This window comes from Mobula birostris, chromosome 17 (genome assembly GCF_030028105.1).
Source record: "Mobula birostris isolate sMobBir1 chromosome 17, sMobBir1.hap1, whole genome shotgun sequence".
NCBI lineage: Eukaryota > Metazoa > Chordata > Chondrichthyes > Myliobatiformes > Myliobatidae > Mobula > Mobula birostris.
This window is the reverse complement of record NC_092386.1, coordinates 70,763,896-71,052,253: the sequence shown is the minus strand read 5'-3', so window position 1 is coordinate 71,052,253 and position 288,358 is coordinate 70,763,896.

Below are 288,358 nucleotides of genomic sequence, written 5' to 3'. Positions count from 1 at the left end.
CTCAAACTACTCAGAATCATATGGAGAGTTATGTTAAAATGTTTCAACAGGTTAGCACTCAGTACTTTTGAGTGAAATTGAAACGTATACTTCTTTTAATGTCCAAGCTCTGTTTGCACTGAGAAATCAACTTTGTTATGTTGAAGAGCTCAGTGATAAAACAGATCTCAAACAACTCAGAATCAGCTGTGGAGTTAAGTTCACATGTTTCCATCAGGTTTGCAGTCAGTTCTTTTGAATAAAATTGAAATATATACTTCTTTCAATGTCAATGCACTGTATGCTTGAGAAAACAACTTTTTCATCTTGAAGAGCTCAGTGATAAAACAGGTCTCAAACAACTCAGATTCATATGGGAAGTTAAGGTGAGATGTTACCGTCAGGTTTGCAGTCAGTACGTTTGAGTAAAATTGAAATACATACTTCTTTAAATGTCAATGCACTGTATGCTTGAGAAAACAACTTTTTCATCTTGAAGAGCTAAGTGATAAAACAGGTCTCAAACTACTCAGAATCATATGGGGAGTTATGTTAAAATGTTTCAACAGGTTAGCACTCAGTAATTTTGAGTAAAATTGAATTGTGCACTTCTTCTAATGTCAAATCACTGTATGCACTGAGAAATCAACCTCTTTATGTTGAAGAACTCAGTGATAAACCAGATATCAAATAACTCAGAATCAGCTGTAGAGTTAAGTTCACATGTTTCCATCAGGTTTGCAGTCAGTACCTTTGAGTAAAATTGAAATGGATACTTGTTTCAATGCTGAAGCACTGTATGCACTGAGAAATCAACTTTTTTTTATCTTGAATAGCTAAGTGATGTAATAGATCTCAGACAACTCAGAATCATGAGGGGAGTTATGTTAAGATGTTTCCATAAGGTTTGCATTCAGTACTTTTGAGAAAAATTAAAATTCATACATCTTTTCATGATAGTGCACTGTAAGCACTGAGAAATGAACTTTGTTATCTTGAAGAACTAAATGATGCAACAGGTCACAAACTACTCAGAATCATATGGGGAGTTATGTTAAGGCGTTTCCATCAGGTTTGCATTCAGTACTTTTGAGTAAAACTGAAATGTACACTTCTATTAGTGCCAAATCACTTTTTGCACTGATTAATCAACTTTTTTATCTTGAAGAGCTAAGTGATGTAACAGGTAGGAAGCAACTCAGAATCAAAAGGGGAGTTCTGTTGAGATGGTTCCATCTGGTTTGCAGTCTGTACTTTTGAGTAAAATTGAAATATCTACTTCTTTTAATGTCAATACCCTGTATGCCCTGAGAAATCAACTATTTTATCTTGAAGAGTTCAGTGATAAAACAGGTCTCAAACAACTGAGAATCATATCGGGAGTTAACGTGAGATGTTTCTGTCAGGTTTGCAGTCAATACTTTTGAGTCAAATTGAAATACATACTTTTAATGTCAATGCACTGCATGCCTTCAGAAAATAACTTTTTTATCTTGAAGAGCTCAGTGATAAAACAGGTCTCAAACAACTTAGAATAATATGGGGAGTTAAGGTGAGATGTTTCCGTCAGGTTTGCAGTCAGTACGTTTGAGTAAAATTGAAATGTATACTTCTTTTAATGTCAATGCAGTGTAGGCACTGCGACATCAACTTTTTTATCTGGAAGATCTAAGTCATATAACAGGTCTCAAACACCTCAGGATCAAGTGTTGAGTTAAGTTAAGATGTTACCATCTGGTTTGCAGTCAGTAATTTTGAGTAAAATTGAAATGTATACTTCTTTTAATGTCAATGCAGTGTAGGCACTGCGACATCAACTTTTTTATCTGGAAGAGCTAAGTCATATAACAGGTCTCAAACACCTCAGGATCAAGTGTTGAGTTAAGTTAAGATGTTACCATCTGGTTTGCAGTCAGTAATTTTGAGTAAAATTGAAATGTATACTTCTTTTAATGTTAATGCAGTGTATGCACAGAGACATCAACTTTTTAATCTTGTAGAAGACAGTGATAAAAGAGGTCAAAAACAACTCTGAATCATCTGTGGAGTTATGTTCAGATGTTTCCATCAGGTTTGCAGTCAGCAGTTTTGAGTAAAATTGAAATGTATACTTCTTTTAATGTTAATACACTGCATGCACTGAGAAATCAAATTTTATCTTGAAGAGCTGAGTGATAAAACAGATCTCAAACAACTCAGAATCATCTGTGGAGTTAAGGTGAGATGATTCCATGACGTTTGCAGTCAGTACTTTTCAGTAAAATTGAAATGTATACTTCTTTTAATCTGAATGGACTGTATGCACAGAGAAATCAACTTTTTTCTCTTGAAGAGCTCAGTGATAAAAAAAGTCAAAAACAACTCAGAATCACGAGGGGAGTTAAGTTCAGATGCTTCCATCAGATTTGCGGTGAGTACTTTTGAGTAAAATTGAAATATCTACTTCTTTTAATGTCAATACCCTGTATGCCCTGAGAAATCAACTATTTTATCAAGAAGAGTTCAGTGATAAAACAGGTCTCAAACAACTGAGAATCATATCGGGAGTTAACGTGAGATGTTTCTGTCAGGTTTGCAGTCAGTACTTTTGAGTCAAATTGAAATACATACTTTTAATGTCAATGCACTGCATGCCTTCAGATAATAACTTTTTTATCTTGAAGAGCTCAGTGATAAAACAGGTCTCAAACAACTTAGAATAATATGGGGAGTTAAGGTGAGATGTTTCCGTCAGGTTTGCAGTCAGTACGTTTGAGTAAAATTGAAATGTATACTTCTTTTAATGTCAATGCAGTGTAGGCACTGCGACATCAACTTTTTTATCTGGAAGATCTAAGTCATATAACAGGTCTCAAACACCTCAGGATCAAGTGTTGAGTTAAGTTAAGATGTTACCATCTGGTTTGCAGTCAGTAATTTTGAGTAAAATTGAAATGTATACTTCTTTTAATCTGATTGGACTGTATGCACAGAGAGATCAACTTTTTTCTCTTGAAGAGCTGAGTGATAAAACAAGTCAAAATCAACTCAGAATCATGAGGGGAGTTAAGTTCAGATGCTTCCATCAGGTTTGCAGTCAGTACATTTGAGTAAAATTGAAATGTATACTTCTTTTAATGTCAATGCAGTGTAGGCACTGCGACATCAACTTTTTTATCTGTTAGAACTAAGTCATATAACAGGTCTCAGTCAACTTAGGATCAAGTGTTGAGTTAAGCTAAGATGTTACCATCTGGTTTGCAGTCAGTAATTTTGAGTAAAATTGAAATGTATACTTCTTTTAATGTTAATGCAGTGTATGCACAGAGACATCAACTTTTTAATCTTGCAGAAGACAGTGACAAAAGAGGTCAAAAACAACTCTGAATCATCTGTGGAGTTATGTTCAGATGTTTCCATCAGGTTTGCAGTCAGTACTTTTGAGTCAAATTGAAATACATACTTCTTTTAATGTCAATGTACTGTATGCCTTGAGAAAACAACTTTTTTATCTTGAAGAGGTCAATGATAAAACAGGTCTCCAATAACTCAGAATCATATGGGGAGATAAGGTGACACGATTCCATGACATTTGCAGACAGTACTTTTCAGTAAAATTGAAATGTATACTTCTTTTAATCTGAATAAACTGTATGCAGAGAGAGATCAACTTTTTTCTCTTGCAGAGCTCAGCGATAAAACAAGTCAAAAACAACTCAGCATCATGAGGGGAGTTAAATTCAGATGCTTCCATGAGGTTTGCGGTCAGTACATTTGCGTAAAATTGAAATATATACTTCTTTTAATGTCAATACACTGTATGCACTGAGAAATCAACTTCCTTATCTTCAAGAGCTCAGTGATAAAACAGGTCTCAAACAACTCAGAATCATATGGGGAGTTAATGTGAGAAGTTCCGTCAGGTTTGCAGGCAGTACGTTTGAGTAAAATTGAAATGTATACTTCTTTTAATGTCAATGCAGTGTAGGCACTGCAACATCAACTTTTTTATCTTGAAAAAGTTAGTGATAAAAGAGGTCAAGAAAAACTCAGAATCAGATGGGGAGTGAATTTCAGACGCAACTAGCGGGTTTGCAGCAAGTACCTGTGAGTAAAACTGAATTGTATACTTCTTTTAATGTCAAGGCACTGCATGCACTGAGAAATCAAGTTTTCATCTTGAAGAGCTAAGTGATGTAACAAGTCTGCAACAACTCAGGATCATAAGGGGAGTTCTGTTAAGGTGATTCCATCACGTTTGCAGTCAGTGCTTTTGAGTAAAAATGAAATGTATACTTTTTCTAAAGTCAAATCACTTTGCATTCAGTACTTCAGAGTGAAATTGAAATATATACTTTTACTGCCGAGGCTTTGCATGCTGTGAGAAAACAACTATTTTGTCTTGAATAGCTGAGTGATATAACAGCTGTCAAACATCTCAGGATAATGTGCAGAGTTATATTAAGATGTCTCCATAAGGTTTGCTGTCAGTACCTTTGAGTATAATTGAAATGTATACTTTCAACGCGAAAGCAGAGTACGCACTGAGAAATCAACTTTTTTATATTGAATACCTGAGTGATATAACCGGTGTCAAACATCTCAGGATCATGTGGGGAGTTATGTTAATATGATTCTATAAGCTTTGCATTCAGGAATTTAGAGTAAAATTGAAATATATACTTTTAGTGCCAAAGCACTTCATGCGTTCAGAAATCAACTTTTTGTCTTGAATAGCTGAGTGATATAACAACTGTCAAACATCTCAGGATCATGTGGAGAGTTATATTAAGATGTCTCCTTAAGGTTTGCAGTCAGTACCTTTGAGAAAAATTGAAATGTATTCTTCTTTCAATGCCAAAGTGCAGCATGAACTGAGAAATCAACTTTTTTGTCTTGAATAGCTGAGTGATATAACAGCTGTCAAACATCTCAGGATCGTGTTGAGATTTACATTAACATGTCTCCATAAGATTTGCAGTCAGTACCTTTGTGTAAAAGTGAAATGTATACTTCCTTCAATACCAAACCACTGTATGCACTGAGAAATCAACTTTTTAATCTTGAATACCTGAGTGATGTAAAAGGTGTCAAACATCTCAGGATCATGTGGGGAGTTATGTTAACATGTTTCCATCAGGTTTGATTTCAGTACTTTGGAGTGACATTGAAATATATACTTTTAGTGCCAAAGCATTGCATGCTGTGGAAATCAACTTTTTTGTCTTGAATACCTGAGTGATATAAAGGTGACAAACATCTCAGGATCATGTGGAGAGTTATATTAAGATGTCTCCATAAGGTTTGCTGTCAGTACCTTTGAGTAAAATTGAAATGTATGCTTCTTTCAATGCCAAAGCACAGTATGCACTGACAAATCAACTTTTTTATCTTGAATACCTGAATGATGTAACAGGTGTCAAACATCTCAGGATCATGTGGAGAGTGATGTTAACATGTTTCCATAAGGTTTGCATTCAGTACTTCAGAGTAAAATTGAAATATGTACTTTTACTGCCGGAGCATTGCATGCACTGAGAAATCAACTTCTTTGTCTTGAATACCTGAGTGATATAACAGCCGTAGAAATCTCAGGATGATGTGGAGAGTTATATTAAGATGTCTCCATAAGGTTTGCTGTCAGTACCTTTGAGTATAATTGAAATGTATACTTCTTTCAACGCCAAAGCAGAGTACGCACTGAGAAATCAACTTTTTTATCTTGAATACCTGAGTGATATAACCGGTGTCAAACATCTCAGGATCGTGTGGGGAGTTATGTTAAGATGATTCCATAAGGTTTGCATTCAGGAATTTAGAGTAAAATTGAAATATATACTTTTAGTTCCAAAGCACTTCATGCGTTGAGAAATCAACTTTTTTTTCTTGAATACCTGAGTGATATAACAACTGTCAAGCATCTCAGGATCATGTGGAGAGTTATATTAAGATGTCTCCATAAGGTTTGCTGTCAGTACCTTTGAGTAAAATTGAAATGTATGCTTCTTTCAATGGCAAAGCGCAGTATGCACTGAGAAATCAACTTTTTTATCTTGAATACCTGAATGATGTAACAGGTGTCAAACATCTCAGGATCATGTGGAGAGTGATGTTAACATGTTTCCATAAGGTTTGCATTCAGTACTTCAGAGTAAAATTGAAATATGTACTTTTACTGCCGGAGCATTGCATGCACTGAGAAATCAACTTCTTTGTCTTGAATACCTGAGTGATATAACAGCTGTAGAAATCTCAGGATGATGTGGAGAGTTATATTAAGATGTCTCCATAAGGTTTGCTGTCAGTACCTTTGAGTATAATTGAAATGTATACTTCTTTCAACGCCAAAGCAGAGTACGCACTGAGAAATCAACTTTTTTATCTTGAATACCTGAGTGATATAACCGGTGTCAAACATCTCAGGATCGTGTGGGGAGTTATGTTAAGATGATTCCATAAGGTTTGCATTCAGGAATTTAGAGTAAAATTGAAATATATACTTTTAGTTCCAAAGCACTTCATGCGTTGAGAAATCAACTTTTTTTTCTTGAATACCTGAGTGATATAACAACTGTCAAGCATCTCAGGATCATGTGGAGAGTTATATTAAGATGTCTCCATAAGGTTTGCAGTCAGTACCTTTGAGTAAAATTGAAATGTATACTTCTTTCAATGCCAAAGAACAGCATGCACTGAGAAATCAACTTTTTTATCTTGAATACCTGAGTGATATAACAGGTGTCAAACATCTGAGGATCATGTGGGTAGTTATGTTAAGATGTTTCCATAAGGTTTGATTTCAGTACTTTAGAGTGACATTGAAATATATACTTTTAGTGCCAAAGCATTGCATGCTGTGGAAATCAACTTTTTTGTCTTGAATACCTGAGTGATATAAAGGTGACAAACATCTCAGGATCATGTGGAGAGTTATATTAAGATGTCTCCATAAGGTTTGCTGTCAGTAACTTTGAGTATAATTGAAATGTATACTTCTTTCAACGCCAAAGCAGAGTACGCACTGAGAAATCAACTTTTTTATCTTGAATACCTGAATGATATAACCGGTGTCAAACATCTCAGGATCATGTGGGGAGTTATGTTTAGATGTTTCCATAAGGTATGCATTCAGGAATTTAGAGTAAAAATGAAAAATATACTTTTAGTTCCAAAGCACTTCATGCGTTGAGAAATGAACTTTTTTGTCTTGAATAGCTGAGTGATATAACAACTGTCAAACATCTCAGGATCATGTGGAGAGTTATATTAAGATGTCTCCTTAAGGTTTGCAGTCAGTACCTTTGAGTAAAATTGAAATGTATTCTTCTTTCAAAGCCAAAGTACAGCATGCACTGAGAAATCAACTTCTTTGTCTAGAATAGCTGAGTGATATAACAGCTGTCAAACATCTCAGGATCGTGTCGAGATTTACATTAAGATGTCTCAATAAGGTTTGCAGTCAGTACCTTTGTGTAAAAGTGAAATGTATAATTCTTTCAATGCCAAACTGCAGCATGCACTGAGATATCATCTTTTTTATCTTGAACACCTGAGTGATATAACAGGTGTCAAACATCTCAGGATCATGTGGGGAGTTATGTTAAGATGTTTCCATAATGTTTGATTTCAGTACTTTAGAGTGACATTGAAATATATTCTTTTAGTGCCAAAGCATTGCATGCTGTGAGAAATCAACTTTTTTGTCTTGAATACCTGAGTGATATAACAACTTTCAAGCATCTCAGGATCATGTGGAGAGTTATATTAAGATGTCTCCATAAGGTTTGCAGTCAGTACCTTAGAGTTAAATTGAAATGTATACATCTTTCAATGCCAAAGCAGAGTACGCACTGAGAAGTCAACTTTTTTAACTTGAATATCTGAGTGATGTAACAGGTGTCAAGCATCTCAGGATCATGTGGGGAGTTATGTTAAGATGATTCCATAAGGTTTGCATTCAGGAATTTAGAGTAAAATTGAAATATATACTTTTAGTTCCAAAGCACTTCATGCGTTGAGAAATCAACTTTTTTGTCTTGAATAGCTGAGTGATATAACAACTGTCAAACATCTCAGGATCATGTGGAGAGTTATATTAAGATGTCTCCTTAAGGTTTGCAGTCAGTACCTTTGAGTAAAATTGAAATGTATTCTGCTTTCAATGCCAAAGTACAGCATGCACTGAGAAATCAACTTTTTTGTCTTGAATAGCTGAGTGATATAACAGCTGTCAAACATCTCAGGATCGTGTCGAGATTTACATTAAGATGTTTCCATAAGGTTTGCAGTCTTTACCTTTGTGTAAAAGTGAAATGTATACTTCTTTCAATGCCAAACTGCAGTATGCACTTAGATATCATCTTTTTTATCTTGAATGCCTGAGTGATATAACAGGTGTCAAACATCTCAGGATCATCTGGGGAGTAATGTTAAGATGTTTCCATAAGGTTTGATTTCAGTAATTTAGAGTGACATTGAAATATATACTTTTAGTGCCAAAGCATTGCATGCTGTGGAAATCAACTTTTTTGTCTTGAATACCTGAGTGATATAAAGGTGTCAAACATCTCAGGATCATGTGGAGAGTTATATTAAGATATCTTCATAAGGTTTGCAGTCAGTACCTTTGAGTATAATTGAAATTTATACTTCTTTCAACGCCAAAGCAGAGTACGCACTGAGAAATCAACTTTTTTATCTTGAATACCTGAGTGATATAACCGGTGTCAAACATCTCAGGATCATGTGGGGAGTTGTGTTTAGATGTTTCCAGAAGGTATGCATTCAGGAATTTAGAGTAAAAATGAAAAATATACTTTTAGTTCCAAAGCACTTCATGCGTTGAGAAATGAACTTTTTTGTCTGGAATACCTGAGTGATATAACAACTGTCAAGCATCTCAGGATCATGTGGAGAGTAATATTAAGATGTCTCCATAAGTTTGCAGTCAGTACCTTAGAGTTAAATTGAAATGTATACATCTTTCAATGCCAAAGCAGAGTACGCACTGAGAAGTCAACTATTTTATCTTGAATATCTGAGTGATGTAACAGGTGTCAAGCATCTCAGGATCATGTGGGGAGTTATGTTAAGATGATTCCATAAGGTTTGCATTCAGGAATTTAGAGTAAAATTGAAATATATACTTTTATTTCCAAAGCACTTCATGCGTTGAGAAATCAGCTTTTTTTTCTTGAATACCTGAGTGATATAACAACGGTCAAACATCTCAGGATCATGTGGAGAGTTATATTAAGATGTCTCCATAAGGTTTGCAGTCAGTACCTTTGAGTAAAATTGAAGTGTATACTTCTTTCAACGCCAAAGAACAGCATGCACTGAGAAATCAACTTTTTTATCTTGAATACCTGAGTGATATAACAGGTGTCAAACATCTGAGGATCATGTGGGCAGTTATGTTAAGATGTTTCCATAAGGTTTGATTTCAGTAGTTTAGAGTGACATTGAAATATATACTTTTAGTGCCAAAGCATTGCATGCTGTGGAAATCAACTTTTTTGTCTTGAATACCTGAGTGATATAAAGGTGACAAACATCTCAGGATCATGTGGAGAGTGATGTTAACATGTTTCCAAAAGGTTTGCATTCATTACTTCAGAGTAAAATTGAAATATATACTTTTACTGCCGGAGCATTGCATGCTGTGAGAAATCAACTATTTAGTCTTGAATAGCTGAATGATATAACAGCTGTGAAACATCTCTGGATGAAGTGGAGAGTTATCTTACGATGTCTCCATAAGGTTTGCTGTCAGTACCTTTGAGTATAATTGAAATGAATACTTCTTTCAACGCCAAATCAGAGTACGCACTGAGAAATCAACTTTTTTATTTTGAATACCTGAGTGATATAACCGGTGTCAAACATCTCAGGATCATGTGGGGAGTTATGTTAAGATGATTCCATAAGGTTTGCATTCAGGAATTTAGAGTAAAATTGAAATATATACTTTTAGTTCCAAAGCACTTCATGCGTTGAGAAATCAACTTTTTTTTCTTGAATACCTGAGTGATATAACAACTGTGAAACATCTCAGGATCACGTGGAGAGTTATATTAAGACGTCTCCATAAGGTTTGCAGTCAGTACCTTTGAGTAAAATTGAAATGTATACTTCTTTCAATGCCAAAGAACAGCATGCACTGAGAAATCAACTTTTTTATCTTGAATACCTGAGTGATATAACAGGTGTCAAACATCTGAGGATCATGTGGAGAGTTATATTAAGATGTCTCCATAAGGTTTGCAGTCAGTACCTTTGAATAAAATTGAAATGTATACTTCTTTCAATGCCAAAGAACAGCATGCACTGAGAAATCAACTTTTTTATCTTGAATACCTTAGTGATATAACAGGTGTGAAACATCTCAGGATCATGTGGGGAGTGATGTTAACATGTTTCCAAAAGGTTTGCATTCAATGCTTCAGAGTAAAATTGAAATATATTCTTTTAGTGCCAAAGCATTGCATGCTGTGAGAAATCAACTTTTTTGTCTTGAATACCCGGAGTGATATAACAAATGTCAAACATCTCAGGAGCATCTGGAGAGTTATATTAAGATGTCTCCATAAGGTTTGCAGTCAGTACCTTAGAGTTAAATTGAAATGTATACGTCTTTCAATGCCAAAGCGCAGTATGCACAGAGAAATCAACTTTTATGTCTTGAATAACTGAGTGATATAACAGCTGTCAAACATCTCAGGATCGTGTCGAGATTTACATTAAGATGTCTCCATAAGGTTTGCAGTCAATACCTTTGTGTAAAAGTGAAATGTATACTTCTTTCAATGCCAAACGACTGTATGCACTGATAAATCAACTTTTTAATCTTGAATACCTGAGTGATGTAACAGGTGTCAAACATCTCTTGATCATGTGGGGAGTTATGTTAACATGTTTCCATAAGGTTTGATTTCAGTACTTTGGAGTGACATTGAAATATATCATTTTAGTGCCAAAGCATTGCATGCTGTGGAAATCAACTTTTTTGTCTTGAATACCTGAGTGATATAAAGGTGACAAACATCTCAGGATCATGTGGCGAGTTATATTAAGATGTCTCCATACGGTTTGCTGTCAGTACCTTTGAGTAAAATTGAAATGTATGCTTCTTTCAATGCCAAAGCACAGTATGCACTGAGAAATCAACTTTTTTATCTTGAATACCTGAATGATGTAACAGGTGTCAAACATCTCAGGATCATGTGGAGAGTGATGTTAACATGTTTCCATAAGGGATGCATTCAGTACTTCTGAGTAAAATTGAAATATATACTTTTACTGCCGAGGCTTTGCATGCTGTGAGAAATCAACTATTTAGTCTTGAATAGCTGAGTGATATAACTGCTGTCAAACATCTCAGGATGATGTGGAGAGTTATATTAAGATGACTCCATAAGGTTTGCTGTCAGTACCTTTGAGTATAATTGAAATGTATACTTCTTTCAACGCCAAAGCAGATTACGCCCTGAGAAATCAACTTTTTTATCTTGAATACCTGAGTGATATGACCGGTGTCAAACATCTCAGGATCATGTGGGGAGTTATGTTAAGATGATTCCATAAGGTTTGCATTCAGGAATTTAGAGTAAAATTGAAATATATACTTTTAGTTCCAAAGTACTTCATGCGTTGAGAAATCATCTTTTTTGTCTTGAATACCTGAGTGATATAAAGGTGACAAACATCTCAGGATCATGTGGAGAGTTATATTAAGATGTCTCCATAAGGTTTGCAGTCAGTACCTTTGAGTAAAATTGAAATGTATACTTCTTTCAATGCCAAAGAACAGCATGCACTGAGAAATCAACTTTTTTATCTTGAATACCTGAGTGATATAACAGGTGTGAAACATCTCAGGATCATGTGGGGAGTGATGTTAACATGTTTCCAAAAGATTTGCATTCAATACTTCAGAGTAAAATTGAAATATATTCTTTTAGTGCCAAAGCATTGCATGCTGTGAGAAATAAACTTTTTTGTCTTGAATACCTGAGTGATATAACAAATGTCAAGCATATCAGGAGCATCTGGAGAGTTATATTAAGATGTCTCCATAAGGTTTGCAGTCAGTACCTTAGAGTTAAATTGAAATGTATACGTCTTTCAATGCCAAAGCGCAGTATGCACAGAGAAATCAACTTTTATGTCTTGAATAGCTGAGTGATATAACAGCTGTCAAACATCTCAGGATCGTGTCGAGATTTACATTAAGATGTCCCCATAAGGTTTGCAGTCAATACCTTTGTGTAAAAGTGAAATGTATACTTCTTTCAATGCCAAACGACTGTATGCACTGAGAAATCAACTTTTTAATCTTGAATACCTGAGTGATGTAACAGGTGTCAAACATCTCTTGATCATGTGGGGAGTTATGTTAACATGTTTCCATAAGGTTTGATTTCAGTACTTTGGAGTGACATTGAAATATATCACTTTAGTGCCAAAGCATTGCATGCTGTGGAAATCAACTTTTTTGTCTTGAATACCTGAGTGATATAAAGGTGACAAACATCTCAGGATCATGTGGAGAGTTATATTAAGATGTCTCCATACGGTTTGCTGTCAGTACCTTTGAGTAAAATTGAAATGTATGCTTCTTTCAATGCCAAAGCACAGTATGCACTGAGAAATCAACTTTTTTATCTTGAATACCTGAATGATGTAACAGGTGTCAAACATCTCAGGATCATGTGGAGAGTGATGTTAACATGTTTCCATAAGGTTGGCATTCAGTACCTCAGAGTAAAATTGAAATATATACTTTTACTGCCAAAGCATTGAATGCACTGAGAAATCTACTTTTTTGTCTTGAATACCTGAGTGATATAAAGGTGAGAAACAACTCAGGATCATGTGGAGAGTTATATTAAGATGTCTCCATAAGCATTGCTGTCAGTGCCTTTGAGTATAATTGAAATGTATACTTCTTTCAATGCCAAACCACTGTATGCACTGAGAAATCAACTTTTTTATCTTGAATACCTGAGTGATGTAACAGGTGTCAAACATCTCAGTATCATGTGGGGAGTGATGTTAACGTGTTTCCATAAGGTTTGAATTCAGTACTTCAGAGTAAAATTGAATTATATACTTTTAGTTCCAAAGCACTTCAAGCTCTGAGAAATCAACTTTTTTGTCTTGAATAGCTGAGTGATATAACAACTGTCAAACATCGCAGGATCATGTGGGGAGTTATGTTAAGATGTATCCATAAGGTTTGCATTCAGTACTTTAGAGTAAAATTGAAATCTATACTTTTAGTATCAAAGCATTGCATGCACTGAGAAATCAACTTTTTTGTCTTGAATAGCTGAGTGATATGACAGCTGTCAAACATCTCAGGATCATGTGGAGAGTTATATTAAGCTGTCTCCATAAGGTTTGCAGTCAGTGCCTTTGAGTAAAATTGAAATGTATACTTCTTTCAATGCCAAAGTACAGCAGGCAAAGAGAAATCAACTTTTTTATCTTGAATACCTGAGTGATATAACCGGTGTCAAACATCTCAGGATCATGTGGGGAGTTATGTTAAGATGTTTCCATAAGGTTTGATTTCAGTACTTTGGAGTGACATTGAAATATATACTTTTAGTGCCAAAGCATTGCATGCAGTGGAAATCAACTTTTTTGTCTTGAATACCTGAGTCATATAAAGGTGACAAACATCTCAGGATCATGTGGAGAGGTATGTTAAAATGTCTCCATAAGGTTTGCTGTCAGTACCTTTGAATAAAATTGAAATGTATGCTTCTTTCAATGCCAAAGCACAGTATGCACTGAGAAATCAACTTTTTTATCTTGAATACCTGAATGATGTAACAGGTGTCAAACATCTCAGGATCATGTGGAGAGTGATGTTAACATGTTTCCATAAGGGATGCATTCAGTACTTCTGAGTAAAATTGAAATATATACTTTTACTGCCGAGGCTTTGCATGCTGTGAGAAATCAACTATTTAGTCTTGAATAGCTGAGTGATATAACTGCTGTCAAACATCTCAGGATGATGTGGAGAGTTATATTAAGATGACTCCATAAGGTTTGCTGTCAGTACCTTTGAGTATAATTGAAATGTATACTTCTTTCAACGCCAAAGCAGATTACGCCCTGAGAAATCAACTTTTTTATCTTGAATACCTGAGTGATATGACCGGTGTCAAACATCTCAGGATCATGTGGGGAGTTATGTTAAAATGTCTCCATAAGGTTTGCTGTCAGTACCTTTGAGTAAAATTGAAATGTATGCTTCTTTCAATGCCAAAGCACAGTATGCACTGAGCAATCATTTTTTTATCTTGAATACCTGAGTAACGTAATAGGTGTCAAACATCTCAGGAACATTTGGGGAGTGATGTTAACATGTTTCCAAAAGGTTTGCATTCAGTACTTCAGAGTAAAATTGAAATATATTCTTTTAGTGCGGAAGCATTGCATGCTGTGAGAAATCAAATTTTTTGTCTTGAATAACTGAGTGATATAACAACTGTCAAACATCTCAGGATCATCTGGAGAGTTATACTAAGATGTCACATAATTTTTGCTGTCAGTAATTTGTGTAAAAGTGAAATGTATACTTCTTTCAATGCCAAACCACTGTATGCACTGAGAAATCAACTTTTTTATCTTGAATACCTGAGTGATATAAAGGTGACAAACATCTCATGATCATGTGGAGAGTTATATTAAAATGTCTCCATAAGGTTGGCTGTCACTACCTTTGAGTAAAATTGAAATGTATACTTCTTTCAACGCCAAAGCAGAGTACGCACTGAGAAATCAACTTTTTTATCTTGAATACCTGAGTGATATCACCGGTGTCAAACATCTCAGGATCATGTGGGGAGTTATGTTTAGATTTTTCCATAAGGTTTGCATTCAGGAATTTAGAGTAAAATTGAAATATATACTTTTAGTTCTAAAGCACTTCATGTGTTCAGAAATGATTTTTTTGTCTTGAATACCTGATTGATATAACAACTATCAAACAGCTCAGGATCATGTGGAGAGTTATATTAAGATTTCTCCATAAGGTTTGCAGTCAGTACCTTTGAGTAAAATTGAAATGTATACTTCCTTCAATGCCAAAGAACAGCATGCACTGAGAAATCAACTTTTTTATCTTGAATACCTGAGTGATATAACAGGTGTCAAACACCTCAGGATCATGTGGGGAGTTATGTTAAGATGTTTCCGTAAGGTTTGATTTCAGTTCTTTGCAGTCACATTGAAATATATGCATTTAGTGCCAAAGCATTGCATGCTGTGGAAATCAACTTTTTTGTCTTGAATACCTGAGTGATAGAAAGGTGACAAACATCTCAGGATCATGTGGAGAGTTATATTAAGATGTCTCCATAAGGTTTGCAGTCAGTACCTTTGAGTAAAAGTGAAGTGTATACTTCTTTCAATGCCAAAGCAGAGTATGCACTGAGAAATCAACTTTTTTATTTTGAATACCTGAGTGATGTAATAGGTGTCAAACATCTCAGGATCATGTGGGGAGTTATGTTAAACTGTTTCCATAAGGTTTGCTTTCAGTACTTCTGAGTAAAATTTAAATATATACGTTTAATTCCATAGCACTTTATGCTCTGAGAAATCAACTTTTTTGTCTTGAATAGCTGAGTGATATAACAACTGTCAAACATCTCAGTGTCATGTGGAGATTTATATTAAGATGTCTGAATAAGGTTTGCAGTCAGTACCTTAGAGTTAAATTGAAATGTATACATCTTTCAATGCCAAAGCGCAGTATGCACTGAGAAATCAACTTTTTTATCTTGAATATCTGAGTAATGTAACAGGTGTCAAACATCTCAGGATCATGTGGGGAGTGATGTTAACATGTTTCCATAAGGTTTGCATTCAGTACTTCTGAGTAAAATTGACATATATACTTTTAGTGCCAAAGCATTCCATGCACTGAGAAATCAACTTTTTTGTCTTGAATAGCTGAGTGATATAACAGCTGTCAAACATCTCAGGATCGTGTCGAGATTTATATTAAGATGTCTCCATAACGTTTGCTGTCAGTACATTTGAGTAAAATTGAAATGTATGCTTCTTTCAATGCCAAAGCCCAGTATGCACTGAGAAATCAACTTTTTTATCTTGAATACCTGAGTGATATAACTGGTGTCAATCATCTCAGGATCATGTGGGGAGTTATGATTAGATGTTTGCATAAGCTTTGCATTGAGGAATTTAGTCTAAAATTGGAATATATACTTTCAGTTCCAAAGCACTTCATGCGTTGAGAAATCAACTTTTTTGTCTTCAATACCTGAGTGATATAACAACTGTCAAACATCTCAGGGTCATGTGGAGAGTTATATTAAGATGTCTCCATAAGGTTTGCAGTCAGTACCTTGGAGTAAAATTGAAATGTATACTTCTTTCAAAGCCAAAGAACAGCATGCACTGAGAAATCAACTTTTTTTATCATGAATACCTGAGTGATATAACAGGTGTCAAACATCTCAGGATCATGTGGAGAGTTATGTTAATATGTTTCCATAAGGTTTGATTTCAGTACATTGGAGTGACATTGAAATATATACTTTTAGTGCCAAAGCATTGCATGCAGTGGAAATCAGCTTTTTTGTCTTGAATACCTGAGTGATATAAAGGTGACAAACATCTCAGGATCATGTGGAGAGTTATATTAAGATGTCTCCATAAGGTTTGCAGTCAGTACCTTTGAGTAAAAGTGAAGTGTATACTTCTTTCAATGCCAAAGCAGAGTATGCACTCAGAAATCAACTTTTTTATTTTGAATACCTGAGTGATGTAATAGGTGTCAAACATCTCAGGATCATGTGGGGAGTTATGTTAAACTGTTTCCATAAGGTTTGCTTTCAGTACTTCTGAGTAAAATTGAAATATATACGTTTAATTCCATAGCACTTTATGCTCTGAGAAATCAACTTTTTTGTCTTGAATAGCTGAGTGATATAACAACTGTCAAACATCTCAGGGTCATGTGGAGATTTATATTAAGATGTCTGAATAAGGTTTGCAGTCAGTACCTTAGAGTTAAATTGAAATGTATACATCTTTCAATGCCAAAGCGCAGTATGCACTGAGAAATCAAATTTTTTATCTTGAATATCTGAGTAATGTAACAGGTGTCAAACATCTCAGGATCATGTGGGGAGTGATGTTAACATGTTTCCATAAGGTTTGCATTCAGTACTTCTGAGTAAAATTGACATATATACTTTTAGTGCCAAAGCATTCCATGCACTGAGAAATCAACTTTTTTGTCTTGAATAGCTGAGTGATTAAACAGCTGTCAAACATCTCAGGATCGTGTCGAGATTTATATTAAGATGTCTCCATAACGTTTGCTGTCAGTACATTTGAGTAAAATTGAAATGTATGCTTCTTTCAATGCCAAAGCCCAGTATGCACTGAGAAATCAACTTTTTTATCTTGAATACCTGAGTGATATAACCGGTGTCAATCATCTCAGGATCATGTGGGGAGTTATGATTAGATGTTTCCATAAGCTTTGCATTGAGGAATTTAGTCTAAAATTGCAATATATACTTTCAGTTCCAAAGCACTTCATGCGTTGAGAAATCAACTTTTTTGTCTTCAATACCTGAGTGATATAACAGGTGTCAAACATCTCAGGATCATGTGGAGAGTTATGTTAATATGTTTCCATAAGGTTTGATTTCAGTACATTGGAGTGACATTGAAATATATACTTTTAGTGCCAAAGCATTGCATGCAGTGGAAATCAGCTTTTTTGTCTTGAATACCTGAGTGATATAAAGGTGACAAACATCTCAGGATCATGTGGAGAGTTATATTAAAATGTCTCCATAAGGTTTGTTGTCAGTACCTTTGAGAAAAATTGAAATGTATGCTTCTTTCAATGCCAAAGCACAGTATGCACTGAGAAATCAACTTTTTTATCTTGAATACCTGAATGATGTAACAGGTGTCAAACATCTCAGGACCATGTGGAGAGTGATGTTAACGTGTTTCCAGAAGGTTTGCATTCAGTACTTCAGAGTAAAATTGAATTATACACTTTTACTGCCGAGGCTTTGCATGCTGTGAGAAAATACTATTTTGTCTTGAATATCTGAGTGATGTAACAGGTGTCAAACATCTCAGGATCATGTGGGGAGTGATGTTAACATGTTTCCATAAGGTTTGCATTCAGTACTTCTGAGTAAAATTGAAATATATACTTTTAGTGCCAGAGCATTCCATGCACTGAGAAATCAACTTTTTTGTCTTGAATAGCTGAGTGATATAACAGCTGTCAGACATCTCAGGATCATGTGGAGAGTTATGTTAAGACGTCTCCTTAAGGTTTGCAGGCAGTGCCTTTGAGTGAAATTGAAATTTGTGCTTCTTTCAATGCCAAAGTACAGCATGCACTGAGAAATCAACTTTTTTATCTTGAATAGCTGAGTGATATAACAACTGTCAAACATCTCAGGATCATGTGGAGAGTTATATTAAGATGTCTCCATAAGTTTTGCAGTCAGTACCTTGGAGTAAAATTGAAATGTATACTTCTTTCTATACCAAAGAACAGCATGCACTGAGAAATCAACTTTTTTATCTTGAATACCTGAGTGATATAACAGGTGTGAAACATCTCAGGATCATGTGGGGGGTTATGTTAAGATGATTCCATAAGGTTTGCATTCAGGAATTTAGAGTAAAATTGAAATATATACTTTTAGTTCCAAAGCACTTCATGCGTTGAGAAATCAACTTTTTTGTCTTGAATACCTGAGTGATATAAAGGTGACAAACATCTCAGGATCATGTGGAGAGTTATATTAAGATGTCTCCATAAGGTTTGCAGTCGGTACCTTTGAGTAAAATTGAAATGTATACTTCTTTCAATGCCAAAGAACAGCATGCACTGAGTAATCAACTTTTTTATCTTGAATACCTGAGTGATATAACAGGTGTCAAACATCTCAGGATCATGTGGAGAGTAATGTTAAGATGTTTCCATAAGGTTTGATGTCAGTACTTTGGAGTGACATTGAAATATATACTTTTAGTGCCAAAGCATTGCATGCAGTGGAAATCAGCTTTTTTGTCTTGAACTTTTTGATCTTGAATACCTGAGTGATATAAAGGTGACAAACATCTCAGGATCATGTGGAGAGTTATATTAAGATGTCTCCATAAGATTTGCTGTCAGTACCTTTGAGTAAAATTGAAATGTATGCTTCTTTCAATGCCAAAGTACAGTATGCACTGAGAAATCAACTTTTTTATCTTGAATACCTGAATGATGTAACAGGTGTCAAACATCTCAGGATCATGTGGAGAGTGATGTTAACTTGTTTCCATAAGGGATGCATTCAGTACTTCTGAGTAAAATTGAAATATATACTTTTACTGCCGAGGCTTTGCATGCTGTGAGAAATCAACTATTTAGTCTTGAATAGCTGAGTGATATAACAGCTGTCAAACATCTCAGGATGATGTGGAGAGTTATATTAAGATGTCTCCATAAGGTTTGCTGTCAGTACCTTTGAGTATAATTGAAATGTATACTTCTTTCAACGCCAAAGCAGAGTACGCACTGAGAAATCAACTTTTTTATCTTGAATACCTGAGTGATATGACCGGTGTCAAACATCTCAGGATCATGTGGGGGGTTATGTTAAGATGATTCCATAAGGTTTGCATTCAGGAATTTAGAGTAAAATTGAAATATATACTTTTAGTTCCAAAGCACTTCATGCGTTGAGAAATCAACTTTTTTGTCTTGAATACCTGAGTGATATAAAGGTGACAAACATCTCAGGATCATGTGGAGAGTTATATTAAGATGTCTCCATAAGGTTTGCAGTCAGTACCTTTGAGTAAAATTGAAATGTATACTTCTTTCAATGCCAAAGAACAGCATGCACTGAGAAATTAACTTTTTTATCTTGAATACCTGAGTGATATAACAGGTGTGAAACATCTCAGGATCATGTGGGGAGTGATGTTAACATGTTTCCAAAAGGTTTGCATTCAATACTTCAGAGTAAAGTTGAAATATATTCTTTTAGTGCCAAAGCATTGCATGCTGTGGGAAATCAACTTTTTTGTCTTGAATACCTGAGTGATATAACAAATGTCAAACATCTCAGGAGCATCTGGAGAGTTATATTAAGATGTCTCCATAAGGTTTGCAGTCAGTACCTTAGAGTTAAATTGAAATGTATACGTCTTTCAACGCCAAAGCGCAGTATGCACAGAGAAATCAACTTTTATGTCTTGAACAGCTGAGTGATATAACAGCTGTCAAACATCTCAGGATCGTGTCGAGATTTACATTAAGATGTCTCCATAAGGTTTGCAGTCACTACCTTTGAGTAAAAGTGAAATGTATACTTCTTTCAATGCCAAACGACTGTATGCACTGAGAAATCAACTTTTTAATCTTGAATACCTGAGTGATGTAACAGGTGTCAAACATCTCTTGATCATGTGGGGAGTTATGTTAACATGTTTCCATAAGGTTTGATTTCAGTACTTTGGAGTGACATTGAAATATATCATTTTAGTGCCAAAGCATTGCATGCTGTGGAAATCAACTTTTTTGTCTTGAACACCTGAGTGATATAAAGGTGACAAACATCTCAGGATCATGTGGAGAGTTATATTAAGATGTCTCCATACGGTTTGCTGTCAGTACCTTTCAGTAAAATTGAAATGTATGCTTCTTTCAATGCCAAAGCACAGTATGCACTGAGAAATCAACTTTTTTATCTTGAATACCTGAATGATGTAACAGCTGTCAAACATCTCAGGATCATGTGGAGAGTGATGTTAACATGTTTCCATAAGGTTTGCATTCATTACTTCAGAGTAAAATTGAAATATATACTTTTACTGCCGGAGCATTGCATGCTGTGAGAAATCAACTATTTAGTCTTGAATAGCTGAGTGATATAACAGCTGTGAAACATCTCAGGATGAAGTGGAGAGTTATCTTACGATGTCTCCATAAGGTTTGCTATCAGTACCTTTGAGTATAATTGAAATGTATACTTCTTTCAACGCCAAATCAGAGTACGCACTGAGAAATCAACTTTTTTATTTTGAATACCTGAGTGATATAACCGGTGTCAAACATCTCAGGATCATGTGGGGAGTTATGTTAAGATGATTCCATAAGGTTTGCATTCAGGAATTTAGAGTAAAATTGAAATATATACTTTTAGTTCCAAAGCACTTCATGCGTTGAGAAATCAACTTTTTTTTTCTTGAATACCTGAGTGATATAACAACTGTGAAACATCTCAGGATCATGTGGAGAGTTCTATTAAGACGTCTCCATAAGGTTTGCAGTCAGTACCTTTGAGTAAAATTGAAATGTATACTTCTTTCAATGCCTAAGAACAGCATGCACTGAGAAATCAACTTTTTTATCTTGAATACCTGAGTGATATAACAGGTGTCAAACATCTGAGGATCATGTGGGCAGTTATGTCAAGATGTTTCCATAAGGTTTGATTTCAGTACTTTAGAGTGACATTGAAATATATACTATTATTGCCAAAGCATTGCATGCTGTGGAAATCAACTTATTTGTCTTGAATACCTGAGTGATATAACAGCTGTCAAACATCTCAGGATGATGTGGAGAGTTATATTAAGATGTCTCCATAAGGTTTGCTGTCAGTACCTTTGAGTATAATTGAAATGTATACTTCTTTCAATGCCAAAGTACAGCAGGCAATGAGAAATCAACTTTTTTATCTTGAATACCTGAGTGATATAACCGGTGTCAAACATCTCAGGATCATGTGGGGAGTTATGTTAAGATGTTTCCATAAGGTTTGATTTCAGTACTTTGGAGTGACATTGAAATATATACTTTTAGTGCCAAAGCATTGCATGCAGTGGAAATCAACTTTTTTGTCTTGAATACCTGAGTCATATAAAGGTGACAAACATCTCAGGATCATGTGGAGAGTTATGTTAAAATGTCTCCATAAGGTTTGCTGTCAGTACCTTTGAGTAAAATTGAAATGTATGCTTCTTTCAATGCCAAAGCACAGTATGCACTGAGAAATCATTTTTTTATCTTGAATACCTGAGTAACGTAATAGGTGTCAAACATCTCAGGAACATTTGGGGAGTGATGTTAACATGTTTCCAAAAGGTTTGCATTCAGTACTTCAGAGTAAAATTGAAATATATTCTTTTAGTGCGGAAGCATTGCATGCTGTGAGAAATCAAATTTTTTGTCTTGAATAACTGAGTGATATAACAACTGTCAAACATCTCAGGATCATCTGGAGAGTTATACTAAGATGTCACATAAGCTTTGCTGTCAGTAATTTGTGTAAAGGTGAAATGTATACTTCTTTCAATGCCAAACCACTGTATGCACTGAGAAATCAAGTTTTTTATCTTGAATACCTGAGTGATATAAAGGTGACAAACATCTCATGATCATGTGGAGAGTTATATTAAAATGTCTCCATAAGGTTGGCTGTCACTACCTTTGAGTAAAATTGAAATGTATACTTCTTTCAACGCCAAAGCAGAGTACGCACTGAGAAATCAACTTTTTTATCTTGAATACCTGAGTGATATAACCGGTGTCAAACATCTCAGGATCGTGTGGGGAGTTATGTTTAGATGTTTCCATAAGGTTTGCATTCAGGAATTTAGAGTAAAATTGAAATATATACTTTTAGTTCTAAAGCACTTCATGTGTTCAGAAATGAATTTTTTTGTCTTGAATAGCTGATTGATATAACAACTATCAAACAGCTCAGGATCATGTGGAGAGTTATATTAAGATTTCTCCATAAGGTTTGCAGTCAGTACCTTTGAGTAAAATTGAAATGTATACTTCCTTCAATGCCAAAGAACAGCATGCACTGAGAAATCAACTTTTTTATCTTGAATACCTGAGTGATATAACAGGTGTCAAACACCTCAGGATCATGTGGGGAGTTATGTTAAGATGTTTCCGTAAGGTTTGATTTCAGTTCTTTGGAGTCACATTGAAATATATGCATTTAGTGCCAAAGCATTGCATGCTGTGGAAATCAACTTTTTTGTCTTGAATACCTGAGTGATAGAAAGGTGACAAACATCTAAGGATCATATGGAGAGTTATATTATGATGTCTCCATAAGGTTTGCTGTCAGTACCTTTGAGTAAAATGGAAATGTATGCTTCTTTCAATGTCAAAGCACAGTATGCACTGAGAAATCAACTTTTTTATCTTGAATACCTGAACGATGTAACAGGTGTCAAACATCTCAGGATCATGTGGAGAGTGAGGTTAACATGTTTCCATAAGGTTTGCATTCAGTACTTCAGAGTAAAATTGAAATATATACTTTTAATGCCGGAGCATTGCATGCTGTGTGAAATCAGCTATTTTGTCTTGAATAGCTGAGTGACATAACAGCTGTCAAACATCTCAGGATGATGTGGAGAGTTATATTAAGATGTCTGCATAAGGATTGCTGTCAGTACCTTTGAGTATAATTGAAATGTATACTTCTTTCAACGCCAAAGCAGAGTACGCACTGAGAAATCAACTTATTTATCTTGAATACCTGAGTGATATAACCGGTATCAAACATCTCAGGATCATGTGGGGAGTTATGTTAACATGTTTCCATAAGGTTTGAATTCAGTACTTCAGAGTAAAATTGAATTATATGCTTTTAGTTCCAAAGCACTTCATGCTCTGAGAAATCAATTTTTTGTCTTGAATAGCTGAGTGATATAACAACTGTCAAACATCTCAGGGTCATGTGGAGAGTTATATTGGGATGTCTCCATAAGGTTTGCAGTCAGTACCTTTGAGTAAAATTGAAATGCATACTTCTTTCAACGAGAAAGCAGAGTATGCACTGCGAAATCAACCTTTTTTATCTTGAATACCTGAGTGATATAACAGGTGTCAAACATCTCAGGATCATGTGGCGAATTATGTTAAGATGTTTCCATAAGGTTTGCATTCAGTACCTTGAAGTAAAATTGAAATGTATACTTCTTTCAACGCGAAGGCAGAGTACGCACTGCGAAATCAACCTTTTTTATCTTGAATATGTGAGTGATATAACAGGTGTCAAACATCTCAGGATTATGCGGGGAGTTATGTTAATATGATTCCATAAGCTTTGTATTCAGGAATTTAGAGTAAAATTGAAATATATACTTTTAGTGCCAAAGCATTGCATGCACTGAGAAATCAACTTTTTTGTCTTGAATAGCTGAGTGATATAACAGCTGTCAGACATCTCAGGATCATGTGGAGAGTTATAGTAAGATGTTTCCATAAGGATTGCTGTCAGTACCTTTGTGTAAATTTGAAATGTACACTTCTTTCAATGCCAAACCACTGTATGCACTGAGAAATCAACTTTTTAATCTTGAATACCTGAGTGATGTAACAGGTGTCAAACATCTCAGGATCATGAGGGGAGTTAGGTTAAGATGTTTCCATAAGGTTTGCATTCAGTACTTTAGAGTAAAATTGAAATATATACGTCTAGTGTCAAAGCATTGCATGCACTAGGAAATCAACTGTTTTGTCTTGAGTAGCTGAGTGATAGAACACCTGTCAAACATCTCAGGATCATATGGAGAGTTGTATTAAGATATCTGCATAAGGTTTGCAGTCAGTACCTTTGAGTAAAATTGAAATGTATACTTCTTTCAATGCCAAACCACTGTATGCACTGAGAAATCAACTTTTTTATCTTGAATACCTGAGTGATATAAAAGTGTCAAACATCTCAGGATCATGTGGAGAGTTATATTAAAATGTATGCATAAGGTTTGCTGTCAGTAAATTTGAGTAAAATTGAAATGCATGCTTCTTTCAATGCCAAAGCACAGTATGCACTGAGAAATCAACTTTTTTATCTTGAATACCTGAATGATGTAACAGGTGTCAAACATCTCACAATCATGTGGAGAGTGATGTTAACATGTTTTCATGAGGTTGGTATTCAGTACTTCAGAGTAAAATTGAAATATATACTTTCACTGCCAAAGAATTGCCTGCACTGAGAAATCAACTTTTTTGTTTTGAATAGCTGAGTGATATAACAGTTGTCAAACATCTCAGGATCATGTGGCGGGTAATATTAAGATGTCTCCATAAGGTTTGTTGTCAGTACCTCTGAGTAAAATTGAAATGTATGCTTCTTTCAATGCCAAAGCACAGTATGCACTGAGAAATCATTTTTTTATCTTGAATACCTGAATGATGTAACAGGTGTCAAACATCTCAGGATCATGTGGAGAGTGATGTTAACATCTTTCCAAAAGGTTTGCATTCAGTACTTCAGAGTAAAATTGAAATATATACTTTTACTTCCGGAGCATTGCATGCTGTGAGAAATCAACTATTTAGTCTTGAATAGCGGAGTGATATAACAGCTGTCAAACATCTCAGGATGATGTGGAGAGTTATATTAAGATGTCTCCATAAGCTTTGCTGTCAGTATTTGAGTAAAATTGAAATGTATACTTCTTTCAACGCCAAAGCAGAGTACGCACTGAGAAAACAACTTTTTTATCTTGAATACCTGAGTGATGTAATAGGTGTCAAACATCTCAGGATCATGTGGGGAGTGATGTTAACATGTTTCCAAAAGGTTTGCATTCAATACTTCAGAGTAAAATTGAAATATATTCTTTTAGTGGCAAAGCATTGCGTGCTGTGAGAAATCAACTTTTTTTTCTTGAATACCTGAGTGATATAAAGGTGTCAAACATCTCAGGATCATATGGAGGGTAATATTAAGATGTCTGCATAAGGTTTGCAGTCAGTACCTTTGAGTAAAATTGAAATGTATACTTCCTCAATGTCAAAGCACAGCATGCACTGAGAAATCAACTTTCTTATCTTGAATACCTGAACGATGTAACAGGTGTCAAACATCTCAGGATCATGTGGAGAGTGATGTTAACATGTTTCCATAAGGTTGGTATTCAGTACTTCAGAGTAAAATTGAAATATATACATTCACTGCCAAAGTATTGCATACACTGAGAAATCAACTTTTTTGTCTTGAATAGCTGAGTGATATAACAGCTGCAAACATCTCAGGAATTTGTAGAGAGTTATATTAAGATGTCTCCTTAAGGCTTGCAGTCAGTACCTTTGTGTAAAAGTGAAATGTATACTTCTTTCAATGCCAAACCACTGTATGCACTGAGAAATCAACTTTTTTTATCTTGAATACCATAGAGATGTAACAGGTGTCAAACATCTCAGGAATATTTGGGGAGTGATGTTATCATGTTTCCATAAGGTTTGCATTCAGTACTTTGGAGTAACATTGAAATATATACTTTTAGTGCCAAAGCATTGCATGCTCTCAGAAATCAACTATTTTCTCTTGAATGCCTGAGTGATATAAAGGTGTCAAACATCTCAGGATCATGTGGAGGGTAATATTAAGATGTCTGCATAAAGTTTGCCACAGTACCTTTGAGTAAAATTGAAATGTATACTTCTTCAATGCCAAAGCACAGTATGCACTGAGAAATCCACTTTTATAGCTTGAATACCTGAGTGATGTAACAGGTGTCAAACATCTCAGGATCATGTGGGGAGTGATGTTAACATGTTTCCATAAGGTTTGCATTCAGTACTTCAGAGTAAAATTGAAATATATACTTTTAGTGCCAAAGTATTGCAAGCACTGAGAAATCAACTTTCTTGTCTTGAATAACTGAGTGATATAACAACTGTCAGACATCTCAGGATCATGTGGAGAGTTATATCAAGATGGCTCCTTAAGGTTTGCAGTCAGTACCTTTGAGTAAAATTGAAATGTATGCTTCCTTTAATGCCAAAACGCTGTATGCTCTGAGAAATCAACTTTTTAATCTTGAATACCTGAATGATGTAACAAGTGTCAAACATCTCAGGATCATGTGGGGAGTTATGTTAACATGTTTCCATAAGGTTTGCTTTCAGTACTTCAGAGTGAAATTGAAATATATACTTTTAGTTCCATAGCAATTCATGCTCTGAAAAATCAACTTTTTTGTCTTGAATAGCTGAGTGATATAACAGGTGTCAAACATCTCAGGACCATGTGCGGAGTGATGTTAAGATGTTTCCATAAGGTTTGTTTTCAGTTCTTTGGAGAGACATTGAAATATATACTTTTAGTTCCAAAGCACTTCATGCGTTGAGATATCAACTTTTTTGTCTTGAATAGCTGAGTGATATAACAGGTGTCAAACATCTCAGGATCATGTGGAGAGTTATATTAAGATGTTTCCATAAGGTTTGATTTCAGTTCTTCGGAGTGACATTGAAATATATGCTTTTAGTGCCAAAGCATTGCATGCTGTGGAAATCAACTTTTTTGTCTTGAATACCTGAGTGATATAAAGGTGACAAACATCTCAGTATCACGTGGAGAGTTATATTAAGACGTATCCATAAGGTTTGCTCTCAGTACCTTTGAGTAAAATTGAAATGTATGCTTCTTTCAATGTCAAAGCACAGTATGCACTGAGAAATCAACTTTTTTATCTTGAATACCAGAACGATGTAACAGGTGTCAAACATCTCAGGATCATGTGGAGAGTGATGTTAACATGTTTCCATAAGGTTTGCATTCAGTACTTCAGAGTAAAATTGAAATATATACTTTCACTGCCAAAGCATTGCATGCACTGAGAAATCAACTTTTGTGTTTTGAATAGCTGAGTGATATAACAGCTGTCAAACATCTCAGGATCATGTGGAGGGTAATATTAAGCTGTCTGCATAAGGTTTGCTGTCAGTACCTTTGAGTATAATTGAAATGTATACTTCTTTCAACGCCAAAGCAGAGTACGCACTGAGAAATCAACTTTTTCATCTTCAATACCTGAGTGATATAACCGGTGTCAAACATCTCAGGATCATGTGGGGAGTTACGTTTATATGTTTCCATAAGGTTTGCATTCAGGAATTTAGAGTAAAATTGAAATATATACTTTTAGTTCCAAAGCACTTCATGCGTTCAGAAATCAACTTTTGTGTCTTGAATAGCTGAGTGATATAGCAACTGTCAAACATCTCAGGATCATGTGGAGAGTTATATTAAGATGTCTCCATAAGGTTTGCAGTCAGTACCTTTGAGTAAAATTGAAATGTATACTTCTTTCAATGCCAAAGTACAGCATGCAATGAGAAATCAACTTTTTTATCTTGAATACCTGAGTGATAAACAGGTGTCAAACATCTCAGGATCATGTGGGGAGATATGTTAAGATGTTTCCATAAGTTTGAATTCAGTACTTTGGAGTGACATTGAAATATATGCTTTTAGTGCCAAAGCATTGCATGCTGTGGAAATCAACTTTTTTGTCTTGAATACCTGAGTGATATAAAGGTGACAAACATCTCAGTATCATGTGGAGAGTTATATTAAGATGTATCCATAAGGTTTGCAGTCAGTACCTTAGAGTTAAATTGACATGTATACATCTTTCAATGCCAAAGCGCAATATGCACTGAGAAATCACTTTTTTATCTTGAATACCTGAGTGATATGAAGGTGTCAAACATCTCAGGATCATCTGGGGAGTTATGTTTAGATGTTTCCATTAGGTTTGCATTCAGGAATTTAGAGTAAAATTGAAATATATACTTTTAGTTCCAAAGAACTTCATGCGTTGAGATACCAACTTTTTTGTCTTGAATTGCTGAGTGATATAACAGGTGTCAAACATCTCAGGATCATGTGGAGAGTTATATTAAGATGACTCCATCAGGTTTGCAGTCAGTACCTTTGAGTAAAATTGAAGTGTATACTTCTTTCAATGCCAAAGCACAGTGTGCACTGAGAAATCAACTTTTTTATCTTGAATACCTGAGTGATGTAATAGGTGTCAAACATCTCAGGATCATGTGGGGAGTGATGTTAACATGTTTCCAAAAGGTTTGCATTCAATACTTCAGAGTAAAATTGAAATATATTCTTTTAGTGCCAAAGCATTTCGTGCTGTGAGAAATCAACTTTTTTTTCTTGAATACCTGAGTGATATAAAGGTGTCAAACATCTCAGGATCATATGGAGGGTAATATTAAGATGTCTGCATAAGGTTTGCAGTCAGTACCTTTGAGTAAAATTGAAATGTATACTTCTTCAATGTCAAAGCACAGCATGCACTGAGAAATCAACTTTCTTATCTTGAATACCTGAACGATGTAACAGGTGTCAAACATCTCAGGATCATGTGGACAGTGATGTTAACATGTTTCCATAAGGTTGGTATTCAGTACTTCAGAGTAAAATTGAAATATATACATTCACTGCCAAAGTATTGCATACACTGAGAAATCAACTTTTTTCTCTTGAATACCTGAGTGATATAAAGGTGTCAAACATCTCAGGATCATGTGGAGGGTAATATTAAGATGTCTGCATAAAGTTTGCATTCAGTACCTTTGAGTAAAATTGAAATGTATACTTCTTCAATGCCAAAGCACAGTATGCACTGAGAAATCCACTTTTATAGCTTGAATACCTGAGTGATGTAACAGGTGTCAAACATCTCAGGATCATGTGGGGAGTGATGTTAACATGTTTCCATAAGGTTTGCATTCAGTACTTCAGAGTAAAATTGAAATATATACTTTTAGTGCCAAAGTATTGCATGCACTGAGAAATCAACTTTTTGGTCTTGAATAGCTGAGTGATATAACAACTGTCAGACATCTCAGGATCATGTGGAGAGTTATATTAAGATGTCTCCTTAAGGTTTGCAGTCAGTACCTATGAGTAAAATTGAAATGTATGCTTCCTTTAATGCCAAAACGCTGTATGCTCTGAGAAATCAACTTCTTAATCTTGAATACCTAAATGATGTAACAAGTGTCAAACATCTCAGGATCATGTGGGGAGTTATGTTAACATGTTTCCATAAGGTTTGCTTTCAGTACTTCAGAGTAAAATTGAAATATATACTTTTAGTTCCATAGCAATTCATGCTCTGAAAAATCAACTTTTTTGTCTTGAATAGCTGAGTGATATAACATCTCTGGACCATGTGCGGAGTTATGTTAAGATGTTTCCATAAGGTTTGTTTTCAGTTCTTTGGAGAGACATTGAAATATATACTTTTAGTGCCAAAGCATTGCATGCTGTGGAAATCAACTTTTTTGTCTTGCATACCTGAGTGATACAAAGGTGACAAACATCTCAGGATCATGTGGAGAATTATATTAAGATGTCTCCTTAAGGTTTGCAGTCAGTGCCTTTGAGTAAAATTGGAATGTATACTTCTTTCAATGTCAAAGTACAGCATGCACTGAGAAATCAACTTTTTTGTATTGAATACCTGAGTGATATAACCGGTGTCAAACATCTCAGGATCATGTGGGGAGTTATGTTTAGATGTTTCCATAAGGTTTGCATTCAGGAATTTAGAGTAAAATTGAAATATATACTTTTAGTTCCAAAGCACTTCATGCGTTGAGATATCAACTTTTTTGTCTTGAATAGCTGAGTGATATAACAGGTGTCAAAAATCTCAGGATCATGTGGAGAGTTATATTAAGATGTCTCCATAAGGTTTGCAGTGAGTACCTATGAGTAAAATTGAAGTGGATACTTCTTTCAATGCCAAAGCACAGTATGCACAGAGATATCAACTTCTTTATCTTGAACACCTGAGTGATGTAATAGGTGTCAAACATCTCAGGATCATGTGGGGAGTGATGTTAACATGTTTCCAAAAGGTTTGCATTCAATATTTCAGAGTAAAATTGAAATATATTCTTTTAGTGCCAAAGCATTGCATGCTGTGAGAAATCAACTTTTTTGTCTTGAATACCTGAGTGATATAACAACTGTCAAACATCTCAGGATCATGTGGAGAGTTATATTAAGATGAGTCCATGAGGTTTGCAGTCAGTACCTTTGAGTAAAATTGAAGTGTATACTTCTTTCAATGCCAAAGTACAGCATGCACTGAGAAATCAACTTTTTTGTTTTGAATACCTGAGTGATATAACAACTGTCAAACATCTCAGGATCATGTGGAGAGTTATATTAAGATGAGTCCATAAGGTTTGCAGTCAGTACCTTTGAGTAAAATTGAAGTGTATACTTCTTTCAATGCCAAAGTACAGCATGCACTGAGAAATCAACTTTTTTGTTTTGAATACCTGAGTGATATAACAGGTGTCAAACATCTCAGGACCATGTGCGGAGTGATGTTAAGATGTTTCCATAAGGTTTGTTTTCAGTTCTTTGGAGAGACATTGAAATATATACTTTTAGTTCCAAAGCACTTCATGCGTTGAGATATCAACTTTTTTGTCTTGAATAGCTGAGTGATATAACAGGTGTCAAACATCTCAGGATCATGTGGAGAGTTATATTAAGATGTTTCCATAAGGTTTGATTTCAGTTCTTCGGAGTGACATTGAAATATATGCTTTTAGTGCCAAAGCATTGCATGCTGTGGAAATCAACTTTTTTGTCTTGAATACCTGAGTGATATAAAGGTGACAAACATCTCAGTATCACGTGGAGAGTTATATTAAGACGTATCCATAAGGTTTGCTCTCAGTACCTTTGAGTAAAATTGAAATGTATGCTTCTTTCAATGTCAAAGCACAGTATGCACTGAGAAATCAACTTTTTTATCTTGAATACCAGAACGATGTAACAGGTGTCAAACATCTCAGGATCATGTGGAGAGTGATGTTAACATGTTTCCATAAGGTTTGCATTCAGTACTTCAGAGTAAAATTGAAATATATACTTTCACTGCCAAAGCATTGCATGCACTGAGAAATCAACTTTTGTGTTTTGAATAGCTGAGTGATATAACAGCTGTCAAACATCTCAGGATCATGTGGAGGGTAATATTAAGCTGTCTGCATAAGGTTTGCTGTCAGTACCTTTGAGTATAATTGAAATGTATACTTCTTTCAACGCCAAAGCAGAGTACGCACTGAGAAATCAACTTTTTCATCTTCAATACCTGAGTGATATAACCGGTGTCAAACATCTCAGGATCATGTGGGGAGTTACGTTTATATGTTTCCATAAGGTTTGCATTCAGGAATTTAGAGTAAAATTGAAATATATACTTTTAGTTCCAAAGCACTTCATGCGTTCAGAAATCAACTTTTGTGTCTTGAATAGCTGAGTGATATAGCAACTGTCAAACATCTCAGGATCATGTGGAGAGTTATATTAAGATGTCTCCATAAGGTTTGCAGTCAGTACCTTTGAGTAAAATTGAAATGTATACTTCTTTCAATGCCAAAGTACAGCATGCAATGAGAAATCAACATTTTTATCTTGAATACCTGAGTGATATAACAGGTGTCAAACATCTCAGGATCATGTGGGGAGATATGTTAAGATGTTTCCATAAGTTTGAATTCAGTACTTTGGAGTGACATTGAAATATATGCTTTTAGTGCCAAAGCATTGCATGCTGTGGAAATCAACTTTTTTGTCTTGAATACCTGAGTGATATAAAGGTGACAAACATCTCAGTATCATGTGGAGAGTTATATTAAGATGTATCCATAAGGTTTGCAGTCAGTACCTTAGAGTTAAATTGAAATGTATACATCTTTCAATGCCAAAGCGCAATATGCACTGAGAAATCACTTTTTTATCTTGAATACCTGAGTGATATGAAGGTGTCAAACATCTCAGGATCATCTGGGGAGTTATGTTTAGATGTTTCCATTAGGTTTGCATTCAGGAATTTAGAGTAAAATTGAAATATATACTTTTAGTTCCAAAGAACTTCATGCGTTGAGATACCAACTTTTTTGTCTTGAATTGCTGAGTGATATAACAGGTGTCAAACATCTCAGGATCATGTGGAGAGTTATATTAAGATGACTCCATCAGGTTTGCAGTCAGTACCTTTGAGTAAAATTGAAGTGTATACTTCTTTCAATGCCAAAGCACAGTGTGCACTGAGAAATCAACTTTTTTATCTTGAATACCTGAGTGATGTAATAGGTGTCAAACATCTCAGGATCATGTGGGGAGTGATGTTAACATGTTTCCAAAAGGTTTGCATTCAATACTTCAGAGTAAAATTGAAATATATTCTTTTAGTGCCAAAGCATTTCGTGCTGTGAGAAATCAACTTTTTTTTCTTGAATACCTGAGTGATATAAAGGTGTCAAACATCTCAGGATCATATGGAGGGTAATATTAAGATGTCTGCATAAGGTTTGCAGTCAGTACCTTTGAGTAAAATTGAAATGTATACTTCTTCAATGTCAAAGCACAGCATGCACTGAGAAATCAACTTTCTTATCTTGAATACCTGAACGATGTAACAGGTGTCAAACATCTCAGGATCATGTGGACAGTGATGTTAACATGTTTCCATAAGGTTGGTATTCAGTACTTCAGAGTAAAATTGAAATATATACATTCACTGCCAAAGTATTGCATACACTGAGAAATCAACTTTTTGGTCTTGAATAGCTGAGTGATATAACAACTGTCAGACATCTCAGGATCATGTGGAGAGTTATATTAAGATGTCTCCTTAAGGTTTGCAGTCAGTACCTATGAGTAAAATTGAAATGTATGCTTCCTTTAATGCCAAAACGCTGTATGCTCTGAGAAATCAACTTCTTAATCTTGAATACCTAAATGATGTAACAAGTGTCAAACATCTCAGGATCATGTGGGGAGTTACGTTAACATGTTTCCATAAGGTTTGCTTTCAGTACTTCAGAGTAAAATTGAAATATATACTTTTAGTTCCATAGCAATTCATGCTCTGAAAAATCAACTTTTTTGTCTTGAATAGCTGAGTGATATAACAGGTGTCAAACATCTCTGGACCATGTGCGGAGTTATGTTAAGATGTTTCCATAAGGTTTGTTTTCAGTTCTTTGGAGAGACATTGAAATATATACTTTTAGTGCCAAAGCATTGCATGCTGTGGAAATCAACTTTTTTGTCTTGCATACCTGAGTGATACAAAGGTGACAAACATCTCAGGATCATGTGGAGAATTATATTAAGATGTCTCCTTAAGGTTTGCAGTCAGTGCCTTTGAGTAAAATTGGAATGTATACTTCTTTCAATGTCAAAGTACAGCATGCACTGAGAAATCAACTTTTTTGTATTGAATACCTGAGTGATATAACCGGTGTCAAACATCTCAGGATCATGTGGGGAGTTATGTTTAGATGTTTCCATAAGGTTTGCATTCAGGAATTTAGAGTAAAATTGAAATATATACTTTTAGTTCCAAAGCACTTCATGCGTTGAGATATCAACTTTTTTGTCTTGAATAGCTGAGTGATATAACAGGTGTCAAAAATCTCAGGATCATGTGGAGAGTTATATTAAGATGTCTCCATAAGGTTTGCAGTGAGTACCTATGAGTAAAATTGAAGTGGATACTTCTTTCAATGCCAAAGCACAGTATGCACAGAGATATCAACTTCTTTATCTTGAACACCTGAGTGATGTAATAGGTGTCAAACATCTCAGGATCATGTGGGGAGTGATGTTAACATGTTTCCAAAAGGTTTGCATTCAATATTTCAGAGTAAAATTGAAATATATTCTTTAGTGCCAAAGCATTGCGTGCTGTGAGAAATCAACATTTTTGTCTTGAATTCCTGAGTGATATAACATCTGTGAAACATTTCAGGATGATGTGGAGAGTTATATTAAGATGTCTCCACAAGGTTTGCTGTCAGTACCTTTGAGTAAAATTGAAATGTATTCTTCTTTCAATGTCAAAGCACAGTATGCACTGAAAAATCAACTTTTTTACCTTGAGTACCTGAGTGATGTAACAGGTGTCAAACATCTCAGGATCATGTGGAGAGTGATGTTAACATGTTTCCAAAATGTTTGCATTCAGTACTTCAGAGTAAAATTGAAATATATTCTTTTAGTGCCAAAGCATTGCATGCTGTGAGAAATCAACTTTTTTGTCTTGAATAGCTGAGTGATATAACAACTGTCAAACATCTCAGGATCATGTGGAGAGTTATATTAAGATGAGTCCATAAGGTTTGCAGTCAGTACCTTTGAGTAAAATTGAAGTGTATACTTCTTTCAATGCCAAAGTACAGCATGCACTGAGAAATCAACTTTTTTGTTTTGAATACCTGAGTGATATAACAACTGTCAAACATCTCAGGATCATGTGGAGAGTTATATTAAGATGAGTCCATAAGGTTTGCAGTCAGTACCTTTGCGTAAAATTGAAATGTATGCTTCTTTCAATGCAAAAGCACTGTATGCACTGAGAAATCAACTTTTTTATCTTGAATACCTGAGTGATATAACCGGTGTCAAACATCTCAGGATCATGTGGGGAGTTATGTTTAGATGTTTCCATGAGGTTGGCATTCAGTACTTCAGAGTAAAATTGAAATATATACTTTTACTGCCAAAGCATTGCATGCACTGAGAAATCAACTTTTTTGTCTTGAATACCTGAGTGATATAACAGCTGTCAGACATCTCGGGATCATGTGGAGAGTTATATTAAGATGTCTTCTTAAGGTTTGCAGTCAGTACCTTTGTGTCAAATTGGAATGGATACTTCTTTCAATGCCAAAGCACTGTATGCACTGAGAAATCAACTTTTTTATCTTGAATACCTGAGTGATTTAACCGGTGTCAAACATCTCAGGATCATCTGGGGAGTTATGTTTAGATGTTTCCATAAGGTTTGCATTCAGGAATATAGAGTAAAATTAAAATGTATACTTTTAGTTCCAAAGCACTTCATGCATTGAGATATCAACTTTTTTGTCTTGAATAGCTGAGTGATATAACAACTGCCAAACATCTCAGGATCATGTGGAGAGTTATATTAAGATGTCTCCATAAGGTTTGCAGTCAGTACCTTTCAGTAAAATTGAAGTGTATACTTCTTTCAATGCCAAAGCACAGTATGCACTGAGAAATCAACTTTTTTATCTTGAGTACCTGAGTGATGTAACAGGTGTCAAACATCTCAGGATCATGTGGAGAATGACGTTAACATGTTTCCATAAGGTTGGCATTCAGTACTTCAGAGTAAAATCGAAATATATACTTTTACTACCAAAGCATTGCATGCACTGAGAAATCAACTTTTTTGTCTGGAATAGCTGAGTGATATAACAGCTGTCAGACATCTCGGAATCATGTGGAGAGTTATATTAAGATGTCACCTTAAGATTTGCAGTCAGTACCTCTGTGTCAAATTAGAATGTATACTTCTTTCAATGCCAAAGCACAATATGCTCTGAGAAATCCACTTTTTTATCTTGAATACCTGAGTGATATAACCAGTGTCAAACATCTCAGGATCATGTGGGGAGTTATGTTTAGATGTTTCCATAAGATTTGCATTGAGGAATTTAGAGTAAAATTGAAATGTATACTTTTAGTTCCAAAGCGCTTCATGCTTTGAGATATCAACTTTTTTGTCTTGAATAGCTGAGTGATATAACAACTGCCAAACATCTCAGGATCATGTGGAGAGTTATATTAAGATGTCTCCATAAGGTTTGCAGTCAGTACCTTTGAGTAAAATTGAAGTGTATACTTCTTTCAATGCCAAAGTACAGCATGCACTGAGAAATCAACTTTTTTGTCTTGAATAGCTGAGTGATATAACAGCTGTCAAACTTCTCAGGATCATGTCGAGATTTATATTAAGATGTCTCCATAAGGTTTGCAGTCAGTACCTTCGAGTAAATTTGAAATGTATGCTTCTTTCAATGCCAAAGCACTGTATGCACTGACAAATCAACTTTTTTATCTTGAATACCTGAGTGATATAACCGGTGTCAAACATCTCAGGATCATGTGGGGAGTTATGTTTAGATGTTTTCATAAGGTTTGCATTCAGGAATTTAGAGTAAAATTGAAATGTATACTTTTAGTTCCAAAGCACTTCATGCATTGAGCTATCAACTTTTTTGTCTTGAATAGCTGAGTGATATAACAACTGTCAAACATCTCAGGATCATGCGGAGAGTTATATTAAGATGACTCCATAAGGTCTGCAGTCAGTACCTTTGAGTAAAATTGAAATGTATGTTTCATTCAATGCCAAAGCACACTATGCACTGAGAAATCAACTTTTTTTATCTTGAATACATGAGTGATATAACCGGTGTCAAACATCTCAGGATCATGTTGGGAGTTATGTTTAGATGTTTCCATAAGGTTTGCATTGAGGAATTTAGAGTAAAATTGAAATATATACATTTAGTTCCAAAGCACTTCATGCATTGAGATATCAACTTTTTTGTCTTGAATAGCTGAGTGATATAACAACTGCCAAACATCTCAGGATCATGTGGAGAGTTATATTAAGATGTCTCCATAAGGTTTGCAGTCAGTACCTTTCAGTAAAATTGAAGTGTATACTTCTTTCAATGCCAAAGCACAGTATGCACTGAGAAATCAACTTTTTTATCTTGAGTACCTGAGTGATGTAACAGGTGTCAAACATCTCAGGATCATGTGGAGAATGACGTTAACATGTTTCCATAAGGTTGGCATTCAGTACTTCAGAGTAAAATCGAAATATATACTTTTACTACCAAAGCATTGCATGCACTGAGAAATCAACTTTTTTGTCTGGAATAGCTGAGTGATATAACAGCTGTCAGACATCTCGGAATCATGTGGAGAGTTATATTAAGATGTCACCTTAAGATTTGCAGTCAGTACCTCTGTGTCAAATTAGAATGTATACTTCTTTCAATGCCAAAGCACAGTATGCTCTGAGAAATCCACTTTTTTATCTTGAATACCTGAGTGATATAACCAGTGTCAAACATCTCAGGATCATGTGGGGAGTTATGTTTAGATGTTTCCATAAGATTTGCATTGAGGAATTTAGAGTAAAATTGAAATGTATACTTTTAGTTCCAAAGCGCTTCATGCTTTGAGATATCAACTTTTTTGTCTTGAATAGCTGAGTGATATAACAACTGCCAAACATCTCAGGATCATGTGGAAAGTTATATTAAGATGTCTCCATAAGGTTTGCAGTCAGTACCTTTGAGTAAAATTGAAGTGTATACTTCTTTCAATGCCAAAGTACAGCATGCACTGAGAAATCAGCTTTTTTGTCTTGAATAGCTGAGTGATATAACAGCTGTCAAACTTCTCAGGATCATGTCGAGATTTATATTAAGATCTCTCCATAAGGTTTGCAGTCAGTACCTTCGAGTAAATTTGAAATGTATGCTTCTTTCAATGCCAAAGCACTGTATGCACTGACAAATCAACTTTTTTATCTTGAATACCTGAGTGATATAACCGGTGTCAAACATCTCAGGATCATGTGGGGAGTTATGTTTAGATGTTTCCATAAGGTTTGCATTCAGGAATTTAGAGTAAAATTGAAATGTATACTTTTAGTTCCAAAGCACTTCATGCATTGAGATATCAACTTTTTTGTCTTGAATAGCTGAGTGATATAACAACTGTCAAACATCTCAGGATCATGCGGAGAGTTATATTAAGATGACTCCATAAGGTCTGCAGTCAGTACCTTTGAGTAAAATTGAAATGTATGTTTCATTCAATGCCAAAGCACAGTATGCACTGAGATATCAACTTTTTTGTCTTGAATACCTGAGTGATATAACAACTGTCAAACATCTCAGGATCATGTGGAGAGTTATATTAAGATGAGTCCATAAGGTTTGCAGTCAGTACCTTTGAGTAAAATTGAAGTGTATACTTCTTTCAATGCCAAAGCACAGTATGCACTGAGAAATCAACTTTTTTATCTTGAGTACCTGAGTGATGTAACAGGTGTCAAACATCTCAGGATCATGTGGAGAGTGATGTTAACATGTTTCCATAAGGTTGGCATTCAGTACTTCAGAGTAAAATTGAAATATATACTTTTACTGCCAAAGCACTACATGCACTTAGAAATCAACTTTTTGTCTTGAATACTTGAGTGATATAACAGCTGTCAGACATCTCGGAATCATGTGGAGAGTTATATTAAGATGTCTTCTTAAGGTTTGCAGTCAGTACCTTTGTGTCAAATTGGAAAGTATACTTCTTTCAATGCCAAAGCACAGTATGCACTGAGAAATCAACTTTTTTATCCTGAATACCTGAGTGATGTAACAGGTGTCAAACATCTCAGGATCATGTGGGGAGTATGTTATGATGTTTCGATGAGGTTTGCATTCAGTACTTTAGAGTAAAATTGAAATATATACTTTTAGTGCCAAAGCATTGCATGCACTGAGAAATCAACTTTTTTGTATTGAATACCTGAGTGATATAACCGGTGTCAAACATCTCAGGATCATGTGGGGAGTTATGTTTAGATGTTTCCATAAGGTTTGCATTCAGGAATTTAGAGTAAAATTGAAATATATACTTTTAGTTCCAAAGCACTTCATGCGTTGAGATATCAACTTTTTTGTCTTGAATAGCTGAGTGATATAACAGGTGTCAAAAATCTCAGGATCATGTGGAGAGTTATATTAAGATGTCTCCATAAGGTTTGCAGTGAGTACCTATGAGTAAAATTGAAGTGGATACTTCTTTCAATGCCAAAGCACAGTATGCACAGAGATATCAACTTCTTTATCTTGAACACCTGAGTGATGTAATAGGTGTCAAACATCTCAGGATCATGTGGGGAGTGATGTTAACATGTTTCCAAAAGGTTTGCATTCAATATTTCAGAGTAAAATTGAAATATATTCTTTAGTGCCAAAGCATTGCGTGCTGTGAGAAATCAACATTTTTGTCTTGAATTCCTGAGTGATATAACATCTGTGAAACATTTCAGGATGATGTGGAGAGTTATATTAAGATGTCTCCACAAGGTTTGCTGTCAGTACCTTTGAGTAAAATTGAAATGTATTCTTCTTTCAATGTCAAAGCACAGTATGCACTGAAAAATCAACTTTTTTACCTTGAGTACCTGAGTGATGTAACAGGTGTCAAACATCTCAGGATCATGTGGAGAGTGATGTTAACATGTTTCCAAAATGTTTGCATTCAGTACTTCAGAGTAAAATTGAAATATATTCTTTTAGTGCCAAAGCATTGCATGCTGTGAGAAATCAACTTTTTTGTCTTGAATACCTGAGTGATATAACAACTGTCAAACATCTCAGGATCATGTGGAGAGTTATATTAAGATGAGTCCATAAGGTTTGCAGTCAGTACCTTTGAGTAAAATTGAAGTGTATACTTCTTTCAATGCCAAAGTGCAGCATGCACTGAGAAATCAACTTTTTTGTTTTGAATACCTGAGTGATATAACAACTGTCAAACATCTCAGGATCATGTGGAGAGTTATATTAAGATGAGTCCATAAGGTTTGCAGTCAGTACCTTTGAGTAAAATTGAAGTGTATACTTCTTTCAATGCCAAAGTACAGCATGCACTGAGAAATCAACTTTTTTGTTTTGAATACCTGAGTGATATAACAGGTGTCAAACATCTCAGGACCATGTGCGGAGTGATGTTAAGATGTTTCCATAAGGTTTGTTTTCAGTTCTTTGGAGAGACATTGAAATATATACTTTTAGTTCCAAAGCACTTCATGCGTTGAGATATCAACTTTTTTGTCTTGAATAGCTGAGTGATATAACAGGTGTCAAACATCTCAGGATCATGTGGAGAGTTATATTAAGATGTTTCCATAAGGTTTGATTTCAGTTCTTCGGAGTGACATTGAAATATATGCTTTTAGTGCCAAAGCATTGCATGCTGTGGAAATCAACTTTTTTGTCTTGAATACCTGAGTGATATAAAGGTGACAAACATCTCAGTATCACGTGGAGAGTTATATTAAGACGTATCCATAAGGTTTGCTCTCAGTACCTTTGAGTAAAATTGAAATGTATGCTTCTTTCAATGTCAAAGCACAGTATGCACTGAGAAATCAACTTTTTTATCTTGAATACCAGAACGATGTAACAGGTGTCAAACATCTCAGGATCATGTGGAGAGTGATGTTAACATGTTTCCATAAGGTTTGCATTCAGTACTTCAGAGTAAAATTGAAATATATACTTTCACTGCCAAAGCATTGCATGCACTGAGAAATCAACTTTTGTGTTTTGAATAGCTGAGTGATATAACAGCTGTCAAACATCTCAGGATCATGTGGAGGGTAATATTAAGCTGTCTGCATAAGGTTTGCTGTCAGTACCTTTGAGTATAATTGAAATGTATACTTCTTTCAACGCCAAAGCAGAGTACGCACTGAGAAATCAACTTTTTCATCTTCAATACCTGAGTGATATAACCGGTGTCAAACATCTCAGGATCATGTGGGGAGTTACGTTTATATGTTTCCATAAGGTTTGCATTCAGGAATTTAGAGTAAAATTGAAATATATACTTTTAGTTCCAAAGCACTTCATGCGTTCAGAAATCAACTTTTGTGTCTTGAATAGCTGAGTGATATAGCAACTGTCAAACATCTCAGGATCATGTGGAGAGTTATATTAAGATGTCTCCATAAGGTTTGCAGTCAGTACCTTTGAGTAAAATTGAAATGTATACTTCTTTCAATGCCAAAGTACAGCATGCAATGAGAAATCAACATTTTTATCTTGAATACCTGAGTGATATAACAGGTGTCAAACATCTCAGGATCATGTGGGGAGATATGTTAAGATGTTTCCATAAGTTTGAATTCAGTACTTTGGAGTGACATTGAAATATATGCTTTTAGTGCCAAAGCATTGCATGCTGTGGAAATCAACTTTTTTGTCTTGAATACCTGAGTGATATAAAGGTGACAAACATCTCAGTATCATGTGGAGAGTTATATTAAGATGTATCCATAAGGTTTGCAGTCAGTACCTTAGAGTTAAATTGAAATGTATACATCTTTCAATGCCAAAGCGCAATATGCACTGAGAAATCACTTTTTTATCTTGAATACCTGAGTGATATGAAGGTGTCAAACATCTCAGGATCATCTGGGGAGTTATGTTTAGATGTTTCCATTAGGTTTGCATTCAGGAATTTAGAGTAAAATTGAAATATATACTTTTAGTTCCAAAGAACTTCATGCGTTGAGATACCAACTTTTTTGTCTTGAATTGCTGAGTGATATAACAGGTGTCAAACATCTCAGGATCATGTGGAGAGTTATATTAAGATGACTCCATCAGGTTTGCAGTCAGTACCTTTGAGTAAAATTGAAGTGTATACTTCTTTCAATGCCAAAGCACAGTGTGCACTGAGAAATCAACTTTTTTATCTTGAATACCTGAGTGATGTAATAGGTGTCAAACATCTCAGGATCATGTGGGGAGTGATGTTAACATGTTTCCAAAAGGTTTGCATTCAATACTTCAGAGTAAAATTGAAATATATTCTTTTAGTGCCAAAGCATTTCGTGCTGTGAGAAATCAACTTTTTTTTCTTGAATACCTGAGTGATATAAAGGTGTCAAACATCTCAGGATCATATGGAGGGTAATATTAAGATGTCTGCATAAGGTTTGCAGTCAGTACCTTTGAGTAAAATTGAAATGTATACTTCTTCAATGTCAAAGCACAGCATGCACTGAGAAATCAACTTTCTTATCTTGAATACCTGAACGATGTAACAGGTGTCAAACATCTCAGGATCATGTGGACAGTGATGTTAACATGTTTCCATAAGGTTGGTATTCAGTACTTCAGAGTAAAATTGAAATATATACATTCACTGCCAAAGTATTGCATACACTGAGAAATCAACTTTTTGGTCTTGAATAGCTGAGTGATATAACAACTGTCAGACATCTCAGGATCATGTGGAGAGTTATATTAAGATGTCTCCTTAAGGTTTGCAGTCAGTACCTATGAGTAAAATTGAAATGTATGCTTCCTTTAATGCCAAAACGCTGTATGCTCTGAGAAATCAACTTCTTAATCTTGAATACCTAAATGATGTAACAAGTGTCAAACATCTCAGGATCATGTGGGGAGTTACGTTAACATGTTTCCATAAGGTTTGCTTTCAGTACTTCAGAGTAAAATTGAAATATATACTTTTAGTTCCATAGCAATTCATGCTCTGAAAAATCAACTTTTTTGTCTTGAATAGCTGAGTGATATAACAGGTGTCAAACATCTCTGGACCATGTGCGGAGTTATGTTAAGATGTTTCCATAAGGTTTGTTTTCAGTTCTTTGGAGAGACATTGAAATATATACTTTTAGTGCCAAAGCATTGCATGCTGTGGAAATCAACTTTTTTGTCTTGCATACCTGAGTGATACAAAGGTGACAAACATCTCAGGATCATGTGGAGAATTATATTAAGATGTCTCCTTAAGGTTTGCAGTCAGTGCCTTTGAGTAAAATTGGAATGTATACTTCTTTCAATGTCAAAGTACAGCATGCACTGAGAAATCAACTTTTTTGTATTGAATACCTGAGTGATATAACCGGTGTCAAACATCTCAGGATCATGTGGGGAGTTATGTTTAGATGTTTCCATAAGGTTTGCATTCAGGAATTTAGAGTAAAATTGAAATATATACTTTTAGTTCCAAAGCACTTCATGCGTTGAGATATCAACTTTTTTGTCTTGAATAGCTGAGTGATATAACAGGTGTCAAAAATCTCAGGATCATGTGGAGAGTTATATTAAGATGTCTCCATAAGGTTTGCAGTGAGTACCTATGAGTAAAATTGAAGTGGATACTTCTTTCAATGCCAAAGCACAGTATGCACAGAGATATCAACTTCTTTATCTTGAACACCTGAGTGATGTAATAGGTGTCAAACATCTCAGGATCATGTGGGGAGTGATGTTAACATGTTTCCAAAAGGTTTGCATTCAATATTTCAGAGTAAAATTGAAATATATTCTTTAGTGCCAAAGCATTGCGTGCTGTGAGAAATCAACATTTTTGTCTTGAATTCCTGAGTGATATAACATCTGTGAAACATTTCAGGATGATGTGGAGAGTTATATTAAGATGTCTCCACAAGGTTTGCTGTCAGTACCTTTGAGTAAAATTGAAATGTATTCTTCTTTCAATGTCAAAGCACAGTATGCACTGAAAAATCAACTTTTTTACCTTGAGTACCTGAGTGATGTAACAGGTGTCAAACATCTCAGGATCATGTGGAGAGTGATGTTAACATGTTTCCAAAATGTTTGCATTCAGTACTTCAGAGTAAAATTGAAATATATTCTTTTAGTGCCAAAGCATTGCATGCTGTGAGAAATCAACTTTTTTGTCTTGAATAGCTGAGTGATATAACAACTGTCAAACATCTCAGGATCATGTGGAGAGTTATATTAAGATGAGTCCATAAGGTTTGCAGTCAGTACCTTTGAGTAAAATTGAAGTGTATACTTCTTTCAATGCCAAAGTACAGCATGCACTGAGAAATCAACTTTTTTGTTTTGAATACCTGAGTGATATAACAACTGTCAAACATCTCAGGATCATGTGGAGAGTTATATTAAGATGAGTCCATAAGGTTTGCAGTCAGTACCTTTGCGTAAAATTGAAATGTATGCTTCTTTCAATGCAAAAGCACTGTATGCACTGAGAAATCAACTTTTTTATCTTGAATACCTGAGTGATATAACCGGTGTCAAACATCTCAGGATCATGTGGGGAGTTATGTTTAGATGTTTCCATGAGGTTGGCATTCAGTACTTCAGAGTAAAATTGAAATATATACTTTTACTGCCAAAGCATTGCATGCACTGAGAAATCAACTTTTTTGTCTTGAATACCTGAGTGATATAGCAGCTGTCAGACATCTCGGGATCATGTGGAGAGTTATATTAAGATGTCTTCTTAAGGTTTGCAGTCAGTACCTTTGTGTCAAATTGGAATGGATACTTCTTTCAATGCCAAAGCACTGTATGCACTGAGAAATCAACTTTTTTATCTTGAATACCTGAGTGATTTAACCGGTGTCAAACATCTCAGGATCATCTGGGGAGTTATGTTTAGATGTTTCCATAAGGTTTGCATTCAGGAATATAGAGTAAAATTAAAATGTATACTTTTAGTTCCAAAGCACTTCATGCATTGAGATATCAACTTTTTTGTCTTGAATAGCTGAGTGATATAACAACTGCCAAACATCTCAGGATCATGTGGAGAGTTATATTAAGATGTCTCCATAAGGTTTGCAGTCAGTACCTTTCAGTAAAATTGAAGTGTATACTTCTTTCAATGCCAAAGCACAGTATGCACTGAGAAATCAACTTTTTTATCTTGAGTACCTGAGTGATGTAACAGGTGTCAAACATCTCAGGATCATGTGGAGAATGACGTTAACATGTTTCCATAAGGTTGGCATTCAGTACTTCAGAGTAAAATCGAAATATATACTTTTACTACCAAAGCATTGCATGCACTGAGAAATCAACTTTTTTGTCTGGAATAGCTGAGTGATATAACAGCTGTCAGACATCTCGGAATCATGTGGAGAGTTATATTAAGATGTCACCTTAAGATTTGCAGTCAGTACCTCTGTGTCAAATTAGAATGTATACTTCTTTCAATGCCAAAGCACAATATGCTCTGAGAAATCCACTTTTTTATCTTGAATACCTGAGTGATATAACCAGTGTCAAACATCTCAGGATCATGTGGGGAGTTATGTTTAGATGTTTCCATAAGATTTGCATTGAGGAATTTAGAGTGAAATTGAAATGTATACTTTTAGTTCCAAAGCGCTTCATGCTTTGAGATATCAACTTTTTTGTCTTGAATAGCTGAGTGATATACCAACTGCCAAACATCTCAGGATCATGTGGAGAGTTATATTAAGATGTCTCCATAAGGTTTGCAGTCAGTACCTTTGAGTAAAATTGAAGTGTATACTTCTTTCAATGCCAAAGTACAGCATGCACTGAGAAATCAACTTTTTTGTCTTGAATAGCTGAGTGATATAACAGCTGTCAAACTTCTCAGGATCATGTCGAGATTTATATTAAGATGTCTCCATAAGGTTTGCAGTCAGTACCTTCGAGTAAATTTGAAATGTATGCTTCTTTCAATGCCAAAGCACTGTATGCACTGACAAATCAACTTTTTTATCTTGAATACCTGAGTGATATAACCGGTGTCAAACATCTCAGGATCATGTGGGGAGTTATGTTTAGATGTTTTCATAAGGTTTGCATTCAGGAATTTAGAGTAAAATTGAAATGTATACTTTTAGTTCCAAAGCACTTCATGCATTGAGCTATCAACTTTTTTGTCTTGAATAGCTGAGTGATATAACAACTGTCAAACATCTCAGGATCATGCGGAGAGTTATATTAAGATGACTCCATAAGGTCTGCAGTCAGTACCTTTGAGTAAAATTGAAATGTATGTTTCATTCAATGCCAAAGCACACTATGCACTGAGAAATCAACTTTTTTTATCTTGAATACATGAGTGATATAACCGGTGTCAAACATCTCAGGATCATGTTGGGAGTTATGTTTAGATGTTTCCATAAGGTTTGCATTGAGGAATTTAGAGTAAAATTGAAATATATACATTTAGTTCCAAAGCACTTCATGCATTGAGATATCAACTTTTTTGTCTTGAATAGCTGAGTGATATAACAACTGCCAAACATCTCAGGATCATGTGGAGAGTTATATTAAGATGTCTCCATAAGGTTTGCAGTCAGTACCTTTCAGTAAAATTGAAGTGTATACTTCTTTCAATGCCAAAGCACAGTATGCACTGAGAAATCAACTTTTTTATCTTGAGTACCTGAGTGATGTAACAGGTGTCAAACATCTCAGGATCATGTGGAGAATGACGTTAACATGTTTCCATAAGGTTGGCATTCAGTACTTCAGAGTAAAATCGAAATATATACTTTTACTACCAAAGCATTGCATGCACTGAGAAATCAACTTTTTTGTCTGGAATAGCTGAGTGATATAACAGCTGTCAGACATCTCGGAATCATGTGGAGAGTTATATTAAGATGTCACCTTAAGATTTGCAGTCAGTACCTCTGTGTCAAATTAGAATGTATACTTCTTTCAATGCCAAAGCACAGTATGCTCTGAGAAATCCACTTTTTTATCTTGAATACCTGAGTGATATAACCAGTGTCAAAACATCTCAGGATCATGTGGGGAGTTATGTTTAGATGTTTCCATAAGATTTGCATTGAGGAATTTAGAGTAAAATTGAAATGTATACTTTTAGTTCCAAAGCGCTTCATGCTTTGAGATATCAACTTTTTTGTCTTGAATAGCTGAGTGATATAACAACTGCCAAACATCTCAGGATCATGTGGAAAGTTATATTAAGATGTCTCCATAAGGTTTGCAGTCAGTACCTTTGAGTAAAATTGAAGTGTATACTTCTTTCAATGCCAAAGTACAGCATGCACTGAGAAATCAGCTTTTTTGTCTTGAATAGCTGAGTGATATAACAGCTGTCAAACTTCTCAGGATCATGTCGAGATTTATATTAAGATCTCTCCATAAGGTTTGCAGTCAGTACCTTCGAGTAAATTTGAAATGTATGCTTCTTTCAATGCCAAAGCACTGTATGCACTGACAAATCAACTTTTTTATCTTGAATACCTGAGTGATATAACCGGTGTCAAACATCTCAGGATCATGTGGGGAGTTATGTTTAGATGTTTCCATAAGGTTTGCATTCAGGAATTTAGAGTAAAATTGAAATGTATACTTTTAGTTCCAAAGCACTTCATGCATTGAGATATCAACTTTTTTGTCTTGAATAGCTGAGTGATATAACAACTGTCAAACATCTCAGGATCATGCGGAGAGTTATATTAAGATGACTCCATAAGGTCTGCAGTCAGTACCTTTGAGTAAAATTGAAATGTATGTTTCATTCAATGCCAAAGCACAGTATGCACTGAGATATCAACTTTTTTGTCTTGAATACCTGAGTGATATAACAACTGTCAAACATCTCAGGATCATGTGGAGAGTTATATTAAGATGAGTCCATAAGGTTTGCAGTCAGTACCTTTGAGTAAAATTGAAGTGTATACTTCTTTCAATGCCAAAGCACAGTATGCACTGAGAAATCAACTTTTTTATCTTGAGTACCTGAGTGATGTAACAGGTGTCAAACATCTCAGGATCATGTGGAGAGTGATGTTAACATGTTTCCATAAGGTTGGCATTCAGTACTTCAGAGTAAAATTGAAATATATACTTTTACTGCCAAAGCACTACATGCACTTAGAAATCAACTTTTTGTCTTGAATACTTGAGTGATATAACAGCTGTCAGACATCTCGGAATCATGTGGAGAGTTATATTAAGATGTCTTCTTAAGGTTTGCAGTCAGTACCTTTGTGTCAAATTGGAAAGTATACTTCTTTCAATGCCAAAGCACAGTATGCACTGAGAAATCAACTTTTTTATCCTGAATACCTGAGTGATGTAACAGGTGTCAAACATCTCAGGATCATGTGGGGAGTATGTTATGATGTTTCGATGAGGTTTGCATTCAGTACTTTAGAGTAAAATTGAAATATATACTTTTAGTGCCAAAGCATTGCATGCACTGAGAAATCAACTCTCTTGTCTTGAATAGCTGAGTGATATAACAGCTGTCAGACATCTCGGAATCATGTGGAGAGTTATATTAAGATGTCACCTTAAGATTTGCAGTCAGTACCTCTGTGTCAAATTGGAATGTGTACTTCTTTCAATGCCAAAGCACAGTAAGCTCTGAGAAATCCACTTTTTTATCTTCAATACCTGAGTGATATAACAGCTGTCAGACATCTCAGGATCATGTGGGGAGTTATGTTTAGATATTTCCATAAGGCTTGCATTGCGGAATTTAGAGTAAAATTGAAATATATACTTTAAGTTCCAAAGCACTTCATGCGTTGAGAAATCAACAATTTTCTCTTGAATAGCTGAGTGATATAACAACTGTCAAACATCTCAGGATAATGTGGAGAGTTATAATAAGATGACTCCATAAGGTTTGCAGTCAGGACCTTTCAGTAAAATTGAAATGTATGCTTCATTCAATGCCAAAGCACAGTATGCACTGAGAAATCAACATTTTTTATCTTGAATACCTGAGTGATATAACCGGTGTCAAACATCTCAGGATCATGTGGGGAGTTATGTTTAGATGTTTCCATAAGGTTTGCATTGAGGAATTTAAAATAAAATTGAAATATATACTTTTAGTTCCAAAGCACTTTATGCATTGAGATCTCAACTTTTTTGTCTTGAATAGCTGAGTGATATAACAACTACCAAACATCTCAGGATCATGTGGAGAGTTATATTAAGATGTCTCCATAAGGTTTGCAGTCAGTACCTTTGAGTAAAATTGAACTGTATACTTCTTTCAATGCCAAAGGACAGGATGCACTGAGAAATCAACTTTTTTGTCTGGAATAGCTGAGTGATATAAAAGCTGTCAGACATCTCGGAATCATGTGGAGAGTTATATTAAGATGTCACCTTAAGATTTGCAGTCAGTACCTATGTGTCAAATTGGAATGTATACTTCTTTCAATCCCAAAGCACAGTATGCTCTGAGAAATCCACTTTTTTATCTTGAATACCTGAGTGATATAACCAGTGTCAAACATCTCAGGATCATGTGGGGAGTTATGTTTAGATGTTTCCATAAGATTTGCATTGAGGAATTTAGAGTAAAATTGAAATATATACATTTAGTTCCAAAGCACTTCATGCTTTGAGATATCAACTTTTTTGTCTTGAATACCTGAGTGATATAACAACTGCCAAACATCTCAGGATCATGTGGAGAGTTATATTAAGATGTCTCCATAAGGTTTGCAGTCAGTACCTTTGAGTAAAATTGAAGTGTATACTTCTTTCAATGCCAAAGCACAGTATGCACTAAAAAATCAACTTTTTTACCTTGAGTACCTGAGTGATGTAACAGGTGTCAAACATCTCAGGATCATGTGGGGAGTATGTTATGATGTTTCGATGAGGTTTGCATTCAGTACTTTAGAGTAAAATTGAAATATATACTTTTAGTGCCAAAGCTTTGCATGCACTGAGAAATCAACTCTCTTGTCTTGAATAGCTGAGTGATATAACAGCCGTCAGACATCTCAGGATAATGTGGAGAGTTATATTAAGATGTCTCCATAAGGTTTGCAGACATTACCTTTGAGTAAAATTGAAGTGTATACTTCTTTCAATGCCAAAGCAGAGTATGCACTGAGAAATCAACTTTTTTATCTTGAGTACCTGAGTGATGTAACAGGTGTCAAACACCTCAGGATCATGTGGAGAGTGATGTTAACATGTTTTCATAAGGTTGGCATTCAGTACTTCAGAGTAAAGTTGAAATATATACTTTTAGTGCCAAAGCATGACATGCTGTGGAAATCAACTTTTTTGTCTTGAATACTTGAGTGATATAAAGGTGACAAACATCTCAGGATCATGTGGAGAGTTATATTAAGATGTCTCCATAAGGTTTGCAGTCAGTACCTTTGAGTAAAATTGAAATGTATGCTTCGTTCCATGCCAAAGCACTGTATGCACTGAGAAATCAACTTTTTTATCTTGAATACCTGAGAGATGTAACAGGTGTCAAACATCTCAGGATCATGTGGAGAGTGATGTTAACATGTTTCAATAAGGTTGGCATTCAGTACTTCAGAGTAAAATTGAAATATATACTTTTACTGCCAAAGCAGTGCATGCACTGAGAAATCAACTTTTTTGTCTTGAATACCTTAGTGATGTAACAGCTGTCAGACATCTCGGAATCATGTTGAGAGTTATATTAAGATGTCTCCATAAGGTTTGCAGTCAGTACCTTTGAGTAAAATTGAAGTGTATACTTCTTTCAATGCCAAAGCACAGTATGCACTGAGAAATCAACTTTTTTATCTTGAATACCTGAGAGATGTAACAGGTGTCAAACATCTCAGGAACATTTGGGGAGTGATGTTTACATGTTTACGAAAGGTTTGCATTCAGTAATTCAGAGTAAAATTGAAATAAATTCTTTTACTGCCAAAGCATTGCCTGCTGAGAGAAATCAACTTTTTTGTCTTAAATACCTGAGTGATATAACAAATGTCAAACATCTCTGGATCATGTGGGGAGTTATGTTTAGATATTTCCATAAGGTTTGCATTGCGGAATTTACAGTAAGATTGAAATATATACTTTAAGTTCCAAAGCACTTCATGCGTTGAGAAATCAACTATTTTGTCTTGAAAAGCTGAGTGAAAAAACAACTGTCAAACATCTCAGGATCATGTGGAGAGTTATATTAAGATGACTCCACAAGGTTTACAGTCAGGACCTTTGAGTAAAATTGAAATGTATGCTTCATTCAATGCCAAAGCACAGTATGCACTGAGAAATCAACTTTTTTATCTTGAATACCTGAGTGATATAACCGGTGTCAAACATCTCAGGATCATGTGGGGAGTTATTTTTAGATGTTTCCATAAGGTTTGCATGGAGGAATTTAAAATAAAAAAAAAATATATACTTTTAGTTCCAAAGCACTTCATGCACTGAGATATCAACTTTTTTCTCTTGAATAGCTGAGTGATATAACAACTGCCAAACATCTCAGGATCATGTGGAGAGTTATATTAAGATGTCTCCATAAGGTTTGCAGTCAGTACCTTTGAGTAAAATTGAAGTGTATACTTCTTTCAATGCCAAAGGACAGTATGCACTGAGAAATCAACTTTTTTATCTTGAATACCTGAGTGATATAACCGGTGTCAAACATCTCAGCATCATGTGCGGAGTTATGCTTAGATGTTTCCAGAAGGTTTGCATTCAGGAATTTAGAGTAAAATTGAAATATATTCTTTTACTTCCAAAGTATTGCATGCACTGAGAAATCAACTTTTTTATCTTGAGTACCTGAGTGATGTAACAACTCCCAAACATCTCAAGATCACGTGGAGAGTTATATTAAGATGTCTCCATAACGTTTGCAGTCAGTACCTTTGAGTAAAATTGAAGTGTATACTTCTTTCAATGCCAAAGCACAGTACGCACTGAGAAATCAACTTATTTATCTTGAGTACCTGAGTGATGTAAAAGGTGTCAAACATCTCAGGATCATGTGGAGAGTGATGTTAACATGTTTCCAAAATGTTTGCAATCAGTACTTCAGAGTAAAATTGAAATATATTCTTTTAGTGCCAAAGAATTGCATGCTGTGAGAAGTCAACTTTTTTGTCTTGAATACCTGAGTGATATAACAGCTGTCAAACTTCTCAGGATCATGTCGACATTTATATTAAGATGTCTCCATAAGGTTTGCAGTCAGTACCTTTGAGTAAAATTGAAATGTATGCTTCTTTCAATGCAAAAGCACTGTATGCACTGAGAAATCAACTTTTTTATCTTGAATACCTGAGTGATATAACCGGTGTCAAACATCTCAGGATCATGTGGGGAGTTATGTTTAGATATTTCCATAAGGTTTGCATTGAGGAATTTAGAGTAAAATTGTAATGTATACTTTTAGTTCCAAAGCACATCATGCATTGAGATATCAACTTTTTTGTCTTGAATAGCTGAGTGATATAACCGGTGTCAAACATCTCAGGATCATCTGGGGAGTTATGTTTAGATGTCTCCATAAGGTTTGTAGTCAGTACCTTTCAGTAAAATTGAAGTGTATACTTCTTTCAATGCCAAAGCACAGTATGCACTGAGAAATCAACTTTTTTATCTTGAGTACATGAGTGATGTAACAGGTGTCAAACATCTCAGGATCATGTGGAGAATGACGTTAACATGTTTCCATAAGGTTGGCGTTCAGTACTTCAGAGTAAAATCGAAATATATACTTTTACTGCCAAAGCATTGCATGCACTGAGAAATCAACTTTTTTGTCTGGAATAGCTGAGTGATATAACAGCTGTCAGACATCTCGGAATCATGTGGAGAGTTATATTAAGATGTCACCTTAAGATTTGCAGTCAGTACCTCTGTGTCAAATTGGAATGTATACTTCTTTCAAAGCCAAAGCACAGTATGCTCTGAGAAATCCACTTTTTTATCTTGAATACCTGAGTGATATAACCAGTGTCAAACATCTAAGGATCATGTGGGGAGTTATGTTTAGATGTTTCCATAAGATTTGCATTGAGGAATTTAGAGTAAAATTGAAATATATACTTTTAGTTCCAAAGCGCTTCATGCATTGAGATATCAACTTTTTTGTCTTGAATAGCTGAGTGATATAACAACTGCCAAACATCTCAGGATCATGTGGAGAGTTATATTAAGATGTCTCCATAAGGTTTGCAGTCAGTACCTTTGAGTAAAATTGAAGTGTATACTTCTTTCAATGCCAAAGTACAGCATGCACTGAGAAATCAACTTTTTTGTCTTGAATAGCTGAGTGATATAACAGCTGTCAAACTTCTCAGGATCATGTCGAGATTTATATTAAGATGTCTCCATAAGGTTTGCAGTCAGTACCTTTCTGTAAAATTGAAGTGTATACTTCTTTCAATGCCAAAGCACAGTATGCACTGAAAAATCAAGTTTTTTACCTTGAGTACCTGAGTGATGTAACAGGTGTCAAACATGTCAGGATCATGTGGAGAGTGATGGTAACATGTTTCCAAAAAGTTTGCATTCAGTACTTCAGAGTAAAATTGAAATATATTCTTTTAGTGCAAAGCATTCCATGCTGAGAGAAATCAACATTTTTGTCTTGAATACCTGAGTGATATAACAAATGTCAAAAATCTCAGGATCATGTGGGGAGTTATGTTTAGATGTTTCCATAAGGTTTGCATTCAGGAATTTAGAGTAAAATTGAAATGTATACTTTTAGTTCCAAAGCGCTTCATGCATTGAGATATCAACTTTTTTGTCTTGAATAGCTGATTGATATAACAACTGCCAAACATCTCAGGATCATGTGGAGAGTTATATTAAGATTTCTCCAGAAGGTTTCCAGTCAGTACCTTTGAGTAAAATTGAAGTGCATACTTCTTTCAATGCCAAAGCACAGAATGCACTGAGAAATCAACTTTTTTATCTTGAGTACCTGAGTGATGTAACAGGTGTCAAACATCTCAGGATCATGTGGAGAGTGATGTTAACATGTTTCCATAAGGTTGGCATTCAGTACTTCAGAGTAAAGTTGAAATATATACTTTTAGTGCCAAAGCATTGCATGCACTGAGAAATCAACTTTTTTTTCTTGAATACCTAAGTGATATAACAGCTGTCAGACATCTCGGAATCATGTGGAGAGTTATATTAAGATGTCTTCTTAAGGTTTGCAGTTAGTACCTTTGTGTCAAATTGGAATGTATACTTCTTTCAATGCCAAAGCACAGTATGCACTGAGAAATCAACTTTTTTATCCTGAATACCTGAGTGATGTAACAGGTGTCAAACATCTCAGGATCATGTGGGGAGTTATGTTAAGATGTTTCCATGAGGATTGCATTCAGTACTTTACAGTAAAATTGGAAATATATACTTTAGTGCCAAAGCATTGCATGCACTGAGAAATCAACTCTTTTGTCTTGAGTAGCTGAGTGATATAACAGCTGTCAGACATCTCAGGATAATGTGGAGAGTTATATTACGATGTCTCCTTAAGTCTTGCAGTCAGTACCTTTGTGTAAAAGTGAAATGTATACTTCTTTCAATGCCAAACAACTGTATGCACTGAGAAATCAACTGTTTTATCTTCAATACCTGAGAGATGTAACACGCGTCAAACATCTCAGGAACATTTGGGGAGTGATGTTAACATGTTTCCAAAAAGTTTGCATTCAGTACTTCAGAGTAAAATTGAAATATATTCTTTTAGTTCCAAAGCATTGCATGCTGAGAGAAATCAACTATTTGTCTTGAATACCTGAGTGATATAACAAATGTCAAACATCTCAGGATCATGTGGGGAGTTATGTTTAGATATTTCCATAAGGTTTGCATTGAGGAATTTAGAGTAAAATTGAAATATATACTTTAAGTTCCAAAGCACTTCATGCATTGAGAAATCAACTTTTTTGTCTTGAATAGCTGAGTGATATAACAACTGTCAAACATCTCAGGATCATGTGGAGAGTTATATTAAGATGACTCCATAAGGTTTGCAGTCAGTACCTTTGAGTAAAATTGAAATGTATGCTTCATTCAATGCCAAAGCAGAGTATGCACTGAGAAATCAATATTTTTTATCTTGAATACCTGAGTGATATAACCGGTGTCAAACATCTCAGGATCATGTGGGGAGTTATGTTTAGATGTTTCCATAAGATTTGCATTGAGGAATTTAGAGTAAAATTGAAATATATACTTTTAGTTCCAAAGCGCTTCATGCATTGAGATATCAACTTGTTTGTCTTGAATAGCTGAGTGATATAACAACTGCCAAACATCTCAGGATCATGTGGAGAGTTATATTAAGATGTCTCCATAAGGTTTGCAGTCAGTACCTTTGAGTAAAATTGAAGTGTATACTTCTTTCAATGACAAAGCACAGTATGCACTGAGAAATCAACTTTTTTATCTTGAATACCTGAGTGATGTAACAGGTGTCAAACATCTCAGGATCATGTGGAGAGTGATGTTTAGATGTTTCCATAAGGTTTGCATTGAGGAATTTAGAGTAAAATTGAAATATATACTTTAAGTTCCAAAGCACTTCATGCATTGAGAAATCAACTTTTTTGTCTTGAATAGCTGAGTGATATAACAACTGTCAAACATCTCAGGATCATGTGGAGAGTTATATTAAGATGACTCCATAAGGTTTGCAGTCAGTACCTTTGAGTAAAATTGAAATGTATGCTTCATTCAATGCCAAAGCACAGTATGCACTGAGAAATCAATTTTTTTATCTTGAATACATGAGTGATATAACCGGTGTCAAACATCTCAGGATCATGTGGGGAGTTATGTTTAGATGTTTCCATAAGATTTGCATTCAGGAATTTAGAGTAAAATTGAAATATATACTTTTAGTTCCAAAGCGCTTCATGCATTGAGATATCAACTTGTTTGTCTTGAATAGCTGAGTGATATAACAACTGCCAAATATCTCAGGATCATGTGGAGAGTTATATTAAGATGTCTCCATAAGGTTTGCAGTCAGTACCTTTGAGTAAAATTGAAGTGTATACTTCTTTCAATGACAAAGCACAGTATGCACTGAGAAATCAACTTTTTTATCTTGAATACCTGAGTGATGTAACAGGTGTCAAACATCTCAGGATCATGTGGAGAGTGATGTTTAGATGTTTCCATAAGGTTTGCATTGAGGAATTTAGAGTAAAATTGAAATATATACTTTTAGTTCCAAAGCACTTCATGCGTTGAGAAATCAACTATTTTGTCTTGAATAGCTGAGTGATATAGCAACTGTCAAACATCTCAGGATCATGTGGAGAGTTAAGTTAACATGTTTCCATAAGGTTGGCATTCAGTACTTCAGAGTAAAGTTGAAATATATACTTTTAGTGCCAAAGCATTACATGCTGTGGAAATCAACTTTTTTGTCTTCAATACTTGAGTGATATAAAGGTGACAAACATCTCAGGATCATGTGGAGAGTTATATTAAGATGCCTCCATAAGGTTTGCAGTCAGTACCTTTGAGTAAAATTGAAATGTATGCTTCTTTCAATGCCAAAGCACTGTATGCACTGAGAAATCAACTTTTTTATCTTGAATACCTGAGAGATGTAACAGGTGTCAAACATCTCAGGATCATGTGGAGAGTGATGTTAACATGTTTCAATAAGGTTGGCATTCAGTACTTCAGAGTAAAATTGAAATATATACTTTTACTGCCAAAGCAGTGCATGCACTGAGAAATCAACTTTTTTGTCTTGAATACCTTAGTGATATAACAGCTGTCAGACATCTCGGAATCATGTGGAGAGTTATATTAAGATGTCTCCATAAGGTTTGCAGTCAGTACCTTTGAGTAAAATTGAAGTGTATACTTCTTTCAATGCCAAAGCACAGTATACACTGAGAAATCAACTTTTTTATCTTGAGTACCTGATAATGTAACAGGTGTCAAACATCTCAGGATCATGTGGAGAGTGATGTTAACATGCTTCCATAAGGTTGGCATTCAGTACTTCGGAGTAAAATTGAAATATATACTTTTACTGCCAAAGCATTGAATGCACTGAGATATCAACTCTTTTGTCTTGAATAGCTGAGTGATATAACAGCTGTCAGACATCTCAGGATAATGTGGACAGTTATATTAAGATGTCTCCTTAAGTCTTGCAGTCAGTACCTTTGTGTAAAAGTGAAATGTATACTTCTTTCAATGCCAAACAACTGTATGCACTGAGAAATCAACTTTTTTATCTTGAATACCTGAGAGATGTAACAGGTGTCAAACATCTCAGGGTCATTTGGGGAGTGATGTTAACATGTTTCCGAAAGGTTTGCATTCAGTAATTCAGAGTAAAATTGAAATATATTCTTTTACTGCCAAAGCATTGCCTGCTGAGAGAAATCAACTTTTTTGTCTTAAATACCTGAGTGATATAACAAATGTCAAACATCTCAGGATCATGTGGGGAGTTATGTTTAGATATTTCCATAAGGTTTGCATACAGGAATTTAGAGTAAAATTGAAATATATACTTTAAGTTCCAAAGCACTTCATGCGTTGAGAAATCAACTTTTTTGTCTTGAATAACTGAGTGATATAACAACTGTCAAACATCTCAGGATCATGTGGAGAGTTATATTAAGATGACTCCATAAGGTTTGCAGTCAGTACCTTTGAGTAAAATTGAAATGTATGCTTCATTCAATGCCAAAGCGCAGTATGCACTGAGAAATCAACTTTTTTGTCTTGAATACCTGAGTGATATAACCGGTGTCAAACATCTCAGGATCATGTCGGGAGTTATGTTTAGATGTTTCCATAAGGTTTGCATTCAGTACTTCAGAGTAAAATTGAAATATATACTTTTAGTTCCAAAGCACTTCATGCATTGAGATATCAACTTTTTTGTCTTGAATAACTGAGTGATATAACAACTCCCAAACATCTCAAGATCATGTGGAGAGTTATATTAAGATGTCTCCATAAGGTTTGCAGTCAGTACCTTTGAGTAAAATTGAAGTGTATACTTCTTTCAATGCCAAAGAACAGTACGCACTGAGAAATCAACTTTTTTATCTTGAGTACCTGAGTGATGTAACAGGTGTCAAACATCTCAGGAACATTTGGGGAGTGATGTTAACATGTTTCCAAAAGGTTTGCATTCAGTACTTCAGAGTAAAATTGAAATATATTCTTTTAGTGCCAAAGCATTGCATGCTGAGAGAAATCAACTTCTTCGTCTTGAATACCTGAGTGATATAACAAATGTCAAACATCTCAGGATCATGTGGGGAGTTATGTTTAGATATTTCCATAAGGTTTGCATAGAGGAATTTAGAGTAAAATTGAAATATATACTTTAAGTTCCAAAGCACTTCATGCGTTGAGAAATCAACTTTTTTGTCTTGAACAACTGAGTGATATAACAACTGTCAAACATCTCAGGATCATGTGGAGAGTTATATTAAGATGACTCCATAAGGTTTGCAGTCAGTACCTTTGAGTAAAATTGAAATGTATGCTTCATTCAATGCCAAAGCACAGTATGCACTGAGAAATCAACTTTTTTGTCTTGAATACCTGAGTGATATAACCGGTGTCAAACATCTCAGGATCATGTCGGGAGTTATGTTTAGATGTTTCCATAAGGTTTGCATTCAGTACTTCAGAGTAAAATTGAAATATATTCTTTTAGTTCCAAAGCACTTCATGCTTTGAGATATCAACTTTTTTCTCTTGAATACCTGAGTGATATAACAACTGCCAAACATCTCAGGATCATGTGGAGAGTTATCTTAAGATGTCTCCATAAGGTTTGCAGTCAGTACCTTTCAGTAAAATTGAAGTGTATACTTCTTTCAATGCCAAAGCACAGTATGCACTGAAAAATCAACTTTTTTACCTTGAGTACCTGAGTGATGTAACAGGTGTCAAACATCTCAGGATCATGTGGAGAGTGATGTTAACATGTTTCCAAAATGTTTGCATTCAGTACTTCAGAGTAAAATTGAAATATATTCTTTTTGTGCCAAAGCATTGCATGTTGTGAGATATCAACTTTTTTGTCTTGAATACCTGAGTGATATAACAACTGTCAAACATCTCAGGATCATGTGGAGAGTTATATTAAGATGAGTCCATAAGGTTTGCTGTCAGTACCTTTGAGTAAAATTGAAATGTATGCTTCATTCAATGCCAAAGCACAGTATGCATTGAGAAATCAACTTTTTTGTCTTGAATACCTGAGTGATATAACTGGTGTCAAACATCTCAGGATCATGTGGGGAGTTATGTTGAGATGTTTCCATCAGGTTTGCATTCAGTACTTCAGAGTAAAATTGAAATATATTCTTTTAGTGCCAAAGCATTGCATGCTGTGAGAAATCAACTTTTTTGTCTTGCATACCTGAGTGATATAACAGTTGTCAGACATCTCGGAATCATGTGGAGAGTTATATTAAGATGTCTTCTTAAGGTTTGCAGTCAGTACCTTTGTGTCAAATTGGAATGGATACTTCTTTCAATGCCAAAGCACTGTATGCACTGAGAAATCAACTTTTTTATCTTGAATACCTGAGTGATTTAACCGGTGTCAAACATCTCAGGATCATCTGGGGAGTTATGTTTAGATGTTTCCATAAGGTTTGCATTCAGGAATATAGAGTAAAATTAAAATGTATACTTTTAGTTCCAAAGCACTTCATGCATTGAGATATCAACTTTTTTGTCTTGAATAGCTGAGTGATATAACAACTGCCAAACATCTCAGGATCATGTGGAGAGTTATATTAAGATGTCTCCATAAGGTTTGCAGTCAGTACCTTTCAGTAAAATTGAAGTGTATACTTCTTTCAATGCCAAAGCACAGTATGCACTGAGAAATCAACTTTTTTATCTTGAATACCTGAGTGATATAACCGGTGTCAAACATCTCAGGATCATGTGGGGAGTTATGTTTAGATCTTTCCATAAGGTTTGCATTCAGGAATTTAGAATAAAATTGAAATGTATACTTTTAGTTCCAAAGCATATCATGCATTGAGATATCAACTTTTTAGTCTTGAATAGCTGAGTGATATAACAACTGCCAAATATCTCAGGATCATGTGGAGAGTTATATTAAGATGTCTCCATAAGGTTGCAGTCAGTACCTTTCAGTAAAATTGAAGTGTATACTTCTTTCAATTCCAAAGCACAGTATGCACTGAGAAATCAACTTTTTTATCTTGAGTACCTGAGTGATGTAACAGGTGTCAAACATCTCAGGAACATTTGGGGAGTGATGTTAACATGTTTCCAAAAGGTTTGCATTCAGTACTTCAGAGTAAAATTGAAATATATTCTTTTAGTGCCAAAGCATTGCATGCTGAGACAAATCAACTTCTTCGTCTTGAATACCTGAGTGATATAACAAATGTCAAACATCTCAGGATCATGTGGGGAGTTATGTTTAGATATTTCCATAAGGTTTGCATAGAGGAATTTAGAGTAAAATTGAAATATATACTTTAAGTTCCAAAGCACTTCATGCGTTGAGAAATCAACTTTTTTGTCTTGAATAACTGAGTGATATAACAACTGTCAAACATCTCAGGATCATGTGGAGAGTTATATTAAGATGACTCCATAAGGTTTGCAGTCAGTACCTTTGAGTAAAATTGAAATGTATGCTTCATTCAATGCCAAAGCACAGTATGCACTGAGAAATCAACTTTTTTGTCTTGAATACCTGAGTGATATAACCGGTGTCAAACATCTCAGGATCATGTGGGGAGTTATGTTTAGATGTTTCCATAAGGTTTGCATTCAGTACTTCAGAGTAAAATTGAAATATATTCTTTTAGTGCCAAAGCATTGCATGCTGTGAGAAATCAACTTTTTTGTCTTGAATAGCTGAGTGATATAACAACTGTCAAACATCTCAGGATCATGTGGAGAGTTATATTAAGATGAGTCCATAAGGTTTGCAGTCAGTACCTTTGAGTAAAATTGAAGTGTATACTTCTTTCAATGCCAAAGTACAGCATGCACTGAGAAATCAACTTTTTTGTTTTGAATACCTGAGTGATATAACAGCTGTCATACTTCTCAGGATCATGTCGACATTTATATTAACATGTCTCAATAAGGTTTGCAGTCAGTACCTTTGAGTAAAATTGAAATGTATGCTTCATTCAATGCCAAAGCACAGTATGCACTGAGAAATCAACTTTTTTATCTTGAATACCTGAGTGATATAACCGGTGTCAAACATCTCAGGATCATGTGGGGAGTTATGTTTAGATGTTTCCATAAGGTTGGCATTCAGTACTTCAGAGTAAAATTGAAATATATACTTTTGCTGCCAAAGCATTGCATGCACTGAGAAATCAACTTTTTTGTCTTGCATACCTAAGTGATATAACAGCTGTCAGACATCTCGGAATCATGTGGAGAGTTATATTAAGATGTCTTCTTAAGGTTTGCAGTCAGTACCTTTGTGTCAAATTGGAATGGATACTTCTTTCAATGCCAAAGCACTGTATGCACTGAGAAATCAACTTTTTTATCTTGAATACCTGAGTGATTTAACCGGTGTCAAACATCTCAGGATCATCTGGGGAGTTATGTTTAGATGTTTCCATAAGGTTTGCATTCAGGAATATAGAGTAAAATTAAAATGTATACTTTTAGTTCCAAAGCACTTCATGCATTGAGATATCAACTTTTTTGTCTTGAATAGCTGAGTGATATAACAAGTGCCAAACATCTCAGGATCATGTGGAGAGTTATATTAAGATGTCTCCATAAGGTTTGCAGTCAGTACCTTTCAGTAAAATTGAAGTGTATACTTCTTTCAATGCCAAAGCACAGTATGCACTGAGAAATCAACTTTTTTATCTTGAGTACCTGAGTGATGTAACAGGTGTCAAACATCTCAGGATCATGTGGAGAATGACGTTAACATGTTTCCATAAGGTTGGCATTCAGTACTTCAGAGTAAAATCGAAATATATACTTTTACTGCCAAAGCATTGCATGCACTGAGAAATCAACTTTTTTGTCTGGAATAGCTGAGTGATATAACAGCTGTCAGACATCTCGGAATCATGTGGAGAGTTATATTAAGATATCACCTTAAGATTTGCAGTCAGTACCTCTGTGTCAAATTGGAATGTATACTTCTTTCAATGCCAAAGCACAGTATGCTCTGAGAAATCCACTTTTTTATCTGGAATACCTGAGTGATATAACCAGTGTCAAACATCTCAGGATCATGTGGGGAGTTATGTTTAGATGTTTCCATAAGATTTGCATTGAGGAATATAGAGTAAAATTGAAATATATACTTTTAGTTCCAAAGCGCTTCATGCTTTGAGATATCAACTTTTTTGTCTTGAATTGCTGAGTGATATAACAACTGCCAAACATCTCAGGATCATGTGGAGAGTTATATTAAGATGTCTCCATAAGGTTTGCAGTCAGTACCTTTGAGTAAAATTGAAGTGTATACTTCTTTCAATGCCAAAGTACAGCATGCACTGTGAAATCAACTTTTTTGTCTTGAATAACTGAGTGATATAACAGCTGTCAAACTTTTCAGGATCATGTCGAGATTTATATTAAGATGCTCCATAAGGTTTGCAGTCAGTACCTTCGAGTAAAATTGAAATGTATGCTTCTTTCAATGCCAAAGCACTGTATGCACTGACAAATCAACTTTTTTATCTTGAATACCTGAGTGATATAACCGGTGTTAAACATCTCAGGATCATGTGGGGAGTTATGTTTAGATGTTTCCATAAGGTTTGCATTCAGGAATTTAGAGTAAAATTGAAATGTATACTTTTAGTTCCAAAGCACTTCATGCATTGAGATATCAACTTTTTTGTCTTGAATAGCTGAGTGATATAACAACTGTCAAACATCTCAGGATCATGCGGAGAGTTATATTAAGATGACTCCATAAGGTCTGCAGTCAGTACTTTTGAGTAAAATTGAAATGTATGTTTCATTCAATGCCAAAGCAAAGTATGCACTGAGAAATCAACTTTTTTTATCTTGAATACATGAGTGATATAACCAGTGTCAAACATCTCAGGATCATGTTGGGAGTTATGTTTAGATGTTTCCATAAGGTTTGCATTGAGGAATTTAGAGTAAAATTGAAATATATTCTTTTAGTTCCAAAGCACTTCATGCTTTGAGATATCAACTTTTTTCTCTTGAATACCTGAGTGATATAACAACTGCCAAACATCTCAGGATCATGTGGAGAGTTATCTTAAGATGTCTCCATAAGGTTTGCAGTCAGTACCTTTCAGTAAAATTGAAGTGTATACTTCTTTCAATGCCAAAGCACAGTATGCACTGAAAAATCAACTTTTTTACCTTGAGTACCTGAGTGATGTAACAGGTGTCAAACATCTCAGGATCATGTGGAGAGTGATGTTAACATGTTTCCAAAATGTTTGCATTCAGTACTTCAGAGTAAAATTGAAATATATTCTTTTTGTGCCAAAGCATTGCATGCTGTGAGATATCAACTTTTTTGTCTTGAATACCTGAGTGATATAACAACTGTCAAACATCTCAGGATCATGTGGAGAGTTATATTAAGATGAGTCCATAAGGTTTGCTGTCAGTACCTTTGAGTAAAATTGAAATGTATGCTTCATTCAATGCCAAAGCACAGTATGCATTGAGAAATCAACTTTTTTGTCTTGAATACCTGAGTGATATAACTGGTGTCAAACATCTCAGGATCATGTGGGGAGTTATGTTGAGATGTTTCCATAAGGTTTGCATTCAGTACTTCAGAGTAAAATTGAAATATATTCTTTTAGTGCCAAAGCATTGCATGCTGTGAGAAATCAACTTTTTTGTCTTGCATACCTGAGTGATATAACAGTTGTCAGACATCTCGGAATCATGTGGAGAGTTATATTAAGATGTCTTCTTAAGGTTTGCAGTCAGTACCTTTGTGTCAAATTGGAATGGATACTTCTTTCAATGCCAAAGCACTGTATGCACTGAGAAATCAACTTTTTTATCTTGAATACCTGAGTGATTTAACCGGTGTCAAACATCTCAGGATCATCTGGGGAGTTATGTTTAGATGTTTCCATAAGGTTTGCATTCAGGAATATAGAGTAAAATTAAAATGTATACTTTTAGTTCCAAAGCACTTCATGCATTGAGATATCAACTTTTTTGTCTTGAATAGCTGAGTGATATAACAACTGCCAAACATCTCAGGATCATGTGGAGAGTTATATTAAGATGTCTCCATAAGGTTTGCAGTCAGTACCTTTCAGTAAAATTTAAGTGTATACTTCTTTCAATGCCAAAGCACAGTATGCACTGAGAAATCAACTTTTTTATCTTGAATACCTGAGTGATATAACCGGTGTCAAACATCTCAGGATCATGTGGGGAGTTATGTTTAGATCTTTCCATAAGTTTTGCATTCAGGAATTTAGAATAAAATTGAAATGTATACTTTTAGTTCCAAAGCACATCATGCATTGAGATATCAACTTTTTAGTCTTGAATAGCTGAGTGATATAACAACTGCCAAATATCTCAGGATCATGTGGAGAGTTATATTAAGATGTCTCCATAAGGTTTGCAGTCAGTACCTTTCAGTAAAATTGAAGTGTATACTTCTTTCAATTCCAAAGCACAGTATGCACTGAGAAATCAACTTTTTTATCTTGAGTACCTGAGTGATGTAACAGGTGTCAAACATCTCAGGAACATTTGGGGAGTGATGTTAACATGTTTCCAAAAGGTTTGCATTCAGTACTTCAGAGTAAAATTGAAATATATTCTTTTAGTGCCAAAGCATTGCATGCTGAGAGAAATCAACTTCTTCGTCTTGAATACCTGAGTGATATAACAAATGTCAAACATCTCAGGATCATGTGGGGAGTTATGTTTAGATATTTCCATAAGGTTTGCATAGAGGAATTTAGAGTAAAATTGAAATATATACTTTAAGTTCCAAAGCACTTCATGCGTTGAGAAATCAACTTTTTTGTCTTGAATAACTGAGTGATATAACAACTGTCAAACATCTCAGGATCATGTGGAGAGTTATATTAAGATGACTCCATAAGGTTTGCAGTCAGTACCTTTGAGTAAAATTGAAATGTATGCTTCATTCAATGCCAAAGCACAGTATGCACTGAGAAATCAACTTTTTTGTCTTGAATACCTGAGTGATATAACCGGTGTCAAACATCTCAGGATCATGTCGGGAGTTATGTTTAGATGTTTCCATAAGGTTTGCATTCAGTACTTCAGAATAAAATTGAAATATATTCTTTTAGTTCCAAAGCATTGCATGCTGTGAGAAATCAACTTTTTTGTCTTGAATAGCTGAGTGATATAACACCTGTCAAACATCTCAGGATCATGTGGAGAGTTATATTATGATGAGTCCATAAGGTTTGCAGTCAGTACCTTTGAGTAAAATTGAAATGTATGTTTCATTCAATGCCAAAGCACAGTATGCACTGAGAAATCAACTTTTTTTATCTTGAATACATGAGTGATATAACCGGTGTCAAACATCTCAGGATCATGTGGGGAGTAATGTTTAGATGTTTCCATAAGGTTTGCATTGAGGAATTTAGAGTAAAATTGAAATATATACATTTAGTTCCAAAGCACTTCATGCTTTGAGATATCAACTTTTTTGTCTTGAATACCTGACGGATATAACAACTGCCAAACATCTCAGGATCATGTGGAGAGTTATATTAAGATGAGTCCATAAGGTTTGCAGTCAGTACCTTTGAGTAAAATTGAAATGTATGCTTCATTCAATGCCAAAGCACAGTATGCACTGAGAAATCAACTTTTTTGTCTTGAATACCTGAGTGATATAACCGGTGTCAAACATCTCAGGATCATGTCGGGAGTTATGTTTAGATGTTTCCATAAGGTTTGCATTCAGTACTTCAGAGTAAAATTGAAATATATTCTTTTAGTGCCAAAGCATTGCATGCTGTGAGAAATCAACTTTTTTGTCTTGAATAGCTGAGTGATATAACAACTGTCAAACATCTCAGGATCATGTGGAGAGTTATATTAAGATGAGTCCATAAGGTTTGCAGTCAGTACCTTTGAGTAAAATTGAAATGTATGTTTCATTCAATGCCAAAGCACAGTATGCACTGAGAAATCAACTTTTTTTATCTTGAATACATGAGTGATATAACCGGTGTCAAACATCTCAGGATCATGTGGGGAGTTATGTTTAGATGTTTCCATAAGGTTTGCATTGAGGAATTTAGAGTAAAATTGAAATATATACATTTAGTTCCAAAGCACTTCATGCTTTGAGATATCAACTTTTTTGTCTTGAATACCTGACGGATATAACAACTGCCAAACATCTCAGGATCATGTGGAGAGTTATATTAAGATGAGTCCATAAGGTTTGCAGTCAGTACCTTTGAGTAAAATTGAAATGTATGCTTCATTCAATGCCAAAGCACAGTATGCACTGAGAAATCAACTTTTTTGTCTTGAATACCTGAGTGATATAACCGGTGTCAAACATCTCAGGATCATGTGGGGAGTTATGTTTAGATGTTTCCATAAGGTTTGCATTCAGTACTTCAGAGTAAAATTGAAATATATTCTTTTAGTGCCAAAGCATTGCATGCTGTGAGAAATCAACTTTTTTGTCTTGAATAGCTGAGTGATATAACAACTGTCAAACATCTCAGGATCATGTGGAGAGTTATATTAAGATGAGTCCATAAGGTTTGCAGTCAGTACCTTTGAGTAAAATTGAAGTGTATACTTCTTTCAATGCCAAAGTACAGCATGCACTGAGAAATCAACTTTTTTGTTTTGAATACCTGAGTGATATAACAGCTGTCATACTTCTCAGGATCATGTCGACATTTATATTAACATGTCTCAATAAGGTTTGCAGTCAGTACCTTTGAGTAAAATTGAAATGTATGCTTCATTCAATGCCAAAGCACAGTATGCACTGAGAAATCAACTTTTTTATCTTGAATACCTGAGTGATATAACCGGTGTCAAACATCTCAGGATCATGTGGGGAGTTATGTTTAGATGTTTCCATAAGGTTGGCATTCAGTACTTCAGAGTAAAATTGAAATATATACTTTTGCTGCCAAAGCATTGCATGCACTGAGAAATCAACTTTTTTGTCTTGCATACCTAAGTGATATAACAGCTGTCAGACATCTCGGAATCATGTGGAGAGTTATATTAAGATGTCTTCTTAAGGTTTGCAGTCAGTACCTTGGTGTCAAATTGGAATGGATACTTCTTTCAATGCCAAAGCACTGTATGCACTGAGAAATCAACTTTTTTATCTTGAATACCTGAGTGATTTAACCGGTGTCAAACATCTCAGGATCATCTGGGGAGTTATGTTTAGATGTTTCCATAAGGTTTGCATTCAGGAATATAGAGTAAAATTAAAATGTATACTTTTAGTTCCAAAGCACTTCATGCATTGAGATATCAACTTTTTTGTCTTGAATAGCTGAGTGATATAACAAGTGCCAAACATCTCAGGATCATGTGGAGAGTTATATTAAGATGTCTCCATAAGGTTTGCAGTCAGTACCTTTCAGTAAAATTGAAGTGTATACTTCTTTCAATGCCAAAGCACAGTATGCACTGAGAAATCAACTTTTTTATCTTGAGTACCTGAGTGATGTAACAGGTGTCAAACATCTCAGGATCATGTGGAGAATGACGTTAACATGTTTCCATAAGGTTGGCATTCAGTACTTCAGAGTAAAATCGAAATATATACTTTTACTGCCAAAGCATTGCATGCACTGAGAAATCAACTTTTTTGTCTGGAATAGCTGAGTGATATAACAGCTGTCAGACATCTCGGAATCATGTGGAGAGTTATATTAAGATATCACCTTAAGATTTGCAGTCAGTACCTCTGTGTCAAATTGGAATGTATACTTCTTTCAATGCCAAAGCACAGTATGCTCTGAGAAATCCACTTTTTTATCTTGAATACCTGAGTGATATAACCAGTGTCAAACATCTCAGGATCATGTGGGGAGTTATGTTTAGATGTTTCCATAAGATTTGCATTGAGGAATATAGAGTAAAATTGAAATATATACTTTTAGTTCCAAAGCGCTTCATGCTTTGAGATATCAACTTTTTTGTCTTGAATTGCTGAGTGATATAACAACTGCCAAACATCTCAGGATCATGTGGAGAGTTATATTAAGATGTCTCCATAAGGTTTGCAGTCAGTACCTTTGAGTAAAATTGAAGTGTATACTTCTTTCAATGCCAAAGTACAGCATGCACTGTGAAATCAACTTTTTTGTCTTGAATAACTGAGTGATATAACAGCTGTCAAACTTTTCAGGATCATGTCGAGATTTATATTAAGATGTCTCCATAAGGTTTGCAGTCAGTACTTTTGAGTAAAATTGAAATGTATGTTTCATTCAATGCCAAATCACAGTATGCACTGAGAAATCAACTTTTTTTATCTTGAATACATGAGTGATATAACCGGTGTCAAACATCTCAGGATCATGTTGGGAGTTATGTTTAGATGTTTCCATAAGGTTTGCATTCAGGAATATAGAGTAAAATTAAAATGTATACTTTTAGTTCCAAAGCACTTCATGCATTGAGATATCAACTTTTTTGTCTTGAATAGCTGAGTGATATAACAAGTGCCAAACATCTCAGGATCATGTGGAGAGTTATATTAAGATGTCTCCATAAGGTTTGCAGTCAGTACCTTTCAGTAAAATTGAAGTGTATACTTCTTTCAATGCCAAAGCACAGTATGCACTGAGAAATCAACTTTTTTATCTTGAGTACCTGAGTGATGTAACAGGTGTCAAACATCTCAGGATCATGTGGAGAATGACGTTAACATGTTTCCATAAGGTTGGCATTCAGTACTTCAGAGTAAAATCGAAATATATTCTTTTTGTGCCAAAGCATTGCATGCTGTGAGATATCAACTTTTTTGTCTTGAATACCTGAGTGATATAACAACTGTCAAACATCTCAGGATCATGTGGAGAGTTATATTAAGATGAGTCCATAAGGTTTGCTGTCAGTACCTTTGAGTAAAATTGAAATGTATGCTTCATTCAATGCCAAAGCACAGTATGCATTGAGAAATCAACTTTTTTGTCTTGAATACCTGAGTGATATAACTGGTGTCAAACATCTCAGGATCATGTGGGGAGTTATGTTGAGATGTTTCCATAAGGTTTGCATTCAGTACTTCAGAGTAAAATTGAAATATATTCTTTTAGTGCCAAAGCATTGCATGCTGTGAGAAATCAACTTTTTTGTCTTGCATACCTGAGTGATATAACAGTTGTCAGACATCTCGGAATCATGTGGAGAGTTATATTAAGATGTCTTCTTAAGGTTTGCAGTCAGTACCTTTGTGTCAAATTGGAATGGATACTTCTTTCAATGCCAAAGCACTGTATGCACTGAGAAATCAACTTTTTTATCTTGAATACCTGAGTGATTTAACCGGTGTCAAACATCTCAGGATCATCTGGGGAGTTATGTTTAGATGTTTCCATAAGGTTTGCATTCAGGAATATAGAGTAAAATTAAAATGTATACTTTTAGTTCCAAAGCACTTCATGCATTGAGATATCAACTTTTTTGTCTTGAATAGCTGAGTGATATAACAACTGCCAAACATCTCAGGATCATGTGGAGAGTTATATTAAGATGTCTCCATAAGGTTTGCAGTCAGTACCTTTCAGTAAAATTGAAGTGTATACTTCTTTCAATGCCAAAGCACAGTATGCACTGAGAAATCAACTTTTTTATCTTGAATACCTGAGTGATATAACCGGTGTCAAACATCTCAGGATCATGTGGGGAGTTATGTTTAGATCTTTCCATAAGGTTTGCATTCAGGAATTTAGAATAAAATTGAAATGTATACTTTTAGTTCCAAAGCACATCATGCATTGAGATATCAACTTTTTAGTCTTGAATAGCTGAGTGATATAACAACTGCCAAATATCTCAGGATCATGTGGAGAGTTATATTAAGATGTCTCCATAAGGTTTGCAGTCAGTACCTTTCAGTAAAATTGAAGTGTATACTTCTTTCAATTCCAAAGCACAGTATGCACTGAGAAATCAACTTTTTTATCTTGAGTACCTGAGTGATGTAACAGGTGTCAAACATCTCAGGAACATTTGGGGAGTGATGTTAACATGTTTCCAAAAGGTTTGCATTCAGTACTTCAGAGTAAAATTGAAATATATTCTTTTAGTGCCAAAGCATTGCATGCTGAGAGAAATCAACTTCTTCGTCTTGAATACCTGAGTGATATAACAAATGTCAAACATCTCAGGATCATGTGGGGAGTTATGTTTAGATATTTCCATAAGGTTTGCATAGAGGAATTTAGAGTAAAATTGAAATATATACTTTAAGTTCCAAAGCACTTCATGCGTTGAGAAATCAACTTTTTTGTCTTGAATAACTGAGTGATATAACAACTGTCAAACATCTCAGGATCATGTGGAGAGTTATATTAAGATGACTCCATAAGGTTTGCAGTCAGTACCTTTGAGTAAAATTGAAATGTATGCTTCATTCAATGCCAAAGCACAGTATGCACTGAGAAATCAACTTTTTTGTCTTGAATACCTGAGTGATATAACCGGTGTCAAACATCTCAGGATCATGTCGGGAGTTATGTTTAGATGTTTCCATAAGGTTTGCATTCAGTACTTCAGAATAAAATTGAAATATATTCTTTTAGTTCCAAAGCATTGCATGCTGTGAGAAATCAACTTTTTTGTCTTGAATAGCTGAGTGATATAACACCTGTCAAACATCTCAGGATCATGTGGAGAGTTATATTATGATGAGTCCATAAGGTTTGCAGTCACTACCTTTGAGTAAAATTGAAATGTATGTTTCATTCAATGCCAAAGCACAGTATGCACTGAGAAATCAACTTTTTTTATCTTGAATACATGAGTGATATAACCGGTGTCAAACATCTCAGGATCATGTGGGGAGTTATGTTTAGATGTTTCCATAAGGTTTGCATTGAGGAATTTAGAGCAAAATTGAAATATATACATTTAGTTCCAAAGCACTTCATGCTTTGAGATATCAACTTTTTTGTCTTGAATACCTGAGGGATATAACAACTGCCAAACATCTCAGGATCATGTGGAGAGTTATATTAAGATGAGTCCATAAGGTTTGCAGTCAGTACCTTTGAGTAAAATTGAAATGTATGCTTCATTCAATGCCAAAGCACAGTATGCACTGAGAAATCAACTTTTTTGTCTTGAATACCTGAGTGATATAACCGGTGTCAAACATCTCAGGATCATGTGGGGAGTTATGTTTAGATGTTTCCATAAGGTTTGCATTCAGTACTTCAGAGTAAAATTGAAATATATTCTTTTAGTGCCAAAGCATTGCATGCTGTGAGAAATCAACTTTTTTGTCTTGAATAGCTGAGTGATATAACAACTGTCAAACATCTCAGGATCATGTGGAGAGTTATATTAAGATGAGTCCATAAGGTTTGCAGTCAGTACCTTTGAGTAAAATTGAAGTGTATACTTCTTTCAATGCCAAAGTACAGCATGCACTGAGAAATCAACTTTTTTGTTTTGAATACCTGAGTGATATAACAGCTGTCATACTTCTCAGGATCATGTCGACATTTATATTAAGATGTCTCAATAAGGTTTGCAGTCAGTACCTTTGAGTAAAATTGAAATGTATGCTTCTTTCAATGCCAAAGCACTGTATGCACTGACAAATCAACTTTTTTATCTTGAATACCTGAGTGATATAACCGGTGTTAAACATCTCAGGATCATGTGGGGAGTTATGTTTAGATGTTTCCATAAGGTTTGCATTCAGGAATTTAGAGTAAAATTGAAATGTATACTTTTAGTTCCAAAGCACTTCATGCATTGAGATATCAAATTTTTTGTCTTGAATAGCTGAGTGATATAACAACTGTCAAACATCTCAGGATCATGCGGAGAGTTATATTAAGATGACTCCATAAGGTCTGCAGTCAGTACTTTTGAGTAAAATTGAAATGTATGTTTCATTCAATGCCAAAGCACAGTATGCACTGAGAAATCAACTTTTTTTATCTTGAATACATGAGTGATATAACCGGTGTCAAACATCTCAGGATCATGTTGGGAGTTATGTTTAGATGTTTCCATAAGGTTTGCATTCAGGAATATAGAGTAAAATTAAAATGTATACTTTTAGTTCCAAAGCACTTCATGCATTGAGATATCAACTTTTTTGTCTTGAATAGCTGAGTGATATAACAAGTGCCAAACATCTCAGGATCATGTGGAGAGTTATATTAAGATGTCTCCATAAGGTTTGCAGTCAGTACCTTTCAGTAAAATTGAAGTGTATACTTCTTTCAATGCCAAAGCACAGTATGCACTGAGAAATCAACTTTTTTATCTTGAGTACCTGAGTGATGTAACAGGTGTCAAACATCTCAGGATCATGTGGAGAATGACGTTAACATGTTTCCATAAGGTTGGCATTCAGTACTTCAGAGTAAAATCGAAATATATACTTTTACTGCCAAAGCATTGCATGCACTGAGAAATCAACTTTTTTGTCTGGAATAGCTGAGTGATATAACAGCTGTCAGACATCTCGGAATCATGTGGAGAGTTATATTAAGATATCACCTTAAGATTTGCAGTCAGTACCTCTGTGTCAAATTGGAATGTATACTTCTTTCAATGCCAAAGCACAGTATGCTCTGAGAAATCCACTTTTTTATCTTGAATACCTGAGTGATATAACCAGTGTCAAACATCTCAGGATCATGTGGGGAGTTATGTTTAGATGTTTCCATAAGATTTGCATTGAGGAATATAGAGTAAAATTGAAATATATACTTTTAGTTCCAAAGCGCTTCATGCTTTGAGATATCAACTTTTTTGTCTTGAATTGCTGAGTGATATAACAACTGCCAAACATCTCAGGATCATGTGGAGAGTTATATTAAGATGTCTCCATAAGGTTTGCAGTCAGTACCTTTGAGTAAAATTGAAGTGTATACTTCTTTCAATGCCAAAGTACAGCATGCACTGTGAAATAAACTTTTTTGTCTTGAATAACTGAGTGATATAACAGCTGTCAAACTTTTCAGGATCATGTCGAGATTTATATTAAGATGTCTCCATAAGGTTTGCAGTCAGTACCTTCGAGTAAAATTGAAATGTATGCTTCTTTCAATGCCAAAGCACTGTATGCACTGACAAATCAACTTTTTTATCTTGAATACCTGAGTGATATAACCGGTGTTAAACATCTCAGGATCATGTGGGGAGTTATGTTTAGATGTTTCCATAAGGTTTGCATTCAGGAATTTAGAGTAAAATTGAAATGTATACTTTTAGTTCCAAAGCACTTCATGCATTGAGATATCAACTTTTTTGTCTTGAATAGCTGAGTGATATAACAACTGTCAAACATCTCAGGATCATGCGGAGAGTTATATTAAGATGACTCCATAAGGTCTGCAGTCAGTACTTTTGAGTAAAATTGAAATGTATGTTTCATTCAATGCCAAAGCAAAGTATGCACTGAGAAATCAACTTTTTTTATCTTGAATACATGAGTGATATAACCGGTGTCAAACATCTCAGGATCATGTTGGGAGTTATGTTTAGATGTTTCCATAAGGTTTGCATTGAGGAATTTAGAGTAAAATTGAAATATATACATTTAGTTCCAAAGCACTTCAAGCTTTGGGATATCAACTATTTTGTCTTGAATACCTGAGTGATATAACAACTGCCTAACATCTCAGGATCATGTGGAGAGTTATATTAAGATGTCTCCATAAGGTTTGCAGTCAGTACCTTTCAGTAAAATTGAAGTGTATACTTCTTTCAATGCCAAAGCACAGTATGCACTGAAAAATCAACTTTTTTACCTTGAGTACCTGAGTGATGTAACAGGTGTCAAACATCTCAGGATCATGTGGAGAGTGATGTTAACATGTTTCCAAAATGTTTGCATTCAGTACTTCAGAGTAAAATTGAAATATATTCTTTCAGTGCCAAAGCATTGCATGCTGTGAGATATCAACTTTTTTGTCTTGAATACCTGAGTGATATAACAACTGTCAAACATCTCAGGATCATGTGGAGAGTTATATTAAGATGAGTCCATAAGGTTTGCAGTCAGTACCTTTGAGTAAAATTGAAGTGTATACTTCTTTCAATGCCAAAGCACAGTATGCACTGAGAAATCAACTTTTTTATCTTGAGTACCTGAGTGATGTAACAGGTGTCAAACATCTCAGGATCATGTGGAGAGTGATGTTAACATGTTTCCATATGGTTGGCATTCAGTACTTCAGAGTAAAATTGAAATATATACTTTTACTGCCAAAGCACTACATGCACTTAGAAATCAACTTTTTTGTCTTGAATACTTGAGTGATATAACAGCTGTCAGACATCTCGGAATCATGTGGAGAGTTATATTAAGATGTCTTCTTAAGGTTTGCAGTCAGTACCTTTGTGTCAAATTGGAAAGTATACTTCTTTCAATGCCAAATCACAGTATGCACTGAGAAATCAACTTTTTTATCCTGAATACTTAGTGATGTAACAGGTGTCAAACATCTCAGGATCATGTGGGGAGTATGTTATGATGTTTCGATGAGGTTTGCATTCAGTACTTTAGAGTAAAATTGAAATATATACTTTTAGTGCCAAAGCATTGCATGCACTGAGAAATCAACTCTCTTGTCTTGAATAGCTGAGTGATATAACAGCTGTCAGACATCTCGGAATCATGTGGAGAGTTATATTAAGATGTCACCTTAAGATTTGCAGTCAGTACCTCTGTGTCAAATTGGAATGTGTACTTCTTTCAATACCAAAGCACAGTATGCTCTGAGAAATCCACTTTTTTATCTTGAATACCTGAGCGATATAACCAGTGTCAAACATCTCAGGATCATGTTGGGAGTTATGTTTAGATGTTTCCATAAGGTTTGCATTGAGGAATTTAGAGTAAAATTGAAATATATACATTTAGTTCCAAAGCACTTCATGCTTTGAGATATCAACTTTTTTGTCTTGAATACCTGAGTGATATAACAACTGCCAAACATCTCAGGATCATGTGGAGAGTTATATTAAGATGTCTCCATAAGGTTTGCAGTCAGTACCTTTGAGTAAAATTGAAGTGTATACTTCTTTCAATGCCAAAGCACAGTATGCACTAAAAAATCAACTTTTTTACCTTGAGTACCTGAGTGATGTAACAGGTGTCAAACATCTCATGATCATGTGGAGAGTGATGTTAACATGTTTCAATAAGGTTGGCATTCAGTACTTCAGAGTAAAATTGAAATATATACTTTTACTGCCAAAGCAGTGCATGCACTGAGAAATCAACTTTTTTGTCTTGAATACCTTAGTGATGTAACAGCTGTCAGACATCTCGGAATCATGTGGAGAGTTATATTAAGATGTCTCCATAAGGTTTGCAGTCAGTACCTTTGAGTAAAATTGAAGTGTATACTTCTTTCAATGCCAAAGCACAGTATGCACTGAGAAATCAACTTTTTTATCTTGAGTACCTGAGTAATGTAACAGGTGTCAAACATCTCAGGATCATGTGGAGAGTGATGTTAACATGTTTCCATAAGGTTGGCATTCAGTACTTCAGAGTAAAATTGAAATATATACTTTTACTGCCAAAGCATTGAATGCACTGAGAAATCAACTCTTTTGTCTTGAATAGCTGAGTGATATAACAGCTGTCAGACATCTCAGGATAATGTGGAGAGTTATATTAAGATGTCTCCTTAAGTCTTGCAGTCAGTACCTTTGTGTAAAAGTGAAATGTGTACTTCTTTCAATGCCAAACAACTGTATGCACTGAGATATCAACTTTTTTATCTTGAATACCTGAGAGATGTAACAGGTGTCAAACATCTCAGGAACATTTGGGGAGTGATGTTTACATGTTTACGAAAGGTTTGCATTCAGTAATTCAGAGTAAAATTGAAATATATTCTTTTACTGCCAAAGCATTGCCTGCTGAGAGAAATCAACTTTTTTGTCTTAAATACCTGAGTGATATAACAAATGTCAAACATCTCTGGATCATGTGGGGAGTTATGTTTAGATATTTCCATAAGGTTTGCATTGCGGAATTTACAGTAAGATTGAAATATATACTTTAAGTTCCAAACCACTTCATGCGTTGAGAAATCAACTATTTTGTCTTGAAAAGCTGAGTGAAAAAACAACTGTCAAACATCTCAGGATCATGTGGAGAGTTATATTAAGATGACTCCACAAGGTTTACAGTCAGGACCTTTGAGTAAAATTGAAATGTATGCTTCATTCAATGCCAAAGCACAGTATGCACTGAGAAATCAACTTTTTTATCTTGAATACCTGAGTGATATAACCGGTGTCAAACATCTCAGGATCATGTGGGGAGTTATTTTTAGATGTTTCCATAAGGTTTGCATGGAGGAATTTAAAATAAAAAAAAAATATATACTTTTAGTTCCAAAGCACTTCATGCACTGAGATATCAACTTTTTTCTCCTGAATAGCTGAGTGATATAACAACTGCCAAACATCTCAGTATCATGTGGAGAGTTATATTAAGATGTCTCCATAAGGTTTGCAGTCAGTACCTTTGAGTAAAATTGAAGTGTATACTTCTTTCAATGCCAAAGGACAGTATGCACTGAGAAATCAACTTTTTTATCTTGAATACCTGAGTGATATAACCGGTGTCAAACATCTCAGGATCATGTGCGCAGTTATGTTTAGATGTTTCCAGAAGGTTTGAATTCAGGAATTTAGAGTAAAATTGAAATATATTCTTTTACTTCCAAAGTATTGCATGCACTGAGAAATCAACTTTTTTATCTTGAGTACCTGAGTGATGTAACAACTCCCAAACATCTCAAGATCATGTGGAGAGTTATATTAAGATGTCTCCATAAGGTTTGCAGTCAGTACCTTTGAGTAAAATTGAAGTGTATACTTCTTTCAATGCCAAAGCACAGTACGCACTGAGAAATCAACTTTTTTATCTTGAGTACCTGAGTGATGTAAAAGGTGTCAAACATCTCAGGATCATGTGGAGAGTGATGTTAACATGTTTCCAAAATGTTTGCAATCAGTACTTCAGAGTAAAATTGAAATATATTCTTTTAGTGCCAAAGAATTGCATGCTGTGAGAAGTCAACTTTTTTGTCTTGAATAGCTGAGTGATATAACAGCTGTCAAACTTCTCAGGATCATGTCGAGATTTATATTAACATGTCTCCATAAGGTTCGCGGTCAGTACCTTTGAGTAAAATTGAAATGTATGCTTCTTTCAATGCCGAAGCACTGTATGCACTGAGGAATCAACTTTTTTATCTTGAATACCTGAGTGATATAACCGGTGTCAAACATCTCAGGATCATGTGGGGAGTTATGTTTAGATCTTTCCATAAGGTTTGCATTCAGGAATTTAGAGTAAAATTGAAATGTATACTTTTAGTTCCAAAGCACATCATGCATTGAGATATCAACTTTTTTGTCTTGAATAGCTGAGTGATATAACAACTGCCAAACATCTCAGGATCATGTGGAGAGTTATATTAAGATGTCTCCATAAGGTTTGCAGTCAGTACCTTTGAGTAAAATTGAAGTGTATACTTCTTTCAATTCCAAAGCACTGTATGCACTGAGAAATCAACTTTTTTATCTTGATACCTGAGTGATGTAACAGGTGTCAAACATCTCAGGAACATTTGGGGAGTGCTGTTAACATGTTTCCAAAAGGTTTGCATTCAGTACTTCAGAGTAAAATTGAAATATATTCTTTTAGTGCCAAAGCATTGCATGCTGAGAGAAATCAACTTTTTTGTCTTGAATACCTGAGTGATATAACAACGGTCAAACATCTCAGGATCATGTGGAGAGTTATATTAAGATGAGTCCATAAGGTTTGCAGTCAGTACCTTTGAGTAAAATTGAAGTGTATACTTCTTTCAATGCCAAAGTACAGCATGCACTGAGAAATCAACTTTTTTGTTTTGAATACCTGAGTCATATAACAGCTGTCAAACTTCTCAGGATCATGTCGACATTTATATTAAGATGTCTCCATAAGGTTTGCAGTCAGTACCTTTGAGTAAAATTGAAATGTATGCTTCTTTCAATGCAAAAGCACTGTATGCACTGAGAAATCAACTTTTTTATCTTGAATACTTGAGTGATATAACCGGTGTCAAACATCTCAGGATCATGTGGGGAGTTATGTTTAGATATTTCCATAAGGTTGGCATTCAGTACTTCAGAGTAAAATTGAAATATATACTTTTACTGCCAAAGCATTGCATGCACTGAGAAATCAACTTTTTTGTCTTGAATACCTGAGTGATATAACAGCTGTCAGACATCTCGGAATCATGTGGAGAGTTATATTAAGATGTCTTCTTCAGGTTTGCAGTCAGTACCTTTGTGTCAAATTGGAATGGATACTTCTTTCAATGCCAAAGCACTGTATGCACTGAGAAATCAACTTTTTTATCTTGAATACCTGAGTGATTTAACCGGTGTCAAACATCTCAGGATCATCTGGGGAGTTATGTTTAGATGTTTCCATAAGGTTTGCATTCGGGAATATAGAGTAAAATTAAAATGTATACTTTTACTTCCAAAGCACTTCATGCATTGAGATATCAACTTTTTTGTCTTGAATAGCTGAGTGATATAACAACTGCCAAACATCTCAGGATCATGTGGAGAGTTATATTAAGATGTCTCCATAAGGTTTGCAGTCAGTACCTTTCAGTAAAATTGAAGTGTATACTTCTTTCAATGCCAAAGCACAGTATGCACTGAGAAATCAACTTTTTTATCTTGAGTACCTGAGTGATGTAACAGGTGTCAAACATCTCAGGATCATGTGGAGAACGACGTTAACATGTTTCCATAAGGTTGGCGTTCAGTACTTCAGAGTAAAATCGAAATATATACTTTTACTGCCAAAGCATTGCATGCACTGAGAAATCAACTTTTTTGTCTGGAATAGCTGAGTGATATAACAGCTGTCAGACATCTCGGAATCATGTGGAGAGTTATATTAAGATGTCACCTTAAGATTTGCAGTCAGTACCTCTGTGTCAAATTGGAATGTATACTTCTTTCAATGCCAAAGCACAGTATGCTCTGAGAAATCCACTTTTTTATCTTGAATACCTGAGTGATATAACCAGTGTCAAACATCTAAGGATCATGTGGGGAGTTATGTTTAGATGTTTCCATAAGATTTGCATTGAGGAATTTAGAGTAAAATTGAAATATATACTTTTAGTTCCAAAGCGCTTCATGCATTGAGATATCAACTTTTTTGTCTTGAATAGCTGACTGATATAACAACTGCCAAACATCTCAGGATCATGTGGAGAGTTATATTAAGATGTCTCCATAAGGTTTGCAGTCAGTACGTTTGAGTAAAATTGAAGTGTATACATCTTTCAATGCCAAAGTACAGCATGCACTGAGGAATCAACTTTTTTGTCTTGAATAGCTGAGTGATATAACAGCTGTCAAACTTCCCAGGATCATGTCGAGATTTATATTAAGATGTCTCCATAAGGTTTGCAGTCAGTACCTTTCTGTAAAATTGAAGTGTATACTTCTTTCAATGCCAAAGCACAGTATGCACTGAAAAATCAAGTTTTTTACCTTGAGTACCTGAGTGATGTAACAGGTGTCAAACATGTCAGGATCATGTGGAGAGTGATGGTAACATGTTTCCAAAAAGTTTGCATTCAGTACTTCAGAGTAAAATTGAAATATATTCTTTTAGTGCAAAGCATTGCATGCTGAGAGAAATCAACATTTTTGTCTTGAATACCTGAGTGATATAACAAATGTCAAACATCTCAGGATCATGTGGGGAGTTATGTTTAGATGTTTCCATAAGGTTTGCATTCAGGAATTTAGAGTAAAATTGAAATGTATACTTTTAGTTCCAAAGCGCTTCATGCATTGAGATATCAACTTTTTTGTCTTGAATAGCTGATTGATATAACAACTGCCAAACATCTCAGGATCATGTGGAGAGTTATATTAAGATTTCTCCAGAAGGTTTCCAGTCAGTACCTTTGAGTAAAATTAAAGTGTATACTTCTTTCAATGCCAAAGCACAGTATGCACTGAGAAATCAACTTTTTTATCTTGAGTACCTGAGTGATGTAACAGGTGTCAAACATCTCAGGATCATGTGGAGAGTGATGTTAACATGTTTCCATAAGGTTGGCATTCAATACTTCAGAGTAAAGTTGAAATATATACTTTCAGTGCCAAAGCATTGCATGCACTGAGAAATCAACTTTTTTGTCTTGAATACCTAAGTGATATAACAGCTGTCAGACATCTCGGAATCATGTGGAGAGTTATATTAAGATGTCTTCTTAAGGTTTGCAGTTAGTACCTTTGTGTCAAATTGGAATGTATACTTCTTTCAATGCCAAAGCACAGTATGCACTGAGAAATCAACTTTTTTATCCTGAATACCTGAGTGATGTAACAGGTGTCAAACATCTCAGGATCATGTGGGGAGTTATGTTAAGATGTTTCCATGAGGTTTGCATTCAGTACTTTAGAGTAAAATTGGAAATATATACTTTAGTGCCAAAGCATTGCATGCACTGAGAAATCAACTCTTTTGTCTTGAGTAGCTGAGTGATATAACAGCTGTCAGACATCTCAGGATAATGTGGAGAGTTATATTACGATGTCTCCTTAAGTCTTGCAGTCAGTACCTTTGTGTAAAAGTGAAATGTATACTTCTTTCAATGCCAAAGCACAGTATGCACTGAGAAATCAACTTTTTTATCCTGAATACCTGAGTGATGTAACAGGTGTCAAACATCTCAGGATCATGTGGGGAGTTATGGTTAGATATTTCCATAAGGTTTGCATTGCGGAATTTAGAGTAAAATTGAAATATATACTTTAAGTTCCAAAGCACTTCATGCGTTGAGAAATCAACTATTTTCTCTTGAATAGCTGAGTGATATAACAACTGTCAAACATCTCAGGATCATGTGGAGAGTTATAATAAGATGACTCCATAAGGTTTGCAGTCAGGACCTTTCAGTAAAATTGAAATGTATGCTTCATTCAATGCCAAAGCACAGTATGCACTGAGAAATCAACTTTTTTATCTTGAATACCTGAGTGATATAACCGGTGTCAAACATCTCAGGATCATGTGGGGAGTTATGTTTAGATGTTTCCATAAGGTTTGCATTGAGGAATTTAAAGTAAAATTGAAATATATACTTTTAGTTCCAAAGCACTTCATGCATTGAGATCTCAACTTTTTTGTCTTGAATAGCTGAGTGATACAACAACTGCCAAACATCTCAGGATCATGTGGAGAGTTATATTAAGATGTCTCCATAAGGTTTGCAGTCAGTACCTTTGAGTAAAATTGAAGTGTATACTTCTTTCAATGCCAAAGGACAGTATGCACTGAGAAATCAACTTTTTTGTCTGGAATAGCTGAGTGATATAACAGCTGTCAGACATCTCGGAATCAGTGGAGAGTTATATTAAGATGTCACCTTAAGATTTGCAGTCAGTACCTCTGTGTCAAATTGGAATGTATACTTCATTCAATGCCAAAGCACAGTATGCACTGAAAAATCAACTTTTTTACCTTGAGTACCTGAGTGATGTAACAGGTGTCAAACATCTCAGGATCATGTGGGGAGTATGTTATGATGTTTCGATGAGGTTTGCATTCAGTACTTTAGAGTAAAATTGAAATATATACCTTTAGTGCCAAAGCATTGCATGCACTGAGAAATCAACTCTCTTGTCTTGAATAGCTGAGTGATATAACAGCTGTCAGACATCTCAGGATAATGTGGAGAGTTATATTAAGATGTCTCCATAAGGTTTGCAGACAGTGCCTTTGAGTAAGATTGAAGTGTATACTTCTTTCAATGCCAAAGCACAGTATGCACTGAGAAATCAACTTTTTTATCTTGAGTACCTGAGTGATGTAACAGGTGTCAAACATCTCAGGATCATGTGGAGAGTGATGTTAACATGTTTCCATAAGGTTGGCATTCAGTACTTCAGAGTAAAGTTGAAATATATACTTTTACCGCCAAAGCATTGCATGCAATGAGAAATCAACTTTTTTGTCTTGAATACCTGAGTGATATAACAGCTGTCAGACATCTCGGAATCATGTGGAGAGTTATATTAAGATGTCTCCTTAACATTTGCAGTCAGTATCTCTGTGTCAAATTGGAATGTAGACTTCTTTCAATGCCAAAGCACAGGATGCACTGAGAAATCAACTTTTTTATCTTGATACCTGAGTGATGTAACAGGTGTCAAACAATTCAGGATCATGTGGAGAGTTAAATTAAGATGTTTCCATAAGGTTTGATTTCAGTACTTTGGAGTGACATTGAAATATATACTTTTAGTGCCAAAGCATTACATGCTGTGGAAATCAACTTTTTTGTCTTGAATGCTTGAGTGATATAAAGCTGACAAACATCTCAGGATCATGTGGGGAGTTATGTTTAGATGTTTCCATAAGGTTTGCATTGAGGAGTTTAGAGTAAAATTGAAATATATACTTTTAGTTCCAAAGCACTTCATGCATTGAGATATCAACTTTTTTGTCTTGAATTCCTGAGTGATATAACAACTGCCAAACATCTCAGGATAATGTGGAGAGTTATATTAAGATGTCTCCTTAAGTCTTGCAGTCAGTAACTTTGTGTAAAAGTGAAATGTATACTTCTTTCAATGCCAAACAACTGTATGCACAGAGAAATCAACTTTTTTATCTTGAATACCTGAGAGATGTAACAGGTGTCAAACATCTCAGGAACATTTGGAGAGTGATGTTAACATGTTTCCGAAAGGTTTGCATTCAGTAATTCAGAGTAAAGTTGAAATATATTCTTTTACTGCCAAAGCATTGCCTGCTGAGAGAAATCAACTTTTTTGTCTTGAATACCTGAGTGATATAACAGCTGTCAGACATCTCAGGATCATGTGGGGAGTTATGTTTAGATATTTCCATAAGGTTTGCATCGCGGAATTTACAGTAAAATTGAAATATATACTTTAAGTTCCAAAGCACTTCATGCGTTGAGAAATCAACTATTTTCTCTTGAATAGCTGAGTGATATAACAACTGTCAAACATCTCAGGATCATGTGGAGAGTTATAATAAGATGACTCCATAAGGTTTGCAGTCAGGACCTTTCAGTAAAATTGAAATGTATGCTTCACTCAATGCCAAAGCACAGTATGCACTGAGAAATCAACTTTTTTATCTTGAATACCTGAGTGATATAACCGGTGTCAAACATCTCAGGATCATGTGCGGAGTTATGTTTAGATGTTTCCATAAGGTTTGCATTCAGGAATTTAGAGTGAAATTGAAATATATACTTTTAGTTCCAAAGCACTTCATGCATTGAGATATCAACTTTTTTATCTTGAATAGCTGAGTGATATAACAACTGCCAAACATCTCAGGATCATGTGGAGAGTTATATTAAGATGTCTCCATAAGGATTGCAGTCAGTACCTTTGAGTAAAATTGAAATGTATGCTTCTTTCAATGCCAAAGCACTGTATGCACTGAGAAATCAACTTTTTTATCTTGAATACCTGAGTGATATAACTGGTGTCAAACATCTCAGGATCATGTGGGGAGTTATGTTTAGATGTTTCCATAAGGTTTCCATTGAGGAATTTAGAGTAAAATTGAAATGTATAGTTTTAGTTCCAAAGCACTTCATGCATTGAGATATCAACTTTTTTGTCTTGAATAGCTGAGTGATATAACAACTGCCAAACATCTCAGGATCATGTGGAGAGTTATATTAAGATGTCTCCATAAGGTTTGCAGTCAGTACCTCTGAGTAAAATTGAAATGTATACTTCTTTCAATGCCAAAGCACAGTAGGCACTGAGAAATCAACTTTTTTATCTTGATACCTGAGTGATGTAACAGGTGTCAAACATCTCAGGATCATGTGGAGAGTGATGTTAACATGTTTCCAAAATGTTTGCATTCAGTACTTCAGAGTAAAATTGAAATATATTCTTTCAGTGCCAAAGCATTGCATGCTGTGAGATATCAACTTTTTTGTCTTGAATTCCTGAGTGATATAACAACTGTCAAACATCTCAGGATCATGTGGAGAGTTATATTAAGATGAGTCCATAAGGTTTGCAGTCAGTACCTTTGAGTAAAATTGAAGTGTATACTTCTTTCAATGCCAAAGCACAGTATGCACTGAGAAATCAACTTTTTTATCTTGAGTACCTGAGTGATGTAACAGGTGTCAAACATCTCAGGATCATGTGGAGAGTGATGTTAACATGTTTCCATAAGGTTGGCATTCAGTACTTCAGAGTAAAATTGAAATATATACTTTTACTGCCAAAGCACTACATGCACTTAGAAATCAACTTTTTTGTCTTGAATACTTGAGTGATATAACAGCTGTCAGACATCTCGGAATCATGTGGAGAGTTATATTAAGATGTCTTCTTAAGGTTTGCAGTCAGTACCTTTGTGTCAAATTGGAAAGTATACTTCTTTCAATGCCAAATCACAGTATGCACTGAGAAATCAACTTTTTTATCCTGAATACCTGAGTGATGTAACAGGTGTCAAACATCTCAGGATCATGTGGGGAGTATGTTATGATGTTTCGATGAGGTTTGCATTCAGTACTTTAGAGTAAAATTGAAATATATACTTTTAGTGCCAAAGCATTGCATGCACTGAGAAATCAACTCTCTTGTCTTGAATAGCTGAGTGATATAACAGCTGTCAGACATCTCAGAATCATGTGGAGAGTTATATTAAGATGTCACCTTAAGATTTGCAGTCAGTACCTCTGTGTCAAATTGGAATGTGTACTTCTTTCAATACCAAAGCACAGTATGCTCTGAGAAATCCACTTTTTTATCTTGAATACCTGAGTGATATAACCAGTGTCAAACATCTCAGGATCATGTTGGGAGTTATGTTTAGATGTTTCCATAAGGTTTGCATTGAGGAATTTAGAGTAAAATTGAAATATATACATTTAGTTCCAAAGCACTTCATGCTTTGAGATATCAACTTTTTTGTCTTGAATACCTGAGTGATATAACAACTGCCAAACATCTCAGGATCATGTGGAGAGTTATATTAAGATGTCTCCATAAGGTTTGCAGTCAGTACCTTTGAGTAAAATTGAAGTGTATACTTCTTTCAATGCCAAAGCACAGTATGCACTAAAAAATCAACTTTTTTACCTTGAGTACCTGAGTGATGTAACAGGTGTCAAACATCTCATGATCATGTGGAGAGTGATGTTAACATGTTTCCATAAGGTTGGCATTCAGTACTTCAGAGTAAAGTTGAAATATATACTTTTAGTGCCAAAGCATTACATGCTGTGGAAATCAACTTTTTTGTCTTGAATAGCTGAGTGATATAACAGCTGTCAGACATCTCAGGATAATGTGGAGAGTTATATTAAGATGTCTCCTTAAGTCTTGCAGTCAGTACCTTTGTGTAAAAGTGAAATGTGTACTTCTTTCAATGCCAAACAACTGTATGCACTGAGATATCAACTTTTTTATCTTGAATACCTGAGAGATGTAACAGGTGTCAAACATCTCAGGAACATTTGGGGAGTGATGTTTACATGTTTACGAAAGGTTTGCATTCAGTAATTCAGAGTAAAATTGAAATATATTCTTTTACTGCCAAAGCATTGCCTGCTGAGAGAAATCAACTTTTTTGTCTTAAATACCTGAGTGATATAACAAATGTCAAACATCTCTGGATCATGTGGGGAGTTATGTTTAGATATTTCCATAAGGTTTGCATTGCGGAATTTACAGTAAGATTGAAATATATACTTTAAGTTCCAAACCACTTCATGCGTTGAGAAATCAACTATTTTGTCTTGAAAAGCTGAGTGAAAAAACAACTGTCAAACATCTCAGGATCATGTGGAGAGTTATATTAAGATGACTCCACAAGGTTTACAGTCAGGACCTTTGAGTAAAATTGAAATGTATGCTTCATTCAATGCCAAAGCACAGTGTGCACTGAGAAATCAACTTTTTTATCTTGAATACCTGAGTGATATAACCGGTGTCAAACATCTCAGGATCATGTGGGGAGTTATTTTTAGATGTTTCCATAAGGTTTGCATGGAGGAATTTAAAATAAAAAAAAAATATATACTTTTAGTTCCAAAGCACTTCATGCACTGAGATATCAACTTTTTTCTCTTGAATAGCTGAGTGATATAACAACTGCCAAACATCTCAGTATCATGTGGAGAGTTATATTAAGATGTCTCCATAAGGTTTGCAGTCAGTACCTTTGAGTAAAATTGAAGTGTATACTTCTTTCAATGCCAAAGGACAGTATGCACTGAGAAATCAACTTTTTTATCTTGAATACCTGAGTGATATAACCGGTGTCAAACATCTCAGGATCATGTGCGCAGTTATGTTTAGATGTTTCCAGAAGGTTTGCATTCAGGAATTTAGAGTAAAATTGAAATATATTCTCTTACTTCCAAAGTATTGCATGCACTGAGAAATCAACTTTTTTATCTTGAGTACCTGAGTGATGTAACAACTCCCAAACATCTCAAGATCATGTGGAGAGTTATATTAAGATGTCTCCATAAGGTTTGCAGTCAGTACCTTTGAGTAAAATTGAAGTGTATACTTCTTTCAATGTCAAAGCACAGTACGTACTGAGAAATCAACTTTTTTATCTTGAGTACCTGAGTGATGTAAAAGGTGTCAAACATCTCAGGATCATGTGGAGAGTGATGTTAACATGTTTCCAAAATGTTTGCAATCAGTACTTCAGAGTAAAATTGAAATATATTCTTTTAGTGCCAAAGAATTGCATGCTGTGAGAAGTCAACTTTTTTGTCTTGAATAGCTGAGTGATATAACAGCTGTCAAACTTCTCAGGATCATGTCGAGATTTATATTAACATGTCTCCATAAGGTTCGCGGTCAGTACCTTTGAGTAAAATTGAAATGTATGCTTCTTTCAATGCCGAAGCACTGTATGCACTGAGGAATCAACTTTTTTATCTTGAATACCTGAGTGATATAACCGGTGTCAAACATCTCAGGATCATGTGGGGAGTTATGTTTAGATCTTTCCATAAGGTTTGCATTCAGGAATTTAGAGTAAAATTGAAATGTATACTTTTAGTTCCAAAGCACATCATGCATTGAGATATCAACTTTTTTGTCTTGAATAGCTGAGTGATATAACAACTGCCAAACATCTCAGGATCATGTGGAGAGTTATATTAAGATGTCTCCATAAGGTTTGCAGTCAGTACCTTTGAGTAAAATTGAAGTGTATACTTCTTTCAATTCCAAAGCACAGTATGCACTGAGAAATCAACTTTTTTATCTTGAGTACCTGAGTGATGTAACAGGTGTCAAACATCTCAGGAACATTTGGGGAGTGCTGTTAACATGTTTCCAAAAGGTTTGCATTCAGTACTTCAGAGTAAAATTGAAATATATTCTTTTAGTGCCAAAGCATTGCATGCTGAGAGAAATCAACTTCTTCGTCTTGAATACCTGAGTGATATAACAAATGTCAAACATCTCAGGATCATGTGGGGAGTTATGTTTAGATATTTCCATAAGGTTTGCATAGAGGAATTTAGAGTAAAATTGAAATATATACTTTAAGTTCCAAAGCACTTCATGCGTACAGAAATCAACTTTTTTGTCTTGAATAACTGAGTGATATAACAACTGTCAAACATCTCAGGATCATGTGGAGAGTTATATTAAGATGACTCCATAAGGTTTGCAGTCAGTACCTTTGAGTAAAATTGAAATGTATGCTTCATTCAATGCCAAAGGACAGTATGCACTGAGAAATCAACTTTTTTGTCTTGAATACCTGAGTGATATAACCGGTGTCAAACATCTCAGGATCATGTGGGGAGTTATGTTTAGATGTTTCCATAAAGTTTGTATTCAGTACTTCAGAGTAAAATTGAAATATATTCTTTTAGTGCCAAAGCATTGCATGCTGTGAGAAATCAACTTTTTTGTCTTGAATACCTGAGTGATATAACAACGGTCAAACATCTCAGGATCATGTGGAGAGTTATATTAAGATGAGTCCATAAGGTTTGCAGTCAGTACCTTTGAGTAAAATTGAAGTGTATACTTCTTTCAATGCCAAAGTACAGCATGCACTGAGAAATCAACTTTTTTCTTTTGAATACCTGAGTGATATAACAGCTGTCAAACTTCTCAGGATCATGTCGACATTTATATTAAGATGTCTCCATAAGGTTTGCAGTCAGTACCTTTGAGTAAAATTGAAATGTATGCTTCTTTCAATGCAAAAGCACTGTATGCACTGAGAAATCAACTTTTTTATCTTGAATACCTGAGTGATATAACCGGTGTCAAACATCTCAGGATCATGTGGGGAGTTATGTTTAGATATTTCCATAAGGTTGGCATTCAGTACTTCAGAGTAAAATTGAAATATATACTTTTACTGCCAAAGCATTGCATGCACTGAGAAATCAACTTTTTTGTCTTGAATACCTGAGTGATATAACAGCTGTCAGACATCTCGGAATCATGTGGAGAGTTATATTAAGATGTCTTCTTCAGGTTTGCAGTCAGTACCTTTGTGTCAAATTGGAATGGATACTTCTTTCAATGCCAAAGCACTGTATGCACTGAGAAATCAACTTTTTTATCTTGAATACCTGAGTGATTTAACCGGTGTCAAACATCTCAGGATCATCTGGGGAGTTATGTTTAGATGTTTCCATAAGGTTTGCATTCGGGAATATAGAGTAAAATTAAAATGTATACTTTTACTTCCAAAGCACTTCATGCATTGAGATATCAACTTTTTTGTCTTGAATAGCTGAGTGATATAACAACTGCCAAACATCTCAGGATCATGTGGAGAGTTATATTAAGATGTCTCCATAAGGTTTGCAGTCAGTACCTTTCAGTAAAATTGAAGTGTATACTTCTTTCAATGCCAAAGCACAGTATGCACTGAGAAATCAACTTTTTTATCTTGAGTACCTGAGTGATGTAACAGGTGTCAAACATCTCAGGATCTTGTGGAGAACGACGTTAACATGTTTCCATAAGGTTGGCGTTCAGTACTTCAGAGTAAAATCGAAATATATACTTTTACTGCCAAAGCATTGCATGCACTGAGAAATCAACTTTTTTGTCTGGAATAGCTGAGTGATATAACAGCTGTCAGACATCTCGGAATCATGTGGAGAGTTATATTAAGATGTCACCTTAAGATTTGCAGTCAGTACCTCTGTGTCAAATTGGAATGTATACTTCTTTCAATGCCAAAGCACAGTATGCTCTGAGAAATCCACTTCTTTATCTTGAATACCTGAGTGATGTAACAGGTGTCAAACATCTAAGGATCATGTGGGGAGTTATGTTTAGATGTTTCCATAAGGTTTGCATTGCGGAATTTAGAGTAAAATTGAAATATATACTTTAAGTTCCAAAGCACTTCATGCGTTGAGAAATCAACTATTTTCTCTTGAATAGCTGAGTGATATAACAACTGTCAAACATCTCAGGATCATGTGGAGAGTTATAATAAGATGACTACATAAGGTTTGCAGTCAGGACCTTTCAGTAAAATTGAAATGTATGCTTCATTCAATGCCAAAGCACTGTATGCACTGAGAAATCAACTTTTTTATCTTGAATACCTGAGTGATATAACCGGTGTCAAACATCTCAGGATCATGTGGGGAGTTATGTTTAGATGTTTCCATAAGGTTTGCATTGAGGAATTTAAAGTAAAATTGAAATATATACTTTTAGTTCCAAAGCACTTCATGCATTGAGATCTCAACTTTTTTGTCTTGAATAGCTGAGTCATACAACAACTGCCAAACATCTCAGGATCATGTGGAGAGTTATATTAAGATGTCTCCATAAGGTTTGCAGTCAGTACCTTTGAGTAAAATTGAAGTGTATACTTCTTTCAATGCCAAAGGACAGTATGCACTGAGAAATCAACTTTTTTGTCTGGAATAGCTGAGTGATATAACAGCTGTCAGACATCTCGGAATCATGTGGAGAGTTATATTAAGATGTCACCTTAAGATTTGCAGTCAGTACCTCTGTGTCAAATTGCAATGTATACTTCATTCAATGCCAAAGCACAGTATGCACTGAAAAATCAACTTTTTTACCTTGAGTACCTGAGTGATGTAACAGGTGTCAAACATCTCAGGATCATGTGGGGAGTATGTTATGATGTTTCGATGAGGTTTGCATTCAGTACTTTAGAGTAAAATTGAAATATATACCTTTAGTGCCAAAGCATTGCATGCACTGAGAAATCAACTCTCTTGTCTTGAATAGCTGAGTGATATAACAGCTGTCAGACATCTCAGGATAATGTGGAGAGTTATATTAAGATGTCACCTTAAGATTTGCAGTCAGTATCTCTGTGTCAAATTGGAATGTATACTTCTTTCAATGCCAAAGCACAGGATGCACTGAGAAATCAACTTTTTTATCTTGATACCTGAGTGATGTAACAGGTGTCAAACAATTCAGGATCATGTGGAGAGTGATGTTTAGATGTATCCATAAGGTTTGCATTGAGGATTTTAGAGTAAAATTGAAATATATACTTTTAGTTCCAAAGCGCTTCATGCGTTGAGAAATCAACTTTTTTGTCTTGAATAGCTGAGTGATATAGCAACTGTCAAACATCTCAGGATCATGTGGAGAGTTAAGTTAAGATGTTTCCATAAGGTTTGATTTCAGTACTTTGGAGTGACATTGAAATATATACTTTTAGTGCCAAAGCATTACATGCTGTGGAAATCAACTTTTTTGTCTTGAATGCTTGAGTGATATAAAGCTGACAAACATCTCAGGATCATGTGGGGAGTTATGTTTAGATGTTTCCATAAGGTTTGCATTGAGGAGTTTAGAGTAAAATTGAAATATATACTTTTAGTTCCAAAGCACTTCATGCATTGAGATATCAACTTTTTTGTCTTGAATTCCTGAGTGATATAACAACTGCCAAACATCTCAGGATAATGTGGAGAGTTATATTAAGATGTCTCCTTAAGTCTTGCAGTCAGTAACTTTGTGTAAAAGTGAAATGTATACTTCTTTCAATGCCAAACAACTGTATGCACAGAGAAATCAACTTTTTTATCTTGAATACCTGAGAGATGTAACAGGTGTCAAACATCTCAGGAACATTTGGAGAGTGATGTTAACATGTTTCCGAAAGGTTTGCATTCAGTAATTCAGAGTAAAGTTGAAATATATTCTTTTACTGCCAAAGCATTGCCTGCTGAGAGAAATCAACTTTTTTGTCTTGAATACCTGAGTGATATAACAGCTGTCAGACATTTCAGGATCATGTGGGGAGTTATCTTTAGATATTTCCATAAGGTTTGCATTGCGGAATTTACAGTAAAATTGAAATATATACTTTAAGTTCCAAAGCACTTCATGCGTTGAGAAATCAACTATTTTCTCTTGAATAGCTGAGTGATATAACAACTGTCAAACATCTCAGGATCATGTGGAGAGTTATAATAAGATGACTCCATAAGGTTTGCAGTCAGGACCTTTCAGTAAAATTGAAATGTATGCTTCACTCAATGCCAAAGCACAGTATGCACTGAGAAATCAACTTTTTTATCTTGAATACCTGAGTGATATAACCGGTGTCAAACATCTCAGGATCATGCGCGGAGTTATGTTTAGATGTTTCCATAAGGTTTGCATTCAGGAATTTAGAGTGAAATTGAAATATATACTTTTAGTTCCAAAGCACTTCATGCATTGAGATATCAACTTTTTTATCTTGAATAGCTGAGTGATATAACAACTGCCAAACATCTCAGGATCATGTGGAGAGTTATATTAAGATGTCTCCATAAGGATTGCAGTCAGTACCTTTGAGTAAAATTGAAATGTATGCTTCTTTCAATGCCAAAGCACTGTATGCACTGAGAAATCAACTTTTTTATCTTGAATACCTGAGTGATATAACTGGTGTCAAACATCTCAGGATCATGTGGGGAGTTATGTTTAGATGTTTCCATAAGGTTTCCATTGAGGAATTTAGAGTAAAATTGAAATGTATAGTTTTAGTTCCAAAGCACTTCATGCATTGAGATATCAACTTTTTTGTCTTGAATAGCTGAGTGATATAACAACTGCCAAACATCTCAGGATCATGTGGAGAGTTATATTAAGATGTCTCCATAAGGTTTGCAGTCAGTACCTCTGAGTAAAATTGAAATGTATACTTCTTTCAATGCCAAAGCACAGTAGGCACTGAGAAATCAACTTTTTTATCTTGATACCTGAGTGATGTAACAGGTGTCAAACATCTTAGGATCATGTGGAGAGTGATGTTAACATGTTTCCAAAATGATTGCATTCAGTACTTAAGAGTAAAATTGAAATATATTCTTTTACTGCCAAAGCATGGCATGCTGAGAGAAATCAACTTTTTTGTCTTGAACTGCTGAGTGATATAACAGCTGTCAAACTTCTCAGGATCATGTCGGGATTCATATTAAGATGTCTCCATAAGGTTTGCAGTCAGTACCTTTGAGTAAAATTGAAATGTATGCTTCTTTCAATGCCAAAACACTGCATGCACTGAGGAATCAACTTTTTTATCTTGAATACCTGAGTGATATAACCGGTGTCAAACATCTCAGGATCATGTGGGGAGTTATGTTTAGATGTTTCCATAAGGTTTGCATTCAGGAATTTAGAGTAAAATTCAAATGTATACTTTTATTTCCAAAGCACTTCATGCATTGAGATCTCAACTTTTTTGTCTTGAATAGCTGAGTGATATAACAACTGCCAAACATCTCAGGATCATGTGGAGAGTTATATTAAGATGTCTCCTTAAGTCTTGCAGTCAGTAGCTTTGTGTAAAAGTGAAATCTATACTTCTTTCAATGCCAAAGCACAGTATGCACTGAGAAATCAACTTTTTTATCTTGAGTACCTGAGTGATGTAACAGGTGTCAAACATCTCAGGATCATGTGGAGAGTGATGTTAACATGTTTCCATAAAGTTGGCATTCAGTACTTCAGAGTAAAGTTGAAATATATACTTTTCCTGCCAAAGCATTGCATGCACTGAGAAATCAACTTTTTTGTCTTGAATACCTGAGTGATATAACAGCTGTCAGACATCTCGGAATCATGTGGAGAGTTATATTAAGATATCTTCTTAAGGTTTGCAGTCAGTACCTTTGTGTCAAATGGGAATGTATACTTCTTTCAATGCCAAAGCACAGTATGTACTGAGAAATCCACTTTTTTATCTTGAATACCTGAGAGATGTAACAGGTGTCAAACATCTCAGGAACATTTGGGGAGTGATGTTAACATGTTTCCGAAAGGTTTGCATTCAGTAATTCAGAGTAAAATTGAAATATATTCTTTTAGTGCCAAAGCATTGCCTGCTGAGAGAAATCAACTTTTTTGTCTTGAAAACCTGAGTGATATAACAAATGTCAAACATCTCAGGATCATGACAGAGTTATATTAAGATGACTCCATAATGTTTGCAGTCAGGTCCCTTGAGTAAAATTGAAATGTATGCTTCTTTCAATACCAAAGCACTGTGTGCACTGAGAAATCAACTTTTTTATCTTGAATACCTGAGTGATATAACCGGTGTCAAACATCTCAGGATCATGTGCGCAGTTATGTTTAGATGTTTCCATAAGGTTTGCATTCAGGAATTTAGAGTAAAATTGAAATGTATACTTTTAGTTCCAAAGCACTTCATGCATTGAGATATCAACTTTTTTGTCTTGAATAGCTGAGTGATATAACAACTGCCAAACATCTGAGGATCATGTGGAGAGTTATATTAAGATGTCTCCATAAGGTTTGCAGTCAGTACCTTTGAGTACAATTGAAGTGTATACTTCTTTCAATGCCAAAGCACAGTATGCACTGAGAAATCAACTTTTTTATCCTGAATACCTGAGTGATGTAACAGGTGTCAAACATCTCAGGATCATGTGGGGAGTTATGTTAAGATGTTTCCATGAGGTTTGCATTCAGTACTTTAGAGTAAAATTGGAAATATATACTTTAGTGACAAAGCATTGCATGCACTGAGAAATCAACTCTTTTGTCCTGAATAGCTGAGTGATATAACAGCTGTCAGACATCTCAGGATAATGTGGAGAGTTATATTACGATGTCTCCTTAAGTCTTGCAGTCAGTACCTTTGTGTAAAAGTGAAATGTATACTTCTTTCAATGCCAAACAACTGGATGCACTGAGAAATCAACTGTTTTATCTTGAATACCTGAGAGATGTAACAGGTGTCAAATATCTCAGGAACATTTGGGGAGTGATGTTAACATGTTTCCAAAAAGTTTGCATTCAGTACTTCAGAGTAAAATTGAAATATATTCTTTTAGTACCAAAGCATTGCATGCTGAGAGAATTCAACTTTTTTGTCTTGAATACCTGAGTGATATAACAAATGTCAAACATCTCAGGATCATGTGGGGAGTTATGTTTAGATATTTCCATAAGGTTTGCATTGCGGAATTTACAATAAAATTGAAATATATACTTTAAGTTCCAAAGCACTTCATGCATTGAGAAATCAACTATTTTCTCTTGAATAGCTGAGTGATATAACAACTGTCAAACATCTCAGGATCATGTGGAGAGTTATAATAAGATGACTCCATAAGGTTTGCAGTCAGGACCTTTCAGTAAAATTGAAATGTATGATTCATTCAATGCCAAAGCACAGTATGCACTGAGAAATCAACTTTTTTATCTTGAATACCTGAGTGATATAACCGGTGTCAAACATCTCAGGATCATGTGGGGAGTTATGTTTAGATGTTTCCATAAGGTTTGCATTGAGGAATTTAAAGTAAAATTGAAATATATACTTTCAGTTCCAAAGGACTTCATGCATTGAGATCTCAACTTTTTTGTCTTGAATAGCTGAGTGATATAACAACTGCCAAACATCTCAGGATCATGTGGAGACTTATATTAAGATGTCTCCATAAGGTTTGCAGTCAGTACCTCTGAGTAAAATTGAAGTGTATACTTCTTTCAATGCCAAAGCACAGTAGGCACTGAGAAATCAACTTTTTTATCTTGAGTACCTGAGTGATGTAACAGGTGTCAAACATCTTAGGATCATGTGGAGAGTGATGTTAACATGTTTCCAAAATGATTGCATTCAGTACTTAAGAGTAAAATTGAAATATATTCTTTTAGTGCCAAAGCATGGCATGCTGTGAGAAGTCAACTTTTTTGTCTTGAATAGCTGAGTGATATAACAGCTGTCAAACTTCTCAGGATCATGTCGGGATTCATATTAAGATGTCTCCATAAGGTTTGCAGTCAGTACCTTTGAGTAAAATTGAAATGTATGCTTCTTTCAATGCCAAAGCACTGCATGCACTAAGGAATCAACTTTTTTATCTTGAATACCTGAGTGATATAACCGGTGTCAAACATCTCAGGATCATGTGGGGAGTTGTGTTTAGATGTTTCCATAAGGTTTGCATTCAGGAATTTAGAGTAAAATTCAAATGTATACTTTTATTTCCAAACCACTTTATGCATTGAGCTATCAACTTTTTTGTCTTGAATACCTGAGTGATATAACAGCTGTCAGACATCTCAGGATAATGTGGAGAGTTATATTAAGATGTCTCCTTAAGTCTTGCAGTCAGTACCTTTGTGTAAAAGTGAAATCTATACTGCTTTCAATGCCAAACAACTGTATGCACTGAGAAATCAACTTTTTTATCTTGAATACCTGAGAGATGTACCAGGTGTCAAATATCTCAGGAACATTTGGGGAGTGATTTTTACATGTTTCCAAAAAGTTTGCATTCAGTACTTCAGAGTAAACTTGAAATATATTCTTTTAGTGCCAAAGCATTGCATGCTGAGAGAAATCAACTTTTTTGTCTTGAATACCTGAGTGATATAACAACTGCCAAACATCTCAGGATCATGTGGAGAGTTATATTAAGATGTCTCCATAAGGTTTGCAGTCAGTACCTTGTAGTAAAATTGAAATGTATGCTTCTTTCAATGCCAAAGCTCTGTATGCACTGAGAAATCAACTTTTTTATTTTGAATACCTGAGTGATATAACCGGTGTCAAACATCTCAGGATCATGTGGAGAGTGATGTTTAGATGTTTCCATAAGGTTTGCATTGAGGAATTTAGAGTGAAATTGAAATATATACTTTTAGTTCCAAAGCACTTCATGCGCTGACAAATCAACTTTTTTGTCTTGAATCGCTGAGTGATATAGCTACTGTCAAACATCTCAGGATCATGTGGAGAGTTAAGTTAAGATGTTTCCATAAGGTTTGATTTCAGTACTTTGGAGTGACATTGAAATATATACTTTTAGTGCCAAAGCCTTACATGCTGTGGAAATCAACTTTTTTGTCTTGAATACTTGAGTGATATAAAGGTGACAAACATCTCAGGATCATGTGGAGAGTTATATTAAGATGTCTCCATAAGGTTTGTTGTCAGTACCTTTGAGTAAATTTAAAATGCATGCTTCTTTCAATGACAAAGCACAGAATGCACTGAGAAATCAACTTTTTTATCTTGAGTACCTGAGTGATGTAACAGGTGTCAAACATCTCAGGATCATGTGGAGAGTGATGTTAATATGTATCCATAAGGTTGGCATTCAGTACTTCAGAGTTAAGTTGAAATATATACTTTTACCGCCAAAGCATTGCATGCACTGAGAAATCAACTTTTTTGTCTTGAATACCTGAGTGATATAACAGCTGTCAGACATCTCGGAATCATGTGGAGAGTTATATTAAGATGTCTCCTTAAGATTTGCAGTCAGTATCTCTGTGTCAAATTGGAATGTTACTTCTTTCAATGCCAAAGCACAGTATGCACTGAGAAATCAACTTTTTTATCCTGAATACCTGAGTGATGTAACAGGTGTCAAACATCTCAGGATCATGTGGGGAGTATGTTATGATGTTTCCATGAGGTTTGCATTCAGTACTTTAGAGTAAAATTGAAATATATACTTTTACTGCCAAAGCATTGCATGCACTGAGAAATCAACTCTTTTGTCTTGAATAGCTGAGTGATACAACAGCTGTCAGACATCTCAGGATGATGTGGAGAGTTATATTAAGATGTCTCCTTAAGTCTTGCAGTCAGTACCTTTGTGTCAAATTGGAATGTATACTTCTTTCAATGCCAAAGCACAGTATGCACTGAGAAATCAACTTTTTTATCTTGAATACCTGAGAGATGTAAAAGGTGTCAAACATCTCAGGAACATTTGGGGAGTGATGTTAACATGTTTCCGAAAGGTTTGCATTCAGTAATTCAGAGTAAAATTGAAATATATTCTTTTAGTGCGAAAGCATTGCATGCTGAGAGAAATCAACTTTTTTGTCTTGAATACCTGAGTGATATATTCAAATGTCAAACATCTCAGGATCATGTGGTGAGTTATGTTTGGATGTTTCCTTAAGGTTTGCATTGAGGAATTTAGAGTAAAATTGAAATATATACTTTTAGTTCCAAAGCACTTCATGCATTGAGATATCAACTTTTTTGTCTTCAATAGCTGAGTGATATAAGAACTGGCAAACATCTCAGGATCATTTGGAGAGTTATATTAAGATGTCTCCATAAGGTTTGCAGTCAGTACCTTTGAGTAAAATTGAATTGTATACTTCCTTCAATGCCAAAGCACAGTATGCACTGCGAAATCAACTTTTTTATCTTGAGTACCTGAGTGATGTAACAGGTGTCAAACATCTCAGGATCATGTGGAGAGTGATGTTAACATGTTTCCATAAGGTTGGCATTCAGCACTTCAGAGTAAAATTGAAATATATACTTTTACTGCCAAAGCATTCCATTCACTGAGAAATCAACTTTTTTGTTTTGAATACCTGAGTGATATAACAGCTGTCAGACATCTCGGAATCATGTGGAGAGCTATATTAAGATGTCTTCTTAAGGTTTGCAGTCAGTACCTTTGAGTAAAATTGAAGTGTATACTTCTTTCAATGCCAAAGTACAGCATGCACTGAGAAATCAACTTTTTTGTCTTGAATACCTGAGTGATATAACAGCTGTCAAACTTCTCAGGATCATGTCGAGATTTATATTAAGATGTCTCCATAAGGTTTGCATTAAGGAATTTAGAGTAAAATTGAAATATATACTTTTAGTTCCAAAGCACTTCATGCATTGAGATATCAACTTTTTTGTCTTGAATAGCTGAGTGATATAGCAACTGTCAAACATCTCAGGATCATGTGGAGAGTTAAGTTAAGATGTTTCCATAAGGTTTGATTTCAGTACTTTGGAGTGACATTGAAATATATACTTTTAGTGCCAAAGCATTACATGCTGTGGAAATCAACTTTTTTGTCTTGAATACTTGATATAAAGGTGACAAACATCTCAGGATCATGTGGAGAGTTATATTAAGATGTCTGCATAAGGTTTGTTGTCAGTACCTTTGAGTAAATTTAAAATGTATGCTTCTTTCAATGACAAAGTACAGTATGCACTGAGAAATCAACTTTTTTATCTTGAGTACCTGAGTGATGTAACAGGTGTCAAACATCTCAGGATCATGTGGAGAGTGATGTTAACATGTTTCCAAAATGTTTGCATTCAGTACTTCAGAGTAAAATTGAAATATATTCTTTTAGTGCCAAAGCATTGCATGCTGTGAGAAATCAACTTTTTTGTCGTGAATAGCTGAGTGATATAAGAGCTGTCAAACTTCTCAGGATCATGTCGAGATTTATATTAAGATGTCTCCATAAGGTTTGCAGTCAGGACCTTTGAGTAAAATTGAAATGTCTGCTTCTTTCAATGCCAAAGCACAGTATGCACTGAGAAATCAACTTTTTTATCTTGAGTACCTGAGTGATGTAACAGGTGTCAAACATCTCAGGATCATGTGGAGAGTGATGTTAACATGTTTCCATAAGGTTGGCATTCAGTACTTCAGAGTAAAATTGAAATATATACTTTTCCTGCCAAAGCATTCCATGCACTGAGAAATCAACTTTTTTGTCTTGAATACCTGAGTGATATAACAGCTGTCAGACATCTCGGAATCATGTGGAGAGTTATATTAAGACGTCTTCTTAAGGGTTGCAGTCAGTACCTTTGTGTCAAATTGGAATGTATACTTCTTTCAATGCCAAAGCACAGTATGCACTGAGAAATCAACTTTTTTATCCTGAATACCTGAGTGATGTAACAGGTGTCAAACATCTCAGGATCATGTGGGGAGTATGTTATGATTTTTCCATGAGGTTTGCATTCAGTACTTTAGAGTAAAATTGAAATATATACTTTTACTGCCAAAGCATTGCATGCACTGAGAAATCAACTCTTTTGTCTTGAATAGCTGAGTGAAAAAACAGCTGTCAGACATCTCAGGATAATGTGGAGAGTTATATTAAGATGTCTCCTTAAGTCTTGCAGTCAGTACCTTTGTGTAAAAGTGAAATGTATACTTCTTTCAATGCCAAACAACTGTATGCACTGAGAAATCAACTTTTTTATCTTGAATACCTGAGAGATGTAACAGGTGTCAAACATCTCAGGAACATTTGGGGAGTGATGTTAACATGTTTCCGAAACGTTTGCATTCAGTAATTCAGAGTAAAATTGAAATATATTCTTTTAGTGCCAAAGCATTGCATGCTGAGAGAAATCATCTTTTTTGTCTTGAATACCTGAGTGATATAACAAATGTCAAACATCTCAGGATCATGTGGGGAGTTATGTTTAGATATTTCCGTAAGGTTTGCATTGAGGAATTTACAGTAAAATTGAAATATATACTTTAAGTTCCAAAGCACTTCATGCGTTGAGAAATCAACTATTTTGTCTTGAATAGCTGAGTGATATAACCGGTGTCAAACATCTCAGGATCATGTGGAGAGTTATGTTTGGATGTTTCCATAAGGTTTGCATTGAGGAATTTAGAGTAAAATTGAAATATATACTTTTAGTTCCAAAGCACTTCATGCATTGAGATATCAACTTTTTTGTCTTCAATAGCTGAGTGATATAAGAACTGCCAAACATCTCAGGATCATGTGGAGAGTTATATTAAGATGTCTCCATAAGGTTTGCAGTCAGTACCTTTGAGTAAAATTGAATTGTATACTTCCTTCAATGCCAAAGCACAGTATGCACTGAGAAATCAACTTTTTTATCTTGAGTACCTGAGTGATGTAACAGGTGTCAAACATCTCAGGATCATGTGGAGAGTGATGTTAACATGTTTCCATAAGGTTGGCATTCAGTACTTGAGAGTAAAATTGAAATATATACTTTTCCTGCCAAAGCATTCCATGCACTGAGAAATCAACTTTTTTGTCTTGAATACCTGAGTGATATAACAGCTGTCAGACATCTCGGAATCATGTGGAGAGTTATATTAAGACGTCTTCTTAAGGGTTGCAGTCAGTACCTTTGTGTCAAATTGGAATGTATACTTCTTTCAATGCCAAAGCACAGTATGCACTGAGAAATCAACTTTTTTATCCTGAATACCTGAGTGATGTAACAGGTGTCAAACATCTCAGGATCATGTGGGGAGTATGTTATGATTTTTCCATGAGGTTTGCATTCAGTACTTTAGAGTAAAATTGAAATATATACTTTTACTGCCAAAGCATTGCATGCACTGAGAAATCAACTCTTTTGTCTTGAATAGCTGAGTGAAAAAACAGCTGTCAGACATCTCAGGATAATGTGGAGAGTTATATTAAGATGTCTCCTTAAGTCTTGCAGTCAGTACCTTTGTGTAAAAGTGAAATGTATACTTCTTTCAATGCCAAACAACTGTATGCACTGAGAAATCAACTTTTTTATCTTGAATACCTGAGAGATGTAACAGGTGTCAAACATCTCAGGAACATTTGGGGAGTGATGTTAACATGTTTCCGAAACGTTTGCATTCAGTAATTCAGAGTAAAATTGAAATATATTCTTTTAGTGCCAAAGCATTGCATGCTGAGAGAAATCATCTTTTTTGTCTTGAATACCTGAGTGATATAACAAATGTCAAACATCTCAGGATCATGTGGGGAGTTATGTTTAGATATTTCCATAAGGTTTGCATTGAGGAATTTACAGTAAAATTGAAATATATACTTTAAGTTCCAAAGCACTTCATGCGTTGAGAAATCAACTATTTTGTCTTGAATAGCTGAGTGATATAACCGGTGTCAAACATCTCAGGATCATGTGGAGAGTTATGTTTGGATGTTTCCATAAGGTTTGCATTGAGGAATTTAGAGTAAAATTGAAATATATACTTTTAGTTCCAAAGCACTTCATGCATTGAGATATCAACTTTTTTGTCTTCAATAGCTGAGTGATATAAGAACTGCCAAACATCTCAGGATCATGTGGAGAGTTATATTAAGATGTCTCCATAAGGTTTGCAGTCAGTACCTTTGAGTAAAATTGAATTGTATACTTCCTTCAATGCCAAAGCACAGTATGCACTGCGAAATCAACTTTTTTATCTTGAGTACCTGAGTGATGTAACAGGTGTCAAACATCTCAGGATCATGTGGAGAGTGATGTTAACATGTTTCCATAAGGTTGGCATTCAGTACTTGAGAGTAAAATTGAAATATATACTTTTCCTGCCAAAGCATTCCATGCACTGAGAAATCAACTTTTTTGTCTTGAATACCTGAGTGATATAACAGCTGTCAGACATCTCGGAATCATGTGGAGAGTTATATTAAGACGTCTTCTTAAGGGTTGCAGTCAGTACCTTTGTGTCAAATTGGAATGTATACTTCTTTCAATGCCAAAGCACAGTATGCACTGAGAAATCAACTTTTTTATCCTGAATACCTGAGTGATGTAACAGGTGTCAAACATCTCAGGATCATGTGGGGAGTATGTTATGATTTTTCCATGAGGTTTGCATTCAGTACTTTAGGGTAAAATTGAAATATATACTTTTACTGCCAAAGCATTGCATGCACTGAGAAATCAACTCTTTTGTCTTGAATAGCTGAGTGAAAAAACAGCTGTCAGACATCTCAGGATAATGTGGAGAGTTATATTAAGATGTCTCCTTAAGTCTTGCAGTCAGTACCTTTGTGTAAAAGTGAAATGTATACTTCTTTCAATGCCAAACAACTGTATGCACTGAGAAATCAACGTTTTTATCTTGAATACCTGAGAGATGTAACAGGTGTCAAACATCTCAGGAACATTTGGGGAGTGATGTTAACATGTTTCCGAAACGTTTGCATTCAGTAATTCAGAGTAAAATTGAAATATATTCTTTTAGTGCCAAAGCATTGCATGCTGAGAGAAATCATCTTTTTTGTCTTGAATACCTGAGTGATATAACAAATGTCAAACATCTCAGGATCATGTGGGGAGTTATGTTTAGATATTTCCATAAGGTTTGCATTGAGGAATTTACAGTAAAATTGAAATATATACTTTAAGTTCCAAAGCACTTCATGCGTTGAGAAATCAACTATTTTGTCTTGAATAGCTGAGTGATATAACCGGTGTCAAACATCTCAGGATCATGTGGAGAGTTATGTTTGGATGTTTCCATAAGGTTTGCATTGAGGAATTTAGAGTAAAATTGAAATATATACTTTTAGTTCCAAAGCACTTCATGCATTGAGATATCAACTTTTTTGTCTTCAATAGCTGAGTGATATAAGAACTGCCAAACATCTCAGGATCATGTGGAGAGTTATATTAAGATGTCTCCATAAGGATTGCAGTCAGTACCTTTGAGTAAAATTGAATTGTATACTTCCTTCAATGCCAAAGCACAGTATGCACTGCGAAATCAACTTTTTTATCTTGAGTACCTGAGTGATGTAACAGGTGTCAAACATCTCAGGATCATGTGGAGAGTGATGTTAACATGTTTCCATAAGGTTGGCATTCAGTACTTGAGAGTAAAATTGAAATATATACTTTTCCTGCCAAAGCATTCCATGCACTGAGAAATCAACTTTTTTGTCTTGAATACCTGAGTGATATAACAGCTGTCAGACATCTCGGAATCATGTGGAGAGTTATATTAAGACGTCTTCTTAAGGGTTGCAGTCAGTACCTTTGTGTCAAATTGGAATGTATACTTCTTTCAATGCCAAAGCACAGTATGCACTGAGAAATCAACTTTTTTATCCTGAATACCTGAGTGATGTAACAGGTGTCAAACATCTCAGGATCATGTGGGGAGTATGTTATGATGTTTCCATGAGGTTTGCATTCAGTACTTTAGAGTAAAATTGAAATATATACTTTTACTGCCAAAGCATTGCATGCACTGAGAAATCAACTCTTTTGTCTTGAATAGCTGAGTGATATAACAGCTGTCAGACATCTCAGGATAATGTGGAGAGTTATATTAAGATGTCTCCTTAAGTCTTGCAGTCAGTACCTTTGTGTAAAAGTGAAATGTATACTTCTTTCAATGCCAAACAACTGTATGCACTGAGAAATCAACTTTTTTATCTTGAATACCTGAGAGATGTAACAGGTGTCAAACATCTCAGGAACATTTGGGGAGTGATGTTAACATGTTTCCGAAACGTTTGCATTCAGTAATTCAGAGTAAAATTGAAATATATTCTTTTAGTGCCAAAGCATTGCATGCTGAGAGAAATCATCTTTTTTGTCTTGAATACCTGAGTGATATAACAAATGTCAAGCATCTCAGGATCATGTGGGGAGTTATGTTTGGATATTTCCATAAGGTTTGCATTGAGGAATTTAGAGTAAAATTGAAATATATACTTTTAGTTCCAAAGCACTTCATGCATTGAGATATCAACTTTTTTGTCTTCAATAGCTGAGTGATATAAGAACTGGCAAACATCTCAGGATCATGTGGAGAGTTATATTAAGATGTCTCCATAAGGTTTGCAGTCAGTACCTTTGAGTAAAATTGAATTGTATACTTCCTTCAATGCCAAAGCACAGTATGCACTGCGAAATCAACTTTTTTATCTTGAGTACCTGAGTGATGTAACAGGTGTCAAACATCTCAGGATCATGTGGAGAGTGATGTTAACATGTTTCCATAAGGTTGGCATTCAGTACTTCAGAGTAAAATTGAAATATATACTTTTACTGCCAAAGCATTGCATTCACTGAGAAATCAACTTTTTTGTTTTGAATACCTGAGTGATATAACAGCTGTCAGACATCTCGGAATCATGTGGAGAGTTATATTAAGATGTCTTCTTAAGGTTTGCAGTCAGTACCTTTGAGTAAAATTGAAGTGTATACTTCTTTCAATGCCAAAGTACAGCATGCACTGAGAAATCAACTTTTTTGTCTTGAATACCTGAGTGATATAACAGCTGCCAAACTTCTCAGGATCATGTCGAGATTTATATTAAGATGTTTCCATAAGGTTTGCATTGAGGAATTTAGAGTAAAATTGAAATATATACTTTTAGTTCCAAAGCACTTCATGCATTGAGATATCAACTTTTTTGTCTTGAATAGCTGAGTGATATAACAACTGCCAAACATCTCAGGATCATGTAGAGAGTTATATTAAGATGTCTCCATAAGGTTTGCAGTCAGTACCTTTGAGTAAAATTGAAATGTACGCTTCTTTCATTGCCAAAGCACTGTATGCACTGAGAGATCAACTTTTTTGTCTTGAATACCTGAGTGATATAACAGCTGTCAGTCATCTCGGAATCATGTGGAGAGTGATGTTTAGATGTTTCCATAAGGTTTGCATTGAGGAATTTAGAGTAAAATTGAAATATATTCTTTTAGTTCCAAAGCACTTCATGCGTTGAGAAATCAACTTTTTTGTCTTGAATAACTGAGTGATATAGCAACTGTCAAACATCTCAGGATCATGTGGAGAGTTAAGTTAAGATGTTTCCATAAGGTTTGATTTCAGTACTTTGGAGTGACATTGAAATATATACTTTTAGTGCCAAAGCATTACATGCTGTGGAAATCAACTTTTTTGTCTTGAATACTTGAGTGATATAAAGGTGACAAACATCTCAGGATCATGTGGAGAGTTATATTAAGATGTCTGCATAAGGTTTGTTGTCAGTACCTTTGAGTAAATTTAAAATGTATGCTTCTTTCAATGACAAAGCACAGTATGCACTGAGAAATCAACTTTTTTATCTTGAGTACCTGAGTGATGTAACAGGTGTCAAACATCTCAGGATCATGTGGAGAGTGATGTTAACATGTTTCCAAAATGTTTGCATTCAGTACTTCAGAGTAAAATTGAAATATATTCTTTTAGTGCCAAAGCATTTCATGCTGTGAGAAATCAACTTTTTTGTCGTGAATAGCTGAGTGATATAAGAGCTGTCAAACTTCTCAGGATCATGTCGAGATTTATATTAAGATGTCTCCATAAGGTTTGCAGTCAGGACCTTTGAGTAAAATTGAAATGTCTGCTTCTTTCAATGCCAAAGCACAGTATGCACTGAGAAATCAACTTTTTTATCTTGAGTACCTGAGTGATGTAACAGGTGTCAAACGTCTCAGGATCATGTGGAGAGTGATGTTAACATGTTTCCATAAGGTTGGCATTCAGTACTTCAGAGTAAAATTGAAATATATACTTTTACTGCCAAAGCATTGAATGCACTGAGAAATCAACTCTTTTGTCTTGAATACCTGAGTGATATAACAGCTGTCAGACATCTCAGGATAATGTGGAGAGTTATATTAAGATGTCTCCTTAAGTCTTGCAGTCAGTACCTTTGTGTAAAAGTGAAATGTATACTTCTTTCAATGCCAAACAACTGTATGCACTGAGAAATCAACTTTTTTATCTTGAATACCTGAGAGATGTAACAGGTGTCAAACATCTCAGGAACATTTGGGGAGTGATGTTAACATCTTTCCGAAAGGTTTGCATTCAGTAATTCAGAGTAAAATTGAAATATATTCTTTTCCTGCCAAAGCATTGCCTGCTGAGAGAAATCAGCTTTTTTATCTTGAATACCTGAGTGATATAACCGGTGTCAAACATCTCCGGATCATGTGGGGAGTTATGTTTAGATGTTTCCATAAGGTTTGCATTGAGGAATTTAAAGTAAAATTGAAATATATACTTTTAGTTCCAAAGCACTTCATGCATTGAGATATCAATGTTTTTGTCTTGAATAGCTGAGTGATATAACAACTGCGAAACATCTCAGGATCATGTGGAGAGTTATATTAAGATGTCTCCATAAGGTTTGCAGTCAGCACCTTTGAGTAAAATTGAAATGTATGCTTCTTTCAATCCAAAGCACTGTATGCACTGAGAAATCAACTTTTTTATCTTGAATACCTGAGTGATATAAACGGTGTCAAACATCTCAGGATCATGTGGGGAGTTATGTTTAGATGTTTCCATAAGGTTTGCATTCAGGAATTTAGAGTAAAATTGAAATGTATACTTTTAGTTCCAAAGCACTTCATGCATTGAGATATCAATTTTTTTGTCTTGAATAACTGAGTGATATAACAACTGCCAAACATCTCAGGATCATGTGGAGAGTTATATTAAGATGTCTCCATAAGGTTTGCAGTCAGTACCTTTGAGTAAAATTGAAGTGTATACTTCTTTCAATTTCAAAGCACAGTATGCACTGAGAAATCAACTTTTTTATCTTGAGTACGTGAGTGATGTAAAAGGTGTCAAACATCTCAGGATCATGTGGAGAGTGATGTTAACATGTTTCCAAAATGTTTGCAATCAGTACTTCAGAGTAAAATTGAAATATATTCTTTTAGTGCCAAAGCATTGCATGCTGTGAGAAGTCAACTTTTTTGTCGTGAATAGCTGAGTGATATAAGAGCTGTCAAACTTCTCAGGATCATGTCGAGATTTATATTAAGATGTCTCCATAAGGTTTGCAGTCAGGACCTTTGAGTAAAATTGAAATGTCTGCTTCTTTCAATGCCAAAGCACAGTATGCACTGAGAAATCAACTTTTTTATCTTGAGTACCTGAGTGATGTAACAGGTGTCAAACATCTCAGGATCATGTGGAGAGTGATGTTAACATGTTTCCATAAGGTTGGCATTCAGTACTTCAGAGTAAAATTGAAATATATACTTTTACTGCCAAAGCATTGAATGCACTGAGAAATCAACTCTTTTGTCTTGAATACCTGAGTGATATAACAGCTGTCAGACATCTCGGAATCATGTGGAGAGTTATATTAAGATGTCACCTTCAGATTTGCAGTCAGTACCTCTGTGTCAAATTGGAATGTATACTTCTTTCAATGCCAAAGCACAGTATGCTCTGAGAAATGAACTATTTTATCTTGAATACCTGAGTGATATAACCAGTGTCAAACATCTCAGGATAATGTGGGGAGTTATGTTTAGATGTTTCCATAAGATTTGCATTGAGGAATTTAGAGTAAAATTGAAATAAATACTTTTAGTTCCAAAGCGCTTCATGCATTGAGATATCAACTTTTTTCTCTTGAATAGCTGAGTGATATAACAACTGCCAAACATCTCAGGATCATGTGGAGAGTTATATTATGATGTCTCCATAAGGTTTCCAGTCAGTAACTTTGAGTCAAATTAAAGTGTATGCTTCTTTCAATGCCAAAGCACAGTATGCACTGAGAAATCAACTTTTTTATCTTGAATACCTAAGAGATGTAACAGGTGTCAAACATCTCAGGATCACGTGGGGAGTGATGTTAACATGTTTCCAAAAGGTTTGCATTCAGTACTTCAGAGTAAAATTGAAATATATACTTATAGTTCCAAAGCACTTCCTGCGTTGAGAAATCAACTTTTTTGTCTTGAATAGCTGAGTAATATAGCAACTGTCAAACATCTCAGGATCATGTGGGGAGTTAAGTTAAGATGTTTCCATAAGGTTTGATTTCAGTACTTTGGAGTGACATTGAAATATATACTTTTATTTCCAAAGCATTGCATGCTGTGGAAATCAACTTTTTTGTCTTGAATACTTGAGTGATATAAAGGTGACAAACATCTCAGGATCATGTGGAGAGTTATATTAAGATGTCTCCATATGGTTTGTTGTCAGTACCTTTGAGTAAATTTAAAATTAATGCTTCTTTCAATGACAAAGCACAGTGTGCACTGGGAAATCAACGTTTTTATCTTGAGTACCTGAGTGATGTAACAGGTGTCAAACATCTCAGGATCATGTGGAGAGTGATGTTAACATGTTTCCAAAATGCATTCAGTACCTCAGAGTAAAATTGAAATATATTCTTTTAGTGCCAAATCTTTGCATGCTGTGAGAAATCAACTTTTTTGTCTTGAATAGCTGAGTGATATAACAACTGTCAAACATCTCAGGATCATGTGGGGAGTTATGTTTAGATGTTTCCATAAGGTTTGCATTCAGGAATTTAGAGTAAAATTGAAATGTATACTTTTAGTTCCAAAGCACTTCATGCATTGAGATATCAACTTTTTTGTCTTGAATAGCTGAGTGATATAACAACTGCCAAACATCTCAGGATCATGTGGAGAGTTATATTAAGATGTCTCCATAAGGTTTGCAGTCAGTACCTTTCAGTAAAATTGAAGTGTATACTTCTTTCAATGCCAAAGCACAGTATGCACTGAGAAATCAACTTTTTTATCTTGAGTAGCTGAGTGATGTAACAGGTGTCAAACATCTCAGGGTCATCTGGAGAGTGATGTTCACATGTTTTCATAAGGTTGGCATTCAGTACTTCAGAGTGAATTTGAAATTTATACTTTTAGTGCCAAAGCATTGCATGCACTGAGAAATCAACTCTTTTGTCTTGAATAGCTGAGTGATATAACAGCTGTCAGACATCTCGGAATCATGTGGAGAGTTATATTAAGATGTCTCCTTAAGTCTTGCTGTCAGTACCTTTGTGTAAAAGAGAAATGTATACTTCTTTCAATGCCAAAGCAGAGTACGCACTGAGAAATCAACTTTTTTATCTTGAACACCTGAGTGATATAACCGGTGTGAAACATCTCAGGATCATGTGGCGAGTTATGTTTACATGTTTCCATAAGGTTTGCATTCAGGAATCTAGAGTAAAATTGAAATATATACTTTTAGTTCCAAAGCACTTCATGCGTTGAGATATCAACTTTTTTGTCTTGAATAGCTGAGTGATATAACAGGTGTCAAACATCTCAAGATCATCTGGAGAGTTATATTATGATGTCTCCATAAGGTTTCCAGTCAGTAACTTTGAGTCAAATTAAAGTGTATGCTTCTTTCAATGCCAAAGCACAGTATGCACTGAGAAATCAACTTTTTTATCTTGAATACCTAAGAGATGTAACAGGTGTCAAACATCTCAGGATCACGTGGGAAGTGATGTTAACATGTTTCCAAAAGGTTTGCATTCAGTACTTCAGAGTAAAATTGAAATATATACTTATAGTTCCAAAGCACTTCATGCGTTGAGAAATCAACTTTTTTGTCTTGAATAGCTGAGTAATATAGCAACTGTCAAACATCTCAGGATCATGTGGGGAGTTAAGTTAAGATGTTTCCATAAGGTTTGATTTCAGTACTTTGGAGTGACATTGAAATATATACTTTTATTTCCAAAGCATTGCATGCTGTGGAAATCAACTTTTTTGTCTTGAATACTTGAGTGATATAAAGGTGACAAACATCTCAGGATCATGTGGAGAGTTATATTAAGATGTCTCCATATGGTTTGTTGTCAGTACCTTTGAGTAAATTTAAAATTAATGCTTCTTTCAATGACAAAGCACAGTGTGCACTGGGAAATCAACGTTTTTATCTTGAGTACCTGAGTGATGTAACAGGTGTCAAACATCTCAGGATCATGTGGAGAGTGATGTTAACATGTTTCCAAAATGCATTCAGTACTTCAGAGTAAAATTGAAATATATTCTTTTAGTGCCAAATCTTTGCATGCTGTGAGAAATCAACTTTTTTGTCTTGAATAGCTGAGTGATATAACAACTGTCAAACATCTCAGGATCATGTGGGGAGTTATGTTTAGATGTTTCCATAAGGTTTGCATTCAGGAATTTAGAGTAAAATTGAAATGTATACTTTTAGTTCCAAAGCACTTCATGCATTGAGATATCAACTTTTTTGTCTTGAATAGCTGAGTGATATAACAACTGCCAAACATCTCAGGATCATGTGGAGAGTTATATTAAGATGTCTCCATAAGGTTTGCAGTCAGTACCTTTCAGTAAAATTGAAGTGTATACTTCTTTCAATGCCAAAGCACAGTATGCACTGAGAAATCAACTTTTTTATCTTGAGTAGCTGAGTGATGTAACAGGTGTCAAACATCTCAGGGTCATCTGGAGAGTGATGTTCACATGTTTTCATAAGGTTGGCATTCAGTACTTCAGAGTGAATTTGAAATTTATACTTTTAGTGCCAAAGCATTGCATGCACTGAGAAATCAACTCTTTTGTCTTGAATAGCTGAGTGATATAACAGCTGTCAGACATCTCGGAATCATGTGGAGAGTTATATTAAGATGTCTCCTTAAGTCTTGCTGTCAGTACCTTTGTGTAAAAGAGAAATGTATACTTCTTTCAATGCCAAAAAACTTTATGCACTGAGAAATCAACTTTTTTATCTTGAATACCTGAGAGATGTAACAGGTGTCAAACATCTCAGGAACATTTGGGGAGTGATGTTAACATGTTTCCAAAAGGCTTGCATTCAGTACTTCAGAGTAAAATTGAAATATATTCTTTTAGTGCCAAAGCATTGCCTGCTGAGAGAAATCAACTTTTTTATCTTGAGTACCTCAGTGATATAACAGCTGTCAGACATCTCGGAATCATGTGGAGAGTTATATTAAGATGTCTCCTTAAGATTTGCAGTCAGTACCTCTGTGTCAAATTGGAATGTATACTTCTTTCAATGCCAAAGCACAGTATGCACTGAGAAATCAACTTTTTTATCTTGAGTACCTGAGTGATGTAACAGGTGTCAAACATCTCAGGATCATGTGGAGAGTGATGTTAACATGTTTCCAAAATGTTTGCATTCAGTACTCCAGAGTAAAATTGAAATATATTCTTTTAGTGCCAAAGCTTGCATGTTGTGAGAAATCAACTTTTTTGTTTGAATAGCTGAGTGATATAACAGCTGTCAAACTTCTCAGGATCATGTGGAGACTTATGTTAAGATCTCTCCATAAGGTTTGCAGTCAGTACCTTTGAGTAAAATTGAAGTGTATACTTCTTTCAATGCTAAAGCACAGTATGCACTGAGAAATCAACTTTTTTATCTTGAGTACCTGAGTGATGTAACAGGTGTCAAATATCTCAGGATCATGTGGAGAATGATGTTAACATGTTTCCATAAGGTTGGCATTCAGTACTTCAGAGTAAAATTGAAATATCTTCTTTTAGTGCCAAAGCATTGCATGCTGTGAGAAATCAACTTTTTTATCTTGAATAGCTGAGTGATATAACAACTGTCAAACATCTCAGGATCATGTGGAGAGTTATATTAAGATGAGTCCATAAGGTTTGCAGTCAGTACCTTTGAGTAAAATTGAAGTGTATACTTCTTTCAATGCCAAAGTACACCATGCACTGAGAAATCAACTTTTTTGTCTTGAATAGCTGAGTGATATAACAACTGCCAAACATCTCAGGATCATGTGGAGAGTTATATTAAGATGTCTCCATAACGTTTGCAGTCAGTACCTTTGAGTAAAATTGAAATGTATGGTTCTTTCAATGCCAAAGCACTGTATGCACTGAGAAATCAACTTTTTTATCTTGAATACCTGAGTGATATAACCGGTGTCAAAAATCTCAGGATCATGTGGGGAGTTATGTTTAGATATTTCCATCAGGTTTGCATTAAGGAATGTAGAGTAAAATTGAAATGTATACTTTTAGTTCCAAAGCACTACATGCATTGAGAAATCAACTTTTTTGTCTTGAATAGCTGAGTGATATAACAACTGCCAAGCATCTCAGGATCATGTGGAGAGATATATTAAGATGTCTCCATAAGGTTTGCAGTCAGTACCTTTGAGTAAAATTGTAGTGTATACTACTTTCAATGCCAAAGCACACTATGCACTGAGAAATCAACTTTTTTATCTTGAGTACCTGAGCGATGTAACAGGTGTCAAACATCTCAGGATTACGTGGAGAGTGATGTTAATATGTCTCCTTAAGGTTGGCATTCAGTACTTCAGAGTAAAATTGAAATATATACTTTTACTGCCAAAACACTGAATGCACTAAGAAATCAACTTTTTTGTCTTGAATACCTGAGTGATATAACAGCTGTCAGACATCTCGGAATCATGTGGAGAGTTATATTAAGATGTCTTCTTAAGGTTTGCAGTCAGTACCTTTGTGTCAAATTGGAATGTATACTTCTTTCAATGCCAAAGCACAGTATGCACTGAGAAATAAACTTTTTTATTTTGAATACCTGAGTGATGTAACTGGTGTCAAACATCTCAGGATCATGTGGGGAGTTATGTTTAGATGTTTCCATAAGGTTTGATTTCAGTACTTTGGCGTGACATTGAAATATATACTTTTAGTGCCAAAGCATTGCATGCTGTGGAAATCAACTATTTTGTCTTGAATACTTCAGTGATATAAAGGTGACAAACATCTCAGGATCATGTGGAGAGTGATGTTAACATGTTTCCAAATTGTTTGCATTCAGTACTTCAGAGTAAAATTGAAATATATTCTTTTAGTGCCAAAGCATTGCATGCTGTGAGAAATCAACTTTTTTGTCATGAATAGCTGAGTGATATAACAGCTGTCAAACTTCTCAGGATCATGTCGAGATTTATATTCAGATGTCTCCATAAGGTTTGCAGTCAGGACCTTTGAGTAAAATTGAAATGTATGCTTCATTCAATGCCAAAGCACAGTATGCACTGAGAAATCAACTTTTTTATCTTGAGTACCTGAGTGATGTAACAGGTGTCAAACATCTCAGGATCATGTGGGGAGTTATGTTTAGATGTTTCCATAAGATTTCCATTGAGGAATTTAGAGTAAAATTGAAATATATACTTTTAGTTCGAAAGCGCTTCATGCATTGAGATATCAACTTTTTTGTCTTGAATAGCTGAGTGATATAACAGCTGCCAAACATCTCAGGATCATGTGGTGAGTTATATTAAGATGTCTCCATAAGGTTTCCAGTCAGTACCTTTGAGTAAAATTGAAGTGTATACTTCTTTCAATGCCAAAGCACAGTATGCACTGAGAAATCAACTTTTTTATCTTGATTACCTGAGTGATGTAACAGGTGTCAAACATCTCAGGATCATGTGGAGAGTGATGTTTAGATGTTTCCATAAGGTTTCCATTGAGGAATTTAGAGTAAAATTGAAATATATACTTTTAGTTCCAAAGCAATTCATGCGTTGAGAAATCATCTTTTTTGTCTTGAATAGCTGAGTGATATAGCAAATGTCAAACATCTCAGGATCATGTGGAGAGTTAAGTTAAGATGTTTCCATAAGGTTTGATTTCAGTACTTTAGAGTGACATTGAAATATTTACTTTTAGTGCCAAAGCGTTACATGCTGTGGAAATCAACTTTTTTGTCTTGAATACTTGAGTGATATAAAGGTGCCAAACATCTCAGGATCATGTGGAGAGTTATATTAAGATGTCTCCATAATGTTTGCAGTCATTACCTTTGAGTAAAATTGAAGTGTATACTTCTTTCAATGCCAAAGTACAGTATGCACTGAGAAATCAACTTTTTTGTCTTGAGTACCTAAGTGATGTAACAGGTGTCAAACATCTCAGGATCATGTGGAGAGTGATGTTAACATGTTTCCATAAGGTTGGCATTCAGTACTTCAGAGTAAAATTGAAATATATTCTTTTAGTGCCAAAGCATTGCAGGCTGTGAGAAATCAACTTTTTTGTCTTGAATAGCTGAGTGATATAACAACTGTCAAACATCTCAGGATCATGTGGAGAGTTATATTAAGATGAGTCCATAAGGTTTGCAGTCAGTACCTTTGAGTAAAATTGAAGTGTATAAGTGTATACTTCTTTCAATGCCAAAGTACAGCATGCACTGAGAAAACAACTTTTTTGTCTTGAATAGCTGAGTGATATAACAGCTGTCAAACTTCTCAGGATCATGTCGAGATTTATATTAAGATGTCTCTATAAGGTTTGCAGTCAGTACCTTTGAGTAAAATTGAAATGTATGCTTCTTTCAATGCCAAAGCTCTGTATGCACTGAGAAATCAACTTTCTTATCTTGAATACCTGAGTGATATAACCGGTGTGAAACATCTCAGGATCATGTGGCGAGTTATGTTTACATGTTTCCATAAGGTTTGCATTCAGGAATCTAGAGTAAAATTGAAATATATACTTTTAGTTCCAAAGCACTTCATGCGTTGAGATATCAACTTTTTTGTCTTGAATAGCTGAGTGATATAACAGGTGTCAAACATCTCAAGATCATCTGGAGAGTTATATTATGATGTCTCCATAAGGTTTCCAGTCAGTAACTTTGAGTCAAATTAAAGTGTATGCTTCTTTCAATGCCAAAGCACAGTATGCACTGAGAAATCAACTTTTTTATCTTGAATACCTAAGAGATGTAACAGGTGTCAAACATCTCAGGATCACGTGGGAAGTGATGTTAACATGTTTCCAAAAGGTTTGCATTCAGTACTTCAGAGTAAAATTGAAATATATACTTATAGTTCCAAAGCACTTCATGCGTTGAGAAATCAACTTTTTTGTCTTGAATAGCTGAGTAATATAGCAACTGTCAAACATCTCAGGATCATGTGGGGAGTTAAGTTAAGATGTTTCCATAAGGTTTGATTTCAGTACTTTGGAGTGACATTGAAATATATACTTTTATTTCCAAAGCATTGCATGCTGTGGAAATCAACTTTTTTGTCTTGAATACTTGAGTGATATAAAGGTGACAAACATCTCAGGATCATGTGGAGAGTTATATTAAGATGTCTCCATATGGTTTGTTGTCAGTACCTTTGAGTAAATTTAAAATTAATGCTTCTTTCAATGACAAAGCACAGTGTGCACTGGGAAATCAACGTTTTTATCTTGAGTACCTGAGTGATGTAACAGGTGTCAAACATCTCAGGATCATGTGGAGAGTGATGTTAACATGTTTCCAAAATGCATTCAGTACTTCAGAGTAAAATTGAAATATATTCTTTTAGTGCCAAATCTTTGCATGCTGTGAGAAATCAACTTTTTTGTCTTGAATAGCTGAGTGATATAACAACTGTCAAACATCTCAGGATCATGTGGGGAGTTATGTTTAGATGTTTCCATAAGGTTTGCATTCAGGAATTTAGAGTAAAATTGAAATGTATACTTTTAGTTCCAAAGCACTTCATGCATTGAGATATCAACTTTTTTGTCTTGAATAGCTGAGTGATATAACAACTGCCAAACATCTCAGGATCATGTGGAGAGTTATATTAAGATGTCTCCATAAGGTTTGCAGTCAGTACCTTTCAGTAAAATTGAAGTGTATACTTCTTTCAATGCCAAAGCACAGTATGCACTGAGAAATCAACTTTTTTATCTTGAGTAGCTGAGTGATGTAACAGGTGTCAAACATCTCAGGGTCATCTGGAGAGTGATGTTCACATGTTTTCATAAGGTTGGCATTCAGTACTTCAGAGTGAATTTGAAATTTATACTTTTAGTGCCAAAGCATTGCATGCACTGAGAAATCAACTCTTTTGTCTTGAATAGCTGAGTGATATAACAGCTGTCAGACATCTCGGAATCATGTGGAGAGTTATATTAAGATGTCTCCTTAAGTCTTGCTGTCAGTACCTTTGTGTAAAAGAGAAATGTATACTTCTTTCAATGCCAAAAAACTTTATGCACTGAGAAATCAACTTTTTTATCTTGAATACCTGAGAGATGTAACAGGTGTCAAACATCTCAGGAACATTTGGGGAGTGATGTTAACATGTTTCCAAAAGGCTTGCATTCAGTACTTCAGAGTAAAATTGAAATATATTCTTTTAGTGCCAAAGCATTGCCTGCTGAGAGAAATCAACTTTTTTATCTTGAGTACCTCAGTGATATAACAGCTGTCAGACATCTCGGAATCATGTGGAGAGTTATATTAAGATGTCTCCTTAAGATTTGCAGTCAGTACCTCTGTGTCAAATTGGAATGTATACTTCTTTCAATGCCAAAGCACAGTATGCACTGAGAAATCAACTTTTTTATCTTGAGTACCTGAGTGATGTAACAGGTGTCAAACATCTCAGGATCATGTGGAGAGTGATGTTAACATGTTTCCAAAATGTTTGCATTCAGTACTCCAGAGTAAAATTGAAATATATTCTTTTAGTGCCAAAGCTTGCATGTTGTGAGAAATCAACTTTTTTGTTTGAATAGCTGAGTGATATAACAGCTGTCAAACTTCTCAGGATCATGTGGAGACTTATGTTAAGATCTCTCCATAAGGTTTGCAGTCAGTACCTTTGAGTAAAATTGAAGTGTATACTTCTTTCAATGCTAAAGCACAGTATGCACTGAGAAATCAACTTTTTTATCTTGAGTACCTGAGTGATGTAACAGGTGTCAAATATCTCAGGATCATGTGGAGAATGATGTTAACATGTTTCCATAAGGTTGGCATTCAGTACTTCAGAGTAAAATTGAAATATCTTCTTTTAGTGCCAAAGCATTGCATGCTGTGAGAAATCAACTTTTTTATCTTGAATAGCTGAGTGATATAACAACTGTCAAACATCTCAGGATCATGTGGAGAGTTATATTAAGATGAGTCCATAAGGTTTGCAGTCAGTACCTTTGAGTAAAATTGAAGTGTATACTTCTTTCAATGCCAAAGTACACCATGCACTGAGAAATCAACTTTTTTGTCTTGAATAGCTGAGTGATATAACAACTGCCAAACATCTCAGGATCATGTGGAGAGTTATATTAAGATGTCTCCATAACGTTTGCAGTCAGTACCTTTGAGTAAAATTGAAATGTATGGTTCTTTCAATGCCAAAGCACTGTATGCACTGAGAAATCAACTTTTTTATCTTGAATACCTGAGTGATATAACCGGTGTCAAAAATCTCAGGATCATGTGGGGAGTTATGTTTAGATATTTCCATCAGGTTTGCATTAAGGAATGTAGAGTAAAATTGAAATGTATACTTTTAGTTCCAAAGCACTACATGCATTGAGAAATCAACTTTTTTGTCTTGAATAGCTGAGTGATATAACAACTGCCAAGCATCTCAGGATCATGTGGAGAGATATATTAAGATGTCTCCATAAGGTTTGCAGTCAGTACCTTTGAGTAAAATTGTAGTGTATACTACTTTCAATGCCAAAGCACACTATGCACTGAGAAATCAACTTTTTTATCTTGAGTACCTGAGCGATGTAACAGGTGTCAAACATCTCAGGATTACGTGGAGAGTGATGTTAATATGTCTCCTTAAGGTTGGCATTCAGTACTTCAGAGTAAAATTGAAATATATACTTTTACTGCCAAAACACTGAATGCACTAAGAAATCAACTTTTTTGTCTTGAATACCTGAGTGATATAACAGCTGTCAGACATCTCGGAATCATGTGGAGAGTTATATTAAGATGTCTTCTTAAGGTTTGCAGTCAGTACCTTTGTGTCAAATTGGAATGTATACTTCTTTCAATGCCAAAGCACAGTATGCACTGAGAAATAAACTTTTTTATTTTGAATACCTGAGTGATGTAACTGGTGTCAAACATCTCAGGATCATGTGGGGAGTTATGTTTAGATGTTTCCATAAGGTTTGATTTCAGTACTTTGGCGTGACATTGAAATATATACTTTTAGTGCCAAAGCATTGCATGCTGTGGAAATCAACTATTTTGTCTTGAATACTTCAGTGATATAAAGGTGACAAACATCTCAGGATCATGTGGAGAGTGATGTTAACATGTTTCCAAATTGTTTGCATTCAGTACTTCAGAGTAAAATTGAAATATATTCTTTTAGTGCCAAAGCATTGCATGCTGTGAGAAATCAACTTTTTTGTCATGAATAGCTGAGTGATATAACAGCTGTCAAACTTCTCAGGATCATGTCGAGATTTATATTCAGATGTCTCCATAAGGTTTGCAGTCAGGACCTTTGAGTAAAATTGAAATGTATGCTTCATTCAATGCCAAAGCACAGTATGCACTGAGAAATCAACTTTTTTATCTTGAGTACCTGAGTGATGTAACAGGTGTCAAACATCTCAGGATCATGTGGGGAGTTATGTTTAGATGTTTCCATAAGATTTCCATTGAGGAATTTAGAGTAAAATTGAAATATATACTTTTAGTTCGAAAGCGCTTCATGCATTGAGATATCAACTTTTTTGTCTTGAATAGCTGAGTGATATAACAGCTGCCAAACATCTCAGGATCATGTGGTGAGTTATATTAAGATGTCTCCATAAGGTTTCCAGTCAGTACCTTTGAGTAAAATTGAAGTGTATACTTCTTTCAATGCCAAAGCACAGTATGCACTGAGAAATCAACTTTTTTATCTTGATTACCTGAGTGATGTAACAGGTGTCAAACATCTCAGGATCATGTGGAGAGTGATGTTTAGATGTTTCCATAAGGTTTCCATTGAGGAATTTAGAGTAAAATTGAAATATATACTTTTAGTTCCAAAGCAATTCATGCGTTGAGAAATCATCTTTTTTGTCTTGAATAGCTGAGTGATATAGCAAATGTCAAACATCTCAGGATCATGTGGAGAGTTAAGTTAAGATGTTTCCATAAGGTTTGATTTCAGTACTTTAGAGTGACATTGAAATATTTACTTTTAGTGCCAAAGCGTTACATGCTGTGGAAATCAACTTTTTTGTCTTGAATACTTGAGTGATATAAAGGTGCCAAACATCTCAGGATCATGTGGAGAGTTATATTAAGATGTCTCCATAATGTTTGCAGTCATTACCTTTGAGTAAAATTGAAGTGTATACTTCTTTCAATGCCAAAGTACAGTATGCACTGAGAAATCAACTTTTTTGTCTTGAGTACCTAAGTGATGTAACAGGTGTCAAACATCTCAGGATCATGTGGAGAGTGATGTTAACATGTTTCCATAAGGTTGGCATTCAGTACTTCAGAGTAAAATTGAAATATATTCTTTTAGTGCCAAAGCATTGCAGGCTGTGAGAAATCAACTTTTTTGTCTTGAATAGCTGAGTGATATAACAACTGTCAAACATCTCAGGATCATGTGGAGAGTTATATTAAGATGAGTCCATAAGGTTTGCAGTCAGTACCTTTGAGTAAAATTGAAGTGTATAAGTGTATACTTCTTTCAATGCCAAAGTACAGCATGCACTGAGAAAACAACTTTTTTGTCTTGAATAGCTGAGTGATATAACAGCTGTCAAACTTCTCAGGATCATGTCGAGATTTATATTAAGATGTCTCTATAAGGTTTGCAGTCAGTACCTTTGAGTAAAATTGAAATGTATGCTTCTTTCAATGCCAAAGCTCTGTATGCACTGAGAAATCAACTTTCTTATCTTGAATACCTGAGTGATATAACCGGTGTCAAACATCTCAGGATCATGGGGGGAGTTATGTTTAGATGTTTCCATAAGGTTTGCATTCAGGAATTTAGAGTAAAATTGAAATGTATACTTTTAGTTCCAAAGCACTTCATGCATCGAGATATCAACTTTTTTGTCTTGAATACCTGAGTGATATAACAACTGCCAAACATCTCAGGATTATGTGGAGAGTTATATGAAGATGTCTCCATAAGGTTTGCAGTCAGTACCTTTGAGTGAAACTGAAGTGTATGCTTCATTCAATGCCAAAGCACAGTATGCACTGAGAAATCAATTTTTTAATCTTGAGTACCTGAGTGATGTAACAGGTGTCGAACATCTCAGGATCATGTGGAGAGTGATGTTAACATGTTTCCATAAGGTTGGCATTCAGTAGTTCAGAGTAAAATTGAAATATATACTTTTACTGCCAAAGCATTGCATGCACTGAGAAATCAACTTTTTGTCTTGAATACCTGAGTGATATAACAGCTGTCAGACATCTCGGAATCATGTGGAGAGTTATATTAAGATGTCTCCATAAGGTTTGCATTCAGTACCTTTTTTGTCAAATTGAAGTGTGTACTTCTTTCAATGCCAAAGCACAGCATGCACTGAGAAATCAACTTTTTTATCTTGAATACCTGAGTGATATAACCGGTGTCAAACATCTCAGGATCATGTGGGGAGTTATGTTTAGATGTTTCCATAAGATTTGCATTGAGGAATTTAGAGTAAAATTGAAATATATACTTTTAGTTCCAGACACTTCATGCGTTGAGAAATCAACTTTTTTGTCTTGAATAGCTGAGTGATATAGCAACTGTCAAACCTCTCAGGATCATGTGGAGAGTTAAGTTAAGATGTTTCCATAAGGTTTGATTTCAGTACTTTGGAGTGACATTGAAATATATACTTTTAGTGCCAAAGCATTGCATGCTGTGGAAATCAACTTTTTTGTCTTGAATACTTGAGTGATATAAAGGTGACAAACATCTCAGGATCATCTGGAGAGTTATATTAAGATGTCTGCATAAGGTTTGTTGTCAGTACCTTTGAGTAAATTTAAAATGTATGCTTCTTTCATTGACAAAGCTCAGTATGCACTGAGAAATCAACTTTTTTATCTTGCGTACCTGAGTGATGTAACAGGTGTCAAAGATCTCAGGATCATGCCGAGATTTATATTAAGATGTCTCCATAAGGTTTGCAGTCAGTACCTTTGAATAAAATTGAAATGTATGCTTCTTTCAATGGCATAGCACTGCATGCACTGAGAAATCAACTTTTTTATCTTGAATACCTGAGTGATATAACTGGTGTCAAACATCTCAGGATCATGTGGAGAGTGATGTTAACATGTTTCCATAAGGTTGGCATTCAGTATTTCAGAGTAAAATGGAAATATATACTTTTACTGCCAAAGCATGGCATGCACTGAGAAATCAACTTTTTTGTCTTGAATACCTGACTGATATAACAGCTGTCAGACATCTCCGAATCATGTGGAGAGTTATATTAAGATGTCTTCTTAAGGTTTGCAGTCAGTACCTTTGTGTCAAATTGGAATGTATACTTCTTTCAATGCCAAAGCACAGTATGCACTGAGAAATCAACTTTTTTATCCTGAATACCTGAGTGATGTAACAGGTGTCAAACATCTCAGGATCATGTGGGGAGTTATGTTAAGATGCTTCCATGAGGTTTGCATTCAGTACTTTAGAGTAAAATTGAAATATATACTTTTAGTGCCAAAGCATTGCATGCACTGAGAAATCAACTCTTTTCTCTTGAATAGCTGAGTGATATAACAGCTGTCAGACATCTCAGGGTACTGTGGAGAGTTATATTAAGATGTCTCCTTAGGTCTTGCAGTCAGTACCTTTGTGTAAAAGTGAAATGTATACTTCTTTCAATGCCAAACAACTGTATGCACTGAGAAATCAACTTTTTTATCTTGAATACCTGAGAGATGTAACAGGTGTCAAACATCTCAGGATCATGTGGGGAGTTATGTTTCGATATTTCCATAAGGTTTGCATTGAGGAATTTACAGTAAAATTGAAATATATACTTTAAGTTCCAAAGCAATTCATGCGTTGAGAAAACAACTTTTTTGTCTTGAATACGTCAGTGATATAACAGCGGTCAAACCTCTCAGGATCATGTGGAGAGATATATTAAGCTGTCTCCATAAGGTTTGCAGTCAGTCCCTTTGAGTAAAATTCAAGTGTATACTTATTTCAATGCCAAAGCACAGTATGCACTGAAAAATCAACATTTTTTATCTTGAGTACCTGAGTGATGTAACAGGTGTCAAACATCTCAGGAACATTTGGGGAATGATGTTAACATGTTTCCAAAAGGTTTGCATTCAGTACTTCAGAGTAAAATTGAAATGTATTCTTTTAGTGCCAAAGCATTGCATGCTGAGAGAAATCAACTTTTTAATCTTGAATACCTGAGTGGTATAACCGGTGGCAAACATCTCAGGATCATGTGGGGAGTTATGTTTAGATGTTTCCATAAGGTTTGCATTGAGGAATATAGAGTAAAATGGAAATATATACTTTTAGTTCCAAAGCTCTTCATGCATTGAGATATCAACTTTTTTGTCTTGAACAGCTGAGTGATATAACAGCTGTTAAACTTCTCAGGATCATGTCGAGATTTATATTAAGATGTCTCCATAAGGTTTGCATTGAGGAATATAGAGTAAAATTGAAATATATACTTTTAGTTCCAAAGCACTTCGTGCATTGAGATATCAACTTTTTTGTCTTGAATAGCTGAGTGATATAACAACTGACAAACATCTCAGGATCCTGTGGAGAGTTATATTAAGATGTCTCCATAAGGTTTGCAGTCAGTACCTTTCAGTAAAATTGAAGTGTATACTTCTTTCAATACCAAAGCACAGTATGCACTGAGAAATCAACTATTTCATCTTGAATACCTGAGTGATATAACCGGTGTCAAACATCTCAGGATCATGTAGAGAGTGATGTTAACATGTTTCCATAAGGTTGGCATTCAGTACTTCAGAGTAAAATTGAAATATATACTTTTACTGCCAAAGCATTGCATGCACTGAGAAATCAACTTTTTTGTCTTGAATACCTGAGTGATATAACAGCTTTCAGACATCTCGGAATCATGTGGAGAGTTATATTAAGAAGTCTTCTTAAGGTTTGCAGCCAGTACCTTTGTGTCAAATTGGAATGTATACTTCTTTCAATGCCAAACCACAGTATGCACTGAGAAATCAACCTTTTTTATCCTGAATACCTGAGTGATATAGCAACTGTCAAACATCTCAGGACCATGTGGGGAGTTAAGTTAAGATGTTTCCATAATGTTTGATTTCAGTACTTTGGAGTGACATTGAAATATATACTTTTAGTGCCAAAGCATTCCATGCTGTGGAAATCAACTTTTTTGTCTTGAATACTTGAGTGATATAAAGGTGACAAACATCTCAGGATCATGTGGAGAGTTATATTAAGATGTCTCCATAAGGCTTGTTGTCAGTACCTTTGAGTAAATTTAAAATGTATGCTTCTTTCAATGACAAAGCACAGTATGCACTGACAAATCAACTTTTTTATCTTGAGTACCTGAGTGATGTAACAGGTGTCAAACATCTCAGGATTCTGTGGAGAGTGATGTTAACATGTTTCCAAAATGTTTGCATTCAGTACTTCAGAGTAAAATTGAAATATATTCTTTTAGTGCCAAAGCATTGCATGCTGTGAGACATCAACTTTTTTGTCTTGAATAGCTGAGTGATATAACAACTGACAAACATCTCAGGATCATGCGGAGAGTTATATTAAGATGAGTCCATAACGTTTGCAGTCAGTACCTTTGAGTAAAATTGAAGTGTATACTTCTTTCAATGCCAAAGTACAGCATGCACTGAGAAATCAACTTTTTTGTCTTGAATAGCTGAGTGATATAACAGCTGTCAAACTTCTCAGGATCATGTCGAGATTTATATTAAGATGTCTCCATAAGGTTTGCAGTCAGTACCTTTGAATAAAATTGAAATGTATACTTCTATCAATGGCATAGCACTGTATGCACTGACAAATCAACTTTTTTATCTTGAATACCTGAGTGATATAACCGGTGTCAAACATCTCAGGATCATGTGGGGAGTTATGTTTAGATGTTTCCATAACGTTTGCATTCAGTACTTCAGAGTAAAATTGAAATATATTCTTTTAGTGCCAAAGCATTGCATGCTGAGAGAAATCAACTTTTTTGTCTTGAATACCTGAGTGATATAACAAATGTCAAACATCTCAGAATCATGTGGAGAGTGATGTTTAGATGTTTCCATAAGGTTGGCATTCAGTACTTCAGAGTAAAATTGAGATATATACTTTTACTGCCAAAGCATTGCATGCACTGAGAAATCAACTTTTTTGTCTTGAATACCTGAGTGATATAACAGCTGTCAGACATCTCGGAATCATGTGGAGAGTTATATTAAGATGTCTCCTTAAGGTTTCCAGTCAGTACCTTTGTGTCAAATTGGAATGTATACTTCTTTCAATGCCAAACCACAGTATGCACTGAGAAATCAACTTTTTTATCTTGAATACCTGAGTGATATAACAGCTGTCAAACTTCTCAGGATCATGTCGAGATTTATATTAAGATTTCTCCATAAGGTTTGCAGTCAGTACCTTTGAATAAAATTGAAATGTATGCTTCTTTCAATGGCATAGCACTGTATGCACTGACAAATCAACTTTTTTATCTTGAATACCTGAGTGATATAACCGGTGTCAAACATCTCAGGATCATGTGGGGAGTTATGTTTAGATGTTTCCATAACGTTTGCATTCAGTACTTCAGAGTAAAATTGAAATATATTCTTTTAGTGCCAAAGCATTGCATGCTGAGAGAAATCAACTTTTTTGTCTTGAATACCTGAGTGATATAACAAATGTCAAACATCTCAGAATCATGTGGAGAGTGATGTTTAGATGTTTCCATATGGTTGGGATTCAGTACTTCAGAGTAAAATTGAAATATATACTTTTACTGCCAAAGCATTGCATGCATTGAGATATCAACTTTTTTGTCTTAAATAGCTGAGTGATATAACAACTGCCAAACATCTCAGGATCATGTGGAGAGTTATATTAAGATGTCTCCATAAGGTTTGCAGTCAGTACCTTTGAGTAAAATTGAAGTGTATACTTCTTTCAATGCCAAAGCACAGTATGCACTGAGAAATCAATTTTTTTATCTTGAATAACTGAGTGATATAACCGGTGTCAAACATCTCAGGATCATGTGGGGAGTTATGTTTAGTTGTTTCAATAAGGTTTGCATTGAGGAATTTAGAGTAAAATTGAAATATATACTTTTAGTTCCAAAGCACTTCATGCGTTGAGAAATCAACTTTTTTGTCTTGAATAGCTGAGTGATATAGCAACTGTCAAACATCTCAGGATCATGTGGAGAGTTATATTAAGATGACTCCATAAGGTTTGCAGTCAGTACCTTTAAGTAAAATTGAAATGTATGCTTCATTCAGTGCCAAAGCACAGTATGCACTAAGAAATCAACATTTTTTATCTTGAATACCTGAGTGATATAACCGGTGTCAAACATCTCAGGATCATGTGGGGAGTTATGTTTAGATGTTTCCATAAGGTTTGCATTAGGAATATAGAGTAAAATTGAAATATATACTTTTAGTTCCAAAGCACTTCATGCGTTGAGAAATCAACTTTTTTGTCTTGAATAGCTGAGTGATATAGCAACTGTCAAACATCTCAGGATCATGTGGAGAGTTATATTAAGATGACTCCATAAGGTTTGCAGTCAGTACTTTTAAGTAAAATTGAAATGTATGCTTCATTCAGTGCCAAAGCACAGTATGCACTGAGAAATCAACTTTTTTATCTTGAATACCTGAGTGATATAACCGGTGTCAAACATCTCAGGATCATGTGGGGAGTTATGTTTAGATGTTTCCAGAAGGTTTGCATTGAGGAATATAGAGTAACATTGAAATATATATTTGTAGTTCCAAAGCACTTCGTGCATTGAGATATCAACTTTTTTGTCTTGAATAGCTGAGTGATATAACAACTGCCAAACATCTCAGGATCATGTGGAGAGTTATATTAAGATGTCTCCATAAGGTTTGCAGTCAGTACCTTTGAGTAAAATTGAAGTGTATACTTCTTTCAATGCCAAAGCACAGGATGCACTGAGAAATCAATTTTTTTATCTTGAATACCTGAGTGATATAACCGGTGTCAAACATCTCAGGATCATGTGGGGCGTTATGTTTAGTTGTTTCCATAAGGTTTGCATTGAGGAATTTAGCGTAAAATTGAAATATATACTTTTAGTTCCAAAGCACTTCATGCGTTGAGAAATCAACTTTTTTGTCTTGAATAACTGAGTGATATAGCAAGTGTCAAACATCTCAGGTTCATGTGGAGAGTTATATTAAGATGACTCCATAAGGTTTGCAGTCAGTACCTTTAAGTAAAATTGAAATGTATGCTTCATTCAGTGCCAAAGCACAGTATACACTGAGAAATCAACTTTTTTATCTTGAATACCTGAGTGATATAACCGGTGTCAAACATCTCAGGATCATGTGGGGAGTTATGTTTAGATGTTTCCAGAAGGTTTGCATTGAGGAATATAGAGTAAAATTGAAATATATACTTTTACTTCCAAAGCACTTCATGCATTGAGATATCAACTGTTTTGTCTTGAATAGCAGAGTGATATAGCAACTGCCAAACATCTCAGGATCATGTGGAGAGTTATATTAAGATGTCTCCAGAAGGTTTGCAGTCAGTACTTTGAGTAAAATTGAAGTGTATACTTCTTTCAATGCCAAAGTACAGAATGCACTGAGAAATCAACTTTTTTGTCTTGAATAGCTGAGTGATATAACAGCTGTCAAACTTCTCAGGATCATGTCGAGATTTATATTAAGATGTCTCCATAAGGTTTGCAGTCAGTACCTTTGAATAAAATTAAAATGTATGCTTCTTTCAATGGCATAGCACTGTATGCACTGAGAAATCAACTTTTTTATCTTGAATACCTGAGTGATATAACCGGTGTCAAACATCTCAGGATCATGTGGGGAGTTATGTTTAGATGTTTCCATAAGGTTTGCATTCAGTACTTCAGAGTAAAATTGAAATGTATTCTTTTAGTGCCAAAGCATTGCATGCTGAGAGAAATCAACTTTTTTGCCTTGAATACCTGAGTGATATAACAAATGTCAAACATCTCAGGATCATGTGGGGAGTTATGTTTAGATGTTTCCATAAGGTTTGCATTCAGGAATTTAGAGTAAAATTGAAATATATACTTTTAGTTCCAAAGAACTTCATGCATTGAGATATCAACTTTTTTGTCTTGAATAGCTGAGTGATAAAACAACTGCCAGACATCTCAGGATCATGTGGAGAGTTATATTAAGATGTCTGCATAAGGTTTGCAGTCAGCACCTTTGAGTAAAATTGAAGTGTATACTTCTTTCAATGCCAAAGCACAGTATGCACTGAGAAATCAACTTTTTTATCTTGAGTACCTGAGTGATGTAACAGGTATCAACCATCTCAGGATCATGTGGAGAGTGATGTTAACATGTTTCCATAAGGTTGGCATTCAGTACTTCAGAGTAAAATTGAAATAAATACTTTTACTGCCAAAGCATTGCATGCACTGAGAAATCAACTTTTTTGTCTTGAATACCTGAGTGATATAACAGCTGTCAGACATCTCGGAATCATGTGGAGAGTTATATTAAGATGTCTCATTAAGGTTTGCAGTCAGTACCTTTGTGTCAAATTGGAATGTATACTTCTTTCAATGCCAAACCACAGTATGCACTGAGAAATCAACTTTTTTATCTTGAATACCTGAGTGATTTAACCGGTGTCAAACATCGCAGGATCATGTGGGGAGTTATGTTTAGATCTTTCCATAAGGTTTGCATCGAGGAATATAGAGTAAAATTGAAAATATATACTTTTAGTTCCAAAGCACTTCGTGCATTGAGATATCAACTTTTTTGTCTTGAATACCTGAGTGATATAACAACTGCCAAACATCTCAGGATCATGTGGAGAGTTATATTAAGATGTCTCCATAAGGTTTGCAGTCAGTACCTTTGAGTAAAATTGAAGTGTATACTTCTTTCAATGCCAAAGCACAGTATGCACTGAGAAATCAACTTTTTTATCTTGAGTACCTGAGTGATGTAACAGGTGTCGAACATCTCAGGATCATGTGGAGAGTGATGTTAACATGTTTCCATAAGGTTGGCATTCAGTACTTCAGAGTAAAATTGAAATATATACTTTTACTGCCAAAGCATTGCATGCACTGAGAAATCAACTTTTTGTCTTGAATACCTGAGTGATATAACAGCTGTCAGACATCTCGGAATCATGTGGAGAGTTATATTAAGATGTCTCCATAAGGTTTGCATTCAGTACCTTTTTTGTCAAATTGAAGTGTGTACTTCTTTCAATGCCAAAGCACAGCATGCACTGAGAAATCAACTTTTTTATCTTGAATACCTGAGTGATATAACCGGTGTCAAACATCTCAGGATCATGTGGGGAGTTATGTTTAGATGTTTCCATAAGATTTGCATTGAGGAATTTAGAGTAAAATTGAAATATATACTTTTAGTTCCAAAGCACTTAATGCGTTGAGAAATCAACTTTTTTGTCTTGAATTGCTGAGTGATATAGCAACTGTCAAACATCTCAGGATCATGTGGAGAGTTATATTAAGATGACTCCATAAGGTTTGCAGTCAGTACCTTTAAGTAAAATTGAAATGTATGCTTCATTCGGTGCCAAAGCACAGCATGCACTGAGAAATCAATTTTTTTATCTTTAATACCTGAGTGATATAACCGGTGTCAAACATCTCAGGATCATGTGGGGAGTTATGTTTAGTTGTTTACATAAGGTTTGCATTGAGGAATTTCGAGTAAAATTGAAATATATACTTTTAGTTTAAAAGCACTTCATGCATTGAGATATCAACTTTTTTTTCTTGAATACCTGAGTGATATAACAACTGCCAAACATCTCAGGATCATGTGGAGAGTTATATTAAGATGTCTGCATAAGGTTTGCAGTCAGCACCTTTGAGTAAAATTGAAGTGTATACTTCTTTCAATGCCAAAGCACAGTATGCACTGAGAAATCAACTTTTTTATCTTGAGTACCTGAGTGATGTAACAGGTATCAACCATCTCAGGATCATGTGGAGAGTAATGTTAACATGTTTCCATAAGGTTGGCATTCAGTACTTCAGAGTAAAATTGAAATATATACTTTTACTGCCAAAGCATTGCATGCACTGAGAAATCAACTTTTTTGTCTTGAATACCTGAGTGATATAACAGCTGTCAGACATCTCGGAATCATGTGGAGAGTTATATTAAGATGTCTCCTTAAGGTTTGCAGTCAGTACCTTTGTGTCAAATTGGAATGTATACTTCTTTCAATGCCAAACCACAGTATGCACTGAGAAATCAACTTTTTTATCTTGAATACCTGAGTGATATAACCGGTGTCAAACATCTCAGGATCATGTGGGGAGTTATGTTTAGATGTTTCCATAAGGTTTGCATTGAGGAATATAGAGTAAAATTGAAATATATACTTTTAGTTCCAAAGCACTTCGTGCATTGAGATATCAACTTTTTTGTCTTGAATACCTGAGTGATATAACAACTGCCAAACTTCTCAGGATCATGTGGAGAGTTATATTAAGACGTCTCCATAAGGTTTGCAGTCAGTACCTTTGAGTAAAATTGAAGTGTATACTTCTTTCAATACCAAAGCACAGTATGCACTGAGAAATCAATTTTTTTATCTTGAATACCTGAGTGATATAACCGGTGTCAAACATCTCAGGATCATGTGGGGAGTTATGTTTCGTTGTTTCCATAAGGTTTGCATTGAGGAATTTAGAGTAAAATTGAAATATATACTTTTAGTTCCAAAGCACTTCGTGCATTGAGATATCAACTTTTTTGTCTTGAATAGCTGAGTGATATAACAACTGCCAAACATCTCAGGATCATGTGGAGAGTTATATTAAGATGTCTCCATAAGGTTTGCAGTCAGTACCTTTGAGTAAAATTGAAGTGTATACTTCTTTCAATGCCAAAGCACAGTATGCACTGAGAAATCAACTTTTTTATCTTGAATACCTGAGTGATATAACCGGTGTCAAACATCTCAGGATCATGTGGGGAGTTATGTTTAGATGTTTCCATAAGGTTTGCATTGAGGAATATAGAGTAAAATTGAAATATATACTTTTAGTTCCAAAGCACTTCGTGCATTGAGATATCAACTTTTTTGTCTTGAATACCTGAGTGATATAACAACTGCCAAACATCTCAGGATCATGTGGAGAGTTATATTAAGATGTCTCCATAAGGTTTCCAGTCAGTACCTTTGAGTAAAATTGAAGTGTATACTTCTTTCAATGCCAAAGCACAGTATGCACTGAGAAATCAACTTTTTTATCTTCAGTACCTGAGTGATGTAACAGGTGTCGAACATCTCAGCATCATGTGGAGAGTGATGTTAACATGTTTCCATAAGGTTGGCATTCAGTACTTCAGAGTAAAATTGAAATATATACTTTACTGCCAAAGCATTGCATGCAATGAGAAATCAACTTTTTGTCTTGAATACCTGAGTGATATAACAGCTGTCAGACATCTCGGAATCATGTGGAGAGTTATATTAAGATGTCTCCATAAGGTTTGCATTCAGTACCTTTTTTGTCAAATTGAAGTGTGTACTTCTTTCAATGCCAAAGCACAGCATGCACTGAGAAATCAACTTTTTTATCTTGAATACCTGAGTGATATAACCGGTGTCAAACATCTCAGGATCATGTGGAGAGTTATGTTTGGATGTTTCCATAAGGTTTGCATTGAGGAATTTAGAGTAAAATTGAAATATATACTTTTAGTTCCAAAGCACTTCATGCATTGAGATATCAACTTTTTTGTCTTCAATAGCTGAGTGATATAAGAACTGCCAAACATCTCAGGATCATGTGGAGAGTTATATTAAGATGTCTCCATAAGGTTTGCAGTCAGTACCTTTGAGTAAAATTGAATTGTATACTTCCTTCAATGCCAAAGCACAGTATGCACTGCGAAATCAACTTTTTTATCTTGAGTACCTGAGTGATGTAACAGGTGTCAAACATCTCAGGATCATGTGGAGAGTGATGTTAACATGTTTCCATAAGGTTGGCATTCAGTACTTGAGAGTAAAATTGAAATATATACTTTTCCTGCCAAAGCATTCCATGCACTGAGAAATCAACTTTTTTGTCTTGAATACCTGAGTGATATAACAGCTGTCAGACATCTCGGAATCATGTGGAGAGTTATATTAAGACATCTTCTTAAGGGTTGCAGTCAGTACCTTTGTGTCAAATTGGAATGTATACTTCTTTCAATGCCAAAGCACAGTATGCACTGAGAAATCAACTTTTTTATCCTGAATACCTGAGTGATGTAACAGGTGTCAAACATCTCAGGATCATGTGGGGAGTATGTTATGATTTTTCCATGAGGTTTGCATTCAGTACTTTAGAGTAAAATTGAAATATATACTTTTACTGCCAAAGCATTGCATGCACTGAGAAATCAACTCTTTTGTCTTGAATAGCTGAGTGAAAAAACAGCTGTCAGACATCTCAGGATAATGTGGAGAGTTATATTAAGATGTCTCCTTAAGTCTTGCAGTCAGTACCTTTGTGTAAAAGTGAAATGTATACTTCTTTCAATGCCAAACAACTGTATGCACTGAGAAATCAACTTTTTTATCTTGAATACCTGAGAGATGTAACAGGTGTCAAACATCTCAGGAACATTTGGGGAGTGATGTTAACATGTTTCCGAAACGTTTGCATTCAGTAATTCAGAGTAAAATTGAAATATATTCTTTTAGTGCCAAAGCATTGCATGCTGAGAGAAATCATCTTTTTTGTCTTGAATACCTGAGTGATATAACAAATGTCAAACATCTCAGGATCATGTGGGGAGTTATGTTTAGATATTTCCATAAGGTTTGCATTGAGGAATTTACAGTAAAATTGAAATATATACTTTAAGTTCCAAAGCACTTCATGCGTTGAGAAATCAACTATTTTGTCTTGAATAGCTGAGTGATATAACCGGTGTCAAACATCTCAGGATCATGTGGAGAGTTATGTTTGGATGTTTCCATAAGGTTTGCATTGAGGAATTTAGAGTAAAATTGAAATATATACTTTTAGTTCCAAAGCACTTCATGCATTGAGATATCAACTTTTTTGTCTTCAATAGCTGAGTGATATAAGAACTGCCAAACATCTCAGGATCATGTGGAGAGTTATATTAAGATGTCTCCATAAGGTTTGCAGTCAGTACCTTTGAGTAAAATTGAATTGTATACTTCCTTCAATGCCAAAGCACAGTATGCACTGCGAAATCAACTTTTTTATCTTGAGTACCTGAGTGATGTAACAGGTGTCAAACATCTCAGGATCATGTGGAGAGTGATGTTAACATGTTTCCATTAGGTTGGCATTCAGTACTTGAGAGTAAAATTGAAATATATACTTTTCCTGCCAAAGCATTCCATGCACTGAGAAATCAACTTTTTTGTCTTGAATACCTGAGTGATATAACAGCTGTCAGACATCTCGGAATCATGTGGAGAGTTATATTAAGACGTCTTCTTAAGGGTTGCAGTCAGTACCTTTGTGTCAAATTGGAATGTATACTTCTTTCAATGCCAAACAACTGTATGCACTGAGAAATCAACTTTTTTATCTTGAATACCTGAGAGATGTAACAGGTGTCAAACATCTCAGGAACATTTGGGGAGTGATGTTAACATGTTTCCGAAACGTTTGCATTCAGTAATTCAGAGTAAAATTGAAATATATTCTTTTAGTGCCAAAGCATTGCATGCTGAGAGAAATCATCTTTTTTGTCTTGAATACCTGAGTGATATAACAAATGTCAAGCATCTCAGGATCATGTGGGGAGTTATGTTTGGATATTTCCATAAGGTTTGCATTGAGGAATTTAGAGTAAAATTGAAATATATACTTTTAGTTCCAAAGCACTTCATGCATTGAGATATCAACTTTTTTGTCTTCAATAGCTGAGTGATATAAGAACTGGCAAACATCTCAGGATCATGTGGAGAGTTATATTAAGATGTCTCCATAAGGTTTGCAGTCAGGACCTTTGAGTAAAATTGAATTGTATACTTCCTTCAATGCCAAAGCACAGTATGCACTGCGAAATCAACTTTTTTATCTTGAGTACCTGAGTGATGTAACAGGTGTCAAACATCTCAGGATCATGTGGAGAGTGATGTTAACATGTTTCCATAAGGTTGGCATTCAGTACTTCAGAGTAAAATTGAAATATATACTTTTACTGCCAAAGCATTGCATTCACTGAGAAATCAACTTTTTTGTTTTGAATACCTGAGTGATATAACAGCTGTCAGACATCTCGGAATCATGTGGAGAGTTATATTAAGATGTCTTCTTAAGGTTTGCAGTCAGTACCTTTGAGTAAAATTGAAGTGTATACTTCTTTCAATGCCAAAGTACAGCATGCACTGAGAAATCAACTTTTTTGTCTTGAATACCTGAGTGATATAACAGCTGCCAAACTTCTCAGGATCATGTCGAGATTTATATTAAGATGTTTCCATAAGGTTTGCATTGAGGAATTTAGAGTAAAATTGAAATATATACTTTTAGTTCCAAAGCACTTCATGCATTGAGATATCAACTTTTTTGTCTTGAATAGCTGAGTGATATAACAACTGCCAAACATCTCAGGATCATGTAGAGAGTTATATTAAGATGTCTCCATAAGGTTTGCAGTCAGTACCTTTGAGTAAAATTGAAATGTACGCTTCTTTCATTGCCAAAGCACTGTATGCACTGAGAGATCAACTTTTTTGTCTTGAATACCTGAGTGATATAACAGCTGTCAGTCATCTCGGAATCATGTGGAGAGTGATGTTTAGATGTTTCCATAAGGTTTGCATTGAGGAATTTAGAGTAAAATTGAAATATATTCTTTTAGTTCCAAAGCACTTCATGCGTTGAGAAATCAACTTTTTTGTCTTGAATAACTGAGTGATATAGCAACTGTCAAACATCTCAGGATCATGTGGAGAGTTAAGTTAAGATGTTTCCATAAGGTTTGATTTCAGTACTTTGGAGTGACATTGAAATATATACTTTTAGTGCCAAAGCATTACATGCTGTGGAAATCAACTTTTTTGTCTTGAATACTTGAGTGATATAAAGGTGACAAACATCTCAGGATCATGTGGAGAGTTATATTAAGATGTCTCCATAAGGTTTGTTGTCAGTACCTTTGAGTAAATTTAAAATGTATGCTTCTTTCAATGACAAAGCACAGTATGCACTGAGAAATCAACTTTTTTATCTTGAGTACCTGAGTGATGTAACAGGTGTCAAACATCTCAGGATCATGTGGAGAGTGATGTTAACATGTTTCCAAAATGTTTGCATTCAGTACTTCAGAGTAAAATTGAAATATATTCTTTTAGTGCCAAAGCATTTCATGCTGTGAGAAATCAACTTTTTTGTCGTGAATAGCTGAGTGATATAAGAGCTGTCAAACTTCTCAGGATCATGTCGAGATTTATATTAAGATGTCTCCATAAGGTTTGCAGTCAGGACCTTTGAGTAAAATTGAAATGTCTGCTTCTTTCAATGCCAAAGCACAGTATGCACTGAGAAATCAACTTTTTTATCTTGAGTACCTGAGTGATGTAACAGGTGTCAAACGTCTCAGGATCATGTGGAGAGTGATGTTAACATGTTTCCATAAGGTTGGCATTCAGTACTTCAGAGTAAAATTGAAATATATACTTTTACTGCCAAAGCATTGAATGCACTGAGAAATCAACTCTTTTGTCTTGAATACCTGAGTGATATAACAGCTGTCAGACATCTCAGGATAATGTGGAGAGTTATATTAAGATGTCTCCTTAAGTCTTGCAGTCAGTACCTTTGTGTAAAAGTGAAATGTATACTTCTTTCAATGCCAAACAACTGTATGCACTGAGAAATCAACTTTTTTATCTTGAATACCTGAGAGATGTAACAGGTGTCAAACATCTCAGGAACATTTGGGGAGTGATGTTAACATCTTTCCGAAAGGTTTGCATTCAGTAATTCAGAGTAAAATTGAAATATATTCTTTTCCTGCCAAAGCATTGCCTGCTGAGAGAAATCAGCTTTTTTATCTTGAATACCTGAGTGATATAACCGGTGTCAAACATCTCCGGATCATGTGGGGAGTTATGTTTAGATGTTTCCATAAGGTTTGCATTGAGGAATTTAAAGTAAAATTGAAATATATACTTTTAGTTCCAAAGCACTTCATGCATTGAGATATCAATGTTTTTGTCTTGAATAGCTGAGTGATATAACAACTGCGAAACATCTCAGGATCATGTGGAGAGTTATATTAAGATGTCTCCATAAGGTTTGCAGTCAGCACCTTTGAGTAAAATTGAAATGTATGCTTCTTTCAATCCAAAGCACTGTATGCACTGAGAAATCAACTTTTTTATCTTGAGTACCTGAGTGATGTAACAGGTGTCAAACATCTCAGGATCATGTGGAGAGTGATGTTAACATGTTTCCATAAGGTTGGCATTCAGTACTTCAGAGTAAAATTGAAATATATACTTTTACTGCCAAAGCATTGAATGCACTGAGAAATCAACTCTTTTGTCTTGAATACCTGAGTGATATAACAGCTGTCAGACATCTCGGAATCATGTGGAGAGTTATATTAAGATGTCACCTTCAGATTTGCAGTCAGTACCTCTGTGTCAAATTGGAATGTATACTTCTTTCAATGCCAAAGCACAGTATGCTCTGAGAAATCAACTATTTTATCTTGAATACCTGAGTGATATAACCAGTGTCAAACATCTCAGGATAATGTGGGGAGTTATGTTTAGATGTTTCCATAAGATTTGCATTGAGGAATTTAGAGTAAAATTGAAATAAATACTTTTAGTTCCAAAGCGCTTCATGCATTGAGATATCAACTTTTTTCTCTTGAATAGCTGAGTGATATAACAACTGCCAAACATCTCAGGATCATGTGGAGAGTTATATTATGATGTCTCCATAAGGTTTCCAGTCAGTAACTTTGAGTCAAATTAAAGTGTATGCTTCTTTCAATGCCAAAGCACAGTATGCACTGAGAAATCAACTTTTTTATCTTGAATACCTAAGAGATGTAACAGGTGTCAAACATCTCAGGATCACGTGGGGAGTGATGTTAACATGTTTCCAAAAGGTTTGCATTCAGTACTTCAGAGTAAAATTGAAATATATACTTATAGTTCCAAAGCACTTCCTGCGTTGAGAAATCAACTTTTTTGTCTTGAATAGCTGAGTAATATAGCAACTGTCAAACATCTCAGGATCATGTGGGGAGTTAAGTTAAGATGTTTCCATAAGGTTTGATTTCAGTACTTTGGAGTGACATTGAAATATATACTTTTATTTCCAAAGCATTGCATGCTGTGGAAATCAACTTTTTTGTCTTGAATACTTGAGTGATATAAAGGTGACAAACATCTCAGGATCATGTGGAGAGTTATATTAAGATGTCTCCATATGGTTTGTTGTCAGTACCTTTGAGTAAATTTAAAATTAATGCTTCTTTCAATGACAAAGCACAGTGTGCACTGGGAAATCAACGTTTTTATCTTGAGTACCTGAGTGATGTAACAGGTGTCAAACATCTCAGGATCATGTGGAGAGTGATGTTAACATGTTTCCAAAATGCATTCAGTACTTCAGAGTAAAATTGAAATATATTCTTTTAGTGCCAAATCTTTGCATGCTGTGAGAAATCAACTTTTTTGTCTTGAATAGCTGAGTGATATAACAGCTGCCAAACATCTCAGGATCATGTGGTGAGTTATATTAAGATGTCTCCATAAGGTTTCCAGTCAGTACCTTTGAGTAAAATTGAAGTGTATACTTCTTTCAATGCCAAAGCACAGTATGCACTGAGAAATCAACTTTTTTATCTTGATTACCTGAGTGATGTAACAGGTGTCAAACATCTCAGGATCATGTGGAGAGTGATGTTTAGATGTTTCCATAAGGTTTCCATTGAGGAATTTAGAGTAAAATTGAAATATATACTTTTAGTTCCAAAGCAATTCATGCGTTGAGAAATCATCTTTTTTGTCATGAATAGCTGAGTGATATAGCAAATGTCAAACATCTCAGGATCATGTGGAGAGTTAAGTTAAGATGTTTCCATAAGGTTTGATTTCAGTACTTTAGAGTGACATTGAAATATTTACTTTAGTGCCAAAGCGTTACATGCTGTGGAAATCAACTTTTTTGTCTTGAATACTTGAGTGATATAAAGGTGCCAAACATCTCAGGATCATGTGGAGAGTTATATTAAGATGTCTCCATAATGTTTGCAGTCATTACCTTTGAGTAAAATTGAAGTGTATACTTCTTTCAATGCCAAAGTACAGTATGCACTGAGAAATCAACTTTTTTGTCTTGAGTACCTAAGTGATGTAACAGGTGTCAAACATCTCAGGATCATGTGGAGAGTGATGTTAACATGTTTCCATAAGGTTGGCATTCAGTACTTCAGAGTAAAATTGAAATATATTCTTTTAGTGCCAAAGCATTGCAGGCTGTGAGAAATCAACTTTTTTGTCTTGAATAGCTGAGTGATATAACAACTGTCAAACATCTCAGGATCATGTGGAGAGTTATATTAAGATGAGTCCATAAGGTTTGCAGTCAGTACCTTTGAGTAAATTGAAGTGTATAAGTGTATACTTCTTTCAATGCCAAAGTACAGCATGCACTGAGAAAACAACTTTTTTGTCTTGAATAGCTGAGTGATATAACAGCTGTCAAACTTCTCAGGATCATGTCGAGATTTATATTAAGATGTCTCTATAAGGTTTGCAGTCAGTACCTTTGAGTAAAATTGAAATGTATGCTTCTTTCAATGCCAAAGCTCTGTATGCACTGAGAAATCAACTTTCTTGTCTTGAATAGCTGAGTGATATAACCGGTGTCAAACATCTCAGGATCATGGGGGGAGTTATGTTTAGATGTTTCCATAAGGTTTGCATTCAGGAATTTAGAGTAAAATTGAAATGTATACTTTTAGTTCCAAAGCACTTCATGCATCGAGATATCAACTTTTTTGTCTTGAATACCTGAGTGATATAACAACTGCCAAACATCTCAGGATTATGTGGAGAGTTATATGAAGATGTCTCCATAAGGTTTGCAGTCAGTACCTTTGAGTGAAACTGAAGTGTATCCTTCATTCAATGCCAAAGCACAGTATGCACTGAGAAATCAATTTTTTAATCTTGAGTACCTGAGTGATGTAACAGGTGTCGAACATCTCAGGATCATGTGGAGAGTGATGTTAACATGTTTCCATAAGGTTGGCATTCAGTAGTTCAGAGTAAAATTGAAATATATACTTTTACTGCCAAAGCATTGCATGCACTGAGAAATCAACTTTTTGTCTTGAATACCTGAGTGATATAACAGCTGTCAGACATCTCGGAATCATGTGGAGAGTTATATTAAGATGTCTCCATAAGGTTTGCATTCAGTACCTTTTTTGTCAAATTGAAGTGTGTACTTCTTTCAATGCCAAAGCACAGCATGCACTGAGAAATCAACTTTTTTATCTTGAATACTTGAGTGATATAACCGGTGTCAAACATCTCAGGATCATGTGGGGAGTTATGTTTAGATGTTTCCATAAGATTTGCATTGAGGAATTTAGAGTAAAATTGAAATATATACTTTTAGTTCCAGACACTTCATGCGTTGAGAAATCAACTTTTTTGTCTTGAATAGCTGAGTGATATAGCAACTGTCAAACCTCTCAGGATCATGTGGAGAGTTAAGTTAAGATGTTTCCATAAGGTTTGATTTCAGTACTTTGGAGTGACATTGAAATATATACTTTTAGTGCCAAAGCATTGCATGCTGTGGAAATCAACTTTTTTGTCTTGAATACTTGAGTGATATAAAGGTGACAAACATCTCAGGATCATCTGGAGAGTTATATTAAGATGTCTGCATAAGGTTTGTTGTCAGTACCTTTGAGTAAATTTAAAATGTATGCTTCTTTCATTGACAAAGCTCAGTATGCACTGAGAAATCAACTTTTTTATCTTGCGTACCTGAGTGATGTAACAGGTGTCAAAGATCTCAGGATCATGCCGAGATTTATATTAAGATGTCTCCATAAGGTTTGCAGTCAGTACCTTTGAATAAAATTGAAATGTATGCTTCTTTCAATGGCATAGCACTGCATGCACTGAGAAATCAACTTTTTTATCTTGAATACCTGAGTGATATAACTGGTGTCAAACATCTCAGGATCATGTGGAGAGTGATGTTAACATGTTTCCATAAGGTTGGCATTCAGTATTTCAGAGTAAAATGGAAATATATACTTTTACTGCCAAAGCATGGCATGCACTGAGAAATCAACTTTTTTGTCTTGAATACCTGACTGATTTAACAGCTGTCAGACATCTCCGAATCATGTGGAGAGTTATATTAAGATGTCTTCTTAAGGTTTGCAGTCAGTACCTTTGTGTCAAATTGGAATGTATACTTCTTTCAATGCCAAAGCACAGTATGCACTGAGAAATCAACTTTTTTATCCTGAATACCTGAGTGATGTAACAGGTGTCAAACATCTCAGGATCATGTGGGGAGTTATGTTAAGATGCTTCCATGAGGTTTGCATTCAGTACTTTAGAGTAAAATTGAAATATATACTTTTAGTGCCAAAGCATTGCATGCACTGAGAAATCAACTCTTTTCTCTTGAATAGCTGAGTGATATAACAGCTGTCAGACATCTCAGGGTACTGTGGAGAGTTATATTAAGATGTCTCCTTAGGTCTTGCAGTCAGTACCTTTGTGTAAAAGTGAAATGTATACTTCTTTCAATGCCAAACAACTGTATGCACTGAGAAATCAACTTTTTTATCTTGAATACCTGAGAGATGTAACAGGTGTCAAACATCTCAGGATCATGTGGGGAGTTATGTTTCGATATTTCCATAAGGTTTGCATTGAGGAATTTACAGTAAAATTGAAATATATACTTTAAGTTCCAAAGCAATTCATGCGTTGAGAAAACAACTTTTTTGTCTTGAATACGTCAGTGATATAACAGCGGTCAAACCTCTCAGGATCATGTGGAGAGATATATTAAGCTGTCTCCATAAGGTTTGCAGTCAGTCCCTTTGAGTAAAATTCAAGTGTATACTTATTTCAATGCCAAAGCACAGTATGCACTGAAAAATCAACATTTTTTATCTTGAGTACCTGAGTGATGTAACAGGTGTCAAACATCTCAGGAACATTTGGGGAATGATGTTAACATGTTTCCAAAAGGTTTGCATTCAGTACTTCAGAGTAAAATTGAAATGTATTCTTTTAGTGCCAAAGCATTGCATGCTGAGAGAAATCAACTTTTTAATCTTGAATACCTGAGTGGTATAACCGGTGGCAAACATCTCAGGATCATGTGGGGAGTTATGTTTAGATGTTTCCATAAGGTTTGCATTGAGGAATATAGAGTAAAATGGAAATATATACTTTTAGTTCCAAAGCTCTTCATGCATTGAGATATCAACTTTTTTGTCTTGAACAGCTGAGTGATATAACAGCTGTCAAACTTCTCAGGATCATGTCGAGATTTATATTAAGATGTCTCCATAAGGTTTGCATTGAGGAATATAGAGTAAAATTGAAATATATACTTTTAGTTCCAAAGCACTTCGTGCATTGAGATATCAACTTTTTTGTCTTGAATAGCTGAGTGATATAACAACTGACAAACATCTCAGGATCCTGTGGAGAGTTATATTAAGATGTCTCCATAAGGTTTGCAGTCAGTACCTTTCAGTAAAATTGAAGTGTATACTTCTTTCAATACCAAAGCACAGTATGCACTGAGAAATCAACTATTTCATCTTGAATACCTGAGTGATATAACCGGTGTCAAACATCTCAGGATCATGTAGAGAGTGATGTTAACATGTTTCCATAAGGTTGGCATTCAGTACTTCAGAGTAAAATTGAAATATATACTTTTACTGCCAAAGCATTGCATGCACTGAGAAATCAACTTTTTTGTCTTGAATACCTGAGTGATATAACAGCTTTCAGACATCTCGGAATCATGTGGAGAGTTATATTAAGAAGTCTTCTTAAGGTTTGCAGCCAGTACCTTTGTGTCAAATTGGAATGTATACTTCTTTCAATGCCAAACCACAGTATGCACTGAGAAATCAACCTTTTTTATCCTGAATACCTGAGTGATATAGCAACTGTCAAACATCTCAGGACCATGTGGGGAGTTAAGTTAAGATGTTTCCATAATGTTTGATTTCAGTACTTTGGAGTGACATTGAAATATATACTTTTAGTGCCAAAGCATTCCATGCTGTGGAAATCAACTTTTTTGTCTTGAATACTTGAGTGATATAAAGGTGACAAACATCTCAGGATCATGTGGAGAGTTATATTAAGATGTCTCCATAAGGCTTGTTGTCAGTACCTTTGAGTAAATTTAAAATGTATGCTTCTTTCAATGACAAAGCACAGTATGCACTGACAAATCAACTTTTTTATCTTGAGTACCTGAGTGATGTAACAGGTGTCAAACATCTCAGGATTCTGTGGAGAGTGATGTTAACATGTTTCCAAAATGTTTGCATTCAGTACTTCAGAGTAAAATTGAAATATATTCTTTTAGTGCCAAAGCATTGCATGCTGTGAGACATCAACTTTTTTGTCTTGAATAGCTGAGTGATATAACAACTGACAAACATCTCAGGATCATGCGGAGAGTTATATTAAGATGAGTCCATAACGTTTGCAGTCAGTACCTTTGAGTAAAATTGAAGTGTATACTTCTTTCAATGCCAAAGTACAGCATGCACTGAGAAATCAACTTTTTTGTCTTGAATAGCTGAGTGATATAACAGCTGTCAAACTTCTCAGGATCATGTCGAGATTTATATTAAGATGTCTCCATAAGGTTTGCAGTCAGTACCTTTGAATAAAATTGAAATGTATACTTCTATCAATGGCATAGCACTGTATGCACTGACAAATCAACTTTTTTATCTTGAATACCTGAGTGATATAACCGGTGTCAAACATCTCAGGATCATGTGGGGAGTTATGTTTAGATCTTTCCATAACGTTTGCATTCAGTACTTCAGAGTAAAATTGAAATATATTCTTTTAGTGCCAAAGCATTGCATGCTGAGAGAAATCAACTTTTTTGTCTTGAATACCTGAGTGATATAACAAATGTCAAACATCTCAGAATCATGTGGAGAGTGATGTTTAGATGTTTCCATAAGGTTGGCATTCAGTACTTCAGAGTAAAATTGAGATATATACTTTTACTGCCAAAGCATTGCATGCACTGAGAAATCAACTTTTTTGTCTTGAATACCTGAGTGATATAACAGCTGTCAGACATCTCGGAATCATGTGGAGAGTTATATTAAGATGTCTCCTTAAGGTTTCCAGTCAGTACCTTTGTGTCAAATTGGAATGTATACTTCTTTCAATGCCAAACCACAGTATGCACTGAGAAATCAACTTTTTTATCTTGAATACCTGAGTGATATAACAGCTGTCAAACTTCTCAGGATCATGTCGAGATTTATATTAAGATTTCTCCATAAGGTTTGCAGTCAGTACCTTTGAATAAAATTGAAATGTATGCTTCTTTCAATGGCATAGCACTGTATGCACTGACAAATCAACTTTTTTATCTTGAATACCTGAGTGATATAACCGGTGTCAAACATCTCAGGATCATGTGGGGAGTTATGTTTAGATGTTTCCATAACGTTTGCATTCAGTACTTCAGAGTAAAATTGAAATATATTCTTTTAGTGCCAAAGCATTGCATGCTGAGAGAAATCAACTTTTTTGTCTTGAATACCTGAGTGATATAACAAATGTCAAACATCTCAGAATCATGTGGAGAGTGATGTTTAGATGTTTCCATATGGTTGGGATTCAGTACTTCAGAGTAAAATTGAAATATATACTTTTACTGCCAAAGCATTGCATGCACTGAGAAATCAACTTCTTTGTCTTGAATACCTGAGTGATATAACAGCTGTCAGACATCTCGGAATCATGTGGAGAGTTATGTTAAGATGTCTCCTTAAGGTTTCCAGTCAGTACCTTTGTGTCAAATTGGAATGTATACTTCTTTCAATGCCAAACCACAGTATGCACTGAGAAATCAACTTTTTTATCTTGAATACCTGAGTGATATAACCGGTGTCAAACATCTCAGGAGCATGTGGGGAGTTATGTTTAGATGTTTCCATAAGGTTTGCATTGAGGAATTTAGAGTAAAATTGAAATATATACTTTTAGTTCCAAAGCACTTCGTGCATTGAGATATCAACTTTTTTGTCTTAAATAGCTGAGTGATATAACAACTGCCAAACATCTCAGGATCATGTGGAGAGTTATATTAAGATGTCTCCATAAGGTTTGCAGTCAGTACCTTTGAGTAAAATTGAAGTGTATACTTCTTTCAATGCCAAAGCACAGTATGCACTGAGAAATCAATTTTTTTATCTTGAATAACTGAGTGATATAACCGGTGTCAAACATCTCAGGATCATGTGGGGAGTTATGTTTAGTTGTTTCAATAAGGTTTGCATTGAGGAATTTAGAGTAAAATTGAAATATATACTTTTAGTTCCAAAGCACTTCATGCGTTGAGAAATCAACTTTTTTGTCTTGAATAGCTGAGTGATATAGCAACTGTCAAACATCTCAGGATCATGTGGAGAGTTATATTAAGATGACTCCATAAGGTTTGCAGTCAGTACCTTTAAGTAAAATTGAAATGTATGCTTCATTCAGTGCCAAAGCACAGTATGCACTAAGAAATCAACATTTTTTATCTTGAATACCTGAGTGATATAACCGGTGTCAAACATCTCAGGATCATGTGGGGAGTTATGTTTAGATGTTTCCATAAGGTTTGCATTAGGAATATAGAGTAAAATTGAAATATATACTTTTAGTTCCAAAGCACTTCATGCGTTGAGAAATCAACTTTTTTGTCTTGAATAGCTGAGTGATATAGCAACTGTCAAACATCTCAGGATCATGTGGAGAGTTATATTAAGATGACTCCATAAGGTTTGCAGTCAGTACTTTTAAGTAAAATTGAAATGTATGCTTCATTCAGTGCCAAAGCACAGTATGCACTGAGAAATCAACTTTTTTATCTTGAATACCTGAGTGATATAACCGGTGTCAAACATCTCAGGATCATGTGGGGAGTTATGTTTAGATGCTTCCAGAAGGTTTGCATTGAGGAATATAGAGTAACATTGAAATATATATTTGTAGTTCCAAAGCACTTCATGCATTGAGATATCAACTGTTTTGTCTTGAATAGCAGAGTGATATAGCAACTGCCAAACATCTCAGGATCATGTGGAGAGTTATATTAAGATGTCTCCAGAAGGTTTGCAGTCAGTACTTTGAGTAAAATTGAAGTGTATACTTCTTTCAATGCCAAAGTACAGCATGCACTGAGAAATCAACTTTTTTGTCTTGAATAGCTGAGTGATATAACAGCTGTCAAACTTCTCAGGATCATGTCGAGATTTATATTAAGATGTCTCCATAAGGTTTGCAGTCAGTACCTTTGAATAAAATTAAAATGTATGCTTCTTTCAATGGCATAGCACTGTATGCACTGAGAAATCAACTTTTTTATCTTGAATACCTGAGTGATATAACCGGTGTCAAACATCTCAGGATCATGTGGGGAGTTATGTTTAGATGTTTCCATAAGGTTTGCATTCAGTACTTCAGAGTAAAATTGAAATGTATTCTTTTAGTGCCAAAGCATTGCATGCTGAGAGAAATCAACTTTTTTGCCTTGAATACCTGAGTGATATAACAAATGTCAAACATCTCAGGATCATGTGGGGAGTTATGTTTAGATGTTTCCATAAGGTTTGCATTGAGGAATTTAGAGTAAAATTGAAATATATACTTTTAGTTCCAAAGAACTTCATGCATTGAGATATCAACTTTTTTGTCTTGAATAGCTGAGTGATAAAACAACTGCCAGACATCTCAGGATCATGTGGAGAGTTATATTAAGATGTCTGCATAAGGTTTGCAGTCAGCACCTTTGAGTAAAATTGAAGTGTATACTTCTTTCAATGCCAAAGCACAGTATGCACTGAGAAATCAACTTTTTTATCTTGAGTACCTGAGTGATGTAACAGGTATCAACCATCTCAGGATCATGTGGAGAGTGATGTTAACATGTTTCCATAAGGTTGGCATTCAGTACTTCAGAGTAAAATTGAAATAAATACTTTTACTGCCAAAGCATTGCATGCACTGAGAAATCAACTTTTTTGTCTTGAATACCTGAGTGATATAACAGCTGTCAGACATCTCGGAATCATGTGGAGAGTTATATTAAGATGTCTCATTAAGGTTTGCAGTCAGTACCTTTGTGTCAAATTGGAATGTATACTTCTTTCAATGCCAAACCACAGTATGCACTGAGAAATCAACTTTTTTATCTTGAATACCTGAGTGATTTAACCGGTGTCAAACATCGCAGGATCATGTGGGGAGTTATGTTTAGATCTTTCCATAAGGTTTGCATCGAGGAATATAGAGTAAAATTGAAATATATACTTTTAGTTCCAAAGCACTTCGTGCATTGAGATATCAACTTTTTTGTCTTGAATACCTGAGTGATATAACAACTGCCAAACATCTCAGGATCATGTGGAGAGTTATATTAAGATGTCTCCATAAGGTTTGTAGTCAGTACCTTTGAGTAAAATTGAAGTGTATACTTCTTTCAATGCCAAAGCACAGTATGCACTGAGAAATCAACTTTTTTATCTTGAGTACCTGAGTGATGTAACAGGTGTCGAACATCTCAGGATCATGTGGAGAGTGATGTTAACATGTTTCCATAAGGTTGGCATTCAGTACTTCAGAGTAAAATTGAAATATATACTTTTACTGCCAAAGCATTGCATGCACTGAGAAATCAACTTTTTGTCTTGAATACCTGAGTGATATAACAGCTGTCAGACATCTCGGAATCATGTGGAGAGTTATATTAAGATGTCTCCATAAGGTTTGCATTCAGTACCTTTTTTGTCAAATTGAAGTGTGTACTTCTTTCAATGCCAAAGCACAGCATGCACTGAGAAATCAACTTTTTTATCTTGAATACCTGAGTGATATAACCGGTGTCAAACATCTCAGGATCATGTGGGGAGTTATGTTTAGATGTTTCCATAAGATTTGCATTGAGGAATTTAGAGTAAAATTGAAATATATACTTTTAGTTCCAGAACACTTCATGCGTTGAGAAATCAACTTTTTTGTCTTGAATAGCTGAGTGATATAGCAACTGTCAAACCTCTCAGGATCATGTGGAGAGTTAAGTTAGGATGTTTCCATAAGGTTTGATTTCAGTACTTTGGAGTGACATTGAAATATATACTTTTAGTGCCAAAGCATTGCATGCTGTGGAAATCAACTTTTTTGTCTTGAATACTTGAGTGATATAAAGGTGACAAACATCTCAGGATCATCTGGAGAGTTATATTAAGATGTCTCCATAAGGTTTGTTGTCAGTACCTTTGAGTAAATTTAAAATGTATGCTTCTTTCATTGACAAAGCTCAGTATGCACTGAGAAATCAACTTTTTTATCTTGCGTACCTGAGTGATGTAACAGGTGTCAAACATCTCAGGATCATGCCGAGATTTATATTAAGATGTCTCCATAAGGTTTGCAGTCAGTACCTTTGAATAAAATTGAAATGTATGCTTCTTTCAATGGCATAGCACTGCATGCACTGAGAAATCAACCTTTTTATCTTGAATACCTGAGTGATATAACCGGTGTGAAACATCTCAGGATCATGTGGGGAGTTATGTTTAGATGTTTCCATAAGGTTTGCATTCAGTACTTCAGAGTAAAATTGAAATATATTCTTTTAGTGCCAAAGCATTGCATGCTGAGAGAAATCAACTTTTTTGTCTTGAATACCTGAGTGATATAACAAATGTCAAACATCTCAGGATCATGTGGGGAGTTATGTTTAGATGTTTCCATAAGGTTTGCATTGAGGAATTTAGAGTAAAATTGAAATATATACTTTTAGTTCCAAAGCACTTCATGCATTGAGATATCAACTTTTTTGTCTTGAATAGCTGAGTGATAAAATAACTGCCAGACATCTCAGGATCATGTGGAGAGTTACATTAAGATGACTCCATAAGGTTTGCAGTCAGTACCTTTAAGTAAAATTGAAATGTATGCTTCATTCGGTGCCAAAGCACAGCATGCACTGAGAAATCAATTTTTTTATCTTTAATACCTGAGTGATATAACCGGTGTCAAACATCTCAGGATCATGTGGGGAGTTATGTTTAGTTGTTTACATAAGGTTTGCATTGAGGAATTTCGAGTAAAATTGAAATATATACTTTTAGTTTAAAAGCACTTCATGCATTGAGATATCAACTTTTTTTTCTTGAATACCTGAGTGATATAACAACTGCCAAACATCTCAGGATCATGTGGAGAGTTATATTAAGATGTCTGCATAAGGTTTGCAGTCAGCACCTTTGAGTAAAATTGAAGTGTATACTTCTTTCAATGCCAAAGCACAGTATGCACTGAGAAATCAACTTTTTTATCTTGAGTACCTGAGTGATGTAACAGGTATCAACCATCTCAGGATCATGTGGAGAGTAATGTTAACATGTTTCCATAAGGTTGGCATTCAGTACTTCAGAGTAAAATTGAAATATATACTTTTACTGCCAAAGCATTGCATGCACTGAGAAATCAACTTTATGGTCTTGAATACCTGAGTGATATAACAGCTGTCAGACATCTCGGAATCATGTGGAGAGTTATATTAAGATGTCTCCTTAAGGTTTGCAGTCAGTACCTTTGTGTCAAATTGGAATGTATACTTCTTTCAATGCCAAACCACAGTATGCACTGAGAAATCAACTTTTTTATCTTGAATACCTGAGTGATATAACCGGTGTCAAACATCTCAGGATCATGTGGGGAGTTATGTTTAGATGTTTCCATAAGGTTTGCATTGAGGAATATAGAGTAAAATTGAAATATATACTTTTAGTTCCAAAGCACTTCGTGCATTGAGATATCAACTTTTTTGTCTTGAATACCTGAGTGATATAACAACTGCCAAACTTCTCAGGATCATGTGGAGAGTTATATTAAGACGTCTCCATAAGGTTTGCAGTCAGTACCTTTGAGTAAAATTGAAGTGTATACTTCTTTCAATACCAAAGCACAGTATGCACTGAGAAATCAATTTTTTTATCTTGAATACCTGAGTGATATAACCGGTGTCAAACATCTCAGGATCATGTGGGGAGTTATGTTTCGTTGTTTCCATAAGGTTTGCATTGAGGAATTTAGAGTAAAATTGAAATATATACTTTTAGTTCCAAAGCACTTCGTGCATTGAGATATCAACTTTTTTGTCTTGAATAGCTGAGTGATATAACAACTGCCAAACATCTCAGGATCATGTGGAGAGTTATATTAAGATGTCTCCATAAGGTTTGCAGTCAGTACCTTTGAGTAAAATTGAAGTGTATACTTCTTTCAATGCCAAAGCACAGTATGCACTGAGAAATCAACTTTTTTATCTTGAATACCTGAGTGATATAACCGGTGTCAAACATCTCAGGATCATGTGGGGAGTTCTGTTTAGATGTTTCCATAAGGTTTGCATTGAGGAATATAGAGTAAAATTGAAATATATACTTTTAGTTCCAAAGCACTTCGTGCATTGAGATATCAACTTTTTTGTCTTGAATACCTGAGTGATATAACAACTGCCAAACATCTCAGGATCATGTGGAGAGTTATATTAAGATGTCTCCATAAGGTTTGCAGTCAGTACCTTTGAGTAAAATTGAAGTGTATAATTCTTTCAATGCCAAAGCACAGTATGCACTGAGAAATCAACTTTTTTATCTTCAGTACCTGAGTGATGTAACAGGTGTCGAACATCTCAGCATCATGTGGAGAGTGATGTTAACATGTTTCAATAAGGTTGGCATTCAGTACTTCAGAGTAAAATTGAAATATATACTTTACTGCCAAAGCATTGCATGCACTGAGAAATCAACTTTTTGTCTTGAATACCTGAGTGATATAACAGCTGTCAGACATCTCGGAATCATGTGGAGAGTTATATTAAGATGTCTCCATAAGGTTTGCATTCAGTACCTTTTTTGTCAAATTGAAGTGTGTACTTCTTTCAATGCCAAAGCACAGTATGCACTGAGAAATCATCTTTTTCATCTTGAATACCTGAGAGTTGTAACAGGTGTTAAACAGTTCAGGAACATTTGGGGAGTGATGTTAACATGTTTCCAAAAGGTTTGCATTCAGTACTTCATAGTAAAATTGAAATATATTCTTTTAGTGCCAAAGCATTGCATGCTGAGAGAAATCAACTTTTTTGTCTCGAATACCTGAGTGATATAACAAATGTCAAACAACTCAGGATCATGTGGGGAGTTATGTTTACATATTTCCATAAGGTTTGCATTGAGGAATTTAGAGTAAAATTGTAATGTATACTTTTAGTTCCAAAGCACATCATGCATTGAGATATCAACTTTTTTGTCTTGAGTAGCTGAGTGATATAACAACTGCCAAACATCTCAGGATCATGTGGAGAGTTATATTAAGATGACTCCATAAGGTCTGCAGGCAGTACCTTTGAGTAAAATTGAAATGTATGCTTCTTTGAATGCCAAAGCACAGTATGCACTGAGAAATCAACTTTTTTATCTTGAATAGCTGAGTGATATAACCGGTGTCAAACATCTCAGGATCACGTGGGGAGTTATGTTTAGATGTTTCCGTAATGTTTGCCTTCAGGAATTTAGAGTAAAATTGTAATGTATACTTTTAGTTCCAAAGCACATCATGCATTGAGAAATCAACTTTTTTGTCTTGAATAGCTGAGTGATATAACAACTGCCAAACATCTCAGGATCATGTGGAGAGTTATATTAAGATGACTCCATAAGGTTTGCAGTCAGTACCTTTGAGTAAAAGTGAAATGTATGCTTCATTCAATGCCAAAGCACAGTATGCACTGAGAAATCATCTTTTTTATCTTGAATACCTGAGAGTTGTAACAGGTGTCAAACAGTTCAGGAACATTTGGGGAGTGATGTTAACATGTTTCCAAAAGGTTTGCATTCAGTACTTCATAGTAAAATTGAAATATATTCTTTTAGTGCCAAAGCATTGCATGCTGAGAGAAATCAACTTTTTTGTCTCGAATACCTGAGTGATATAACAAATGTCAAACATCTCAGGATCATGTGGGGAGTTATGTTTAGATATTTCCATAAGGTTTGCATTGAGGAATTTAGAGTAAAATTGTAATGTATACTTTTAGTTCCAAAGCACATCATGCATTGAGATATCAACTTTTTTGTCTTGAATAGCTGAGTGCTATAACAACTGCCAAACATCTCAGGATCATGTGGAGAGTTATATTAAGAGCCTCCATAAGGTTTGCAGTCATTACCTTTGAGTAAAATTGTAGTGTATACTTCTTTCAATTCCAAAGCGCAGTATGAACTGAGAAATCACTTTTTTTATTTTGAATACCTGAGTGATATAACCGGTGTCAAACATCTCAGGATCATGTGGGGAGTTCTGTTTAGATGTTTCCATAAGGTTTGCATTGAGGATTTTAGAGTAAAATTGTAATGTATACTTTTAGTTCCAAAGCACATCATGCATTGAGATATCAACTTTTTTGTCTTGAATAGCTGAGTGATATAACAACTGCCAAACATCTCAGGATCATGTGGAGAGTTATATTAAGAGCCTCCATAAGGTTTGCAGTCAGTACCTTTGAGTAAATTTGAAATGTGTGCTTCATTCAATGCCAAAGCACAGTATGCACTGAGAAATCATCTTTTTTATCTTGAATACCTGAGTTGTAACAGGTGTCAAACAGTTCAGGAACATTTGGGGAGTGATGTTAACATGTTTCCAAAAGGTTTGCATTCAGTACTTCATAGTAAAATTGAAATATATTCTTTTAGTGCCAAAGCATTGCATGCTGAGAGAAATCAACTTTTTTGTCTCGAATACCTGAGTGATATAACAAATGTCAAACATCTCAGGATCATGTGGGGAGTTATGTTTAGATATTTCCATAAGGTTTGCATTGAGGAATTTAGAGTAAAATTGTAATGTATACTTTTAGTTCCAAAGCATATCATGCATTGAGAAATCAACTTTTTTGTCTTGAATAGCTGAGTGATATAACAACTGCCAAACATCTCAGGATCATGTGGAGAGTTATATTAAGATGACTCCATAAGGTTTGCAGTCAGTACCTTTGAGTAAAAGTGAAATGTATGCTTCATTCAATGCCAAAGCACAGTATGCACTGAGAAATCATCTTTTTTATCTTGAATACCTGAGAGTTGTAACAGGTGTCAAACAGTTCAGGAACATTTGGGGAGTGATGTTAACATGTTTCCAAAAGGTTTGCATTCAGTACTTCATAGTAAAATTGAAATATATTCTTTTAGTGCCAAAGCATTGCATGCTGAGAGAAATCAACTTTTTTGTCTCGAATACCTGAGTGATATAACAAATGTCAAACATCTCAGGATCATGTGGGGAGTTATGTTTAGATATTTCCATAAGGTTTGCATTGAGGAATTTAGAGTAAAATTGTAATGTATACTTTTAGTTCCAAAGCACATCATGCATTGAGATATCAACTTTTTTGTCTTGAATAGCTGAGTGCTATAACAACTGCCAAACATCTCAGGATCATGTGGAGAGTTATATTAAGAGCCTCCATAAGGTTTGCAGTCAGTACCTTTGAGTAAAATTGTAGTGTATACTTCTTTCAATTCCAAAGCGCAGTATGAACTGAGAAATCACTTTTTTTATTTTGAATACCTGAGTGATATAACCGGTGTCAAACATCTCAGGATCATGTGGGGAGTTCTGTTTAGATGTTTCCATAAGGTTTGCATTGAGGATTTTAGAGTAAAATTGTAATGTATACTTTTAGTTCCAAAGCACATCATGCATTGAGATATCAACTTTTTTGTCTTGAATAGCTGAGTGATATAACAACTGCCAAACATCTCAGGATCATGTGGAGAGTTATATTAAGAGCCTCCATAAGGTTTGCAGTCAGTACCTTTGAGTAAATTTGAAATGTGTGCTTCATTCAATGCCAAAGCACAGTATGCACTGAGAAATCATCTTTTTTATCTTGAATACCTGAGTTGTAACAGGTGTCAAACAGTTCAGCAACATTTGGGGAGTGATGTTAACATGTTTCCAAAAGGTTTGCATTCAGTACTTCATAGTAAAATTGAAATATATTCTTTTAGTGCCAAAGCATTGCATGCTGAGAGAAATCAACTTTTTTGTCTCGAATACCTGAGTGATATAACAAATGTCAAACATCTCAGGATCATGTGGGGAGTTATGTTTAGATATTTCCATAAGGTTTGCATTGAGGAATTTAGAGTAAAATTGTAATGTATACTTTTAGTTCCAAAGCACATCATGCATTGAGAAATCAACTTTTTTGTCTTGAATAGCTGAGTGATATAACAACTGCCAAACATCTCAGGATCATGTGGAGAGTTATATTAAGATGACTCCATAAGGTTTGCAGTCAGTACCATTGAGTAAAATTGAAATGTATGCTTCATTCAATGCCAAAGCACAGTATGCACTGAGAAATCATCTTTTTTATCTTGAATACCTGAGAGTTGTAACAGGTGTTAAACAGTTCAGGAACATTTGGGGAGTGATGTTAACATGTTTCCAAAAGGTTTGCATTCAGTACTTCATAGTAAAATTGAAATATATTCTTTTAGTACCAAAGCATTGCATGCTGAGAGAAATCAACTTTTTTGTCTCGAATACCTGAGTGATATAACAAATGTCAAACATCTCAGGATCATGTGGGGAGTTATGTTTAGATATTTCCATAAGGTTTGCATTGAGGAATTTAGAGTAAAATTGTAATGTATACTTTTAGTTCCAAAGCACATCATGCATTGAGATATCAACTTTTTTGTCTTGAATAGCTGAGTGATATAACAACTGCCAAACATCTCAGGATCATGTGGAGAGTTATATTAAGAGCCTCCATAAGGTTTGCAGTCAGTACCTTTGAGTAAAATTGTAGTGTATACTTCTTTCAATTCCAAAGCGCAGTATGCACTGAGAAATCACTTTTTTTATTTTGAATACCTGAGTGATATAACCGGTGTCAAACATCTCAGGATCATGTGGGGAGTTATGTTTAGATATTTCCATAAGGTTTGCATTGAGGAATTTAGAGTAAAATTGTAATGTATACTTTTAGTTCCAAAGCACATCATGCATTGAGATATCAACTTTTTTGTCTTGAATAGCTGAGTGATATAACAACTGCCAAACATCTCAGGATCATGTGGAGAGTTATATTAAGATGACTCCATAAGGTTTGCAGTCAGTACCTTTGAGTAAAATTGAAATGTATGCTTCATTCAATGCCAAAGCACAGTCTGCACTGAGAAATCAACTTTTTTATCTTGAATACCTGAGAGATGTAACAGGTGTCAAACAGTTCAGGAACATTTGGGGAGTGATGTTAACATGTTTCCAAAAGGTTTGCATTCAGTACTTCATAGTAAAATTGAAATATATTCTTTTAGTGCCAAAGCATTGCATGCTGAGAGAAATCAACTTTTTTGTCTCGAATACCTGAGTGATATAACAAATGTCAAACATCTCAGGATCATGTGGGGAGTTATGTTTAGATATTTCCATAAGGTTTGCATTGAGGAATTTAGAGTAAAATTGTAATGTATACTTTTAGTTCCAAAGCACATCATGCATTGAGATATCAACTTTTTTGTCTTGAATACCTGACTGCTATAACAACTGCCAAACAACTCAGGATGATGTGGAGAGTTATATTAAGAGCCTCCATAAGGTTTGCAGTCAGTACCTTTGAGTAAAATTGTAGTGTATACTTCTTTCAATTCCAAAGCGCAGTATGCACTGAGAAATCACTTTTTTTATTTTGAATACCTGAGTGATATAACCGGTGTCAAACATCTCAGGATCATGTGGGGAGTTCTGTTTAGATGTTTCCATAAGGTTTGCATTGAGGATTTTAGAGTAAAATTGAAATATATACTTTAAGTTCCAAAGCACTTCATGTGTTGAGAAATCAACTTTTTTGTCTTGAATACCTGAGTGATATAACAACTGCCAAACATCTTAGGATCATGTGGAGAGTTATATTAAGATGTCTCCATATGGTTTGCAGTCAGTACCTTCGAGTAAATTTAAAATGTATGCTTCATTCAATGCCAAAGCACAGTATGCACTGAGAAATCAACTTTTTTATCTTGAATACCTAAATGATATAACCGGTGTGAAACATCTCAGGATCATGTGGGGAGTTATGTTTAGATGTTTCCATAAGGTTTGCATTGAGGAATTTAGAGTAAAATTGAAATATATACTTTAAGTTCCAAAGCACTTCATGTGTTGAGAAATCAACTTTTTTGTCTTGAATATCTGAGTGATATAACAACTGTCAAACATCTCAGGATCATGTGGAGAGTTATATTAAGATGACTCCATAAGGTTTGCAGTCAGTACCTTTGAGTAAAATTGAAATGTATGCTTCATTCAATGCCAAAGCACAGTATGCACTGAGAAATCAACTTTTTTATCTTGAATAGCTGAGTGATATAACCGGTGTCAAACATCTCAGGATCACGTGGGGAGTTATGTTTAGATGTTTCCATAATGTTTGCCTTCAGGAATTTAGAGTAAAATTGTAATGTATACTTTTAGTTCCAAAGCACATCATGCATTGAGAAATCAACTTTTTTTTCTTGAATAGCTGAGTGATATAACAACTGCCAAACATCTCAGGATCATGTGGAGAGTTATATTAAGATGACTCCATAAGGTTTGCAGTCAGTACCTTTGAGTAAAATTGAAATGTATGCTTCATTCAATGCCAAAGCACAGTATGCACTGAGAAATCAACTTTTTTATCTTGAATACCTGAATGATATAACCGGTGTCAAACATCTCAGGATCATGTGGGGAGTTATGTTTAGATGTTTCCATAAGGTTTGCATTGAGGAATTTAGAGTAAAATTGAAATATATACTTTAAGTTCCAAAGCACTTCATGTGTTGAGAAATCAACTTTTTTGTCTTGAATATCTGAGTGATATAACAACTGTCAAACATCTCAGGATCATGTGGAGAGTTATATTAAGATGACTCCATAAGGTTTGCAGTCAGTACCTTTGAGTAAATTTGAAATGTGTGCTTCATTCAATGCCAAAGCACAGTCTGCACTGAGAAATCAACTTTTTTATCTTGAATACCTGAGAGATGTAACAGGTTTCAAACAGTTCAGGAACATTTGGGGAGTGATGTTAACATGTTTCCAAAAGGTTTGCATTCAGTACTTCATAGTAAAATTGAAATATATTCTTTTAGTGCCAAATCATTGCATGCTGAGAGAAATCAACTTTTTTGTCTCGAATCCCTGAGTGATATAACAAATGTCAAACATCTCAGGATCATGTGGGGAGTTATGTTTAGATATTTCCATAAGGTTTGCATTGAGGAATTTAGAGTAAAATTGTAATGTATACTTTTAGTTCCAAAGCACATCATGCATTGAGATATCAACTTTTTTGTCTTGAATAGCTGAGTGCTATAACAACTGCCAAACATCTCAGGATCATGTGGAGAGTTATATTAAGAGCCTCCATAAGGTTTGCAGTCAGTACCTTTGAGTAAAATTGTAGTGAATACTTCTTTCAATTCCAAAGCGCAGTATGCACTGAGAAATCACTTTTTTTATTTTGAATACCTGAGTGATATAACCGGTGTCAAACATATCAGGATCATGTGGGGAGTTCTGTTTAGATGTTTCCATAAGGTTTGCATTGAGGATTTTAGAGTAAAATTGTAATGTATACTTTTAGTTCCAAAGCACATCATGCATTGAGATATCAACTTTTTTGTCTTGAATAGCTGAGTGATATAACAACTGCCAAACATCTCAGGATCATGTGGAGAGTTATATTAAGAGCCTCCATAAGGTTTGCAGTCAGTACCTTTGAGTAAATTTGAAATGTGTGCTTCATTCAATGCCAAAGCACAGTATGCACTGAGAAATCATCTTTTTTATCTTGAATACCTGAGAGTTGTAACAGGTGTCAAACAGTTCAGGAACATTTGGGGAGTGATGTTAACATGTTTCCAAAAGGTTTGCATTCAGTACTTCATAGTAAAATTGAAATATATTCTTTTAGTGCCAAAGCATTGCATGCTGAGAGAAATCAACTTTTTTGTCTTGAATACCTGAGTGATATAACAAATGTCAAACATCTCAGGATCATGTGGGGAGTTATGTTTAGATATTTCCATAAGGTTTGCATTGAGGAATTTAGAGTAAAATTGTAATGTATACTTTTAGTTCCAAAGCACATCATGCATTGAGATATCAACTTTTTTGTCTTGAATAGCTGAGTGATATAACAACTGCCAAACATCTCAGGATCATGTGGAGAGTTATATTAAGAGCCTCCATAAGGTTTGCAGTCAGTACCTTTGAGTAAAATTGTAGTGTATACTTCTTTCAATTCCAAAGCGCAGTATGCACTGAGAAATCACTTTTTTTATTTTGAATACCTGAGTGATATAACCGGTGTCAAACATCTCAGGATCATGTGGGGAGTTATGTTTAGATATTTCCATAAGGTTTGCATTGAGGAATTTAGAGTAAAATTGTAATGTATACTTTTAGTTCCAAAGCACATCATGCATTGAGATATCAACTTTTTTGTCTTGAATAGCTGAGTGATATAACAACTGCCAAACATCTCAGGATCATGTGGAGAGTTATATTAAGATGACTCCATAAGGTTTGCAGTCAGTACCTTTGAGTAAAATTGAAATGTATGCTTCATTCAATGCCAAAGCACAGTATGCACTGAGAAATCAACTTTATTATCTTGAATACCTGAATGATATAACCGGTGTCAAACATCTCAGGATACTGTGGGGAGTTATGTTTAGATGTTTCCATAAGGTTTGCATTGAGGAATTTAGAGTAAAATTGAAATATATACTTAAAGTTCCAAAGCACATCATGCGTTGAGAAATCAACTTTTTTGTCTTGAATACCTGAGTGATATAACAACTATTAAACATCTCACGATCATGTGGAGAGTTACATTCAGATGACTCCATAAGGTTTGCAGTCAGTACCATTGAGTAAAATTGAAATGTATGCTTCATTCAATGCCAAAGCTCAGTATGCACTGAGAAATCATCTTTTTTATCTTGAATACCTGAGAGTTGTAACAGGTGTTAAACAGTTCAGGAACATTTGGGGAGTGATGTTAACATGTTTCCAAAAGGTTTGCATTCAGTACTTCATAGTAAAATTGAAATATATTCTTTTAGTGCCAAATCATTGCATGCTGAGAGAAATCAACTTTTTTGTCTCGAATCCCTGAGTGATATAACAAATGTCAAACATCTCAGGATCATGTGGGGAGTTATGTTTAGATATTTCCATAAGGTTTGCATTGAGGAATTTAGAGTAAAATTGTAATGTATACTTTTAGTTCCAAAGCACATCATGCATTGAGATATCAACTTTTTTGTCTTGAATAGCTGAGTGCTATAACAACTGCCAAACATCTCAGGATCATGTGGAGAGTTATATTAAGAGCCTCCATACGGTTTGCAGTCAGTACCTTTGAGTAAAATTGTAGTGAATACTTCTTTCAATTCCAAAGCGCAGTATGCACTGAGAAATCACTTTTTTTATTTTGAATACCTGAGTGATATAACCGGTGTCAAACATATCAGGATCATGTGGGGAGTTCTGTTTAGATGTTTCCATAAGGTTTGCATTAAGGATTTTAGAGTAAAATTGTAATGTATACTTTTAGTTCCAAAGCACATCATGCATTGAGATATCAACTTTTTTGTCTTGAATAGCTGAGTGATATAACAACTGCCAAACATCTCAGGATCATGTGGAGAGTTATATTAAGAGCCTCCATAAGGTTTGCAGTCAGTACCTTTGAGTAAATTTGAAATGTGTGCTTCATTCAATGCCAAAGCACAGTATGCACTGAGAAATCATCTTTTTTATCTTGAATACCTGAGAGTTGTAACAGGTGTCAAACAGTTCAGGAACATTTGGGGAGTGATGTTAACATGTTTCCAAAAGGTTTGCATTCAGTACTTCATAGTAAAATTGAAATATATTCTTTTAGTGCCAAAGCATTGCATGCTGAGAGAAATCAACTTTTTTGTCTTGAATACCTGAGTGATATAACAAATGTCAAACATCTCAGGATCATGTGGGGAGTTATGTTTAGATATTTCCATAAGGTTTGCATTGAGGAATTTAGAGTAAAATTGTAATGTATACTTTTAGTTCCAAAGCACATCATGCATTGAGATATCAACTTTTTTGTCTTGAATAGCTGAGTGATATAACAACTGCCAAACATCTCAGGATCATGTGGAGAGTTATATTAAGAGCCTCCATAAGGTTTGCAGTCAGTACCTTTGAGTAAAATTGTAGTGTATACTTCTTTCAATTCCAAAGCGCAGTATGCACTGAGAAATCACTTTTTTTATTTTGAATACCTGAGTGATATAACCGGTGTCAAACATCTCAGGATCATGTGGGGAGTTATGTTTAGATATTTCCATAAGGTTTGCATTGAGGAATTTAGAGTAAAATTGTAATGTATACTTTTAGTTCCAAAGCACATCATGCATTGAGATATCAACTTTTTTGTCTTGAATAGCTGAGTGATATAACAACTGCCAAACATCTCAGGATCATGTGGAGAGTTATATTAAGATGACTCCATAAGGTTTTCAGTCAGTACCTTTGAGTAAAATTGAAATGTATGCTTCATTCAATGCCAAAGCACAGTATGCACTGAGAAATCAACTTTATTATCTTGAATACCTGAATGATATAACCGGTGTCAAACATCTCAGGATACTGTGGGGAGTTATGTTTAGATGTTTCCATAAGGTTTGCATTGAGGAATTTAGAGTAAAATTGAAATATATACTTAAAGTTCCAAAGCACATCATGCGTTGAGAAATCAACTTTTTTGTCTTGAATACCTGAGTGATATAACAACTATTAAACAGCTCAGGATCATGTGGAGAGTTACATTCAGATGACTCCATAAGGTTTGCAGTCAGTACCATTGAGTAAAATTGAAATGTATGCTTCATTCAATGCCAAAGCTCAGTATGCACTGAGAAATCATCTTTTTTATCTTGAATACCTGAGAGTTGTAACAGGTGTTAAACAGTTCAGGAACATTTGGGGAGTGATATTAACATGTTTCCAAAAGGTTTGCATTCAGTACTTCATAGTAAAATTGAAATATATTCTTTTAGAACCAAACCATTGCATGCTGAGAGAAACCAACTTTTTTGTCTCGAATACCTGAGTGATATAACAAATGTCAAACATCTCAGGATCATGTGGGGAGTTATGTTTAGATATTTCCATAAGGTTTGCATTGAGGAATTTAGAGTAAAATTGTAATGTATACTTTTAGTTCCAAAGCACATCATGCATTGAGATATCAACTTTTTTGTCTTGAATACCTGAGTGATATAACAACTGTCAAACATCTCAGGATCATGTGGAGAGTTATATTAAGATGTCTCCATATGGTTTGCAGTCAGTACCTTTGAGTAAATTTAAAATGTATGCTTCATTCAATGCCAAAGCACAGTATGCACTGAGAAATCAACTTTTTTATCTTGAATACCTGAATGATATAACCGGTGTCAAACATCTCAGGATCATGTGGGGAGTTATGTTTAGATCTTTCCATAAGGTTTGCATTGAGGAATTTAGAGTAAAATTGAAATATATACTTTTAGTTCCAAAGCACAGTATGCACTGAGAAATCAACTTTTTTATCTTGAATAGCTGAGTGATATAACCGGTGTCAAACATCTCAGGATCACGTGGGGAGTTATGTTTAGATGTTTCCATAATGTTTGCCTTCAGGAATTTAGAGTAAAATTGTAATGTATACTTTTAGTTCCAAAGCACATCATGCATTGAGAAATCAACTTTTTTGTCTTGAATAGCTGAGTGATATAACAACTGCCAAACATCTCAGGATCATGTGGAGAGTTATATTAAGATGACTCCATAAGGTTTGCAGTCAGTACCTTTGAGTAAAATTGAAATGTATGCTTCATTCAATGCCAAAGCACAGTATGCACTGAGAAATCAACTTTTTTATCTTGAATACCTGAATGATATAACCGGTGTCAAACATCTCAGGATTATGTGGGGAGTTATGTTTAGATGTTTCCATAAGGTTTGCATTGAGGAATTTAGAGTAAAATTGAAATATATACTTTAAGTTCCAAAGCACTTCATGTGTTGAGAAATCAACTTTTTTGTCTTGAATATCTGAGTGATATAACAACTGTCAAACATCTCAGGATCATGTGGAGAGTTATATTAAGATGACTCCATAAGGTTTGCAGTCAGTACCTTTGAGTAAAATTGAAATGTATGCTTCATTCAATGCCAAAGCACAGTATGCACTGAGAAATCATCTTTTTTATCTTGAATAGCTGAGTGATATAACCGGTGTCAAACATCTCAGGATCACGTGGGGAGTTATGTTTAGATGTTTCCATAATGTTTGCCTTCAGGAATTTAGAGTAAAATTGTAATGTATACTTTTAGTTCCAAACCACTTCATGCATTGAGATATCAACTTTTCTGTCTTGAATAGCTGAGTGATATAACAAGTGCCAAACATCTCAGGATCATGTGGAGAGTTATATTAAGAGCCTCCATAAGGTTTGCAGTCAGTACCTTTGAGTAAAATTGTAGTGAATACTTCTTTCAATTCCAAAGCGCAGTATGCACTGAGAAATCACTTTTTTTATTTTGAATACCTGAGTGATATAACCGGTGTCAAACATCTCAGGATCATGTGGGGAGTTCTGTTTAGATGTTTCCATAAGGTTTGCATTGAGGATTTTAGAGTAAAATTGTAATGTATACTTTTAGTTCCAAAGCACATCATGCATTGAGATATCAACTTTTTTGTCTTGAATAGCTGAGTGATATAACAACTGCCAAACATCTCAGGATCATGTGGAGAGTTATATTAAGAGCCTCCATAAGGTTTGCAGTCAGTACCTTTGAGTAAATTTGAAATGTGTGCTTCATTCAATGCCAAAGCACAGTATGCACTGAGAAATCATCTTTTTTATCTTGAATACCTGAGAGTTGTAACAGGTGTCAAACAGTTCAGGAACATTTGGGGAGTGATGTTAACATGTTTCCAAAAGGTTTGCATTCAGTACTTCATAGTAAAATTGAAATATATTCTTTTAGTGCCAAAGCATTGCATGCTGAGAGAAATCAACTTTTTTGTCTTGAATACCTGAGTGATATAACAAATGTCAAACATCTCAGGATCATGTGGGGAGTTATGTTTAGATATTTCCATAAGGTTTGCATTGAGGAATTTAGAGTAAAATTGTAATGTATACTTTTAGTTCCAAAGCACATCATGCATTGAGATATCAACTTTTTTGTCTTGAATAGCTGAGTGATATAACAACTGCCAAACATCTCAGGATCATGTGGAGAGTTATATTAAGAGCCTCCATAAGGTTTGCAGTCAGTACCTTTGAGTAAAATTGTAGTGTATACTTCTTTAATTCCAAAGCGCAGTATGCACTGAGAAATCACTTTTTTTATTTTGAATACCTGAGTGATATAACCGGTGTCAAACATCTCAGGATCATTTGGGGAGTTATGTTTAGATATTTCCATAAGGTTTGCATTGAGGAATTTAGAGTAAAATTGTAATGTATACTTTTAGTTCCAAAGCACATCATGCATTGAGATATCAACTTTTTTGTCTTGAATAGCTGAGTGATATAACAACTGCCAAACATCTCAGGATCATGTGGAGAGTTATATTAAGATGACTCCATAAGGTTTGCAGTCAGTACCTTTGAGTAAAATTGAAATGTATGCTTCATTCAATGCCAAAGCACAGTATGCACTGAGAAATCAACTTTATTATCTTGAATACCTGAATGATATAACCGGTGTCAAACATCTCAGGATACTGTGGGGAGTTATGTTTAGATGTTTCCATAAGGTTTGCATTGAGGAATTTAGAGTAAAATTGAAATATATACTTAAAGTTCCAAAGCACATCATGCGTTGAGAAATCAACTTTTTTGTCTTGAATACCTGAGTGATATAACAACTATTAAACATCTCAGGATCATGTGGAGAGTTACATTCAGATGACTCCATAAGGTTTGCAGTCAGTACCATTGAGTAAAATTGAAATGTATGCTTCATTCAATGCCAAAGCTCAGTATGCACTGAGAAATCATCTTTTTTATCTTGAATACCTGAGAGTTGTAACAGGTGTTAAACAGTTCAGGAACATTTGGGGAGTGATGTTAACATGTTTCCAAAAGGTTTGCATTCAGTACTTCATAGTAAAATTGAAATATATTCTTTTAGAACCAAACCATTGCATGCTGAGAGAAATCAACTTTTTTGTCTCGAATACCTGAGTGATATAACAAATGTCAAACATCTCAGGATCATGTGGGGAGTTATGTTTAGATATTTCCATAAGGTTTGCATTGAGGAATTTAGAGTAAAATTGAAATATATACTTTTAGTTCCAAAGCACAGTATGCACTGAGAAATCAACTTTTTTATCTTGAATAGCTGAGTGATATAACCGGTGTCAAACATCTCAGGATCACGTGGGGAGTTATGTTTAGATGTTTCCATAATGTTTGCCTTCAGGAATTTAGAGTAAAATTGTAATGTATACTTTTAGTTCCAAAGCACATCATGCATTGAGAAATCAACTTTTTTGTCTTGAATAGCTGAGTGATATAACAACTGCCAAACATCTCAGGATCATGTGGAGAGTTATATTAAGATGACTCCATAAGGTTTGCAGTCAGTACCTTTGAGTAAAATTGAAATGTATGCTTCATTCAATGCCAAAGCACAGTATGCACTGAGAAATCAACTTTTTTATCTTGAATACCTGAATGATATAACCGGTGTCAAACATCTCAGGATTATGTGGGGAGTTATGTTTAGATGTTTCCATAAGGTTTGCATTGAGGAATTTAGAGTAAAATTGAAATATATACTTTAAGTTCCAAAGCACTTCATGTGTTGAGAAATCAACTTTTTTGTCTTGAATATCTGAGTGATATAACAACTGTCAAACATCTCAGGATCATGTGGAGAGTTATATTAAGATGACTCCATAAGGTTTGCAGTCAGTACCTTTGAGTAAAATTGAAATGTATGCTTCATTCAATGCCAAAGCACAGTATGCACTGAGAAATCATCTTTTTTATCTTGAATAGCTGAGTGATATAACCGGTGTCAAACATCTCAGGATCACGTGGGGAGTTATGTTTAGATGTTTCCATAATGTTTGCCTTCAGGAATTTAGAGTAAAATTGTAATGTATACTTTTAGTTCCAAACCACTTCATGCATTGAGATATCAACTTTTCTGTCTTGAATAGCTGAGTGATATAACAAGTGCCAAACATCTCAGGATCATGTGGAGAGTTATATTAAGAGCCTCCATAAGGTTTGCAGTCAGTACCTTTGAGTAAAATTGTAGTGTATACTTCTTTCAATTCCAAAACGCAGTATGCACTGAGAAATCACTTTTTTTATTTTGAATACCTGAGTGATATAACCGGTGTCAAACATCTCAGGATCACGCAGGGACTTATGATTAGATGTTTGCATAAGGTTTGCATTGAGGAATTTAAAGTAAAATTGATATATATACTGTTAGTTCCAAACCGCTTCATGCATTGAGAGATCAACTTTTTTGTCTTGAATAGCAGAGTGATATAACAACTGCCAAACATCTCAGGATCATGTGGAGAGTTATATTAAGAGCCTCCATAAGGTTTGCAGTCAGTACCTTTGAGTAAAATTGAAATGTATGCTTCATTCAATGCCAAAGCACAGTCTGCACTGAGAAATCAACTTTTTTATCTTGAATACCTGAGAGATGTAACAGGTGTCAAACAGTTCAGGAACATTTGGGGAGTGATGTTAACATGTTTCCAAAAGGTTTGCATTCAGTACTTCATAGTAAAATTGAAATATATTCTTTTAGTGCCAAAGCATTGCATGCTGAGAGAAATCAACTTTTTTGTCTCGAATACCTGAGTGATATAACACATGTCAAACATCTCAGGATCATGTGGGGAGTTATGTTTAGATATTTCCATAAGGTTTGCATTGAGGAATTTAGAGTAAAATTGTAATGTATACTTTTAGTTCCAAAGCACATCATGCATTGAGATATCCACTTTTTTGTCTTGAATACCTGACTGCTATAACAACTGCCAAACAACTCAGGATGATGTGGAGAGTTATATTAAGAGCCTCCATAAGGTTTGCAGTCAGTACCTTTGAGTAAAATTGTAGTGTATACTTCTTTCAATTCCAAAGCGCAGTATGCACTGAGAAATCACTTTTTTTATTTTGAATACCTGAGTGATATAACCGGTGTCAAACATCTCAGGATCATGTGGGGAGTTCTGTTTAGATGTTTCCATAAGGTTTGCATTGAGGATTTTAGAGTAAAATTGAAATATATACTTTAAGTTCCAAAGCACTTCATGTGTTGAGAAATCAACTTTTTTGTCTTGAATACCTGAGTGATATAACAACTGCCAAACATCTTAGGATCATGTGGAGAGTTATATTAAGATGTCTCCATATGGTTTGCAGTCAGTACCTTCGAGTAAATTTAAAATGTATGCTTCATTCAATGCCAAAGCACAGTATGCACTGAGAAATCAACTTTTTTATCTTGAATACCTAAATGATATAACCGGTGTCAAACATCTCAGGATCATGTGGGGAGTTATGTTTAGATGTTTCCATAAGGTTTGCATTGAGGAATTTAGAGTAAAATTGAAATATATACTTTAAGTTCCAAAGCACTTCATGTGTTGAGAAATCAACTTTTTTGTCTTGAATATCTGAGTGATATAACAACTGTCAAACATCTCAGGATCATGTGGAGAGTTATATTAAGATGACTCCATAAGGTTTGCAGTCAGTACCTTTGAGTAAAATTGAAATGTATGCTTCATTCAATGCCAAAGCACAGTATGCACTGAGAAATCAACTTTTTTATCTTGAATAGCTGAGTGATATAACCGGTGTCAAACATCTCAGGATCACGTGGGGAGTTATGTTTAGATGTTTCCATAATGTTTGCCTTCAGGAATTTAGAGTAAAATTGTAATGTATACTTTTAGTTCCAAAGCACATCATGCATTGAGAAATCAACTTTTTTTTCTTGAATAGCTGAGTGATATAACAACTGCCAAACATCTCAGGATCATGTGGAGAGTTATATTAAGATGACTCCATAAGGTTTGCAGTCAGTACCTTTGAGTAAAATTGAAATGTATGCTTCATTCAATGCCAAAGCACAGTATGCACTGAGAAATCAACTTTTTTATCTTGAATACCTGAATGATATAACCGGTGTCAAACATCTCAGGATCATGTGGGGAGTTATGTTTAGATGTTTCCATAAGGTTTGCATTGAGGAATTTAGAGTAAAATTGAAATATATACTTTAAGTTCCAAAGCACTTCATGTGTTGAGAAATCAACTTTTTTGTCTTGAATATCTGAGTGATATAACAACTGTCAAACATCTCAGGATCATGTGGAGAGTTATATTAAGATGACTCCATAAGGTTTGCAGTCAGTACCTTTGAGTAAATTTGAAATGTGTGCTTCATTCAATGCCAAAGCACAGTCTGCACTGAGAAATCAACTTTTTTATCTTGAATACCTGAGAGATGTAACAGGTTTCAAACAGTTCAGGAACATTTGGGGAGTGATGTTAACATGTTTCCAAAAGGTTTGCATTCAGTACTTCATAGTAAAATTGAAATATATTCTTTTAGTGCCAAATCATTGCATGCTGAGAGAAATCAACTTTTTTGTCTCGAATCCCTGAGTGATATAACAAATGTCAAACATCTCAGGATCATGTGGGGAGTTATGTTTAGATATTTCCATAAGGTTTGCATTGAGGAATTTAGAGTAAAATTGTAATGTATACTTTTAGTTCCAAAGCACATCATGCATTGAGATATCAACTTTTTTGTCTTGAATAGCTGAGTGCTATAACAACTGCCAAACATCTCAGGATCATGTGGAGAGTTATATTAAGAGCCTCCATAAGGTTTGCAGTCAGTACCTTTGAGTAAAATTGTAGTGAATACTTCTTTCAATTCCAAAGCGCAGTATGCACTGAGAAATCACTTTTTTTATTTTGAATACCTGAGTGATATAACCGGTGTCAAACATATCAGGATCATGTGGGGAGTTCTGTTTAGATGTTTCCATAAGGTTTGCATTGAGGAATTTAGAGTAAAATTGTAATGTATACTTTTAGTACCAAAGCACATCATGCATTGAGATATCAACTTTTTTGTCTTGAATAGCTGAGTGATATAACAACTGCCAAACATCTCAGGATCTTGTGGAGAGTTATATTAAGAGCCTCCATAAGGTTTGCAGTCAGTACCTTTGAGTAAATTTGAAATGTGTGCTTCATTCAATGCCAAAGCACAGTATGCACTGAGAAATCATCTTTTTTATCTTGAATACCTGAGTTGTAACAGGTGTCAAACAGTTCAGGAACATTTGGGGAGTGATGTTAACATGTTTCCAAAAGGTCTGCATTCAGTACTTCATAGTAAAATTGAAATATATTCTTTTAGTGCCAAAGCATTGCATGCTGAGAGAAATCAACTTTTTTGTCTTGAATACCTGAGTGATATAACAAATGTCAAACATCTCAGGATCATGTGGGGAGTTATGTTTAGATATTTCCATAAGGTTTGCATTGAGGAATTTAGAGTAAAATTGTAATGTATACTTTTAGTTCCAAAGCACATCATGCATTGAGATATCAACTTTTTTGTCTTGAATAGCTGAGTGATATAACAACTGCCAAACATCTCAGGATCATGTGGAGAGTTATATTAAGAGCCTCCATAAGGTTTGCAGTCAGTACCTTTGAGTAAAATTGTAGTGTATACTTCTTTCAATTCCAAAGCGCAGTATGCACTGAGAAATCACTTTTTTTATTTTGAATACCTGAGTGATATAACCGGTGTCAAACATCTCAGGATCATGTGGGGAGTTATGTTTAGATATTTCCATAAGGTTTGCATTGAGGAATTTAGAGTAAAATTGTAATGTATACTTTTAGTTCCAAAGCACATCATGCATTGAGATATCAACTTTTTTGTCTTGAATAGCTGAGTGATATAACAACTGCCAAACATCTCAGGATCATGTGGAGAGTTATATTAAGATGACTCCATAAGGTTTGCAGTCAGTACTTTTGAGTAAAATTGAAATGTATGCTTCATTCAATGCCAAAGCACAGTATGCACTGAGAAATCAACTTTATTATCTTGAATACCTGAATGATATAACCGGTGTCAAACATCTCAGGATACTGTGGGGAGTTATGTTTAGATGTTTCCATAAGGTTTGCATTGAGGAATTTAGAGTAAAATTGAAATATATACTTAAAGTTCCAAAGCACATCATGCGTTGAGAAATCAACTTTTTTGTCTTGAATACCTGAGTGATATAACAACTATTAAACATCTCAGGATCATGTGGAGAGTTACATTCAGATGACTCCATAAGGTTTGCAGTCAGTACCATTGAGTAAAATTGAAATGTATGCTTCATTCAATGCCAAAGCTCAGTATGCACTGAGAAATCATCTTTTTTATCTTGAATACCTGAGAGTTGTAACAGGTGTCAAACAGTTCAGGAACATTTGGGGAGTGATGTTAACATGTTTCCAAAAGGTTTGCATTCAGTACTTCATAGTAAAATTGAAATATATTCTTTTAGTGCCAAAGCATTGCATGCTGAGAGAAATCAACTTTTTTGTCTTGAATACCTGAGTGATATAACAAATGTCAAACATCTCAGGATCATGTGGGGAGTTATGTTTAGATATTTCCATAAGGTTTGCATTGAGGAATTTAGAGTAAAATTGTAATGTATACTTTTAGTTCCAAAGCACATCATGCATTGAGATATCAACTTTTTTGTCTTGAATAGCTGAGTGATATAACAACTGCCAAACATCTCAGGATCATGTGGAGAGTTATATTAAGAGCCTCCATAAGGTTTGCAGTCAGTACCTTTGAGTAAAATTGTAGTGTATACTTCTTTCAATTCCAAAGCGCAGTATGCACTGAGAAATCACTTTTTTTATTTTGAATACCTGAGTGATATAACCGGTGTCAAACATCTCAGGATCATGTGGGGAGTTATGTTTAGATATTTCCATAAGGTTTGCATTGAGGAATTTAGAGTAAAATTGTAATGTATACTTTTATTTCCAAAGCACATCATGCATTGAGATATCAACTTTTTTGTCTTGAATAGCTGAGTGATATAACAACTGCCAAACATCTCAGGATCATGTGGAGAGTTATATTAAGATGACTCCATAAGGTTTGCAGTCAGTACTTTTGAGTAAAATTGAAATGTATGCTTCATTCAATGCCAAAGCACAGTATGCACTGAGAAATCAACTTTATTATCTTGAATACCTGAATGATATAACCGGTGTCAAACATCTCAGGATACTGTGGGGAGTTATGTTTAGATGTTTCCATAAGGTTTGCATTGAGGAATTTAGAGTAAAATTGAAATATATACTTAAAGTTCCAAAGCACATCATGCGTTGAGAAATCAACTTTTTTGTCTTGAATACCTGAGTGATATAACAACTATTAAACATCTCAGGATCATGTGGAGAGTTACATTCAGATGACTCCATAAGGTTTGCAGTCAGTACCATTGAGTAAAATTGAAATGTATGCTTCATTCAATGCCAAAGCTCAGTATGCACTGAGAAATCATCTTTTTTATCTTGAATACCTGAGAGTTGTAACAGGTGTTAAACAGTTCAGGAACATTTGGGGAGTGATGTTAACATGTTTCCAAAAGGTTTGCATTCAGTACTTCATAGTAAAATTGAAATATATTCTTTTAGAACCAAACCATTGCATGCTGAGAGAAATCAACTTTTTTGTCTCGAATACCTGAGTGATATAACAAATGTCAAACATCTCAGGATCATGTGGGGAGTTATGTTTAGATATTTCCATAAGGTTTGCATTGAGGAATTTAGAGTAAAATTGTAATGTATACTTTTAGTTCCAAAGCACATCATGCATTGAGATATCAACTTTTTTGTCTTGAATAGCTGAGTGATAGAACAACTGCCAAACATCTCAGGATCATGTGGAGAGTTATATTAAGATGACTCCATAAGGTTTGCAGTCAGTACCTTTGAGTAAAATTGAAATGTATGCTTCATTCAATGCCAAAGCACAGTATGCACTGAGAAATCATCTTTTTTATCTTGAATACCTGAGAGTTGTAACAGGTGTCAAACAGTTCAGGAACATTTCGGGAGTGATGTTAACATGTTTCCAAAAGGTTTGCATTCAGTACTTCATAGTAAAATTGAAATATATTCTTTTAGTGCCAAAGCATTGCATGCTGAGAGAAATCAACTTTTTTGTCTCGAATACCTGAGTGATATAACAAATGTCAAACATCTCAGGATCATGTGGGGAGTTATGTTTAGATATTTCCATAAGGTTTGCATTGAGGAATTTAGAGTAAAATTGTAATGTATACTTTTAGTTCCAAAGCACATCATGCATTGAGATATCAACTTTTTTGTCTTGAGTAGCTGAGTGATATAACAACTGCCAAACATCTCAGGATCATGTGGAGAGTTATATTAAGATGACTCCATAAGGTCTGCAGGCAGTACCTTTGAGTAAAATTGAAATGTATGCTTCATTGAATGCCAAAGCACAGTATGCACTGAGAAATCAACTTTTTTATCTTGAATAGCTGAGTGATATAACCGGTGTCAAACATCTCAGGATCACGTGGGGAGTTATGTTTAGATGTTTCCGTAATGTTTGCCTTCAGGAATTTAGAGTAAAATTGTAATGTATACTTTTAGTTCCAAAGCACATCATGCATTGAGAAATCAACTTTTTTGTCTTGAATAGCTGAGTGATATAACAACTGCCAAACATCTCAGGATCATGTGGAGAGTTATATTAAGATGACTCCATAAGGTTTGCAGTCAGTACCTTTGAGTAAAAGTGAAATGTATGCTTCATTCAATGCCAAAGCACAGTATGCACTGAGAAATCATCTTTTTTATCTTGAATACCTGAGAGTTGTAACAGGTGTTAAACAGTTCAGGAACATTTGGGGAGAGATGTTAACATGTTTCCAAAAGGTTTGCATTCAGTACTTCATAGTAAAATTGAAATATATTCTTTTAGAACCAAACCATTGCATGCTGAGAGAAATCAACTTTTTTGTCTCGAATACCTGAGTGATATAACAAATGTCAAACATCTCAGGATCATGTGGGGAGTTATGTTTAGATATTTCCATAAGGTTTGCATTGAGGAATTTAGAGTAAAATTGTAATGTATACTTTTAGTTCCAAAGCACATCATGCATTGAGATATCAACTTTTTTGTCTTGAATAGCTGAGTGATATAACAACTGCCAAACATCTCAGGATCATGTGGAGAGTTATATTAAGATGACTCCATAAGGTTTGCAGTCAGTACCTTTGAGTAAAATTGAAATGTATGCTTCATTCAATGCCAAAGCACAGTATGCACTGAGAAATCATCTTTTTTATCTTGAATAGCTGAGTGATATAACCGGTGTCAAACATCTCAGGATCACGTGGGGAGTTATGTTTAGATGTTTCCATAATGTTTGCCTTCAGGAATTTAGAGTAAAATTGTAATGTATACTTTTAGTTCCAAACCACTTCATGCATTGAGATATCAACTTTTCTGTCTTGAATAGCTGAGTGATATAACAAGTGCCAAACATCTCAGGATCATGTGGAGAGTTATATTAAGAGCCTCCATAAGGTTTGCAGTCAGTACCTTTGAGTAAAATTGTAGTGTATACTTCTTTCAATTCCAAAACGCAGTATGCACTGAGAAATCACTTTTTTTATTTTCAATACCTGAGTGATATAACCGGTGTCAAACATCTCAGGATCACGCAGGGACTTATGATTAGATGTTTGCATAAGGTTTGCATTGAGGAATTTAAAGTAAAATTGATATATATACTGTTAGTTCCAAACCGCTTCATGCATTGAGATATCAACTTTTTTGTCTTGAATAGCAGAGTGATATAACAACTGCCAAACATCTCAGGATCATGTGGAGAGTTATATTAAGAGCCTCCATAAGGTTTGCAGTCAGTACCTTTGAGTAAAATTGAAATGTATGCTTCATTCAATGCCAAAGCACAGTCTGCACTGAGAAATCAACTTTTTTATCTTGAATACCTGAGAGATGTAACAGGTGTCAAACAGTTCAGGAACATTTGGGGAGTGATGTTAACATGTTTCCAAAAGGTTTGCATTCAGTACTTCATAGTAAAATTGAAATATATTCTTTTAGTGCCAAAGCATTGCATGCTGAGAGAAATCAACTTTTTTGTCTCGAATACCTGAGTGATATAACAAATGTCAAACATCTCAGGATCATGTGGGGAGTTATGTTTAGATATTTCCATAAGGTTTGCATTGAGGAATTTAGAGTAAAATTGTAATGTATACTTATAGTTCCAAAGCACATCATGCATTGAGATATCCACTTTTTTGTCTTGAATACCTGACTGCTATAACAACTGCCAAACAACTCAGGATGATGTGGAGAGTTATATTAAGAACCTCCATAAGGTTTGCAGTCAGTACCTTTGAGTAAAATTGTAGTGTATACTTCTTTCAATTCCAAAGCGCAGTATGCACTGAGAAATCACTTTTTTTATTTTGAATACCTGAGTGATATAACCGGTGTCAAACATCTCAGGATCATGTGGGGAGTTCTGTTTAGATGTTTCCATAAGGTTTGCATTGAGGATTTTAGAGTAAAATTGAAATATATACTTTAAGTTCCAAAGCACTTCATGTGTTGAGAAATCAACTTTTTTGTCTTGAATGCCTGAGTGATATAACAACTGCCAAACATCTTAGGATCATGTGGAGAGTTATATTAAGATGACTCCATAAGGTTTGCAGTCAGTACCTTTGAGTAAAATTGAAATGTATGCTTCATTCAATGCCAAAGCACAGTATGCACTGAGAAATCAACTTTTTTATCTTGAATAGCTGAGTGATATAACCGGTGTCAAACATCTCAGGATCACGTGGGGAGTTATGTTTAGATGTTTCCATAATGTTTGCCTTCAGGAATTTAGAGTAAAATTGTAATGTATACTTTTAGTTCCAAAGCACATCATGCATTGAGAAATCAACTTTTTTTTCTTGAATAGCTGAGTGATATAACAACTGCCAAACATCTCAGGATCATGTGGAGAGTTATATTAAGATGACTCCATAAGGTTTGCAGTCAGTACCTTTGAGTAAAATTGAAATGTATGCTTCATTCAATGCCAAAGCACAGTATGCACTGAGAAATCAACTTTTTTATCTTGAATACCTGAATGATATAACCGGTGTCAAACATCTCAGGATCATGTGGGGAGTTATGTTTAGATGTTTCCATAAGGTTTGCCTTCAGGAATTTAGAGTAAAATTGTAATGTATACTTTTAGTTCCAAAGCACATCATGCATTGAGAAATCAACTTTTTTTTCTTGAATAGCTGAGTGATATAACAACTGTCAAACATCTCAGGATCATGTGGAGAGTTATATTAAGATGACTCCATAAGGTTTGCAGTCAGTACCTTTGAGTAAAATTGAAATGTATGCTTCATTCAATGCCAAAGCACAGTATGCACTGAGAAATCAACTTTTTTATCTTGAATACCTGAATGATATAACCGGTGTCAAACATCTCAGGATCATGTGGGGAGTTATGTTTAGATGTTTCCATAAGGTTTGCATTGAGGAATTTAGAGTAAAATTGAAATATATACTTTAAGTTCCAAAGCACTTCATGTGTTGAGAAATCAACTTTTTTGTCTTGAATATCTGAGTGATATAACAACTGTCAAACATCTCAGGATCATGTGGAGAGTTATATTAAGATGACTCCATAAGGTTTGCAGTCAGTACCTTTGAGTAAATTTGAAATGTGTGCTTCATTCAATGCCAAAGCACAGTCTGCACTGAGAAATCAACTTTTTTATCTTGAATACCTGAGAGATGTAACAGGTTTCAAACAGTTCAGGAACATTTGGGGAGTGATGTTAACATGTTTCCAAAAGGTTTGCATTCAGTACTTCATAGTAAAATTGAAATATATTCTTTTAGTGCCAAATCATTGCATGCTGAGAGAAATCAACTTTTTTGTCTCGAATCCCTGAGTGATATAACAAATGTCAAACATCTCAGGATCATGTGGGGAGTTATGTTTAGATATTTCCATAAGGTTTGCATTGAGGAATTTAGAGTAAAATTGTAATGTATACTTTTAGTTCCAAAGCACATCATGCATTGAGATATCAACTTTTTTGTCTTGAATAGCTGAGTGCTATAACAACTGCCAAACATCTCAGGATCATGTGGAGAGTTATATTAAGAGCCTCCATAAGGTTTGCAGTCAGTACCTTTGAGTAAAATTGTAGTGAATACTTCTTTCAATTCCAAAGCGCAGTATGCACTGAGAAATCACTTTTTTTATTTTGAATACCTGAGTGATATAACCGGTGTCAAACATATCAGGATCATGTGGGGAGTTCTGTTTAGATGTTTCCATAAGGTTTGCATTGAGGATTTTAGAGTAAAATTGTAATGTATACTTTTAGTTCCAAAGCACATCATGCATTGAGATATCAACTTTTTTGTCTTGAATAGCTGAGTGATATAACAACTGCCAAACATCTCAGGATCATGTGGAGAGTTATATTAAGAGCCTCCATAAGGTTTGCAGTCAGTACCTTTGAGTAAATTTGAAATGTGTGCTTCATTCAATGCCAAAGCACAGTATGCACTGAGAAATCATCTTTTTTATCTTGAATACCTCAGAGTTGTAACAGGTGTCAAACAGTTCAGGAACATTTGGGGAGTGATGTTAACATGTTTCCAAAAGGTTTGCATTCAGTACTTCATAGTAAAATTGAAATATATTCTTTTAGTGCCAAAGCATTGCATGCTGAGAGAAATCAACTTTTTTGTCTTGAATACCTGAGTGATATAACAAATGTCAAAAATCTCAGGATCATGTGGGGAGTTATGTTTAGATATTTCCATAAGGTTTGCATTGAGGAATTTAGAGTAAAATTGTAATGTATACTTTTAGTTCCAAAGCACATCATGCATTGAGATATCAACTTTTTTGTCTTGAATAGCTGAGTGATATAACAACTGCCAAACATCTCAGGATCATGTGGAGAGTTATATTAAGAGCCTCCATAAGGTTTGCAGTCAGTACCTTTGAGTAAAATTGTAGTGTATACTTCTTTCAATTCCAAAGCGCAGTATGCACTGAGAAATCACTTTTTTTATTTTGAATACCTGAGTGATATAACCGGTGTCAAACATCTCAGGATCATGTGGGGAGTTATGTTTAGATATTTCCATAAGGTTTGCATTGAGGAATTTAGAGTAAAATTGTAATGTATACTTTTAGTTCCAAAGCACATCATGCATTGAGATATCAACTTTTTTGTCTTGAATAGCTGAGTGATATAACAACTGCCAAACATCTCAGGATCATGTGGAGAGTTATATTAAGATGACTCCATAAGGTTTGCAGTCAGTACCTTTGAGTAAAATTGAAATGTATGCTTCATTCAATGCCAAAGCACAGTATGCACTGAGAAATCAACTTTATTATCTTGAATACCTGAATGATATAACCGGTGTCAAACATCTCAGGATACTGTGTGGAGTTATGTTTAGATGTTTCCATAAGGTTTGCATTGAGGAATTTAGAGTAAAATTGAAATATATACTTAAAGTTCCAAAGCACATCATGCGTTGAGAAATCAACTTTTTTGTCTTGAATACCTGAGTGATATAACAACTATTAAACATCTCAGGATCATGTGGAGAGTTATATTCAGATGACTCCATAAGGTTTGCAGTCAGTACCATTGAGTAAAATTGAAATGTATGCTTCATTCAATGCCAAAGCTCAGTATGCACAGAGAAATCATCTTTTTTATCTTGAATACCTGAGAGTTGTAACAGGTGTTAAACAGTTCAGGAACATTTGGGGAGTGATGTTAACATGTTTCCAAAAGGTTTGCATTCAGTACTTCATAGTAAAATTGAAATATATTCTTTTAGTACCAAAGCATTGCATGCTGAGAGAAATCAACTTTTTTGTCTCGAATACCTGAGTGATATAACAAATGTCAAACATCTCAGGATCATGTGGGGAGTTATGTTTAGATATTTCCATAAGGTTTGCATTGAGGAATTTAGAGTAAAATTGTAATGTATACTTTTAGTTCCAAAGCACATCATGCATTGAGATATCAACTTTTTTGTCTTGAATAGCTGAGTGATATAACAACTGCCAAACATCTCAGGATCATGTGGAGAGTTATATTAAGATGACTCCATAAGGTTTGCAGTCAGTACCTTTGAGTAAAATTGAAATGTATGCTTCATTCAATGCCAAAGCACAGTATGCACTGAGAAATCATCTTTTTTATCTTGAATACCTGAGAGTTGTAACAGGTGTCAAACAGTTCAGGAACATTTGGGGAGTGATGTTAACATGTTTCCAAAAGGTTTGCATTCAGTACTTCATAGTAAAATTGAAATATATTCTTTTAGTGCCAAAGCATTGCATGCTGAGAGAAATCAACTTTTTTGTCTCGAATACCTGAGTGATATAACAAATGTCAAACATCTCAGGATCATGTGGGGAGTTATGTTTAGATATTTCCATAAGGTTTGCATTGAGGAATTTAGAGTAAAATTGTAATGTATACTTTTAGTTCCAAAGCACATCATGCATTGAGATATCAACTTTTTTGTCTTGAGTAGCTGAGTGATATAACAACTGCCAAACATCTCAGGATCATGTTGAGAGTTATATTAAGATGACTCCATAAGGTCTGCAGGCAGTACCTTTGAGTAAAATTGAAATGTATGCTTCATTGAATGCCAAAGCACAGTATGCACTGAGAAATCAACTTTTTTATCTTGAATAGCTGAGTGATATAACCGGTGTCAAACATCTCAGGATCACGTGGGGAGTTATGTTTAGATGTTTCCATAATGTTTGCCTTCAGGAATTTAGAGTAAAATCGTAATGTATACTTTTAGTTCCAAAGCACATCATGCATTGAGAAATCAACTTTTTTGTCTTGAATAGCTGAGTGATATAACAACTGCCAAACATCTCAGGATCATGTGGAGAGTTATATTAAGATGACTCCATAAGGTTTGCAGTCAGTACCTTTGAGTAAAATTGAAATGTATGCTTCATTCAATGCCAAAGCACAGTATGCACTGAGAAATCAACTTTTTTATCTTGAATACCTGAATGATATAACCGGTGTCAAACATCTCAGGATCATGTGGGTAGTTATGTTTAGATGTTTCCATAAGGTTTGCATTGAGGAATTTAGAGTAAAATTGAAATATATACTTTAAGTTCCAAAGCACTTCATGTGTTGAGAAATCAACTTTTTTGTCTTGAATATCTGAGTGATATAACAACTGTCAAACATCTCAGGATCATGTGGAGAGTTATATTAAGATGACTCCATAAGGTTTGCAGTCAGTACCTTTGAGTAAAATTGAAATGTATGCTTCATTCAATGCCAAAGCACAGTATGCACTGAGAAATCAACTTTTTTATCTTGAATAGCTGAGTGATATAACCGGTGTCAAACATCTCAGGATCACGTGGGGAGTTATGTTTAGATGTTTCCATAATGTTTGCCTTCAGGAATCTAGAGTAAAATTGTAATGTATACTTTTAGTTCCAAACCACTTCATGCATTGAGATATCAACTTTTCTGTCTTGAATAGCTGAGTGATATAACAAGTGCCAAACATCTCAGGATCATGTGGAGAGTTATATTAAGAGCCTCCATAAGGTTTGCAGTCAGTACCTTTGAGTAAAATTTTAGTGTATACTTCTTTCAATTCCAAAGCGCAGTATGCACTGAGAAATCATCTTTTTTATCTTGAATACCTGAGAGATGTAACAGGTGTCAAACAGTTCAGGAACATTTGGGGAGTGATGTTAACATGTTTCCAAAAGGTTTGCATTCAGTACTTCATAGTAAAATTGAAATATATTCTTTTAGTGCCAAAGCATTGCATGCTGAGAGAAATCAACTTTTTTGTCTCGAATACCTGAGTGATATAACAAATGTCAAGCATCTCAGGATCATGTGGGGAGTTATGTTTAGATATTTCCATAAGGTTTGCATTGAGGAATTTAGAGTAAAATTGTAATGTATACTTTTAGTTCCAAAGCACATCATGCATTGAGATATCAACTTTTTTGTCTTGAATAGCTGAGTGATATAACAACTGCCAAACATCTCAGGATCATGTGGAGAGTTATATTAAGAGCCTCCATAAGGTTTGCAGTCAGTACCTTTGAGTAAATTTGAAATGTGTGCTTCATTCAATGCCAAAGCACAGTATGCACTGAGAAATCATCTTTTTTATCTTGAATACCTGAGAGTTGTAACAGGTGTCAAACAGTTCAGGAACATTTGGGGAGTGATGTTAACATGTTTCCAAAAGGTTTGCATTCAGTACTTCATAGTAAAATTGAAATATATGCTTTTAGTGCCAAAGCATTGCATGCTGAGAGAAATCAACTTTTTTGTCTTGAATACCTGAGTGATATAACAAATGTCAAACATCTCAGGATCATGTGGGGAGTTATGTTTAGATGTTTCCATAATGTTTGCCTTCAGGAATTTAGAGTAAAATCGTAATGTATACTTTTAGTTCCAAAGCACATCATGCATTGAGAAATCAACTTTTTTGTCTTGAATAGCTGAGTGATATAACAACTGCCAAACATCTCAGGATCATGTGGAGAGTTATATTAAGATGACTCCATAAGGTTTGCAGTCAGTACCTTTGAGTAAAATTGAAATGTATGCTTCATTCAATGCCAAAGCACAGTATGCACTGAGAAATCAACTTTTTTATCTTGAATACCTGAATGATATAACCGGTGTCAAACATCTCAGGATCATGTGGGTAGTTATGTTTAGATGTTTCCATAAGGTTTGCATTGAGGAATTTAGAGTAAAATTGAAATATATACTTTAAGTTCCAAAGCACTTCATGTGTTGAGAAATCAACTTTTTTGTCTTGAATATCTGAGTGATATAACAACTGTCAAACATCTCAGGATCATGTGGAGAGTTATATTAAGATGACTCCATAAGGTTTGCAGTCAGTACCTTTGAGTAAAATTGAAATGTATGCTTCATTCAATGCCAAAGCACAGTATGCACTGAGAAATCAACTTTTTTATCTTGAATAGCTGAGTGATATAACCGGTGTCAAACATCTCAGGATCACGTGGGGAGTTATGTTTAGATGTTTCCATAATGTTTGCCTTCAGGAATCTAGAGTAAAATTGTAATGTATACTTTTAGTTCCAAACCACTTCATGCATTGAGATATCAACTTTTCTGTCTTGAATAGCTGAGTGATATAACAAGTGCCAAACATCTCAGGATCATGTGGAGAGTTATATTAAGAGCCTCCATAAGGTTTGCAGTCAGTACCTTTGAGTAAAATTTTAGTGTATACTTCTTTCAATTCCAAAGCGCAGTATGCACTGAGAAATCATCTTTTTTATCTTGAATACCTGAGAGATGTAACAGGTGTCAAACAGTTCAGGAACATTTGGGGAGTGATGTTAACATGTTTCCAAAAGGTTTGCATTCAGTACTTCATAGTAAAATTGAAATATATTCTTTTAGTGCCAAAGCATTGCATGCTGAGAGAAATCAACTTTTTTGTCTCGAATACCTGAGTGATATAACAAATGTCAAGCATCTCAGGATCATGTGGGGAGTTATGTTTAGATATTTCCATAAGGTTTGCATTGAGGAATTTAGAGTAAAATTGTAATGTATACTTTTAGTTCCAAAGCACATCATGCATTGAGATATCAACTTTTTTGTCTTGAATAGCTGAGTGATATAACAACTGCCAAACATCTCAGGATCATGTGGAGAGTTATATTAAGAGCCTCCATAAGGTTTGCAGTCAGTACCTTTGAGTAAATTTGAAATGTGTGCTTCATTCAATGCCAAAGCACAGTATGCACTGAGAAATCATCTTTTTTATCTTGAATACCTGAGAGTTGTAACAGGTGTCAAACAGTTCAGGAACATTTGGGGAGTGATGTTAACATGTTTCCAAAAGGTTTGCATTCAGTACTTCATAGTAAAATTGAAATATATGCTTTTAGTGCCAAAGCATTGCATGCTGAGAGAAATCAACTTTTTTGTCTTGAATACCTGAGTGATATAACAAATGTCAAACATCTCAGGATCATGTGGGGAGTTATGTTTAGATATTTCCATAAGGTTTGCATTGAGGAATTTAGAGTAAAATTGTAATGTATACTTTTAGTTCCAAAGCACATCATGCATTGAGATATCAACTTTTTTGTCTTGAATAGCTGAGTGATATAACAACTGCCAAACATCTCAGGATCATGTGGAGAGTTATATTAAGAGCCTCCATAAGGTTTGCAGTCAGTACCTTTGAGTAAAATTGTAGTGTATACTTCTTTCAATTCCAAAGCGCAGTATGCACTGAGAAATCACTTTTTTTATTTTGAATACCTGAGTGATATAACCGGTGTCAAACATCTCAGGATCATGTGGGGAGTTATGTTTAGATATTTCCATAAGGTTTGCATTGAGGAATTTAGAGTAAAATTGTAATGTATACTTTTAGTTCCAAAGCACATCATGCATTGAGATATCAACTTTTTTGTCTTGAATAGCTGAGTGATATAACAACTGCCCAACATCTCAGGATCATGTGGAGAGTTATATTAAGATGACTCCATAAGGTTTGCAGTCAGTACCTTTGAGTAAAATTGAAATGTATGCTTCATTCAATGCCAAAGCACAGTATGCACTGAGAAATCAACTTTTTTATCTTGAATACCTGAATGATATAACCGGTGTCAAACATCTCAGGATCATGTGGGGAGTTATGTTTAGATGTTTCCATAAGGTTTGCATTGAGGAATTTAGAGTAAAATTGAAATATATACTTTAAGTTCCAAAGCACTTCATGTGTTGAGAAATCAACTTTTTTGTCTTGAATATCTGAGTGATATAACAACTGTCAAACATCTCAGGATCATGTGGAGAGTTATATTAAGATGACTCCATAAGGTTTGCAGTCAGTACCTTTGAGTAAAATTGAAATGTATACTTCATTCAATGCCAAAGCACAGTATGCACTGAGAAATCAACTTTTTTAACTTGAATAGCTGAGTGATATAACCGGTGTCAAACATCTCAGGATATTGTGGGGAGTTATGTTTAGATGTTTCCATAATGTTTGCATTCAGGAATCTAGAGTAAAATTGTAATGTATACTTTTAGTTCCAAACCACTTCATGCATTGAGATATCAACTTTTCTGTCTTGAATAGCTGAGTGATATAACAAGTGCCAAACATCTCAGGATCATGTGGAGAGTTATATTAAGAGCCTCCATAAGGTTTGCAGTCAGTACCTTTGAGTAAAATTTTAGTGTATACTTCTTTCAATTCCAAAGCGCAGTATGCACTGAGAAATCATCTTTTTTATCTTGAATACCTGAGAGATGTAACAGGTGTCAAACAGTTCAGGAACATTTGGGGAGTGATGTTAACATGTTTCCAAAAGGTTTGCATTCAGTACTTCATAGTAAAATTGAAATATATTCTTTTAGTGCCAAAGCATTGCATGCTGAGAGAAATCAACTTTTTTGTCTCGAATACCTGAGTGATATAACAAATGTCAAGCATCTCAGGATCATGTGGGGAGTTATGTTTAGATATTTCCATAAGGTTTGCATTGAGGAATTTAGAGTAAAATTGTAATGTATACTTTTAGTTCCAAAGCACATCATGCATTGAGATATCAACTTTTATGTCTTGAATAGCTGAGTGATATAACAACTGCCAAACATCTCAGGATCATGTGGAGAGTTATATTAAGATGACTCCATAAGGTTTGCAGTCAGTACCTTTGAGTAAAATTGAAATGTATGCTTCATTCAATGCCAAAGCACAGTATGCACTGAGAAATCAACTTTTTTATCTTGAATACCTGAATGATATAACCGGTGTCAAACATCTCAGGATCATGTGGGGAGTTATGTTTAGATGTTTCCATAAGGTTTGCATTGAGGAATTTAGAGTAAAATTGAAATATATACTTTAATTTCCAAAGCACTTCATGTGTTGAGAAATCAACTTTTTTGTCTTGAATATCTGAGTGATATAACAACTGTCAAACATCTCAGGATCATGTGGAGAGTTATATTAAGATGACTCCATAAGGTTTGCAGTCAGTACCTTTGAGTAAAATTGAAATGTATGCTTCATTCAATGCCAAAGCACAGTATGCACTGAGAAATCAACTTTTTTAACTTGAATAGCTGAGTGATATAACCGGTGTCAAACATCTCAGGATATTGTGGGGAGTTATGTTTAGATGTTTCCATAATGTTTGCATTCAGGAATCTAGAGTAAAATTGTAATGTATACTTTTAGTTCCAAACCACTTCATGCATTGAGATATCAACTTTTTTGTCTTGAATAGCTGAGTGATATAACAACTGCCAAACATCTCAGGATCATGTGGAGAGTTATATTAAGAGCCTCCATAAGGTTTGCAGTCAGTACCTTTGAGTAAATTTGAAATGTGTGCTTCATTCAATGCCAAAGCACAGTATGCACTGAGAAATCATCTTTTTTATCTTGAATACCTGAGAGTTGTAACAGGTGTCAAACAGTTCAGGAACATTTGGGGAGTGATGTTAACATGTTTCCAAAAGGTTTGCATTCAGTACTTCATAGTAAAATTGAAATATATGCTTTTAGTGCCAAAGCATTGCATGCTGAGAGAAATCAACTTTTTTGTCTTGAATACCTGAGTGATATAACAAATGTCAAACATCTCAGGATCATGTGGGGAGTTATGTTTAGATATTTCCATAAGGTTTGCATTGAGGAATTTAGAGTAAAATTGTAATGTATACTTTTAGTTCCAAAGCACATCATGCATTGAGATATCAACTTTTTTGTCTTGAATAGCTGAGTGATATAACAACTGCCAAACATCTCAGGATCATGTGGAGAGTTATATTAAGAGCCTCCATAAGGTTTGCAGTCAGTACCTTTGAGTAAAATTGTAGTGTATACTTCTTTCAATTCCAAAGCGCAGTATGCACTGAGAAATCACTTTTTTTATTTTGAATACCTGAGTGATATAACCGGTGTCAAACATCTCAGGATCATGTGGGGAGTTATGTTTAGATGTTTCCATAATGTTTGCCTTCAGGAATTTAGAGTAAAATTGTAATGTATACTTTTAGTTCCAAACCACTTCATGCATTGAGATATCAACTTTTCTGTCTTGAATAGCTGAGTGATATAACAAGTGCCAAACATCTCAGGATCATGTGGAGAGTTATATTAAGAGCCTCCATAAGGTTTGCAGTCAGTACCTTTGAGTAAAATTGTAGTGTATACTTCTTTCAATTCCAAAGCGCAGTGTGCACTGAGAAATCCCTTTTTTTATTTTGAATACCTGAGTGATATAACCGGTGTCAAACATCTCAGGATACTGTGGGGAGTTCTGTTTAGATGTTTCCATAAGGTTTGCATTGAGGAATTTAGAGTAAAATTGAAATATATACTTAAAGTTCCAAAGCACTTCATGCGTTGAGAAATCAACTTTTTTGTCTTGAATACCTGAGTGATATAACAACTATTAAACATCTCAGGATCATGTGGAGAGTTATATTCAGATGACTCCATAAGGTTTGCAGTCAGTACCTTTGAGTAAAATTGAAATATATGCTTCTTTCAATGCCAAAGCACTGTATGCAATGAGAAATCAACTTTTTTATCCTGAGTACCTGAGTGATGTAACAGGTGTCAAACATCTCAGAATCATGTGGAGAGTGATGTTAACATCTTTCCATAAGGTTGGCATTCAGTACTTCAAAGTAAAATTGAAATATATACTTTTACTGCCAAAGCATTGCATGCACTGAGAAATCAAATTTTTTATTTTGAATACCTGAGTGATATAACAAATGTCAAACATCTCAGGATCATGTGGGGAGTTATGTTTAGATATTTCCATAAGGTTTGCAGTCAGTACCTTTGAGTAAAATTGAAATGTGTGCTTCATTCAATGCCAAAGCACAGTATGCACTGAGAAATCATCTTTTTTATCTTGAATACCTGAGAGTTGTAACAGGTGTCAAACAGTTCAGGAACATTTGGGGAGTGATGTTAACATGTTTCCAAAAGGTTTGCATTCAGTACTTCATAGTAAAATTGAAATATATTCTTTTAGTGCCAAAGCATTGCATGCTGAGAGAAATCAACTTTTTTGTCTTGAATACCTGAGTGATATAACAAATGTCAAACATCTCAGGATCATGTGGGGAGTTATGTTTAGATATTTCCATAAGGTTTGCATTGAGGAATTTAGAGTAAAATTGTAATGTATACTTTTAGTTCCAAAGCACATCATGCATTGAGATATCAACTTTTTTGTCTTGAATAGCTGAGTGATATAACAGCTGCCAAACATCTCAGGATCATGTGGAGAGTTATATTAAGAGCCTCCATAAGGTTTGCAGTCAGTACCTTTGAGTAAAATTGTAGTGTATACTTCTTTCAATTCCAAAGCGCAGTATGCACTGAGAAATCACTTTTTTTATTTTGAATACCTGAGTGATATAACCGGTGTCAAACATCTCAGGATCACGTGGGGAGTTATGTTTAGATATTTCCATAAGGTTTGCATTGAGGAATTTAGAGTAAAATTGTAATGTATACTTTTAGTTCCAAAGCACATCATGCATTGAGATATCAACTTTTTTGTCTTGAATAGCTGAGTGATATAACAACTGCCAAACATCTCAGGATCATGTGGAGAGTTATATTCAGATGACTCCATAAGGTTTGCAGTCAGTACCTTTGAGTAAAATTGAAATGTATGCTTCATTCAATGCCAAAGCTCAGTATGCACTGAGAAATCATCTTTTTTATCTTGAATACCTGAGAGTTGTAACAGGTGTTAAACAGTTCAGGAACATTTGGGGATTGATGTTAACATGTTTCCAAAAGGTTTGCATTCAGTACTTCATAGTAAAATTGAAATATATTCTTTTAGTACCAAAGCATTGCATGCTGAGAGAAATCAACTTTTTTGTCTCGAATACCTGAGTGATATAACAAATGTCAAGCATCTCAGGATCATGTGGGGAGTTATGTTTAGATATTTCCATAAGGTTTGCATTGAGGAATTTAGAGTAAAATTGTAATGTATACTTTTAGTTCCAAAGCACATCATGCATTGAGATATCAACTTTTTTGTCTTGAATAGCTGAGTGATATAACAACTGCCAAACATCTCAGGATCATGTGGAGAGTTATATTAAGAGCCTCCATAAGGTTTGCAGTCAGTACCTTTGAGTAAATTTGAAATGTGTGCTTCATTCAATGCCAAAGCACAGTATGCACTGAGAAATCATCTTTTTTATCTTGAATACCTGAGAGTTGTAACAGGTGTCAAACAGTTCAGGAACATTTGGGGAGTGATGTTAACATGTTTCCAAAAGGTTTGCATTCAGTACTTCATAGTAAAATTGAAATATATGCTTTTAGTGCCAAAGCATTGCATGCTGAGAGAAATCAACTTTTTTGTCTTGAATACCTGAGTGATATAACAAATGTCAAACATCTCAGGATCATGTGGGGAGTTATGTTTAGATATTTCCATAAGGTTTGCATTGAGGAATTTAGAGTAAAATTGTAATGTATACTTTTAGTTCCAAAGCACATCATGCATTGAGATATCAACTTTTTTGTCTTGAATAGCTGAGTGATATAACAACTGCCAAACATCTCAGGATCATGTGGAGAGTTATATTAAGAGCCTCCATAAGGTTTGCAGTCAGTACCTTTGAGTAAAATTGTAGTGTATACTTCTTTCAATTCCAAAGCGCAGTATGCACTGAGAAATCACTTTTTTTATTTTGAATACCTGAGTGATATAACCGGTGTCAAACATCTCAGGATCATGTGGGGAGTTATGTTTAGATATTTCCATAAGGTTTGCATTGAGGAATTTAGAGTAAAATTGTAATGTATACTTTTAGTTCCAAAGCACATCATGCATTGAGATATCAACTTTTTTGTCTTGAATAGCTGAGTGATATAACAACTGCCCAACATCTCAGGATCATGTGGAGAGTTATATTAAGATGACTCCATAAGGTTTGCAGTCAGTACCTTTGAGTAAAATTGAAATGTATGCTTCATTCAATGCCAAAGCACAGTATGCACTGAGAAATCAACTTTTTTATCTTGAATACCTGAATGATATAACCGGTGTCAAACATCTCAGGATCATGTGGGGAGTTATGTTTAGATGTTTCCATAAGGTTTGCATTGAGGAATTTAGAGTAAAATTGAAATATATACTTTAAGTTCCAAAGCACTTCATGTGTTGAGAAATCAACTTTTTTGTCTTGAATATCTGAGTGATATAACAACTGTCAAACATCTCAGGATCATGTGGAGAGTTATATTAAGATGACTCCATAAGGTTTGCAGTCAGTACCTTTGAGTAAAATTGAAATGTATACTTCATTCAATGCCAAAGCACAGTATGCACTGAGAAATCAACTTTTTTAACTTGAATAGCTGAGTGATATAACCGGTGTCAAACATCTCAGGATATTGTGGGGAGTTATGTTTAGATGTTTCCATAATGTTTGCATTCAGGAATCTAGAGTAAAATTGTAATGTATACTTTTAGTTCCAAACCACTTCATGCATTGAGATATCAACTTTTCTGTCTTGAATAGCTGAGTGATATAACAAGTGCCAAACATCTCAGGATCATGTGGAGAGTTATATTAAGAGCCTCCATAAGGTTTGCAGTCAGTACCTTTGAGTAAAATTTTAGTGTATACTTCTTTCAATTCCAAAGCGCAGTATGCACTGAGAAATCATCTTTTTTATCTTGAATACCTGAGAGATGTAACAGGTGTCAAACAGTTCAGGAACATTTGGGGAGTGATGTTAACATGTTTCCAAAAGGTTTGCATTCAGTACTTCATAGTAAAATTGAAATATATTCTTTTAGTGCCAAAGCATTGCATGCTGAGAGAAATCAACTTTTTTGTCTCGAATACCTGAGTGATATAACAAATGTCAAGCATCTCAGGATCATGTGGGGAGTTATGTTTAGATATTTCCATAAGGTTTGCATTGAGGAATTTAGAGTAAAATTGTAATGTATACTTTTAGTTCCAAAGCACATCATGCATTGAGATATCAACTTTTATGTCTTGAATAGCTGAGTGATATAACAACTGCCAAACATCTCAGGATCATGTGGAGAGTTATATTAAGATGACTCCATAAGGTTTGCAGTCAGTACCTTTGAGTAAAATTGAAATGTATGCTTCATTCAATGCCAAAGCACAGTATGCACTGAGAAATCAACTTTTTTAACTTGAATAGCTGAGTGATATAACCGGTGTCAAACATCTCAGGATATTGTGGGGAGTTATGTTTAGATGTTTCCATAATGTTTGCATTCAGGAATCTAGAGTAAAATTGTAATGTATACTTTTAGTTCCAAACCACTTCATGCATTGAGATATCAACTTTTTTGTCTTGAATAGCTGAGTGATATAACAACTGCCAAACATCTCAGGATCATGTGGAGAGTTATATTAAGAGCCTCCATAAGGTTTGCAGTCAGTACCTTTGAGTAAATTTGAAATGTGTGCTTCATTCAATGCCAAAGCACAGTATGCACTGAGAAATCATCTTTTTTATCTTGAATACCTGAGAGTTGTAACAGGTGTCAAACAGTTCAGGAACATTTGGGGAGTGATGTTAACATGTTTCCAAAAGGTTTGCATTCAGTACTTCATAGTAAAATTGAAATATATGCTTTTAGTGCCAAAGCATTGCATGCTGAGAGAAATCAACTTTTTTGTCTTGAATACCTGAGTGATATAACAAATGTCAAACATCTCAGGATCATGTGGGGAGTTATGTTTAGATATTTCCATAAGGTTTGCATTGAGGAATTTAGAGTAAAATTGTAATGTATACTTTTAGTTCCAAAGCACATCATGCATTGAGATATCAACTTTTTTGTCTTGAATAGCTGAGTGATATAACAACTGCCAAACATCTCAGGATCATGTGGAGAGTTATATTAAGAGCCTCCATAAGGTTTGCAGTCAGTACCTTTGAGTAAAATTGTAGTGTATACTTCTTTCAATTCCAAAGCGCAGTATGCACTGAGAAATCACTTTTTTTATTTTGAATACCTGAGTGATATAACCGGTGTCAAACATCTCAGGATCATGTGGGGAGTTATGTTTAGATGTTTCCATAATGTTTGCCTTCAGGAATTTAGAGTAAAATTGTAATGTATACTTTTAGTTCCAAACCACTTCATGCATTGAGATATCAACTTTTCTGTCTTGAATAGCTGAGTGATATAACAAGTGCCAAACATCTCAGGATCATGTGGAGAGTTATATTAAGAGCCTCCATAAGGTTTGCAGTCAGTACCTTTGAGTAAAATTGTAGTGTATACTTCTTTCAATTCCAAAGCGCAGTGTGCACTGAGAAATCCCTTTTTTTATTTTGAATACCTGAGTGATATAACCGGTGTCAAACATCTCAGGATACTGTGGGGAGTTCTGTTTAGATGTTTCCATAAGGTTTGCAGTCAGTACCTTTGAGTAAAATTGAAATATATGCTTCTTTCAATGCCAAAGCACTGTATGCAATGAGAAATCAACTTTTTTATCCTGAGTACCTGAGTGATGTAACAGGTGTCAAACATCTCAGAATCATGTGGAGAGTGATGTTAACATCTTTCCATAAGGTTGGCATTCAGTACTTCAAAGTAAAATTGAAATATATACTTTTACTGCCAAAGCATTGCATGCACTGAGAAATCAAATTTTTTATTTTGAATACCTGAGTGATATAACAAATGTCAAACATCTCAGGATCATGTGGGGAGTTATGTTTAGATATTTCCATAAGGTTTGCAGTCAGTACCTTTGAGTAAAATTGAAATGTGTGCTTCATTCAATGCCAAAGCACAGTATGCACTGAGAAATCATCTTTTTTATCTTGAATACCTGAGAGTTGTAACAGGTGTCAAACAGTTCAGGAACATTTGGGGAGTGATGTTAACATGTTTCCAAAAGGTTTGCATTCAGTACTTCATAGTAAAATTGAAATATATTCTTTTAGTGCCAAAGCATTGCATGCTGAGAGAAATCAACTTTTTTGTCTTGAATACCTGAGTGATATAACAAATGTCAAACATCTCAGGATCATGTGGGGAGTTATGTTTAGATATTTCCATAAGGTTTGCATTGAGGAATTTAGAGTAAAATTGTAATGTATACTTTTAGTTCCAAAGCACATCATGCATTGAGATATCAACTTTTTTGTCTTGAATAGCTGAGTGATATAACAGCTGCCAAACATCTCAGGATCATGTGGAGAGTTATATTAAGAGCCTCCATAAGGTTTGCAGTCAGTACCTTTGAGTAAAATTGTAGTGTATACTTCTTTCAATTCCAAAGCGCAGTATGCACTGAGAAATCACTTTTTTTATTTTGAATACCTGAGTGATATAACCGGTGTCAAACATCTCAGGATCACGTGGGGAGTTATGTTTAGATATTTCCATAAGGTTTGCATTGAGGAATTTAGAGTAAAATTGTAATGTATACTTTTAGTTCCAAAGCACATCATGCATTGAGATATCAACTTTTTTGTCTTGAATAGCTGAGTGATATAACAACTGCCAAACATCTCAGGATCATGTGGAGAGTTATATTCAGATGACTCCATAAGGTTTGCAGTCAGTACCTTTGAGTAAAATTGAAAATTATGCTTCATTCAATGCCAAAGCTCAGTATGCACTGAGAAATCATCTTTTTTATCTTGAATACCTGAGAGTTGTAACAGGTGTTAAACAGTTCAGGAACATTTGGGGATTGATGTTAACATGTTTCCAAAAGGTTTGCATTCAGTACTTCATAGTAAAATTGAAATATATTCTTTTAGTACCAAAGCATTGCATGCTGAGAGAAATCAACTTTTTTGTCTCGAATACCTGAGTGATATAACAAATGTCAAGCATCTCAGGATCATGTGGGGAGTTATGTTTAGATATTTCCATAAGGTTTGCATTGAGGAATTTAGAGTAAAATTGTAATGTATACTTTTAGTTCCAAAGCACATCATGCATTGAGATATCAACTTTTTTGTCTTGAATAGCTGAGTGATATAACAACTGCCAAACATCTCAGGATCATGTGGAGAGTTATATTAAGAGCCTCCATAAGGTTTGCAGTCAGTACCTTTGAGTAAATTTGAAATGTGTGCTTCATTCAATGCCAAAGCACAGTATGCACTGAGAAATCATCTTTTTTATCTTGAATACCTGAGAGTTGTAACAGGTGTCAAACAGTTCAGGAACATTTGGGGAGTGATGTTAACATGTTTCCAAAAGGTTTGCATTCTGTACTTCATAGTAAAATTGAAATATATGCTTTTAGTGCCAAAGCATTGCATGCTGAGAGAAATCAACTTTTTTGTCTTGAATACCAGAGTGATATAACAAATGTCAAACATCTCAGGATCATGTGGGGAGTTATGTTTAGATATTTCCATAAGGTTTGCATTGAGGAATTTAGAGTAAAATTGTAATGTATACTTTTAGTTCCAAAGCACATCATGCATTGAGATATCAACTTTTTTGTCTTGAATAGCTGAGTGATATAACAACTGCCAAACATCTCAGGATCATGTGGAGAGTTATATTAAGAGCCTCCATAAGGTTTGCAGTCAGTACCTTTGAGTAAAATTGTAGTGTATACTTCTTTCAATTCCAAAGCGCAGTATGCACTGAGAAATCACTTTTTTTATTTTGAATACCTGAGTGATATAACCGGTGTCAAACATCTCAGGATCATGTGGGGAGTTATGTTTAGATATTTCCATAAGGTTTGCATTGAGGAATTTAGAGTAAAATTGTAATGTATACTTTTAGTTCCAAAGCACATCATGCATTGAGATATCAACTTTTTTGTCTTGAATAGCTGAGTGATATAACAACTGCCCAACATCTCAGGATCATGTGGAGAGTTATATTAAGATGACTCCATAAGGTTTGCAGTCAGTACCTTTGAGTAAAATTGAAATGTATGCTTCATTCAATGCCAAAGCACAGTATGCACTGAGAAATCAACTTTTTTATCTTGAATACCTGAATGATATAACCGGTGTCAAACATCTCAGGATCATGTGGGGAGTTATGTTTAGATGTTTCCATAAGGTTTGCATTGAGGAATTTAGAGTAAAATTGAAATATATACTTTAAGTTCCAAAGCACTTCATGTGTTGAGAAATCAACTTTTTTGTCTTGAATATCTGAGTGATATAACAACTGTCAAACATCTCAGGATCATGTGGAGAGTTATATTAAGATGACTCCATAAGGTTTGCAGTCAGTACCTTTGAGTAAAATTGAAATGTATACTTCATTCAATGCCAAAGCACAGTATGCACTGAGAAATCAACTTTTTTAACTTGAATAGCTGAGTGATATAACCGGTGTCAAACATCTCAGGATATTGTGGGGAGTTATGTTTAGATGTTTCCATAATGTTTGCATTCAGGAATCTAGAGTAAAATTGTAATGTATACTTTTAGTTCCAAACCACTTCATGCATTGAGATATCAACTTTTCTGTCTTGAATAGCTGAGTGATATAACAAGTGCCAAACATCTCAGGATCATGTGGAGAGTTATATTAAGAGCCTCCATAAGGTTTGCAGTCAGTACCTTTGAGTAAAATTTTAGTGTATACTTCTTTCAATTCCAAAGCGCAGTATGCACTGAGAAATCATTTTTTTATCTTGAATACCTGAGAGATGTAACAGGTGTCAAACAGTTCAGGAACATTTGGGGAGTGATGTTAACATGTTTCCAAAAGGTTTGCATTCAGTACTTCATAGTAAAATTGAAATATATTCTTTTAGTGCCAAAGCATTGCATGCTGAGAGAAATCAACTTTTTTGTCTCGAATACCTGAGTGATATAACAAATGTCAAGCATCTCAGGATCATGTGGGGAGTTATGTTTAGATATTTCCATAAGGTTTGCATTGAGGAATTTAGAGTAAAATTGTAATGTATCCTTTTAGTTCCAAAGCACATCATGCATTGAGATATCAACTTTTTTGTCTTGAATAGCTGAGTGATATAACAACTGCCAAACATCTCAGGATCATGTGGAGAGTTATATTAAGATGACTCCATAAGGTTTGCAGTCAGTACCTTTGAGTAAAATTGAAATGTATGCTTCATTCAATGCCAAAGCACAGTATGCACTGAGAAATCAACTTTTTTATCTTGAATACCTGAATGATATAACCGGTGTCAAACATCTCAGGATCATGTGGGGAGTTATGTTTAGATGTTTCCATAAGGTTTGCATTGAGGAATTTAGAGTAAAATTGAAATATATACTTTCAGTTCCAAAGCACTTCATGTGTTGAGAAATCAACTTTTTTGTCTTGAATATCTGAGTGATATAACAACTGTCAAACATCTCAGGATCATGTGGAGAGTTATATTCAGATGACTCCATAAGGTTTGCAGTCAGTACCTTTGAGTAAAATTGAAATGTATGCTTCATTCAATGCCAAAGCACAGTATGCACTGAGAAATCAACTTTTTTATCTTGAATAGCTGAGTGATATAACCGGTGTCAAACATCTCAGGATATTGTGGGGAGTTATGTTTAGATGTTTCCATAATGTTTGCCTTCAGGAATCTAGAGTAAAATTGTAATGTATACTTTTAGTTCCAAACCACTTCATGCATTGAGATATCAACTTTTCTGTCTTGAATAGCTGAGTGATATAACAAGTGCCAAACATCTCAGGATCATGTGGAGAGTTATATTAAGAGCCTCCATAAGGTTTGCAGTCAGTACCTTTGAGTAAAATTGAAATGTATGCTTCATTCAATGCCAAAGCTCAGTATGCACTGAGAAATCATCTTTTTTATCTTGAATACCTGAGAGTTGTAACAGGTGTCAAACAGTTCAGGAACATTTGGGGAGTGATGTTAACATGTTTCCAAAAGGTTTGCATTCAGTACTTCATAGTAAAATTGAAATATATTCTTTTAGTGCCAAAGCATTGCATGCTGAGAGAAATCAACTTTTTTGTCTCGAATACCTGAGTGATATAACAAATGTCAAACATCTCAGGATCATGTGGGGAGTTATGTTTAGATATTTCCATAAGGTTTGCATTGAGGAATTTAGAGTAAAATTGTAATGTATACTTTTAGTTCCAAACCACATCATGCATTGAGATATCAATTTTTTTGTCTTGAATAGCTGAGTGATATAACAACTGCCAAACATCTCAGGATCATGTGGAGAGTTATATTAAGATGACTCCATAAGGTTTGCAGTCAGTACCTTTGAGTAAAATTGAAATGTATGCTTCATTGAATGCCAAAGCACAGTATGCACTGAGAAATCATCTTTTTTATCTTGAATACCTGAGAGTTGTAACAGGTGTCAAACAGTTCAGGAACATTTGGGGAGTGATGTTAACATGTTTCCAAAAGGTTTGCATTCAGTACTTCATAGTAAAATTGAAATATATTCTTTTAGTGCCAAAGCATTGCATGCTGAGAGAAATCAACTTTTTTGTCTCGAATACCTGAGTGATATAACCGGTATCAAACATCTCAGGATCATGTGGAGAGTTCTGTTTAGATGTTTCCATAAGGTTTGCATTGAGGATTTTAGAGTAAAATTGTAATGTATACTTTTAGTTCCAAAGCACATCATGCATTGAGATATCAACTTTTTTGTCTTGAATAGCTGAGTGATATAACAACTGCCAAACATCTCAGGATCATGTGGAGAGTTATATTAAGAGCCTCCATAAGGTTTGCAGTCAGTACCTTTGAGTAAATTTGAAATGTGTGCTTCATTCAATGCCAAAGCACAGTATGCACTGAGAAATCATCTTTTTTATCTTGAATACCTCAGAGTTGTAACAGGTGTCAAACAGTTCAGGAACATTTGGGGAGTGATGTTAACATGTTTCCAAAAGGTTTGCATTCAGTACTTCATAGTAAAATTGAAATATATTCTTTTAGTGCCAAAGCATTGCATGCTGAGAGAAATCAACTTTTTTGTCTTGAATACCTGAGTGATATAACAAATGTCAAAAATCTCAGGATCATGTGGGGAGTTATGTTTAGATATTTCCATAAGGTTTGCATTGAGGAATTTAGAGTAAAATTGTAATGTATACTTTTAGTTCCAAAGCACATCATGCATTGAGATATCAACTTTTTTGTCTTGAATAGCTGAGTGATATAACAACTGCCAAACATCTCAGGATCATGTGGAGAGTTATATTAAGAGCCTCCATAAGGTTTGCAGTCAGTACCTTTGAGTAAAATTGTAGTGTATACTTCTTTCAATTCCAAAGCGCAGTATGCACTGAGAAATCACTTTTTTTATTTTGAATACCTGAGTGATATAACCGGTGTCAAACATCTCAGGATCATGTGGGGAGTTATGTTTAGATATTTCCATAAGGTTTGCATTGAGGAATTTAGAGTAAAATTGTAATGTATACTTTTAGTTCCAAAGCACATCATGCATTGAGATATCAACTTTTTTGTCTTGAATAGCTGAGTGATATAACAACTGCCAAACATCTCAGGATCATGTGGAGAGTTATATTAAGATGACTCCATAAGGTTTGCAGTCAGTACCTTTGAGTAAAATTGAAATGTATGCTTCATTGAATGCCAAAGCACAGTATGCACTGAGAAATCAACTTTATTATCTTGAATACCTGAATGATATAACCGGTGTCAAACATCTCAGGATACTGTGTGGAGTTATGTTTAGATGTTTCCATAAGGTTTGCATTGAGGAATTTAGAGTAAAATTGAAATATATACTTAAAGTTCCAAAGCACATCATGCGTTGAGAAATCAACTTTTTTGTCTTGAATACCTGAGTGATATAACAACTATTAAACATCTCAGGATCATGTGGAGAGTTATATTCAGATGACTCCATAAGGTTTGCAGTCAGTACCATTGAGTAAAATTGAAATGTATGCTTCATTCAATGCCAAAGCTCAGTATGCACAGAGAAATCATCTTTTTTATCTTGAATACCTGAGAGTTGTAACAGGTGTTAAACAGTTCAGGAACATTTGGGGAGTGATGTTAACATGTTTCCAAAAGGTTTGCATTCAGTACTTCATAGTAAAATTGAAATATATTCTTTTAGTACCAAAGCATTGCATGCTGAGAGAAATCAACTTTTTTGTCTCGAATACCTGAGTGATATAACAAATGTCAAACATCTCAGGATCATGTGGGGAGTTATGTTTAGATATTTCCATAAGGTTTGCATTGAGGAATTTAGAGTAAAATTGTAATGTATACTTTTAGTTCCAAAGCACATCATGCATTGAGATATCAACTTTTTTGTCTTGAATAGCTGAGTGATATAACAACTGCCAAACATCTCAGGATCATGTGGAGAGTTATATTAAGATGACTCCATAAGGTTTGCAGTCAGTACCTTTGAGTAAAATTGAAATGTATGCTTCATTCAATGCCAAAGCACAGTATGCACTGAGAAATCATCTTTTTTATCTTGAATACCTGAGAGTTGTAACAGGTGTCAAACAGTTCAGGAACATTTGGGGAGTGATGTTAACATGTTTCCAAAAGGTTTGCATTCAGTACTTCATAGTAAAATTGAAATATATTCTTTTAGTGCCAAAGCATTGCATGCTGAGAGAAATCAACTTTTTTGTCTCGAATACCTGAGTGATATAACAAATGTCAAACATCTCAGGATCATGTGGGGAGTTATGTTTAGATATTTCCATAAGGTTTGCATTGAGGAATTTAGAGTAAAATTGTAATGTATACTTTTAGTTCCAAAGCACATCATGCATTGAGATATCAACTTTTTTGTCTTGAGTAGCTGAGTGATATAACAACTGCCAAACATCTCAGGATCATGTTGAGAGTTATATTAAGATGACTCCATAAGGTCTGCAGGCAGTACCTTTGAGTAAAATTGAAATGTATGCTTCATTGAATGCCAAAGCACAGTATGCACTGAGAAATCAACTTTTTTATCTTGAATAGCTGAGTGATATAACCGGTGTCAAACATCTCAGGATCACGTGGGGAGTTATGTTTAGATGTTTCCATAATGTTTGCCTTCAGGAATTTAGAGTAAAATCGTAATGTATACTTTTAGTTCCAAAGCACATCATGCATTGAGAAATCAACTTTTTTGTCTTGAATAGCTGAGTGATATAACAACTGCCAAACATCTCAGGATCATGTGGAGAGTTATATTAAGATGACTCCATAAGGTTTGCAGTCAGTACCTTTGAGTAAAATTGAAATGTATGCTTCATTCAATGCCAAAGCACAGTATGCACTGAGAAATCAACTTTTTTATCTTGAATACCTGAATGATATAACCGGTGTCAAACATCTCAGGATCATGTGGGTAGTTATGTTTAGATGTTTCCATAAGGTTTGCATTGAGGAATTTAGAGTAAAATTGAAATATATACTTTAAGTTCCAAAGCACTTCATGTGTTGAGAAATCAACTTTTTTGTCTTGAATATCTGAGTGATATAACAACTGTCAAACATCTCAGGATCATGTGGAGAGTTATATTAAGATGACTCCATAAGGTTTGCAGTCAGTACCTTTGAGTAAAATTGAAATGTATGCTTCATTCAATGCCAAAGCACAGTATGCACTGAGAAATCAACTTTTTTATCTTGAATAGCTGAGTGATATAACCGGTGTCAAACATCTCAGGATCACGTGGGGAGTTATGTTTAGATGTTTCCATAATGTTTGCCTTCAGGAATCTAGAGTAAAATTGTAATGTATACTTTTAGTTCCAAACCACTTCATGCATTGAGATATCAACTTTTCTGTCTTGAATAGCTGAGTGATATAACAAGTGCCAAACATCTCAGGATCATGTGGAGAGTTATATTAAGAGCCTCCATAAGGTTTGCAGTCAGTACCTTTGAGTAAAATTTTAGTGTATACTTCTTTCAATTCCAAAGCGCAGTATGCACTGAGAAATCATCTTTTTTATCTTGAATACCTGAGAGATGTAACAGGTGTCAAACAGTTCAGGAACATTTGGGGAGTGATGTTAACATGTTTCCAAAAGGTTTGCATTCAGTACTTCATAGTAAAATTGAAATATATTCTTTTAGTGCCAAAGCATTGCATGCTGAGAGAAATCAACTTTTTTGTCTCGAATACCTGAGTGATATAACAAATGTCAAGCATCTCAGGATCATGTGGGGAGTTATGTTTAGATATTTCCATAAGGTTTGCATTGAGGAATTTAGAGTAAAATTGTAATGTATACTTTTAGTTCCAAAGCACATCATGCATTGAGATATCAACTTTTTTGTCTTGAATAGCTGAGTGATATAACAACTGCCAAACATCTCAGGATCATGTGGAGAGTTATATTAAGAGCCTCCATAAGGTTTGCAGTCAGTACCTTTGAGTAAATTTGAAATGTGTGCTTCATTCAATGCCAAAGCACAGTATGCACTGAGAAATCATCTTTTTTATCTTGAATACCTGAGAGTTGTAACAGGTGTCAAACAGTTCAGGAACATTTGGGGAGTGATGTTAACATGTTTCCAAAAGGTTTGCATTCAGTACTTCATAGTAAAATTGAAATATATGCTTTTAGTGCCAAAGCATTGCATGCTGAGAGAAATCAACTTTTTTGTCTTGAATACCTGAGTGATATAACAAATGTCAAACATCTCAGGATCATGTGGGGAGTTATGTTTAGATATTTCCATAAGGTTTGCATTGAGGAATTTAAAGTAAAATTGTAATGTATACTTTTAGTTCCAAAGCACATCATGCATTGAGATATCAACTTTTTTGTCTTGAATAGCTGAGTGATATAACAACTGCCAAACATCTCAGGATCATGTGGAGAGTTATATTAAGACCCTCCATAAGGTTTGCAGTCAGTACCTTTGAGTAAAATTGTAGTGTATACTTCTTTCAATTCCAAAGCGCAGTATGCACTGAGAAATCACTTTTTTTATTTTGAATACCTGAGTGATATAACCGGTGTCAAACATCTCAGGATCATGTGGGGAGTTATGTTTAGATGTTTCCATAAGGTTTGCATTGAGGAATTTAGAGTAAAATTGAAATATATACTTTAAGTTCCAAAGCACTTCATGTGTTGAGAAATCAACTTTTTTGTCTTGAATATCTGAGTGATATAACAACTGTCAAACATCTCAGGATCATGTGGAGAGTTATATTAAGATGACTCCATAAGGTTTGCAGTCAGTACCTTTGAGTAAAATTGAAATGTATACTTCATTCAATGCCAAAGCACAGTATGCACTGAGAAATCAACTTTTTTAACTTGAATAGCTGAGTGATATAACCGGTGTCAAACATCTCAGGATATTGTGGGGAGTTATGTTTAGATGTTTCCATAATGTTTGCATTCAGGAATCTAGAGTAAAATTGTAATGTATACTTTTAGTTCCAAACCACTTCATGCATTGAGATATCAACTTTTCTGTCTTGAATAGCTGAGTGATATAACAAGTGCCAAACATCTCAGGATCATGTGGAGAGTTATATTAAGAGCCTCCATAAGGTTTGCAGTCAGTACCTTTGAGTAAAATTTTAGTGTATACTTCTTTCAATTCCAAAGCGCAGTATGCACTGAGAAATCATCTTTTTTATCTTGAATACCTGAGAGATGTAACAGGTGTCAAACAGTTCAGGAACATTTGGGGAGTGATGTTAACATGTTTCCAAAAGGTTTGCATTCAGTACTTCATAGTAAAATTGAAATATATTCTTTTAGTGCCAAAGCATTGCATGCTGAGAGAAATCAACTTTTTTGTCTCGAATACCTGAGTGATATAACAAATGTCAAGCATCTCAGGATCATGTGGGGAGTTATGTTTAGATATTTCCATAAGGTTTGCATTGAGGAATTTAGAGTAAAATTGTAATGTATACTTTTAGTTCCAAAGCACATCATGCATTGAGATATCAACTTTTATGTCTTGAATAGCTGAGTGATATAACAACTGCCAAACATCTCAGGATCATGTGGAGAGTTATATTAAGAGCCTCCATAAGGTTTGCAGTCAGTACCTTTGAGTAAATTTGAAATGTGTGCTTCATTCAATGCCAAAGCACAGTATGCACTGAGAAATCATCTTTTTTATCTTGAATACCTGAGAGTTGTAACAGGTGTCAAACAGTTCAGGAACATTTGGGGAGTGATGTTAACATGTTTCCAAAAGGTTTGCATTCAGTACTTCATAGTAAAATTGAAATATATGCTTTTAGTGCCAAAGCATTGCATGCTGAGAGAAATCAACTTTTTTGTCTTGAATACCTGAGTGATATAACAAATGTCAAACATCTCAGGATCATGTGGGGAGTTATGTTTAGATATTTCCATAAGGTTTGCATTGAGGAATTTAGAGTAAAATTGTAATGTATACTTTTAGTTCCAAAGCACATCATGCATTGAGATATCAACTTTTTTGTCTTGAATAGCTGAGTGATATAACAACTGCCAAACATCTCAGGATCATGTGGAGAGTTATATTAAGATGACTCCATAAGGTTTGCAGTCAGTACCTTTGAGTAAAATTGAAATGTATGCTTCTTTCAATGCCAAAGCACTGTATGCACTGAGAAATCAACTTTTTTATCTTGAATACCTGAGTGATATAACTGGTGTCAAACATCTCAGGATCATGTGGGGAGTTATGTTTAGATGTTTCCATAAGGTTTCCATTGAGGAATTTAGAGTAAAATTGAAATGTATAGTTTTAGTTCCAAAGCACTTCATGCATTGAGATATCAACTTTTTTGTCTTGAATAGCTGAGTGATATAACAACTGCCAAACATCTCAGGATCATGTGGAGAGTTATATTAAGAGCCTCCATAAGGTTTGCAGTCAGTACCTTTGAGTAAAATTGTAGTGTATACTTCTTTCAATTCCAAAGCGCAGTATGCACTGAGAAATCACTTTTTTTATTTTGAATACCTGAGTGATATAACCGGTGTCAAACATCTCAGGATCATGTGGGGAGTTATGTTTAGATGTTTCCATAATGTTTGCCTTCAGGAATTTAGAGTAAAATTGTAATGTATACTTTTAGTTCCAAACCACTTCATGCATTGAGATATCAACTTTTCTGTCTTGAATAGCTGAGTGATATAACAAGTGCCAAACATCTCAGGATCATGTGGAGAGTTATATTAAGAGCCTCCATAAGGTTTGCAGTCAGTACCTTTGAGTAAAATTGTAGTGTATACTTCTTTCAATTCCAAAGCGCAGTGTGCACTGAGAAATCCCTTTTTTTATTTTGAATACCTGAGTGATATAACCGGTGTCAAACATCTCAGGATACTGTGGGGAGTTCTGTTTAGATGTTTCCATAAGGTTTGCATTGAGGAATTTAGAGTAAAATTGAAATATATACTTAAAGTTCCAAAGCACTTCATGCGTTGAGAAATCAACTTTTTTGTCTTGAATACCTGAGTGATATAACAACTATTAAACATCTCAGGATCATGTGGAGAGTTATATTCAGATGACTCCATAAGGTTTGCAGTCAGTACCTTTGAGTAAAATTGAAATATATGCTTCTTTCAATGCCAAAGCACTGTATGCAATGAGAAATCAACTTTTTTATCCTGAGTACCTGAGTGATGTAACAGGTGTCAAACATCTCAGAATCATGTGGAGAGTGATGTTAACATCTTTCCATAAGGTTGGCATTCAGTACTTCAAAGTAAAATTGAAATATATACTTTTACTGCCAAAGCATTGCATGCACTGAGAAATCAAATTTTTTATTTTGAATACCTGAGTGATATAACAAATGTCAAACATCTCAGGATCATGTGGGGAGTTATGTTTAGATATTTCCATAAGGTTTGCAGTCAGTACCTTTGAGTAAAATTGAAATGTGTGCTTCATTCAATGCCAAAGCACAGTATGCACTGAGAAATCATCTTTTTTATCTTGAATACCTGAGAGTTGTAACAGGTGTCAAACAGTTCAGGAACATTTGGGGAGTGATGTTAACATGTTTCCAAAAGGTTTGCATTCAGTACTTCATAGTAAAATTGAAATATATTCTTTTAGTGCCAAAGCATTGCATGCTGAGAGAAATCAACTTTTTTGTCTTGAATACCTGAGTGATATAACAAATGTCAAACATCTCAGGATCATGTGGGGAGTTATGTTTAGATATTTCCATAAGGTTTGCATTGAGGAATTTAGAGTAAAATTGTAATGTATACTTTTAGTTCCAAAGCACATCATGCATTGAGATATCAACTTTTTTGTCTTGAATAGCTGAGTGATATAACAGCTGCCAAACATCTCAGGATCATGTGGAGAGTTATATTAAGAGCCTCCATAAGGTTTGCAGTCAGTACCTTTGAGTAAAATTGTAGTGTATACTTCTTTCAATTCCAAAGCGCAGTATGCACTGAGAAATCACTTTTTTTATTTTGAATACCTGAGTGATATAACCGGTGTCAAACATCTCAGGATCACGTGGGGAGTTATGTTTAGATATTTCCATAAGGTTTGCATTGAGGAATTTAGAGTAAAATTGTAATGTATACTTTTAGTTCCAAAGCACATCATGCATTGAGATATCAACTTTTTTGTCTTGAATAGCTGAGTGATATAACAACTGCCAAACATCTCAGGATCATGTGGAGAGTTATATTCAGATGACTCCATAAGGTTTGCAGTCAGTACCTTTGAGTAAAATTGAAATGTATGCTTCATTCAATGCCAAAGCTCAGTATGCACTGAGAAATCATCTTTTTTATCTTGAATACCTGAGAGTTGTAACAGGTGTTAAACAGTTCAGGAACATTTGGGGATTGATGTTAACATGTTTCCAAAAGGTTTGCATTCAGTACTTCATAGTAAAATTGAAATATATTCTTTTAGTACCAAAGCATTGCATGCTGAGAGAAATCAACTTTTTTGTCTCGAATACCTGAGTGATATAACAAATGTCAAGCATCTCAGGATCATGTGGGGAGTTATGTTTAGATATTTCCATAAGGTTTGCATTGAGGAATTTAGAGTAAAATTGTAATGTATACTTTTAGTTCCAAAGCACATCATGCATTGAGATATCAACTTTTTTGTCTTGAATAGCTGAGTGATATAACAACTGCCAAACATCTCAGGATCATGTGGAGAGTTATATTAAGAGCCTCCATAAGGTTTGCAGTCAGTACCTTTGAGTAAATTTGAAATGTGTGCTTCATTCAATGCCAAAGCACAGTATGCACTGAGAAATCATCTTTTTTATCTTGAATACCTGAGAGTTGTAACAGGTGTCAAACAGTTCAGGAACATTTGGGGAGTGATGTTAACATGTTTCCAAAAGGTTTGCATTCAGTACTTCATAGTAAAATTGAAATATATGCTTTTAGTGCCAAAGCATTGCATGCTGAGAGAAATCAACTTTTTTGTCTTGAATACCTGAGTGATATAACAAATGTCAAACATCTCAGGATCATGTGGGGAGTTATGTTTAGATATTTCCATAAGGTTTGCATTGAGGAATTTAGAGTAAAATTGTAATGTATACTTTTAGTTCCAAAGCACATCATGCATTGAGATATCAACTTTTTTGTCTTGAATAGCTGAGTGATATAACAACTGCCAAACATCTCAGGATCATGTGGAGAGTTATATTAAGAGCCTCCATAAGGTTTGCAGTCAGTACCTTTGAGTAAAATTGTAGTGTATACTTCTTTCAATTCCAAAGCGCAGTATGCACTGAGAAATCACTTTTTTTATTTTGAATACCTGAGTGATATAACCGGTGTCAAACATCTCAGGATCATGTGGGGAGTTATGTTTAGATATTTCCATAAGGTTTGCATTGAGGAATTTAGAGTAAAATTGTAATGTATACTTTTAGTTCCAAAGCACATCATGCATTGAGATATCAACTTTTTTGTCTTGAATAGCTGAGTGATATAACAACTGCCCAACATCTCAGGATCATGTGGAGAGTTATATTAAGATGACTCCATAAGGTTTGCAGTCAGTACCTTTGAGTAAAATTGAAATGTATGCTTCATTCAATGCCAAAGCACAGTATGCACTGAGAAATCAACTTTTTTATCTTGAATACCTGAATGATATAACCGGTGTCAAACATCTCAGGATCATGTGGGGAGTTATGTTTAGATGTTTCCATAAGGTTTGCATTGAGGAATTTAGAGTAAAATTGAAATATATACTTTAAGTTCCAAAGCACTTCATGTGTTGAGAAATCAACTTTTTTGTCTTGAATATCTGAGTGATATAACAACTGTCAAACATCTCAGGATCATGTGGAGAGTTATATTAAGATGACTCCATAAGGTTTGCAGTCAGTACCTTTGAGTAAAATTGAAATGTATACTTCATTCAATGCCAAAGCACAGTATGCACTGAGAAATCAACTTTTTTAACTTGAATAGCTGAGTGATATAACCGGTGTCAAACATCTCAGGATATTGTGGGGAGTTATGTTTAGATGTTTCCATAATGTTTGCATTCAGGAATCTAGAGTAAAATTGTAATGTATACTTTTAGTTCCAAACCACTTCATGCATTGAGATATCAACTTTTCTGTCTTGAATAGCTGAGTGATATAACAAGTGCCAAACATCTCAGGATCATGTGGAGAGTTATATTAAGAGCCTCCATAAGGTTTGCAGTCAGTACCTTTGAGTAAAATTTTAGTGTATACTTCTTTCAATTCCAAAGCGCAGTATGCACTGAGAAATCATTTTTTTATCTTGAATACCTGAGAGATGTAACAGGTGTCAAACAGTTCAGGAACATTTGGGGAGTGATGTTAACATGTTTCCAAAAGGTTTGCATTCAGTACTTCATAGTAAAATTGAAATATATTCTTTTAGTGCCAAAGCATTGCATGCTGAGAGAAATCAACTTTTTTGTCTCGAATACCTGAGTGATATAACAAATGTCAAGCATCTCAGGATCATGTGGGGAGTTATGTTTAGATATTTCCATAAGGTTTGCCTTGAGGAATTTAGAGTAAAATTGTAATGTATACTTTTAGTTCCAAAGCACATCATGCATTGAGATATCAACTTTTATGTCTTGAATAGCTGAGTGATATAACAACTGCCAAACATCTCAGGATCATGTGGAGAGTTATATTAAGATGACTCCATAAGGTTTGCAGTCAGTACCTTTGAGTAAAATTGAAATGTATGCTTCATTCAATGCCAAAGCACAGTATGCACTGAGAAATCAACTTTTTTATCTTGAATACCTGAATGATATAACCGGTGTCAAACATCTCAGGATCATGTGGGGAGTTATGTTTAGATGTTTCCATAAGGTTTGCATTGAGGAATTTAGAGTAAAATTGAAATATATACTTTAAGTTCCAAAGCACTTCATGTGTTGAGAAATCAACTTTTTTGTCTTGAATATCTGAGTGATATAACAACTGTCAAACATCTCAGGATCATGTGGAGAGTTATATTAAGATGACTCCATAAGGTTTGCAGTCAGTACCTTTGAGTAAAATTGAAATGTATGCTTCATTCAATGCCAAAGCACAGTATGCACTGAGAAATCAACTTTTTTAACTTGAATAGCTGAGTGATATAACCGGTGTCAAACATCTCAGGATATTGTGGGGAGTTATGTTTAGATGTTTCCATAATGTTTGCATTCAGGAATCTAGAGTAAAATTGTAATGTATACTTTTAGTTCCAAACCACTTCATGCATTGAGATATCAACTTTTTTGTCTTGAATAGCTGAGTGATATAACAACTGCCAAACATCTCAGGATCATGTGGAGAGTTATATTAAGAGCCTCCATAAGGTTTGCAGTCAGTACCTTTGAGTAAATTTGAAATGTGTGCTTCATTCAATGCCAAAGCACAGTATGCACTGAGAAATCATCTTTTTTATCTTGAATACCTGAGAGTTGTAACAGGTGTCAAACAGTTCAGGAACATTTGGGGAGTGATGTTAACATGTTTCCAAAAGGTTTGCATTCAGTACTTCATAGTAAAATTGAAATATATGCTTTTAGTGCCAAAGCATTGCATGCTGAGAGAAATCAACTTTTTTGTCTTGAATACCTGAGTGATATAACAAATGTCAAACATCTCAGGATCATGTGGGGAGTTATGTTTAGATATTTCCATAAGGTTTGCATTGAGGAATTTAGAGTAAAATTGTAATGTATACTTTTATTTCCAAAGCACATCATGCATTGAGATATCAACTTTTTTGTCTTGAATAGCTGAGTGATATAACAACTGCCAAACATCTCAGGATCATGTGGAGAGTTATATTAAGAGCCTCCATAAGGTTTGCAGTCAGTACCTTTGAGTAAAATTGTAGTGTATACTTCTTTCAATTCCAAAGCGCAGTATGCACTGAGAAATCACTTTTTTTATTTTGAATACCTGAGTGATATAACCGGTGTCAAACATCTCAGGATCATGTGGGGAGTTATGTTTAGATGTTTCCATAATGTTTGCCTTCAGGAATTTAGAGTAAAATTGTAATGTATACTTTTAGTTCCAAACCACTTCATGCATTGAGATATCAACTTTTCTGTCTTGAATAGCTGAGTGATATATCAAGTGCCAAACATCTCAGGATCATGTGGAGAGTTATATTAAGAGCCTCCATAAGGTTTGCAGTCAGTACCTTTGAGTAAAATTGTAGTGTATACTTCTTTCAATTCCAAAGCGCAGTGTGCACTGAGAAATCCCTTTTTTTATTTTGAATACCTGAGTGATATAACCGGTGTCAAACATCTCAGGATACTGTGGGGAGTTCTGTTTAGATGTTTCCATAAGGTTTGCATTGAGGAATTTAGAGTAAAATTGAAATATATACTTAAAGTTCCAAAGCACTTCATGCGTTGAGAAATCAACTTTTTTGTCTTGAATACCTGAGTGATATAACAACTATTAAACATCTCAGGATCATGTGGAGAGTTATATTCAGATGACTCCATAAGGTTTGCAGTCAGTACCTTTGAGTAAAATTGAAATATATGCTTCTTTCAATGCCAAAGCACTGTATGCAATGAGAAATCAACTTTTTTATCCTGAGTACCTGAGTGATGTAACAGGTGTCAAACATCTCAGAATCATGTGGAGAGTGATGTTAACATCTTTCCATAAGGTTGGCATTCAGTACTTCAAAGTAAAATTGAAATATATACTTTTACTGCCAAAGCATTGCATGCACTGAGAAATCAAATTTTTTATTTTGAATACCTGAGTGATATAACAAATGTCAAACATCTCAGGATCATGTGGGGAGTTATGTTTAGATATTTCCATAAGGTTTGCAGTCAGTACCTTTGAGTAAAATTGAAATGTGTGCTTCATTCAATGCCAAAGCACAGTATGCACTGAGAAATCATCTTTTTTATCTTGAATACCTGAGAGTTGTAACAGGTGTCAAACAGTTCAGGAACATTTGGGGAGTGATGTTAACATGTTTCCAAAAGGTTTGCATTCAGTACTTCATAGTAAAATTGAAATATATTCTTTTAGTGCCAAAGCATTGCATGCTGAGAGAAATCAACTTTTTTGTCTTGAATACCTGAGTGATATAACAAATGTCAAACATCTCAGGATCATGTGGGGAGTTATGTTTAGATATTTCCATAAGGTTTGCATTGAGGAATTTAGAGTAAAATTGTAATGTATACTTTTAGTTCCAAAGCACATCATGCATTGAGATATCAACTTTTTTGTCTTGAATAGCTGAGTGATATAACAGCTGCCAAACATCTCAGGATCATGTGGAGAGTTATATTAAGAGCCTCCATAAGGTTTGCAGTCAGTACCTTTGAGTAAAATTGTAGTGTATACTTCTTTCAATTCCAAAGCGCAGTATGCACTGAGAAATCACTTTTTTTATTTTGAATACCTGAGTGATATAACCGGTGTCAAACATCTCAGGATCACGTGGGGAGTTATGTTTAGATATTTCCATAAGGTTTGCATTGAGGAATTTAGAGTAAAATTGTAATGTATACTTTTAGTTCCAAAGCACATCATGCATTGAGATATCAACTTTTTTGTCTTGAATAGCTGAGTGATATAACAACTGCCAAACATCTCAGGATCATGTGGAGAGTTATATTCAGATGACTCCATAAGGTTTGCAGTCAGTACCTTTGAGTAAAATTGAAATGTATGCTTCATTCAATGCCAAAGCTCAGTATGCACTGAGAAATCATCTTTTTTATCTTGAATACCTGAGAGTTGTAACAGGTGTTAAACAGTTCAGGAACATTTGGGGATTGATGTTAACATGTTTCCAAAAGGTTTGCATTCAGTACTTCATAGTAAAATTGAAATATATTCTTTTAGTACCAAAGCATTGCATGCTGAGAGAAATCAACTTTTTTGTCTCGAATACCTGAGTGATATAACAAATGTCAAACATCTCAGGATCATGTGGGGAGTTATGTTTAGATATTTCCATAAGGTTTGCATTGAGGAATTTAGAGTAAAATTGTAATGTATACTTTTAGTTCCAAAGCACATCATGCATTGAGATATCAACTTTTTTGTCTTGAATAGCTGAGTGATATAACAACTGTCAAACATCTCAGGATCATGTGGAGAGTTATATTAAGATGACTCCATAAGGTTTGCAGTCAGTACCTTTGAGTAAAATTGAAATGTATGCTTCATTCAATGCCAAAGCACAGTATGCACTGAGAAATCATCTTTTTTATCTTGAATACCTGAGAGTTGTAACAGGTGTCAAACAGTTCAGGAACATTTGGGGAGTGATGTTAACATGTTTCCAAAAGGTTTGCATTCAGTACTTCATAGTAAAATTGAAATATATTCTTTTAGTGCCAAAGCATTGCATGCTGAGAGAAATCAACTTTTTTGTCTCGAATACCTGAGTGATATAACAAATGTCAAACATCTCAGGATCATGTGGGGAGTTATGTTTAGATATTTCCATAAGGTTTGCATTGAGGAATTTAGAGTAAAATTGTAATGTATACTTTTAGTTCCAAAGCACATCATGCATTGAGATATCAACTTTTTTGTCTTGAATAGCTGAGTGATATAACAACTGCCAAACATCTCAGGATCATGTGGAGAGTTATATTAAGAGCCTCCATAAGGTTTGCAGTCAGTACCTTTGAGTAAATTTGAAATGTGTGCTTCATTCAATGCCAAAGCACAGTATGCACTGAGAAATCATCTTTTTTATCTTGAATACCTGAGAGTTGTAACAGGTGTCAAACAGTTCAGGAACATTTGGGGAGTGATGTTAACATGTTTCCAAAAGGTTTGCATTCAGTACTTCATAGTAAAATTGAAATATATTCTTTTAGTGCCAAAGCATTGCATGCTGAGAGAAATCAACTTTTTTGTCTTGAATACCTGAGTGATATAACAAATGTCAAACATCTCAGGATCATGTGGGGAGTTATGTTTAGATATTTCCATAAGGTTTGCATTGAGGAATTTAGAGTAAAATTGTAATGTATACTTTTAGTTCCAAAGCACATCATGCATTGAGATATCAACTTTTTTGTCTTGAATAGCTGAGTGATATAACAGCTGCCAAACATCTCAGGATCATGTGGAGAGTTATATTAAGAGCCTCCATAAGGTTTGCAGTCAGTACCTTTGAGTAAAATTGTAGTGTATACTTCTTTCAATTCCAAAGCGCAGTATGCACTGAGAAATCACTTTTTTTATTTTGAATACCTGAGTGATATAACCGGTGTCAAACATCTCAGGATCACATGGGGAGTTATGTTTAGATATTTCCATAAGGTTTGCATTGAGGAATTTAGAGTAAAATTGTAATGTATACTTTTAGTTCCAAAGCACATCATGCATTGAGATATCAACTTTTTTGTCTTGAATAGCTGAGTGATATAACAACTGCCAAACATCTCAGGATCATGTGGAGAGTTATATTAAGATGACTCCATAAGGTTTGCAGTCAGTACCTTTGAGTAAAATTGAAATGTATGCTTCATTCAATGCCAAAGCACAGTATGCACTGAGAAATCAACTTTATTATCTTGAATACCTGAATGATATAACCGGTGTCAAACATCTCAGGATACTGTGGGGAGTTATGTTTAGATGTTTCCATAAGGTTTGCATTGAGGAATTTAGAGTAAAATTGAAATATATACTTAAAGTTCCAAAGCACATCATGCGTTGAGAAATCAACTTTTTTGTCTTGAATACCTGAGTGATATAACAACTATTAAACATCTCAGGATCATGTGGAGAGTTATATTCAGATGACTCCATAAGGTTTGCAGTCAGTACCATTGAGTAAAATTGAAATGTATGCTTCATTCAATGCCAAAGCTCAGTATGCACTGAGAAATCATCTTTTTTATCTTGAATACCTGAGAGTTGTAACAGGTGTTAAACAGTTCAGGAACATTTGGGGAGTGATGTTAACATGTTTCCAAAAGGTTTGCATTCAGTACTTCATAGTAAAATTGAAATATATTCTTTTAGTACCAAAGCATTGCATGCTGAGAGAAATCAACTTTTTTGTCTCGAATACCTGAGTGATATAACAAATGTCAAACATCTCAGGATCATGTGGGGAGTTATGTTTAGATATTTCCATAAGGTTTGCATTGAGGAATTTAGAGTAAAATTGTAATGTATACTTTTAGTTCCAAAGCACATCATGCATTGAGATATCAACTTTTTTGTCTTGAATAGCTGAGTGATATAACAACTGCCAAACATCTCAGGATCATGTGGAGAGTTATATTAAGATGACTCCATAAGGTTTGCAGTCAGTACCTTTGAGTAAAATTGAAATGTATGCGTCATTCAATGCCAAAGCACAGTATGCACTGAGAAATCATCTTTTTTATCTTGAATACCTGAGAGTTGTAACAGGTGTCAAACAGTTCAGGAACATTTGGGGAGTGATGTTAACATGTTTCCAAAAGGTTTGCATTCAGTACTTCATAGTAAAATGGAAATATATTCTTTTAGTGCCAAAGCATTGCATGCTGAGAGAAATCAACTTTTTTGTCTCGAATACCTGAGTGATATAACAAATGTCAAACATCTCAGGATCATGTGGGGAGTTATGTTTAGATATTTCCATAAGGTTTGCATTGAGGAATTTAGAGTAAAATTGTAATGTATACTTTTAGTTCCAAAGCACATCATGCATTGAGATATCAACTTTTTGTCTTGAGTAGCTGAGTGATATAACAACTGCCAAACATCTCAGGATCATGTGGAGAGTTATATTAAGATGACTCCATAAGGTCTGCAGGCAGTACCTTTGAGTAAAATTGAAATGTATGCTTCATTCAATGCCAAAGCACAGTATGCACTGAGAAATCAACTTTTTTATCTTGAATAGCTGAGTGATATAACCGGTGTCAAACATCTCAGGATCACGTGGGGAGTTATGTTTAGATGTTTCCGTAATGTTTGCCTTCAGGAATTTAGAGTAAAATTGTAATGTATACTTTTAGTTCCAAAGCACATCATGCATTGAGAAATCAACTTTTTTGTCTTGAATAGCTGAGTGATATAACAACTGCCAAACATCTCAGGATCATGTGGAGAGTTATATTAAGATGACTCCATAAGGTTTGCAGTCAGTACCTTTGAGTAAAAGTGAAATGTATGCTTCATTCAATGCCAAACCACAGTATGCACTGAGAAATCATCTTTTTTATCTTGAATACCTGAGAGTTGTAACAGGTGTCAAACAGTTCAGGAACATTTGGGGAGTGATGTTAACATGTTTCCAAAAGGTTTGCATTCAGTACTTCATAGTAAAATTGAAATATATTCTTTTAGTGCCAAAGCATTGCATGCTGAGAGAAATCAACTTTTTTGTCTCGAATACCTGAGTGATATAACAAATGTTAAACATCTCAGGATCATGTGGGGAGTTATGTTTAGATATTTCCATAAGGTTTGCATTGAGGAATTTAGAGTAAAATTGTAATGTATACTTTTAGTTCCAAAGCACATCATGCATTGAGATATCAACTTTTTTGTCTTGAATAGCTGAGTGCTATAACAACTGCCAAACATCTCAGGATCATGTGGAGAGTTATATTAAGAGCCTCCATAAGGTTTGCAGTCAGTACCTTTGAGTAAAATTGTAGTGTATACTTCTTTCAATTCCAAAGCGCAGTATGAACTGAGAAATCACTTTTTTTATTTTGAATACCTGAGTGATATAACCGGTGTCAAACATCTCAGGATCATGTGGGGAGTTCTGTTTAGATGTTTCCATAAGGTTTGCATTGAGGATTTTAGAGTAAAATTGTAATGTATACTTTTAGTTCCAAAGCACATCATGCATTGAGATATCAACTTTTTTGTCTTGAATAGCTGAGTGATATAACAACTGCCAAACATCTCAGGATCATGTGGAGAGTTATATTAAGAGCCTCCATAAGGTTTGCAGTCAGTACCTTTGAGTAAATTTGAAATGTGTGCTTCATTCAATGCCAAAGCACAGTATGCACTGAGAAATCATCTTTTTTATCTTGAATACCTGAGAGTTGTAACAGGTGTCAAACAGTTCAGGAACATTTGGGGAGTGATGTTAACATGTTTCCAAAAGGTTTGCATTCAGTACTTCATAGTAAAATTGAAATATATTCTTTTAGTGCCAAAGCATTGCATGCTGAGAGAAATCAACTTTTTCGTCTTGAATACCTGAGTGATATAACAAATGTCAAACATCTCAGGATCATGTGGGGAGTTATGTTTAGATATTTCCATAAGGTTTGCATTGAGGAATTTAGAGTAAAATTGTAATGTATACTTTTAGTTCCAAAGCACATCATGCATTGAGATATCAACTTTTTTGTCTTGAATAGCTGAGTGATATAACAACTGCCAAACATCTCAGGATCATGTGGAGAGTTATATTAAGAGCCTCCATAAGGTTTGCAGTCAGTACCTTTGAGTAAAATTGTAGTGTATACTTCTTTCAATTCCAAAGCGCAGTATGCACTGAGAAATCACTTTTTTTATTTTGAATACCTGAGTGATATAACCGGTGTCAAACATCTCAGGATCATGTGGGGAGTTATGTTTAGATATTTCCATAAGGTTTGCATTGAGGAATTTAGAGTAAAATTGTAATGTATACTTTTAGTTCCAAAGCACATCATGCATTGAGATATCAACTTTTTTGTCTTGAATAGCTGAGTGATATAACAACTGCCAAACATCTCAGGATCATGTGGAGAGTTATATTAAGATGACTCCATAAGGTTTGCAGTCAGTACCTTTGAGTAAAATTGAAATGTATGCTTCATTCAATGCCAAAGCACAGTATGCACTGAGAAATCAACTTTATTATCTTGAATACCTGAATGATATAACCGGTGTCAAACATCTCAGGATACTGTGGGGAGTTATGTTTAGATGTTTCCATAAGGTTTGCATTGAGGAATTTAGAGTAAAATTGAAATATATACTTAAAGTTCCAAAGCACATCATGCGTTGAGAAATCAACTTTTTTGTCTTGAATACCTGAGTGATATAACAACTATTAAACATCTCAGGATCATGTGGAGAGTTATATTCAGATGACTCCATAAGGTTTGCAGTCAGTACCATTGAGTAAAATTGAAATGTATGCTTCATTCAATGCCAAAGCACAGTATGCACTGAGAAATCAACTTTTTTATCTTGAATAGCTGAGTGATATAACCGGTGTCAAACATCTCAGGATCACGTGGGGAGTTATGTTTAGATGTTTCCGTAATGTTTGCCTTCAGGAATTTAGAGTAAAATTGTAATGTATACTTTTAGTTCCAAAGCACATCATGCACTGAGAAATCATCCTTTTTATCTTGAATACCTGAGAGTTGTAACAGGTGTCAAACAGTTCAGGAACATTTGGGGAGTGATGTTAACATGTTTCCAAAAGGTTTGCATTCAGTACTTCATAGTAAAATTGAAATATATTCTTTTAGTGCCAAAGCATTGCATGCTGAGAGAAATCAACTTTTTTGTCTCGAATACCTGAGTGATATAACAAATGTCAAACATCTCAGGATCATGTGGGGAGTTATGTTTAGATATTTCCATAAGGTTTGCATTGAGGAATTTAGAGTAAAATTGTAATGTATACTTTTAGTTCCAAAGCACATCATGCATTGAGATATCAACTTTTTTGTCTTGAATAGCTGAGTGCTATAACAACTGCCAAACATCTCAGGATCATGTGGAGAGTTATATTAAGAGCCTCCATAAGGTTTGCAGTCAGTACCTTTGAGTAAAATTGTAGTGTATACTTCTTTCAATTCCAAAGTGCAGTATGAACTGAGAAATCACTTTTTTTATTTTGAATACCTGAGTGATATAACCGGTGTCAAACATCTCAGGATCATGTGGGGAGTTCTGTTTAGATGTTTCCATAAGGTTTGCATTGAGGATTTTAGAGTAAAATTGTAATGTATACTTTTATTTCCAAAGCACATCATGCATTGAGATATCAACTTTTTTGTCTTGAGTAGCTGAGTGATATAACAACTGCCAAACATCTCAGGATCATGTGGAGAGTTATATTAAGATGACTCCATAAGGTCTGCAGGCAGTACCTTTGAGTAAAATTGAAATGTATGCTTCATTGAATGCCAAAGCACAGTATGCACTGAGAAATCAACTTTTTTATCTTGAATAGCTGAGTGATATAACCGGTGTCAAACATCTCAGGATCACGTGGGGAGTTATGTTTAGATGTTTCCATAATGTTTGCCTTCAGGAATTTAGAGTAAAATTGTAATGTATACTTTTAGTTCCAAAGCACATCATGCATTGAGAAATCAACTTTTTTGTCTTGAATAGCTGAGTGATATAACAACTGCCAAACATCTCAGGATCATGTGGAGAGTTATATTAAGATGACTCCATAAGGTTTGCAGTCAGTACCTTTGAGTAAAATTGAAATGTATGCTTCATTCAATGCCAAAGCACAGTATGCACTGAGAAATCAACTTTTTTATCTTGAATACCTGAATGATATAACCGGTGTCAAACATCTCAGGATCATGTGGGGAGTTATGTTTAGATGTTTCCATAAGGTTTGCATTGAGGAATTTAGAGTAAAATTGAAATATATACTTTAAGTTCCAAAGCACTTCATGTGTTGAGAAATCAACTTTTTTGTCTTGAATATCTGAGTGATATAACAACTGTCAAACATCTCAGGATCATGTTGAGAGTTATATTAAGATGACTCCATAAGGTTTGCAGTCAGTACCTTTGAGTAAAATTGAAATGTATGCTTCATTCAATGCCAAAGCACAGTATGCACTGAGAAATCAACTTTTTTATCTTGAATAGCTGAGTGATATAACCGGTGTCAAACATCTCAGGATCACGTGGGGAGTTATGTTTAGATGTTTCCATAATGTTTGCCTTCAGGAATTTAGAGTAAAATTGTAATGTATACTTTTAGTTCCAAACCACTTCATGCATTGAGATATCAACTTTTCTGTCTTGAATAGCTGAGTGATATAACAAGTGCCAAACATCTCAGGATCATGTGGAGAGTTATATTAAGAGCCTCCATAAGGTTTGCAGTCAGTACCTTTGAGTAAAATTGTAGTGTATACTTCTTTCAATTCCAAAGCGCAGTATGCACTGAGAAATCCCTTTTTTTATTTTGAATACCTGAGTGATATAACCGGTGTCAAACATCTCAGGATACTGTGGGGAGTTCTGTTTAGATGTTTCCATAAGGTTTGCATTGAGGAATTTAGAGTAAAATTGAAATATATACTTAAAGTTCCAAAGCACTTCATGCGTTGAGAAATCAACTTTTTTGTCTTGAATACCTGAGTGATATAACAACTATTAAACATCTCAGGATCATGTGGAGAGTTATATTCAGATGACTCCATAAGGTTTGCAGTCAGTACCTTTGAGTAAAATTGAAATATATGCTTCTTTCAATGCCAAAGCACTGTATGCAATGAGAAATCAACTTTTTAATCCTGAGTACCTGAGTGATGTAACAGGTGTCAAACATCTCAGAATCATGTGGAGAGTGATGTTAACATCTTTCCATAAGGTTGGCATTCAGTACTTCAAAGTAAAATTGAAATATATACTTTTACTGCCAAAGCATTGCATGCACTCAGAAATCAAATTTTTTGTTTTGAATACCTGAGTGATATAACAAATGTCAAACATCTCAGGATCATGTGGGGAGTTATGTTTAGATATTTCCATAAGGTTTGCAGTCAGTACCTTTGAGTAAAATTGAAATGTATGCTTCATTCAATGCCAAATCACAGTATGCACTGAGAAATCAACTTTTTTATCTTGAATACCAGAGTGATATAACCGGAGTCAAACATCTCAGGATCACGCAGGGACTTATGATTAGATGTTTGCATAAGGTTTGCATTGAGGAATTTAAAGTAAAATTCATATATATACTGTTAGTTCCAAACCGCTTCATGCATTGAGAGATCAACTTTTTTGTCTTGAATAGCAGAGTGATATAACAACTGCCAAACATCTCAGGATCATGTGGGGAGTTCTGTTTAGATGTTTCCATAAGGTTTGCACTGAGGATTTTAGAGTAAAATTGAAATATATACTTTAAGTTCCAAAGCACTTCATGTGTTGAGAAATCAACTTTTTTGTCTTGAATACCTGAGTGATATAACAACTGTCAAACATCTCAGGATCATGTGGAGAGTTATATTAAGATGACTCCATAAGGTTTGCAGTCAGTACCTTTGAGTAAAATTGAAATGTATGCTTCATTCAATGCCAAAGCACAGTATGCACTGAGAAATCATCTTTTTTATCTTGAATACCTGAGAGATGTAACAGGTGTCAAACAGTTCAGGAACATTTGAGGAGTGATGTTAACATGTTTCCAAAAGGTTTGCATTCAGTACTTCATAGTAAAATTGAAATATATTCTTTTAGTGCCAAAGCATTGCATGCTGAGAGAAATCAACTTTTTTGTCTCGAATACCTGAGTGATATAACAAATGTCAAACATCTCAGGATCATGTGGGGAGTTATGTTTAGATATTTCCATAAGGTTTGCATTGAGGAATTTAGAGTAAAATTGTAATGTATACTTTTAGTTCCAAAGCACATCATGCATTGAGATATCAATTTTTTTGTCTTGAATAGCTGAGTGATATAACAACTGCCAAACATCTCAGGATCATGTGGAGAGTTATATTAAGATGACTCCATAAGGTTTGCAGTCAGTACCTTTGAGTAAAATTGAAATGTATGCTTCTTTGAATGCCAAAGCACAGTATGCACTGAGAAATCATCTTTTTTATCTTGAATACCTGAGAGTTGTAACAGGTGTGAAACAGTTCAGGAACATTTGGGGAGTGATGTTAACATGTTTCCAAAAGGTTTGCATTCAGTACTTCATAGTAAAATTGAAATATATTCTTTTAGTGCCAAAGCATTGCATGCTGAGAGAAATCAACTTTTTTGTCTTGAATACCTGAGTGATATAACAAATGTCAAACATCTCAGGATCATGTGGGGAGTTATGTTTAGATGTTTCCATAAGGTTTGCATTGAGGAATTTAGAGTAAAATTGTAATGTATACTTTTAGTTCCAAAGCACATCATGCATTGAGATATCAACTTTTTTGTCTTGAATAGCTGAGTGATATAACAACTGCCAAACATCTCAGGATCATGTGGAGAGTTATATTAAGAGCCTCCATAAGGTTTGCAGTCAGTACCTTTGATTAAAATTGTAGTGTATACTTCTTTCAATTCCAAACGCAGTATGCACTGAGAAATCACTTTTTTTATTTTGAATACCTGAGTGATATAACCGGTGTCAAACATCTCAGGATCATGTGGGGAGTTATGTTTAGATATTTCCATAAGGTTTGCATTGAGGAATTTAGAGTAAAATTGTAATGTATACTTTTAGTTCCAAAGCACATCATGCATTGAGATATCAACTTTTTTGTCTTGAATAGCTGAGTGATATAACAACTGCCAAACATCTCAGGATCATGTGGAGAGTTACATTAAGATGACTCCATAAGGTTTGCAGTCAGTACCTTTGAGTAAAATTGAAATGTATGCTTCATTCAATGCCAAAGCACAGTATGCACTGAGAAATCAACTTTATTATCTTGAATACCTTAATGATATAACCGGTGTCAAACATCTCAGGATACTGTGGGGAGTTATGTTTAGATGTTTCCATAAGGTTTGCATTGAGGAATTTAGAGTAAAATTGAAATATATACTTAAAGTTCCAAAGCACATCATGCGTTGAGAAATCAACTTTTTTGTCTTGAATACCTGAGTGATATAACAACTATTAAACATCTCAGGATCATGTGGAGAGTTACATTCAGATGACTCCATAAGGTTTGCAGTCAGTACCATTGAGTAAAATTGAAATGTATGCTTCATTCAATGCCAAAGCTCAGTATGCACTGAGAAATCATCTTTTTTATCTTGAATACCTGAGAGTTGTAACAGGTGTTAAACAGTTCAGGAACATTTGGGGAGTGATGTTAACATGTTTCCAAAAGGTTTGCATTCAGTACTTCATAGTAAAATTGAAATATATTCTTTTAGTGCCAAAGCATTGCATGCTGAGAGAAATCAACTTTTTTGTCTCGAATACCTGAGTGATATAACAAATGTCAAACATCTCAGGATCATGTGGGGAGTTATGTTTAGATATTTCCATAAGGTTTGCATTGAGGAATTTAGAGTAAAATTGTAATGTATACTTTTAGTTCCAAAGCACATCATGCATTGAGATATCAATTTTTTTGTCTTGAATAGCTGAGTGATATAACAACTGCCAAACATCTCAGGATCATGTGGAGAGTTATATTAAGATGACTCCATAAGGTTTGCAGTCAGTACCTTTGAGTAAAATTGAAATGTATGCTTCTTTGAATGCCAAAGCACAGTATGCACTGAGAAATCATCTTTTTTATCCTGAATACCTGAGAGTTGTAACAGGTGTCAAACAGTTCAGGAAGATTTGGGGAGTGATGTTAACATGTTTCCAAAAGGTTTGCATTCAGTACTTCATAGTAAAATTGAAATATATTCTTTTAGTGCCAAAGCATTGCATGCTGAGAGAAATCAACTTTTTTGTCTCGAATACCTGAGTGATATAACAAACGTCAAACATCTCAGGATCATGTGGGGAGTTATGTTTAGATATTTCCATAAGGTTTGCATTGAGGAATTTAGAGTAAAATTGTAATGTATACTTTTAGTTCCAAAGCACATCATGCATTGAGATATCAACTTTTTTGTCTTGAATAGCTGAGTGATATAACAACTGCCAAACATCTCAGGATCATGTGGAGAGTTATATTAAGAGCCTCCATAAGGTTTGCAGTCAGTACCTTTGAGTAAATTTGAAATGTGTGCTTCATTCAATGCCAAAGCACAGTATGCACTGAGAAATCATCTTTTTTATCTTGAATACCTGAGAGTTGTAACAGGTGTGAAACAGTTCAGGAACATTTGGGGAGTGATGTTAACATGTTTCCAAAAGGTTTGCATTCAGTACTTCATAGTAAAATTGAAATATATTCTTTTAGTGCCAAAGCATTGCATGCTGAGAGAAATCAACTTTTTTGTCTTGAATACCTGAGTGATATAACAAATGTCAAACATCTCAGGATCATGTGGGGAGTTATGTTTAGATGTTTCCATAAGGTTTGCATTGAGGAATTTAGAGTAAAATTGTAATGTATACTTTTAGTTCCAAAGCACATCATGCATTGAGATATCAACTTTTTTGTCTTGAATAGCTGAGTGATATAACAACTGCCAAACATCTCAGGATCATGTGGAGAGTTATATTAAGAGCCTCCATAAGGTTTGCAGTCAGTACCTTTGATTAAAATTGTAGTGTATACTTCTTTCAATTCCAAACGCAGTATGCACTGAGAAATCACTTTTTTTATTTTGAATACCTGAGTGATATAACCGGTGTCAAACATCTCAGGATCATGTGGGGAGTTATGTTTAGATATTTCCATAAGGTTTGCATTGAGGAATTTAGAGTAAAATTGTAATGTATACTTTTAGTTCCAAAGCACATCATGCATTGAGATATCAACTTTTTTGTCTTGAATAGCTGAGTGATATAACAACTGCCAAACATCTCAGGATCATGTGGAGAGTTACATTAAGATGACTCCATAAGGTTTGCAGTCAGTACCTTTGAGTAAAATTGAAATGTATGCTTCATTCAATGCCAAAGCACAGTATGCACTGAGAAATCAACTTTATTATCTTGAATACCTTAATGATATAACCGGTGTCAAACATCTCAGGATACTGTGGGGAGTTATGTTTAGATGTTTCCATAAGGTTTGCATTGAGGAATTTAGAGTAAAATTGAAATATATACTTAAAGTTCCAAAGCACATCATGCGTTGAGAAATCAACTTTTTTGTCTTGAATACCTGAGTGATATAACAACTATTAAACATCTCAGGATCATGTGGAGAGTTACATTCAGATGACTCCATAAGGTTTGCAGTCAGTACCATTGAGTAAAATTGAAATGTATGCTTCATTCAATGCCAAAGCTCAGTATGCACTGAGAAATCATCTTTTTTATCTTGAATACCTGAGAGTTGTAACAGGTGTTAAACAGTTCAGGAACATTTGGGGAGTGATGTTAACATGTTTCCAAAAGGTTTGCATTCAGTACTTCATAGTAAAATTGAAATATATTCTTTTAGAACCAAACCATTGCATGCTGAGAGAAATCAACTTTTTTGTCTCGAATACCTGAGTGATATAACAAATGTCAAACATCTCAGGATCATGTGGGGAGTTATGTTTAGATATTTCCATAAGGTTTGCATTGAGGAATTTAGAGTAAAATTGTAATGTATACTTTTAGTTCCAAAGCACATCATGCATTGAGATATCAACTTTTTTGTCTTGAATAGCTGAGTGATATAACAACTGCCAAACATCTCAGGATCATGTGGAGAGTTATATTAAGATGACTCCATAAGGTTTGCAGTCAGTACCTTTGAGTAAAATTGAAATGTATGCTTCATTCAATGCCAAAGCACAGTATGCACTGAGAAATCATCTTTTTTATCTTGAATACCTGAGAGTTGTAACAGGTGTCAAACAGTTCAGGAACATTTCGGGAGTGATGTTAACATGTTTCCAAAAGGTTTGCATTCAGTACTTCATAGTAAAATTGAAATATATTCTTTTAGTGCCAAAGCATTGCATGCTGAGAGAAATCAACTTTTTTGTCTCGAATACCTGAGTGATATAACAAATGTCAAACATCTCAGGATCATGTGGGAAGTTATGTTTAGATATTTCCATAAGGATTGCATTGAGGAATTTAGAGTAAAATTGTAATGTATACTTTTAGTTCCAAAGCACATCATGCATTGAGATATCAACTTTTTTGTCTTGAGTAGCTGAGTGATATAACAACTGCCAAACATCTCAGGATCATGTGGAGAGTTATATTAAGATGACTCCATAAGGTCTGCAGGCAGTACCTTTGAGTAAAATTGAAATGTATGCTTCATTGAATGCCAAAGCACAGTATGCACTGAGAAATCAACTTTTTTATCTTGAATAGCTGAGTGATATAACCGGTGTCAAACATCTCAGGATCACGTGGGGAGTTATGTTTAGATGTTTCCGTAATGTTTGCCTTCAGGAATTTAGAGTAAAATTGTAATGTATACTTTTAGTTCCAAAGCACATCATGCATTGAGAAATCAACTTTTTTGTCTTGAATAGCTGAGTGATATAACAACTGCCAAACATCTCAGGATCATGTGGAGAGTTATATTAAGATGACTCCATAAGGTTTGCAGTCAGTACCTTTGAGTAAAATTGAAATGTATGCTTCATTCAATGCCAAAGCACAGTATGCACTGAGAAATCATCTTTTTTATCTTGAATACCTGAGAGTTGTAACAGGTGTCAAACAGTTCAGGAACATTTGGGGAGTGATGTTAACATGTTTCCAAAAGGTTTGCATTCAGTACTTCATAGTAAAATTGAAATATATTCTTTTAGTGCCAAAGCATTGCATGCTGAGAGAAATCAACTTTTTTGTCTCGAATACCTGAGTGATATAACAAATGTCAAACATCTCAGGATCATGTGGGGAGTTATGTTTAGATATTTCCGTAAGGTTTGCATTGAGGAATTTAGAGTAAAATTGTAATGTATACTTTTAGTTCCACAGCACATCATGCATTGAGATATCAACTTTTTTGTCTTGAGTAGCTGAGTGATATAACAACTGCCAAACATCTCAGGATCATGTGGAGAGTTATATTAAGATGACTCCATAAGGTTTGCAGGCAGTACCTTTGAGTAAAATTGAAATGTATGCTTCATTGAATGCCAAAGCACAGTATGCACTGAGAAATCAACTTTTTTATCTTGAATACCTGAATGATATAACCGGTGTCAAACATCTCAGGATCATGTGGGGAGTTATGTTTAGATGTTTCCATAAGGTTTGCATTGAGGAATTTAGAGTAAAATTGAAATATATACTTTAAGTTCCAAAGCACTTCATGTGTTGAGAAATCAACTTTTTTGTCTTGAATATCTGAGTGATATAACAACTGTCAAACATCTCAGGATCATGTGGAGAGTTATATTAAGATGACTCCATAAGGTTTGCAGTCAGTACCTTTGAGTAAAATTGAAATGTATGCTTCATTCAATGCCAAAGCACAGTATGCACTGAGAAATCAACTTTTTTATCTTGAATAGCTGAGTGATATAACCGGTGTCAAACATCTCAGGATCACGTGGGGAGTTCTGTTTAGATGTTTCCATAAGGTTTGCATTGAGGAATTTAGAGTAAAATTGAAATATATACTTAAAGTTCCAAAGCACTTCATGCGTTGAGAAATCAACTTTTTTGTCTTGAATACCTGAGTGATATAACAACTATTAAACATCTCAGGATCATGTGGAGAGTTATATTCAGATGACTCCATAAGGTTTGCAGTCAGTACCTTTGAGTAAAATTGAAATATATGCTTCTTTCAATGCCAAAGCACTGTATGCAATGAGAAATCAACTTTTTTATCCTGAGTACCTGAGTGATGTAACAGGTGTCAAACATCTCAGAATCATGTGGAGAGTGATGTTAACATCTTTCCATAAGGTTGGCATTCAGTACTTCAGAGTAAAATTGAAATATATACTTTTACTGCCAAAGCATTGCATGCACTGAGAAATCAAATTTTTTGTTTTGAATACCTGAGTGATATAACAAATGTCAAACATCTCAGGATCATGTGGGGAGTTATGTTTAGATATTTCCATAAGGTTTGCAGTCAGTACCTTTGAGTAAAATTGAAATGTGTGCTTCATTCAAAGCCAAAGCACAGTATGCACTGAGAAATCATCTTTTTTATCTTGAATACCTGAGAGTTGTAACAGGTGTCAAACACTTCAGGAACATTTGGGGAGTGATGTTAACATGTTTCCAAAAGGTTTGCATTCAGTACTTCATAGTAAAATTGAAATATATTCTTTTAGTGCCAAAGCATTGCATGCTGAGAGAAATCAACTTTTTTGTCTTGAATACCTGAGTGATATAACAAATGTCAAACATCTCAGGATCATGTGGGGAGTTATGTTTAGATATTTCCATAAGGCTTGCATTGAGGAATTTAGAGTAAAATTGTAATGTATACTTTTAGTTCCAAACCACATCATGCATTGAGATATCAACTTTTTTGTCTTGAATAGCTGAGTGATATAACAACTGCCAAACATCTCAGGATCATGTGGAGAGTTATATTAAGATGTCTCCATATGGTTTGCAGTCAGTACCTTTGAGTAAATTTAAAATGTATGCTTCATTCAATGCCAAAGCACAGTATGCACTGAGAAATCAACTTTTTTATCTTGAATACCTGAATGATATAACCGGTGTCAAACATCTCAGGATCATGTGGGGAGTTATGTTTAGATGTTTCCATAAGGTTTGCATTGAGGAATTTAGAGTAAAATTGAAATATATACTTTAAGTTCCAAAGCACTTCATGTGTTGAGAAATAAACTTTTTTGTCTTGAATATCTGAGTGATATAACAACCGTCAAACATCTCAGGATCATGTGGAGAGTTATATTAAGATGACTCCATAAGGTTTGCAGTCAGTACCTTTCAGTAAAATTGAAATGTATGCTTCATTCAATGCCAAAGCACAGTATGCACTGAGAAATCAACTTTTTTATCTTGAATAGCTGAGTGATATAACCGGTGTCAAACATCTCAGGATCACGTGGGGAGTTATGTTTAGATGTTTCCATAATGTTTGCCTTCAGGAATTTAGAGTAAAATTGTAATGTATACTTTTAGTTCCAAAGCACATCATGCATTGAGAAATCAACTTTTTTGTCTTGAATAGCTGAGTGATATAACAACTGCCAAACATCTCAGGATCATGTGGAGAGTTATGTTCAGATGACTCCATAAGGTTTGCAGTCAGTACCTTTGAGTAAAATTGAAATATATGCTTCTTTCAATGCCAAAGCACTGTATGCAATGAGAAATCAACTTTTTTATCCTGAGTACCTGAGTGATGTAACAGGTGTCAAACATCTCAGAATCATGTGGAGAGTGATGTTAACAACTTTCCATAAGGTTGGCATTCAGTACTTCAAAGTAAAATTGAAATATATACTTTTACTGCCAAAGCATTGCATGCACTGAGAAATCAAATTTTTTATTTTGAATACCTGAGTGATATAACAAATGTCAAACATCTCAGGATCATGTGGGGAGTTATGTTTAGATATTTCCATAAGGTTTGCAGTCAGTACCTTTGAGTAAAATTGAAATGTATGCTTCATTCAATGCCAAATCACAGTATGCACTGAGAAATCAACTTTTTTATCTTGAATACCAGAGTGATATAACCGGAGTCAAACATCTCAGGATCACGCAGGGACTTATGATTAGATGTTTGCATAAGGTTTGCATTGAGGAATTTAAAGTAAAATTGATATATATACTGTTAGTTCCAAACCGCTTCATGCATTGAGAGATCAACTTTTTTGTCTTGAATAGCAGAGTGATATAACAACTCCCAAACATCTCAGGATCATGTGGGGAGTTCTGTTTAGATGTTTCCATAAGGTTTGCATTGAGGATTTTAGAGTAAAATTGAAATATATACTTTAAGTTCCAAAGCACTTCATGTGTTGAGAAATCAACTTTTTTGTCTTGAAAACCTGAGTGATATAACAACTGTCAAACATCTCAGGATCATGTGGAGAGTTATATTAAGATGACTCCATAAGGTTTGCAGTCAGTACCTTTGAGTAAAATTGAAATGTATGCTTCATTCAATGCCAAAGCACAGTATGCACTGAGAAATCATCTATTTTATCTTGAATACCTGAGAGATGTAACAGGTGTCAAACAGTTCAGGAACATTTGGGGAGTGATGTTAACATGTTTCCAAAAGGTTTGCATTCAGTACTTCATAGTAAAATTGAAATATATTCTTTTAGTGCCAAAGCATTGCATGCTGAGAGAAATCAACTTTTTTGTCTCGAATACCTGAGTGATATAACAAATGTCAAGCATCTCAGGATCATGTGGGGAGTTATGTTTAGATATTTCCATAAGGTTTGCATTGAGGAATTTAGAGTAAAATTGTAATGTATACTTTTAGTTCCAAAGCACATCATGCATTGAGATATCAACTTTTTTGTCTTGAATAGCTGAGTGATATAACAACTGCCAAACATCTCAGGATCATGTGGAGAGTTATATTAAGATGACTCCATAAGGTTTGCAGTCAGTACCTTTGAGTAAAATTGAAATGTATGCTTCATTCAATGCCAAAGCACAGTATGCACTGAGAAATCAACTTTTTTATCTTGAATACCTGAATGATATAACCGGTGTCAAACATCTCAGGATACTGTGGGGAGTTATGTTTAGATGTTTCCATAGGGTTTGCATTGAGGAATTTAGAGTAAAATTGAAATATATACTTAAAGTTCCAAAGCACATCATGCGTTGAGAAATCAACTTTTTTGTCTTGAATACCTGAGTGATATAACAACTATTAAACATCTCAGGATCATGTGGAGAGTTATATTCAGATGACTCCATAAGGTTTGTAGTCAGTACCTTTGAGTAAAATGAAATGTATGCTTCATTCAATGCCAAAGCTCAGTATGCACTGAGAAATCATCTTTTTTATCTTGAATACCTGAGAGTTGTAACAGGTGTCAAACAGTTCAGGAACATTTGGGGAGTGATGTTAACATGTTTCCAAAAGGTTTGCATTCAGTACTTCATAGTAAAATTGAAATATATTCTTTTAGTGCCAAAGCATTGCATGCTGAGGAGAAATCAACTTTTTTGTCTCGAATACCTGAGTGATATAACAAATTGTCAAACATCTCAGGATCATGTGGGGAGTTATGTTTAGATATTTCCATAAGGTTTGCATTGAGGAATTTAGAGTAAAATTGTAATGTATACTTTTAGTTCCAAAGCACATCATGCATTGAGATATCAATTTTTTTGTCTTGAATAGCTGAGTGATATAACAACTGCCAAACATCTCAGGATCATGTGGAGAGTTATATTAAGATGACTCCATAAGGTTTGCAGTCAGTACCTTTGAGTAAAATTGAAATGTATGCTTCATTGAATGCCAAAGCACAGTATGCACTGAGAAATCATCTTTTTTATCTTGAATACCTGAGAGTTGTAACAGGTGTCAAACAGTTCAGGAACATTTCGGGAGTGATGTTAACATGTTTCCAAAAGGTTTGCATTCAGTACTTCATAGTAAAATTGAAATATATTCTTTTAGTGCCAAAGCATTGCATGCTGAGAGAAATCAACTTTTTGTCTTGAATACCTGAGTGATATAACAAATGTCAAACATCTCAGGATCATGTGGGGAGTTAGGTTTAGATATTTCCATAAGATTTGCATTGAGGAATTTAGAGTAAAATTGTAATGTATACTTTTAGTTCCAAAGCACATCATGCATTGAGATATCAACTTTTTTGTCTTGAATAGCTGAGTGATATAACAGCTGCCAAACATCTCAGGATCATGTGGAGAGTTATATTAAGAGCCTCATAAGGTTTGCAGTCAGTACCTTTGAGTAAAATTGTAGTGTATACTTCTTTCAATTCCAAAGCGCAGTATGCACTGAGAAATCACTTTTTTATTTTGAATACCTGAGTGATATAACCGGTGTCAAACATCTCAGGATCACGTGGGGAGTTATGTTTAGATATTTCCATAAGGTTTGCATTGAGGAATTTAGAGTAAAATTGTAATGTATACTTTTAGTTCCAAAGCACATCATGCATTGAGATATCAACTTTTTGTCTTGAATAGCTGAGTGATATAACAGCTGCCAAACATCTCAGGATCATGTGGAGAGTTATATTAAGAGCCTCCATAAGGTTTGCAGTCAGTACCTTTGAGTAAAATTGTAGTGTATACTTCTTTCAATTCCAAAGCGCAGTATGCACTGAGAAATCACTTTTTTTATTTTGAATACCTGAGTGATATAACCGGTGTCAAACATCTCAGGATCACGTGGGGAGTTATGTTTAGATATTTCCATAAGGTTTGCATTGAGGAATTTAGAGTAAAATTGTAATGTATACTTTTAGTTCCAAAGCACATCATGCATTGAGATATCAACTTTTTTGTCTTGAATAGCTGAGTGATATAACAACTGCCAAACATCTCAGGATCATGTGGAGAGTTATATTAAGATGACTCCATAAGGTTTGCAGTCAGTACCTTTGAGTAAAATTGAAATGTATGCTTCATTCAATGCCAAAGCACAGTATGCACTGAGAAATCAACTTTATTATCTTGAATACCTGAATGATATAACCGGTGTCAAACATCTCAGGATACTGTGGGGAGTTATGTTTAGATGTTTCCATAAGGTTTGCATTGAGGAATTTAGAGTAAAATTGAAATATATACTTAAAGTTCCAAAGCACATCATGCGTTGAGAAATCAACTTTTTTGTCTTGAATACCTGAGTGATATAACAACTATTAAACATCTCAGGATCATGTGGAGAGTTATATTCAGATGACTCCATAAGGTTTGCAGTCAGTACCATTGAGTAAAATTGAAATGTATGCTTCATTCAATGCCAAAGCTCAGTATGCACTGAGAAATCATCTTTTTTATCTTGAATACCTGAGAGTTGTAACAGGTGTTAAACAGTTCAGGAACATTTGGGGATTGATGTTAACATGTTTCCAAAAGGTTTGCATTCAGTACTTCATAGTAAAATTGAAATATATTCTTTTAGTACCAAAGCATTGCATGCTGAGAGAAATCAACTTTTTTGTCTCGAATACCTGAGTGATATAACAAATGTCAAACATCTCAGGATCATGTGGGGAGTTATGTTTAGATATTTATATAAGGTTTGCATTGAGGAATTTAGAGTAAAATTGTAATGTATACTTTTAGTTCCAAAGCACATCATGCATTGAGATATCAACTTTTTTGTCTTGAATAGCTGAGTGATATAACAACTGTCAAACATCTCAGGATCATGTGGAGAGTTATATTAAGATGATTCCATAAGGTTTGCAGTCAGTACCTTTGAGTAAAATTGAAATGTATGCTTCATTCAATGCCAAAGCACAGTATGCACTGAGAAATCATCTTTTTTATCTTGAATACCTGAGAGTTGTAACAGGTATCAAACAGTTCAGGAACATTTGGGGAGTGATGTTAACATGTTTCCAAAAGGTTTGCATTCAGTACTTCATAGTAAAATTGAAATATATTCTTTTAGTGCCAAAGCATTGCATGCTGAGAGAAATCAACTTTTTTGTCTCGAATACCTGAGTGATATAACAAATGTCAAACATCTCAGGATCATGTGGGGAGTTATGTTTAGATATTTCCATAAGGTTTGCATTGAGGAATTTAGAGTAAAATTGTAATGTATACTTTTAGTTCCAAAGCACATCATGCATTGAGATATCAACTTTTTTGTCTTGAGTAGCTGAGTGATATAACAACTGCCAAACATCTCAGGATCATGTGGAGAGTTATATTAAGATGACTCCATAAGGTCTGCAGGCAGTACCTTTGAGTAAAATTGAAATGTATGCTTCATTCAATGCCAAAGCACAGTATGCACTGAGAAATCAACTTTTTTATCTTGAATAGCTGAGTGATATAACCGGTGTCAAACATCTCAGGATCACGTGGGGGAGTTATGTTTAGATGTTTCCGTAATGTTTGCCTTCAGGAATTTAGAGTAAAATTGTAATGTATACTTTTAGTTCCAAAGCACATCATGCATTGAGAAATCAACTTTTTTGTCTTGAATAGCTGAGTGATATAACAACTGCCAAACATCTCAGGATCATGTGGAGAGTTATATTAAGATGACTCCATAAGGTTTGCAGTCAGTACCTTTGAGTAAAAGTGAAATGTATGCTTCATTCAATGCCAAAGCACAGTATGCACTGAGAAATCATCTTTTTTATCTTGAATACCTGAGAGTTGTAACAGGCGTCAAACAGTTCAGGAACATTTGGGGAGTGATGTTAACATGTTTCCAAAAGGTTTGCATTCAGTACTTCATAGTAAAATTGAAATATATTCTTTTAGTGCCAAAGCATTGCATGCTGAGAGAAATCAACTTTTTTGTCTCGAATACCTGAGTGATATAACAAATGTCAAACATCTCAGGATCATGTGGGGAGTTATGTTTAGATATTTCCATAAGGTTTGCATTGAGGAATTTAGAGTAAAATTGTAATGTATACTTTTAGTTCCAAAGCACATCATGCATTGAGATATCAACTTTTTTGTCTTGAATAGCTGAGTGCTATAACAACTGCCAAACATCTCAGGATCATGTGGAGAGTTATATTAAGAGCCTCCATAAGGTTTGCAGTCAGTACCTTTGAGTAAAATTGTAGTGTATACTTCTTTCAATTCCAAAGCGCAGTATGAACTGAGAAATCACTTTTTTTATTTTGAATACCTGAGTGATATAACCGGTGTCAAACATCTCAGGATCATGTGGGGAGTTCTGTTTAGATGTTTCCATAAGGTTTGCATTGAGGATTTTAGAGTAAAATTGTAATGTATACTTTTAGTTCCAAAGCACATCATGCATTGAGATATCAACTTTTTTGTCTTGAATAGCTGAGTGATATAACAACTGCCAAACATCTCAGGATCATGTGGAGAGTTATATTAAGAGCCTCCATAAGGTTTGCAGTCAGTACCTTTGAGTAAATTTGAAATGTGTGCTTCATTCAATGCCAAAGCACAGTATGCACTGAGAAATCATCTTTTTTATCTTGAATACCTGAGAGTTGTAACAGGTGTCAAACAGTTCAGGAACATTTGGGCAGTGATGTTAACATGTTTCCAAAAGGTTTACATTCAGTACTTCATAGTAAAATTGAAATATATTCTTTTAGTGCCAAAGCATTGCATGCTGAGAGAAATCAACTTTTTCGTCTTGAATACCTGAGTGATATAACAAATGTCAAACATCTCAGGATCATGTGGGGAGTTATGTTTAGATATTTCCATAAGGTTTGCATTGAGGAATTTAGAGTAAAATTGTAATGTATACTTTTAGTTCCAAAGCACATCATGCATTGAGATATCAACTTTTTTGTCTTGAATAGCTGAGTGATATAACAACTGCCAAACATCTCAGGATCATGTGGAGAGTTATATTAAGAGCCTCCATAAGGTTTGCAGTCAGTACCTTTGAGTAAAATTGTAGTGTATACTTCTTTCAATTCCAAAGCGCAGTATGCACTGAGAAATCACTTTTTTTATTTTTAATACCTGAGTGATATAACCGGTGTCAAACATCTCAGGATCATGTGGGGAGTTATGTTTAGATATTTCCATAAGGTTTGCATTGAGGAATTTAGAGTAAAATTGTAATGTATACTTTTAGTTCCAAAGCACATCATGCATTGAGATATCAACTTTTTTGTCTTGAATAGCTGAGTGATATAACAACTGCCAAACATCTCAGGATCATGTGGAGAGTTATATTAAGATGACTCCATAAGGTTTGCAGTCAGTACCTTTGAGTAAAATTGAAATGTATGCTTCATTCAATGCCAAAGCACAGTATGCACTGAGAAATCAACTTTATTATCTTGAATACCTGAATGATATAACCGGTGTCAAACATCTCAGGATACTGTGGGGAGTTATGTTTAGATGTTTCCATAAGGTTTGCATTGAGGAATTTAGAGTAAAATTGAAATATATACTTAAAGTTCCAAAGCACATCATGCGTTGAGAAATCAACTTTTTTGTCTTGAATACCTGAGTGATATAACAACTATTAAACATCTCAGGATCATGTGGAGAGTTATATTCAGATGACTCCATAAGGTTTGCAGTCAGTACCATTGAGTAAAATTGAAATGTATGCTTCATTCAATGCCAAAGCACAGTATGCACCGAGAAATCAACTTTTTTATCTTGAATAGCTGAGTGATATAACCGGTGTCAAACATCTCAGGATCACGTGGGGAGTTATGTTTAGATGTTTCCGTAATGTTTGCCTTCAGGAATTTAGAGTAAAATTGTAATGTATACTTTTAGTTCCAAAGCACATCATGCACTGAGAAATCATCCTTTTTATCTTGAATACCTGAGAGTTGTAACAGGTGTCAAACAGTTCAGGAACATTTGGGGAGTGATGTTAACATGTTTCCAAAAGGTTTGCATTCAGTACTTCATAGTAAAATTGAAATATATTCTTTTAGTGCCAAAGCATTGCATGCTGAGAGAAATCAACTTTTTTGTCTCGAATACCTGAGTGATATAACAAATGTCAAACATCTCAGGATCATGTGGGGAGTTATGTTTAGATATTTCCATAAGGTTTGCATTGAGGAATTTAGAGTAAAATTGTAATGTATACTTTTAGTTCCAAAGCACAACATGCATTGAGATATCAACTTTTTTGTCTTGAATAGCTGAGTGCTATAACAACTGCCAAACATCTCAGGATCATGTGGAGAGTTATATTAAGAGCATCCATAAGGTTTGCAGTCAGTACCTTTGAGTAAATTTGAAATGTGTGCTTCATTCAATGCCAAAGCACAGTATGCACTGAGAAATCATCTTTTTTATCTTGAATACCTGAGAGTTGTAACAGGTGTCAAACAGTTCAGGAACATTTGGGGAGTGATGTTAACATGTTTCCAAAAGGTTTGCATTCAGTACTTCATAGTAAAATTGAAATATATTCTTTTAGTGCCAAAGCATTGCATGCTGAGAGAAATCAACTTTTTTGTCTTGAATACCTGAGTGATATAACAAATGTCAAACATCTCAGGATCATGTGGGGAGTTATGTTTAGATATTTCCATAAGGTTTGCATTGAGGAATTTAGAGTAAAATTGTAATGTATACTTTTAGTTCCAAAGCACATCATGCATTGAGATATCAACTTTTTTGTCTTGAGTAGCTGAGTGATATAACAGCTGCCAAACATCTCAGGATCATGTGGAGAGTTATATTAAGAGCCTCCATAAGGTTTGCAGTCAGTACCTTTGAGTAAAATTGTAGTGTATACTTCTTTCAATTCCAAAGCGCAGTATGCACTGAGAAATCACTTTTTTTATTTTGAATACCTGAGTGATATAACCGGTGTCAAACATCTCAGGATCACGTGGGGAGTTATGTTTAGATGTTTCCGTAATGTTTGCCTTCAGGAATTTAGAGTAAAATTGTAATGTATACTTTTAGTTCCAAAGCACATCATGCACTGAGAAATCATCCTTTTTATCTTGAATACCTGAGAGTTGTAACAGGTGTCAAACAGTTCAGGAACATTTGGGGAGTGATGTTAACATGTTTCCAAAAGGTTTGCATTCAGTACTTCATAGTAAAATTGAAATATATTCTTTTAGTGCCAAAGCATTGCATGCTGAGAGAAATCAACTTTTTTGTCTCGAATACCTGAGTGATATAACAAATGTCAAACATCTCAGGATCATGTGGGGAGTTATGTTTAGATATTTCCATAAGGTTTGCATTGAGGAATTTAGAGTAAAATTGTAATGTATACTTTTAGTTCCAAAGCACAACATGCATTGAGATATCAACTTTTTTGTCTTGAATAGCTGAGTGCTATAACAACTGCCAAACATCTCAGGATCATGTGGAGAGTTATATTAAGAGCATCCATAAGGTTTGCAGTCAGTACCTTTGAGTAAAATTGTAGTGTATACTTCTTTCAATTCCAAAGCGCAGTATGAACTGAGAAATCACTTTTTTTATTTTGAATACCTGAGTGATATAACCGGTGTCAAACATCTCAGGATCTTGTGGGGAGTTCTGTTTAGATGTTTCCATAAGGTTTGCATTGAGGATTTTAGAGTAAAATTGTAATGTATACTTTTAGTTCCAAAGCACATCATGCATTGAGATATCAACTTTTTTGTCTTGAATAGCTGAGTGATATAACAACTGCCAAACATCTCAGGATCATGTGGAGAGTTATATTAAGAGCCTCCATAAGGTTTGCAGTCAGTACCTTTGAGTAAATTTGAAATGTGTGCTTCATTCAATGCCAAAGCACAGTATGCACTGAGAAATCATCTTTTTTATCTTGAATACCTGAGAGTTGTAACAGGTGTCAAACAGTTCAGGAACATTTGGGGAGTGATGTTAACATGTTTCCAAAAGGTTTGCATTCAGTACTTCATAGTAAAATTGAAATATATTCTTTTAGTGCCAAAGCATTGCATGCTGAGAGAAATCAACTTTTTTGTCTTGAATACCTGAGTGATATAACAAATGTCAAACATCTCAGGATCATGTGGGGAGTTATGTTTAGATATTTCCATAAGGTTTGCATTGAGGAATTTAGAGTAAAATTGTAATGTATACTTTTAGTTCCAAAGCACATCATGCATTGAGATATCAACTTTTTTGTCTTGAATAGCTGAGTGATATAACAGCTGCCAAACATCTCAGGATCATGTGGAGAGTTATATTAAGAGCCTCCATAAGGTTTGCAGTCAGTACCTTTGAGTAAAATTGTAGTGTATACTTCTTTCAATTCCAAAGCGCAGTATGCACTGAGAAATCCCTTTTTTTATTTTGAATACCTGAGTGATATAACCGGTGTCAAACATCTCAGGATCACGTGGGGAGTTATGTTTAGATATTTCCATAAGGTTTGCATTGAGGAATTTAGAGTAAAATTGTAATGTATACTTTTAGTTCCAAAGCACATCATGCATTGAGATATCAACTTTTTTGTCTTGAATAGCTGAGTGATATAACAACTGCCAAACATCTCAGGATCATGTGGAGAGTTATATTAAGATGACTCCATAAGGTTTGCAGTCAGTACCTTTGAGTAAAATTGAAATGTATGCTTCATTCAATGCCAAAGCACAGTATGCACTGAGAAATCAACTTTATTATCTTGAATACCTGAATGATATAACCGGTGTCAAACATCTCAGGATACTGTGGGGAGTTATGTTTAGATGTTTCCATAAGGTTTGCATTGAGGAATTTAGAGTAAAATTGAAATATATACTTAAAGTTCCAAAGCACATCATGCGTTGAGAAATCAACTTTTTTGTCTTGAATACCTGAGTGATATAACAACTATTAAACATCTCAGGATCATGTGGAGAGTTATATTCAGATGACTCCATAAGGTTTGCAGTCAGTACCATTGAGTAAATTTGAAATGTATGCTTCATTCAATGCCAAAGCACAGTATGCACTGAGAAATCAACTTTTTTATCTTGAATAGCTGAGTGATATAACCGGTGTCAAACATCTCAGGATCACGTGGGGAGTTATGTTTAGATGTTTCCGTAATGTTTGCCTTCAGGAATTTAGAGTAAAATTGTAATGTATACTTTTAGTTCCAAAGCACATCATGCACTGAGAAATCATCTTTTTTATCTTGAATACCTGAGAGTTGTAACAGGTGTGAAACAGTTCAGGAACATTTGGGGAGTGATGTTAACATGTTTCCAAAAGGTTTGCATTCAGTACTTCATAGTAAAATTGAAATATATTCTTTTAGTGCCAAAGCATTGCATGCTGAGAGAAATCAACTTTTTTGTCTCGAATACCTGAGTGATATAACAAATGTCAAACATCTCAGGATCATGTGGGGAGTTATGTTTAGATATTTCCATAAGGTTTGCATTGAGGAATTTAGAGTAAAATTGTAATGTATACTTTTAGTTCCAAAGCACATCATGCATTGAGATATCAACTTTTTTGTCTTGAATAGCTGAGTGCTATAACAACTGCCAAACATCTCAGGATCATGTGGAGAGTTATATTAAGAGCCTCCATAAGGTTTGCAGTCAGTACCTTTGAGTAAAATTGTAGTGTATACTTCTTTCAATTCCAAAGCGCAGTATGAACTGAGAAATCACTTTTTTTATTTTGAATACCTGAGTGATATAACCGGTGTCAAACATCTCAGGATCATGTGGGGAGTTCTGTTTAGATGTTTCCATAAGGTTTGCATTGAGGATTTTAGAGTAAAATTGTAATGTATACTTTTAGTTCCAAAGCACATCATGCATTGAGATATCAACTTTTTTGTCTTGAATAGCTGAGTGATATAACAACTGCCAAACATCTCAGGATCATGTGGAGAGTTATATTAAGAGCCTCCATAAGGCTTGCAGTCAGTACCTTTGAGTAAATTTGAAATGTGTGCTTCATTCAATGCCAAAGCACAGTATGCACTGAGAAATCATCTTTTTTATCTTGAATACCTGAGAGTTGTAACAGGTGTCAAACAGTTCAGGAACATTTGGGGAGTGATGTTAACATGTTTCCAAAAGGTTTGCATTCAGTACTTCATCGTAAAATTGAAATATATTCTTTTAGTGCCAAAGCATTGCATGCTGAGAGAAATCAACTTTTTTGTCTTGAATACCTGAATGATATAACAAATGTCAAACATCTCAGGATCATGTGGGGAGTTATGTTTAGATATTTCCATAAGGTTTGCATTGAGGAATTTAGAGTAAAATTGTAATGTATACTTTTAGTTCCAAAGCACATCATGCATTGCGATATCAACTTTTTTGTCTTGAATAGCTGAGTGATATAACAACTGCCAAACATCTCAGGATCATGTGGAGAGTTATATTAAGAGCCTCCATAAGGTTTGCAGTCAGTACCTTTGAGTAAAATTGTAGTGTATACTTCCTTCAATTCCAAAGCGCAGTATGCACTGAGAAATCACTTTTTTTATTTTGAATACCTGAGTGATATAACCGGTGTCAAACATCTCAGGATCATGTGGGGAGTTATGTTTAGATATTTCCATAAGGTTTGCATTGAGGAATTTAGAGTAAAATTGTAATGTATACTTTTAGTTCCAAAGCACATCATGCATTGAGATATCAACTTTTTTGTCTTGAGTAGCTGAGTGATATAACAACTGCCAAACATCTCAGGATCATGTGGAGAGTTATATTAAGATGACTCCATAAGGTCTGCAGGCAGTACCTTTGAGTAAAATTGAAATGTATGCTTCATTGAATGCCAAAGCACAGTATGCACTGAGAAATCAACTTTTTTATCTTGAATAGCTGAGTGATATAACCGGTGTCAAACATCTCAGGATCACGTGGGGAGTTATGTTTAGATGTTTCCATAATGTTTGCCTTCAGGAATTTAGAGTAAAATTGTAATGTATACTTTTAGTTCCAAAGCACATCATGCATTGAGAAATCAACTTTTTTGTCTTGAATAGCTGAGTGATATAACAACTGCCAAACATCTCAGGATCATGTGGAGAGTTATATTAAGATGACTCCATAAGGTTTGCAGTCAGTACCTTTGAGTAAAATTGAAATGTATGCTTCATTCAATGCCAAAGCACAGTATGCACTGAGAAATCAACTTTTTTATCTTGAATACCTGAATGATATAACCGGTGTCAAACATCTCAGGATCATGTGGGGAGTTATGTTTAGATGTTTCCATAAGGTTTGCATTGAGGAATTTAGAGTAAAATTGAAATATATACTTTAAGTTCCAAAGCACTTCATGTGTTGAGAAATCAACTTTTTTGTCTTGAATATCTGAGTGATATAACAACTGTCAAACATCTCAGGATCATGTTGAGAGTTATATTAAGATGACTCCATAAGGTTTGCAGTCAGTACCTTTGAGTAAAATTGAAATGTATGCTTCATTCAATGCCAAAGCACAGTATGCACTGAGAAATCAACTTTTTTATCTTGAATAGCTGAGTGATATAACCGGTGTCAAACATCTCAGGATCACGTGGGGAGTTATGTTTAGATGTTTCCATAATGTTTGCCTTCAGGAATTTAGAGTAAAATTGTAATGTATACTTTTAGTTCCAAACCACTTCATGCATTGAGATATCAACTTTTCTGTCTTGAATAGCTGAGTGATATAACAAGTGCCAAACATCTCAGGATCATGTGGAGAGTTATATTAAGAGCCTCCATAAGGTTTGCAGTCAGTACCTTTGAGTAAAATTGTAGTGTATACTTCTTTCAATTCCAAAGCGCAGTATGCACTGAGAAATCCCTTTTTTTATTTTGAATACCTGAGTGATATAACCGGTGTCAAACATCTCAGGATACTGTGGGGAGTTCTGTTTAGATGTTTCCATAAGGTTTGCATTGAGGAATTTAGAGTAAAATTGAAATATATACTTAAAGTTCCAAAGCACTTCATGCGTTGAGAAATCAACTTTTTTGTCTTGAATACCTGAGTGATATAACAACTATTAAACATCTCAGGATCATGTGGAGAGTTATATTCAGATGACTCCATAAGGTTTGCAGTCAGTACCTTTGAGTAAAATTGAAATATATGCTTCTTTCAATGCCAAAGCACTGTATGCAATGAGAAATCAACTTTTTAATCCTGAGTACCTGAGTGATGTAACAGGTGTCAAACATCTCAGAATCATGTGGAGAGTGATGTTAACATCTTTCCATAAGGTTGGCATTCAGTACTTCAAAGTAAAATTGAAATATATACTTTTACTGCCAAAGCATTGCATGCACTCAGAAATCAAATTTTTTGTTTTGAATACCTGAGTGATATAACAAATGTCAAACATCTCAGGATCATGTGGGGAGTTATGTTTAGATATTTCCATAAGGTTTGCAGTCAGTACCTTTGAGTAAAATTGAAATGTATGCTTCATTCAATGCCAAATCACAGTATGCACTGAGAAATCAACTTTTTTATCTTGAATACCAGAGTGATATAACCGGAGTCAAACATCTCAGGATCACGCAGGGACTTATGATTAGATGTTTGCATAAGGTTTGCATTGAGGAATTTAAAGTAAAATTCATATATATACTGTTAGTTCCAAACCGCTTCATGCATTGAGAGATCAACTTTTTTGTCTTGAATAGCAGAGTGATATAACAACTGCCAAACATCTCAGGATCATGTGGGGAGTTCTGTTTAGATGTTTCCATAAGGTTTGCACTGAGGATTTTAGAGTAAAATTGAAATATATACTTTAAGTTCCAAAGCACTTCATGTGTTGAGAAATCAACTTTTTTGTCTTGAATACCTGAGTGATATAACAACTGTCAAACATCTCAGGATCATGTGGAGAGTTATATTAAGATGACTCCATAAGGTTTGCAGTCAGTACCTTTGAGTAAAATTGAAATGTATGCTTCATTCAATGCCAAAGCACAGTATGCACTGAGAAATCATCTTTTTTATCTTGAATACCTGAGAGATGTAACAGGTGTCAAACAGTTCAGGAACATTTGGGGAGTGATGTTAACATGTTTCCAAAAGGTTTGCATTCAGTACTTCATAGTAAAATTGAAATATATTCTTTTAGTGCCAAAGCATTGCATGCTGAGAGAAATCAACTTTTTTGTCTCGAATACCTGAGTGATATAACAAATGTCAAGCATCTCAGGATCATGTGGGGAGTTATGTTTAGATATTTCCATAAGGTTTGCATTGAGGAATTTAGAGTAAAATTGTAATGTATACTTTTAGTTCCACAGCACATCATGCATTGAGATATCAACTTTTTTGTCTTGAATAGCTGAGTGATATAACAACTGCCAAACATCTCAGGATCATGTGGAGAGTTATATTAAGATGACTCCATAAGGTTTGCAGTCAGTACCTTTGAGTAAAATTGAAATGTATGCTTCATTCAATGCCAAAGCACAGTATGCACTGAGAAATCAACTTTTTTATCTTGAATACCTGAATGATATAACCGGTGTCAAACATCTCAGGATACTGTGGGGAGTTATGTTTAGATGTTTCCATAGGGTTTGCATTGAGGAATTTAGAGTAAAATTGAAATATATACTTAAAGTTCCAAAGCACATCATGCGTTGAGAAATCAACTTTTTTGTCTTGAATACCTGAGTGATATAACAACTATTAAACATCTCAGGATCATGTGGAGAGTTATATTCAGATGACTCCATAAGGTTTGCAGTCAGTATCTTTGAGTAAAATTGAAATGTATGCTTCATTCAATGCCAAAGCTCAGTATGCACTGAGAAATCATCTTTTTTATCTTGAATACCTGAGAGTTGTAACAGGTGTCAAACAGTTCAGGAACATTTGGGAAGTGATGTTAACATGTTTCCAAAAGGTTTGCATTCAGTACTTCATAGTAAAATTGAAATATATTCTTTTAGTGCCAAAGCATTGCATGCTGAGAGAAATCAACTTTTTTGTCTCGAATACCTGAGTGATATAACAAATGTCAAACATCTCAGGATCATGTGGGGAGTTATGTTTAGATATTTCCATAAGGTTTGCATTGAGGAATTTAGAGTAAAATTGTAATGTATACTTTTAGTTCCAAAGCACATCATGCATTGAGATATCAATTTTTTTGTCTTGAATAGCTGAGTGATATAACAACTGCCAAACGTCTCAGGATCATGTGGAGAGTTATATTAAGATGACTCCATAAGGTTTGCAGTCAGTACCTTTGAGTAAAATTGAAATGTATGCTTCTTTGAATGCCAAAGCACAGTATGCACTGAGAAATCATCTTTTTTATCTTGAATACCTGAGAGTTGTAACAGGTGTCAAACAGTTCAGGAACATTTGGGGAGTGATGTTAACATGTTTCCAAAAGGTTTGCATTCAGTACTTCATAGTAAAATTGAAATATATTCTTTTAGTGCCAAAGCATTCCATGCTGAGAGAAATCAACTTTTTTGTCTCGAATACCTGAGTGATATAACAAACGTCAAACATCTCAGGATCATGTGGGGAGTTATGTTTAGATATTTCCATAAGGTTTGCATTGAGGAATTTAGAGTAAAATTGTAATGTATACTTTTAGTTCCAAAGCACATCATGCATTGAGATATCAACTTTTTTGTCTTGAATAGCTGAGTGATATAACAACTGCCAAACATCTCAGGATCATGTGGAGAGTTATATTAAGAGCCTCCATAAGGTTTGCAGTCAGTACCTTTGAGTAAAATTGTAGTGTATACTTCCTTCAATTCCAAAGCGCAGTATGCACTGAGAAATCACTTTTTTTATTTTGAATACCTGAGTGATATAACCGGTGTCAAACATCTCAGGATCATGTGGGGAGTTATGTTTAGATATTTCCATAAGGTTTGCATTGAGGAATTTAGAGTAAAATTGTAATGTATACTTTTAGTTCCAAAGCACATCATGCATTGAGATATCAACTTTTTTGTCTTGAATAGCTGAGTGATATAGCAACTGCCAAACATCTCAGGATCATGTGGAGAGTTATATTAAGATGACTCCATAAGGTTTGCAGTCAGTACCTTTGAGTAAAATTGAAATGTATGCTTCATTCAATGCCAAAGCACAGTATGCACTGAGAAATCAACTTTTTTATCTTGAATACCTGAATGATATAACCGGTGTCAAACATCTCAGGATCATGTGGGGAGTTATGTTTAGATGTTTCCATAAGGTTTGCATTGAGGAATTTAGAGTAAAATTCAAATATATACTTTAAGTTCCAAAGCACTTCATGTGTTGAGAAATCAACTTTTTTGTCTTGAATATCTGAGTGATATAACAACTGTCAAACATCTCAGGATCATGTGGAGAGTTATATTAAGATGACTCCATAAGGTTTGCAGTCAGTACCTTTGAGTAAAATTGAAATGTATGCTTCATTCAATGCCAAAGCACAGTATGCACTGAGAAATCAACTTTTTTATCTTGAATAGCTGAGTGATATAACCGGTGTCAAACATCTCAGGATCACGTGGGGAGTTATGTTTAGATGTTTCCATAATGTTTGCCTTCAGGAATTTAGAGTAAAATTGTAATGTATACTTTTAGTTCCAAACCACTTCATGCATTGAGATATCAACTTTTCTGTCTTGAATAGCTGAGTGATATAACAAGTGCCAAACATCTCAGGATCATGTGGAGAGTTATATTAAGAGCCTCCATAAGGTTTGCAGTCAGTACCTTTGAGTAAAATTGTAGTGTATACTTCTTTCAATTCCAAAGCGCAGTGTGCACTGAGAAATCCCTTTTTTTATTTTGAATACCTGAGTGATATAACCGGTGTCAAACATCTCAGGATACTGTGGGGAGTTCTGTTTAGATGTTTCCATAAGGTTTGCATTGAGGAATTTAGAGTAAAATTGAAATATATACTTAAAGTTCCAAAGCACTTCATGCGTTGAGAAATCAACTTTTTTGTCTTGAATACCTGAGTGATATAACAACTATTAAACATCTCAGGATCATGTGGAGAGTTATATTCAGATGACTCCATAAGGTTTGCAGTCAGTACCTTTGAGTAAAATTGAAGTATATGCTTCTTTCAATGCCAAAGCACTGTATGCAATGAGAAATCAACTTTTTTATCCTGAGTACCTGAGTGATGTAACAGGTGTCAAACATCTCAGAATCATGTGGAGAGTGATGTTAACATCTTTCCATAAGGTTGGCATTCAGTACTTCAAAGTAAAATTGAAATATATACTTTTACTGCCAAAGCATTGCATGCACTGAGAAATCAAATTTTTTATTTTGAATACCTGAGTGATATAACAAATGTCAAACATCTCAGGATCATGTGGGGAGTTATGTTTAGATATTTCCATAAGGTTTGCAGTCAGTACCTTTGAGTAAAATTGAAATGTATGCTTCATTCAATGCCAAATCACAGTATGCACTGAGAAATCAACTTTTTTATCTTGAATACCAGAGTGATATAACCGGAGTCAAACATCTCAGGATCACGCAGGGACTTATGATTAGATGTTTGCATAAGGTTTGCATTGAGGAATTTAAAGTAAAATTGATATATATACTGTTAGTTCCAAACCGCTTCATGCATTGAGAGATCCACTTTTTTGTCTTGAATAGCAGAGTGATATAACAACTGCCAAACATCTCAGGATCGTGTGGGGAGTTCTGTTTAGATGTTTCCATAAGGTTTGCACTGAGGATTTTAGAGTAAAATTGAAATATATACTTTAAGTTCCAAAGCACTTCATGTGTTGAGAAATCAACTTTTTTGTCTTGAATACCTGAGTGATATAACAACTGTCAAACATCTCAGGATCATGTGGAGAGTTATATTAAGATGACTCCATAAGGTTTGCAGTCAGTACCTTTGAGTAAAATTGAAATGTATGCTTCATTCAATGCCAAAGCACAGTATGCACTGAGAAATCATCTTTTTTATCTTCAATACCTGAGAGATGTAACAGGTGTCAAACAGTTCAGGAACATTTGGGGAGTGATGTTAACATGTTTCCAAAAGGTTTGCATTCAGTACTTCATAGTAAAATTGAAATATATTCTTTTAGTGCCAAAGCATTGCATGCTGAGAGAAATCAACTTTTTTGTCTCGAATACCTGAGTGATATAACAAATGTCAAGCATCTCAGGATCATGTGGGGAGTTATGTTTAGATATTTCCATAAGGTTTGCATTGAGGAATTTAGAGTAAAATTGTAATGTATACTTTTAGTTCCACAGCACATCATGCATTGAGATATCAACTTTTTTGTCTTGAATAGCTGAGTGATATAACAACTGCCAAACATCTCAGGATCATGTGGAGAGTTATATTAAGATGACTCCATAAGGTTTGCAGTCAGTACCTTTGAGTAAAATTGAAATGTATGCTTCATTCAATGCCAAAGCACAGTATGCACTGAGAAATCAACTTTTTTATCTTGAATACCTGAATGATATAACCGGTGTCAAACATCTCAGGATACTGTGGGGAGTTATGTTTAGATGTTTCCATAGGGTTTGCATTCAGGAATTTAGAGTAAAATTGAAATATATACTTAAAGTTCCAAAGCACATCATGCGTTGAGAAATCAACTTTTTTGTCTTGAATACCTGAGTGATATAACAACTATTAAACATCTCAGGATCATGTGGAGAGTTATATTCAGATGACTCCATAAGGTTTGCAGTCAGTATCTTTGAGTAAAATTGAAATGTATGCTTCATTCAATGCCAAAGCTCAGTATGCACTGAGAAATCATCTTTTTTATCTTGAATACCTGAGAGTTGTAACAGGTGTCAAACAGTTCAGGAACATTTGGGAAGTGATGTTAACATGTTTCCAAAAGGTTTGCATTCAGTACTTCATAGTAAAATTGAAATATATTCTTTTAGTGCCAAAGCATTGCATGCTGAGAGAAATCAACTTTTTTGTCTCGAATACCTGAGTGATATAACAAATGTCAAACATCTCAGGATCATGTGGGGAGTTATGTTTAGATATTTCCATAAGGTTTGCATTGAGGAATTTAGAGTAAAATTGTAATGTATACTTTTAGTTCCAAAGCACATCATGCATTGAGATATCAATTTTTTTGTCTTGAATAGCTGAGTGATATAACAACTGCCAAACATCTCAGGATCATGTGGAGAGTTATATTAAGATGACTCCATAAGGTTTGCAGTCAGTACCTTTGAGTAAAATTGAAATGTATGCTTCTTTGAATGCCAAGGCACAGTATGCACTGAGAAATCATCTTTTTTATCTTGAATACCTGAGAGTTGTAACAGGTGTCAAACAGTTCAGGAACATTTGGGGAGTGATGTTAACATGTTTCCAAAAGGTTTGCATTCAGTACTTCACAGTAAAATTGAAATATATTCTTTTAGTGCCAAAGCATTGCATGCTGAGAGAAATCAACTTTTTTGTCTCGAATACCTGAGTGATATAACAAACGTCAAACATCTCAGGATCATGTGGGGAGTTATGTTTAGATATTTCCTTAAGGTTTGCATTGAGGAATTTAGAGTAAAATTGTAATGTATACTTTTAGTTCCAAAGCACATCATGCATTGAGATATCAACTTTTTTGTCTTGAATAGCTGAGTGATATAACAACTGCCAAACATCTCAGGATCATGTGGAGAGTTATATTAAGAGCCTCCATAAGGTTTGCAGTCAGTACCTTTGAGTAAAATTGTAGTGTATACTTCTTTCAATTCCAAAGCGCAGTATGCACTGAGAAATCACTTTTTTTATTTTGAATACCTGAGTGATATAACCGGTGTCAAACATCTCAGGATCATGTGGGGAGTTATGTTTAGATATTTCCATAAGGTTTGCATTGAGGAATTTAGAGTAAAATTGTAATGTATACTTTTAGTTCCAAAGCACATCATGCATTGAGATATCAACTTTTTTGTCTTGAATAGCTGAGTGATATAACAACTGCCAAACATCTCAGGATCATGTGGAGAGTTATATTAAGAGCCTCCATAAGGTTTGCAGTCAGTACCTTTGAGTAAAATTGTAGTGTATACTTCTTTCAATTCCAAAGCGCAGTATGCACTGAGAAATCACTTTTTTTATTTTGAATACCTGAGTGATATAACCGGTGTCAAACATCTCAGGATCATGTGGGGAGTTATGTTTAGATATTTCCATAAGGTTTGCATTGAGGAATTTAGAGTAAAATTGTAATGTATACTTTTAGTTCCAAACCACTTCATGCATTGAGATATCAACTTTTCTGTCTTGAATAGCTGAGTGATATAACAAGTGCCAAACATCTCAGGATCATGTGGAGAGTTATATTAAGAGCCTCCATAAGGTTTGCAGTCAGTACCTTTGAGTAAAATTGTAGTGTATACTTCTTTCAATTCCAAAGCGCAGTGTGCACTGAGAAATCCCTTTTTTTATTTTGAATACCTGAGTGATATAACCGGTGTCAAACATCTCAGGATACTGTGGGGAGTTCTGTTTAGATGTTTCCATAAGGTTTGCATTGAGGAATTTAGAGTAAAATTGAAATATATACTTAAAGTTCCAAAGCACTTCATGCGTTGAGAAATCAACTTTTTTGTCTTGAATACCTGAGTGATATAACAACTATTAAACATCTCAGGATCATGTGGAGAGTTATATTCAGATGACTCCATAAGGTTTGCAGTCAGTACCTTTGAGTAAAATTGAAGTATATGCTTCTTTCAATGCCAAAGCACTGTATGCAATGAGAAATCAACTTTTTTATCCTGAGTACCTGAGTGATGTAACAGGTGTCAAACATCTCAGAATCATGTGGAGAGTGATGTTAACATCTTTCCATAAGGTTGGCATTCAGTACTTCAAAGTAAAATTGAAATATATACTTTTACTGCCAAAGCATTGCATGCACTGAGAAATCAAATTTTTTATTTTGAATACCTGAGTGATATAACAAATGTCAAACATCTCAGGATCATGTGGGGAGTTATGTTTAGATATTTCCATAAGGTTTGCAGTCAGTACCTTTGAGTAAAATTGAAATGTATGCTTCATTCAATGCCAAATCACAGTATGCACTGAGAAATCAACTTTTTTATCTTGAATACCAGAGTGATATAACCGGAGTCAAACATCTCAGGATCACGCAGGGACTTATGATTAGATGTTTGCATAAGGTTTGCATTGAGGAATTTAAAGTAAAATTGATATATATACTGTTAGTTCCAAACCGCTTCATGCATTGAGAGATCCACTTTTTTGTCTTGAATAGCAGAGTGATATAACAACTGCCAAACATCTCAGGATCGTGTGGGGAGTTCTGTTTAGATGTTTCCATAAGGTTTGCATTGAGGATTTTAGAGTAAAATTGAAATATATACTTTAAGTTCCAAAGCACTTCATGTGTTGAGAAATCAACTTTTTTGTCTTGAATACCTGAGTGATATAACAACTGTCAAACATCTCAGGATCATGTGGAGAGTTATATTAAGATGACTCCATAAGGTTTGCAGTCAGTACCTTTGAGTAAAATTGAAATGTATGCTTCATTCAATGCCAAAGCACAGTATGCACTGAGAAATCATCTTTTTTATCTTCAATACCTGAGAGATGTAACAGGTGTCAAACAGTTCAGGAACATTTGGGGAGTGATGTTAACATGTTTCCAAAAGGTTTGCATTCAGTACTTCATAGTAAAATTGAAATATATTCTTTTAGTGCCAAAGCATTGCATGCTGAGAGAAATCAACTTTTTTGTCTCGAATACCTGAGTGATATAACAAATGTCAAGCATCTCAGGATCATGTGGGGAGTTATGTTTAGATATTTCCATAAGGTTTGCATTGAGGAATTTAGAGTAAAATTGTAATGTATACTTTTAGTTCCAAAGCACATCATGCATTGAGATATCAACTTTTTTGTCTTGAATAGCTGAGTGATATAACAACTGCCAAACATCTCAGGATCATGTGGAGAGTTATATTAAGATGACTCCATAAGGTTTGCAGTCAGTACCTTTGAGTAAAATTGAAATGTATGCTTCATTCAATGCCAAAGCACAGTATGCACTGAGAAATCAACTTTTTTATCTTGAATACCTGAATGATATAACCGGTGTCAAACATCTCAGGATACTGTGGGGAGTTATGTTTAGATGTTTCCATAGGGTTTGCATTGAGGAATTTAGAGTAAAATTGAAATATATACTTAAAGTTCCAAAGCACATCATGCGTTGAGAAATCAACTTTTTTGTCTTGAATACCTGAGTGATATAACAACTATTAAACATCTCAGGATCATGTGGAGAGTTATATTCAGATGACTCCATAAGGTTTGTAGTCAGTACCTTTGAGTAAAATTGAAATGTATGCTTCATTCAATGCCAAAGCTCAGTATGCACTGAGAAATCATCTTTTTTATCTTGAATACCTGAGAGTTGTAACAGGTGTCAAACAGTTCAGGAACGTTTGGGGAGTGATGTTAACATGTTTCCAAAAGGTTTGCATTCAGTACTTCATAGTAAAATTGAAATATATTCTTTTAGTGCCAAAGCATTGCATGCTGAGAGAAATCAACTTTTTTGTCTCGAATACCTGAGTGATATAACAAATGTCAAACATCTCAGGATCATGTGGGGAGTTATGTTTAGATATTTCCATAAGGTTTGCATTGAGGAATTTAGAGTAAAATTGTAATGTATACTTTTAGTTCCAAAGCACATCATGCATTGAGATATCAATTTTTTTGTCTTGAATAGCTGAGTGATATAACAACTGCCAAACATCTCAGGATCATGTGGAGAGTTATATTAAGATGACTCCATAAGGTTTGCAGTCAGTAACTTTGAGTAAAATTGAAATGTATGCTTCATTGAATGCCAAAGCACAGTATGCACTGAGAAATCATCTTTTTTATCTTGAATACCTGAGAGTTGTAACAGGTGTCAAACAGTTCAGGAACATTTGGGGAGTGATGTTAACATGTTTCCAAAAGGTTTGCATTCAGTACTTCATAGTAAAATTGAAATATATTCTTTTAGTGCCAAAGCATTGCATGCTGAGAGAAATCAACTTTTTTGTCTCGAATACCTGAGTGATATAACAAATGTCAAACATCTCAGGATCATGTGGGGAGTTATGTTTAGATATTTCCATAAGGTTTGCATTGAGGAATTTAGAGTAAAATTGTAATGTATACTTTTAGTTCCAAAGCACATCATGCATTGAGATATCAACTTTTTTGTCTTGAATAGCTGAGTGATATAACAACTGCCAAACATCTCAGGATCATGTGGAGAGTTATATTAAGAGCCTCCATAAGGTTTGCAGTCAGTACCTTTGAGTAAATTTGAAATGTGTGCTTCATTCAATGCCAAAGCACAGTATGCACTGAGAAATCATCTTTTTTATCTTGAATACCTGAGAGTTGTAACAGGTGTCAAACAGTTCAGGAACATTTGGGGAGTGATGTTAACATGTTTCCAAAAGGTTTGCATTCAGTACTTCATAGTAAAATTGAAATATATTCTTTTAGTGCCAAAGCATTGCATGCTGAGAGAAATCAACTTTTTTGTCTTGAATACCTGAGTGATATAACAAATGTCAAACATCTCAGGATCATGTGGGGAGTTATGTTTAGATATTTCCATAAGGTTTGCATTGAGGAATTTAGAGTAAAATTGTAATGTATACTTTTAGTTCCAAAGCACATCATGCATTGAGATATCAACTTTTTTGTCTTGAATAGCTGAGTGATATAACAGCTGCCAAACATCTCAGGATCATGTGGAGAGTTATATTAAGAGCCTCCATAAGGTTTGCAGTCAGTACCTTTGAGTAAAATTGTAGTGTATACTTCTTTCAATTCCAAAGCGCAGTATGCACTGAGAAATCACTTTTTTTATTTTGAATACCTGAGTGATATAACCGGTGTCAAACATCTCAGGATCACGTGGGGAGTTATGTTTAGATATTTCCATAAGGTTTGCATTGAGGAATTTAGAGTAAAATTGTAATGTATACTTTTAGTTCCAAAGCACATCATGCATTGAGATATCAACTTTTTTGTCTTGAATAGCTGAGTGATATAACAACTGCCAAACATCTCAGGATCATGTGGAGAGTTATATTAAGATGACTCCATAAGGTTTGCAGTCAGTACCTTTGAGTAAAATTGAAATGTATGCTTCATTCAATGCCAAAGCACAGTATGCACTGAGAAATCAACTTTATTATCTTGAATACCTGAATGATATAACCGGTGTCAAACATCTCAGGATACTGTGGGGAGTTATGTTTAGATGTTTCCATAAGGTTTGCATTGAGGAATTTAGAGTAAAATTGAAATATATACTTAAAGTTCCAAAGCACATCATGCGTTGAGAAATCAACTTTTTTGTCTTGAATACCTGAGTGATATAACAACTATTAAACATCTCAGGATCATGTGGAGAGTTATATTCAGATGACTCCATAAGGTTTGCAGTCAGTACCATTGAGTAAAATTGAAATGTATGCTTCATTCAATGCCAAAGCTCAGTATGCACTGAGAAATCATCTTTTTTATCTTGAATACCTGAGAGTTGTAACAGGTGTTAAACAGTTCAGGAACATTTGGGGATTGATGTTAACATGTTTCCAAAAGGTTTGCATTCAGTACTTCATAGTAAAATTGAAATATATTCTTTTAGTACCAAAGCATTGCATGCTGAGAGAAATCAACTTTTTTGTCTCGAATACCTGAGTGATATAACAAATGTCAAACATCTCAGGATCATGTGGGGAGTTATGTTTAGATATTTCCATAAGGTTTGCATTGAGGAATTTAGAGTAAAATTGTAATGTATACTTTTAGTTCCAAAGCACATCATGCATTGAGATATCAACTTTTTTGTCTTGAATAGCTGAGTGATATAACAACTGTCAAACATCTCAGGATCATGTGGAGAGTTATATTGAGAGCCTCCATAAGGTTTGCAGTCAGTACCTTTGAGTAAATTTGAAATGTGTGCTTCATTCAATGCCAAAGCACAGTATGCACTGAGTAATCATCTTTTTTATCTTGAATACCTGAGAGTTGTAACAGGTGTCAAACAGTTCAGGAACATTTGGGGAGTGATGTTAACATGTTTCCAAAAGGTTTGCATTCAGTACTTCATAGTAAAATTGAAATATATTCTTTTAGTGCCAAAGCATTGCATGCTCAGAGAAATCAACTTTTTTGTCTTGAATACCTGAGTGATATAACAAATGTCAAACATCTCAGGATCATGTGGGGAGTTATGTTTAGATATTTCCATAAGGTTTGCATTGAGGAATTTAGAGTAAAATTGTAATGTATACTTTTAGTTCCAAAGCACATCATGCATTGAGATATCAACTTTTTTGTCTTGAATAGCTGAGTGATATAACAGCTGCCAAACATCTCAGGATCATGTGGAGAGTTATATTAAGAGCCTCCATAAGGTTTGCAGTCAGTACCTTTGAGTAAAATTGTAGTGTATACTTCTTTCAATTCCAAAGCGCAGTATGCACTGAGAAATCACTTTTTTTATTTTGAATACCTGAGTGATATAACCGGTGTCAAACATCTCAGGATGACGTGGGGAGTTATGTTTAGATATTTCCATAAGGTTTGCATTGAGGAATTTAGAGTAAAATTGTAATGTATACTTTTAGTTCCAAAGCACATCATGCATTGAGATATCAACTTTTTTGTCTTGAATAGCTGAGTGATATAACAACTGCCAAACATCTCAGGATCATGTGGAGAGTTATATTAAGATGACTCCATAAGGTTTGCAGTCAGTACCTTTGAGTAAAATTGAAATGTATGCTTCATTCAATGCCAAAGCACAGTATGCACTGAGAAATCAACTTTATTATCTTGAATACCTGAATGATATAACCGGTGTCAAACATCTCAGGATACTGTGGGGAGTTATGTTTAGATGTTTCCATAAGGTTTGCATTGAGGAATTTAGAGTAAAATTGAAATATATACTTAAAGTTCCAAAGCACATCATGCGTTGAGAAATCAACTTTTTTGTCTTGAATACCTGAGTGATATAACAACTATTAAACATCTCAGGATCATGTGGAGAGTTATATTCAGATGACTCCATAAGGTTTGCAGTCAGTACCATTGAGTAAAATTGAAATGTATGCTTCATTCAATGCCAAAGCTCAGTATGCACTGAGAAATCATCTTTTTTATCTTGAATACCTGAGAGTTGTAACAGGTGTTAAACAGTTCAGGAACATTTGGGGAGTGATGTTAACATGTTTCCAAAAGGTTTGCATTCAGTACTTCATAGTAAAATTGAAATATATTCTTTTAGTACCAAAGCATTGCATGCTGAGAGAAATCAACTTTTTTGTCTCGAATACCTGAGTGATATAACAAATGTCAAACATCTCAGGATCATGTGGGGAGTTATGTTTAGATATTTCCATAAGGTTTGCATTGAGGAATTTAGAGTAAAATTGTAATGTATACTTTTAGTTCCAAAGCACATCATGCATTGAGATATCAACTTTTTTGTCTTGAATAGCTGAGTGATATAACAACTGCCAAACATCTCAGGATCATGTGGAGAGTTATATTAAGATGACTCCATAAGGTTTGCAGTCAGTACCTTTGAGTAAAATTGAAATGTATGCTTCATTCAATGCCAAAGCACAGTATGCACTGAGAAATCATCTTTTTTATCTTGAATACCTGAGAGTTGTAACAGGTGTCAAACAGTTCAGGAACATTTGGGGAGTGATGTTAACATGTTTCCAAAAGGTTTGCATTCAGTACTTCATAGTAAAATTGAAATATATTCTTTTAGTGCCAAAGCATTGCATGCTGAGAGAAATCAACTTTTTTGTCTCGAATACCTGAGTGATATAACAAATGTCAAACATCTCAGGATCATGTGGGGAGTTATGTTTAGATATTTCCATAAGGTTTGCATTGAGGAATTTAGAGTAAAATTGTAATGTATACTTTTAGTTCCAAAGCACATCATGCATTGAGATATCAACTTTTTTGTCTTGAGTAGCTGAGTGATATAACAACTGCCAAACATCTCAGGATCATGTGGAGAGTTATATTAAGATGACTCCATAAGGTCTGCAGGCAGTACCTTTGAGTAAAATTGAAATGTATGCTTCATTGAATGCCAAAGCACAGTATGCACTGAGAAATCAACTTTTTTATCTTGAATAGCTGAGTGATATAACCGGTGTCAAACATCTCAGGATCACGTGGGGAGTTATGTTTAGATGTTTCCGTAATGTTTGCCTTCAGGAATTTAGAGTAAAATTGTAATGTATACTTTTAGTTCCAAAGCACATCATGCATTGAGAAATCAACTTTTTTGTCTTGAATAGCTGAGTGATATAACAACTGCCAAACATCTCAGGATCATGTGGAGAGTTATATTAAGATGACTCCATAAGGTTTGCAGTCAGTACCTTTGAGTAAAAGTGAAATGTATGCTTCATTCAATGCCAAAGCACAGTATGCACTGAGAAATCATCTTTTTTATCTTGAATACCTGAGAGTTGTAACAGGTGTCAAACAGTTCAGGAACATTTGGGGAGTGATGTTAACATGTTTCCAATAGGTTTGCATTCAGTACTTCATAGTAAAATTGAAATATATTCTTTTAGTGCCAAAGCATTGCATGCTGAGAGAAATCAACTTTTTTGTCTCGAATACCTGAGTGATATAAGAAATGTCAAACATCTCAGGATCATGTGGGGAGTTATGTTTAGATATTTCCATAAGGTTTGCATTGAGGAATTTAGAGTAAAATTGTAATGTATACTTTTAGTTCCAAAGCACATCATGCATTGAGATATCAACTTTTTTGTCTTGAATAGCTGAGTGCTATAACAACTGCCAAACATCTCAGGATCATGTGGAGAGTTATATTAAGAGCCTCCATAAGGTTTGCAGTCAGTACCTTTGAGTAAAATTGTAGTGTATACTTCTTTCAATTCCAAAGCGCAGTATGAACTGAGAAATCACTTTTTTTATTTTGTATACCTGAGTGATATAACCGGTGTCAAACATCTCAGGATCATGTGGGGAGTTCTGTTTAGATGTTTCCATAAGGTTTGCATTGAGGATTTTAGAGTAAAATTGTAATGTATACTTTTAGTTCCAAAGCACATCATGCATTGAGATATCAACTTTTTTGTCTTGAATAGCTGAGTGATATAACAACTGCCAAACATCTCAGGATCATGTGGAGAGTTATATTAAGAGCCTCCATAAGGTTTGCAGTCAGTACCTTTGAGTAAATTTGAAATGTGTGCTTCATTCAATGCCAAAGCACAGTATGCACTGAGAAATCATCTTTTTTATCTTGAATACCTGAGAGTTGTAACAGGTGTCAAACAGTTCAGGAACATTTGGGGAGTGATGTTAACATGTTTCCAAAAGGTTTGCATTCAGTACTTCATAGTAAAATTGAAATATATTCTTTTAGTGCCAAAGCATTGCATGCTGAGAGAAATCAACTTTTTCGTCTTGAATACCTGAGTGATATAACAAATGTCAAACATCTCAGGATCATGTGGGGAGTTATGTTTAGATATTTCCATAAGGTTTGCATTGAGGAATTTAGAGTAAAATTGTAATGTATACTTTTAGTTCCAAAGCACATCATGCATTGAGATATCAACTTTTTTGTCTTGAATAGCTGAGTGATATAACAACTGCCAAACATCTCAGGATCATGTGGAGAGTTATATTAAGAGCCTCCATAAGGTTTGCAGTCAGTACCTTTGAGTAAAATTGTAGTGTATACTTCTTTCAATTCCAAAGCGCAGTATGCACTGAGAAATCACTTTTTTTATTTTGAATACCTGAATGATATAACTGGTGTCAAACATCTCAGGATACTGTGGGGAGTTATGTTTAGATGTTTCCATAAGGTTTGCATTGAGGAATTTAGAGTAAAATTGAAATATATACTTAAAGTTCCAAAGCACATCATGCGTTGAGAAATCAACTTTTTTGTCTTGAATACCTGAGTGATATAACAACTATTAAACATCTCAGGATCATGTGGAGAGTTATATTCAGATGACTCCATAAGGTTTGCAGTCAGTACCATTGAGTAAAATTGAAATGTATGCTTCATTCAATGCCAAAGCACAGTATGCACTGAGAAATCAACTTTTTTATCTTGAATAGCTGAGTGATATAACCGGTGTCAAACATCTCAGGATCACGTGGGGAGTTATGTTTAGATGTTTCCGTAATGTTTGCCTTCAGGAATTTAGAGTAAAATTGTAATGTATACTTTTAGTTCCAAAGCACATCATGCACTGAGAAATCATCCTTTTTATCTTGAATACCTGAGAGTTGTAACAGGTGTCAAACAGTTCAGGAACATTTGGGGAGTGATGTTAACATGTTTCCAAAAGGTTTGCATTCAGTACTTCATAGTAAAATTGAAATATATTCTTTTAGTGCCAAAGCATTGCATGCTGAGAGAAATCAACTTTTTTGTCTCGAATACCTGAGTGATATAACAAATGTCAAACATCTCAGGATCATGTGGGGAGTTATGTTTAGATATTTCCATAAGGTTTGCATTGAGGAATTTAGAGTAAAATTGTAATGTATACTTTTAGTTCCAAAGCACAACATGCATTGAGATATCAACTTTTTTGTCTTGAATAGCTGAGTGCTATAACAACTGCCAAACATCTAAGGATCATGTGGAGAGTTATATTAAGAGCATCCATAAGGTTTGCAGTCAGTACCTTTGAGTAAAATTGTAGTGTATACTTCTTTCAATTCCAAAGCGCAGTATGAACTGAGAAATCACTTTTTTTATTTTGAATACCTGAGTGATATAACCGGTGTCAAACATCTCAGGATCAATTGGGGAGTTCTGTTTAGATGTTTCCATAAGGTTTGCATTGAGGATTTTAGAGTAAAATTGTAATGTATACTTTTAGTTCCAAAGCACATCATGCATTGAGATATCAACTTTTTTGTCTTGAATAGCTGAGTGATATAACAACTGCCAAACATCTCAGGATCATGTGGAGAGTTATATTAAGAGCATCCATAAGGTTTGCAGTCAGTACCTTTGAGTAAAATTGTAGTGTATACTTCTTTCAATTCCAAAGCGCAGTATGAACTGAGAAATCACTTTTTTTATTTTGAATACCTGAGAGTTGTAACAGGTGTCAAACAGTTCAGGAACATTTGGGGAGTGATGTTAACATGTTTCCAAAAGGTTTGCATTCAGTACTTCATAGTAAAATTGAAATATATTCTTTTAGTGCCAAAGCATTGCATGCTGAGAGAAATCAACTTTTTCGTCTTGAATACCTGAGTGATATAACAAATGTCAAACATCTCAGGATCATGTGGGGAGTTATGTTTAGATATTTCCATAAGGTTTGCATTGAGGAATTTAGAGTAAAATTGTAATGTATACTTTTAGTTCCAAAGCACATCATGCATTGAGATATCAACTTTTTTGTCTTGAATAGCTGAGTGATATAACAACTGCCAAACATCTCAGGATCATGTGGAGAGTTATATTAAGAGCCTCCATAAGGTTTGCAGTCAGTACCTTTGAGTAAAATTGTAGTGTATACTTCTTTCAATTCCAAAGCGCAGTATGCACTGAGAAATCACTTTTTTTTATTTTGAATACCTGAGTGATATAACCGGTGTCAAACATCTCAGGATCATGTGGGGAGTTATGTTTAGATATTTCCATAAGGTTTGCATTGAGGAATTTAGAGTAAAATTGTAATGTATACTTTTAGTTCCAAAGCACATCATGCATTGAGATATCAACTTTTTTGTCTTGAATAGCTGAGTGATATAACAACTGCCAAACATCTCAGGATCATGTGGAGAGTTATATTAAGATGACTCCATAAGGTTTGCAGTCAGTACCTTTGAGTAAAATTGAAATGTATGCTTCATTCAATGCCAAAGCACAGTATGCACTGAGAAATCAACTTTATTATCTTGAATACCTGAATGATATAACCGGTGTCAAACATCTCAGGATACTGTGGGGAGTTATGTTTAGATGTTTCCATAAGGTTTGCATTGAGGAATTTAGAGTAAAATTGAAATATATACTTAAAGTTCCAAAGCACATCATGCGTTGAGAAATCAACTTTTTTGTCTTGAATACCTGAGTGATATAACAACTATTAAACATCTCAGGATCATGTGGAGAGTTATATTCAGATGACTCCATAAGGTTTGCAGTCAGTACCATTGAGTAAAATTGAAATGTATGCTTCATTCAATGCCAAAGCACAGTATGCACTGAGAAATCAACTTTTTTATCTTGAATAGCTGAGTGATATAACCGGTGTCAAACATCTCAGGATCACGTGGGGAGTTATGTTTAGATGTTTCCGTAATGTTTGCCTTCAGGAATTTAGAGTAAAATTGTAATGTATACTTTTAGTTCCAAAGCACATCATGCACTGAGAAATCATCCTTTTTATCTTGAATACCTGAGAGTTGTAACAGGTGTCAAACAGTTCAGGAACATTTGGGGAGTGATGTTAACATGTTTCCTAAAGGTTTGCATTCAGTACTTCATAGTAAAATTGAAATATATTCTTTTAGTGCCAAAGCATTGCATGCTGAGAGAAATCAACTTTTTTGTCTCGAATACCTGAGTGATATAACAAATGTCAAACATCTCAGGATCATGTGGGGAGTTATGTTTAGATATTTCCATAAGGTTTGCATTGAGGAATTTAGAGTAAAATTGTAATGTATACTTTTAGTTCCAAAGCACAACATGCATTGAGATATCAACTTTTTTGTCTTGAATAGCTGAGTGCTATAACAACTGCCAAACATCTCAGGATCATGTGGAGAGTTATATTAAGAGCATCCATAAGGTTTGCAGTCAGTACCTTTGAGTAAAATTGTAGTGTATACTTCTTTCAATTCCAAAGCGCAGTATGAACTGAGAAATCACTTTTTTTATTTTGAATACCTGAGTGATATAACAAATGTCAAACATCTCAGGATCATGTGGGGAGTTCTGTTTAGATGTTTCCATAAGGTTTGCATTGAGGATTTTAGAGTAAAATTGTAATGTATACTTTTAGTTCCAAAGCACATCATGCATTGAGATATCAACTTTTTTGTCTTGAATAGCTGAGTGATATAACAACTGCCAAACATCTCAGGATCATGTGGAGAGTTATATTAAGAGCCTCCATAAGGTTTGCAGTCAGTACCTTTGAGTAAATTTGAAATGTGTGCTTCATTCAATGCCAAAGCACAGTATGCACTGAGAAATCATCTTTTTTATCCTGAATACCTGAGAGTTGTAACAGGTGTCAAACAGTTCAAGAACATTTGGGGAGTGATGTTAACATGTTTCCAAAAGGTTTGCATTCAGTACTTCATAGTAAAATTGAAATATATTCTTTTAGTGCCAAAGCATTGCATGCTGAGAGAAATCAACTTTTTTGTCTTGAATACCTGAGTGATATAACAAATGTCAAACATCTCAGGATCATGTGGGGAGTTATGTTTAGATATTTCCATAAGGTTTGCATTGAGGAATTTAGAGTAAAATTGTAATGTATACTTTTAGTTCCAAAGCACATCATGCATTGAGATATCAACTTTTTTGTCTTGAATAGCTGAGTGATATAACAACTGCCAAACATCTCAGGATCATGTGGAGAGTTATATTAAGAGCCTCCATAAGGTTTGCAGTCAGTACCTTTGAGTAAAATTGTAGTGTATACTTCTTTCAATTCCAAAGCGCAGTATGCACTGAGAAATCACTTTTTTTATTTTGAATACCTGAGTGATATAACCGGTGTCAAACATCTCAGGATCATGTGGGGAGTTATGTTTAGATATTTCCATAAGGTTTGCATTGAGGAATTTAGAGTAAAATTGTAATGTATACTTTTAGTTCCAAAGCACATCATGCATTGAGATATCAACTTTTTTGTCTTGAATAGCTGAGTGATATAACAACTGCCAAACATCTCAGGATCATGTGGAGAGTTATATTAAGATGACTCCATAAGGTTTGCAGTCAGTACCTTTGAGTAAAATTGAAATGTATGCTTCATTCAATGCCAAAGCACAGTATGCACTGAGAAATCAACTTTATTATCTTGAATACCTGAATGATATAACCGGTGTCAAACATCTCAGGATACTGTGGGGAGTTATGTTTAGATGTTTCCATAAGGTTTGCATTGAGGAATTTAGAGTAAAATTGAAATATATACTTAAATTTCCAAAGCACATCATGCGTTGAGAAATCAACTTTTTTGTCTTGAATACCTGAGTGATATAACAACTATTAAACATCTCAGGATCATGTGGAGAGTTATATTCAGATGACTCCATAAGGTTTGCAGTCAGTACCATTGAGTAAAATTGAAATGTATGCTTCATTCAATGCCAAAGCACAGTATGCACTGAGAAATCAACTTTTTTATCTTGAATAGCTGAGTGATATAACCGGTGTCAAACATCTCAGGATCACGTGGGGAGTTATGTTTAGATGTTTCCGTAATTGTTTGCCTTCAGGAATTTAGAGTAAAATTGTAATGTATACTTTTAGTTCCAAAGCACATCATGCACTGAGAAATCATCTTTTTTATCTTGAATACCTGAGAGTTGTAACAGGTGTCAAACAGTTTCAGGAACATTTGGGGAGTGATGTTAACATGTTTCCAAAAGATTTGCATTCAGTACTTCATAGTAAAATTGAAATATATTCTTTTAGTGCCAAAGCATTGCATGCTGAGGAGAAATCAACTTTTTTGTCTCGAATACCTGAGTGATATAACAAATGTCAAACATCTCAGGATCATGTGGGGGAGTTATGTTTAGATATTTCCATAAGGTTTGCATTGAGGAATTTAGAGTAAAATTGTAATGTATACTTTTAGTTCCAAAGCACATCATGCATTGAGATATCAACTTTTTTGTCTTGAATAGCTGAGTGCTATAACAACTGCCAAACATCTCAGGATCATGTGGAGAGTTATATTAAGAGCCTCCATAAGGTTTGCAGTCAGTACCTTTGAGTAAAATTGTAGTGTATACTTCTTTCAATTCCAAAGCGCAGTATGAACTGAGAAATCACTTTTTTTATTTTGAATACCTGAGTGATATAACCGGTGTCAAACATCTCAGGATCATGTGGGGAGTTCTGTTTAGATGTTTCCATAAGGTTTGCATTGAGGATTTTAGAGTAAAATTGTAATGTATACTTTTAGTTCCAAAGCACATCATGCATTGAGATATCAACTTTTTTGTCTTGAATAGCTGAGTGATATAACAACTGCCAACACATCTCAGGATCATGTGGAGAGTTATATTAAGAGACTCCATAAGGTTTGCAGTCAGTACCTTTGAGTAAAATTGAAATGTATGCTTCTTTCAATGCCAAAGCACTGTATGCAATGAGAAATCAACTTTTTTTATCCTGAGTACCTGAGTGATGTAACAGGTGTCAAGCATCTCAGAATCATGTGGAGAGTGATGTTAACATCTTTCCATAAGGTTGGCATTCAGTACTTCAGAGTAAAATTGAAATATATACTTTTACTGCCAAAGCATTGCATGCACTGAGAAATCAAATTTTTTGTTTTGAATACCTGAGTGATATAACAAATGTCAAACAACTCAGGATCATTTGGGGAGTTATGTTTAGATATTTCCATAAGGTTTGCAGTCAGTACCTTTGAGTAAAATTGAAATGTATGCTTCATTCAATGCCAAATCACAGTATGCACTGAGAAATCAACTTTTTTATCTTGAATACCTGAGTGATATAACCGGAGTCAATCATCTCAGGATCATGCAGGGACATATGATTAGATGTTTGCATAAGGTTTGCATTGAGAAATTTAGAGTAAAATTGATATATATACTGTTAGTTCCAAACCGCTTCACGCATTGAGAGATCAACTTTTTTGTCTTGAATAGCAGAGTGATATAACAACTGCCAAACATCTCAGGATCATGTGGAGAGTTATATTAAGATGTCTCCATATGGTTTGCAGTCAGTACCTTTAGGTAAATTTAAAATGTATGCTTCATTCAATGCCAAAGCACAGTATGCTCTGAGAAATCAACTTTTTTATCTTGAATACCTGAATGATATAACCGGTGTCAAACATCTCAGGATCATGTGGGGAGTTATGTTTAGATGTTTCCATAAGGTTTGCATTGAGGAATTTTAGAGTAAAATTGAAATATATACTTTAAGTTCCAAAGCACTTCATGTGTTGAGAAATCAACTTTTTTGTCTTGAATACCTGAGTGATATAACAACTGTCAAACATCTCAGGATCATGTGGAGAGTTATATTAAGATGACTCCATAAGGTTTGCAGTCAGTACCTTTGAGTAAAATTGAAATGTATGCTTCATTCAATGCCAAAGCACAGTATGCACTGAGAAATCAACTTTTTTATCTTGAATAGCTGAGTGATATAACCGGTGTCAAACATCTCAGGATCACGTGGGGAGTTATGTTTAGATGTTTCCATAATGTTTGCCTTCAGGAATTTAGAGTAAAATTGTAATGTATACTTTTAGTTCCAAACCACTTCATGCATTGAGATATCAACTTTTCTGTCTTGAATAGCTGAGTGATATAACAACTGCCAAACATCTCAGGATCATGTGGAGAGTTATATTAAGAGCCTCCATAAGGTTTGAGGTCAGTACCTTTGAGTAAAATTGTAGTGTATACTTCTTTCAATTCCAAAGCGCAGTATGCACTGAGAAATCACTTTTTTTATTTTGAATACCTGAGTGATATAACCGGTGTCAAACATCTCAGGATACTGTGGGGAGTTATGTTTAGATGTTTCCATAAGGTTTGCATTGAGGAATTTAGAGTAAAATTGAAATATATACTTAAAGTTCCAAAGCCCTACATGCGTTGAGAAATCAACTTTTTTGTCTTGAATACCTGAGTGATATAACCGGAGTCAAACATCTCAGGATCATGCAGGGACTTATGATTAGATGTTTGCATAAGGTTTGCATTGAGAAATTTAGAGTAAAATTGATATATATACTGTTAGTTCCAAACCGCTTCATGCATTGAGAGATCAACTTTTTTGTCTTGAATAGCAGAGTGATATAACAACTGCCAAACATCTCAGGATCATGTGGAGAGTTATATTAAGATGTCTCCATATGGTTTGCAGTCAGTACCTTTGAGTAAATTTAAAATGTATGCTTCATTCAATGCCAAAGCACAGTATGCACTGAGAAATTATCTTTTTTATCTTGAATACCTGAGAGATGTAACAGGTGTCAAACAGTTCAGGAACATTTGGGGAGTGATGTTAACATGTTTCCAAAAGGTTTGCATTCAGTACTTCATAGTAAAATTGAAATATATTCTTTTAGTGCCAAAGCATTGCATGCTGAGAGAAATCAACTTTTCTGTCTCGAATACCTGAGTGATATAACAAATGTCAAGCATCTCAGGATCATGTGGGGTGTTATGTTTAGATATTTTCATAAGGTTTGCATTGAGGAATTTAGAGTAAAATTGTAATGTATCCTTTTAGTTCCAAAGCACATCATGCATTGAGATATCAACTTTTTTGTCTTGAATAGCAGAGTGATATAACAACTGCCAAACATCTCAGGATCATGTGGAGAGTTATATTAAGATGTCTCCATATGGTTTGCAGTCAGTACCTTTGAGTAAATTTAAAATGTATGCTTCATTCAATGCCAAAGCACAGTATGCACTGAGAAATCAACTTTTTTATCTTGAATACCTGAATGATATAACCGGTGTCAAACATCTCAGGATCATGTGGGGAGTTATGTTTAGATGTTTCCATAAGGTTTGCATTGAGGAATTTAGAGTAAAATTGAAATATATACTTTAAGTTCCAACGCACTTCATGTGTTGAGAAATCAACTTTTTTGTCTTGAATACCTGAGTGATATAACAACTGTCAAACATCTCAGGATCATGTGGAGAGTTATATTAAGATGACTCCATAAGGTTTGCAGTCAGTACCTTTGAGTAAAATTGAAATGTATGCTTCATTCAATGCCAAAGCACAGTATGCACTGAGAAATCAACTTTTTTATCTTGAATAGCTGAGTGATATAACCGGTGTCAAACATCTCAGGATCACGTGGGGAGTTATGTTTAGATGTTTCCATAATGTTTGCCTTCAGGAATTTAGAGTAAAATTGTAATGTATACTTTTAGTTCCAAACCACTTCATGCATTGAGATATCAACTTTTCTGTCTTGAATAGCTGAGTGATATAACAACTGCCAAACATCTCAGGATCATGTGGAGAGTTATATTAAGAGCCTCCATAAGGTTTGCAGTCAGTACCTTTGAGTAAAATTTTAGTGTATACTTCTTTCAATTCCAAAGCGCAGTATGCGCTGAGAAATCACTTTTTTTATTTTGAATACCTGAGTGATATAACCGGTGTCAAACATCTCAGGATACTGTGGGGAGTTATGTTTAGATGTTTCCATAAGGTTTGCATTGAGGAATTTAGAGTAAAATTGAAATATATACTTAAAGTTCCAAAGCACTTCATGCGTGGAGAAATCAACTTTTTTGTCTTGAATACCTGAGTGATATAACAACTATTAAACAGCTCAGGATCATGTGGAGAGTTACATTCAGATGACTCCATAAGGTTTGCAGTCAGTACCTTTGAGTAAAATTGAAATGTATGCTTCATTCAATGCCAAAGCACAGTATGCACTGAGAAATCATCTTTTTTATCTTGAATACCTGAGAGATGTAACAGGTGTAAAACAGTTCTGGAACATTTGGGGAGTGATGTTAACATGTTTCCAAAAGGTTTGCATTCAGTACTTCATAGTAAAATTGAAATATATTCTTTTAGTGCCAAAGCATTGCATGCTGAGAGAAATCAACTTTTCTGTCTCGAATACCTGAGTGATATAACAAATGTCAAGCATCTCAGGATCATGTGGGGTGTTATGTTTAGATATTTCCATAAGGTTTGCATTGAGGAATTTAGAGTAAAATTGCAATGTATCCTTTTAGTTCCAAAGCACATTATGCATTGAGATATCAACTTTTTTGTCTTGAATAGCTGAGTGATATAACAACTGCCAAACATCTCAGGATCATGTGGAGAGTTATATTAAGATGACTCCATAAGGTTTGCAGTCAGTACCTTTGAGTTAAATTGAAATGTATGCTTCATTCAATGCCAAAGCACAGTATGCACTGAGAATCAACTTTTTTATCTTGAATACCTGAATGATATAACTGGTGTCAAACACCTCAGGATCATGTGGGGAGTTATGTTTAGATGTTTCCATAAGGGTTGCATTTAGTACTTCAGAGTAAAATTGAAATATATACTTTTAGTGCCAAAGCATTGCATGCAGAGAGAAATCAACTTTTTTGTGTTGAATACCTGAGTGATATAACAGATTTCAAACATCTCAGGATCATGTGGGGAGTTATGTTTAGATGTTTCCATAAGGTTTGCATTCAGGACTTTAGAGTAAAATTGAAATATATTCTTTTAGTTCCAAAGCACTTCATGCATTGAGATATCAACTTTTTTGTCTTGAATAGCTGAGTGATATAACAACTGCCAATCATCTCAGGATCATGTGGAGAGTTATATTAAGATGAGTCCATAAGGTTTGCAGTCAGTACCTTTGAGTAAAATTGAAGTGTATACTTCTTTCAATACCAAAGTACAGCATGCACTGAGAAATCAAGTTTTTTGTCTTGAATAGCTGAGTGATATAACAGCTGTCAAACTTCTCAGGATCATGTCGAGATTTATATTAAGATGTCTCCATAAGGTTTGCAGTCAGTACCTTTGAGTAAAATTGAAATATATGCCTTTAGTGCCAAAGCATTGCATGCACTGAAAAATCAACTCTTTTGTCTTGAATAGCTGAGTGATATAACAGCTGTCAGACATCTCAGGATAATGTGTAGAGTTATATTAAGATGTCTCCATAAGGTTTGCAGTCAGTATCTTTGAGTAAAATTGAAATGTATGCTTCTTTCAATGCCAAAGCACTGTATGCAATGAGAAATCAACTTTTTTATCCTGAGTACCTGAGTGATGTAACAGGTGTCAAGCATCTCAGAATCATGTGGAGAGTGATGTTAACATCTTTCCATAAGGTTGGCATTCAGTACTTCAGAGTAAAATTGAAATATATACTTTTACTGCCAAAGCATTGCATGCACTGAGAAATCAAATTTTTTGTTTTGAATACCTGAGTGATATAACAAATGTCAAACAACTCAGGATCATGTGGGGAGTTATGTTTAGATATTTCCATAAGGTTTGCAGTCAGTACCTTTGAGTAAAATTGAAATGTATGCTTCATTCAATGCCAAATCACAGTATGCACTGAGAAATCAACTTTTTTATCTTGAATACCTGAGTGATATAACCGGAGTCAATCATCTCAGGATCATGCAGGGACATATGATTAGATGTTTGCATAAGGTTTGCATTGAGAAATTTAGAGTAAAATTGATATATATACTGTTAGTTCCAAACCGCTTCATGCATTGAGAGATCAACTTTTTTGTCTTGAATAGCAGAGTGATATAACAACTGCCAAACATCTCAGGATCATGTGGAGAGTTATATTAAGATGTCTCCATATGGTTTGCAGTCAGTACCTTTGAGTAAATTTAAAATGTATGCTTCATTCAATGCCAAAGCACAGTATGCACTGAGAAATCAACTTTTTTATCTTGAATACCTGAATGATATAACCGGTGTCAAACATCTCAGGATCATGTGGGGAGTTATGTTTAGATGTTTCCATAAGGTTTGCATTGAGGAATTTAGAGTAAAATTGAAATATATACTTTAAGTTCCAAAGCACTTCATGTGTTGAGAAATCAACTTTTTTGTCTTGAATACCTGAGTGATATAACAACTGTCAAACATCTCAGGATCATGTGGAGAGTTATATTAAGATGACTCCATAAGGTTTGCAGTCAGTACCTTTGAGTAAAATTGAAATGTATGCTTCATTCAATGCCAAAGCACAGTATGCACTGAGAAATCAACCTTTTTTATCTTGAATAGCTGAGTGATATAACCGGTGTCAAACATCTCAGGATCACGTGGGGAGTTATGTTTAGATGTTTCCATAATGTTTGCCTTCAGGAATTTAGAGTAAAATTGTAATGTATACTTTTAGTTCCAAACCACTTCATGCATTGAGATATCAACTTTTCTGTCTTGAATAGCTGAGTGATATAACAACTGCCAAACATCTCAGGATCATGTGGAGAGTTATATTAAGAGCCTCCATAAGGTTTGAGGTCAGTAACTTTGAGTAAAATTGTAGTGTATACTTCTTTCAATTCCAAAGCGCAGTATGCACTGAGAAATCACTTTTTTTATTTTGAATACCTGAGTGATATAACCGGTGTCAAACATCTCAGGATACTGTGGGGAGTTATGTTTAGATGTTTCCATAAGGTTTGCATTGAGGAATTTAGAGTAAAATTGAAATATATACTTAAAGTTCCAAAGCACTTCATGCGTGGAGAAATCAACTTTTTTGTCTTGAATACCTGAGTGATATAACAACTATTAAACAGCTCAGGATCATGTGGAGAGTTACATTCAGATGACTCCATAAGGTTTGCAGTCAGTACCTTTGAGTAAAATTGAAATGTATGCTTCATTCAATGCCAAAGCACAGTATGCACTGAGAAATCATCTTTTTTATCTTGAATACCTGAGAGATGTAACAGGTGTCAAACAGTTCAGGAACATTTGGGGAGTGATGTTAACATGTTTCCAAAAGGTTTGCATTCAGTACTTCATAGTAAAATTGAAATATATTCTTTTAGTGCCAAAGCATTGCATGCTGAGAGAAATCAACTTTTCTGTCTCGAATACCTGAGTGATATAACAAATGTCAAGCATCTCAGGATCATGTGGGGTGTTATGTTTAGATATTTCCATAAGGTTTGCATTGAGGAATTTAGAGTAAAATTGAAATATATACTTTAAGTTCCAAAGCACTTCATGTGTTGAGAAATCAACTTTTTTGTCTTGAATACCTGAGTGATATAACAACTGTCAAACATCTCAGGATCATGTGGAGAGTTATATTAAGATGACTCCATAAGGTTTGCAGTCAGTACCTTTGAGTAAAATTGAAATGTATGCTTCATTCAATGCCAAAGCACAGTATGCACTGAGAAATCAACTTTTTTATCTTGAATAGCTGAGTGATATAACCGGTGTCAAACATCTCAGGATCACGTGGGGAGTTATGTTTAGATGTTTCCATAATGTTTGCCTTCAGGAATTTAGAGTAAAATTGTAATGTATTCTTTTAGTTCCAAACCACTTCATGCATTGAGATATCAACTTTTTTGTCTTGAATAGCTGAGTGATATAACAACTGCCAATCATCTCAGGATCATGTGGAGAGTTATATTAAGATGAGTCCATAAGGTTTGCAGTCAGTACCTTTGAGTAAAATTGAAGTGTATACTTCTTTGAATACCAAAGTACAGCATGCACTGAGAAATCAAGTTTTTTGTCTTGAATAGCTGAGTGATATAACAGCTGTCAAACTTCTCAAGATCATGTCGAGATTTATTTTGAGATGTCTCCATAAGGTTTGCAGTCAGTACCTTTGAGTAAAATTGAAATATATGCCTTTAGTGCCAAAGCATTGCATGCACTGAAAAATCAACTTTTCTGTCTTGAATTGCTGAGTGATATAACAACTGCCAAACATCTCAGGATCATGTGGAGAGTTATATTAAGAGCCTCCATGAGGTTTGCAGTCAGTACCTTTGAGTAAAATTGTAGTGTATACTTCTTTCAATTCCAAAGCGCAGTATGCACTGAGAAATCACTTTTTTTATTTTGAATACCTGAGTGATATAACCGGTGTCAAACATCTCAGGATACTGTGGGGAGTTATGTTTAGATGTTTCCATAAGGTTTGCATTGAGGAATTTAGAGTAAAATTGAAATATATACTTAAAGTTCCAAAGCACTTCATGCGTGGAGAAATCAACTTTTTTGTCTTGAATACCTGAGTGATATAACAACTATTAAACAGCTCAGGATCATGTGGAGAGTTACATTCAGATGACTCCATAAGGTTTGCAGTCAGTACCTTTGAGTAAAATTGAAATGTATGCTTCATTCAATGCCAAAGCACAGTATGCACTGAGAAATCATCTTTTTTATCTTGAATACCTGAGAGATGTAACAGGTGTCAAACACTTCAGGAACATTTGGGGAGTGATGTTAACATGTTTCCAAAAGGTTTGCATTCAGTACTTCATAGTAAAATTGAAATATATTCTTTTAGTGCCAAAGCATTGCATGCTGAGAGAAATCAACTTTTCTGTCTCGAATACCTGAGTGATATAACAAATGTCAAGCATCTCAGGATCATGTGGGGTGTTATGTTTAGATATTTCCATAAGGTTTGCATTGGGGAATTTAGAGTAAAATTGTAATGTATCCTTTTAGTTCCAAATCACATCATGCATTGAGATATCAACTTTTTTGTCTTGAATAGCTGAGTGATATAACAACTGCCAAACATCTCAGGATCATGTGGAGAGTTATATTAAGATGACTCCATAAGGTTTGCAGTCAGTACCTTTGAGTAAAATTGAAATGTATGCTTCATTCAATCCCAAAGCACAGTATGCACTGAGAATCAACTTTTTTATCTTGAATACCTGAATGATATAACTGGTGTCAAACATCTCAGTATCATGTGGGGAGTTATGTTTAGATGTTTCCATAAGGTTTGCATTGAGGAATTTAGAGTAAAATTGAAATATATACTTTAAGTTCCAACGCACTTCATGTGTTGAGAAATCAACTTCTTTGTCTTGAATACCTGAGTGATATAACAACTGTCAAACATCTCAGGATCATGTGGAGAGTTATATTAAGATGACTCCATAAGGTTTGCAGTCAGTACCTTTGAGTAAAATTGAAATGTATGCTTCATTCAATGCCAAAGCACAGTATGCACTGAGAAATCAACTTTTTTATCTTGAATAGCTGAGTGATATAACCGGTGTCAAACATCTCAGGATCACGTGGGGAGTTATGTTTAGATGTTTCCATAATGTTTGCCTTCAGGAATTTAGAGTAAAATTGTAATGTATACTTTTAGTTCCAAACCACTTCATGCATTGAGATATCAACTTTTCTGTCTTGAATAGCTGAGTGATATAACAACTGCCAAACATCTCAGGATCATGTGGAGAGTTATATTAAGAGCCTCCATAAGGTTTGCAGTCAGTACCTTTGAGTAAAATTGTAGTGTATACTTCTTTCAATTCCAAAGCGCAGTATGCACTGAGAAATCACTTTTTTTATTTTGAATACCTGAGTGATATAACCGGTGTCAAACATCTCAGGATACTGTGGGGAGTTATGTTTAGATGTTTCCATAAGGTTTGCATTGAGGAATTTAGAGTAAAATTGAAATATATACTTAAAGTTCCAAAGCACTTCATGCGTGGAGAAATCAACTTTTTTGTCTTGAATACCTGAGTGATATAACAACTATTAAACAGCTCAGGATCATGTGGAGAGTTACATTCAGATGACTCCATAAGGTTTGCAGTCAGTACCTTTGAGTAAAATTGAAATGTATGCTTCATTCAATGCCAAAGCACAGTATGCACTGAGAAATCATCTTTTTTATCTTGAATACCTGAGAGATGTAACAGGTGTAAAACAGTTCTGGAACATTTGGGGAGTGATGTTAACATGTTTCCAAAAGGTTTGCATTCAGTACTTCATAGTAAAATTGAAATATATTCTTTTAGTGCCAAAGCATTGCATGCTGAGAGAAATCAACTTTTCTGTCTCGAATACCTGAGTGATATAACAAATGTCAAGCATCTCAGGATCATGTGGGGTGTTATGTTTAGATATTTCCATAAGGTTTGCATTGAGGAATTTAGAGTAAAATTGCAATGTATCCTTTTAGTTCCAAAGCACATTATGCATTGAGATATCAACTTTTTTGTCTTGAATAGCTGAGTGATATAACAACTGCCAAACATCTCAGGATCATGTGGAGAGTTATATTAAGATGACTCCATAAGGTTTGCAGTCAGTACCTTTGAGTTAAATTGAAATGTATGCTTCATTCAATCCCAAAGCACAGTATGCACTGAGAATCAACTTTTTTATCTTGAATACCTGAATGATATAACCGGTGTCAAACATCTCAGGATCATGTGGGGAGTTATGTTTAGATATTTCCATAAGGTTTGCATTGAGGAATTTAGAGTAAAATTGTAATGTATACTTTTAGTTCCAAAGCACATCATGCATTGAGATATCAACTTTTTTGTCTTGAATAGCTGAGTGATATAACAACTGTCAAACATCTCAGGATCATGTGGAGAGTTATATTATGATGACTCCATAAGGTTTGCAGTCAGTACCTTTGAGTAAAATTGAAATGTATGCTTCATTCAATGCCAAAGCACAGTATGCACTGAGAAATCAACTTTTTTATCTTGAATACCTGAATGATATAACTGGTGTCAAACATCTCAGGAACATGTGGGGAGTTATCTTTAGATGTTTCCATAAGGGTTGCATTTAGTACTTCAGAGTAAAATTGAAATATATACTTTTAGTGCCAAAGCATTGCATGCAGAGAGAAATCAACTTTTTTGTGTTGAATACCTGAGTGATATAACAGATTTCAAACATCTCAGGATCATGTGGGGAGTTATGTTTAGATGTTTCCATAAGGTTTGCAGTCAGTACATTTGAGTAAAATTGAAGTGTATACTTCTTTCAATGCCAAAGTACAGCATGCACTGAGAGATCAACTTTTTTGTCTTTAATACCTGAGTGATATAACAAATGTCAAACATCTCAGGATCATGTGGGGAGTTATGTTAAAATGTTTCCATGAGGTTTGCATTCAGGACTTTAGAGTAAAATTGTAATGTATACTTTTAGTTCCAAACCACTTCATGCATTGAGATATCAACTTTTCTGTCTTGAATAGCTGAGTGATATAACAACTGCCAAACATCTCAGGATCATGTGGAGAGTTATATTAAGAGCCTCCATAAGGTTTGAGGTTAGTACCTTTGAGTAAAATTGTAGTGTATACTTCTTTCAATTCCAAAGCGCAGTATGCACTGAGAAATCACTTTTTTTATTTTGAATACCTGAGTGATAAAACCGGTGTCAAACATCTCAGGATACTGTGGGGAGTTATGTTTAGATGTTTCCATAAGGTTTGCATTGAGGAATTTAGAGTAAAATTGAAATATATACTTAAAGTTCCAAAGCACTTCATGCGTGGAGAAATCAACTTTTTTGTCTTGAATACCTGAGTGATATAACAACTATTAAACAGCTCAGGATCATGTGGAGAGTTACATTCAGATGACTCCATAAGGTTTGCAGTCAGTACCTTTGAGTAAAATTGAAATTTATGCTTCATTCAATGCCAAAGCACAGTATGCACTGAGAAATCATCTTTTTTATCTTGAATACCTGAGTGATGTAACAGGTGTCAAACAGTTCAGGAACATTTGGGGAGTGATGTTAACATGTTTCCAAAAGGTTTGCATTCAGTACTTCATAGTAAAATTGAAATATATTCTTTTAGTGCCAAAGCATTGCATGCTGAGAGAAATCAACTTTTCTGTCTCGAATACCTGAGTGATATAACAAATGTCAAGCATCTCAGGATCATGTGGGGTGTTATGTTTAGATATTTTCATAAGGTTTGCATTGAGGAATTTAGAGTAAAATTGTAATGTATCCTTTTAGTTCCAAAGCACAGCATGCATTGAGATATCAACTTTTTTGTCTTGAATAGCAGAGTGATATAACAACTGCCAAACATCTCAGGATCATGTGGAGAGTTATGTTAAGATGTCTCCATATGGTTTGCAGTCAGTACCTTTGAGTAAATTTAAAATGTATGCTTCATTCAATGCCAAAGCACAGTATGCACTGAGAAATCAACTTTTTTATCTTGAATACCTGAATGATATAACCGGTGTCAAACATCTCAGGATCATGTGGGGAGTTATGTTTAGATGTTTCCATAAGGTTTGCATTGAGGAATTTAGAGTAAAATTGAAATATATACTTTAAGTTCCAAAGCACTTCATGTGTTGAGAAATCAACTTTTTTGTCTTGAATACCTGAGTGATATAACAACTGTCAAACATCTCAAGATCATGTGGAGAGTTATATTAAGATGACTCCATAAGGTTTGCAGTCAGTACCTTTGAGTAAAATTGAAATGTATGCTTCATTCAATGCCAAAGCACAGTATGCACTGAGAAATCAACTTTTTTATCTTGAATAGCTGAGTGATATAACCGGTGTCAAACATCTCAGGATCACGTGGGGAGTTATGTTTAGATGTTTCCATAATGTTTGCCTTCAGGAATTTAGAGTAAAATTGTAATGTATACTTTTAGTTCCAAACCACTTCATGCATTGAGATATCAACTTTTCTGTCTTGAATAGCTGAGTGATATAACAACTGCCAAACATCTCAGGATCATGTGGAGAGTTATATTAAGAGCCTCCATAAGGTTTGCAGTCAGTACCTTTGAGTAAAATTGTAGTGTATACTTCTTTCAATTCCAAAGCGCAGTATGCACTGAGAAATCACTTTTTTTATTTTGAATACCTGAGTGATATAACCGGTGTCAAACATCTCAGGATACTGTGGGGAGTTATGTTTAGATGTTTCCATAAGGTTTGCATTGAGGAATTTAGAGTAAAATTGAAATATATACTTAAAGTTCCAAAGCACTTCATGCGTGGAGAAATCAACTTTTTTGTCTTGAATACCTGAGTGATATAACAACTATTAAACAGCTCAGGATCATGTGGAGAGTTACATTCAGATGACTCCATAAGGTTTGCAGTCAGTACCTTTGAGTAAAATTGAAATGTATGCTTCATTCAATGCCAAAGCACAGTATGCACTGAGAAAACATCTTTTTTATCTTGAATACCTGAGAGATGTAACAGGTGTCAAACAGTTCAGGAACATTTGGGGAGTGATGTTAACATGTTTCCAAAAGGTTTGCATTCAGTACTTCATAGTAAAATTGAAATATATTCTTTTAGTGCCAAAGAATTGCATGCTGAGAGAAATCAACTTTTCTGTCTCGAATACCTGAGTGATATAACAAATGTCAAGCATCTCAGGATCATGTGGGGTGTTATGTTTAGATATTTCCATAAGGTTTGCATTGAGGAATTTAGAGTAAAATTGTAATGTATCCTTTTAGTTCCAAAGCACATTATGCATTGAGATATCAACTTTTTTGTCTTGAATAGCTGAGTGATATAACAACTGCCAAACATCTCAGGATCATGTGGAGAGTTATATTAAGATGACTCCATAAGGTTTGCAGTCAGTACCTTTGAGTAAAATTGTAGTGTATACTTCTTTCAATTCCAAAGCGCAGTATGCACTGAGAAATCACTTTTTTTATTTTGAATACCTGAGTGATATAACCGGTGTCAAACATCTCAGGATACTGTGGGGAGTTATGTTTAGATGTTTCCATAAGGTTTGCATTGAGGAATTTAGAGTAAAATTGAAATATATACTTAAAGTTCCAAAGCCCTACATGCGTTGAGAAATCAACTTTTTTGTCTTGAATACCTGAGTGATATAACAACTATTAAACATCTCAGGATCATGTGGAGAGTTATATTCAGACGACTCCATAAGGTTTGCAGTCAGTACCTTTGAGTAAAATTGAAATGTATGCTTCATTCAATGCCAAAGCACAGTATGCACTGAGAAATCATCTTTTTTATCTTGAATACCTGAGAGTTGTAACAGGTGTCAAACAGTTCAGGAACATTTGGGGAGTGATGTTAACATGTTTCCCAAAGGTTTGCATTCAGTACTTCATAGTAAAATTGAAATATATTCTTTTCGTGCCAAAGCATTGCATGCTGAGAGAAATCAACTTTTTTGTCTCGAATACCTGAGTGATATAACAAATGTCAAACATCTCAGGATCATGTGGGGAGTTATGTTTAGATATTTCCATAAGGTTTGCATTGAGGAATTTAGAGTAAAATTGTAATGTATACTTTTAGTTCCAAAGCACATCATGCATTGAGATATCAACTTTTTTGTCTTGAATAGCTGAGTGATATAACAACTGTCAAACATCTCAGGATCATGTGGAGAGTTATATTATGATGACTCCATAAGGTTTGCAGTCAGTACCTTTGAGTAAAATTGAAATGCATGCTTCATTCAATGCCAAAGCACAGTATGCACTGAGAAATCAACTTTTTTATCTTGAATACCTGAATGATATAACTGGTGTCAAACATCTCAGGATCATGTGGGGAGTTATGTTTAGATGTTTCCATAAGGGTTGCATTTAGTACCTCAGAGTAAAATTGAAATATATACTTTTAGTGCCAAAGCATTGCATGCAGAGAGAAATCAACTTTTTTGTGTTGAATACCTGAGTGATATAACAGATTTCGAACATCTCAGGGTCATGTGGGGAGTTATGTTTAGATGTTTCCATAAGGTTTGCAGTCAGTACATTTGAGTAAAATTGAAGTGTATACTTCTTTCAATGCCAAAGTACAGCATGCACTGAGAGATCAACTTTTTTGTCTTTAATACCTGAGTGATATAACAAATGTCAAACATCTCAGGATCATGTGGGGAGTTATGTTAAAATGTTTCCATGAGGTTTGCATTCAGGACTTTAGAGTAAAATTGAAATATATTCTTTTAGTTCCAAAGCACTTCATGCATTGAGATATCAACTTTTTTGTCTTGAATAGCTGAGTGATATAACAACTGCCAATCATCTCAGGATCATGTGGAGAGTTATATTAAGATGAGTCCATAAGGTTTGCAGTCAGTACCTTTGAGTAAAATTGAAGTGTATACTTCTTTGAATACCAAAGTACAGCATGCACTGAGAAATCAAGTTTTTTGTCTTGAATAGCTGAGTGATATAACAGCTGTCAAACTTCTCAGGATCATGTCGAGATTTATATTAAGATGTCTCCATAAGGTTTGCAGTCAGTACCTTTGAGTAAAATTGAAATATATGCCTTTAGTGCCAAAGCATTGCATGCACTGAAAAATCAACTCTTTTGTCTTGAATAGCTGGGTGATATAACAGCTGTCAGACATCTCAGGATAATGTGTAGAGTTATATTAAGATGTCTCCATAAGGTTTGCAGTCAGTATCTTTGAGTAAAATTGAAATGTATGCTTCTTTCAATGCCAAAGCACTGTATGCAATGAGAAATCAACTTTTTTATCCTGAGTACCTGAGTGATGTAACAGGTGTCAAGCATCTCAGAATCATGTGGAGAGTGATGTTAACATCTTTCCATAAGGTTGGCATTTAGTACTTCAGAGTAAAATTGAAATATATACTTTTACTGCCAAAGCATTGCATGCACTGAGAAATCAAATTTTTTGTTTTGAATACCTGAGTGATATAACAAATGTCAAACAACTCAGGATCATTTGGGGAGTTATGTTTAGATATTTCCATAAGGTTTGCAGTCAGTACCTTTGAGTAAAATTGAAATGTATGCTTCATTCAATGCCAAATCACAGTATGCACTGAGAAATCAACTTTTTTATCTTGAATACCTGAGTGATATAACCGGAGTCAATCATCTCAGGATCATGCAGGGACATATGATTAGATGTTTGCATAAGGTTTGCATTGAGAAATTTAGAGTAAAATTGATATATATACTGTTAGTTCCAAACCGCTTCATGCATTGAGAGATCAACTTTTTTGTCTTGAATAGCAGAGTGATATAACAACTGCCAAACATCTCAGGATCATGTGGAGAGTTATATTAAGATGTCTCCATATGGTTTGCAGTCAGTACCTTTGAGTAAATTTAAAATGTATGCTTCATTCAATGCCAAAGCACAGTATGCACTGAGAAATCAACTTTTTTATCTTGAATACCTGAATGATATAACCGGTGTCAAACATCTCAGGATCATGTGGGGAGTTATGTTTAGATGTTTCCATAAGGTTTGCATTGAGGAATTTAGAGTAAAATTGAAATATATACTTTAAGTTCCAAAGCACTTCATGTGTTGAGAAATCAACTTTTTTGTCTTGAATACCTGAGTGATATAACAACTGTCAAACATCTCAAGATCATGTGGAGAGTTATATTAAGATGACTCCATAAGGTTTGCAGTCAGTACCTTTGAGTAAAATTGAAATGTATGCTTCATTCAATGCCAAAGCACAGTATGCACTGAGAAATCAACTTTTTTATCTTGAATAGCTGAGTGATATAACCGGTGTCAAACATCTCAGGATCACGTGGGGAGTTATGTTTAGATGTTTCCATAATGTTTGCCTTCAGGAATTTAGAGTAAAATTGTAATGTATACTTTTAGTTCCAAACCACTTCATGCATTGAGATATCAACTTTTCTGTCTTGAATAGCTGAGTGATATAACAACTGCCAAACATCTCAGGATCATGTGGAGAGTTATATTAAGAGCCTCCATAAGGTTTGCAGTCAGTACCTTTGAGTAAAATTGTAGTGTATACTTCTTTCAATTCCAAAGCGCAGTATGCAGTGAGAAATCACTTTTTTTATTTTGAATACCTGAGTGATATAACCGGTGTCAAACATCTCAGGATACTGTGGGGAGTTATGTTTAGATGTTTCCATAAGGTTTGCATTGAGGAATTTAGAGTAAAATTGAAATATATACTTAAAGTTCCAAAGCACTTCATGCGTGGAGAAATCAACTTTTTTGTCTTGAATACCTGAGTGATATAACAACTATTAAACAGCTCAGGATCATGTGGAGAGTTACATTCAGATGACTCCATAAGGTTTGCAGTCAGTACCTTTGAGTAAAATTGAAATGTATGCTTCATTCAATGCCAAAGCACAGTATGCACTGAGAAATCATCTTTTTTATCTTGAATACCTGAGAGATGTAACAGGTGTCAAACAGTTCAGGAACATTTGGGGAGTGATGTTAACATGTTTCCAAAAGGTTTGCATTCAGTACTTCATAGTAAAATTGAAATATATTCTTTTAGTGCCAAAGCATTGCATGCTGAGAGAAATCAACTTTTCTGTCTCGAATACCTGAGTGATATAACAAATGTCAAGCATCTCAGGATCATGTGGGGTGTTATGTTTAGATATTTCCATAAGGTTTGCATTGAAGAATTTAGAGTAAAATTGTAATGTATCCTTTTAGTTCCAAAGCACATTATGCATTGAGATATCAACTTTTTTGTCTTGAATAGCTGAGTGATATAACAACTGCCAAACATCTCAGGATCATGTGGAGAGTTATATTAAGATGACTCCATAAGGTTTGCAGTCAGTACCTTTGAGTAAAATTGTAGTGTATACTTCTTTCAATTCCAAAGCGCAGTATGCACTGAGAAATCACTTTTTTTATTTTGAATACCTGAGTGATATAACTGGTGTCAAACATCTCAGGATACTGTGGGGAGTTATGTTTAGATGTTTCCATAAGGTTTGCATTGAGGAATTTAGAGTAAAATTGAAATATATACTTAAAGTTCCAAAGCCCTACATGCGTTGAGAAATCAACTTTTTTGTCTTGAATACCTGAGTGATATAACAACTAATAAACATCTCAGGATCATGTGGAGAGTTATATTCAGACGACTCCATAAGGTTTGCAGTCAGTACCTTTGAGTAAAATTGAAATGTATGCTTCATTCAATGCCAAAGCACAGTATGCACTGAGAAATCATCTTTTTTATCTTGAATACCTGAGAGTTGTAACAGGTGTCAAACAGTTCAGGAACATTTGGGGAGTGATGTTAACATGTTTCCAAAAGGTTTGCATTCAGTACTTCATAGTAAAATTGAAATATATTCTTTTCGTGCCAAAGCATTGCATGCTGAGAGAAATCAACTTTTTTGTCTCGAATACCTGAGTGATATAACAAATGTCAAACATCTCAGGATCATGTGGGGAGTTATGTTTAGATATTTCCATAAGGTTTGCATTGAGGAATTTAGAGTAAAATTGTAATGTATACTTTTAGTTCCAAAGCACATCATGCATTGAGATATCAACTTTTTTGTCTTGAATAGCTGAGTGATATAACAACTGTCAAACATCTCAGGATCATGTGGAGAGTTATATTATGATGACTCCATAAGGTTTGCAGTCAGTACCTTTGAGTAAAATTGAAATGTATGCTTCATTCAATGCCAAAGCACAGTATGCACTGAGAAATCAACTTTTTTATCTTGAATACCTGAATGATATAACTGGTGTCAAACATCTCAGGATCATGTGGGGAGTTATGTTTAGATGTTTCCATAAGGGTTGCATTTAGTAGTTCAGAGTAAAATTGAAATATGTACTTTTAGTGCCAAAGCATTGCATGCAGAGAGAAATCAACTTTTTTGTGTTGAATACCTGAGTGATATAACAGATTTCGAACATCTCAGGATCATGTGGGGAGTTATGTTTAGATGTTTCCATAAGGTTTGCAGTCAGTACATTTGAGTAAAATTGAAGTGTATACTTCTTTCAATGCCAAAGTACAGCATGCACTGAGAGATCAACTTTTTTGTCTTTAATACCTGAGTGATATAACAAATGTCAAACATCTCAGGATCATGTGGGGAGTTATGTTAAAATGTTTCCATGAGGTTTGCATTCAGGACTTTAGAGTAAAATTGAAATATATTCTTTTAGTTCCAAAGCACTTCATGCATTGAGATATCAACTTTTTTGTCTTGAATAGCTGAGTGATATAACAACTGCCAATCATCTCAGGATCATGTGGAGAGTTATATTAAGATGAGTCCATAAGGTTTGCAGTCAGTACCTTTGAGTAAAATTGAAGTGTATACTTCTTTGAATACCAAAGTACAGCATGCACTGAGAAATCAAGTTTTTTGTCTTGAATAGCTGAGTGATATAACAGCTGTCAAACTTCTCAAGATCATGTCGAGATTTATATTGAGATGTCTCCATAAGGTTTGCAGTCAGTACCTTTGAGTAAAATTGAAATATATGCCTTTAGTGCCAAAGCATTGCATGCACTGAAAAATCAACTTTTCTGTCTTGAATTGCTGAGTGATATAACAACTGCCAAACATCTCAGGATCATGTGGAGAGTTATATTAAGAGCCTCCATGAGGTTTGCAGTCAGTACCTTTGAGTAAAATTGTAGTGTATACTTCTTTCAATTCCAAAGCGCAGTATGCACTGAGAAATCACTTTTTTTATTTGGAATACCTGAGTGATATAACCAGTGTCAAACATCTCAGGATACTGTGGGGAGTTATGTTTAGATGTTTCCATAAGGTTTGCATTGAGGAATTTAGAGTAAAATTGAAATATATACTTAAAGTTCCAAAGCCCTACATGCGTTGAGAAATCAACTTTTTTGTCTTGAATACCTGAGTGATATAACAACTATTAAACATCTCAGGATCATGTGGAGAGTTATATTCAGATGACTCCATAAGGTTTGCAGTCAGTACCTTTGAGTAAAATTGAAATGTATGCTTCATTCAATGCCAAAGCACAGAATGCACTGAGAAATCAACTTTTTTATCTTGAATACCTGAATGATATAACTGGTGTCAAACATCTCAGGATCATGTGGGGAGTTATGTTTAGATGTTTCCATAAGGGTTGCATTTAGTACTTCAGAGTAAAATTGAAATATATACTTTTAGTGCCAAAGCATTGCATGCAGAGAGAAATTAACTTTTTTGTGTTGAATACCTGAGTGATATAACAAATTTCAAACATCTCAGGATCATGTGGGGAGTTATGTTTAGATGTTTCCATAAGGTTTGCAGTCAGTACATTTGAGTAAAATTGAAGTGTATACTTCTTTCAATACCAAAGTACAGCATGCACTGAGAAATCAAGTTTTTTGTCTTGAATAGCTGAGTGATATAACAGCTGTCAAACTTCTCAGGATCATGTCGAGATTTATATTAAGATGTCTCCATAAGGTTTGCAGTCAGTACCTTTGAGTAAAATTGAAATATATGCCTTTAGTGCCAAAGCATTGCATGCACTGAAAAATCAACTCTTTTGTCTTGAATAGCTGAGTGATATAACAGCTGTCAGACATCTCAGGATAATGTGTAGAGTTATATTAAGATGTCTCCATAAGGTTTGCAGTCAGTATCTTTGAGTAAAATTGAAATGTATGCTTCTTTCAATGCCAAAGCACTGTATGCAATGAGAAATCAACTTTTTTATCCTGAGTACCTGAGTGATGTAACAGGTGTCAAGCATCTCAGAATCATGTGGAGAGTGATGTTAACATCTTTCCATAAGGTTGGCATTCAGTACTTCAGAGTAAAATTGAAATATATACTTTTACTGCCAAAGCATTGCATGCACTGAGAAATCAAATTTTTTGTTTTGAATACCTGAGTGATATAACAAATGTCAAACAACTCAGGATCATGTGGGGAGTTATGTTTAGATATTTCCGTAAGGTTTGCAGTCAGTACCTTTGAGTAAAATTGAAATGTATGCTTCATTCAATGCCAAATCACAGTATGCACTGAGAAATCAACTTTTTTATCTTGAATACCTGAGTGATATAACCGGAGTCAATCATCTCAGGATCATGCAGGGACATATGATTAGATGTTTGCATAAGGTTTGCATTGAGAAATTTAGAGTAAAATTGATATATATACTGTTAGTTCCAAACCGCTTCATGCATTGAGAGATCAACTTTTTTGTCTTGAATAGCAGAGTGATATAACAACTGCCAAACATCTCAGGATCATGTGGAGAGTTATATTAAGATGTCTCCATATGGTTTGCAGTCAGTACCTTTGAGTAAATTTAAAATGTATGCTTCATTCAATGCCAAAGCACAGTATGCACTGAGAAATCAACTTTTTTATCTTGAATACCTGAATGATATAACCGGTGTCAAACATCTCAGGATCATGTGGGGAGTTATGTTTAGATGTTTCCATAAGGTTTGCATTGAGGAATTTAGAGTAAAATTGAAATATATACTTTAAGTTCCAAAGCACTTCATGTGTTGAGAAATCAACTTTTTTGTCTTGAATACCTGAGTGATATAACAACTGTCAAACATCTCAGGATCATGTGGAGAGTTATATTAAGATGACTCCATAAGGTTTGCAGTCAGTACCTTTGAGTAAAATTGAAATGTATGCTTCATTCAATGCCAAAGCACAGTATGCACTGAGAAATCAACTTTTTTATCTTGAATAGCTGAGTGATATAACCGGTGTCAAACATCTCAGGATCACGTGGGGAGTTATGTTTAGATGTTTCCATAATGTTTGCCTTCAGGAATTTAGAGTAAAATTGTAATGTATACTTTTAGTTCCAAACCACTTCATGCATTGAGATATCAACTTTTCTGTCTTGAATAGCTGAGTGATATAACAACTGCCAAACATCTCAGGATCATGTGGAGAGTTATATTAAGAGCCTCCATAAGGTTTGAGGTCAGTACCTTTGAGTAAAATTGTAGTGTATACTTCTTTCAATTCCAAAGCGCAGTATGCACTGAGAAATCACTTTTTTTATTTTGAATACCTGAGTGATATAACCGGTGTCAAACATCTCAGGATACTGTGGGGAGTTATGTTTAGATGTTTCCATAAGGTTTGCATTGAGGAATTTAGAGTAAAATTGTAATGTATCCTTTTAGTTCCAAAGCACATCATGCATTGAGATATCAACTTTTTTGTCTTGAATAGCAGAGTGATATAACAACTGCCAAACATCTCAGGATCATGTGGAGAGTTATATTAAGATGTCTCCATATGGTTTGCAGTCAGTACCTTTGAGTAAATTTAAAATGTATGCTTCATTCAATGCCAAAGCACAGTATGCACTGAGAAATCAACTTTTTTATCTTGAATACCTGAATGATATAACCGGTGTCAAACATCTCAGGATCATGTGGGGAGTTATGTTTAGATGTTTCCATAAGGTTTGCATTGAGGAATTTAGAGTAAAATTGAAATATATACTTTAAGTTCCAACGCACTTCATGTGTTGAGAAATCAACTTTTTTGTCTTGAATACCTGAGTGATATAACAACTGTCAAACATCTCAGGATCATGTGGAGAGTTATATTAAGATGACTCCATAAGGTTTGCAGTCAGTACCTTTGAGTAAAATTGAAATGTATGCTTCATTCAATGCCAAAGCACAGTATGCACTGAGAAATCAACTTTTTTATCTTGAATAGCTGAGTGATATAACCGGTGTCAAACATCTCAGGATCACGTGGGGAGTTATGTTTAGATGTTTCCATAATGTTTGCCTTCAGGAATTTAGAGTAAAATTGTAATGTATACTTTTAGTTCCAAACCACTTCATGCATTGAGATATCAACTTTTCTGTCTTGAATAGCTGAGTGATATAACAACTGCCAAACATCTCAGGATCATGTGGAGAGTTATATTAAGAGCCTCCATAAGGTTTGCAGTCAGTACCTTTGAGTAAAATTGTAGTGTATACTTCTTTCAATTCCAAAGCGCAGTATGCACTGAGAAATCACTTTTTTTATTTTGAATACCTGAGTGATATAACCGGTGTCAAACATCTCAGGATACTGTGGGGAGTTATGTTTAGATGTTTCCATAAGGTTTGCATTGAGGAATTTAGAGTAAAATTGAAATATATACGTAAAGTTCCAAAGCACTTCATGCGTGGTGAAATCAACTTTTTTGTCTTGAATACCTGAGTGATATAACAACTATTAAACAGCTCAGGATCATGTGGAGAGTTACATTCAGATGACTCCATAAGGTTTGCAGTCAGTACCTTTGAGTAAAATTGAAATGTATGCTTCATTCAATGCCAAAGCACAGTATGCACTGAGAAATCATCTTTTTTATCTTGAATACCTGAGAGATGTAACAGGTGTCAAACAGTTCAGGAACATTTGGGGAGTGATGTTAACATGTTTCCAAAAGGTTTGCATTCAGTACTTCATAGTAAAATTGAAATATATTCTTTTAGTGCCAAAGCATTGCATGCTGAGAGAAATCAACTTTTCTGTCTCGAATACCTGAGTGATATAACAAATGTCAAGCATCTCAGGATCATGTGGGGTGTTATGTTTAGATATTTCCATAAGGTTTGCATTGAGGAATTTAGAGTAAAATTGTAATGTATCCTTTTAGTTCCAAAGCACATTATGCATTGAGATATCAACTTTTTTGTCTTGAATAGCTGAGTGATATAACAACTGCCAAACATCTCAGGATCATGTGGAGAGTTATATTAAGATGACTCCATAAGGTTTGCAGTCAGCACCTTTGAGTAAAATTGAAATGTATGCTTCATTCAATCCCAAAGCACAGTATGCACTGAGAATCAACTTTTTTATCTTGAATACCTGAATGATATAACCGGTGTCAAACATCTCAGGATCATGTGGGGAGTTATGTTTAGATACTTCCATAAGGTTTGCATTGAGGAATTTAGAGTAAAATTGTAATGTATACTTTTAGTTCCAAAGCACATCATGCATTGAGATATCAACTTTTTTGTCTTGAATAGCTGAGTGATATAACAACTGTCAAACATCTCAGGATCATGTGGAGAGTTATATTATGATGACTCCATAAGGTTTGCAGTCAGTACCTTTGAGTAAAATTGAAATGTATGCTTCATTCAATGCCAAAGCACAGTATGCACTGAGAAATCAACTTTTTTATCTTGAATACCTGAATGATATAACTGGTATCAAACATCTCAGGATCATGTGGGGAGTTATGTTTAGATGTTTCCATAAGGGTTGCATTTAGTACTTCAGAGTAAAATTGAAATATATACTTTTAGTGCCAAAGCATTGCATGCAGAGAGAAATCAACTTTTTTGTGTTGAATACCTGAGTGATATAACAGATTTCAAACATCTCAGGATCATGTGGAGAGTTATATTAAGATGACTCCATAAGGTTTGCAGTCAGTACCTTTGAGTAAAATTGAAATGTATGCTTCATTCAATGCCAAAGCACAGTATGCACTGAGAAATCAACTTTTTTATCTTGAATAGCTGAGTGATATAACCGGTGTCAAACATCTCAGGATCACGTGGGGAGTTATGTTTAGATGTTTCCATAATGTTTGCCTTCAGGAATTTAGAGTAAAATTGTAATGTATACTTTTAGTTCCAAACCACTTCATGCATTGAGATATCAACTTTTCTGTCTTGAATAGCTGAGTGATATAACAACTGCCAAACATCTCAGGATCATGTGGAGAGTTATATTAAGAGCCTCCATAAGGTTTGAGGTCAGTACCTTTGAGTAAAATTGTAGTGTATACTTCTTTCAATTCCAAAGCGCAGTATGCACTGAGAAATCACTTTTTTTATTTTGAATACCTGAGTGATATAACCGGTGTCAAACATCTCAGGATACTGTGGGGAGTTATGTTTAGATGTTTCCATAAGGTTTGCATTGAGGAATTTAGAGTAAAATTGTAATGTATCCTTTTAGTTCCAAAGCACATCATGCATTGAGATATCAACTTTTTTGTCTTGAATAGCAGAGTGATATAACAACTGCCAAACATCTCAGGATCATGTGGAGAGTTATATTAAGATGTCTCCATATGGTTTGCAGTCAGTACCTTTGAGTAAATTTAAAATGTATGCTTCATTCAATGCCAAAGCACAGTATGCACTGAGAAATCAACTTTTTTATCTTGAATACCTGAATGATATAACCGGTGTCAAACATCTCAGGATCATGTGGGGAGTTATGTTTAGATGTTTCCATAAGGTTTGCATTGAGGAATTTAGAGTAAAATTGAAATATATACTTTAAGTTCCAACGCACTTCATGTGTTGAGAAATCAACTTTTTTGTCTTGAATACCTGAGTGATATAACAACTGTCAAACATCTCAGGATCATGTGGAGAGTTATATTAAGATGACTCCATAAGGTTTGCAGTCAGTACCTTTGAGTAAAATTGAAATGTATGCTTCATTCAATGCCAAAGCACAGTATGCACTGAGAAATCAACTTTTTTATCTTGAATAGCTGAGTGATATAACCGGTGTCAAACATCTCAGGATCACGTGGGGAGTTATGTTTAGATGTTTCCATAATGTTTGCCTTCAGGAATTTAGAGTAAAATTGTAATGTATACTTTTAGTTCCAAACCACTTCATGCATTGAGATATCAACTTTTCTGTCTTGAATAGCTGAGTGATATAACAACTGCCAAACATCTCAGGATCATGTGGAGAGTTATATTAAGAGCCTCCATAAGGTTTGCAGTCAGTACCTTTGAGTGAAATTGTAGTGTATACTTGTTTCAATTCCAAAGCGCAGTATGCACTGAGAAATCACTTTTTTTATTTTGAATACCTGAGTGATATAACCGGTGTCAAACATCTCAGGATACTGTGGGGAGTTATGTTTAGATGTTTCCATAAGGTTTGCATTGAGGAATTTAGAGTAAAATTGAAATATATACGTAAAGTTCCAAAGCACTTCATGCGTGGTGAAATCAACTTTTTTGTCTTGAATACCTGAGTGATATAACAACTATTAAACAGCTCAGGATCATGTGGAGAGTTACATTCAGATGACTCCATAAGGTTTGCAGTCAGTACCTTTGAGTAAAATTGAAATGTATGCTTCATTCAATGCCAAAGCACAGTATGCACTGAGAAATCATCTTTTTTATCTTGAATACCTGAGAGATGTAACAGGTGTCAAACAGTTCAGGAACATTTGGGGAGTGATGTTAACATGTTTCCAAAAGGTTTGCATTCAGTACTTCATAGTAAAATTGAAATATATTCTTTTAGTGCCAAAGCATTGCATGCTGAGAGAAATCAACTTTTCTGTCTCGAATACCTGAGTGATATAACAAATGTCAAGCATCTCAGGATCATGTGGGGTGTTATGTTTAGATATTTCCATAAGGTTTGCATTGAGGAATTTAGAGTAAAATTGTAATGTATCCTTTTAGTTCCAAAGCACATTATGCATTGAGATATCAACTTTTTTGTCTTGAATAGCTGAGTGATATAACAACTGCCAAACATCTCAGGATCATGTGGAGAGTTATATTAAGATGACTCCATAAGGTTTGCAGTCAGCACCTTTGAGTAAAATTGAAATGTATGCTTCATTCAATCCCAAAGCACAGTATGCACTGAGAATCAACTTTTTTATCTTGAATACCTGAATGATATAACCGGTGTCAAACATCTCAGGATCATGTGGGGAGTTATGTTTAGATACTTCCATAAGGTTTGCATTGAGGAATTTAGAGTAAAATTGTAATGTATACTTTTAGTTCCAAAGCACATCATGCATTGAGATATCAACTTTTTTGTCTTGAATAGCTGAGTGATATAACAACTGTCAAACATCTCAGGATCATGTGGAGAGTTATATTAAGATGACTCCATAAGGTTTGCAGTCAGTACCTTTGAGTAAAATTGAAATGTATGCTTCATTCAATGCCAAAGCACAGTATGCACTGAGAAATCAACTTTTTTATCTTGAATAGCTGAGTGATATAACCGGTGTCAAACATCTCAGGATCACGTGGGGAGTTATGTTTAGATGTTTCCATAATGTTTGCCTTCAGGAATTTAGAGTAAAATTGTAATGTATACTTTTAGTTCCAAACCACTTCATGCATTGAGATATCAACTTTTCTGTCTTGAATAGCTGAGTGATATAACAACTGCCAAACATCTCAGGATCATGTGGAGAGTTATATTAAGAGCCTCCATAAGGTTTGAGGTCAGTACCTTTGAGTAAAATTGTAGTGTATACTTCTTTCAATTCCAAAGCGCAGTATGCACTGAGAAATCACTTTTTTTATTTTGAATACCTGAGTGATATAACCGGTGTCAAACATCTCAGGATACTGTGGGGAGTTATGTTTAGATGTTTCCATAAGGTTTGCATTGAGGAATTTAGAGTAAAATTGTAATGTATCCTTTTAGTTCCAAAGCACATCATGCATTGAGATATCAACTTTTTTGTCTTGAATAGCAGAGTGATATAACAACTGCCAAACATCTCAGGATCATGTGGAGAGTTATATTAAGATGTCTCCATATGGTTTGCAGTCAGTACCTTTGAGTAAATTTAAAATGTATGCTTCATTCAATGCCAAAGCACAGTATGCACTGAGAAATCAACTTTTTTATCTTGAATACCTGAATGATATAACCGGTGTCAAACATCTCAGGATCATGTGGGGAGTTATGTTTAGATGTTTCCATAAGGTTTGCATTGAGGAATTTAGAGTAAAATTGAAATATATACTTTAAGTTCCAACGCACTTCATGTGTTGAGAAATCAACTTTTTTGTCTTGAATACCTGAGTGATATAACAACTGTCAAACATCTCAGGATCATGTGGAGAGTTATATTAAGATGACTCCATAAGGTTTGCAGTCAGTACCTTTGAGTAAAATTGAAATGTATGCTTCATTCAATGCCAAAGCACAGTATGCACTGAGAAATCAACTTTTTTATCTTGAATAGCTGAGTGATATAACCGGTGTCAAACATCTCAGGATCACGTGGGGAGTTATGTTTAGATGTTTCCATAATGTTTGCCTTCAGGAATTTAGAGTAAAATTGTAATGTATACTTTTAGTTCCAAACCACTTCATGCATTGAGATATCAACTTTTCTGTCTTGAATAGCTGAGTGATATAACAACTGCCAAACATCTCAGGATCATGTGGAGAGTTATATTAAGAGCCTCCATAAGGTTTGCAGTCAGTACCTTTGAGTAAAATTGTAGTGTATACTTCTTTCAATTCCAAAGCGCAGTATGCACTGAGAAATCACTTTTTTTATTTTGAATACCTGAGTGATATAACCGGTGTCAAACATCTCAGGATACTGTGGGGAGTTATGTTTAGATGTTTCCATAAGGTTTGCATTGAGGAATTTAGAGTAAAATTGAAATATATACGTAAAGTTCCAAAGCACTTCATGCGTGGTGAAATCAACTTTTTTGTCTTGAATACCTGAGTGATATAACAACTATTAAACAGCTCAGGATCATGTGGAGAGTTACATTCAGATGACTCCATAAGGTTTGCAGTCAGTACCTTTGAGTAAAATTGAAATGTATGCTTCATTCAATGCCAAAGCACAGTATGCACTGAGAAATCATCTTTTTTATCTTGAATACCTGAGAGATGTAACAGGTGTCAAACAGTTCAGGAACATTTGGGGAGTGATGTTGACATGTTTCCAAAAGGTTTGCATTCAGTACTTCATAGTAAAATTGAAATATATTCTTTTAGTGCCAAAGCATTGCATGCTGAGAGAAATCAACTTTTCTGTCTCGAATACCTGAGTGATATAACAAATGTCAAGCATCTCAGGATCATGTGGGGTGTTATGTTTAGATATTTCCATAAGGTTTGCATTGAGGAATTTAGAGTAAAATTGTAATGTATCCTTTTAGTTCCAAAGCACATTATGCATTGAGATATCAACTTTTTTGTCTTGAATAGCTGAGTGATATAACAACTGCCAAACATCTCAGGATCATGTGGAGAGTTATATTAAGATGACTCCATAAGGTTTGCAGTCAGCACCTTTGAGTAAAATTGAAATGTATGCTTCATTCAATCCCAAAGCACAGTATGCACTGAGAATCAACTTTTTTATCTTGAATACCTGAATGATATAACCGGTGTCAAACATCTCAGGATCATGTGGGGAGTTATGTTTAGATACTTCCATAAGGTTTGCATTGAGGAATTTAGAGTAAAATTGTAATGTATACTTTTAGTTCCAAAGCACATCATGCATTGAGATATCAACTTTTTTGTCTTGAATAGCTGAGTGATATAACAACTGTCAAACATCTCAGGATCATGTGGAGAGTTATATTATGATGACTCCATAAGGTTTGCAGTCAGTACCTTTGAGTAAAATTGAAATGTATGCTTCATTCAATGCCAAAGCACAGTATGCACTGAGAAATCAACTTTTTTATCTTGAATACCTGAATGATATAACTGGTATCAAACATCTCAGGATCATGTGGGGAGTTATGTTTAGATGTTTCCATAAGGGTTGCATTTAGTACTTCAGAGTAAAATTGAAATATATACTTTTAGTGCCAAAGCATTGCATGCAGAGAGAAATCAACTTTTTTGTGTTGAATACCTGAGTGATATAACAGATTTCAAACATCTCAGGATCATGTGGGGAGTTATGTTTAGATGTTTCCATAAGGTTTGCAGTCAGTACATTTGAGTAAAATTGAAGTGTATACTTCTTTCAATGCCAAAGTACAGCATGCACTGAGAGATCAACTTTTTTGTCTTTAATACCTGAGTGATATAACAAATGTCAAACATCTCAGGATCATGTGGGGAGTTATGTTAAAATGTTTCCATGAGGTTTGCATTCAGGACTTTAGAGTAAAATTGTAATGTATACTTTTAGTTCCAAACCACTTCATGCATTGAGATATCAACTTTTCTGTCTTGAATAGCTGAGTGATATAACAACTGCCAAACATCTCAGGATCATGTGGAGAGTTATATTAAGATGTCTCCATATGGTTTGCAGTCAGTACCTTTGAGTAAATTTAAAATGTATGCTTCATTCAATGCCAAAGCACAGTATGCACTGAGAAATCAACTTTTTTATCTTGAATACCTGAATGATATAACCGGTGTCAAACATCTCAGGATCATGTGGGGAGTTATGTTTAGATGTTTCCATAAGGTTTGCATTGAGGAATTTAGAGTAAAATTGAAATATATACTTTAAGTTCCAACGCACTTCATGTGTTGAGAAATCAACTTTTTTGTCTTGAATACCTGAGTGATATAACAACTGTCAAACATCTCAGGATCATGTGGAGAGTTATATTAAGATGACTCCATAAGGTTTGCAGTCAGTACCTTTGAGTAAAATTGAAATGTATGCTTCATTCAATGCCAAAGCACAGTATGCACTGAGAAATCAACTTTTTTATCTTGAATAGCTGAGTGATATAACCGGTGTCAAACATCTCAGGATCACGTGGGGAGTTATGTTTAGATGTTTCCATAATGTTTGCCTTCAGGAATTTAGAGTAAAATTGTAATGTATACTTTTAGTTCCAAACCACTTCATGCATTGAGATATCAACTTTTCTGTCTTGAATAGCTGAGTGATATAACAACTGCCAAACATCTCAGGATCATGTGGAGAGTTATATTAAGAGCCTCCATAAGGTTTGCAGTCAGTACCTTTGAGTGAAATTGTAGTGTATACTTGTTTCAATTCCAAAGCGCAGTATGCACTGAGAAATCACTTTTTTTATTTTGAATACCTGAGTGATATAACCGGTGTCAAACATCTCAGGATACTGTGGGGAGTTATGTTTAGATGTTTCCATAAGGTTTGCATTGAGGAATTTAGAGTAAAATTGAAATATATACGTAAAGTTCCAAAGCACTTCATGCGTGGTGAAATCAACTTTTTTGTCTTGAATACCTGAGTGATATAACAACTATTAAACAGCTCAGGATCATGTGGAGAGTTACATTCAGATGACTCCATAAGGTTTGCAGTCAGTACCTTTGAGTAAAATTGAAATGTATGCTTCATTCAATGCCAAAGCACAGTATGCACTGAGAAATCATCTTTTTTATCTTGAATACCTGAGAGATGTAACAGGTGTCAAACAGTTCAGGAACATTTGGGGAGTGATGTTAACATGTTTCCAAAAGGTTTGCATTCAGTACTTCATAGTAAAATTGAAATATATTCTTTTAGTGCCAAAGCATTGCATGCTGAGAGAAATCAACTTTTCTGTCTCGAATACCTGAGTGATATAACAAATGTCAAGCATC